Source organism: Amblyomma mixtum, chromosome 1, assembly GCF_055824585.1.
Source record: "Amblyomma mixtum isolate Tamu chromosome 1, ASM5582458v1, whole genome shotgun sequence".
Lineage (NCBI taxonomy): Eukaryota > Metazoa > Arthropoda > Arachnida > Ixodida > Ixodidae > Amblyomma > Amblyomma mixtum.
Window position 1 is genome coordinate 268059199 of NC_143012.1, and position 288358 is coordinate 268347556.

General features: G+C 46.1%; 6 protein-coding genes and 1 pseudogene across 8 annotated transcripts; 3 read left to right on the top strand and 4 right to left on the bottom strand.

The window, feature by feature from the left end:
- The first annotated feature begins 21603 nt into the window (after positions 1 to 21603).
- On the top strand, positions 21604 to 61543 carry fy (fuzzy planar cell polarity protein-like protein). Its single transcript, XM_089565894.1, has 10 exons — positions 21604 to 21779; positions 48497 to 48618; positions 49437 to 49590; positions 51411 to 51527; positions 52987 to 53184; positions 53578 to 53673; positions 53771 to 53904; positions 54779 to 54984; positions 55481 to 55607; positions 57542 to 61543. The coding sequence occupies exons 1-10, from the start codon at positions 21630 to 21632 to the stop codon at positions 57597 to 57599; spliced, it is 1362 nt and encodes a 453-aa protein (XP_089422020.1). The 5' UTR covers positions 21604 to 21629; the 3' UTR covers positions 57600 to 61543.
- Positions 61196 to 98422, bottom strand: p (WD40 repeat domain-containing protein pink). 3 transcript variants are annotated; one of them, XM_089565891.1, is made up of 22 exons: positions 98267 to 98422; positions 97127 to 97356; positions 95652 to 95762; positions 94606 to 94667; positions 93833 to 94019; positions 90798 to 90928; positions 88829 to 88955; positions 87004 to 87086; positions 85631 to 85711; positions 84807 to 84907; positions 82937 to 84137; positions 82225 to 82370; positions 82028 to 82145; positions 79046 to 80419; positions 76715 to 76879; positions 76067 to 76180; positions 75021 to 75128; positions 74815 to 74927; positions 73692 to 73980; positions 71291 to 71432; positions 68108 to 68240; positions 61196 to 65392 (listed from the first exon to the last, which is right to left on the bottom strand). In XM_089565891.1, the coding sequence occupies exons 2-22, from the start codon at positions 97232 to 97234 to the stop codon at positions 65310 to 65312; spliced, it is 4977 nt and encodes a 1658-aa protein (XP_089422017.1). In that variant the 5' UTR covers positions 97235 to 97356; positions 98267 to 98422; the 3' UTR covers positions 61196 to 65309. The 3 variants fall into 3 exon arrangements, with proteins under 3 accessions (XP_089422017.1, XP_089422018.1, XP_089422019.1); XM_089565892.1 differs by lacking the exon at positions 95652 to 95762; XM_089565893.1 differs by lacking the exons at positions 61196 to 65392; positions 68108 to 68240 and adding an exon at positions 68447 to 69991.
- Positions 98423 to 102275: 3853 nt separating this feature from the next.
- ais (DExD-box helicase 52) lies at positions 102276 to 122000 on the bottom strand. Its single transcript, XM_089565895.1, has 12 exons — positions 121800 to 122000; positions 121676 to 121739; positions 120349 to 120416; positions 118561 to 118743; positions 115701 to 115781; positions 114694 to 114904; positions 113056 to 113122; positions 112363 to 112575; positions 110960 to 111050; positions 107850 to 108126; positions 106743 to 106890; positions 102276 to 102429 (listed from the first exon to the last, which is right to left on the bottom strand). The coding sequence occupies exons 1-12, from the start codon at positions 121884 to 121886 to the stop codon at positions 102312 to 102314; spliced, it is 1608 nt and encodes a 535-aa protein (XP_089422021.1). The 5' UTR covers positions 121887 to 122000; the 3' UTR covers positions 102276 to 102311.
- A 2684-nt stretch (positions 122001 to 124684) lies between these two features.
- Positions 124685 to 183094, top strand: LOC149371652 (uncharacterized; annotated as a pseudogene).
- Positions 183095 to 239470: 56376 nt separating this feature from the next.
- On the top strand, positions 239471 to 266950 carry LOC149371653 (uncharacterized). Its single transcript, XM_089565896.1, has 2 exons — positions 239471 to 239919; positions 263671 to 266950. The coding sequence occupies exon 2, from the start codon at positions 263685 to 263687 to the stop codon at positions 264087 to 264089; it is 405 nt and encodes a 134-aa protein (XP_089422022.1). The 5' UTR covers positions 239471 to 239919; positions 263671 to 263684; the 3' UTR covers positions 264090 to 266950.
- On the bottom strand, positions 255511 to 257044 carry LOC149371654 (uncharacterized). The gene is made up of 2 exons (XM_089585218.1): positions 256862 to 257044; positions 255511 to 255789 (listed from the first exon to the last, which is right to left on the bottom strand). The coding sequence occupies exons 1-2, from the start codon at positions 257042 to 257044 to the stop codon at positions 255511 to 255513; spliced, it is 462 nt and encodes a 153-aa protein (XP_089441344.1).
- Positions 266951 to 279362: 12412 nt separating the features above from the next.
- On the bottom strand, positions 279363 to 283125 carry LOC149371655 (uncharacterized). The gene is made up of 2 exons (XM_089585219.1): positions 282916 to 283125; positions 279363 to 279680 (listed from the first exon to the last, which is right to left on the bottom strand). The coding sequence occupies exons 1-2, from the start codon at positions 283116 to 283118 to the stop codon at positions 279401 to 279403; spliced, it is 483 nt and encodes a 160-aa protein (XP_089441345.1). The 5' UTR covers positions 283119 to 283125; the 3' UTR covers positions 279363 to 279400.
- Between the last annotated feature and the right edge of the window lie 5233 nt (positions 283126 to 288358).

Here is a 288358-nt window from a genome sequence, read left to right on the forward strand (position 1 = left end):
TCGTTATAAAAGCGAATACGGCGACTATTTTTTTTTACTGACCTCCGAAGAAAACGATACTACAGTTTGCTCATTCCACGTATCGCCTGAAACCAAAAAAGACACAGCAAAAAATTCTACGCCTAGCACAAGCATACGCCAGCGTCAAAGACGCGATGCAGACCATGCGTAAAAGGTGCCAGCACAACCTCGGCTCGTATTCTCGGAAAGGAAGGGGTGCGAACAATAAAGTCAATTACCACCACCGGGCGCCTCCTGGCTCGCCCTTAAGAGCGTCATCCTAAAGAAAAGGCCCAAAGCACTGTGTACAAAAAATCCTGTTCTCAGTACCCGGCGTTGCAGGTTGGGGCAAGAAAGTATTTGAAGGAAACGATGAAGGAGCACAAAGTTGGTGTCAAAATTAGCGAAGCGCAGTGGCCAAGCACTGCGAGGCATGTGACCACGAGATAGTGACGCAATCATAGTGCGCTGGAAACCAAGCCTAATACGCGCACAAGGCTGCTGCTTCACTCATGGCGCGTTCAGCAGATGCCAGAAAATATTAATCGCTGCCTCGGAAACGTTCGCCCTTCCTAGATTTGCAGATTAGGTTCAGTGAAGTAGTTGCCAACTATATGTGTGTTTAAAAGCCAAGCTAGCTGCAACTCGCCCGCTGCCACAACTTGACGAAGAAACCGAGTAAGGTTGCGGTGTTTTCTTGCAAAAACTCGGTTGGCATTCATTTCTTTCATAAATTTGCATCCGAAATCAACGTCGAACGCTTTCATTTTAATTCCTTAGCTACGATTAAACGAGATGCCGCATATGAACAGCTTCGATTCTTGCTTGCTTTGCTTTATTGTGCTTTGCTCTGCTTGCTTGCTTGCTTGCTTGCTTGCTTGCTTGGACACGTCGAACCGAGTATAAAATCACTAACCGAGCCTTGCTCAGCACGTCTCAGGTGGTCTGGCCGCACCTAAGCTGAGGAGAGCGACACATGCTTGAGCCTCTATAAGGTTTCTTCATGGGCTAAGTGAGCATGTTTCTACTTTTAAAAGAGGCGTTTCTTCGGAATGGTGACACGCCTCCCATGCGCGAGAAAATCGAAGGAACTGTGTGATGGTTCAGCCACGCCTTTTCGACAGAAATCTCCAGAGGTCACATTAGGGACAAGCTCTGCATGTAGCCGCTCTTACGAAAGTTCTTCGAGCAGAGTAGGCTTGCTTTGGTCAGCTTGAATTCTTCGTCACAGCAGCGAGCGCTTGCGCTGCGAGCTTTTGATCTTGCTAAAAACAGTGGAAGACGACACAGTCTCGGCCGTATTTGTTCATGGACACGAACGCGGAGTAGTACCTCGTGTTGAATCTGATTCTCAAGGTCGGCTGACACGCTTTGTACGTCACAACGCACGCAGCACGAGAAACAACGCGCGCTGAAAGCTCGCTCGGGTGCGCCGAAGTATCCCCGGCTCCTCAACGTGACGTCACGTTGGCCCGCATGGGCGTGGTTTCCCTCTCCGCTGTTCTCCTCTCCTACGTTCGCGCGGGGCGCGGGAGATTTGAACATCGCGTTTTTAATTGGTCATTGCGCCACTGTTTTAGCCAAAATCGAAAAAATAATTTCACAGACGTGATCAGCAATGACACTACTTCAAAACCCTAAAAAATTAGCTGATTCGAAAACCGCCTCAGTATCCCTTTAACGATAGATCTCCTTACTTTTATACAACCAAAACATGTGGAAGCAATGCCAAAAGCTGCAGCATTTCAATCTATCGTGCAAAGTGCAATCTCCGAATACATTAACCAATGTCACCCTTACTACCAGAACAAGACAAGTATACGTGAATGTCATACACTTGATCCTAACTTAACTTAATGATCAGCGGTGAAGCACAAGGGAGGCGCACACTCAGAAAGCGTCAAAATACGCTTCTTTGAATAACAGGGAAGAGGGGACAGGGTTTCCCCCATCGCTCCTCATCTGCTTGCCCATACAGGTTAGGGCTGACCGTTCCCCAGCACCCAGATCGCAACAGCAGCGCGCTCTTTGGAAACTCCGCATGGGCGTGAATAATGTCAACACAAAGGTCGGCTCTAAAGTCGAAGGTCACTCTAACGGGGTCGCCTCCAGAGCGGTCATTTTGAGGGGCTCCCGGACGAACATACCCGCCACCAAATGATTCACCCCACGCATCTGCGCTAAAGAGCAATTGGGCTCGAAAAGTCGCCTAATGTGAACACTGTGCTCAATGTACCACCCGCGTATTGTAGCTTAATTCATCGGCATAGTGTTCCGTCTTCGTTGTCATTTGCATTTTCTCTGCATACAACAGCTGTGCAAGTATACAACGTTTCGCGCATGCGCTAAAGGCTGCTAAAATTCATTGGTTTCTCCGCGACGTTTCTGCGGCCGACAAGTATCGGAACAATTCGTAACTTTTACTACTTCGCGCTGAGTGTGTTTCTTACTACCACAAACAGGAAACTAATACAGAAGTCCCACTGTAACTTTTCATTAAGTTGATATTACCCTCGCCGTTTTCAGTACACAAAGGAAAAATTGTCCCGCGATGGGAGCCCAAACTGATATTACAGCATAGCAAGAACTCATTCGGAGGGCTTCCCAAGCACTCGGCTTTATTGCGTTCGCATTGTTTAAATAGTGGAACAATGAACAGGTCAATGGAACCCTAGAAATTCACTTTTTTCTAATGGCAGCCCTGCATGCACTAACAACGGCTCAAAACGTTCCTTCACAACCCTAGATTTTGATCAATGAGGATGTTATACTTCCTTGAAAACACTCCACATTTCGGTAATACGATGTCACGTAGGTATGACACTCGTAAACCTTGCTTAAAAAGATTCGAAAAATCAAGTTTGTTCGTTCGCAGCCCTGTATCATTCTTTTATTTTTCCCTCCTCGCAGATGGCGATGGTTCCGGTTGACCAGTAGCCTCCAGAGCAGCGCAGATGACCATGACAGGCGGCTGTTCCTAAAAACGGTGTGGATCCTAAAATAAACCTCGCTTGCGATGTTCGAAAAAAAAAGGGCCCCAAAATACGTTGTCCCGCCACGTCGCGGCGCTACCACCCTCTCACCGCCCCCACATCTGTGTCTACTCAAGCACGACCACGCGGGCTTGCGAGCAGTAAGCCCGCAGCCTTGCCCGCTTATACGCGCTAGACGGTGTCCGTTCTAGTTTATCATTTTTTTCTTTTTAATTTGTGTTCTGTGCGCAAGAGGGCTATTTTCGGAAAGGGTCTAAGGCCCGCCCACGCACGCGACTGCCCGCGCGTCCGAAACCTCGCAACGGAAACCTCGAGCGCCCGAGTCTTTATGAGGGCCCCCGTGGCGAACTGACCACCGCACGTTGGGGTCGGGGTCAGAGCCAGTTCCCGCATTGTTCAACCGGACGGGCGACTCGGCGGAGGGCTGCGATAAGCCTTTTATATGCACGCCCCGCGTCTGTGAGCGTGTGTCATTCGCGTGGTTGACCCTCTCCGTCACCGTGTTACGGTTAACGTGCAGCCTTTGTTTCCCTTCGCCCTGGTCGCATTGAGTGGACAGCGGGGAGACACACCACGCTCTGCGTGCAGCAGGGCACTGATCGGTCCGCCAACGCAGATGGCGTCCCCAGCCATGCTAATTCAATTGAATTGAATTTAAATAAAGATTTCGGAGATACGAGGAGGTGAAAATGATTTTTAAAAATTTCAGAACTTTGGAGCTCATTGACCACGGTTTATAAAAGCGACTTATGTCACCTTTTTTAAGAAAGCGCAATGCTACACGAAGCATTTCACCCGAGGCTAAACGCAGCAGGGGTCAAAAGAACGCTGTTTACATCCATGCTATAACGTCTTGTAAGGGTGGGCGGAAAGAGTAGAACAGACTTATGGACAAAGTACGTCCTCTACTGGCCCGTCCCGAAACCTACATCATAATGTGAAAGCCAACCAAGGAGGGGCAGAAACACAAGAGCAGATGCTTCGAAAGCGCTGTCATAACGCCATTGAGAAGCATGCAGGGTTATATGCCTGGTTGCGAAACTCAGCGAGGGCAAGCGTAAATATTGTCTAGTTTTGAAAATCACTACCTCTTTCAGCCTTTACTTAACCCCTTCCCTCATGGCACGGTCCAGGTGTCCATCCACTGCACGACTGCTACATCTCCTTTTCTTACAAAGCTGTATGTGTTGTGTCGTACACAGACGCATGGAGCGGAAAAGTGCTCAGAGAATTATCTGTAGAAGCTCTCACTTAGGTTTCAGTGAAGAAAGCAATGGCAACCTCCAGGTGGACCAACATCAAAAGAGAACGAAGATGAACTAGCCAAACTGTCTCGTCGAAGTGTACGAATTGACTTCCTCAATTCACCCAGCGCCGGCGTCAAATTTATCACAGAAAGATACACAAACGTTTTCATCGCTCTATCTCTCCTCTTCTGTCTCTGTTTCTACATTCATTCACAAAGTATACTCGCTCTCTAATTCTATTTGATGACGAATTAGTGAACAGACATCTTTGTTTTCAAAAAGGAGCAGCTCAACCTCGCAGGTGGCGGACACAAATGTCATTTTTCTTTCTCTATGTTCGGCATGTATATTTGTCGAGTATACTTGATCCCCATAATTACATATAGCCGTGAGCCCGAATCGCGAACACACCGTCTCGTGTTCCTCCACTCCAAGGAAAGTGCGGTTTAGAGCGAAAGTCGTCCGTTCAGCGCAACTCCGCGGGCGCTGGGAGACAATAGAGTTCTCTGTCAGGAGGAATACACCGCCCTTGATCTTCCCGCCTTCCCTCTCGCTGTAGCATGCCGTCCGCAAATAGCGGCGGGGCCGCGGCCCGCGGCGATGTGTGAAGCCATTGTTTCTGCCCTCCCTCTCCCCCATGTGGCCCGCGGGTGGTGACCCGCTGCGTAGCAATGCGCGGCCGCTCAGCTATTTGCAAGTCAAGTCCGCAAGCCTTCCTCCCTAACGCGGCCATGGCGCTCGCCATTGTTTCGGCACAATGTCAATGGCAGGGCATTAACATTCTTGCACGCCACTGGCCGGGGGGCGCGACTTTCCAGCACTCACGCGCTAACCGCTTTCCCGAGGCGTCTTCTGCGTGGGAAACCCGTGCCCGCCTTCGGAGAACGCGCTTGACTCAACGTTCGACTGTTCGCCTGGTTTGGGGCGCGTTTTTAAACTCGGTCGATCTGCGCGCGCTGTGCGTCGGGTACAAGGCGGAGTTTGCGATGGTGCGGCCGACGCTGCAGACGTCGTTTAGGCTGCTGATGCAAGTGACGCTTTGATTTCACTGCAAATTCTTCGATTTTATAAACCATAGTTTAATTTATTTAATTATACAAGACAGTCTCCACCAGAGTGTCTAAAGCACCCTGATGCTGAGCCTGAGGTTGCGGGATCGAACCCCGACAGCGTAGACAGCATTCCGGCGAAAGAGAAATGCAAAAGATGCATGCCCATGTGCTGTACAGTGTAAGTGCTCATTAAGGAACCCCTGTTGGTCGAAATTAATCCGAAGCGCTACACTATACACGGCGTTGATTACTCTCTCCATCTCCATCCTCCGTCTGATGAAGTGGCAGCTATCGTTGTTACTACTTCGCGCCGGAGCTAAACAAAGCCTGGGAATCGTTTCTTTCTGTCCACTGCTGTCGGACGCTTCAGTTTTCTTTTCCTAATTTTCGACATTTTCATTACGTTCACATAAGACGTTAGTAAAAGTTGTCCTGAAAACCTTGCCTCTTTTCTTTTTTTCCCAAAGGAACAAAAATGCAGAGATGCGTTTTAGCTAGTCACTTTATGAAGGGGGTGTACCGTATCCATTTGTAAATGGCTGTCTCACTTCACCTTCATACTGTTCCCACTCTTGCCTACTTCGGAGCACCGGTATGCGGTACTCTTCGACGACCGTCGTCGCTTTTGTGGAGCGAAGCCAGGGATGCCATGCGAGAAGACAACGGAAAAACCAGAGACCTCTTCCTCCTCCTCCCACGCCCGCCCGAATCTTGTCGAGGCGTCGACGGGCGCCCACGGAGTGCAGAGAGAGAGAGAGAGATGGCGATTGCGGAGGTCATGCATCAACGTCAGGAAAAGAGGCGGTTCGCGAGCTTTCGCCAGGGCGTCCCAAAATCCGCCCGCGGCAGTTTTCTCACTTTTTTATCTTTTTTGTTTTTGTTACGCCGCTTGCCTTTCCAAAGGCCTTGTTTCTGTAGGTCTCCACTCAGCTCAGTAGTGTGCCGAGGGAGGTCTTCGACGTGACCTTGAGGACAACATTAGTTCCCACCGTCGGTCGGCGGTTTATGGTCGTCTGTGCTCGTCGCCAGCCCCGCTGTTATACACGTGCGAAAGCGCCGAGTTCCAAGAATGCCGTGACAATCGCTGTCTCTGCCAGTCCCATGTTTACTGCACGTCATCTTCCTTCCTCCGTTGCTTCGGCGCTTTGTTGTCTCCGTGCGTTGCTCTTTCTTTTTCCTTCTCCCTCCTTCGTGACTCTGCGTGATGAACGATAGAATGGAGTGCCACTTTTGTTCACCTTTCGGCACTCAAGCTGCGCGCGCTTGTGCGTCCCTTCCGAACAGCGAGAGACCTCTTTCCTCGTATCACGTGACGACAAAGGCACTCGTTCAAGTCTATGCGTTGAGAAGACAGACACTGAGCAGTACAGAGACAACGTGCGCAGAGTGCAGCTGAGTGATACAAAGGTTCCACCTATTTCCTGCCCGTGACATAATGTAGCGCATTCCATTAATGCCGCGCTGTCGCTGTATCCTCTAAATCCGCGTATCAGTGCGTGTGTTTGTAAGGGCCACTGTCGTATAGGCAAAAAAAAAAAGAAAGCAATGCCTCATCTCTCTCGGTGCCCCCTTTCTCAAAAAGCGGTCACTTTTCTTGTGGGTGCTGAGCGTCGTGGCGATAACTATCTGGCTCGCTTTTACGACCTGACGACGCCGAGCGCAAAGTATTCGGAAGGGCGTGGGGATTAGACGGGCGCTGAAAGCTCGCGTCTCGCAAATCAGGCAGCTGCACGCTCTATCATTTCTACTCTGCCCGTCCCCCGCGAGCAAGTACGAAATCAACGTATGATGGTTCCACGCTGTCTCATTCGCACTTGCAAGTTTATTTACATTTTATTTGATCTTCCGTATTTGATATTCTACACTTCTTATTTTATAGAAGATGAAAGGTACTCGGATTTGTTAGCTGTAAACATGGCGGATAAAAGACGAAAAACAACGCAGAGTTACAGTCAGTACAATAAGATATGATACAATAGAATACAACAATTAGCGCAAGCACATTCCCTTCTGCGCCCTATAAATGTTGCTTTCGTGTTGTGAACAAGAGACAGAGAGAGGGTTTATTGACAGGAAAGGCAGAGAGGTTGGCCTGAACAAGCTTAGTTGGAAGTAAGCGTTATCTTCCGCATTTCTTTCACTTGCCGTGCTTGCAACTAAGAACTGTCATTACAATGCACCAATTTGCTCAGTACCAAGCTATTCTTGACCGATCTAAGCCACGAAAAAGCTGCAGCAAATAAGCAAATAAAAACAAACGTCACAGTCAGGGAAACCAGCCGCGAGAAAACGTATTGCTTAGAACAGTTACAATCATTAGCTATGTTAAAGGAACAGACAGCTCTTGTAGTTGGCTGTATATTAAGCAACATTGATCTCCATGTAAATGACCTCTCTGCCTATCAATCACGTGCGCTCCGGCCGAGGAATCTTCGGGAACGAAGCATCGCTCTCCGGCAATCTGTACTGGCGCAGATTGTTTCCCTGATGGAGCGGTGCAACTCAGCCTTTCCTCGGGCCATATCGTCCACATGCAGGCGCGGTCCGTAATGAGTACCAAGCGTCGCCCACAGCCTCGGGGCAGGCAGCGGCACGGTAGGGTGCGGTCCCGGAGGTCCTGGAACTGGACGTCCTGGAACTAGGGTCAAGTGGCCCTGCCGCTTCCCTCCAAAGCTTGACTGCGCTATCTTTTCCGCTGTACGGTGGCTCAGCACCCCCCCCCCCCCCCCCCCCCCCCCCCCCCTCAGCCCCGATAACCTCTCGCTCGTTCCGAGTTCAAGGGGGCGCATCGCCGGGATGTGTACGCTGCCCGCGCGCGGCATCGGAATGTGGAGAACGCGCAGGGCGTCGCTTTCACTTCCGGTGATGCTTCCGGATCAATGCGCTCCTGCGTTTGAGGCCTCTGTGGGCGGGGAGCGGAACGGAGATCTATACAGCTGGAACTGAGAGCGATTTTTTTCCCCGCTTGCTGTGGAATAGGACGTCCCGTACTAGCACGAGGCAGGAAGAGGTTATGAAACAGTTTTGTCAAGATTACTTTACAGTAGCAATTAATGTAAGAACGGGTATTAAATTGTTCAGCATTATCATTTGAACAGTCGCAGAGCCGCCGATGTAGACATGTTTTGATGCCTATGAGAAACTTCTTCTCTTGTACCCTCTTGCGATCGCACTGTAATGAATGTTGCGCGTTTGGAGATTAGAGACGCAGACAGTCCGGCCAGTGTTGTCACTGACGATTGCAGCGCTATATAGTTGTGAAGCTGGTTCTGCAAAAAAAAAAAAAAGAAAAGCAAGAAAGAAGAAACCGCTTTGCAGGATAATTGTTCTGCGCATCTCAGCTGTTCCGCGTCCGCTCGAAGCGAGGCGTTCTCGTTTCTAACGTTACGTAAACGATCCCCGAAGGCCGTTTGGTGTCGCCCCGCTGCCGATAAAGGTATAAAAAATAGCAAAAAACAACGAGTGTTTTACGAAGACAGGCACATCGAGCGCAAGAAAAAAAAACAGTAATGAACGGGTAGCATTGCGAAGGTATAGACGCAAGCGCAGACACACCGAACGAGGGCAACGAGCAGTGTGAGGGACCTCCAAAGTTGGAAACAATCCGTCGTTTCCAAGCTCCTGACTCACGCACACACTCACGGCCGCGCCCCATTTCGCCGATCTCCAAACGACGACGCGTCGTCGTCCTCTCCACCCTTTACTCACTCGCTCTGTCTGTAAAGGGGCCGAAAATAGGCGAAAAGGCCCCGCAGCACTGACCGCCCAGGCTCGCGTGTCTATACAGTACGCGAGAAGAACAACGGAGCGCGCAGTAATGACGGTCCTGCTTCAGAAGAGGACGGCCCGCAGAGCTGCAACACCACTGCGTGCTAGCCGAACGCAGATACCCATAGCTCAGCCGCGTGTTCGGTACCAGGGGGCCAGCGCGTCGACCTTCCACTGAGAGCGCTGGAGCGGAGAGGGCCAGCATAGGTGCGTGCGTGTGTATTGACGCTGTTGGCTTCTGGCGCGCTCACTACGCTGTTTCGGGGCGGCGCGGTGACTCGGCGGCCCGTGACGGGGTTCCTTTTTTCGCGGACGACGACGCTTCGCTGAATGAACGAGGCCGCGCTCGCTCGCGAGGCAGCGAAAGACATGCGTATACTTAAGTCTGGGCCACGGGGCGGCGTAACTCCAAAATGTGCGTAGCGTAACCGAACGAGCTCTTGCTGAAAGTGGCGGCGCGAATAGCGGACGACTTAAGTCCGCTGGTGACCCGGGAAATGTTTACCTCTGGAGAGGCGGCGACGAGTGTATGTGTGAGCTTGGGTGCATTTTACTGAAGTGGAGGCACACACTTACATGTGTGCCTTGTACACGCGCACTTTGACACATGAACGGAGAGGTAAATAACAGTCGAACCTCGTTATAACGAAACGGTTCCGAACGAAATAATGGATATAACGAAGGAATGACGATTCCCCTTGGACGCTCGGTCAACACGGGCTATAACGAGCTACAGCTATAACGAAGTAATCACCAGGCCCGTTCAACTTCAATATAATAATGTTCAACTGTAGATCAAGAAAGTGTCAGTCGACATGGGACTTCGCGGATGAGGTATGTGGCACGCGGATGCACTTTCGCGGCAGACTTTCGTCAGGTAAATAAAGCACTGCCAGACTTCCATTTGTCAGAAGTTTTTCTGTGTTTATTTTACGCTGAAGTCTGACGCTTCACGTTTAGTAAAGGAAGATAATGCGAGTGCGGAGACGAAGCTGCTGCTCTGACATATATCCTCGCAACGGATAATCGTCAACAATGGTCAGTGTGATCACAGTGTGCTTATGGCGGCCACGAGTTAAATGAAATGAGAGGATGAAATTCTTGTTTAGGCAACGTGGCTATGGCTGGCGGAAAATAGGAATTAATTGGAGGCCCTTGCTGTCGAAAGCCTTTTATCCTGTAATGTTCTCACACAGAGAAAGCGTGATTGCACATAGTGCATGGGACAGGGTATTATATGGTCAAGCCGCCTCTGCAAGGCACTCACGGAGCGGGTGCCGCGTCAGCCACAGAGCCACGCTCTCAGCTGTTGCCTCTATTAGTGGCACACCTAGTAGAGCCCTCCGGTAATCACGACAGTGTGCTATACATCTGAGGGGCCAGCCGATCCTCTAGTGTTAATCGCTATGTGCGATGAGCTTTGAGAATTAAGCCCCTCATCTTCTGGTGTTATTCGTTTGTGTGCCTCCCACTCCTGTGAGACCGAAACGTGAGTTAGGCTATACGCCGGCATATGCGAACCCTCGGAAAGGCGTGAACAGATTATCCGGCGAGGCGTCACAGGGTGTGGCTGCACGGGTGTTTGCACCAAAAAAGAAAGGAATCGATGAAGGAATAAATGAATAAACAGGCTGTTTGGTCAGGGTTCAAGAAACACAATGTGCTTCCGCTGCGTGTTCGGTCGGCGCGGTCTGCGTCGCCACCGGAAGCACATACAATTTCTCTCTCTCTCTTTCACCTGTTTGATAAAGGGGCACGGCTTTCGACCCGCCACGAAGGGACGCGAACTGCCGTGCAGATCCAGGATGCCAACCTACAGATCGCTACACTCTAAAACAGAAAAGAGTAAAAAAGTAGTAAACTGTCCTCTAACGCAAACTCTTTTATAATAAGGTGTGCGCAAGAGGAGAGCTCACACCTTTTTTAATCCATATTTTACTCCATGTTTCGAGTGTACAGAAGTTCACAAGTGCACACGTTCTTCTTTCATGTTCCTTTTTTTTTTTAGACGAAAGGGTTTGCCGCAGAAGCCAAGAGTTTCAAGGCTGCCTGTCGAGAAATGCAGAATTGTTCACTACATTGCCCACCAAAGTGTCGGAGCAGCACATATGTGAATCCCAGCAGAGCCGATACGGTCTTGTGGACGATGAATTTTCCAACATTAATCAAAGGCGTTTCAGCTGCGCACTCGGTTGACGCCGGTTTCATTTTACTCTCTCTGTTTCAGGATTTCCTTATCATCTTCGCCTTGCTAGCTTGCTGGAAGCTGCAGAGGTGCACACCGCGTAGAGCATACAACTGACTTGATCCGCGGCTATTGTCCAAGGAGTAGAAAACGGCAAAGTAGCTGTCGTATACAATATAGTCGAGCACACTTGTAACGGACCTGACGGTCACGCGGACAGTGTTCGTTGTAATCGAAGTTCGTAGGAAGTGGACTTCCTAATACTAGTTTTGCGGATCTTCCCTTCTGATGATGCACTCGAAAACATGCTGCGTGTCTCATTAACACAAATAAATTGAACAGTGGTCCACGCGTCACTTTATATCAGTGGCATCCACGTGTGTCGCCAAGTGTGATGAGGGACTGAAAGAAACGTAGCATGTGTGAAGAGGAATGTTTCAAGGCAGCTTGAAACTTGTGGGCATACGTCGATTTTTGTTGTAGGCCTCGGCAAAAGATTTCAAAATTGAGAAAACATAGGCTATTATTCAGATAAGTTTACAGCGAAATGTCATATATATACTTCAGTCAGCAAGGTTCGCACTAATAACGGTGGTTGTATAACGTATTCGTTTAATTAAATTACGATGCACGGAGGTAGGAGTGGATTCCAAGACAGGGTCATTGTAGCAAGGGGCACCATATTTATTTATTTATTTAATACTGCAGAGTCGCTCGACTCCAAGCAGGCATGAGCACGGGCATGAGCACAGATACAAATAAAAAAACAAGATATGCACGAACTTCATGCAAGAGCAAACGATGATGCGAAAAAAGAAACCAAAAAGACAAGGGTTTCACATAGAAAAAGCTCTCAAATTATCAACAAACGTTTCTACATTTGGGCTGTTCACTACACACTTCGGCAATTCATTCCACTCTGCAATTCATTTGAAAAAAAAAAAATGAGTGTTTAACTGTGTTAGAGTATGCACGAAATTCTTGCAGCATTTTTCCATGGTTATAACGCGTACTTGCTCGTGAAACAGGAGTCAGTCGTCAGGTGGGCGGACGAAATTAAGAAGTTTGCGGGGAAACAGAGGTCGCAGCTAAGGATTCATATTGGAGGGATATGGGAGAGTCATTTGTCCTGTAGTGGGCATAGTTAGTGTGACGATGATGATGGCTATGTACAGACCAGCATTATACAGGGAACAGCAGCCATTATAGGCACATGTCGCCGAAATAAAGCAAAAAGAGTGGCTGATCTCCGTTTCAGTCGGGGCCGTCTACTGCGCCGGAGGAAACACGTATATCTTTTTTTTTTTTTCAGCATGAATGCTCGTCCCCACCGCAGTCACCCACAAACATCTGGTTTTTCCATTCTGAACAAAATTTTTTGACGCACAGGGATCCTGACTCACCCTGCCGCAACCAACTCGTCTGTTCAGATGTGTTTTTACAGATAGGCAGGATAAACAAAACAAAACGTCGACAAACAACAACAAGCTACTCACTGGTGCAGGTTCTGATAGAACGGTCCCAACAGGCACTGTATACGATAAAGTCGTTTGGTGTCAGCCCCGCAGTATACCACCTGCTTTATCGCACTCACTCTACCGGCCGTATATGGAGACGGGTTGCTTTGTCCAAAAGCAACCCAACACCGTTTGCAGCAGTATGAATCTCTCGGCATTTATTTTTTCTTGCTTCGATGCTAAGCGAGGCTAATTGAAAAGAGAATCCCATCCTTTCCTGTCCTTTCCCCGTATCTCTTTTCACTCGTGGTGGGCAACGGTCAGCGCTACTAGCTGCGGGTTGATGGATGTCCGCATGACGACGTCTATGGATCCCACGACCGCGACCCCGCGAGCACTGACCGCTGGTACGTATCGGATAAATCGGCGCGCTTGTTTGGTCGCTTGTTTGTCGGTCACCCGATACACAATGCGTCCGGTAAAGCGTAGTTTTTGTTATTATTTTGCTTGTTGTGCCCCTTCTCCCGCTGCTTGACTGTTTGTTCTATGCCTACCGCGCTACGTCCGGCAAACTACCGCAATTTTTTTATGTGGTCTCGTCTTGTCTTTGCCCCGCTTTATTGTTTTTTTACATTGCACGCACAAAAAAAAAGCGCAATTGTCACCCAAACATTGTGTGGGGAACGCGTGTATACGATCGACATCGTTTACGAGCCGAGCAGTGAATGGAAACGGCGACGGCAGGGAAACGGGAGATCTCATTCATTCAGCTCACGTCACCAAGAGAGCTGCGAGGACCGGTTGTTCATACGCGTTCCGTTTCGCCCATGCTTTCGCCCATTCTCTTCCTCTGCCCCCGCCACGCGGATGTGGGCGTGAAAGTGATATACGTCTTCATTCTTACGTCATGTTTGCTGCGAGGTGAGGAGTTACTTGTGCGTGTAGCAGTCCATTGTTATTCTGCTCTTGTTATCCCGTTCTGCTGCCGCGGTGGCTCAGTGGTTATGCTGCTCGACTGCTGACACGAACGACGCGGGTTCGATCCCGGCCTTGATGGTCGCATTTCGATGAAGGCGAAATGATAGAGGTCCGTGTACTGCACAGTGTCAGTGCACGTTAAAGAAATCTGGGTGGCCTACCCTCCACTACGGCGTCCCTCATAGCCTGGGTCGCTTTAGAACGTTAAACTCCATAAAACCAAGCATTTTTTCGTTTATCATAGTTAACAAATTTATAACGCTCTGCATTATCGCCATAAAATTGCGCCGAGACGCCTGTGAAGTACTACTGTGCAATGTAAGGGAACTCTAAATGCATACGTAACCAGGAGACAAGCACTGACAGTGCAAAGGAATTATTTCAAGCAGAGAAGTTCCAGCTTGAAACACGCCGCACTGTAAACAAAAATTTTTCCGACTATATAGTATAATGAGCGCATCAATACAAGGCTTACTGGATTCATGCCCAGAACCAAAGAAAGGTTTTAAATGAGATCCAGGTGCAACTTGTGCATTAGTCGCAGGCACTGACGCAAGACAAAGATCTCCCGCAAGATGCACGGCTGCCTGACTCCCGACAAAATGTGGGCGCTTCGTCGCGTCTACAGACGAAGGCAGGTAAAGGAATACCGCCGCAGCGGTCGCACAAAAATAGATCGCCGGCTTCCGGCCCGGGGTCCCGTATTTCGCGCTTAAACATATGCGAGCAGAGAACTATGTATATATTCGGAGACATGCATTTTTGCTCCTTTCGTGCCACAGTCCCGTAAAGAGTTCTGTGCAGCGCTGCGCAGCGTTACACAAACTGAGAAAATTGAAAGACGTGGAGGCTACCCTGTGCGTGCCACAGATGAAATTCGTATAAGTACCTACAGTTCTGCGACAAAAAAATCAGCGTTTAACATTATTGATGAAAAACACATCTGGGTGACTTTCCCGAAGGATTATAAATTGTAAGTAAACAAATAGCATTAATTGGTTTCTGATCAGGTGATTTCTACTATCTTTTATTCTTAAAAAAAAAAAAGAGGAGCTTTAAGTGCTCAAAACTACACTACTATCTTTTATTCTTAAAAAAAAAAAAGAGGAGCTTTAAGTGCTCAAAACTACACGTACTAAGGCACCAGACAGGGCTATTAGGTTGATCATCCCTCTCCTTGTGCATAGGCCCTTGCTTTGTGGTGTAGTGTGGAGTATAGCGCATGTCACAAAGACATATCGTATGAAATAATAACGTGGTGTACAGATCGTTCTTTTCAGTTTTTGCTTTTTGGTAGTCAGCACGAACTTCTTTAATCACTGCAACTGCGGGTACCTTTCGATAACACAGTCGCGATTCGTGCCATTTCGTTGTCCAACACACGGGAAGAAAGCTCCCGCTGCGCCACTAATCAGTCAGATCAGTGCGTGCACTCAGCAGTTCAGCATTTAATATGACTTCTCTGTTTCATCCCTATCAAGAAGCCCTGCATCCAATTCGGATGCGTTTCTTCGCTTCACTGGACAGAGCAGATCTTTCACTTCCACAGCACTGCACGGATATTAGCGAGCGACAAAGTGATAGGTAAGGTCGAGGGGTCCCCGCATGCTGCAAATCACGGGTGACGCATGCTAGAACTTGCGGCGACCGGGAGGTTTCAGTAAAACAGGATGCAAAGGTAGATGCCGCCGGTTAGGTAGACGGGATGGAGGGACGGTACGTCGGCTGTTTGCGACGAGAAAGGGAGATGAGTGGTGGAGGGCAGGTTTTGTCGGCAGGGTCCGTTGAGGGGGGAGGGGGGAGGGGAGGGAAAGCCCAGCCGCTGCTGGCAAAGGGGGTTGCAGGCGAGCAGCTGCTCTTGAGAAGGAGCCCAGGCGCCACGCGCCACACACGTGCCACACGGCACGCGCCGAATAAGCGCATCCGCTCGTTGAAGGACCCCCGGCTGAAAAGAACCTCTCTGACCCCCCCCTCACCGGATGCGCCTCCTGGCTTCGCCCCTCTTTCTCGTCGCGTCCCGGAGCTACGACCCGACCTGGCTGCCGACCCCGCGATTCTGGTGTATGCATACACGTTCAAGCGCCTCTGTGTGTTTATCGTTTCCCTTGCGTGTCGGGGCAAGCTGCTTTTAGTCTACGTGTTTTTCACGCCGGCGGGGGATGACTGAGATGAGCTTAAGCCGCGTCTACTGACTGGCGCCGGTTATATGCTTAGCGATGTTCGCTAACTTCGTGCCGATACTTATTCCAAGCAGGCCGAAGCGGACTGCGTGGCCGCTATATGCTAGTAGCTGGGCAACCGCAAAGAAAATTCGATTTCACGAAAGCATAGTTCAGTTAATTTGGCCTCCTAGGCCGCGACATTTCCGAGGTCTAATTTCATTGAACGACTTTACCTTCAAGTGATTGTTTCTCATGCAAGTGACAGCACTGATGAGAAAGCAGTATTTAGAAAAATGGCGGATTACCTAAGTCCTCGTCCAAACCACCGTACCATTAGTGCCATGATCAAATTTCTGCATGCACGGATTTTCGACAGCCCGGATCTCGCGCCATCGGACTTCTTACAGTAGAACACAACTTAAATACTGCAGTTGGCAACAGCAACCCATGGTCCGCAGAATGGTATTAGTTGTTTAGAGAGCAAGGAAAGCTTCAACATCGGTCTATGTTTCTTATCACGGAGGAATTGTGTGTAGCGGTCGTGAATGTGCGCGGAGCTTCACTGCTGACTTAAGCTGTGTCCGACTGCAGCACCCATTTATTAATTAATTAATTTACTTATTTATTAAGGAACCCACAGCACCGTGGCATTACAGGGGGGGGGGGGGGGGGGGGGGGGCAATGTACAAAAAAGAAGCACACACGACACCTCCGCTCGCAGGCAGAGTTACAAGCATAAAGCGTTCGCCATGTACATCTCACTTCAAAAGAACACATCACAATCGCATCACATCATTAAAGCGCAAAAGTGATGCACTCCTAGTAATGAGGGCGTTCCAAACTTTCGTTCGGATGCAATATCTCTAAATTCCATCCTCTAATAAAATTACCTTACAGCCAGCTTAGCTGCGAGAACCTTCGCCTTGAATTATGCGCTGGTTGGCTCATAAGGACACCACTAAGCAGCCCACCTAAGAAATATTCTCGTTGTGACATGCATTAAACTCGACCTTCACCGTTGTAAATCGAGTTCGTTTGTGATCACAAGGTTAAAGCTGCTGCACCCCGTCTCTTCGTTCGGTACGGGAATGCCTATAGTTAAGTTGCGTTAACACGTTTTGGCGGGCTAGTTGGTTAAGCATCTTGAATAAACAGCGCGAACGAAGACGAGCACAAAAGACAAGAAAATGGACGACACAGCGCTGACTAACAACTGAGGGTTTATTGCTGATCACAAAAGTATAAATACATAGATGTCGGCAGAGAGGGAAAGGTATACGAAGTGAAAAAAAAAAACAAAAAAACAAAACAAACAAACAAAAAAAAAAACAAACCATAAATGTGACAACAGCAACAGAAGCGCGCTAGTTAAGAGTGATCAGTTCTTGATGCAGCGAACCTCCAAGTATGAATTTCTCGCGCAATAAACACCATATTGCGCATCGGCACATTTTTCCACGTATATACCCTGTTGTTGCGTGTCAGTTAACAAACGTCAGACAGCGACTGCCTTGTCCTCCTTTTTCCGTTTCGTGACATTCATTATTTTGTGCCCTGCGATGAGCATTTCGCAAGTGCAAAAACGCCCTGGCTTGTCGGCTTTGTACCTTGCATTCGTCCTCTCCTGCTTATTTCAATGCACAACGCGGAGACGAGAGAAACGAAAGGGTTAAAACGCAGAGCGTACACAGCTGAACTGCAGGGAAACGAAACCTTAAAAGCTAATATGTCTGAATGTGAAAGGTCTCAAGGTCCCTGACTTTACACTCTAAACACAAAGGAGTAGAGTAAGTTGTCCTATAGCGCAATCTCTCTTATAGAAGGGAGTGCGATAGATGACAGCTTAGTCCCTTTTCACTCCCATATAGGCGTATTCGTCTTAGGAGTGTACAGCGCAGTCGTCACAATTGCAAAGCCTACCATTGAAAAGAATGTGTTGAAGGCATAGAGTCGCAGGGAGTAGGCCTGGCAGAGGACAGGCCTGCGAGGGCACAGCAGCATATGCCAGTAGAGATAAATACAAAAAGCAGCATATGCCCAGTGCTCGCGCGCTGTTGCTGTGTCCAGCCGGGACGAGTGGCTCGGGCGTCCTCGGCCCCCATGCTGGGCGTCGGAGGGGCCCTAATGACCACCATCCCATAGTGCCTGCATCCATGAACGAACGCACGCACTCCAAGGCTGCACGCGCATCGGCGAAAACCATTGGCCTCCGCTGCTCCTGCGACCGTCTTCAATGCGTCGATGCTGCCTGAGCCACCGCCCGCTGCTCCTCCTTGCCATTTCTTTCTTCCCCTCTTTTGGTGCAGGTTTTATTTTTTCTTGTATGCTTTTGTTTTCGTCGCTTTAAGGGGGACCCGCATACGGTATGCGACAGACACGCTCGTGTCGTGATTCACGACTGCCGTGGCCATTGTTTGCACGCCCCGTGAGTGCTGCTCCATGGTCTGCTCGAGGACGTAGGCGATGAGCACGGAAGGAGAATGCCGAGCAGAAAGGCAGCGACAGGAGGATCCCAGGGCAGAAAGTGTCATTGTGTGCGTCTGTCTCACTCCACTGGACGCGGGGTTTCTAGGCGACCCCTCCCGTTCCCTTTTTTCTTGCTGTCAACCTCTCCCCCTTCCCTCTTATCGCCGTTTTCTTTCTTTTTCTAAAGTGGCCAAACGATCTTGGTTCTCTATCACCGCTTGGAAAATGACTCTTGGACCAGACGCACGTGCACGCATGGCGAATTGTCAGAGCAGGGCTATGGAGAGCTGATGTCGTGGCGGGCTCGTCTCGTGGTGCACAAAATTAAAAACTCACCTGCGTGGGACCATGATAGCTTACTCAGTTAGGACTCGACTGGCGTGAAGAAAAGTGGATCATGAAAAAAGGAACTTCCACGCTCTTTTCTGATGATACATCAAATCAAATCAAATCTTTATTTCCATCGGTGCTACAGATGGAGGGCTACGGAAAAAAAGCTGCCACTTGGCAACTTGACGAGTCCGCAGCCCCATATATAAGGCAGCGTGTAGACAGCACCAGATAATGAAAAAACAATAAACAAATCAAGACACTTCATCAGTGCACAACAAAGGAAAAAAGTCCTGAGTAGGTAAAACAAACAGCAGAATAGATGAAATCAGTTTAGTCAATCGGCAAACATGTCTCTAAGTTTAACAGTGGAACAACTAAATAAATCAAAATTCAGTGACTGATAGTAGTTTAACAGAGATCGCAGAGAATAACACAATCGCTCCATACCAGAATTCAAGCGTGGTACAGCAACCTTCCAGTTTTCTCCATGTCTAGTCTGATAACATTTAGCATTAACATGCCAGCAACTTTCTCTCTTAGCTGGTAATAAACAGTCGAACCTCGTTTTAATGAAACGGTTTATAACGAAATAATGAATCTAACTAAAGAATGGCAATTCTCCTTGGAAGCTCGGTCAACACGGGCTATGACGAAGTAATTGTCTGGACCCTTCGACTTCGTAACAACGAGGTTCAACTGTATATACCAAGTGTTTCAGAGAAGCTCGACACTAATTTTTAAAAATAGGCTTTTTGAGTTATTAAAAGGGCTTCTGCTAATACCAGTGTCGGCGGACATCTGAAAACAGGTGAAAAAGGTAATAGATAGTCCCTTGACTAATTTCTGATAATTGACATTTAACTTTCACATTTAGGCTACTGCTTGCAATTAACGATTTGTAGCTGGTCGTTACTAATAGCCAAATCAACCTTAGAATTTCGAAAACGCGATGCCCTCGGAGCTGTGCCCCACCGAATATCGGCTACATCGTGCCAAAGTGCGTTCGCTATCGAAAAGAATACAAGTAAAGCAACTCCTCCAATGTACGTAACTAACCGAAAAGCAAATTCTGTCGAGTCGCAGTGCCGAGGGTAATCGCGTTTTCAAAATTTTAAAAACTTATACGGCTATTACTATAACGACTGGCTACAAATCTTTAATTGCAAGTAGGTGTCAAATTTGTAACCATTAAAAAGTCAATTATCAGAAGTTAGTCAAGTGGAAAACTAGTAAACATTAATCACCTGTTTTCTGATGTCCGCCGCGTGGACAATATTGTGCCGTAGCAGCCCGCTTCATACCTCAAAAAGCCTGTTTTTCAAAATTACTGGCGGTCTTCCCTGAAACACCTGACGTGTAAAGCATCACTTGAGGGCTGTACACATCACTTGATCTTGTCCACAAGGAAAGGAACCTCTTCATACGTATAGATATGATTCTTGAAAAGCTCGATTCAAAGCAATATGAAAAGGGAACACCTGATTTGCACACTACGATAAGTTGCTCGCACAGTATGATGCGAAATACGATTTTTTTTAAATTATTGTCTCCGGGAATGAATGATCGACCGTTTTATTCTTTCACTCCGAATTAACAAAACAATTCTGAGTGGAAACGAAGTGTTTCCTTTCATGTTTGTGTAGATTCTCGTAGGTACATTGCTTCAAATGCCACCTCTTAATCAAGAGTGAACGAGACAACCCGAAGTTATTCGGATTTGCGACGTTGTGAAAAAAGTTAATCAATGATTATGATAATGGCTTTTTTGGCGCCAGTGCAATTAAAATACCAAATGGCACTGTGAGGTTCTGCACTCGCAAAGGCTGCTTTGAAACCTCCAAATGTTATTGTAGTTGAAAAGGAGGTCGTAGAGAAAGGCATTGGTTACGGATAGAACATTTCAGCTTTTTAATTAACAGGTGCCTTAATATAACGAGAAAATTGTAGGCACCATTGCATTTGAGGAATTGGAATATTATACGGTTAAAGATATTAGCTCATCCCTCTTTGTTTTGTCGAATTTCGATGGAGGCGAAATTCTAGAGGCCCGTGTACTGTGCGATGTCAGTGCACGTTAAAGAACCCCAGGTGGTCGAAATTTCCGGAGCCCTTCACTACGGCATCTCTCATAGCCTGAGTCGATTTGGGACGTTAATCCCCGTAAACCAAATAAAACCCTGTTTGTTCCGTAATTAATGTGCAAACGCAGACTTTTACAAGTTGCGCTGCTGACACAATGTAGGAATCGCACGAAGCAGGGGATGAGAATTTGAGAATGTCGTTTCTTTTCTTTGTCATGCCATTCGCGTAACGTCTCAGCGTCCGAAATTATCACCGATTAAGCGTTCTCCAGCACCGCCACCAACACGTATTTCTCTTTTCGACGCCACGGAAAACGCGCGCACGAAAACCGCGGGAAATTTGTGTGTGCTTTTATTGGCGCAGCAAAATATCACGTGACCACAAGCGACCAATCCGGTTTTTGCTCAAAGGGGCGGAGCCTTCGCGCGCGCATCCGTTGGGGCGGGAGCGCGAGCAGACGCTTCCCGCGAGACACATTCGACAACAGTCGGCACGAGCAGAGTACCCCTGGTTATGGCGCCGACGTTTCGGGTCAAATCTTTGCTTTCGGAGTTCCACCAACGATTATGTGTACTAGCGTCACAGCGCAGCCCGCTCTTTCTTGCTTAAACGTTGCAAGGAGTGCAGCATTTGTACCGCGTCGTTGACGCCGTCGGGGAGTGCCGGTCGCCGTTGACGCGCCAGCGCTGTCGTCTGCTGCTCGCCGCCGAGATCGGCACCGCTTGCTCACAGTTTGTAGCTGCGGAAGTGTGCGTTCGTGTCCGGGCACAGAAGAACAGCGATTGTGCACTAACGAAGAGCAGTAAAGTGTGTGTATGAAAAGGCTTTTATGAGTGCTACGCGCCCGCCGAACTTCTGACGGAGCGACTGTCCTGTTTCGCGGAGGGGACTCGGCGCACCGGCGGCATGGGTAAACGTCCGCGCTCGGCAATTGCGACGGCAGTGCCCTCTGCGCATGCGCCAGCGCGGGGGCCCAAGATGGCCGGCCACCTGGCCGCTCTGACTGCCGACGGTGGAATACCACTACTAACCCGGAAGATTGGAGACGTCAAAGCGGTGAGTGATGTCCTTACTATCGACAAACACACTGTCGCCTTACCCGAGGCACCAGTGGTGGAATGTCACGAAGCGAGTACGTTGGACGACACGCCGAAATGCCGACGATGGTTGCGCTGGCCTGCGCATCTCACTAGACGCGATGCTTTCCCCGTCACTTCAGTTAAACTCGTATTTTTGTGCCGTTGCGGGTGGTAAGATTCCTCGCGTCTCGTTTGGAATGAACGGTACTGTGTCGACGTCCATCCATCAAGTTGGCAAGACAGTGTCCTAACGGCGTCATTGAAATGTCATTTCGCAACTCGTTCCGTGCGTTCTCGCTGAGTGCCGTCTCAACTTCGTTTCGGGCAGGTAGCGGGTTTTCCAGGTGCGTGGCCCTATGCTGTGCACGGCACTCGTTGGGTGAGTCATGCCAAAACTTCTAGATCACGCTGTCATTTCACTGCCGTGGCGCTGTGTGGCGCAATGCATTGCATGACACATGACAACGGTGCCAGTACGGATCGGATGAAAATTTGCAGGTGCTCTGCGATGTATTTTGGCTTGGTTGTACGCAGTCACTGCTGCTTGCAACCGAAAGCAACTGCGGCAGCGGTCATGAGCTACGCGAAGAGATTTTAGGTTGCGCTGATAAGTTGCCGCTAAACGGCAGTGATTATCTAACTAGGTTGAACCTGACCGCATTTCTTTTTTCCGTGACCGAGCTAAGTAGACGCACGTAAACAGAACAGTTCGGTGCAGTTGAGGAAACTGGCTTCGTACTCCATACTAATTGAAGCCACGCGAGTTGCACAGACATTTTCAGTTCTTTTTTTTTTGTTTTCTGTAATGGAGCGCCAGATAACTTTTGCTTTACAGTCTATGTTTGGAGGAATGGAATAACTGGCTGATCGTGTATTAAGCTCATGTTTCGTAAATGTGGTTCTAGATAAGTGCTGTTTGGCTGGCTCGTTGACGGATTATTATCTTGGTGCTTATGCGCTGGCGAAGATTTGTTAACACGTCCTACTCCCACCGTTCGTTCTCAACTCTTACCGCTTTACGGAAACATAAAAAAAAGCAGCGGACGGACGCGTTTACATGTGCTCGCCCACACGATGAGATCGCTTCAGTGGAGACGCCTTGAGTGAGGGCTGGAGATGTTTGTTTTGACAGCGTGATCCTTGGCACGACGGCCGTCCGCAGCTGCGTTTAAGAACGCGCCGGCCCGAAAGATTGTTTGTGGCACTAACGACGTCTGGAAGTGTAGCTTCAGTTGGGTCTCTCTCTTCCATGGCAGTTTCGCGCCGATGGTTCGTATACAAAACGCACGTGTGGCGCGCTAGCGCGCACATGCGAGAACGCAGTGGGGGGTCTCTCCTTTCGGTTAACAACTTGGCAATGCTGGGGACGTAGCGCGTTTGTCTTGTGTCGGCACTGTGACATATGTCATGTTCGCGGCATGTGTAGTGGTGCGCTAACATCAGCTGACACTTTGTCAGAATTGAGACTGCGTGGCGCCGGCTCTTTCGCTTAGCCAGCTGTTTACCCATTTTTATAAGGACTTTACTTTTGAAGAACGTAGTTCAGTCAAGATGAGCAGTGTTCTCACTTATAAGAAAACAAACAGAAACGCATGCTGAGATTCCTGGCAGCCGTATGCATCGCGGCTGGTGCTTTGCATGGAACATCCTCTACCAAAATTAGCGTTATCGCAAAGTGCGCATTACGTTTGAGTGGAAAGCTTGTGGCGCACCACGTCCCGTTATGACGTCATTAGTCGCTGCGGGGGAGCCCTGGTAATGAAGAGCAAATAATGGCTCCCGGAAGTTGTCAGTACATCGGTATTTTAATTAGTACGCCTGCATCAAAATGTTTTATACTTCTGGTAATCACCTCCTTCATGTCCACACGCCTCCCGTTACGCGTCTAGTACTGTGTGTTCAGTCTGCTTGAGGTACAAATATTTTTTGAGTTCAGTTGTATCTTTTTATTTGAGCTCCGTGCTGATATAGCCTTGCTGTCCACTGCTTCCAAATACGAGGGCAGCCGCCCGGTCAAGCTGTTCAGCGGTGCAGTTTTTTTTTTCTGGCTGCGACATTGCTATAGACAAGGAAAAAATAAGCTTATTATTTTGTTATTCTCATCATCATCATCATCATCACATTCAGCTAATGATTACTGCTGATGTGAGCGAAGAGCTAATCGTTCATTGGGGAAAAAAATATTGCTAAAGCCTCTTGACCGGAGTTAGAACTCGGTGTTTCACACAGGACCCGGAGGGTTTTCTAAAAACCCCTCCGGTCGTGCCCCCTACTTCCAGGACAAGCACAGTAGCCAATCAAACGAGGCACAAGTAATTCACGAACTGTCAGAGCACTGTGTCAATATGCGGAGTAGTCTCCTGCCTTGTGTCACACTTCAGAAGTGCAGGCGGATTGACTTCCCTTGATGCGTGGGGTGCACGCTCGAAATCGCTCTCGACAGCCCAAAATAACGTCGAGCTGCCCTCTGTAGAACGACTCCCGAACGAACGCGTGAAATGGTCTCTTCGCCGGGTCCTATTGCTCATTTGAAGTGCAGGTCCCTTCTTTACTCAGACGCGCACACGGCTGTTGTGTAGAGAGCCTTCGAGGTTGTCAATCGCTATCGAACTCGAAGGAGTTGTGCCGCTGCTACTGGGCAGACTCGATCGCCGTCGAGAGATTCCGTCATCTCACTTCAAGGCGTTGTGGCGCCACCGCCGCCGCCAGTAATTCTGCAGGCATGCAAGCACTCAGCTTACAAGCTTAACCTGGAAATGTTAAAAAAAAAAATCGTTATTTGTTACAGTAGAATTAATCACTCTTGAAATTAATATGGCTGGCAACAATGGTATTACGCTTGCTTCAGTGCTTCGTAGCTCGTCGTTTTTTTTTTTCTTCAAAAATAAGCTCATTATCTTAAAGTTGCATTTTTTTTTTTTTTTGCGGCGATGATACTGCTGTGATTTTACTCCCCGGTGCTTTTCTGCCAGCGCTTCGCGTCTGATAGAGTGCACGAAGCCGCCGCTGGAAGACCCTCGAGATCTCTGATCGAGTTCCGCGTTGCTACGTTGCACGATAGCGGTCAATTGGCATTTGAGTCGATAGGCTGTCCGTTAGAGACCCTTCGAAACGACCGTGTGACGAGGATATTAGACGGTGCACATGTCACCGGGCGGCCACCTGCGGGCTGGAAACTTGCGCCGAGCAAGCGGGGGTTGCTGTCCCGGCTTCGTGCGGTAGCGCGCTTTTGTTTATACGGCTCGTCGTGAGCCGAAGCTTGGGTCATAACACCGTTTAGAGAGCTTTCAGGCTAGTGGTTTGTACGGGAGAATTTACCGTAAAACAAATGACAGCCGGCTTGTCAAAGGGACATTGCGCAGAAATTGAAGTCGGCCTGTATCAATGGATTACCGCGTTCTAGCGATAAATAGGCTACTTTCGCTGCAAACGGAGATTTCATGAGCTACAAAAGGTGCAAGAAATGAAATGCAGGTGTCGCCATAACCGGCCAATTCGGTCCTTACTCCGTTTCTGTGCGGATCCGTGAGGCTATAGGATATACTGCCATCCGTTTTAAACGGTGATCACAGAGCCCTTTTTGCTGTAGACGTCATTAGTTTGAATCGAGTTGCGGGAGCATCTTTAAATGTAATCTTGTTTCTCGGCTATTAATTGCTAGAGTTGTGCGAATAGCACTTTTTGAAAGCCGTATCGAGTACGAATCGAGTATTTTTACGAATATTCGCTGCTTGTGCCAGTAGTCGTGCATGACGAATAATCGTGCTAAACAGCTTATAGCGCTGCGATACGGCGCTATAATTATGGACCTGGAGCTGTCAGAAGACCTAACATTGATCACCGCTACAGGTACGCAACACGAAGGTAGTATATGAAGTCTGTGACCGTAATGTCATACGTATGTACTGCTGATGACGAATCATCTCAGTAGATGAGTTGGGTGAGAGCTACGTATGAACCGTGGCCTCCGAGATCGGGTAGAAATGCAGGGACGTCGCCCAGTCTTGGAGGCCATGTATGGGCATTATGAACGCCGCCACTTGAATGGACCACGTCGTATCACCGAACCCTTTACGCTACGCAGACCGACCGCGGCAGCATGCTGTGCAGTGTCCAAGTGGGCTCTGTTTTCCGAACCCCGTGCCAATTATTCTATTATGGTTCGAAAATTTCGAATGTTCGCTCACCGCTAAACAAATGCGTAATTCGCTGCTGGACGCACACCACCTTACCCAAGAAGATCCAGAGAATCACTTTTTACTAAAAACGAAAATTGGAGTTCTGGATACTAAAATAAGGGAAATGTTTTGTTGGAGGCGGGCATAAAACCCTGTGGAGCGTTATCACGAGTACAATAGGTGGGATAGGAGCGCTAATTCGAAGGCTTTTGCCGCTTGCAGTGTTATCGTACTGAATTTCGCACGATCCTCTTGTGACCGGGCCCTGTGATAAAATTAAATTCGTTATAAAGAAAGGAAAAGAAGAGATGAAGTATAGTGAAAGAAAAAAAAAGAGAGTCGCTCTCATTGAGGACTCCGGATTCATTAATTTCGACGGCCTGGTGTGCCTTTAACGTGCGCTGACATCGCGCATTGCACTACGGACCCTATTACCTTATCTCGCAACACCAAGTAAAAATAAGAAAGGAGGAAAAAAACGATAAAGGAAGGGAAAGAGCAGGGCCTCGCCTGTCGCTCGCATCGAATCGTTAGAGCGTCAGTTGCGGTTTCGTTTTTTTTTTTTTTTTTTCTCGATCGTTTCTCGCGCAGTCCGATGTTTTCAAACCGTCAGCTGCCCGTCGAGTGACGGCGACCGCCTGGGGTTCAACAGTGACGAATCCAGAGTGCGCGCCTGTCGTTTACGACGGAGGGACGCTGGACCCAACATGCGCACAGGGTATCGCGTGTGCGCCCCTATCACGCGATCTTCCCGTCGCGTGTCTTAGCGGATGAGAGCGGTTGGGGGCAGGAATGTCCGTCGTTGATTCTCCGGAACGCTCTCCCTGGGAGCGTGGGACTTCGACCTCCGTGGTCCTGTCTCGCTGCTTGCACTGCCGTCTTAATTGTGATTTCTTTCCAGACCGACAGCTGCATTTCCAGGTTGCTTCTCACGTGGGCTCGAGTCTGAAGGTACATGTGACCTCTTCGGCCGTGTGGTCTTTGGTCAGATAGTAGTGGGAAGGGGGGGGATGCACGATACAGCTATCGCTCTCACTTCTTCGCCCTAAAGGGAGGTCAGAAAGATTTTGAATCCGCTATTTAACTGGAACACAGCAGAAGGTATCGTGCACACGTAAACTCGCGAAGCGGCGTGCGCAGAATTTGTTTTTGATGAAGACCTGTGTGTAATAATTGGCTGGCGGGCTGCGAACCGCGGTGTCGTTTTCGGCTGAGAAAAATAAAAAAGAATTAAGTGCTGCCGCACAATTGTCTGCGCGTATCCTTATTTGCAGCTGTAGCCGACTGACAAATTTAACAAATTCCAGAAGAGGGCAAATACGGGCTGGTTGGTACATGTTTTACGAATTGGAAAAACAGCGCTATCAAAGACGAGACACAAGAGAACGACAAAACACCAGCGCTGGTGTTGTTTTGTCGTTCTCTTGTGTCTCGTCTTTGATTGCGCTGTTTTTCCAATTCGTAAAATTTAACAAGCCTAGCCTATGTCTTTTTGGCCCTCCCCGGTAGCCCGTTTCCAGTACTGGGAAGTATAAAACAGCATTATAAAATGGGCGGAAGTGGTTGAAATTTATGGCCCTCATTTATTCAACGCCGTCATCCATATATGGTCGTCATCCTCACTGCGAAGCTGCATGAGACATTTTTCTGAGCGGGCCCATCCTCTGCTCGGCTCGTGGTTGGACCAGCTGAGCGATGCGCTGTTTTCCTCGCTTGACAACCCCATGACCATGGGCGTCCGGAGGGGGGGGGCAAGGGGGGGCGGCTGCACCCCCCTGGAAAATCACTCACTCGAACCGTGAGTGATGGCCGCACGCCAGGGGCGGTGGTGCGCTCAGCCAAAAGGGTAAAAGCAGCCCCGCTTCCACGCTTTGGGTCACATCTGCGAAATGCCGCGTCCGGGAGCGCGTCGTTCCACCGTTTTCAAACCACGGCATCGTTAGCTCTACTGAAGGGCGACCTGCTGCAGAAATACAGCGGCACCGGCGAGCATGTGTTTCGAGCCGTCTTGAGATGGGTGTCTAGAGAGATAGCGACAGCGTTCTTTGCGTCTTCTGCGAAAACCAGCGCCTTTGGTCAACGCAGCCCGATGGCGCCTGCCTGGCTCGCCTGTCACCTCTGGCTGGGCCTCAAATCACAACAGCGCCCATGTACTGTGCGTGTCAGTGCATGGTAAAGAGACCCAGGTGGTCGACATTATCCGGAACTCTGTACTACTCCGTCCCTCATAGCCTGAGTCATTTTGGGGCTCTGAACCCCATAAAAACACAAAAACAATTTTTCCGACCGGAGTGGCGAGTGTCCCTTCCCCTCGGAAGTTGCGCGGCGTTCCTTTCACCCCCAAAGTGCGCATTCGGGGATACTGCGGCAAGTGCGCGCCTCTGTGTTTGTGCTTCGGTGTTTTTAGTGCCCGGTTGTCAGCGAAGCTGAGAACAACCAAGACAGCGGACGAGAAAACGACGAGCGGCAAGCAGTGTGTGTGCGGTTGTTCGACTGTGCGGATGCGCGAGCAAGATGGAGCGAGGTGTATGAAGCTGCGAGCGTGCATTTATCATGTAAATAAGTTTTCGTTGTATATATAGTCATCTTTTGTTTTCAACGTACGCGTTCAACAGTTTTTCCAATCAATGTGTATGATGAGTGTGCACCGAGAGCGTGTAATGAAGCACAGAAGTGAATTCATCACACGTGTAATTACGCAATTCGCCCAGAAAAATCCGAGGCGCCTACAGTTGCTGTTCAAGGAAGACTGACTGAGTGACTGTAGTTGCGTGTTTGTGAACATGTTGTGCTGTGTGCTGGTCATCAATCCGGGTGAGTCGAGAACCCGTATGCAGCAAGACTGAGCACTCTTCTCCACGAAGTGATAGTATCTTTTTGCATTTTTTATTAATTTTAATTGTTTCTTCGTTGATAAACTCCAATGTACCTCTCCTAGCCGCGCTTTAATTTGCTGTTTGTAATTTCTCTTTCATGTGTGCATTTTGATTAATTTTTATTTATATATAAATAAATAAATTTACTCCGCAAATAGTACCTGTTTGCTACGAACATACCCCCCCCCCCCCCCCTCCGGCGCCAACAACCAACGGGGCCCCCCCCTGCAAAAAATTCTGCGGACGCCCTTGCCCATGACCGACGCCGGGTAATTGCATGGCGATGCTGCTGCATGACGCCTCATTCACGCCCCTGTTGAAATTGAAGGGGCTCGGAGATTACTTCGTTTATAGTTCTTTAAAGATTGGATGTAGCGCTATTAGGAAGATCACAGAGAGACCAAACAAGGGGCCCGGCGATTACTTTAAAGATTGGATGACCAACTAGTCCAGCACCAAGTTGTACTTCGTTATAGCCCGTGTTGACGTTATATCCATTATTTCGTGATAAACCGTTTCGTTATAACAAGGTACGACTTCAATATACGTGAGTATGTCGTGCTTATATGTGAGGGGCAAGAGAGTGCCGCTCGGCTCGGATGTATACCTCGCGGAAGTTTTTGTATAGCCCTGTGTGAACGACTTTTTCCCGACAACCTGTGTGGCCGTGACTACTGGAATAGGTTGTCCTAACCGAAAAATACTGCATTCATTCGCTGGCTGGTGATGTATTGGTGATACCCATCTGGGGCGCGGGAGGGGGCGGGGGGAAGGAGGGGAAGGGGGGGGGGGGGTGCGCAGTACAGCCTCACTCCTCGATCCCGGTCGGGAGCTTTCGATTCAAGGTCGCAGTTTAAACGGGCCTAATTTGGATCGTGAATCCGCGTTCTTTAGCGCACGGTAGAAGGTTGCCAGACGCTTCTGCCAGATTGTTATGTGTGGCGTACACGGCCGACCGGCAGACTCGGGATGCGGCGCGACTTGCTACACACACCGGCTAGGCTGCAGTCAGCGTCATCACACCGCTCGCCCTCCCGGTCGCTCCAAATTGTTCCCGCGCGGCGCGTCGGCGAAAACAATGCCAGGAAGTCCTCGGCTGGCCTCGCCTCCGCCGATGACCCGCTCAGGCACGCTGGAGGGAAAACAAAAAATGTTTCGCGGACGCCGAGACGCGCTGAGGGGAGAGTGCGACGTGTCTGTGTGTGCGCGCATGGATGCGCGGCCGTGTGTGCGGACCACGATAGTGTTACTGGCTGCGGAGGAAAACGGGAACGACAGAGAGAGAGGGGGGGGGGGGGGGGGGTAGCGGGATAAAGCTCTCATGTTCACGCACGCACAGACGCGTGCACGAGAGATGCGGGAGAACAGTGTTTGTGAAGGCGAGAGTAGTAGCAGGAAAAAGAGACGCGTAAGCCCGGAACTTGGCCGCTGTTGGCGACAGAAAAACGGATACGCAATGTGCGCCCATACAATGGCGCGGCTGTGTATAGCAAGGACGACCCCCGGGATTAAATTATGCGCCACGCGGAAGAGCAGGCTCGGGGATATCTGGTTACGGTCGTCGCCCACGCAACACGTGTGACCCTGCTTGATGAGATGACGAAAGAGGCGGAGGGTCAGGAGGAATGGTACGCGAAACGTAAAGTTCAGTAGCTAACAGGTCCGAAAAGAGACAGGCGCCTTACGTGCAAGATTATTGGAATTGCAAGGGATGTCCATCTCTAAAGGTTGTAACGATGTTCGTTAGACGTCCAGATTACTACGGGCGAGTGCCATAGGTGCTGATTGGTATGCCATTTTATTTCTTGGACACGTGGTCCTTCGTGGTACATCCAGTGGATATTTGTGGTTTGCTGAGGCGTTGAATGGAATTTGGACGATGTATTTTTACGCGCCAGAGTATCGCGTAGGCGTGTTTTCTCATTCCGTCCCTGTCAGAATGCTGCCACGCACGGCCGGGATCGAACTCACGACCTCGTTCTCATGTAGCCAGAACGCCGTAGCTACGCCGCTGAGCCGTCGTGGAGGGTATACGTACGAGACGTCGTCGGCGCGAGCTATAGATATCCAGCAGGTCATCGTGCACGCGCGCGCGTGCTTCTGACTCGATTAGTGCGCGCCGCGCTCTCGAGTAATACCGGCATAGCAGGTGCGGGCCGAGCGAGGGGTCGCCGACGTTTCGGAGAGACTGAAACTGCTCTCCCTCCTCCCGCGCTGAAACAAACTGTGGGAATCCGGGACATGGATGGACGAAGCATCGTCTTTGGCACAACGGAGGGGTCTCGTTGCGAGATCGATTCGAGCCGTCGGCGGCCTAGTTTTGGAAACTGCGTTGCGCGCGCGCTCCTGGTGGGCCCGTTAGCGTAATCGCCCTTCGTGCGTAACGGTGCTCCCCGCGGGATAGATACAAACTCGATCGCGCCGTGTCGTCGAAATACTTGGGGCCTGTTGTCCGTTTCGGGGGCACGATTGTGCCGTGAGGAATGAGGCGATCAGTTTAAAGCCTCCTCTCCGCAAGCATCCCGGGATACACGGCGGGCGCGCTGTTCATTTGTAAGCCAGCCAGCGACGCATTGTTATTGTAGCATGGTGTCGTATAACTGGCGCTGAAAGTTTTGACGCTGTGGCAGTCTTATGTAGATATTTTTTCCATATACTACGGCGTCAAATTCTCAAATGACGTTATTTTCTGTCCACACGTACCTTTTGTTGGAACACACCAAGATTAATAACTTGCACGGGCGGTGCAACAATATTGGGCACGTCGGAGGGTTCCTGCCCGGTTTCTTCTAAAACGTCTTTGTGACCCTGCAGACTAGGTTACAGATGGTGACGCTGGCAGCTGGAGGCTTTTCTAGGCGCTTTCACAGCTGTTGTCTGAGGACTGCTATGTGTTACAGAACAGTGCCAGGACAAGTTGTCGATCATAGTGGACTAACTGCGGGCGGGGGAAAAAATAACATTAAGCTAGTCGCACCTGTAGCTCGCAGCAGCCTCAACCACAAGCACCCTGACGAGAATTCAGATCGAGAAGACACCCACTTTTATCTTCTAGGTGGTCAGGACTTAGACAGCGGTTCGTAGAAATTGGGAGGCTCATCGCGCCTTGCGATGTCCCAGAGCCGGTTGCTCCAAATTCGCGCCCAGCACTGAGACATAGAAGCAGTTTTTGACGCACGCGTATGTCTACAGGCACGTGGGGGGAAAGAAGTCCGAGGATGTCTAGCCAACGCTTAGTTTTATTTAAAATAAAAGAAAGCTAAATTGCAGGCACGTGCTGACAACACGCGTTCGCTTGAGACACCGCGCTCAGTGCAGCATAGGCTCGCAGCGCATTCCGAGTGAACCCGGCCGGTCCAACCTGCACTCGCCAATAAGGAAAAAAAGAACGACTGTGCGGGAAACGTCTGTGTTTTAGGGGAAGGGGCTGGGGGGGAGGGGGGCTGTTGCAGGTAGGCAAGCAGGAAGGTAGGAAACGAAAAAACGAAAAACCCATACACCTGTGGAGAAGGAGCGAACGCTCTAAAGAAAGGGAAATGAAAAGAAAACAAACAAGGTGAGGAAACTTTGGTGAGACTGTACGTCGCGGGTCCTGGGAAACAAAAACGCAGGTCGTCTAGATACCTACGACCAGCTTTAGCCGCGAGTTGGACTGTCCGGTCCTGTAGAGTAGACGAAGGCGGGCTCCGTGAGAAAAAAACGGCTGCTGCCGTGTACGAGGCGTTGCGTGGCGCGCAAACGGTCACGCACTCGGGCACGCTCGAAACTCCCACGGAGGGAGGGAGGGAGGTAGCTTGACGCGCGCGTGCTCCTCGCGAGTTTCTCCGCGTCGCCGGCGCAGTACGCCAGCGCGGGCAACGGTCGACGCCGGCGGACGACGAAGACGCCGCGACGCTTGAGCGACTCTCGTGTGAACCGCCAGCGAGCGATGCAGCCAAGACGGCGCTACGCCCCGCGTCCAGCCGAGTGGGCGTGGGAGAGCCGAAACGTCGTCCAGTATATACGCCCCGTAGTAGTAAGTGTTGTATCAGCCCCGTGCTCGCTTGTGCTGTGCGCAAACGACGCTGCCATGAAGGACCGCCATCGTGCTCGCCATTATTCAGGTTGATTCCCCCCCCCCCCCCTCTTGTACTTCCGAGAATAGGAAGGTTTCCACGATGCGGGAACTGGAGGCGCGCGAAATTTGGTCTAATGGTTGCTGCTGCAGTCTCCTCTTATAGTATGTGTACGTACTACGTGCTGCAGAGGCAGGGATGCGAGAACGAGGTAATCTGGTTAATTTGGGCTTATCACTCAAGCGAACGAAGGAAAAGGCAGGGAGGGTTTTCAGAAGCGCGGAACGAGCTGTAGCCTTCTTCTGTTTTGAGGAAAAAGGATTGCGGGGAAGGAAACGCCACGCCTGAACTGCATCGTGGGAGCGAGCAGAAACTATTGTTTCAACCCCGTGCATGCCGGCCGAAGTTGGAAGGAGAGCGTAAAGCGTCCGGTTTTTCCAAACGCTTTAAACAATGCATATAGGGTCACCCAGATGTGTCCTCGTCGCAGGGTCTGCTTCTGAGTCTTGTAGTGCAGCATTATAAGACTACGCCAAAGCTCGAAATCTCTGTAGACTGAGAAGGAGTTTCATTCTTTCCTCTGAGGACCTTGGCAGCTTTCATAGCTGTCGTCAGTGATGGGCTATATACAGTAACTGTATATAACTATATACAGTAACTGAGCAGTATAATACTGCTCAGGCGCAGACTCTTGTGGCCTGCGGACTTCTGATCGAACCTGTATACGTTTCATTATTTGCTGAGAGACTTTCCTGGTTAGCGCGCAGACTGCGGTGATAGCGAAAGAGTGGCGCAGAATACATGATGCGCTGTCAACCGCTGCTCGTCTAACCGGGGCTGTCTCCATTTGGAAGTGCCGTTTGGAAGCACTACACCCTGTCAAAGTATACCCCCAGTATTTCTCGCAGTCTCAGAAATAACTGTGCCCCATATTTTTGAACTGAATGCGTCGGGACCTGCTGGTGTCCGCCTAAACCGGCGACGGCACGGATCTTCATTGCCGCAGGTGCGAAATAAGAAAACCCGGCATCTCTACATAGATGCGGCCGCGCGGAGGAGGCCACCAGAATGGCTGCCAAATTGGATCTCGCATCCGTGCGCCGTTCGCGGGGTCGTTAGGACGCGTATAGGTGAAAAGAAAAAGGCGGATCGATCGGCAAGTACCGGTTCTTTATCATTACAGCCGCGACGACCTCGAATTAACGCCCGGTTGTAAAGCTCGGGCGAGTAACGACGCATCCATGCACTTAGCGAGCTCTCGCGCTGAAGGCAACAACGCGAGAAGCGGTGCTATAAACCGGGTCAGGTTTGTTGCACCATACCCAGACTACAGACAGCTTCTTCTTGGAAAGGGACTGTCGAGATCGGGGAAGAAAAGAAGTGTCGCACCAAGGCCCCGCTCTCCTATCGGCGCGGCTTCTGCGGTCAAGCCGAGCTCCCGTGCATGCTCGGTGTATATCGGTACCCAGTGATGTGCGTGCCCGTTAACTTCAGGGCCGCAGAAGAGTAGCTCCGGGCTCAGTGCCTCTTCGGGAATGGGAGCGGGTTGGAACGGGGCCGCCTCTTGCCTTTATACATAAAAGAGCAGCTGTTCCGTTTGCGCGCGCCTCTTCTTTCGAGGGTGCTGCGCCCCGGGGCAGGCAGCGGCGTCTGTCCTCTGTCTAGATTGCGTTGCACGCCAGCAGTCCGTCCGCGGGCATGGCGACGAAGATGCGCCACAGTGTGGGGATTGCGGACACGTTGTAATGCAGTGTGAGTCCGAAAATTCCGCCTGCAGGCTTTTCCCATACAAAGGTACCCTACGGCCGGCTGTAATTAATTGGCCCAAATAGCTGTAGCCTTACCTATGGCCGTCTGTAGCTGTCGTTTCGGACGGATATACTCTTCTATCGACAGCTCTAGTGGCATTGATTTTTCAGTAGTTGTCAGTAAGCACCGTTTTGGGCGCGTATAGCCGATGATAAAATGCCATGGACGGACATAGCTTATCATAAAGGTTTCCAATAGGCGTCGATAGGCCATTTTTGTATGGGTTTAACACAAACCTCGCTGCTCCCAAACAAGGTGGCCACCCGCGCGCTTCGGTAAATGGTGAGCAGGTGTAGCGGAGCTTGGGGAGGGGGTAAGGAACGGTTGAGGAGGAAGATAGTGCACTACTAGCTGCTATCGACACGTGGTCTATGCGGCTGACAACAAAACCAGCACATGGCCTGAAAACTTTTGGGTAAGAGTGTAAGGCTTCTATTGCTGTACGCTAGACCGAAAGACGTGTGTTCGATCCCGGCCGCGGCGGCGGAATTTCGATGGAGGCGAAATTTAGAGGCCCGTGTACTGTGCGATGTCAGTGCACGTTAAAGAACCCCAGGTGGTCGAAATTTCCGGAGCCCTTCACTACGGCGTCCCTCACAGCCTAAGTTGCTTTGGGACGTTAAACCCCAAAATCAAATCAAATCTAGAATCACCACAAATAGAGAGAGAGAGAGAGAGAAACATGCCGAATGGCGAACGATGGCACAGCTGAAGAATGAAGCCCTGGTGACATAAATCAAGTAAAAATGAATGCAAATGAATGAAGAGAAGCGCCGCCGGGGGGCCTAAGAAAGGGATGCGCAGCATCGCTCAAAATGGAGGGCACCCACTGCCTCGGGCTGGACCATCACTATGGTAATGCGCACATTAGCGAAGGAAGGAGAAGAAAACACGCGCAAGGAAAATGTAATCAGGAACTCGGCAAACAGACGGAACAAGGAAAGATTTCGGGTAAACAGGGCACGCCTCGGTTAATGATGGCGCGGGCCTCTCTCTCTCTCTGTTTCGGCGCTGATCCAGTTCTTCGGAGAGCACCGCGCGCATGCACGCTCGACCTGGCGAACATTGCCTCGTCCGCTGCCACTGCTGCCGCTTCGCAAACTGTGAAGATAAATGAGCCATTATGTCCCGCGGAACGAACGGGACCAGCTATATGCATGCGTGGGATTTACTGTTGGCGCTTTTCGCAAGCACGGGTCGTTGTTCGGCCGACGTTTACTATATACCCCGCTGACCTGAGCAGCGCGTCCCGTGGTTTACTATGGGGCTTAATCGTACGCGTCGATCCTAATAACAGATTTCGTGAGATTTCGCCGGTGATTCGGTGCATGTTTGTTCATTCTTCTAGTTCTTTCTTTTTTTTTTTTTCATACTTCACCATGTCAGGCGCACATCCACATTCCCACGTCCCATTTTCCTTCCCGGTGTGCCTTACAGTTAAGCACTGGGATGTTAGCCGGCCGACTTTAGCATGCGAATGCTTCATGGTGACTTTATCGTGGTCGACGTCAGGTTCCGTGATGAACGCAAACTTTTGTCTCCGTGTCATTCCAACTCTCCTCCCTTCCATTCACTGCAAATCCGAACTAGGACGTTTTGCTTGGTAACAAAAAAAAAAAAAAAATGTCGAGAAATAATTAATAGAGAAGCTACCCAGCAGTTTCAGGCAGCTAACAGGATGCTGGTTTATGGGGGTTTAACGTCCCAAAGCGACTCAGGCTATGAGGGACGCAGTAGTGAAGGGCTCCGGAAATTTCGACCACCCGGGGTTCTTTAACGTGCACTGACATCGCACGGTACACGGGCGTCTAAAATTTCGCCTCCATCGAAATGAGACCGCCTCTGCCGGGATCGAACCCGCGTCTTTCGAGTTAGCAGCCGAGTGCCATAGCCATAGAGAAACATACTGACGTAAGTATGTTTCTCTATGTCATAACCACTGAGCTACTACGGCGGCTTCGCATGGGTCAAGGCCCAAGTTCACCTCGAGGTCTCGTCAGGCTGCGTCTGTCCATTGAAGTGACCGCTGATGATCGCGGTGCGGAGGAAAAGAACAGAGCGCTTTTTGTATCTTAGTCTCTTTTTTTTTCCTCCGCCTGCAGGTCGCAGTGGCATCACTGTGCACAAGCGAGACTGCCCGTGTGGGGCCGAGTACAAAACCCCCATTGCCTGCCTCGTGGCCCTTTGTAGCTCCGTAGCCGGATTTGCCTTAGCGCAGGCTTGCAGTGTAAACGACCTGTCGTTGAGCTCGACCCTCCACCTCCGGCATGCGCGGACGCGACCCCTCGCGACCTTCGCGCGGGCAACGACGGCAGCGGCAAAAGCGCCGGCCACGCTTCAAATTAGCGAAGCGCCGCTGCACGGGAAATTACCGGTCATCGCCATTAGCAGTTGCGTCACTTACGAGAGAGAAATGCTTTCCTGCGTCGCTTCCGCGCCTTCGTTGGCCTCGCAATGCCGGCCTGCGCCTTTCGCGGTCCGTTCCGTAATTGTGGCGACGCGTACGCTGCCGAAAGAGCGAGTTGTTTGAGAGTCGGTATACAATGTCACAGCGAATGCTTCGTCTCAGTTGTTTTCCATTCTTATCATTAGCGGCGAAGAGTTCTCGATTACTGCGGTAGCGGGTCCGAATCTTTGATGGGGTCATTGACGAGACCCGCTGCGGTGGCTCAGTGGTTAGGGCGCTCGCCTATACTGAGCCGGAGTACCCGGGTTCGAACCCGGCCGCGGAGGCCGCGTTTCGATGGAGGCGAAACGCAAAAAGTACTGTCTTGTGCGCTGTGCGATGTCAGTGCACTTAAAGATCCCCAGGCGGTCGAAATTGTTCTGGAGCTCTCCGCTACGGCACATCTTTCTTTATTCTTTCATTCACATCTTCCTCCCTTCGCTCACGGCACAGTTGAGATGTCCACTGACAAGTGAGACTGTGAGTCCGCCATTTCCTTTCCTCAAAAACCACTCATTTCGACGAGAATCGGAAAGAATAAGAATGGAGTCGTTATATTATTCCAGCTGAGAATACAAGTTTTGTTAGCCCCTTCGTGTGGTATGAAACAGCAGAAATATTCCAAAGCTTATGAGGCTTAGCTGCTTATGCGCCATTAAACCCAACACAACACAACCAAAGTTTATGCTTCTGTGACAGCCAAGAAGCATAGTGGGTGCCTAGAGCGTACGTCGTGTCAGCTTTCATCTCTGGTCAGTAGCAGGTTAATGGACATGGCATAGGCGTTAGTCCCTTGCGGTGTAACTGTGTGGACACAACTATTAGAACTTAAAATAAGCAATCATTACAGTTGTTCAGACATTAACTGCAAAGGAACCATCAGTTACAGTCAAGTCTCTTTGCGGTCAAGTTTCGCTACCGCAAATTATTTTCACGTGCATCCAACTTGGGCACTTAGCCACTGATTGTTCGCCTGCTAGATAAGAATACGCGATTGCGCTGCACGTTTTGTTAAATCGTACGCCTGCAGATGTCGCTATTTGCATTTGTCACCTCGCAGTGAGATCAAGTCACGTACTGTTTTCACTTGGCAGATGTCCCCAGCTGTAGTTCATACGCGCAGAGAATAAACTGAGAGGCATTTCGTTTTTGTGCCGTGCGGCAGGCAGCAGAGTACGCGTACTTCGCTCGAGCGTCGCTTACAACGGGCATTCCATCACCTCCAGCTGGGAGATTATATACATAAGCGTACCGCCAACTCGATCCGCATCGCTTATGGCTATCCGTTTCATGACGCGAAAGTGCGATGACAGTAAATGAGTATGCGCGTTGGTTTAAATTAGACCCGGCAAAAACTTGAAGCCTCACATAGTGGTGGGGCTATAATTTCATTACTTCGCCGTGCGAGAAAAAAAGAAACAATGTGGGCGGAGAAGGGAGGTTTGGGAAGGAGAGAGAGGGGAAGACGCTCGTTCGCAATTGGGCCGGTAACTGGCGCGACTCACGAAGAACCCCCCCCCCCCCCCTCCCGCAGTATTTATTTATCGCCGCTTCCGATCTGATCCTGTCGCGGACGCCACTCTAGCCAAGCGACGCGCCGCCAATCCGTGGAGAGAGTCAGTGTTGCTGCTGCTGCCGCTGCCGGCTGGGCATTATGGGCCTGACACGGCGCGCGACAGCGCGCGTTCTCCGTGCCGATAATGCGGGGCACGATGGTAGTGCGGCACTAATTAGTGAGCCGAGCGCAGGCGCGGTGCGGAGACACGAAATATGCTCAAGTCTACGGCGGAGGTCGGTGTTCGCTCAGGATCGAAGCACGAAGAAGGGGAGGAGGGGTCGAAGGAGGTGTTTCTTTTTGTTCTTGCTGGTTCGGCGCCTCGCAGGAGACGTCGTCGGGTGTTCTTTGTCCGTTTGTTGCGCGCTCGCGTCCTCGTTTGTTGGTGCGTTTGTCGCGAAATTGGCTTGAGCGCCTTGAGCGTGTAGGGAGCGTTGGTCGATGAAATATGCGACGCCGCCGCCGCTGCCCTGTTGTGTGTACAGACAACGTGGGCACTTTAGACGGATGACGATGCTGCGGATGACCAGGGCCGCGCTGTTGTTGAGCGTGGCCTGTAACCGGTGAAGAAATACTTTTCTGTCTTGCGTATGAGGATTCCAGTTCCGGTGAAGAAACGTATTGTTCTACCTCGAACAACTGCAGTGCGCTTGTCCGTTGTGCCAGGACGCAGGGCGTCCTCGCTTTTCTTTTTGTCTTTCACGTTTTCTCTCTCCTGACTTCTAATTATCTCTTTTAGCTAGGACATCATTGATTCGATAACTTAGCTTGTTCTATGGTGTGTTATGGGTAGCGTGCGACGAGCATGCGTGAGTGTTTTAAGATCAAAAGTTTCATCTTGCTGGAGCGTGACCGTAACCTGGCATGTTTCATTACATTTGGAAGGTGACCTTAATATCCTTACGTGGTTTAGGCTGCTCCTTCACTTATTCAGTAACAGGTGTAAACGGGTGACGTCTCCGCTATTGCAGTTTCAGTCCGTACTCGGCCTTTTACTGTCGTATTTCTCGCACTTAACGGCATTATGCAGCTGTCTGATCGCACCTCGCAAGGTAGAGGCTCGTAAAAAGGCCCGCCTAAGTTCGCTTTTTTTTAGCGGCTGTCATTATTACGTATGCCCGGCTATTATCGCACATTTCTTTTTCCATTTCTAAAGGGAGTCTATGTACCGGGAACTATACTGGAGTTCTCGAGAGGCGCCGCTTTTTAAGGGTACAAGTACATAATTTTATTTTATTTAATAAGAGCAAGTCTGCATGTGCCGCGAACATGGCAAGTGGCTGGAACAGGAACGCGTATTGTAAGATTCACGCCCACTAAATCAGGCCTGCTGACGTCCAAAGAAAAACTACATGTATATGAGGACAGAAACGAAACTATACGAATACGTTGCCTCCGTCTACTTCAATGTCGGCTGCTGTTTAGGCACTGTGGAAGTAAACCGACTACCCGACATCTCCAGCCTTGCACAGTTAGCCTACCCTGAAATCATTAGCCTGTTAGTTCAGATAGAGACACTGGAGCATGAAGTCCCACCAAACACGCACACACAAATAGCTGTGCACAGACGCACCGAAGAAGTCTTCGCGCTGGCGATGCATAATCACGCGTAGTAGTAATCTACCACGTCTCAGACACGGCCTCCCGAACTGCGGGGGTCGGGCTGGTGCTTGTCCGGACGTTCGCTTCCTACGCGAAGCTTACCGAGCGGCCCGCTATGCCCGCACCCTGTGACCTCTGGCTCGCTGCTGCTAAATCACACGCGTCCTTCCCGCGTACGCGGGGGTCACGTAACCTCGTGCGAACCCGGAGTCTCCCATGTCGTTCGAACGATTCCGGCGAACCACGGGGTAAGAGGGCGGAGCGGCGCCAGTGCTTCTTCCAGGAACGCGTCGTTGAGCTGTTTCCAAAAGGAATTTCCAATACCCACTTTGCCGCGCCAGCCCGCGAAAGCGAGTTTAAGCACCTGTACACAAAACGAAAGAAAGAAAGAAAGAAAGAAAGAGAGAAAGGAAAAAAGAAAGAAAGAAAGAAAAAGAAAGAAAGAAAGAAAGAAAGAAAGAAAGAAAGAAAGAAAGAAAGAAAGAAAGAAGAGCTCCTTCTCCGGGCGACATGTCTCTCGTAGGCCCGAGGAAAACGGTATCGTCTTCGGCCCGGGGGGCACAGGTACACGGCGTGACACACCCTCCGCGCGCGCTCTCTCGGGATCACAGAGCCGACGACGCCGGTAATGGCCGACGGCCATACACCTGCAGCGGCAAAGAGGGCGACCCGAGAAGGGCCTCTCGTTCTTCGGTTCGCCTCCGCCACGTCGTTTCCTTCGTTAGGCCATTATATTGCGTGAGGGAGGGGGATGCGGGCTAATGGTGTGTCCCACTTGGCGGGCTTGTTCCCTTTCTGGGAAAAGTTAAAAGAGAAGCGGGTGGCGACCTCCGACCCCGGTGCGTTGCTTGCCCCTCGCCGTGTTATTTGGTGCGCGACCGCTCCTTCTCTCCCCGCGCCGCGTTTCCTCCCTCGCTGCTGCGAAAAACCGCGGCGCCGCGTGAAAGTTCGTCTCCTGTCGAACATCGCCGCCCCCCGGCGATGAGAAGAAAGTAAAGTAGAAGGGAGGAAGGTGGCAAGCCCCGTGCGTCCGCTTCGCCTCAGAACTGGCGCGGAACGCGTCGAATGCGCGTGTCCCCTGCGTACTTACCTGCTCTGCAGGGAGCCATAGCGCGTACTGTCATGCGGCATGCAGAGTTCTTTTTTTTTCCCCTTGTCAATGCGTCAAAAAAGTAAGGCAGCGGCATGTCTGTCTCGCTACATTGTTTGATTTTTTTTTTCAACAAACAAACCGTGCGGGAAACTGGTTGTATAGTCTCCCCCAGAATCGATCACAGGAAAAAAGAGAACGTTGCCTGACTAATGTCATGTTCGCACTGAGCCATTCGGCGTCAAGAGCAAGCGGAAACAGGCCCCGGCGCGGCACACTTTCCGGAGGAAAATCTAGCATGTTCCTTTGCCGGCTTATTCTTTCAGTCTTCCGCCATTCGTCGCTACCGCCCGCCACGTCTGGACTAATGGATAGCAAGCAATGTGTGTCAACGACTGACGTGAAAGGTGGTGCTGGTTCATAGCGGACGGGCAACCGGAGGAAATGGGAGGAGAATCGTTACAAAATATCACCGCAGTACAATTGCTGCCACGGCGCGAAGCCAGGCGCTGCATTCCTAGCGGAACAGGTCTCGTTGATACACGTACTAAACGTGACGTAGTGACTTCGACGGCGGAATAAAATTTTTGGGAAAAATTTAAAGAAACAATGTCCCGTTGCCTTGCCTGGCTGTCACAATCGGCCGTTGGTCCGTGATAACCCCGTTTGTGTTACAGACATTAATTTCTCTCTTGTCGACGCTAATTGCAGGGCGATACAACGGGGTACAGTGATGACACCTGTTGCCACAGGCCACCTCAGCGCGTGCGCCAGCGATGAAAGTAGAGCTGAAAGAAACGTAGTTTTACAAACACATGGAGGCGCACCGCGACCCGCATACTGACGCACATGAACACACGTAAAGCGCGAGCACATGTTGTGCAAACTTTGCTAAAAGTCTTCAGGCCACGCTGTTTCCGTTTCAGATGTATTTTGAAGCACTTTTACACCCCTTTAGGTCTAAATCTCTGTAAGCTTCCAAAGAACCCTCGCCAGCACTTTTCAAGGCGGTTTAGTTTTTGGTAGCAGGGAGGTTTATGAAGGAGAGAGAGGGGAAAACGCTCGTCCGCAATTGGGCCGGTAACTGGCGCGACTCACGAAGTCCCCCCCCCCCCCCCCCCCCCCCCGCGATATTTATTTATCGCCGCTTCCGATCTGATCCTGTCGCGGACGCCACACTAGCCAAGCTACGCGAAGAAGCGTACCATGTGGCCCGAAGAATTTCGGCCGAGGCTGCACTCTCTGTGTAGCCGTGAGCCCATCGACGCTTGTGCACGACCTGCTTCGTTGAGGAGGGACCGTAGTTGAGGAAAACAACATTCAGAGCGGTGACTAGCAAGCGGGTCATTCGTGTAGTGATGCCGGCCGCGTTTGAAGTCATTCTCTCACGCGCTCGGACCCTCTCGAGTGCGCCTAGCGTCGAACGACACTGCATCCGTTCTGCTAAGTGTCCCAGCCGGCGACGACTTTATTGCGTCGCCGCCATCACGCTGTGTCCCCCATTCTGGAGGAGACCGCCCAAAAGGAAGTTAGTTGTTCTCCCACCCCACCCCTTCCTCCTAGCGTAACTTTTTCGCGTTTTTTTTTTTCACTTTTAGTGTGCTGTTCTCTGCAGGGCTATTCGCACGATTACTTCGCAAATTTCTTTATATGTGAAGCCGCGTTCTTCTGCTTCTCAGGTGATTAAAGCGAGACGTTCCTTCTCTGTCTCCCTTCTCGGCCGTTTTCCAGCCAACAGACACGAAAACATTCTTCTCGCCCACAACCCCCCCCCCCCTCCCCTCCCCCTTCTTACGCTAAACCTGGGCGGAAGAAAAGATTGCCCACTGTAAAGACAGACCGATCCCCCTCCCACATCTCGATTGAGCGCGCGACGGTGCCACGCCCTCGACGAGCTACGCGCCTTTCAGGATGGTTGCCTCTCGGCGGAAAAGAAGACCATTGTTCACCTACCCCTCCTTTCCCGCGCCCGCCTTTTTTTCTTTGGCGTCGAGCGCTACGCCGCCGCCTCGGGCAAACGTAATGCTTGCGCCTCTGCCTCCCATCGCGTGGAGGTAATGCGCGGCGCCGACTGCTCTGGCAGTCTCGGAAATTGCTTAGGGGGAAGGTGGTTCGGGTAACTGTACGCAGCGAGGCAGGCAGGCAGGCGGCCTGTTCAGTTTCTGGCAAGCGCCGCGAGCCCGGATTCCCACGTTCTCGTCTTGTCTCTTGCGAAGGTTTTGTGTAGTCGCGCAAGGCGTCTCCGTGGAATTGGGGAGTAGTAACACATAACGAGCTTGTGACGACGCAGCCGAGCGAAGCCCCAATTTTGAAGCGTTTCGGGGCGCCGGTGTGAGTCCCCGTGGAAAACACTGATATTGCCGGGACAAAATAACAGCGGACTGGCGGCATAGTACTTAGAAACGTTGCCTGCGTCGAGACGTAAGCGCGGCGCTTTTTTTTTTGTTTTAATCGCTTCAGAGCAACGACGCACGTTGCAGCGATCCCATTTTGCCCGTGCGATGTGTATACGTCGTAAGTTACGGGACCGTCATTGCTGCCTCCGTCTGGTCTCCGCCAACGTGTCGAGCAAGAGCACAGGGAAGAATCTGACATTGAACCCTTCAACCCCCCCTCCCCCCGCCCTTCCAGGTTCATTTAGTTTTGAGCAGCTGAGGAAATAAGGATGGGAATGCGTATTTGGTGCACTTCTACGTCGGCGTCCATCACTGGCCGTTATATTCACACCTCGCTCTGTTGTCGGTTGGCTGGTATATTACGCCGGTCCGCGGTGCGGACCACCGCCCTGCACAATACCCTCGACAGCCGCTCCCTGGGCTGCGCCTTCTTTCCTTGTTGGCTACCCTCGCGCGTAATTGTTTTCCGCGGGAGTGCACGATCCGTGATTAGGCCATCGCTCTTAGAGGCTGCCAAACTCGCTCGATGCGACCCGGCTCCACGGTGATCGCACTAGTTAACCGCGATGCTTGCACGCTGTGTTGGCTCTCGTGCGAGGAGTGTGCGCTATCGGAAGGGGGAATTTGAGAAAAGGGGGGGCGGCGTCTGCCTCCCAGAGAAAAAGCTCTACTTCACGACCAAAGCTGCAAAAGCCCGGCCATCGCTGGAGCCTTGACCTTGACCTCAAATAAATGAATATTTCCACGACTGGGATTCGAACCCGCGCCGGAGCGAACAGATCAGCTTCGATGGCCACTACATAAGAGCATTATGCTATCGCCGTAGCCGATCACGCCTCGTGTTGAACTGCAACAGTACTGTCGCGCTGTGCGTCGTCAACTCCGATCCGTGGCGCGAGCAGGTCAGATCAGCTTAACCTCGATCGTCGCCAGACAAGCCGACGACCCAGCAAAGCAAAACCACGTGCTAGTCAGGCTAAACAGCATGTTTTCGCACGTCGAAACCCTACCAATTTTTCTGCGGCGAAATTTAGTTTGGAAAAAAAATTCATGGGCTGCAATTCCTATTTTTTTTAAATGAAATAAAAAAAAAGACGTTAGGAATGCATTTTGTTTATGGCCCCTTTGAACAGCGTCCCATAAATACGCTCCTGCGCTATTGTGGCCTCCGTTTAATCGGGGGACACCATGTGGTGTTTGCGTGAGCCTCTATCCCTTTGTCCCCCTTTATCCATTCACACTTGCGAGTCGCAGAGGTCGCGCGACCGTTTTAGTCGAAAAGTGACAGTCGCAGAGCAGTCGCTCCCTGCTCGATTTTCCAGCCTTGCGACTGCGAGTCGCAAACTGTTGAACCAATCAGCGAGCGATCCTGACCGCCATTTTTTGTCTTTTTTTCTGTTGCACGATTTCCTTCTACATCCTCTCTCATACCCAAATAGCGTGCTGCGTTTTCTTCAGTCGGGTGCTAGCCGCCTCCACAACCATATCGCCGATATCGGCACCTGCCGTATCGTGCTTTTTTTTTTTTTTAACAGTGACATCGCGCTCGTGCAGAGCTCGGGTACGTAAACGTAAAAGCAAGGAAACCGGAGAGAGCAGCCGGGGAAGAGTGCACGGCCGCGTGCCTTGGGCACCAGCTGAGCGGCGCTCCTGCTGCGTGATGAGGCGTGCATTATTGGCGATCGTGCGCCTGGCCATTCATGCACTTGCACTGCCTGTTATGCTTGCACGAGTGCGTTCCGGCGTGTACGACGGCGCAACGGCAGCGAAAGGGAGAGGAGGTCTCGTGAAGGGTGCCTTCTCATCTCTGCCCCATTAGAACCGTGCAGCTGTGTGATATAGGATGCAAGTGGCATTGTCATCCAATTACTTGCCTGATTCGCAAGGTAGTTGCTGCTTGAAAAACTGTATGCGACCTGTCGTTTATCCGGCCAATCGCGACAGCCGGAGGCGCACCGGACGATCACGATCGTTCTTGCCTGCGATTGACCTTGTACAGCTGACGCCGTCTGCTTGCGGATTTCTAAACGGTTTGGTTTGGTTTGGTTTGGTTTGGTTTGGTTTGGTTTGGTTTGGTTTGGTTTGGTTTATGGGGTTTAACGTCCCAAAGCGACTCAGGTTATGAGGGACGCCGTAGTGAAGGGCTCCGGAAATTTCAACCACCCAGGGTTCTTTAACGTGCACTGATATCGCACAGTACACGGGCCTCTAGGATTTCTCCTCCAAACGCTGCACGGTTGTATAGCGAGGCAGATGAGCGTGGCTACGGGGCGAGAGGACACACACGCACGCACAATGAACACACACACACACTTAAGCCCCGTGAAAGCGGCGGCTGCGTGATGCGGTTCTCACGCTCGGCGCGCCCGCCCTGCCCACCGCGTGCGGCGGTGTTGTGGCGCGTCCGCTCGGGGTCGCGAGGTGAAGCAGGTGCGGCGGCCCGCACGTATCGCGAGCCTGCGCACCTGACGCGCGGTGCACCTTGCGTCGTGAATGCAGTCGCCTCTTCTTTTTCCTCGGGGTGTTGTGGGGGCAATGAGGGTGGGTCTGGCGCGAATTAGCGCTTCTTTTGGGGTAGAGGGTGAGAGCCGGAAACAGAGAGAAGTGTTGCTACGATGTATCAGGCGCTTTTGGAAGAGTTCGACCGCGACAGTGCTGCCGTGGGGACAGGTTGCAAGGGCGACAGGAAGGGGCAACGCCGAAGGGGGCAGGGCATCCAGGAAATGGGGCTAAACTAGCCCACTTCCGAGATGAGGGTGGGTACGTGCCTGGGGGCGCTGAGAAGGGTAGGAAAAAAAAAGACAACTAAAAAACGACAGTAATCTGCGCCCTCGGCAGGACGTTGAGTGGACCAAACTGCGTCGTGCTGTAGAGTTCCGAAGGCTATTACTCTTACGGAATTAGACAGACTGAGAGACAGCGCGGTTGCGCAATGTTTACAGGAAGTGAGCCGAGAACTGCGGAGCAGCAGTGAAGACAACCGCGATTCATGAAGTGGTTCTATTCTAGTGCAATTTCTCGACATTCTTGTCGTACTTTCATCGACTGTACCATTATGCGCTGCCCTGCCATATCAGTCAAGGGGGAGAATCCGTCGACGCCATGGCAGGAGGGGCTTCTTTGAGGGGCATTTGCTGCTTTGCTCTTGAGTTGTATCCGACCATGTACAGTCTCATTTGCTTAGCGGGACGTGCTCGTCACGTACTGACTAAAGCGCCCTCAAAGTTCGTAAGGATAGCGACATCTCCCCTCTCCTCCCAGTAAAAACAAAAACAAAAAAAAATCATTGGAACCAATTTGACATTCCCATTGGAACCAATTGGAACCAATTGGTTCCAGTTGTGTTCTTAGCCACCGACCAATTGGACCCAACTGGACTAGCCATTTGGACCCACTATAGACCAGGCAGTTATTTCACCCAGAAAATATTCACAAAATATGTTATGTTCATTGAGAGAGGTAGCTTAATGTTTGTGAATAATATGCTATAGAATCTTGGATAAATATTTCTACAACTTAACATATATTATAATGTGCAAAAGGAAAACTGATTTATGTGGACTGCAGGAAGATGCTGTGCCTTGTCCCAATCAAAAATTTTCTGCGGAATTGAAATTAACATACTTTTATCGAAATCAAAGCCAACAGACACACATACATCAAACACAAGCAACACTGCACATTCAGGTACTAGTAGCATATATCAGCTCGGTATGTACAGCCTTTGTCAAAAGTTTGGAGCCCAGGGGGTTTGTTTCTGAGCCACACTGTATGGTTCGTAATGCATCTCCAGCGCTCCAAATTTCCTGAAGGTAAGATGGTTTCTGGTCCTGCCTCCTCCAATGGGTAAAGCTGCCACGAATGCTTCAGGAGTCCCACTACAAGGCTTAGAAGCAAACCCCCTGGGCTCTAAACTTTTGACAAAGACTGTACATCCAGAGAACATACTTCTGCTCCTACTTATATACCCAATTTATGAGGCTCTCATGCTAGGGCCAGTGGCGCTTGCCCACTGAGCGCAGTCATTTAATTTAATTTCAGCTGCAGTGACGGTGTAGTTGATGAATACAATTTAGTAGATTAAGCTGCTGATAGCTCTTATTATAAAAACCATATTAGTTCTACCTTGTTTGTCAAATATGCAAACATTCGTTGAAGAAATTGGGGCAGTTGGGTGGTCTAATTGGATGCTATGGGTAAGACCAACTGGTCCAATTGAATAGTCCATTTGGACCACCCAATTGGAACACCATTCCAATTGGAACCATTTGGGAACTCAACTAGTCTAATTGGAACCATATGGAACCAGTTGGAAATCCAATTGGTTCGAATGGTTTTTTTGACAGGGCTCCCCCGCTTCTTCCTCTCGTGTTGATGTAGAAACGTCTATTCATGCATCAAAAATGGCCTCCCAACGCATGCCTGGGGAGGCACAGGCAATTAAAGCCACCCAAGCCTGAAGGGTTTTAGGCGCAGGACGGCCGCGGCCAGCGTGGGGGAGAATAAAACACGGAAGGGCTTTAGTACTGACACGTACGGAGCGTCTCTGCTGGCGTGTTCGTCGCATTGTACGTCGTGTCTCGCGAACGTTGTCTGAGCCACGTGTTTTGTGGAGATGTGTGCACGGACGTGATGATGATGAGTGGAAAGTTTATTGTGCCCTCTTTCAATCCTTCCTCCTCTGCAGCTCCCGTTCGCCGCAGTGGGCACGCTCAACGGCGTGCACCTGTTCTCGCAGCTGAGGGGCGCTTCCCTGCACAGCACCACCACCCGGGGAGCCAAGGCCGTCTGGCGAAGCTACCACGACAGGTTGGCACTGCTCCTATAGTATATTGGTCTGTGCTTGAAGGCGAAGTAATACCGGGAAGAACCGTAAATTTAGATCAAAGAAAGAAAAGATGAACAATGAAAAAAAAAAACACCGCAGTCATCTCCTTGCCTGCTCGTGCATGTTTCTGCAGCCAGTTGCAGCGCAGTGCAGCTGGTTTTTATTCTACAGAGGGAAAAGTAGGAGAGCGCTATAGTTGCAGCGCGTGCATATTAATAGGAACGTCATTTAACCGACAGTTGAAAACGCGTAAATATATTAGACTACGATGCAAGAACCACAAATTGTTTGCGCAGATCGCTGAATTTCGTGAAATTGGAAGATGCTGAACTCTGTTCCATGAAGTTTGGTTCTCGAGCATTTGTTTTATTATTCGTAGCCGGAGTGCTGAGAAGATGAGCCCCCGAAGATGGCACTTTCTCTGGTTGCGTACTTCATTGCGTAGCGGCCACCTCCCAGTTGTAGTTAACGCAAACGTACTGTGCACACCTCGCGCCAGAGTCATTAGGCTGGGGCGCTGTTAGGTGTGGTCCCCACCTCCCTCTTTAGCCGAATAGTTTGGATGCACATCGCTGCAATGTTCATCGCGGTCTGAAGTGGTGGCTCAAGCCACAATGGCGGCCATTTCGGCATCTATGCAGCAAGGCATCAACGTGCACTGCACTGTACATGCAACGCTGAAGCTGCGCGTTGGACGCCAGAATGGGCCCGTGACGCCATGTGCGAACGGTGCATGAGCTGCTGGTATACCTTTGTACTCAAGCGACGCGTTCTCTCACTTTTCCTTTGCACGTCGCAGCGTGGTGTTACTGGTGGTGACGAACAACGACAACTCGAGCGACGCGCACCTGAACCGGCTGCTGGACAACGTGTTCTCCGCCATGGTGATGGCCGTGGGACTGGAGTCCCTGCAGACGATACACAACGTCGACAGGCTCAAGCGGGACCTCAGGGTGAGCAGCCCTCTGGTGGCCTCCGTGCGAGTGACCAAAGCGAGAGACCGCACCAATGCTGCGTGCAGGGTTTACGGGGTTTAACAACCCAAAGTGACTTAGGTTATGAGACATCTGGGTGGGGGACTGCGAATTAATTCGACTGCCTGGGCTTCTTTAACGTGCGCTGACATCGCACAGTACATGGGCCTCTAGCACGCCTCAATCGATATGCGACAGCCGCAGCCAGGATCAAACACTCATCTTTTGGGTCAGCAGCCAAGCATCATAACTACTGAGCCATCCTGTTAGCTAGTCTTAAATGGGTACAGACAAAGTTTCGAATGCAAACCCAGGTATCACCAAACACTAGAATGTTATAAATATGCTAAGCTGCAATGACGCTATATGTTGCCTTAACTTTAAAAATTAATATGTAACGCTGTAAGTTATTTAGAAACATTAGTGCAACATTGAAAGTAAACGTTATTCTAATGCGACTTTTAAATATGTTAATAGATATATAGAATGTTAACAATGAACAGATAATGTTATATGTATCATAAACATTAGTTTAAGGTATGAGACTATTTTTCCAGAAAATTTTTAAAAACAGCAGATAAAAAGAAAAAATTAGTTGTCTGTTTTAAGAAAGCCATTATTTTATCCCAATCCGAATATGAATATAGATGAAAAAAAAAATTGCATTATTTTTATTTAGTTGGTTGCAAGTAAACTTGTTCTTACTGTTATATACTGAAGACAGGATCGAGCTATGCAGTGAACCAAAATAATATATATGATACCATCAGTTGTCTTTGTGTAATAGTGGAATGACCAAAAGCAATGGTTTTTCACATTGGTACTTTTTGAGAAAAAATGAAGCTGAGCTGTTACAAATATTGGGCCTGCAACGCTGCAAAAGCATGTTTGTGGTTGCTTTACCATTTTCGAGGATGTTATGTTTATGTTGTTTAAATGTTTAATTAATATTAAGGAAAGGTTATCCAAACGTTTATTTGTACCATTACAGAAACGATAGAAAAGCATGAAAAACATTAATGTTTGACCAAAATAAAAATGTTACTTTGTTGTAGTGTTTCGGTGCTGCCTGGGAAGTATTTCTTTCGTGGGCGCAAGATGCCTTCTAGCAAATTTATGTTGCAGGTGTTGAGTAGAACGTAAGTTAATATGATTCTGAATGTTGTACCTAGGAGCCACTTGGTATTTCAGCCTGCATCCAGTTATGTCAAGGTGCGCTTGCCCCAAATATTGACGTCATCAAACACTGTTTACTTGTAAACAACCACTATTTGCTGGCGAATGTTTTTAGATTGTTGCCGAGGATGCTGACATCATCAGGAATATGTTAGTCCAGGCTGGCACTGGCTGACTGAAGGCCCATAGGCCTCTTTTTTAGGCAAAAGAAAAATGGACAGCCAAAACCTTTGTCTATACCACTTTATTCTATGCCATCACTTTCAAGCACCATTGCATTGCACTGCCCACTGCATATGCACCGAGGTTAAAAAAAAGAACAAAAACAATTATCGGTTTAAAAAAGCCATGTTCTGGCCATCGCAGTGAAGCAGTAAGGAATGTCCAACTACATTGTCGTAAAGATAATTTGAGTAGCTTGGCATGAAATATTTGTTGTGAATTGCCGAGTTTAGAATAAAACTAAATCACAGGCCTGTCGATTTGGTATTTCTGCCTGCTTGAGGACACAGTTGCTTGTAAGCTGGGGGCTCTCACCAAATTATAACAGGCTGTTCAAAACGTTCACAGCTGGGTTGATGAAGTGCTGCCCTTAAGTCCTTTTGCTTGACCTGTCTCTGCAGAGCTGCTATCCTGTTGTGGATCACCTGTTGTGCCAACTAGACCAAGATGCGTGCACGCTGGCGGACCTCACGGGCATCACCGACTACATTCTCTGTACAGAAAGCCCGGCACTTCAGGTAATTAGTCTCTCGTTAACCTTGCAGTTTCATGTTGCTAAGAGCTGAGCGAAACTTTCAGTTGTTTCTTTCACATGTCCGCGAAAGTAACGCTAATTTTTTTCTGAAATAACGCACGCAGATAAAGAGCGAATGCATGGCAGCAAGCAGTAGTTGTCTCTGGAGTTTTTTTTAGAGGACTGCCATCTTTATAGTTTGCTGTTCCTTAGATGTGCGCCTTTGTGACACCGTACGTCTTCCCGCCATTGCTTGTGCAAAGAAGAGTTTCTGTAAACCTTTCCCTCGGGCAAGGGTGATGTCGAAATGCCTTCTCTGCAGACTGTTGAAACTGCTGCGTCCACCATGCTGGTGCCAGGTGCAGACAACAGTCCAGCAAGCAACATTGCAATGCCCCTGGAGCCCTTATTGGAAAAGCGTAGCTTCAAGACGTGGCATCGAAGAAATCCCCATGCAAAGTTTGTTAGTTGTGAAAAACCCCACGTGGTCAAAATTATTCTGGAGCTCTCCACTATGGTGCCTGCTTCACTTTTCCTCATTTCATTCCTTAAAGGGGCTGCGAAACACTGCTTGGGGGGATACCAGCTATACTTCAGGTGGGTTCTTTATGTCACACAGATGCTGACTTAAAAAGAATTACAGGAATCGATGCACAGGAACGGGAGTTATTCAGTGAAGAAATTTGAAAATACAAGCAAACAAAACGCTGCCCTCAACTCGATTTTGTCGGGGCTTCCCACTCCTGTTTCGCTCTCCCAATGACGGCACCTGGCGCAACCAATCAAAACAGCCAGCCAGAGCACGTCGCGGAAGTTTGTACTCCATGGTTGCGTGCTCTCTGTAACTCGTTCTTGCTGAGACTAGCAGCGTCGTTTCCATGCCAGAGCGCCCCTGGTGGTGTATATTTATTTTACTTGCCTTGCAGGGCTTTTATCTAAGACAAACAAGTTGTTTTTGTTGATCTAATATAAAACGCAGACAGGTGACAAAAATGTGTCTCTATTTATTCACACAATTTGCAGTATATTTACTGTTTGTCCGATCATCAAGCTCGCGCCAGGTGATGTCATATCCGCTGCTAAAAACCCGCCACTGTGTGGCGACACCATCAGAGCCATGAAGTTGTTTTTGGGAGGACATTAAAATATTAAAAAACGGAATATACGCGGGATTACCGACGCTAATAGCACCATTATAACTCACTGTATGCAATCAACAGGCAAAACAGTTAACTAAGATTGTGTTTCGGGGCCCCTTTAACCCTTCATGCCTTCCCCGACGGGCATGGATGAAATTTGCAAGGGTAGACAAACACAGCACTGTGTTTGTCCCATTCTTTCTACGTTGGTATTGGTGAATCGCGCTCTGTGCCGGAGTGGCGGTTTAGGCGTCCACTGAAAAATGAGACAGTTGCTGCGCGTTTGCTTTCCTCACGACCAGTTTTCATTCAATCTGTGCGCAGCACTACCTGGACACGTTCGTGGAGGAGGTGGACACCCTGTATGGCTGCCTCCTGGTCCGGGGCAAGGTGGCCGTAGCGACCAAGCAGTGGCTGCGGCTCACCCACGAGGAGACGTCTCTGCTGGCCATCGCCGCCCGTGCGGGCACCCGCTGCATCTCGAGGGAGACGCCCGTCTACCTGCCCACCAGCTGCCCGCTGGTGCGTGCGCATACAGTTGTCAGTCCCACCGTGGCAGGAAGTGATGACGTGTTCGTCAAAAGTGGCTCAACTTGATGCGCTTCTTGCGCTGTGCCAAAATGCCCTGCATTGATTTTGCCCTGCACACTGAATATGCTCCACACACATTCATTCTTGAGCCGCAGTGACTTGCATGAGCTATTGTGCTCTGTATGGGATATGACTGCGAAAACATTGCAGATGTTTAGTGAGATTTAGCAGTATTGAAAGCTGTGATGAAGGCAGCCATTATATCATGTCCAAGATCTATAGCTGTAGCGAATTGTGGCTGATAATTTTAGCACAGCTGTACACCGGGTTCCCTTTCAGTTGCCTTTGCGCCTAACGTCTTGCTTCTCTTGCTTGTCATCACAGGTTAGTAATCGGCTGGTGACACTGCAGCTGACCCAGGGTGTTGAGCTGTGCCTACTGTGCGGGCCAGCACCATCTTTATCGGTCCTGGAGGAAGAGGTATGATGACGGCGGCCTCCTGTGGCAGCCCTAGCTTCTTTTCCTAATCAGCAGTATTAAGGCGGAAAAATTGGACGTGCCATTGTTTTTGACGCAGGTTTGCAGATTCTGGAACGAAGCCTTCGACTTGCTCAAGTCTGCCGCCAGCGTGCATCCAAGGAATTTCCCACTTTGCTCAACATCCGACAAGAAGACAGTCTCCCTGCCTCCTTTGGACAAAAACATCCTTGGGTGAGCTTGTGGTGCATTTTTCTATTGCCCTGGTCGTACTTTACTTTGAAGCAGGCATCAGCTACTTAAATATCAGGCATTACTTAGCTTTTTTTCACTCAATGCAAGCAGGTCCTCTGCTGAGCTCGAGAAGTAATTTGCTGGCGGCATCAACACTTCGTCAAACTTTAGAGAGCTTTAGCACTGTTGTACAGTAAATGTGCTAACTATGGCAAATACGACCGTACGGAAAATGTGGCAAGGCAAGCACTGCAATGGTAGCAACGGCAACACGGTGCCATATTTGCTGTACAGCTGTGTCAAAGTAAAACTCTAATGTCGCGACATCATGCGCATGCTGCATGCGTTCTCTCAATTTTTTTGTCGGAGGATGTAGTATATTACAATTCTATTCCTATTCCGATTTTTTTGTCCTCCATCACTTTGCAGTAGCACCGCAGTGTTGTGTCACTAGAAGAATTGCCGATTTGACGTGAATGACAATAAGAATGTAACTGGAAATGAAAAGAACGTACACTGTTTACGCTTCAGCATTAGCCTTCTTTAGTATACCTTCATTTAAGGTACGATACTAAAGGCAGCTGGTGCAAGCGATTCTGGCTTTGGAATGCCAGAGTTAACGGCATTGGCGATGGTACATTTGAGCCATCAGATCTTAAGTGCGAGGCACCAATGTTTATATGCCATCTTTGCAACTTACTGCCGACTCATGATTGGTTGGTACGCGGGCTAGTTGCGATAGATGCCTGAAGCTCCAGCCACTCACGACCCGATCTAGATGCCTTGCGCTGAAGTCACACTGGTCGCCATGTTGGTGAATCAGAAGCGCAGTGAAACTGCTCATTTCGTCTAATCCGCTTATCATTGCCTGCAGGTTCCTCCTGCTGAACACAAAAAAGCATCGGAGCCTGACGAGCGTACATCCCGTGGAGGACGAGGTCGGTCGCACCAGGGACGGTAAATGTGTCAGCCTGCGCAAGCGCCAGGAGATGCTGCGTGCCCTTTTCAAGCTCGTCAGCTCCACATACTTCTGTCCCCGAGAGACGACCTCGGATGCCGCCGCAGCTGCCTCGGACGCAGGTGCGTGTTGCGTTGGTGCGGCATCAGCTGCAGTAGCTGTGATGCATGCACGACATGCTCATTGCACGCGTAGATTAAAACCACCTCAAAAGAGGTGGCATCATCATCAGCCTGACTATGCCCACTGCAGGGCAAAGGCCTCTCCCATATCTCTCCAATTAACCGTGTCCTGTGCCACCCTGCGGGCACCCTATCCCCGCAATCTTCTTAACCTCATCTGCCCACCTAACTTTCTGCCGCACCCTGCTATGCTTGCCTTCTCTTGAAATCGACTTGGTTACCCTTAGGGACCAGGGGTTATCTCGCCTTCGCATTACTTGCCCTACCCAAGCCCATTTCTTCTTGATTTCGACTGGGATATCATTAGCCCGATGTGTACCGTGCAGCAAACTCAGTCATTTTGAAATGATGGAGGCATGCTAGCAGCCACCTTAGTTTGTTCTGAACGAGCATTTTCTCTTAGTCAGGCTTGTACATATCAATTTCTTCCTTGCAGGCAGCTCAAGCCACAAGGCTGTTGAAGTGTACATGTGCACAGAGACACACAAGAATTATGCCATCCAAAGTAGTGACTACCAGCTGTACATCTTGTTCTCATCATCCATACCTACATTTGCCATGAGGTAAGTCTTACATACCTATTTATGTCTTGGGAATGTTTTGGCCTTCAATATGTAAGATAAATCTGAGGGCAACTCTACGGGCTTCCCAGTAGTAAAATATATGCATAACAAAGCCAGTTGCACTTGTTAGGCATCCCCGATTTCATGTGCGTTTCTATTCAAAGTTGCTCTTCCACAACAATCATTTGCATTTCCTCACTTGCAAGCATGCAGTGATGCAATCAGCCAACAAGTGTACAGCATGCCTTCACCAAAAGTGTCGGCAAATAGCTTGAGAGTATCTAGATATATTTGTTATGAGGGAGTAATTACTCATTGGCATCCACCCAAGCGCAGCCATACGGCTACAAAGGAAAGCTATACAGCTTTCTCAGAAACTTCGTAGTTAAAGAAAGTATGGCTGCGCTCGGGTGGATGCCAATGAGTAATTACTCCCTTATTAAAAATCTACTCCACCTTGGGGGATTCCCCTAAACATTTGACCAACACAGTTCCCACTTCGAGTTATTGATCAATTCGCTCTCGTCCTACCATAAGCTTGCCGTCCTGGTTAGCTCAATTGGTAGAGCGACTGCTCCGGTGTAGCGGTGGTCCTGGGTTCGAACCCCGGACCAGGACGAATTTTTCTTTAACTACGAAGTTTCTGAGAAAGCTGTATAGCTTTCTTTTGTAGCCGTATGGCTGCGCTCGGGTGGATGCCAATGAGTAATTACTCCCTTATTACAAATCTACTCCACCTTGGGGGATTCCCCTAAACATTTGACCAGATATATTTGTTCTTTTGCAGTTCTACAGACAGTGCCCATACAGTCCTCGTAACGGTTGTGCACGACAGATTAGCCTACTCTGAAGCATGCAGTCCGACTATTGGCAGAAAAAGGAACAAATTAAAAAATGCCTGGTGGAATAAAAAGGTCTTAGTTAAGACAGGTGCAACGACTGCTCGTCATAAGCGAAAACAAATGTATAACTTTTCTCTGCTTTCATATTGCTTTCTTATTTTTATGTCTGCATTTCAAAATTGCCTCGTTTGTGTCAATACTAGTATGCACAGCACAGTAGCTGCTTTGCTCAGTTCTGGCGTTGGCTCGAGTACCGGTAAGGCTTTGATTTTAGTGACAGCAGGAGCAAGTAAGAGAAGGCTCTTTGTTGGCAAAACGTTGAGCACACGAGACAACGTTATGTGTGAAGCATGCGCTGGTGGTATAAAATACAAGGTTCTTTCAGTGTGCTTAGCTATGGAAACAATGCACAATCAACCCTAGCCCTCTGATCTAATGCCTTATGGTCAGAATAGGAACAGAAGTTATGGTCATTAGGTGTTGATGATGTCATGCTTCCATCCACAAATTGCTGCTTGTATGACAAGGCTCCGAATCACTTGAAGTATTCGCAACACCATCGTAGAGCATCAGAGTGCATTTCCTCCTCCTGTACATTCTTTACTGTGCGATTTTAGTCCACTACCACATGGCATTAAATGCAATGTTGGTGCTGCAAGCCACACTTATCACTTGGATTGTATTTAATTTTCTCAGTACTGTTATGGCATTTTTATGCTTGTGCATTTAACATCAAGAGAAAGTGAAATCCGCTGCTGTGGCTGAGATTTCAGCAGAAAACCGAAGGTAAAGCATGAATGGATTGGAATCGATTTCTGCTGGCAGAAAAACTGGTTGCTTGCCACCATCCATTAAGCTTGCACGTGGTGTCATGGGCACCATTGTGGCAGGCCGGAGAAGGTGGCAGTAACCGGATTGTATAAATGAACAGGTTTCGCTGTGCATGTGATCCGTCAACATCTTTTGCAACTCCATGGTCACATGGAGTGCGAATGCTTTGTTCACTCTGAACACCAGACATCGAAGTGCGAGGATACCATTAGGTAGGATAGTTTGTTCAATGTTTGTGCTTTTTTTTTCCCCCCGTTCCAGGTCTGTCAGCCACAAAACGCTCAAGGCCCTGACGACAAACAAAGTCTGCGTTCTCTGACAGCGCGACACCACTGTGACTGCTGACAGGATCCTAATCTAGTCTGTGATATTTACATGAAGACATCCCTCAGAGTGCCCCGCACCTTTCTTACCTCATGTGGAGATAATATATTAGCATGACTGCCATGTCAGGGTTGTGAAAGTGTTTCTGTACAGCTTATTCGAGAAGCCTCTGGATGCTCGACACTTCAGGGAAGTGAAGCCAGGGTGACTTTAAAATGTGATAAGACAGTTATTGCTTCTGGAAGAGTACTGTTAATGACTGACATGGAGTGGATACTTAGTGCATTTTATGCCTGGCAATGTGAAACACATTTGCATGTTCTTATGTCATACTTCACTGCTGAGGATCAGTGTTTTGTTTGTTTTGAACAAGCCAAGGTGGCGATCAGTACTTAGACCCTGTAGTTGAAATTGGTACTGGGTTATCCTTTTGTACGACCAAAATGTTTATGTGTTGCTTCACCTGCAGCAAATAACTGGCTGTGGCAAATAATACTGTAGATGCACTGCTTAGCGCTTTCCCGATCATGGGAAAAATGGTTGCATTCTGAGGGTTATCATTAATTTTTTTTAACCCAAGAACTATGAGGTTTAAAATTGAATACAGTGCATCAAAAAGAAGCCACTTGAACATACTTTTTATTAATATAAGCTTCGTTAAAGTGTTTCATGTCTTATCAAGTTTTATTTGTGAAATGAAGGTTTTTAGATGAAATTTGAACAAAAATTGCAGTGTTTGCTTAATGAACAGTGCAGGAGGCCAAGATGAGGAAAGAAATAGACGCACAAAGCACTGCTCATTACGCAAAACCTTCACCAACTTGCCCAGTTTTCCTTTTTAAAAAAAAAATTTTGAAGGAACTTTGTAATATACAAAATTGTTCTACCCAGGATCAAATATTTCTTTAAAAAATCGAAGTTCTAGCTCATACGGTTTTCAAGCTAGAAAACAATCATTACAGGCTCTGTAGTTTGGGACGTCATTGGGCAGATCATTTGAGCAAACCCTTTGCAGCGTAGGCGGCATCAAATCCAGCCCAAATGTTATGGAAACTCTACAAATGAGACAAGTAACATCTATAACATTAGTACCCTTTCCAAAACGGCCGCTGAGCCTAGCAAAACTGGCCCGAATAAGAAACTGAGGAGCTGCCAGTGATGTTCTGGGCTAGTTCCTTGGGCCTTCTTTGGCCCCTGAACTAAATTCAGATGATGAGGCAGCATCGTCAGAGTCGCTGCTCCTAGATCGTCGACAAAATCAACCGTGGATGCAGCAGAATCACAATATTTGCCACATTTCAGGGCACGTGCCACGCTGGCAGAGGTGGCCATCCACAACTTCTGTCCTCCGCTGTCTTCACGAGCAGTTCAAAGATCACTGCAAGGCAAACTAAAGAGAAAATCTAACTTTAGTTTCCTTGCTTCAATTGGATTTGGAACAATTGGCCTTAGCGTCTATTGTTAGCTCGCTAACGATGATGAGTGGTGCAGTAAGCAGAGAGTCAGGTTTTTGCACATACGACCCCCATTGTTTTCACAGTGGTGCATTTGATAACTTATCATTCTTTCCTCCCCGTCTCTTTACATTTCTTACAATCTGATGAAAGCAGAACTGAAGCACAATACACACAAACAAAAAGATTAAGAGCTTTAGCACACTTTGTGTAGAACGTTTGTCTTTCCACTGTTCTTTGTACTTGTTCTCAATTTGAAATTGCATTTCTGGGGACACACATTTTGCATTGCAATTCTAAAGCCTACTTGCTTTGAATGTTCTGGCCATTAGTCTGAAAGAAGGTGGCTTTCAGCTCATCAGATGTGCCACAGGAATCGTCAAAAGCTTTGCTTGATGAGGAGAGAAAGTTGGAAAACAAGTGTTAATACTTGTGAAGTGCTGAAACGGGGCAGAGAACACTTACAGGGTCTGTTCTGAAAGTAGTAGGACTGGTTTTTTCCTGGGCGAACGGGCGGACGAGAGGTGGTCTGCGCGTGCAAGATCGTTGAAGGGGGATATTGGGAATGCTGGGGAAAATCGCCCGTCGGCTCTCGGCCGTTGAAGAGAGGAGGTCGCTTGTACTGTGAACCCCTATTGAAGCGCCTCGTCACGCAGAATCATGGATCGTTTACTAGATCAGCGATACGCGATAAAATTTGGTGTAAAACTTGGTAAAACGGGCAAAGAGGCTCACGACATGATTAAGAAGGCCTACGGTGATGCTGCCATGGGTAAATCAGGTGTTTTTGAGTGGCGCAAGCTGTTCCGAGAAGGTAGACAAAGAGTGGAAGATGACGACCTCTTCGGACGCCCTTCGACCAGCAAGACCAACAAAAATGTGTCACGAGTGAAAAATTTACTAAACAGTGATCGTATGATGAGTATCAGAATGATTGCGGATGACTTGAGCATTCCACAAACCCAAGTTTTTGAGATTGTGACAGAAAACTTAGCCATGAGGAAAGTGTGCGCGAAGTTGGTGCCGTGAGTGTTGTCAGAGGAGCAGAAGGCCAACTGGAAAGCGATCTGCCAGGATCTTCTTCATCATGTGAATGAGGACCTCGATTTTTTGGACAATGTAGTTACTTGTGAAGAGACGTGGGTGTCCGAATACGACCCTGAGAGCAAGTGGCAGAGCTCAGAATGGCACACCGCTTCTTTCCCACGCCCCAAGAAAGCGCGAATGAGCAAATCCAAGCAAAAGTCGATGCTCATTTTCTTTTTTGATCGACATGGAGTTATCCACAAAGAGTTCGTACCACTCGGACAAACAATTAATGCAGTTTTTTACGTGACAGTCCTCAAAAGACTGCAAAAACGCATTGTTCGTGTCCGCCCAGCCATCGCAAACAATTGGCGGCTGCACCATGACAACGCGCCGAGCCACACAGCGCTCCGCGTAGTTGAGTATCTTGCCCAGCACAAGGTGGCAACGCTGCCTCAGCTCCCCCTACAGCCCCGACCTGGCCCCGTCACACTTTTTTTCTATTCCCAAGAATAAAATCTACGCTCGTGGGGAAGCATCACGGATCGGTAGAGGCGGTTCAACAAGCCGTGACGAGGGAGCTAAACAGCATTCCGGTCCAGGCGTTCCTGGAGGCGTACGAAAACTGGAAAACTCACTGGCAGCAGTGTGTAGATGCGGAAAGGTGCTAATTTGAAAAATTCTAATCGTTTGTACTATTCACATCAATAAATGTTTTTTTAAAAAATGAGTCCTACTACTTTCAGAACAGACCCTGTATATTGCTCACAGAATCAAATAAGAATTTAATGATGAGAGTGCAGAGACAGATGTACGAATGTAGCCGAGAACATAACGCAGTCAAAAAACACCACTTGGAACTTTTGAAAGCACAATTGGAACCAAGTGAAGCAAATCGGATACAATTTGGTTAAGTTTTCAGAAGTTAGAATTGGTGTTTATTTGATTGGAAAACCAGACCAGGTAAAGTGTGCCTCCCATGTACACAAGCTACTAGTCACTGCAGCAACACAAGTGTTGCCCACCTGCTTGAATGCCTACTGTTGTAAAGACATGTACGCAAATTTTGAAGGTAGGCATTTGTTGTTTGTGAAAGGAAACAGCATAGATATCCAGGTTATGTACATAGTAATTTATTTCCGTGACAAGGATGCAAGCGCCGGAGATGAGATGATGCAATGTAAAAGCAATTCCTCACAATCATGCTTCTCACAGCTCATTCATTGCCTAGCACGATGAGCTGGCAGAAGGAAGCCTTGCATTCATATCTGGGCAACACTCGGGGTGGGAAGAGGAAAAGAAAGCACATGCAGGTACCCAATGTGCACAGCCAAGAACAATATTGTACATAAACAAGTGGATGGAATCTAATGTGTGTGTGTGTGTGTGTTTGCGCGTGTGTGCATTTTTTTTTCTAGTCGGCACGAATAAACAGGAGCTTCTATGTTTTTATACAGAACTACAACTTGCGTGATCATTGTCTTTTGCGGCTGCTTCCCTCGTCAGGAAGGACACATCTGACAAACACTTTCTTCTCAGCGCGCCTGCATGTTGTGTTGGGAAAAGTCCAAGCATTTGAAATTTGAGACGATCGAGTGCAACACTGCAGACAAACATGCGGAAACTTCTGTGTACCCTTCAGCAAAAGCCTGACAAAGTAGCACCTCTATAAAGTCGATGGCTAAGAACCACCTAAGTGCAACAAGGACTAGATTCAAGAGGCATGAACATGGACAGTTGCATCACTAATGACAACAGGCATAACTGCTTCTCCTTCCAAACTGCTAGCTCGTTGGTGGCCAAATTTTACAGGAGATGCCATTAATTTTGTGTTCTGTTACCTAATATTTTTCTTTACTTGCCCGTGGTGTCCAAAACAGAACAGAAGACTGCAGTGATGCAAGCTGAGGGGCAAAGTTTGAAACTTGGAAAGCCAAGTGCATCTGCTACTAATAAGAAAAAGTTTGATGTCATCATCTTTTCTCCATTGCCATTATTCAACCCAGTAGTGGTCAGGGGCAGTCCCACTTAAACTACCTATACAGTGGACTTTTTTTTCATTGAAAGACTGGGGTTCAGCATCGTATTCCTATTCAAAATTTCTCACTGGGAGGGAAAAGGGGGGGGGGGGGGGGGTGACTGGCCTCCCTATCCCTCCTTAAATCCACCCTTGCTAGTGGTAGATGGTGCCACGATTATTTCCTGTAGGTTATGAATTTAATCTTCCATTTTTGCATTTTTTTAAGTAGCACTATTGTTTAGTTGAAAATTAGGCATAAATTCAACAGAATCCATTTCACAAATAGATTTATTCCTGGTTCTGAAAAAAATTTACCCACAGCAATAATTTTTTTGCAGCACGTAAGAAACTAGGCGTACAATTTTGACACTTCATGCTACTTCATAGAGTAAAAATTCATTTTAATGAATTTCAATCAGGTCAACATTATTTCAGGTTCAAATAAGAGTTTAGCGTATCTGTCCAAATAAAACTCCACCTCCACGTCAAATATGACAGAAAACTGGCCAGCAGTTCAGGCAGGAGAAGCATCTAAACCTGCCTCTATTGTCTGCGGAACAGCCAGCATGGCATGACAAAGAGAAAAGGAACAAAATACTGCCATTATGTTCACCTACACTGTACCAGTTGTACTACTACACTGTTCGCTCGTACCTAGTTCACTGTGACTGCGGCAAAGCGTTTCCGTGCACTAAAATGGCCTTCCATCGCATCACAAGGACAGCGGCATCACATAACATGACCAGGAATGAGCTAAGCAATCGGCACATACTTTTTGATGCTCTGGGTTTATCTCCACTTCCTACACAAGGAATGAGTGAAAAGGAAAAACAAAAAAACTGCCATTGGCACACAGCTACAGGAGAAAAACTTGACACGACTTGACACCTTGGCTCCAGTTTTTCAATGCAATTTTTCTTTGGCTGTAGTCTGCGCTGAGTGTGACTATCAAGACATTCTCTTTGATCCCGATGATGCGACTAGACAACAGCCCACTGTATCTAAGTGCCATCTGTCCCCGAAAGATGACAGCTTAAAACGCAACAAGGAGGAGTTAAAAATATTGTCACAAATGTGGCTCTGTTAAAAGCAGATAAAAGTCATGTAAAATTAATACTGCCAAGCCCATCCACAGCCTTCTATACATAGGAAAATAAGAGTCGTGGGCGGCTTATTCTTTCGTAACAACGTGCAGGCAGGTGCACAAACAACAAGAAAGCATAAAAAAAATGACATGCACATACGTGATAAAAACTAACGCTTAGGAAAAAGAAGAGCAAAAAACTCTTGAGTTCGTGCACCTGTTCACGGTGCACATTGACCGAGACGAGGGAGAAGTCATTTTTACAGTAACACGGACCTGACAGAAGTGCTGAATACTTTGTATTGCAGCTCATCTGTTATGTACAAACGCAAAAACGTGTAAAATTAAGAATAATTTCATCTGAGGAACCAGTGAGTTGCCAGGGTCTACTTCCTGAACCCTCAAGTTCTGCAAGCAGTTAAATCAATTTGAAGACCAGACACAAAACTTGAGGAAACTAGCACCGGCAAAAAATACGTTTGAACACAATCTATTATGGTTATCAAAACCCAAGAGATCAAAAACCCTCTTGCCCATCTTCGTACGGTGCAAGACCAAGGGTGCCAAGAAAGAAAAAAAAAGAAGACGTTTGTACCAGCACATTTAAAGGAGTGATAACAAAATGTTCTGGTTGCAACATTTCTACACAACACTGACCAATAGACCTTTGCAGACAGCACTTGTGGGTGTTACAAGCAACTGCGCACTGCCAGTAATTCAATACAACAGAATCTCATTAATTCGAACTCTCTTAATTCGGGTCGTGCCAAGCAACCATGGTGACCAATCATACGACTCCCTTGAGCCCAAGATTATTGCCATGCCATCACGGTACTCCTGCTGCCATCTGCATGCACAGCTCGGCATTAAACCCTGTGACTACCTGCTGTCAGAGTATGCCATCGCGGCATCCGTCACAGCATATTGCTCCATTCCTTTTCACTGGTTTTATTTCGTGGTCAAGCAGCACCGATGTGGTGGCATATATGTCCATCCCCTGTGCAGTTACCTGAGTAACATGATGCATGAACAACTCACTGCGATCCGACTCTTTTTAGTCTCAACTCAACATTATGCGAACAAGCTTTCAAACCACCCCCTTAAATTCGAGTTATTGAGTTTCAACTGTATAACATAATGCACACTTAGCAAGTTTTGGCTTTGTTTGCCATAAGCAGATACTGTGACTGTTGCATGCGACTTGCAATTGTTATGTACACTGACTAAGGATAAAAGGGCCAACAAAACATCAACAACATGACGGAATCATCGGCTCTCACTGCTCTGGTAGAGAGCTGCTCGAAACATCCGCAGGTAGTTGCCGTACTTTGTTTAGCATACGCTACAAATGCACAACATTAATTTTATTTTATATTTCCTTTTCCCATCTTCTCACTGTGTCTGCCACTACCTGGACGCTGTAGATCTGCAATCAAGTGTGAGCATGACAAAACCAGCCGCCAGTAATTGGCTTTACTGCTGCAGGCAGCAGAGAGAGAAAAGAAGATAATCAACATTAGCTCGGTGCGAATCAAGAATCGCATTAGAAGCACCACCTGTTAAGGTCTTATTTCAACTCGTCTGGCAGCATGAGCCACTTTAAAATCCAGGAACCTTCAGAAGGAAAATAATGTGAACTTCAGCCATTTTTCACCATACTCATGATGGCCGCAGTCCTTGCCATCGCGAAAAGCGTACAACAGTTACTGCAGCTACGAAAATTTGAGTCTCTACTCTTTTGAACACCTGAACTGCAGTTAATGCCCACCATTATGTTGCAAAGCGAAAATGGTGCTTGGGTTCTCGCAAGGAACATCACATTTCTATCCTAGTGGTTTGAACTGGCTAACAGGTAACTTGCAAAATGCCAACACCAATGCAACCTGGCCTGTCGCAGTGTCTGGACAACACACAGCACGACCCGCAAGGGCTAACACACAACACGGCATCGAGTATTGCCTCTTGTCCTGAAGCACACACAAATGCGGTAAGCAGAAAATCCGGACCACGCGCAGACTTTCCTTCCAATGAGGCATTCTGGCAGGAGTTAAGGACTCAGGTGCATCCACCACACAGCAGCAGTTCACCGGCTTAAGTGTACCTTGACAGTCACAAATGCAATCATCGCTTCCAGACTTGCTCCTCCTTGCAGATTACGCAGAAGTCTCCCTGACCAGGAAGACAGCTTTCGTGGAAGCAGTGACCTGCAGCACATTCAGTGACCAGCCTGTGAGAACCTCCGAGTTAAATACTTTAACTGAAAGCACAGTAGAGCATTGTCGATAAGATCCCAGTTTGCACAATTTCCTAATTCTGTACTTGATTGTCATCTCATTCTTCAAAACCTTGGTGGTTTTGAATGATGCATTTTTCTGGATAATACACTTTTATTCCACATGTTTTAAAAATTATTAACAAGGTCCTACTGTATACTCAACCAGAAACAATGCTTCTTTGGTGCAATATCATTAAATCGACAACCAAGGTTGCCGGCAGCCAGTATATTGTAGCCAGAAGCATGTCACTAGTGTGAGTACACAGTAGTCTTGCTTCAAGGTTACAAATAAGGTAAATTGCAATGTATCGAACTGTTTCACGATCCCCTTCATTTCAATATACCTGGGATCGACTGTATATGACTTGTAGGGGACTTTGCTTAATCACTGTATAATCTATGCATTGCACATTTCAAAACTAATATGTACCATATTTACTCTCGTTATGAATACAAGTGTGTAATCAACACACCAACTGTTCTGGCAGTCAAAATGAATAATTTTTTTTTCTCTTGTGTCATATCTGCATGCCCATTTTCACCCTGCAAACATCTGTGATGAAACCATACTGAAAAGAAGGCATTTTGATATCAGTGATGCACGTAGGCGCTCACACATTAAGCAGGGGGCACATGTTCAAGGAAGTCCAACCCTGTAGATGACGTACCAAAAATGTGGCTGACCCTTCAAAGCTGTTTCATGACACACAAGATGACCCCGCCAGCCATTCATCATTCCAGATGGAACCACTATCATACAGATGAGTCTTGTCACTATGCAGTATGTATCTCAGTGCTGCATAGTTCATATCCATGTGCTACCATTTTCACCAGACAGGAATAACGTCACACTCCCTCACTGCATAAAACCAAGCATAGAATGCATCCACACTAGTAATGTGCTTCCTACAGCAATGTGCTACATACCGTATTTACTCGCATAATAGGCGCACTTTTTTTCCAGAAAATCCGGCTCAAAGTTCGGGGTGCGCCTATTACGCGGGGTAAAATTTCCGGAAATTTTTCGACTCGCAGAATTGAACACACCGCGTAAACGCACTCGTGTACGGGCCGCACCCCGTTTTCGCGAAGAAAATGTTAAAAAAAAAGTCCGTGTAAGGGCCGCACCGAAACTTTCGGAATGCACGCGCCAAGGCCTCCGCGATCGGCTCCGGCTGCGCGCAACGGGCGCTTGATCGCGGAGGCCACACACGCGCACAGGAGCTTCCAGACGCCGCCCCCGGAGGGCGCCCAAGGCCAAGCTCATCATCATCATCGTTTTCCTCCGCCGCGAGCTTTCGCTATCTATATCGCCATCAGCATCTCCAGCTCGTTTTTTTTTTGTTGTTGTTGTTGCTGTCAAGTGCCGGGATTTGCGGTAGCGCGATAGTTATCGTGGTTTATGGCTTTGCCGCGGAGCGTTGATGTTTTAGCTCGACGGGCAAGCACCTTAACAGCTACACGGCTGGGAGTTTGCTCTCGAACGCGGCAAGCGTGCGGCAGGTCGGAAAATACGACTTGGCCGAGAAGTGCGGCAGTTGTGACTGAGGCGTCCCTAAATTTTCGTACGCGACTCCAAGCGCCGAGGTTTTCGCGGGCCTAAGTCGGGAACGTTTCCGGCTGGAAATGAAGCTTTCCAAACAGACGTTTAAAGTGAGCATCCCTGAAAACTGTGTGCGGCTGTTCTACGCGATGTCGTTGTACGTGCTGTGGGTCCGCAGCAGCTGCGACGGCAGCAGCACTAAGTGTGGACCAGTAGTCAGTTCAGCAAAAACTTTGTTAAAATAAAGATTGGGAAGCGAGGGGTGGCGAGGCGTCGTCTTGCAATCGTGTAAATACAGTATTGATCACAGTGCCAAGTTCGGGGTGCGCCTATTATGCGCGGAAATAAAAAAATCTGATTTTTCGCGCCCTAACTAGGGGTGCGCCTATTATGCGAGTGCGCCTATTACGCGAGTAAATACGGTATATGACGCCACACTGCACAGCAGTTGACTGGTAGCACACCCCTTGCTCATTGTCGTCACTATGCCTGAGCATGCTTCACATCAAAGGTGCAGTAGAACGCGATTTGAAACAGTCTTGCTGCCAGTTTACCATCCACACAATAGTCTCACATTAAAATGAAGGTGCAATTGATTCTCGAAATGCCTTCGGAAGTGAAGTGAGTGAGAAAGCATGTCACATGAGAACCACCTAGCAACAAAGACTGCGCATTTCATGCTAGAGTGCTGTTCTAAAACTGTCGACCAGAATGTTGCTGCAGCCAGTTCTGCACCATGATGCACGTACGTCTCCGGCTTAATTCCAATTTAGAATGACTAGGCATGATGTGAAGGCTGCCAATAAAGTGCTCTGACATCCTGCTTTACAATGGGTGGTCACCAGTGGCCATTGCGTGCAGGGCGACATGCGCAACCTAACGTCCTGTAATCCAGATGCTCACTGCATTATCTCTTTGAATAGTTCAATATGCCTGCACTAATCCATCACAAAGTACGGGCCGTCCCATTACGGGGAACACACGGTGATCTGTGTTCCCTAACAAATGAAAAGCGAGTTGAAAAGAAGTGAACACAGGATGCAGGATGGCGGTGCAAGCAATGCAATCCCAACAAGAACAACAAAAAGAGACTATGCTCACCACAGTGGCACATGACCACAGAATGTGCACCAACAGTAGTTCCCAAGGGCAGCCCACAGAGAACACAGTCAGAGAGAAGAGGAATGTTGCCGCCCCAATGGCTCTCGGGCTCCTCCACGTACGATCCTTGCAGCTGCAGTTTGAAGACAACGTCTCACTACAGCTGAACATTGCAAGGGCAAAAACTGTTTAGGAACATCACCAGCTGTGAAAAGGAGAGGCAACACATCTTATAATGTACAAATAAAAAAACCTAGCATAATAAAATGTCTGCAAATGCCTTCCTCAAGTAAGGATCCAGCTTGTAAGTGACGTTTCCTCTCAGCTGAAAGAAAGAAGGCAAACACCTGGTGCCAATGAATAAAAAAATACCACCGGTGCCAATGAATAAAAAATTCCAAGCATTTTTAAAGCTGATTACATTTTATTTTGATCATTTGGCAAGCCTGATTTTTGATTTTTAAAACACTGTGGCATGATTAGGAACAAAGTTTTACTCCACTTTCAGCATCTGCTGACTTAGCTATAAATTAGCTACACTGGGCGCCTCTCACCCCCACTGTTTCTGCCTCTCGTGCCTGTTGCTTCCAGTCCACAGCATATAATTCCATCATTCCATCAGGAAATGTTTCTCCACTTGTTGCAGTCAGAGATACAGCTTTGAACCACTGTACACAGGTAAACTGAGCCAGCCGGTGGCATGGAAGTATGCCCGTGTTCCAAGCATCATCCCTGGCTTCCGTTTGTTGTATAAGCCCAATGAAGCAGGCCTGATCGAGACAACGCACATAGGCGAGTGCATGGGATGCCACGCACAGCGAAGCTTTTGTAGCATCTGTGGAAGTCCTAAGCTTTGAAGAGGGGCAGTTCAAGGACTCCTCTTACCTTCAAGAAATTTGGAATGGTGGGGATGCATTAAAGGGACTATGAAATAAATTTATTGAGATTACGTAAAGATAGGCAATCCATCACTCGTCACCCCAGCGCAAGAATTTTTGAGCTAGCATCAATAACAACGAAGTTATAGACGATTAAAAATCACGCTCCTCCTCTCCCCCCTCAACTCGTACGCGCGGGGCACCATAAAAAAATAAAGAAAACAGCTCTGGGACTGGGCACCGCGCATGAATACGTCATTCGCTGACGTTCGGTTTACGACTTCCGGTTGTCCCACTCCCGAGGAGCAGCGTGCGTCGGCAGCGTCTCTCCGGTCTCTGCGCTTTCTTGGCTCCCGAACTCGCGACAGAAAGAGGCGGGAGAGGTAAATTGAAAACATATGCGCGAAGGCAATGCCCTGGATCGCGCTTGCCCGAGGGGGGCGCGCGGCGGCTCGAGCAGACGATTTTCACCGCTACCGGAAGTGTGCCCGTGACGTCGTAGCTGCCGCGGCTCGAGCGAATGACAGCGTGTGGTGGCCTGCCGACGTCATGGGACTAGTGACGTCTGTTTTCCCGATTTTGGTTCCAAAATGGCTCCCTACGAAGACACCAAACGGCCCGCGAATTTTAAAAAACGTGATTTTTAAAAATTCATAATAAATTGTCGGCTAAGTTCAGAAGACTCATACTTGGTGTCAATGCTTCTGAGCATCACTTCTAACATTTACAAGCGGCTTTTAATTCTTTGCATGGTCCCTTTAAACGAGCCACATGGCGTAGCACAGAAGCAAACTCCCCCGGGCTCTCATTTAACAAAGGCCCCACCAACACGTGAGCAGCCCCCACTAGATCTGACCAGAACATAAGTGTTTCAAATGCAGATCGAGGGTGTGTGCTCTCCACAATAACAGCAGGCAGGCTTCTCTCGGTGCACCAGTAAAATTCACCATTAGCCTTGAGACCACTGCTGGTGACACTGGTGACTGTGGAACAGAAGAGGAGCACCCTGATATAATGCAAGTGCCCATGTCAAATGTGGTCAATGTAGGAAACATGTAGCTTCGTGATACACCCTCTTTTGCTATCCGTGCCTCCAAGACTGTTGGATATGAGGTATTTTCTGTACAATGGCATGTGATCTAACGGATACAGGGGAATGAGGGATGACAGACCTGCTATATTATTGTGCACTAAAATTCCCGAGAAATATAGCAATATCCTTGGTTTAAAAAAAAATGGTGGCTTTTTAGATAAAGGTTCCACAGATTTTTGCTCTTCGTATTTTGAATGCTAGGCCCTTCAGAAACACAAGACACCAGCACAGTCTCAGAAACTTTTCTGCGGAGAGGGCAGAACATTAGGCTTTAAAGGGTCAGTCTACTCACCGAGATGAGTGTATAAATAATGGCATATTCTGGTAGTTGGCACCCTATAACATCAATAACGAGGGGTCTGCGCCCGGTTTAGGGAGGAATTTATATTTTATTTCGGCGTTAAAAGTCGCGTAAAAAAGCATGGTGGCGACCCCAAACGTTCATTTTGTTCAAGAAAGTGGTAGTCTTTTTTTGTAGAAGCATAAGTGAATATACTATGTACTATTTGTATGCCCCAATGTCAGAGAAACGCACGTTTTGTTCTAGTAAACTGTAGAAGGCGTACCGCTCGCTTTTTCTGTAAATCACATGAATATTTACAGTTACACGTACGCAAAACGCAGGCACATTCCCACTTTTAGTTCAGCGTATGCTAGCAGAGACCCAAAAATAAAATCAGCCTATAGTGGCGCCATCTGGTCGTCAGGATGGGAACCATTGCTGTAAACAAACCGACTCTCCACTTAAGCCTAGGAGCAGCAGAATCGTCACTCTAATTATTAAAATAAAGCACATTTATCTCTTATATGTTTTCTTATAGGCGGGATGAGACGAAGCGAAAGACAGGCGCCCCATTTATGGCCAGTAAGCGCACTGAAAAAGGCAGCAACAACGAGAATTCAGTCCGAAGCGAGAGGTCCGGCTTCGACGGGCGCCGCCATGTTTGTCGCCGCGCGGCGGAAATCCAGATGGTTGCCAGATGAGACTACCATCTCATACAGATGTGTTCCCACATTAATAAATTCTATTTTAAAATGTTCTACCGCACTCCTTGGCACCACAGCTGGCTAAACGGTAATTTGAGTAAAGAGCTATCGGTTGCCGCAAAGAAAATATGGTCGATAAAATTCAGTAGACTGACCCTTTAACGTTTGGGGGATACGAAAACACTTCATGTGCATGCAAACCATGGCCCAACAATGTACGCTCACCTGCACGTCGGTCAAGTCATCGTGGCCAGCCAGGCCCTGCTTCTCCCTGTCAAGGACGTCAGCCACCTGAGGCGGCAGTGTGACGGGCCTCCGAGACCAGACGTAGCTTTCCAGGCGAGACAACATGCGGTGGCTCAGGGCCCTGCACATAACGCACACGCGTGCTCTCCAAGCTACAGCCAGAAAAACAGTGGCCGGGGGCAAGCAAGGTGAACAGGTAGTAATCGAGTTGTTATCTTCCTTTCTTCAGAATTTTTTTTTGTTCAGCTCACAAAATATACACAGCAGTTACGAATGGGCATGGCAAACTACAGCTTAAATTGCACACCAAATAATTATTGCCATAAAGCAGCATGAGATTTCCTAACAGAACAAAGAGAAAAAAAAAAACCCTCTCGAACCAAGTTGGGACAGCAAAGACAACACCATTTGATTTTTATTCTCAGCAACATGCCAGTGTACGGCTCTTTCTAGCTACTTCGATCTTTGTTTGGTAGCAAAAGGTGTAATAATTATTACTGAGAATTATTACTGACGTGGGTTCGATCCCGGCCGCGGTGGTTGAATTTCTTTGGAGGAAAAATTCTAGAGGCCCGTGTACTGTGCGATGTCAGTGCACGTTAAAGAACCCCAGGTGGTCGAAATTTCCGGAGCCCTCCACTACGGCGTCTCTCATAGCCTTAGTCGCTTTGGGACGTTAAACCCCATAAACCAACCAACCTATTACTGAGCAAGTCAAGTTTAAATATAACAAATTTTTTTCCTTCCATCACACTCACAACATCAAGGCTAAAATGGACTCCATGATCACTATTTGATGTGCATAGTGGTGTAGCCCAGTTTCAGTGATCTGCACAAAAGAAATGTGACGGTGCCCCAGTTTGTTAGTGAAAATGGCTGGCGGGAGCAGTACTTTCATTTCATTGTTTTTTTTTTTTTTACCTTTTCTAGCCAGCCAAATTTTTCATATTCAGGGAAAGAAGCCACTTTCACATTAAAATGAGGTAATCTACTGATGTAGGCCAACTTCAATTCGCCCTCGATGTTCTTTCAGAGTATATTCGTGAGTAGTGACCATCAAGAACAGAAACACAGAAGTCAGCGTGGACCCAGCAACACTGAGCACAAAATTATTTTCACACCAGAATGATGTTCATGCATGGTAGTTGGCACACAGTTGAACGCTAAAACTAAAATGCTAATATTCAGGTCATCACATCTCCTAAGTGGCTCATTCCAGGGTTAATCTCCAACATATAGTATCTAATTATGGCACTGTTCGATGTTCAGTGTACTTTCCACACTTGTACAGAGAGAGAGAGAAAATAAACGCAATTCCTTTTTGTATTGAACACACTGAATTCATTTGACAAAAACTGGTGCATAGACCACAGCTTACACTGGCCCTCTTCGATTCTCCACGTTGGATGGTGCAGCGCACAGGAAGACAGAGGCGCTCATTTTTCTCGGATTGCTCCAACCTCCACCTGTGCACTTTCGCTAGCTGCCAAAACGGCTTGGTTTCGTTTTTCTTGGGTGGTTTAGGACTGCTCGAAGCAGGCTGCCAGACTCACCACGACAATTTTTGGCTTGAGCTCAGCCAGCCAATGACAGAGAGGTCGCATAAAAGTGGGGAGTGCGTGCAACCATTTTTAGGGAGACTTGGAGAACAGCACTATTTTCAGTCACCACACGACCAGTGTTGCATTTACCAATGATAGAAAGGCAAGACAATGAACCGGGAAAAAGAGTAATTACAAAATGTGGGCCGTGTGTTACAAATATCACAAAAAAAGAAAGTTAAACCGAGTAGATGTGCGAAAGCACGTGTTTAGCCTGGTTGGCTCATGGTTTTGCTTTGCTGGGCCGTCGGCACCTCTGACGATATTAGTTCGATAGTGGTATTAGCTGACAAAGACGACGATGTGCAATGCACAGGGTGAGAAAGTAATATTAGTTCGATACTGGTATTAGTTGAAGAAGCAGACGACAACGTGCAAAACAAGCGCGAGAGTGTGTTGCACTTTAACATGAGGCGTGATCGGCTGCAGCGATAACACAGTGCTCTCGTGCAGTAGCCAGTGAAGCTGATCTGTTCGTGCCACCGTGGATTCGAATCCATACTTTAAAAAGTTGAGCAGAAACACGAGGACTAAGCCGAGACAAACTAAGCGCTCATCCTTGTGTTTGTCTCGGCTTAATCCTTGTGTTTCTCCGCAATTTTTTTCAGTATGCATATCAACCAACTAGCCCAACTTTCTGCTCTCCTAAGTATCATTCGAATCCAAGTTATGGTAATATTTATTTATTCATGGCTTGGTCAAGGTCACCCTCAAGGTCAGGCTTCACAGAACCTCGTGAAGTAGTGCCTTCATACAAAAGAAAGAAAGAGCCAGCTCACGCCTGCTGCTGCTCAATGAGAGTGAGGAGAACGCTGGCGAGGTAGAAGCCCTGGCCCAGGGAGTTGCGGGGCAGGTTCAGCTCGTGCAGGATCGCGGCCGCCTGCTCGAAGCCCAGCGAGGCCAGCATGCGCTGTGCTATGCTCTGCACGGTCAGGGGCGTCTGGTTCTCCCTGCACTTGTGGGGCTTGCCACAGGAGAGGCACATGACCACGACAACCCGCTCAGGCCGGTGTCTCCCCACCAGCTCCATCGCCAGCTTCCACTCTTGCGGCGATTCCGGCACGAACCCTGAACGTCACCGCAGGGATTTCAGAAAAAGAGTGAGCTGGTGCTGAAAGATAGCAATAATCTCAAATACACCGCAGTTCTTATGGTAATATGACTAGCTTCAAAAGAAAAGATAACGATTCCTCGATGGCTGGAATGGAAAGGCTCGGAATACGGTCTTCAATTCTTGTGCAAGACAAAAAACAAGAAAACAGAACAAAGAAAAAATTCAGCATTCAAGTGGCAACACAATGCAGAAGGTCAGTTTCAGCCATGAAAAGCGGGCTTTCTGACCCCAAAATTTTCAGGCTGTAATAGTTATTATAAAACAATGGAAGCAGAGACAGTTAAAGTTTAATTTAAGACAGTTAAAGAGAGTTAAAGTACTAAACTGGGAAAGTTCGGAGTTCAACACATGGAACAATGCACCAGTCTAAAAAAAATGGCATACAGAAGAAAAGCAGACATTACAAATGCTAAACAAGTCTGGCAGCTGCTCTGTCGGTCCTTTTTCTGTGTCCTGTCTTCTGCATTGCTTCAATGCTTTATAAGGCAGAGAATGCTACTTCTATTGCCTTTGAATTCATCATGTCCACATGATGACCTTATGAACAGACAGGGTAATGAGAAGTTGCCATCTAAGTCCATACACATTTCATAAGCTTCAATATTTTCCATCCTACCTCAATTAAATTAAACAATAAAAAAAGACAGAGCTGCCCCTACCTTTCTCCCAGTATGCTCTAACTACAGACTGGTACTGCATCAACATGAACACTACAGAAAAGCCCGCACCACTCCGAGGTATGATGCCAAAAATAACTAATAAAGGGAGCAAAGGCAGTGCAGACACACCCAGAAAATTGTCAGGCATCAGCAGCTCAGCGTCTCCCAACTGTATCACGTTGACAAGGTGCTCCGTCCGGAAGCCCATGTGCTTTAGGGCACACAGGTAGCCAGGCCAAAACCTAGGCCAAAAAAAAACAAGAAGCCAGTCACATTTGTAGCAAGAGTTGAAGCTACAAGTAGGAGAAGAGCTGTCGACTGTGCACTTTGCTTACGCATATGTCTGACAAAGCTCCAAGCTTCGCTGCGAGATCCAGTCTTTGTTGCACAACACTGCCTTCAGGTGCTCATACATGGGCCAATTCATCTTGTGTGAGCCATATCTGAAAGAGAGAAAAAAAAAACATGGTATGAAGTGTCTTCAATGAGAGTAGCTGAAGCTACAAGCAATCTATGTTAAATAAGAAACTGCATAATGTCACATTCTTTGTGCTTTCTTTACCATGGGTACACCGCTGAAACCTCTACGTATGTTATTACACAACAAAATGCTTCAAAACACACACACAAAAGAAAATGGTGTAAGCTTGCTATCAGGCTTCCTTTAAATCCCATCCATCCAGCCTCAGATGGGTTCAAATTATCACCGGCTCAACACCCTTTTACGCTCAACCATGAAAACCACAAACCTGCAACGGAAGCAAAGAGCTACTTACTAACCGAAATCCATTGAACTAGGTTTAGGTTTATGGAGGCTTAACGTCCCGAAGCGACTCCGGCTGAGGGGCGTGCCGTAGTGAAGGGCTCTGGAAATTTCGACCACCTGGGATTCTTCAACGTGCACTGACATCGCACAGTACACAGGCCTCTGGAATTTCGCCTCCATCGAAATTCGACCGCCGCGGCCGGGATCGAACCCGCGTCTTTCGCGTCAGCAGCCGAGCGCCATAACCACTGAACCACCGTGGCGGGCAAAACCACTGAACTATCCAGAAGATTTGCAAACCAGTTCCAATTAGCAATATAACACATTAGCTACACCTTCCACCTGGTTAACAGCAGCAGGTAGATGTAAATGACAATAATTGTCAGTGCCTAACAGCCACAGGAAGCAGTCAGCAAGGCTGTCACGACTTTTGAATGTATTCCCATTTTAGCAAAAGACCAGAAGCAGTAGCTACAGATGATTATGCCATAACACTAGTATCTGTTTTGCCAAGCATCAAAATGTTGTGCACAAATTCAGATGCCGAAAGGAAAAGCACTTCATTCCTCAGTGACCTATCCTCAGTGAAGAGACCGACTGGCAATGACCTCTCACCTTGGAGCCCCGCAGGAACACTTGAGGCTGTCGCTATTTACAGACTGCAAGCACTGCGTCACCCACTCCCACCGAACTTCCTCATTCTCAAGGTACTTGCGAAATGACGACATCCTGAAAAGAAATTTCACTCTATTGCCAGAAACAAAAAACAAACAAAAAAAAAAACAATGACAAACATCAAGGAGCAATAGAAGATTTCTGAATCCATTATGATGAGGCCACAGGCCTGCATGGTGGTGAGCCATAAATAACCACAAATAATGGACGCCTTTTCTGTTTCATCTCTGATATTACACAGTTTCAAAACAGCTTTTTCCTCTTCCTGCATGAAATGCTTACAGACATTATTTAGTTCCTGAAAAGCGAATTCAGAAATATTAAAGCTAAATTCATGGGGAGACACAAACGTTAGTCCCCAAGGTAATCAAGGTCATAAAAAAAACCATCTACAGCAGCCTATTGCACTGGCTATTGAAGCTATTGCTAGGCATTTGCAGGGTACCTACAGCAACCATTTCATGCTAGTATCTACTTTTAATGAGCAAGGCCAGTGTTTGTGTTTTTTTTTTTTTTTTGTGTGTGTGTGGAAAGTTGAACAGAGAGTAGGAGCCTGCTCCAAAACATGGCTGACAGCCAGGTGCTCACATCTGAGGCAGAGCGAAGCAGTTGAGGGCGCCCTGCATGGCTCTGAGGAAAAGGGACGGGTCCACCTTGCACAGCTGGGTGAAGTAGAGGATGTCTCTCGCTGAAAGACAGCTGGCTTTCTTGGGAAAGATGTCCTCCCCTTTCTCCTGAGCTACTTCGTGCAGTCTGCAACAGAATGCCACGAAGCTCAGAGTACTTGCAGCACCACAGGGGTTGTGTCCGTGCTAAGTATACAGACGGGCTTAAAGGAGTGCGGCGGGACTTCTAAAGTCACTTATCGAAAAAATGAAGAGAATAATTTTAACAATGCTTGATGAAGCATTCTTCCAGATGGGTTATATGAGAAAACACTAGCAACTGTTTCCTCCTTTACCTCAAATGCCATTTCATGAAGACTAAAAGAAATGGAAACTAAGGAAATGATATCATTTAAAGGGAAACTGCATAGGTTTTAGAATTTAACGAGCTTAAGAGGGTTGAATGTGTGAAACTTGCAGGTAAAGCATGCGAAGTATTTTTGGGCTAGGACTTGAAATAGTGAAGTAATCGCCTATTAAAATCCGGACGGCCTTCAAGCTTCTCCGCAGTGCACAACACCAAGTGGGGGGCGCATGATGACGTCATCGAAGGTATCGGTACATTTCCAAAGCACAAACGCTTGCTTTGAAGGAGAAAAACCAACACTACCGAAGGCAAACCCTGCCGAGAGTTGTTTGGCAGCGTCTAACGAGTCAGGGCAGGGTGTGGCTGAAGACAGCGGTAATTTGAAATCATACCTTTCGTGATGTCACGCTGAGTTTCTCTGCACTCCTCTGGTGCATTGCGGAGAAGCGCAAAATTCATTCGTCGATTACGTCACTATTTTAAATGCTAGTGCAAAAACACTTGGCATGTTTTACCTAAAGCCTATATAGATTTGAATCCTTGAATATCGTGAAATTCTAAAAAAGTGCTGCAGTTGCCCTTTAAACACTGAATTGGTCCAATTATTCCCAGCGGAATCCCTCCAAGGTGGACTAGATTTGAAATAAAAAAAAGTAATTACTCATTACCATCTACCCAAGCACGGCCCTATGGCTACAAAGAAAAACGATACAACGTATTTACTCGCGTAATGTGCACATTTCTTTAAGTTAGAGCTCCAAAATGGGGTTGCACAAATTATGCGAAGATTTTGCAAAGACTTCCTAAAAAACTATGCAAAGGTCATCACGTGCAATGTATAGCGTATACTGCCGCCTACATGTTGACCTGCGAATTGATGCCCCTTGTTGGTCAAACAAAAAACCGACTCCAAGTCTCCACGTTATGTACACAGTTCTTCGTGTTATGCAAATGCATTCGCAGCTCAAAGCAATAAATGCGCAATGATACAGTTACAAAGCCAGCAGTCAGAGGCAAACGGAAAAAATGTGATAAAACGGCAACCTCGCGTGTTGCTCAGCTGACTAGCAGCAAACCGAACAGCAAACAGTTCGCTAGTTTCGGATTTTGGCCCGTGCCGGATGTTACTGGAAGTTAGCTCCCAACTGTTCGTCCTGAAAAGCGACTGCCAAAGCGAGCAGGCCAGGTAAATGGCGTGCAATTCATCCCCTTGCCGCTCACACCTTTTGCAGCCGCATGCAGGTGTGCGCAAGGCGGCCCCGCCAATCTTTCCAAACCTGCCTTGCGCATACCCGCATGCATGATGGTGGAGTGGCACACCAGGGAGCATAAAATATGCAAGGAAAAGTTTTTTGTTTTTTTATATAAAACCAGGTAATAAATTAGGAATGCGCAAATTACGTGAGGGTGCAAATTATGTTGAGTAAATGAGATAGATTTCACAGAAACTTTCGAGTTGAAGAACACTTTGTCCTGGCCCAATGATCAAACCTGGGACCACTGCCTATTCGAAACAGTCGCTCTACGAGCTAATCTAACCAGGACTGCTAGCAGATGGTAAATTAGCAAGTCTGAATTAACTGTATTTTGCACTTCAGTAGATGCTCTGATTTAAAACATTGAATCAACTAATATAAGAGTGGATAAAGTCAATGCTGCGAGAAAAGCTAAACGGAACAGTGAATGGTGAGAAATAAGAGCTCTCATAAAGCAACTGTGCTTGAAACATGGACCCTCCAAATTGTACAAGGTGCACAAGGCAATAAAAAAAAAAGAAAACATCAAATTTTTTATTTGAAAGCGGAAGTTTTACTCTGCCTCTAGGCTCTAACATTCAGGCAAAAAAATTGCAGGTAAGCTGAACAATGTCATTCACAGAAGTTGACTTTATAGCTACGCCTATAGTTACACTTATATGCAAAAAGTGTGATTCCGTTGCATACTTACAACAAGAGGTAGGCCAGAAGCAGCCATGGCTGGTTGGTCACTTTCTCAAGCTGCTGCATTATTGCAACCAAGCGCTCGGGTCCACTTTCATGCCGACTTGCAACCCTCAACCCTTGAAGCACACCCAACACTGCAGTGCTCCATGTCTCAAAACAAGGTCCTTCTGTAAGCTGCACAACATCCCACACGACTTCAATGTCAAGAAGGTGGAAGTAATACCGCACAAAAAGTGCAGTTTTGGCATCACTGGTGTGGCTTTTGAATGGCTCAGTCTTGTGTGTACTATGTGCAATCATTGGCATCCAGGACATTGATGTGGCTTCACTCTGGGAACCCTGACTAGGTGATATATCACTGTAAACTGACAAGTTTCTTTGGCCTGCAGAGCCTTCCTCTGCGACAACATTGTCTCTTTGGCATGCTTGAGTCGGCTCGTGTGGCGCAAAACCATTCACACTGATGGCGCCCCCATGTTCGTTGTTTCCAAAGCTGCCACCCTCTGTTGATCCCGCCATCTCTTCCAATGATTTGGCTACGCATTCATTTTCTTGGACAGGAGGCGAGTTGCCAGGTAAAGAAGCACTGACAGCACAGTTGGCAAGACCACCCACATCCTCTCTTCTGTGGTTTTCATCCTCGGCACACTCGCCAATTGGCTCTTCCTTGCACTGACTGAAAGAGGTCTTTCTAACAAAGGAAGCATCGGGCTGATGTGCAGACTCCTCAGGTCGGAAGTCCAGGTTGATGGAGAGACCGCCACACGAGGACATGCTCTGGAACATCACCGATTCGCTGCAGGAGTCGACGGTTGGCATCTCTGAAAGGTGAAACCCGTACTTCTCGGATGCCGACGACCGCATCGAAAGGCTGAGGTCGCAGTGCGTCGAGGTGTCCTCACTTCCTAGAGAGTTTGTACTGCTGTGCTTGGAGAGCTTCACGTCAGTAGCAGCCGAGCTGCCATTATGAACGGACGACGTGAGCTTCTCGCGACCTTCGACTTCGGACACCTTTGCAGCGATTCTTTCCACACTGCCCAGCGTACTTGTCTGAAAGCACAGCATGGCCAACTCCCGAGCTTTCTCCTCCACTTCTGGGGGCAGATGAAAAGGATCACAGGTGAAGATAGATTTTACTAGGCTGAGCTGCGCGCTTATTCCAGCATCCTCTTGGGAGCTGGGAGAAGAAAAAGTCTCCTCGGGAGACTTCTGTACACTATCACAGTAGCTCATAGCAGACGGGAGCTTCCCAGTCTCCGTGGTTGCTATTCGGTTGATGACGCTGATCTGAGTGGAATGTAGTGCATCGAGCCATTCTTCAAGGACCATAACAAGGCTGGGAACGTGGTAGAAGATGCCCGGGTCATTGGCATTTGAGCTGGAAGAAAAAGAAAAATAAGTCTGCTGAGGTTTATTATCGTATTGCAAATGCTAACTGCCAGCAAAATACACTGATCTTATTCAATACAAATCCAGGAGACAACTTACACATAGCTGCGGCCTCCTTGTGACCAGCGAACAAAAACTGAAGGAGACGCTTAAAGGGACACTGAGGGGAGCACTATTAATATTTTTTTTATAGCAAAATCCGATAGTTCGGCACGTCATGGCTTTGTTGCCACTTGGGCGGCAGCGAAAGATCCATTTATTTCTAAGAAATTTGGATTCGAAGTTGAAAAAGTTTTTTCCGCCGCTCTGATTCAAACTTGGAATTCTCCTATGACGACACAGGACTAAGTGACGTGAAACATGACGTGAACATGACGTAACGCAGACTCCGTGATTTCTGGCGGCCAGCAGTGCGGCCTAGTAGCAGCCGAAAAGAAAGCTACTGCCGGCCGCGCGTTGAAGGCATCTATCGGCTATTGCGGCCGTCGCTACAGTCGCTTCGCTTACGTTTGCACTGGCGTTTTGCCAGCGTTACGATGGATCTCGTTCTCGAAGTCGTCAATGAAGTTCTCGCAAATAGACACCTTTAGCATACCGTGTACCTTGTTACCGCTAGCGGAATACCGGGAGCCCCCCTAACGCCGGTGAGCAGGTGCTGATTGGTCCCGATGCTTCAGTCGCGCGCGTAGCTGCCGGGCACGCAGCGCCATCTGGCGACGTCAAGGAGATTTGCACATGCATTGGCTGCGCCTCAGTGATTTGTGGCTTCTCGGATCCTAGAGTTGCTAGAACCATTGGTTCTAGCAACACTGCTTTGTCCTATGAAGTCACCACGCTTGTACTTGCGAGTTTGGCCTGTGGCGGTGATACCTGTATTTTGGTTCTTGCTCTTTTCTACGTTACAAGAGCTTTGTTGTCAGTATGAGTGGCGTTTCTGTAATCAGGAGCTGGTATTCTGCCCATACAAGCCAACTTCAATTTCTCCTCAGTGTCCCTTTAAGCTCCTCCGTAAGGGTATGACGCAATAGCGTAATGGGTTAATTCTCATATATGCAGAACGTCATCCTATACTTTACATTCACAGATCCCTCGGAATCCTCATACCTCTCCTGGCGCAGTGGTGCAGCATTTAAGCGATGTGCCGCTGACCTGCGATGGCAGGTGCTCCCAGCGGGCCTTGCGCGGCCCAGGTCGCTCTTCCTAAGTGACCAATCATTAATTTAAATGGCACCTTCCACGGTGGTGTGCAGTTTGCTCACTATCCGGTGGGCAGGTTTTGACGACTCCGCAAGGTCACGTGACCTAGCTGGCCCACCTGCCTCCTAGGTTGCTCTCTGAGGACTACTTGAAAGAGCCATGTCCATGATTTTTCGCTCACAACACCAACGCCGGATTTTCTGCGTAACTGTACCTTTAACACTATCACATTAATATGGCCACCTAACCAACGTGCCCATACAAACTTGCTGAATGGTTTTTGCAACAGCTGATAAACTTTCGCAAACACACTAAAAAAACTGGGTGCTGATGCTAGGGATAAAGTGAAAAAGCAAAAAACAAAAGGAAACACAGCACAAAATATCCAGCTGGGTTTTACCTTGCCCGCAGTGTTGCTTCAACGAAGGTGTTACTCGCAGCAGGAAGGAAAGACCAGAAGTCATCTTTGGGTGCCAATGGCTTGCTCCTGGCTTCTTCGGGCTTCGAAACAGGCTCGGCTGCATTCGTGAAAGAATGTTTAGCACGATGTTCTACAAACTGAACACAAAAAAATCAGCCTCGGCAGTTGGCACGTACCTGCAGTGTTCTCTGGCACAACAGACAAAGGAGATGTGAGGCCCACGTCTGCACCTTGGTCCACTGAGAAGTACTTCAGTTTCCCCTCCAAGCCCCGAAGGTTTTTCAGTATTGTGTCCTTGCCATTAGACAACTTCGATGAAAGCCTGCAAAGAAAGCATAACAAAACATGCACACCACATGGGTAAATGCAATTACACAAATTTGTGTGGTCACTTTATGACCATACAGGTATGATAGTTAAAAACATTACACATTACCAATCATCAATAACATTACAAAAAGTTTTTCTCATAATACGGGTTCCAAGCCAAAATGAGGCCCACAGATTGAGTGACATTTAAGGTAGCACCTATTTGTGCAGGTCTAGATTTTTCCAAGTTTCAGATGAAAAAAAAAAGGTTACATGGGTCTGTACAAGGACAGTAAACTGAATGAGCGGTCAACTCAATGTCCACCTGTTCGGTCGCTGCAACTGCTCACAACTGCACAAAAGTCTTTCTTTTTTCTACTCAGCTTCTATAATAGCTTTGCTAAATGAATGCTAGGTGGGCAGCGCATTTTGCCTTTCACCACAGCCACACGCACATTTCAGTTCATAACCCCTCACACAAGGCACTCCACCCAAGAATGGACCTTCCACAAAGTGGGTTACAACAGTGTATAAATAGCAAAGGGTAGCCTAACAAGGAGCAAAGAGGAGAGCACTCACGTTTCTCGAAGCTTTGCAAGGTCGGCAACATTAGCCAGCTGTGCCAGGTCAGTGCCTCGCATGGTGAAGGCAGCGGGCACCAAGCTCGAGCCATACACTCCCAGGCTGAGGTACTGGTAAACACTTTCGTAGCCCACGTCCTGCTCAGCATACATGCTCGCCAACACCTCCGGGTCCACCCGGTCTAATGGGCTCATGGGGGAATCCAAAGGCGACGCCGGAATGGCTGGCAGTATCCGCAGAGCACTCCCATAAGCCTTCTTGTTGTTTCCCCCTCGATCCGTCACAGAGCACCCGGGGGTTGGTGACATATCAGGCTCATCGGGAGTTTCCCTGTCCGAACTTTCGCTGGAGCTTCCACCTTTAACTGCTCCTTTCGTCTGATCCCTGCTCCCAACACTGAGGCCCATGAATCCCGAGCTCTTGGCGGCAGTCTGCAGTTGACGTGGCCTCTCGGATAGTGTCCTCGCCGGCTGAGATTCTTGCAATCCTTGTCGAGGGGCTTCTAGGCTCAAGCTCCTCTCTCTCTGAGCGCTTGAAGAGCCCACTGCAGCCCTCCGCGATGGTGTTGGACTGCAAGCCTTGGTTGGCTTTGGCTTCAAAGGGCACTCTGCCGATGGTGCTTTGCCGAACGTGCCTGGCGGTGGAGGATCGCTTCCACGCCGCACCGTTTTCCGCACAGGTCTTGGGCTGGGCGTGTTTGGTTTGACTGGATCAGACGAATGGCATCGGACGTGACGAGGTGACGCTACGCCACACTCGTCCCTGGACCCCTGGATGTCTCTGGAGCGCCGCCTTGCAGACACACGCTCAACGGTGACCTGCGCAAGACTTGACGATGCAGGGCCTGGGCATTCTTCTGTGCTGGGGTCAACCTTTGGCTTGGACGGCCTCTTGGTGATGTCAACATCGTAGCTGTCAAACAACAGCTTTGCAACAGACTCGGCTAAAGAGATCTCGCCAGACTCCTTGAGTTTGTCATGGAGTTCGAAACTAAGCTCGCTGGGTAATGTCTTTTCAAAGGCGGCCTTTGGGATGCGGAGCCGGTTTTGACAGAGGAACTGACCACACAGTGTCGCATGATTGTGTTGCAGGAGGCACAAGACGGCTTGCACTGGTGTCAGCAGGGAACAGGCCCAAAATTCACCACTGTGCAGCTGGATGTAAATGTTGTTGCGAACACATTTCAAGTCTTTTATATCTGCAATGGGGAAGAAAAAAAATTGGGGGGAATAATTCTTTTACAGCGCTGGCCGTTAAAGCAAAGGTTCACAGCCTAAATGTTGTAGTTGACATGACTATTCGAGTGTGACCAAGGGCACAGAGGGATGCCACCCCGTGGGGATCATGCGACTACCCTAAGCACATAGCCTGTGCCTTGCACTAACCCTCCCAAAACAGAAATGAAATCGTCAGAGTCATGTGAAGCAAATGCAATAACTGCAAAAGCCCAAGAAGGAACAGTAAGCACTGATCATGGGTACTGACACGGGTACAGTCACCATTAAAGTTTTATGCGCCAAAAAAGCTACAGGATTACACACAGCAAATTTGCAACTATACTCCCAGTGCAACAACTTCAGTGCCACTACAGTGAAGAAAAGGCAGTATGCAAAAAAAAAAAATGAACAAATGCCTGGAATTTTAACACCTTTGCAAAATAGGAAGTCAGGAATGAAGCACCAACATGCAAGTCATGACAGACTTCAGATAGGCCTAATCGTAAGGTAGGAGAGAGGCCTAATTATCCTCATAAGCAGAAGCAACAGCTGCACACACAGAGCTCATACAATTGTCAGTAATCACAGATGGCCACTGTCAATAACAGCAGCTAACAGAGAGGCCTACAACTGCAGCCACATTTCCTCACCTTTCAGCTCGTCATTCCAGAGTACAATCTCTCCTGCTTGAGGATTAATAATATAAAGGCCATTGGAACTCCACGAAATCAAAAATGGCATGGTTTGATTGCTGCAAAAGAAAAAAAGAAAAAGCTTGCTTAAAGATTCTGTATAGTGTTATCAAAGGAGCAGGCACCACATCTACCATAGCTGATAAATCTTTCACACAAGTTTAATGCGTGTCCTCTGACAGGGACATGTGGATAGAGAACAGCGCGATAGCGGTCCTTTCACTATGCTATATTTGGGCACTATCAGAAATAGGAGTCAGAAAATGGGCATCGAAAGCCAAGTTACACTGCAGGAACAATTGCTAGCACTGCAATGGCGACAAGTTTATCTGGCAAACCAGGGACCACATTTTTGGCTGAGCATTTGCAGGAATGTCACTTCAAATTTACGGTGGTTAATTACATAGAGGAGTGGGCCTACCACAAAGAACTGAGCACAGTAATGTTTTTCTCACTACTGTAAGCATTGCAATGAGTAAAAAAAAACATTTTGACCCAACTTTTGAGCTTACGCCAGAACTTGCTGCAGTACAGTGCTGAGTTATTCCTATTGACTCGGGTGGAAATGTTTCACCAGCAAATCCCGCCTACCACAGGAAGTATGCATCACACTGGTAAATGCGCCATGGATGACACGCGCTTCAGGACACTGGTGTTAGATGAAACATTGCTTATGATTTACATGCATACTGTAACTAAAGTACAAGACTTTAATAATCTGACTGTACACTTCACGTGAACAAATAAAAAAGTGAAACAAAGTTATGCTTCCTCTGTCATACCTCGCCCACACCGTCAGTAGTTTACTAAATGCTGCCGTAGATGCCGAAGCTGAAGTACTTCCTGATGAGCTGGCGTTGGACCTGACAGTACAAAGAACACAGAAATTTAGTCAGTGAGCTAACATCAAGACATGACGCTGCTGTCTGGAGTAATGAAACAAGAGCCTACAATAAAACTCCCAATCAAGATTTTCAAAAAAGCAAGCAAAACAGCCCATTCTTTGTGTGTCTAAGAAATAAAAAAATTGAGAGCTGAGGCTGTGAAACACAGCCACGTCCACTCCACCATCATGAACAATAATGGTGGCTAGAAACTGCGGCCACTTGCAGCGCACTGTCTGTTGTGGTGATCCAAAATGATATGCCATATTTACTCAGGCAATTTGCACACTTCCTTTCTAATCCCTTATTTTTAGAAAAAAAATGCGTAAAGTGCACGAGTTAATACGGTATGACCTTAACAGGAGCACCACAAAATGCCCTACCACCTGTTCACTTTCCTTGCCACCGTGTATGCACCCTGTCACAGACTGCAGCAACACTAAATTAAATGATGTGCCAGGTGGTGACACACTTCTGTTTCCAATCTGCCAGCACAGTGCAACCAAAGACAAATCAGCAGCAGCTCGTGATGGCACCTGATTAGTCTGTTTGAAGGGTCAGATCAAGCATACAGTGGCATGCAGATGAATGGCTTAACAGTACTGAACAACCTGGCAACAGCTTCAGGATAACATGAAAATTCACAGTTTTTCAGTGTTCAGAAGATAGAAAGACTTTGAAGAGCAAACGAGCCGAGCAATTCAAACTGAACAACAAATATTACCTGCAAGCTATTTGAAACATTGAATATCAACACACACCCACACAACGACCAGGTCTGCAATGTACCTTGAATGTAAAGATATCAAGACAACTGAAAGATTTAAAAAAAAATTTAGGGTATTTACTCCAGGTTAAAGGTATAACATAAGGGGAAAACATCATGCAAGCAAATAATAAAGGCAATTTAACAATACCTGCATGACAGTATTGAAAAAAATATGCAGAGAATATACCACAATCAAACTGACCCAATATGAAGCAAAGAAAATTTTTAATTCCGGGGTTTAAATCTCGAAGCGACCCATGGACCATGAGGAAGGACACAGGGGAGGACTCTGAATTAATCTAGACCTGCGATGACTTTGCACAGCCCCCAGTCGTTTTTGTATTTCGTCTTCATCGAAATGCGGCAGCCGCGACTGGGATGGAACTCACGACTTTGGAATCAGGTGCCGAATACCAAAGCCACTGACCCACCACGGTGGGTTACGAAGCAAGGATAGGCAATCATTGAATTACATCTACTCTCTTATGAACATGGCAATTACCTGTATGTGACTAACTTGACAGGCGTAACAGCAAGAGCTTCCTTGAACTGGTGAGTCTTCAACACACTGCCCTTGAGATCAGCCTGCATAAGAAAAAATCAGTGCTGATGGTTTAGACAATCCACATCTTAAACTCGTATATTCTAGCTAGCATTAATTAGCAAGAGTATATTAAAGCTAAACACTGATAAGCAAACATACTATGGCAGATACATAAAAATTCAAAGGTTTTATAATCCAACAGCACTGCTGAAGAGTCCCAGCCAAATATTACAAAAATTACGATAAGAATTCATCATGTGAGGGTGCACTGATGATTCACCTGCAACAAATGCGCTGATGCCCTGCGCTGCAGATCACCAGCATCTGTTGCCAGAATCAGATGTTAAGGATTGTGGTGCCAGCCAACTTTTAAAAGCAATGCTTCAATGTGGCAACACACAGAAGCTTGCAAGCCAAAGTGATTTTGTGCAAGTTTATGTGACACACATTAAAAAGTCCCACCATTTCACACTGGTTGCCCAGTACACTGCTATAGTGGGTGCAGTGCCTAGGCAGCAATGAGAAAAATCACATGATCGCCTGCGCATGTTCGAGCGCTCACATGACACTGCTACTGTGACACTGTTACATTTTACACGGGACCACGAAAAATAAAACAAAGCACCATTAGGGAATGTAGCACCTGGGAAGTGGGAAAAAAATGAAATCGTTGTCAACGTTTTTTTTTTTTACTTCCAGAAAGGGGCAACATGCTTCTCTGAAATTTGAATAGTTTTGCAGTTCTCACTATTGCTCCCATCCACAGAATGTCCTGAATGCCTTGCAATGGCTCTCCATCTACCTGAAGAGCTGTCTGTGGAAGACAGGCAACAGGGAAGAGAGCGGGCGCATGGAATGGTCGAAGTTTGGGCATGCGTGCACGGTTCGGCGCTGTATTTGCGGTAGCCGCATTAACCCTACACAATCCATTTCTATTCCAATCAAGAATTTGTGTTAAGCTGCAGGTAATAATAAGAATGCAGATAGTAGAAACATGTTTCAGAGCCAACTTTTTGCAAGTGCGCCCTGTACAGCGTTGCCCGCACGGCGTTTGTTGCTGCACAGTTTCGGTTTACGCGGAAGCTGCCGAACATGGTGGTGGCCAAGTGCCATGGGGGCTAGAGTTCTGCTTTGGTTGGTAAGTCGTCACCGTTCCGCGACCGATAAATGCAGGCTGTCAAAATGCTGGCACGGGATAAACCACTATCGAGAAGCGACATTCGTGACGTAGCACGTGGGAAAGCCACCACAGCTGCGACGTAACAGGCGAGTTTGTATTGCATGGGTTTCGATAGGAGCTTGGGAAGGAATGAATCATGAGAACGTAGCAGCCTGGAAAATGCAGCAGCCCGGAAAATCCAGCACCCGGGAAAGTAACAGTGGGGTTCAAATGTATACACTGACCCTTCCTTCTCCTATCAACATATATAAGTTGAAAACAACTGACAAAGTTAACTGCTAGGTCAGTAACTTGGGATGCTTTCATGCTGCCTGCATTGAATGTCGTGACTAATAGTTCTATGGGAACCCGTTAAGGCAGAGCGGAAAAAATATAAGCAGCCAAGAGAGATACAAGCTAGGGCATCTTTGCTGAAATATATGCAACAGGGTGGCAATGCCAATCACACAAAATGGCAGTATTTAAAATAATACTCGCACAGTCAATGCCATTTGCAGTGCCGAACTACCATTAACCAAAGATTAAGTAAAGAAGTTCAAGAAATAAATACTGTCCTTTCAGAAGAAATCTTTTAGCCTCAAAAAAAAGTTTTCAGCCCTTTACCTGCCACAACCTGGATCCTGGACGGGCTGCGTAAATGCACATGGAGTCCTGAGGCTTGCTTCCCGGGTAGAAACAGCCACCAAATTCACCATCCCTGAGCTTCTTGCCAACTTGCGTGAACTTTTCCCTGTGACCAAAACCGCAAAAGACACACAGTGCAATATCTGCCTCTAGTACCTGTCTAACAGTTTCTGGATTGTCCAATACCCATCTGAGCAGCACAGCAGGCACAACAGTTCCAGTCAAGCCACATTCTTTAACACAAAGCTAACTTCAAAGATAATGAACTACTAATCCTGCATTTCTAACCAGACAGCATTAGGCACCTAGTTTTACTGGTTAATTGTACTGTCTGCAACAATATTTGGCTAGCCTTGGTGGCCAGCCACAAAAACTAAAAGTAGCCAAACATTACTGCAGACAGTGCAATTAACCATGCCATAGACATGACTATGTGCAAGCCTATGAGCCCTATAGTCATTTTTTTTTTCTGTTAATCTTCAAGAATGAACATATACACACACACAGAACGAAACAGTGCTCAATAGTTTGCAATGCGATGTAAGTAACGATGGGCCCACAATACAAAGTGCTTTCAAGGCCCAAAACTGAAAGATAAGAGCCCCTAAATTCATAACAATCTTGACGTTTGCACAGTGCAGCGACAATGGGGCCTGCTTATGATTACAAAACAGGCGCCACAGCTAGTGAATGTTATCTGATAAATGAGCTAGCAGACACCTTCCATGCGACTGTCCTTGCTAGTTACCTCACAGGGAAAGGGTCAAAGCCCATGCAAATTCTGCAATGTCTCACATTAACACATGGGAAAACAGGCTACAAGATGTACAAATATGCAGGGACTCAAGTGCAGTCCTGTGCCACATTTAATGCCAGTGCATCGTCATCATCACCATAATCATCACCATAATTAGACCTACTTTTATCCCTTTCAGGCGCCATTTTTTGTTTTCACTGAAATCGATTTTTTTTTTTTCACCTAAGTAGTCTATTGAGGCCTCAAGAAAGGGAATTTGTATGTTTTCGAACATGAAAGACCAGCCAGTCAGTTCTTACAACGATGTAGAGAATTCCGTATAAAGTGTCAGATTTGTTACAAATAATAACATCGAAATGTTCTCGTGTGTCAGGTAAACACCTTAGGGATCGTGGAATCGCTTTGTGTTTCGAAGATGCACATTACGCTCGAAATTTTGCAAAAACAATCAATGTTTTCATTCGCGGCAAAATCTGTCTGAACAAAAACGGCGGACAAAGTGCTACCTAGCTCACTCTTATGTGAAATATTATTTGCTGCATTCGCTATATGGTACAAAAACGCAACTTATTTGCAACAAGAAGGGTGCTCCGTTTGACTGAAATAATGAAATCACTGTTAAGTGCTCCAGTTTCTCAGAAAAAGCTGTAAGTTTGTCGCTTACACAATTGTGTACAAAGCGCCTGAAAGGGTTATGCACTGCAAGACAAAGAACCCTCCCAGCGATCTCCAATTATCTCAGTCGCCGTGCCACCCGCAACCACCCGACCACCCAAAAATTTTCCTACCTCATCTGACCCCGTGGCTCTCTGGCGCTCACTCCTCTACTGCATTCTCCCTCCTCTGGCACCAACTTGGTTAAGGCCACTGGTTATCTGCTCTCGCCACTGCATTCCCCGCTAATCAATTTCCTCCTTAGGACTCCCATTATTTTTCATCAAAAAAAAAGCAGTAAAAAAACAGCCTGTGCACAAGTTCAATCTAAACAATGAACCATGGCAATACTGTCTGCTGTAACTGGAGTGAGCATCCATGAGTGTTTCAGTGCTTCCAAAAAGTTAGACGGTGTACAACGTGCCACTAGGCCCACGAGGAAAGCATTATATCCCCATTTACGCATTTGTTTTCTTTCACAGTGCAAAAGTATGCCGCTCATGCATGCCGAAGTATACAGGAGTCTCAGCAGCCCACCTGATTGTGTCACCTAGGTAACACCTTGTAAGCGTTGATGCCAGCAGCCTATCCTGTGCAAAGCTTAGCTGCACAACTCTAGAGTCTAGGCGCATCAGCGTGCTTGGTGGTGACTGGAACAGACTTCTTGCCTGCAACACAGGAAGAATGAACGGCGTGTTTTTTCAAGGCAAAGCTGCTGTGAAAAGGCATGCAAAGATGTTGCGCATCCTCGACTGCCTCTGACACCAATGCCAGTAGTGCCAGAAAACTGAAATCAGCATTAAAGTGCAGCGCCAAGTTAGTTGGCGACACATCGAAAGTGTGGACAGCACTAGACAGGGGACAGCAGACAAGGCAGACAGGACACAGCACCGTCTACCTAGTGCAGTGAAATTAGGACCCAGTAATCAACACGGAACTAAATTAGTTTCTAATGGTAGCAAGGTCAAATGCTGAATTGAGCCATGTTGGCCAGAAGTTTCCCTTAAATTTCTCACGATGCTTTCCCCACTCACAGCCTTCACAATGTGGCCCTTTGTGGAGAGCGTAAGCAAAGTACACTGCTGTTCCTACAAACCAGGAAGTACTACTTGAAAGCAACAGTTGCTTTCCCAACACGCAGTGAGCCTCTTTGTTCTCTCCATTGTTTTAATGCAGTGCTTCAAAATAGCTGTCCAAGGGCCTTTTGAAGTCAATGAAGGTGTGCTGTTCACAATGCTCCAGCTCTTTAATAAAGCTCCCAATATACTCTGGCAAGGTGACAAGTGAAAACTGAGCTCAATGTATCTTGAAGTCCAATGTCACATTATAGGTATTCATATCACTCAAAATTTAACATGGTCTATTCATATTGACTACGTTATTAATAACGCTAACCGCATGTTAGGGTACTTACGTCGCAATTTCTCAGCCGCTCCCTCATCTCTTAAGCTTATACTCTATAAAACACTTATACGTCCTAAACTAGAATACGCAGCATCAATATGGGACCCTACACACATGATAACCTTGTATATTCCTTGGAACTAGTCCAAAATAATTCCGTTCGCTTCATTCTTTCAAATTACAACCGTACGGCAAGCATCACAGTCATGAAATCTAACGTGTCACTCCCACCGTTACAATCTTGCCGTAAAGTTGGTCGCCTAACACTATTTCACAAGCTATATCATCACGTTACGCTTCACGACTATTTCATATCACCCCCAAAATACATTTCACATCGCATCGATCACCGCCACAAGGTTGGCATCCCAACATGCCACACCAAATCTTCTTTTCAGTCATATCTTCCTCGCACATCTGTGGAATGGAACCGCCTTCACCTCGATATTGCAGACATAGCAGATAACAAAACCTTTCACGACGCAATAGCTAACATTGTTTATTTTGAAAGAAGGTGATCATGTGTTATATCTGTTTCCACTGCGTTATGTACATTGATTTTATGTTATTTACACTTTGTGAATGTTGTTTGTTTTAATCTGGAGAAAATTTATTTTCTACTACCTGTTTTCACTGTATTATATTCATTGTTCTTTATCCTAATTAACCCACTCCCCTCTGTAAATAAATAAATAAATAGTGGCACAATCCACAAATGAACTAAAAAAGTATGAAGTAGTACAATATTTCTCCAATTTTTGTTTGTTTTTTTGCAAACCTAATTCATGACCATGGTTCAAACGGTTGGCGATGTGTGGCCAACAGCTGCCACCGCCACCGTGAGCAGGCGGCAAAGCTCAGAAACCAAAACTATGTAGCCATGCTATTTTTTCGCCATGTGACATGGGCCCTCCTACTGTCGTCACACCTTCTGTTCAGCGCATGTAAGCTGTGGACAAACTACAATGTGCCACACAACAGGTACGATGTTTACATGATCGCTTACCCTGCAAGTGACATCTAGACTCTGCCCCCCTTCGAGACCCCTAAGCAAAATTCCACAAGTGGTCCTTGTCGCATATTATAGTTGACCAAAACGAGATGGCAGAGCTCACGGTAAAAGAGTTGTGAAAGTTGTGAATGCAAAAGAACAAGCACCATTAGGTGTGGGCATTAAGTATGTAATGCGTAATGGAAGGATAAAACAAAAAAAAAAAACCGCGAGCCTTCACATCGAGGCTGTTCTAAGCGCATGATTGGACATCTTATTCTCATCAAGCGTGGTAGCCACTTGTGGAAGTGCGAGACTGGCAGCGTCTGAAGGTAACCGGTCCACTTGAGAAACAACAAATAATAAAGCGATGAGGATGCCTTCGTACTGTTTTCCTTGACACTTTAAACTTGATCTTTGGATAATTTGCCCAGATACTGTGGTTTTGCCATGGTCAAATTTGTGAAAGTCAGCGGTCTACAGTCATTGTCGAATGCTCAGAAATTTTCTAATATCCATTTTTCAAATCGAACACACTGCAAATAAAAAACATATTCACTTCATATTTGAAATTTTGAATAGTATTTGCACACCCTTAATATTTTTACTAAATGAGCTCCTTGCCACTCAGATATAAATAAGACAGAGAATACAGAAATACTACAAGAATAACACAAATAAAAGAAACAGTTCTGCAGGCCTACTTTACCACAATGTAAACTATACTAATTATGAAATACCGCAGCAAAGTTGCTTTAGAAGCCAGTACATTTAATTTGTTACTATCAGAAAAAAGCTTCACATTCCTTAGGAAGCACAGAACAGTGACCGAAGGGGCCATACACAGTGCCCTGCTTTTGTTTTTGTCTTGGGCAAATACACCAGTCTGCTTTCAATCTATTTCAGCTACCGACATCAATGCTTTGTGTCCCACCAGTAATCACATTCAATGTGTGTCCAGAAGGCAGCCTCAAGTTACAACCAATGAAACTAGACAAATGCCTGTAAGTTTGATAACCCCTAGTGAGCTGCTTCGATGCTTTGTAGACACAAGCACGTTCAACAAACAGCCTGTTCTGACCAAGCCCCTCGAGTTTCCCCTACCTGTAGACTATCGCAACAGTGAAAAAAAGACTTTCCAAGCTTAGCGTTCCACCTCGTTTCGACATGGACTGACCTTAGACGTGGACACGTTGAGGACGGAGACCTTCCCGGCATTGTCGGCCGCAAAGAGCCGGGTGCCGACACCGTTCCACTCCAGGCAGGTGACCACGCTGCCCTTGTGCTCGAAGGACAACTGGAGCCGCTGCGCCTGCAGGGCAGGTCTCCTGGCATTGTGCTCCACCACGATGACGTGCCCGCGACTGGAACAGGGACCGCATTTGTAAGCCCTTAACAATGCGGTCCACACAAATGAGGCCAAAGCTAGGACCCAGTGATTTGAAACAAAACAAACAAAAACACGCCAATATGCATCCACCCAATGCTTTATGATTACAACAGTTTAGATTTTATGTGCGAAAGTAACATGCAGGCTATGATGCATGGCACTGCGGAGGTCTCCGGATAAACTCCAGTTGCCAGGGGTTTTTTAACATGCAATGAAATCTCGGCACACGAGTGTTCTTGCATTTGGCCTCCACTGAAATGAAAGCTGCCATAGTTGGCGTTGAACAACTCGAGCTCAGCAGCCTAAGGCCAAAGTCACCGGTTAGGTGCCACACTGGAAGCACCTTCTAAACAAGAGCACCTCTGTGAATTTAGGAAGGATTAAGGGCATAAAATAAAGAAACACAACAGAGAAACACCGAAGCAACTCAACAGGTGAGATAGTGCATGTTATCATGCATAGCAAAACGGCAAATCTTGCAGTGGAATTACAAGAAATGCCAAAGAGATGAGTTATAATTAGAGAACTTCTAATTCAAAGGACAAAGTGTGGTCACGTACCTAGTGGCGATACCAAGAACAAAATCATCTGGTGCCAAGGCAACCTGTGACACTGCACCCTCCTGCAACAGTGTACATACAAATAAATGTAAACAGATTTTTTGCACTTCAGTCACGGTAATCATGCAAGCTTGAATCCTAGAGCAAGCACAGGTATACGCGGAAGTTTTGTATGTGAAATATGAAAAAGATTGATGACATCACCTGGGCATCTCTTACTAGTCCAGCATTAACAGTAGCATTTCTTAGTCCACTAATAACAAGTTAACCTTAGGTTCAAAAGTTCATCTTGAATACTGCAATGAAAGCCCAGTACTTGCTCAGTGTCAAGTCTTTCCAAGTTAAAAACACTATCCCACAATTTAAGATGTTTTTTTCTAGGGTAGGCAAAAGACATGAAGGCAGACACTTCAAAGATGGATAGGCAGCACCTGTGAAGACAGATGTTTTGAGATAAAAATAGATGCGCACCTGAAGTACACACAAAGCTTCATGGCTCATGAGAGCAAGGGACAAAGCCTTTCATCCTGTTCCCGTGTCTTTGACAATAGAAGCAGCATTGAAAAAGTGCAAAAAACAGCTGGATTTACAGCTGCTTTTCTAGACTCTAATAGGCCTCAATACTAAAAAAATGAAACAGTTCGACAACATACAAGGAGGAATGCAGTAACTAGCAAATAAGAAGCACAGCAAAAGTCTCCTCATATTAAAATATAATAGAGACAGCCACAGGCAATTTTCATACAGGTTCATAACAACAAATATGAAATATACCTCTTTAACTAACGCGACAAATGCACATTGTGTAAAGATAGCTTTACGAAAGCAAATAAGGGCACTTAAAGCGGCGTTGTCGAAAAGAAAAGGCCAACAAAACAAACCTTCGGGCAAGAGCTCTTAAAAAGGAAACCACAAAAGAGCGGCTGGCCTTTTGCTATGTTTCGCAGATTTCACTGATGAAAACAAGCATAGCTAAATTTCCAGGCTGCCAGGAATGGGATATGTGAAAAAAAAAAAAAAGAAAGAGTAGCTCCATGGATTCAGACCTTGTTTGTGATTGTTGAGATGAAGGCGGTGGTGTCTCGATAAAACATGAACACATCTCCACTCGATGCCCCAAAGGCAAGGTAGCGTTTCGATGCATCGAAGCAGGCATACTGGGCAAAATAATGAAGCGCCAATGCATCCCAGTGAATGGCAATGAACGAAGCGCTAATGAAATAATGAAAAAAAAAACACATGAACTCTAGTCATGACCTCACCTATTAAGAGTTTTGCTGGAAGCTCGTTTCCGATGTCAAATATGGATGAGGATTGTCTTTGGTTTCAAATAAAACATGTACACAATACAAATGGCATGAAAAGCTAGGAAAATGATGGTGCTATGTTGAACTCTGCTCACCTTATAACTTAAAACTCATATTCTGGGAACTGCCGACCATACTGAAATCATGCAGTAGAATTATTGTATTCACAAGGTTAATTGCTCGAAACAGCGGAAACCCATCATTAACATCTGCTCCCTTTTATCCTTGACACGTGTTAGAAATGCTGTGAATAAGACATGATAAGGAATTCTTCTGACGGAGAACTTCAGCAATTCAAAAAGCTAAAGAATACCAAAAGACACTGAGCGCTGCATTTGGCCAGCGATATTCAAGAGCCTTCTCTGCTTCACCTCTGCACTTGATCACTGGCACCACCATCAATCTGATCGTCACAGCTGACCAATCACTATATATTCCTCTCAAGCTGGTAAGCACCAACGGAATAACTACTGCTTCTGCCTTGTGGCAAAAATGCATGTGCTACATTGTCGACATGCTGCCTTAGATTATCCATAATTGAAACAATCCAAAGTTCCCCTTACTCTGTACTATAACATTTAAGTATGTACCATACAGTGCTCCCGGTCCTCAATTGTTTGACCACATTCAGTGAGATATTTTTTGAAAGGATGTTTTATGAGAAGAACATGCCACATGAAGCTGTAACGCATCATCTTCTAATCGTATTGTTTAATATTCTGTAGTCATCTAGACACGCTTGCGTTCTTCGAAAACTATCAGCCTGAGTGTACTCTTTTACCATCATTTATTGCAGTCACAAGGCTTCGTACTGAAACACACCTCTCTGAATAATGCACAGATTTTTATAATGTGTTATGGTACTGAAGGTGGCTAGGAAGATGTCACCACATACACTGTAACAGCGCACAAAATGAGATATGGGACAGGTGTAAACTTTCACAGGGCTGCAGCATAAATGACACATAAAAACCAGCCCTGTCCTGACCTGCCCAAAAGAAAAATGACAGAAGTAGGGCCTGTCCTCGTGTTTCTCTCTTCTTCGCGGGTTGTCTAGCGTTTGCGCTCGTCGTTCACCATAACTAGCCCCAACTGAAGTTTTATGTTCTAAAAGCTTGCTCTAAATGAATGCACTGCTATAACTACTTCACGTCTAGAACACTGCAGCTATTGTGCATGCAAGTAAAGTATGGACGAAGCCCAAAGGTGGATACCTTGACTCTAGTGAGGTTTCTGATTGGAGCAAGGACGCCGTCAAGTGACTGGTACTCAGCCAGTACATATGGTGCCTGTGAGGTAGGCTCTGCTCCACCTTCGGCCATGCGCTTCGGCTGGGTACGCTGTGACACAGCCCAACCACACGGCACTAGGAGACAGTGGTCCACACATGCTGACTCCTTGCCACTGCTGACACAGCACAGGCCATGCTGTCAAACGTTCGTTTCTGCAACCATTTCGTGAGACTCAAAGTTCGGCAGAGAAGTCACAGACTGGTATGTGCAGCTGAACACTCACTGTAATATATTTCGTTTGCACAGCATAAATACAGACGTCAGGGCACACAAACAAGGCAGTCAAGTCAAGTGACAGAGGTTCGATTTTAACTCTATCGGCAAGTTTGTTTTATTGGTCACACGTTATGTCCGCTGGTGCTGCTTTGGTATGTGTAGCTTTGCCTCGCCCATTAAAATAACCCTCTAACAAATCTAAATTCTCGCGCACAAGATGGCACAATTCAACGGCAACTTAACTCATGCACGCGAAAGTACCCCCCAACTTCAATGCATCCACAGAAACACTGGAAACGCAGGGTCATCTCATCAAGGTGACCTAGTTTACCAGCCCTGAATGACGTATTGCTAAAACCTCACATTTCGAACAAACTTTAGAACGGCGACTGCCAGCGCTAACATGACGAGCGATGTCTGAAAACAGCTGGTATACGAGGTCCGATTGAAAAAGATCAGACGCCTTAACCAGCGCCCGTACGGCACGTCACTGCCTAGGGTGGTTGGTTGAAGCGCTGAAACAGGCCCAGGAATCACTTCCAATTGTTTAGGAAAATGCGTGGGCGATAGATTTTTCCGAGCTGGAGGTGTTGATTTCGAAACAAGATAGCTTTGAAGACAGCGGCTAGCCGCATCACTACCGCGTAAAATCAGAGCATAATACGTCAAGAATTAGCCGGAGGAAACAGTACTGTTCTGATCAAACATAATGAAAACATCAATCCTAGTAGTAAATTAGCACTGAATGACTTTACAAAGCGAATACAGCGTACCGAAGGTTCATTTAAGCCTATTAATCGCTCCCGATAACGTGTACGCTCAGCAGGAAGTGATCAGAAACCTTACTGTTCAAAACGGCGTTGCAGAATTGTGTGTTCGTCCATAGACAGCAGCGATATTCTATTCCATGGCAAGCGATGTTATTTTCTCCGAGTTTATTCTTGAGATCTGCCCACATGCGTCAAGGTTCGCATCCATGAAGGATGAAGACAAGTAGCGTCATCCAGTGTGCATGAAGAAAACTTTCGGTTTCGCTTTCGAGCGCAGTAAGATTGACTCGTTTTTTAAGCGTACAGGTAAATGCCTTCAAACCAGCAGCCAGCATTTTGCTTTGAGAGTTTTATATTCTCTATTATTCCATTTACGCCAAGGTCACGTGCTTAAAAGTTCGTCGTGCATCGGCAAAAAGCTATCAGCGCGAAAATTGCGTCGCTTTTCGGTGAGGTGAAAGGGCATCAACAAGTGCACCTGTGGGATTAAAATTAATTTTATGTGCGAAATCTACAAGGTCACTGGAAGCTAGGGCAGGAAGGAACGCGAAGGCGGATGGCTCCAAATTAATTTCAACCAGCCCGTGTTAGTCCTTTCACTTAACCATTCTTTGCTCCAGGATTGTGTGTGTTTTCGAGCTCGTGTGTGCGCGAATCACTCAATAAAGAACAAGGATCAGTACTATGAAAGGTATGTACAAACGAGAATCAAACACCACACAATGTATAGATCAAGACCTACTAGTGTAGATCCTCGCATAGCTAACCCCCAAATTTGTAAATTTCGCAATGATCGAGCTACCTCCCTTAGATATTTTATAGGATTCCATAAAGTTAATTGCCAAAAACCGGAACAGGAAATTTCTCCCTGCCTTCTAGACACCCTACCTTCAGACCGGTGTGGCTGACTATAGCCACAACTGTAGCAGACCGGCTACAATTCGATTCAAGCATAAAAAAGGCATGTTGCCACTACCAACTTAAGCCTCAGCTAATAAAGCGACCTCCTCCCGTGTGCACCCTTTGACAAATACAATTGTGTGTGTAACATCATCAAGCACACCGAACACATGTGAAGACAGCACAGAATTTCAGAATGCCGTTTCTTGCAAAAAGAAATTATGAAACCAAAACAAAAGGAAGAATATTATCACTATGTTATTCATAAACACCTAGTCTCTTTCCTTTTCCCCATAAAATTGAGGTAGATACTCAAAATTTGTGACATGTAACTCATGAATGAGGTGATAAATGCCCCTCAAAGGATGCCCTACAACCAATATGGCATTCACCTCTTCTCAATGCCATGGTCAATGGCATGACATTGTAGGCTGCTGGGAAGAACAAGGCATTTAGGCATTTGTCTGTGATGCCGTGACACGTTTACGTGGAAGGCTTCCATTGAGGGGCTTATGTCGCCTTGCTCGAGTTGCATCTGACTATGCACTCATCGCACAACTTTCAGGAATCAGTGAGCGTCTTTAACTTGTGAATTCATCCGTTCTAGAAGATGGTTTGATTCATCAAGTACTGCAACAATATGTGGGATTGCTCAGCAGGAATCACGGCAGGAATAAACTAGCTCGAAAACCAGATTTATTTACTTACTCACTCTCACTCACCGTTCGAAGATTCCAAGTAGCTGCACAAAATGGCAGGTTTTATCAAGGGCAGAGAAGTCACTGTCAAGGAAATATGAGCAGTTAGGCACTTCATGTTTTTTTTTTTGTACGCGAAAAAAAAAAGAGGGGTTCAAAGGTGCATATGGAGAGCATACAGCATTAGGATGGTTCAGGTGGAACTAGCAAGCTGGCATAATAATCTGATTTCTCACAGTCACAGTGACTTGCCTGTAGTACAGAAGAAGGCTGCTTTAAATTGAGAGGCAAGTGTGAGAAGCTACAACCGAGCCTGGAGGAGTGCACTAATACTGCTTGACTTTATTAGGTAGCGAGAAAAAATAATATTCTAATGAAATGAAGTGAACTCCATGGCCGATGGCTGTAAGAGAACAAAAAATTGAGGAACCCATGCTAACAAAGGAAATCATTAACCCATAAGCACAGAGCATTCGTATATTTGGCCGTCACTCATGGTATAGCTCGCGATATAGCATCTCACAAAATGTCATCACAAGGCTACTCTAGCGAGATGCTAATGTCAAATGAGAGTGGCCATTACGTGCTCAGCTGAAAGTGCGATTGCGTTGCACCTGCAACTCACGAGAAGACTTCAACGAACATTAACACCTAGTGCTGCTGTTATAACTGGTATAAAAAAACTGCTTGAGAAAAAATGAAGCACTTGCTCTCGCACAGTCAGATTTTAGGTTGGTCCATAGTCCCATCTCTTAACCTGAAAGAGAACGGCACTCTGCAGATTGGTTTGAAGTACATAGAAGTGCACCTCATTAAGTGATGGGCAGTGGCAGCACTGAACTTCTGGCCAGCTCCGACTAGACAGTGACATGGACCAGGGTCAGGAAATAAATATTTTTGCTCTCTCAGAGAGCACCCTTTGCTGTGTGTTTTGGATGTTTTAAGAATCCATGCTGCAGGTTTTGCTGCCAGAGCATACCACATGCATGCTCTGGACCCAGCATGCATGTCGCATGTGAATTGTTTCGAAAGCAGTCAATTTCATTAAGCTGTTGCAGCTTGCAGCTGTTACGAGGTTTTAAAAAGTCACCTGGAAGGCCTGTAGGGGTCACATGCTGCGTTTTGTGTGCAGCCCTGTGCTTGTGGCTGCGGAAATCCTTAGACTTCACATCCCAATTCCCAGCTGAAGCAATTGTGTAAAGTTCATGCGTGGGCACGTTTTCAGTTTAAATGTTAAACTTGACGTTCACATTGTCTACACTCTTTCTAAGCATTGGCATTTGCTCCACTATATCTAATCTTCTATAAACTCTGAGCAGCATTCCGTGAAGGCTAGCGGAACGATATCCCAATGCTACAGTGCATTTCCAAGTGAAACACAAAGCTCCTGGAACGTGTGCAGCTTGTAGCTTTGAGGAGCTGAAACCCGTACTAGGCCTTTTTAAAGAAATGCTGCTTTTCCCCCAAAGCTTCAGTCAGTCAGCAGGTGACTTCGCGACCAGCACTCAAATTGTTTAAAGTTTTGCACTTCTGTGTTACATGCAGCTGCAGTTGAACTGACATAAACAAATGAAACAAACAAGAAAATAAAAGTGAGGATGCCTACAGAAATATTCTATTCTCTCAACAAGAAAATACCTTAAGATATGCACAAACACTGGCTGAACCTGAAAGCTACGGTGAATTTCAGGTCAGAAAAAAAAAATGTATATGTAACTCTGGGATACTTGGGCAGTACATAAAGAAATGAAGAAAGTAAAAAACACTAATAAACACACAACTCACCATGCACTACTGCTGCAGCACACAGGGGCCATTTCATAACCACCTGTGTCCTCTCATTTTTTTTTTCACTTGTTTAATTCCCTTACCGTCAGTAAAGAGTAGCCAACCATCACTGGTATTCTTTTATGTATTCTCTATTGTTTGTTTATAAAACATGTCCAAAGTATTTAATAATAAAATAATAAATAAATAAAACCTGTCTGGTTAAGATCTCTGCTTTTACTCCGTCTGTTTTCTTTCATTCAGTGGTTAAAAGATGACAGATGGTGATAAATGCAAGTCCACACAACACCCATTAGGACAAATATACCCAGTCTGCCTTTCTGAAGCATAGGACCTATTTAAGGAAGGAACTAACTATGACTTCTTGTATTCATTAAAAAAAAAAAACACAGAGCAAAGGAAAAATGCAAATGAAATGGCGGTCATTGACCACATCGAGGAGATTGGAGGATGCTTCAGTGTTTCACAACTCTTACGGATTTCGGTGAACAATGATCTAGACAAGAGTCCGTCATTGGTTTCAATAGGCAAGATATAGAGCAGTGGCTGTGTGCAGATCACTGGCAGGTAGCCAGTTCTAAAGACAGATTGATCTATACCAGCCAACTATGGGTTTTTGTTGAACACTAGGCCACATAAGAAAAATGTCAGAGAATGTATATGATGTGTTTTTGTTGAACACTAGGCCATGTAAGAGAATATATGACGTGATAGATTTATTTTACGCAATAAAACTCATGAGGCACTTGAGTCTGATGGCTTTTTCTTGCGATGAAATTTCTTTTTCTTGAAGTCTGGAGGCATTGTTGAGATGGACTCGCGATCAGCAACAGGCAGGTGTCTCACTCGTTGCCTGAAAAAAGCACGAAGCCAAGGTCAGGATTTTCTACATCATCAAGCTGAAGTCCGTCATGTAGATGTCTCTCAAGATTGCAGAGGCATCTGTTACATATACAGGGGCGCCAAATTTTTAACGCGACAGCGTTAAGGGCTCCATGTTGCAGAAAAGCCGGTGTCGTCAGCGGCGGCGGCGTTGGCTATGCGCGAAAAATATCAGAAGCATTAATAAAAAGATCAGTAATGCATAAACAATAACTGCAGTGACAATATATACGGCAGTCAACCGCGAACTTTACTTGTACTGCCCTGCCCCTTAATTGCCTCAGTCGATTTTTTCCATCCAAAGCTGTTGTCATTTGCCTTGTCTTGGAAAACGAGGCATTCACCAGCCGTATCGGGAGGGTTTCGCGCAGTGGGGCACAGAACACACAGGCACTTCACCCGAAAACTTGTAAGGCATATTACACCCTCGTATAAGACTGATGACACAGCGATGCTGTTTGAATTTGGTTCGACTAAGCTAACAGTGATTATACTCGTCATTTCTATCTGTTGTCGTGTATAGTGCAACTTGAGTTTAGGTGAGAAGTGAGAAAGAAAAGGAATGAGAAGAGGTTGGTTGGTTTATGGGGTTTAACGTCCCAAAGCGACTAAGGCTATGAGAGACGCCGTAGTGGAGGGCTCCGGAAATTTCAACCACCTGGCATTCTTTAACGTGCACTGACATCGCACAGTACACGGTCCTCTAGAATTTCTCCTCCAAAGAAATTCTAGCCGCCGCGGCCGGGATCGAACCCGCGTCTTTTGGGTCAGCAGCCGAGCACCATAACCACTGAGAAGAGGAAAAAGGAGGAGAAGGCGCTATTGCGTCTACTCTTAAGGCGAAGCTTAAGCGTCCTCCTAATTTTTGTTCTGTGTTCTTTTCTCGGGAGTGATTCACAAGGCACAAGTAAATATGAATCACCATGTGGAACTCATCTATGCTGTGTGAGTAGGTAATTTCATCACCATCATCAGCCTGACTACACCCACTGCGGGACAAAGGCCTACCCTCTCCAATTAATCCTGTCCTTTGCCAGCTGTGGCCATCTTTTCTCCGAAAACTTTTCCATCTCACCCGCCCATCTAACTTTCTGCCATCCCCATGCAACGGTTGCCCAACAGACTGCTGGCAAACTACCCATCCTTGCAGGTGGCAGTTAAATTAACGATTGGTCGCAAGAGGTTGCTTGGGAAAAACAACCTGGAAGTTTTAAGCACCACCGGTGGCTGCGTTTGAAACAACCACCTGCCAGGGCAGTGAAGTGTCGCTTAAATGCTGCACCACTACGTTTGGAGTACAGTCAAGTCCACTTATAACAATACTGGTTATAACAATATATCAGATATAACAATGGTCAGTCATGGCATCATCAGCTTTGCCTTGTGTTCTATGGTAAAATAAACTGCTTATAGCAATGCTGTCAAGGCACATTATTGGTTATAACAATTAAATCTGGTAATTGAGTGTCAACCATTATAGAAAAAAAAAAAAAGAAGGAAATGCTACAACCACACCAGCAAAACCATGCTTACAACACAAAAGCGTGCGTGTGTGGGGCCGACCAATGGACTAAGCTGGCGCAGCAACACCACAAAAGCAAAAGAGGCAGGCGTCATTGTGTCAGGAGAGCTGCTGCATTGCTGCATTGGCTACGCACGCCATGCGTACCCCCAATCAGTCAGTTCAGTGCACGTGCATGCAACCAGCGCGTTTTTTTTCTCTTGTCAGCTGTCACCGCACCCTTGGTTCTGCACGCTTCTTGAATTTCCCATAAGAATCACTTCCGGATTCCTGTGACGTGGAGGTGCGCGAAGCTCCCGGTGGCGCAGCGATGGCGGTGCTTTGGTCATCGGTGAACGGTGAACATTATTCCGGTTTCCTAAAGTTCGAATTAACGAGCTTTTACAGGCATTAGAACAATCAAACCCCTTCGGGTATTTACTGTCAATAAATGTTTGTCATCTTTTATTTTTTTTGGCACAACCCTGCTATAACAATTATTGGTTATAACAATGGTATTTCCATGGCATTTTAATATTGTTATAAGTGGGCTTGACTGTACTATGAGGACTCTCCGTGATCTACGGATGTAACATAGAGAAAGACCAATTTCGCATACAATATTTACTCGCATAACGAACCCACCCGCTACTTTCATTACTGGGAATTAAGTTTTTTCTTTGAGCATTAGCTTTTCGTAGCACGTTCCTCAGTTTCGCACCGTCCGGCAAACCTTGGTGTGCTCGGTGAGCATGGCAAGGCACCAAGACGCTGTGGCCCCTTGACAGGTGCTCTGGCGGATGTTGTTTGCTTGGTACACTGCTGCGTAACCAGCTGAACCAGTGTATGCCTTGAAAGCCAGCGAGCGCTCGAGCATCGGGCAGGAGCTCAGCAGTTTAAACTAGAACACTGTAAAACACCCTGTACACAGAAATGCTATGGAGGAAGCAGGACCATCGGGAGTGAAAATGCCTATGCCTTATCACTAGGGGTGTGCGAATATTCGAAATTTTCGAATATAGTAATTCGAATATTATATTTTTAGTATTCGTATTCGATTCGAAGTCCAAGTATTCGTGTTGTTTCGAATATTCGACACGACGCGAATATTCGTATCTAGCCGAATATTCTATTGTGAGCACAGGCGTTCATTTCGGTCCACAAGTCCTATCGACAGAGACATAACAACATGGCGGCGCCCAGAGCAATGCGTAACGTTGGGCCATGCAGTAGCTGACTGCACTGGTGAGCTTCTTTGGGGCTACACCTGCGAAGCTGGTATAGTCTGAGCTGTGCACGAAATACCTCGCAATACGAGCCAGTTCAGTGCCAAGTGAGAGGGCATTTTCTGTGGCTGGAGAAGTCGTTTCAGCATGAAGGGAACTACTTCTGCCTTACCATCTGGAGCAGCCGGTTTTCCTTCACGACAACATTTTATGTTCATCCCAGCAACGCACTTTTGTGCTTATGGCAAGCTAGCCTTGATCAATGCTGTGTACTAGCCATCTTCTCTGATATTTCCACTCTTCTAAGAACAATGTTCGAGACTTTGATACTTTTTGTGCAGCCACACACACCTTTTGTGCTCATTTCATCACTGATAGTTGAACTGTGATGTTCTTGGGAGCTCAAATAAATGTTTTGTTGCGGTTAAATGCGTCTGTCCTTGATTATTTGATATTCGATTCGATATTCGGAACCAAGTATTCGTATTCGATTCGTATTCGAAAAATTTGATATTCGCACACCCCTACTTATCACGCCACAGCTTACGCTTAAAAATTCACATTACACATAACCTTTTTGCAAGTTTTTTTTTTAACATTGCATAAAAAAATTGGAGGGGACACTTGTCCAGCTGCCTCCTGTTTGCTTCTCTGGGGATTTTTCGTGGATTTTTTGCTCACGGTCAATGATGCCGACAACACCGGATTTTCTGCGACACAAGCTCTTTAATGCTATTGCATTAAAAAAAGTGCACCAGTGTCCAGCACGTTTGCTTTATCTCACCACAAATGGCCGGCACCGTCAGCAATCACAAAATCATCAGATTGCACTGTGATATAGCAAGCCATTTTCGAAGCGAATGATGCTACATACCAGCAATGCAAACACTGCTGACTGTGTGCTTCTGTTAATGAATGAATGGATGGACAGGCGGGCGAGCACGTGCTATGAAATTTCGACTCTTGAGGAAAAAAAAAAACCGTTGAACTTTTTTGGCCAGTGTAATGAACACTCCCCCAAATTGATGTCAACTTTTCTGGAAAAAAACAGTGGGTTCATTCGTTATGCGAGTAAATACGGTACGGGGACATGTAGGCAGAGCCTAGGCGAATTTATATGCAAAGACGACCTCAGGCCACTGAAGGGAGCCATTAATGTTGTTGCATCATAGCCACCATGATGGCTCAGTGGTTATGGTGCTTAGCTGCTGGCCCGGAAGACGCGTGTTCAATACCGGCTGCTAAGGTCAAATTTTGATGGAGGCGAAATTCTAGAGGCCCATGTAATGTGCGATGTCAGTGAACTTTGAAAGCACCCCAGGTGGTTGAAATTTCTGGAGCCCTTCACTACAGCGTCCCTCATAGCCTGAGTCGCTTTGGGACTTCAAACTCACCTAAACTAAACTAAGCTGAACTAAACTAAACTAAAGGGGAGTTTAAGGTGTCCCCTTAAGTTTTGTTTACATAACATACTTTAGAAGACTAAAGCAGTGAAAATGTTAATTTCACATGCATGCATGCTGAAAGGCAATTCTGTAGGTATGAATATGAACTGACTTTGGGTTCTTTCCAAGAAGGTAGTCTGGCAGTGGTTGCCCAGCTTCACGTAGAAGGTGTACAATGCTCTTCAACCGGCCTTCAGCCACATCATCTTCAGTGAAAAATGTGATTGCATGACCTGGGTGACCGGCACGGCCCGTTCGACCTGTGTGAGTAGGAGGGAGATAAATAAATTAGGCAATGAAATCAGACCTCTTGAGACAAACTGGTTGAAGTAGTAATGACCTGGCATGTTTGCCTGAAGTATTTCTGCTTGTGTAAATGAAGAACAAGAGCCTTGTTCAAGATATGCCTTACCGACAGAACCTATGCTATGGCATAACACCCCATGCAAATGGTGCGGGTTTAACACCAAGTCTAGCAAATTACCTCAAAGCCTTCAGACATGACAGAATTTGCCGTTTAGATGTCAGAGGGTTCTATGCCAAGCACTCGTTTAAGCATTGCTTTAAATAAAGCCTTTGGTGCCTTAGAGATCTGATGGTTATGCAGCCAACAAACTGAAGCTGACGACAGTGATTATGAAAAGAGCAAGCACTGAGGTTACCTACTAAGACAAGATGCATGGTGTTTCGACATGGTAAGTGAATATCTCGTATCTCAAGGGACTTTCATGCCAAACTTAATTGTAAGCAGAGTGAGCTTACGAATCCAGGCCTTTGTTCCTCCCTACCTTTATTTTCTAGAAATCTGCACCTTCAGATTTACTAAAAAGTGTCTTTTATATTGGAACTTCTATTTATTACAGCAGAAAATAAAGGTGCACATCAGGAGCAACACAACAGCAGAGTTTTCACAAATCAGACTTCAACATAACCAAATCCTGTCCCAAAAAACTTTCTAAACAAGCGGTGACAAACACATGGTACATATGTATAGGAGTTTATTATGAGACATGCAAAACTCATAACTGGAATTTAGAGATATGCAAGTTCAAGTTAACGGCAGTTTATTGCCATTCAGTGGCATGGTCCATTAAACTCACAATGGTGAAAAAACACCCGTGTGCTGTAGTTTAGAGTGCCGTGCATGGACAAACTAACAAAACGAGCTAGTGCAACACTACTTCCGCAGACACCAAGCACTCAACCAGCAACCCCTTACCGACACGGTGGACATACGAGACGACCGTCGGCGGCACGTCGTAGTTTATGACAAGGCCAACGCCCTGGAAGTCCAGACCGCGAGCCAAGACCTCAGTGCAGATCAGCACCCACACCTGGCCAGAGCGAAACGCCCGCACAACGCGGTCGCGCTGGGCCTGCGGTCGCTCCGCGTGGATCACATCCACGTTGATGCCATCGTAGACAAGCTCGGCAAAGAGCTCCTTGGCCCGCTGCTTGCTTTGCACAAACACCAGCACGGGAGGCTGGAGCTTTCCCTGCACAGGTGAAGGAGGCAGAATTTTCACACCCAAAAGGCAATTTGCTTCACTCTTTGTCATTGCCATTGGATGGTACAATTTCAAAAGAAGAACTATTGGCATCTACACAAAATATGCAAGCATGCTGCATCCTTTACTGCAAAACTTCCAGAGACACGTAAAGTATGCAGTATGTCACACGCAGGAACCACAGAGTTCAGAGAATTATGAAAAAAGTTAGGTAAAAACGAAACTAAAAAAAAAGGAAAGGAAGAAATACCTATGACAGATGAGAATCTACAAAGCTGATGACAATGTAAACAGCCATCAACAAGAATATGTTCTTAATTCCTTAATCTCTAGGCCTGTTATGCCCACTGGGAGAAGAAAAAGAGCACCAAATATACCGGGAAATTCCACTAGTTGACATCTTTGTAATGAAAATTTACATGGGTTTCCAGTACAGCCGAGCGCACAATCAAAATTTAAAATAGTTTGTGAATAGAATTTGCTTTTCGATTCGGTTTGTACCGCGCTTTTACCACAGTCAAATTTGGTTGTAACAAACAGCGTGATTCAATGCGATTTGTTTGATATATGAAAAAATTTGATATACCCAAACCTGCTTAGAACAACCTGCAGTAAACTTCACTACCAAATTCGTTATACATGAGGCTGTGAACAGTCGAGCAAAAATGCACTGACAAAAGAAAAAACCCCGCCACTCACGTGAATAAGAAGTAATTCACTGGCGAAAAATCTGCACCTGATTTTTGCCTGAACACTGTGCTTAGCTACACCAATGAGAATAGTGTTTTCTACATGTGGCATCACATGTGCAACAAACTCCAGTCCGCTTCCTTGTATTCTCGAGCAGCATCGTCACAGCACATCAACATCAAAAAGGGCTTAGTGAAGCATCAGGCGAGGGCAATCGTCTTCTGGTGGCAGTTCCTCATACGCATCAGACGCCAGCACACTGAAAAAAATTTCCGAATCCAACGGTTCGCTGCCGCGCTATGTCACCGTCTAAATATCCCCGAAGGCAACTTCTGTTGGAAGAGCGTCTGGAACAACGGAGAGCTCTTCACATAGGATGACAACTTCGCTGTCATCTCACACTGTGTGCACCGCAAGCGCAGCCTCCACACACCCATGACACGGCCCAGCATGATGGAAGCAGTTTCGGACTGTGTCTCGAGCCTTATTTTGCCAGCCACAGCTGACGATCTCGATTGCGGCCAGCAAATTGATCTCCAGCTCATCATTAACTCGCAGTTTCACTATGAGCCGCTCAACCACACACTTCCAGTAGCTTGGGGTGAATGCATGTATGATGCCTTGATCACGTGGCTGTACTGTTGTGTTCAGCTGCAGAAAGCAAAGCTTAAAGGGACACTGAGGAGAAATTGAAGTTGACTTGCATCGACAGAATACCCGCTCCTGATTACAAAAACGCCACTCATACTGACAACAAAGCTCTTGTAACGTAGAAAAGAGCAAGAACCAAAATACAGGTATCGCCGCCACAGGCCAAACTCACAAGTACAAGCGTGATGACGTCATAGGACAAAGCAGTGTTGCTAGAACCAATGGTTCTAGGAACTCTAGGACCCGAGAAGCCACAAATCACTGAGGCGCAGCCAATGCATGCGCAAATCTCCTTGACGTCGCCAGATGGCGCCACGTGCCCAGCAGCTACGCGCGCGCCTGAAGCATCGGGACCAATCAGCGCCTGCTTGCCGGCGGCAGGCGAGCTCCCGGTATTCCGCTAGCGGTAACAAGGTACACGGTATGCTAAAGGTGTCTATTTGCGAGAACTTCGCTGACGACTTCAAGAACAAGATCCATCGTAACGCTGGCAAAACGCCAGTGCAAACGTAAGCGAAGCGACTGTAGCGACGGCCGCAATAGCCGATAGATGCCTTCAACGTGCGGCCGGTGGTAGTTTTCTTTTCGGCTGCTGCTGGGCCGCTATGCTGGCCGCCAGAAATCACGGAGTCTGCGTTACGTCATGGCACGTCATGTTTCTCGTCACTTAGTCCTGTGTCGTCATAGGAGAATCCCAAGTTTGAATCAGAGCGGCGGGAAAAACTTTTTCAACTTCGAATCCAAATTTCTCGGAAATAAATGCATCTTTCGCTGCCGGCCAAGTGGCAACAAAGCCATGAAATGCCGAACTGTCGGATTTTGCTATAAAAAAAATATTAATAGTGCTCTCCTCAGTGTCCCTTTAAAGCTTTGGAACAAGACGCCACAATAATGCACTGAACAGTTATCGAGGAAGAGGCCAATCTTGTTCCCACTCGTTGCAAGCTCCTCATCCCAGTTGTGCAGCCAAGCCTCTGACAACACCCTGGTCATCCAAGCCTTGGAGTTCGGGTTGTACATGACTGGGAGCAAAGTGTGTCCGCGCAGGCACAAGTGCGACATGTCAGTGGGGAACGTCGCAACTTTGAAGATCCGTCTATGTTTGACATGAGGAGGACGGTCTAGCGGGCCTTGTTCAATTTCCAGCCATGGTGCTTCTCATTTTGGAGCACCAAGGTCCTACATCTCCCTCAAAGCACACCAAATGTGTTTTACCCACTTCTTCAAATGATACTAGTTACACTTCGTCCAATCTTGTCTCATGCTAAGATTGTAATACTCAGTGCATCTGTGCAACAGCTATGGAATACCAACTAGCCCCAGCTGTCACATTGTTAGATGAAGTGTTTCGTGCAACGGGGTCTTATCCATTAGTTGGAAAAAAATAAAATTAAAAATGAACAAACAAATAAATAAATAAAATAAACAACACATTTCCAATGGCACCCTTAAAGCAAAATGCAGCAGAAAGAAGACTCACTTCTCTGACAAGTCCACGCATAGCCAGAAGTTTGCCCGATTCACTGCCCACAAACTGAAGCTTCTGGTCCACAAGGTCGGCAGCTGCATTCCTGTGCACAAGTTGCATAGCTTTACATTTCAGATGCTCATTAGTTACTACTCAACATTATAAAAAAAAAATTATTTTCACAAGCCGGCCAGTTTCTACATAGCAACCTGAAAGGGCCTTAAATATGCTGGGACATCTTATCTTAAATGAAAAAGAGCACTGTGTCAAGCAACCTGACCGAGTACTGCTGTTTCATGCTTTACAGGGAACTGACAGTTTTTAACAACAGACCATGTTCTGCATGTCCCTAGCAATAGCAGAGGCCTTGCCAACCATCACAGGAACAGTATGACTACTCTCATAGATATGTGCCTGAAATGCCCTGTCGGAAGTAGCAAGAGACTAAAAAAAAAAAAAAGCAGGCAATTTCAAGGTATAGTACGGACACGCTGTTGAAAGCAAGCTGCTGTATCTCATGCACTTGGGCTGATATCACAGGCAAGTGCAGACTTGCAGATTTGTTGCTTAGAGGAAGCAAGAAAAGAAAGGCTGCACTGCTATAACATAAGGGTGTGAAATAGGTAAGAGGATGTGCAAAGTGGCGTGAGTGTCATTAAGGAGAAAGAAGTGCTTTGCTGCTTCAGGTGGCCACAGTTTTGAAGTTAGTTTACCTTTTTAAGACACCCTAATCAAAGAATGTCCTTAGCATCACCTTCTAAATACAGGCTCATGGAAAAATATTCAGCTGAATGCAATTAAGGAAGTGCATTAACAAAACAAAACCTTCTAAATACAGGCTCATGGAAAAATATTCAGCTGAATGCAATTAAGGAAGTGCATTAACAAAACAAAACCTTCTAAATACAGGCTCATGGAAAAATATTCAGCTGAATGCAATTAAGGAAGTGCATTAACAAAACAAAACCTTCTAAATACAGGCTCATGGAAAAATATTCAGCTGAATGCAATTAAGGAAGTGCATTAACAAAACAATGACTTTAATGCACAGAACAGCTCAAGTTGGTGGTGGATGACGGGTTGCTGCATGTAACGGCACTGATCTTTATAAGGAGGTGTTATATAACAATGAAATGAGGTGACGCTTCTTGAAGTGCGAGTTGAGGGAAATCAGAGCAGAGAATTTAAGGTCAGGGAAACAGCAAAATCTAAATATTGTACATTTACTTTTCTCCCCTTCTTTAGCACATCTAGGAAAAATCTTTTCAGGACGGCATCCCTTGCAAGGCACTCTACAGAGTCAAAGGTCATGACCGACTCATGACAAAGGTCATGACCGACTCATGACCGACTAAGGACTGGTTCTGGCACCATGACGACAAGCAATGGCTACTACGGCTACAATGCTGACTCACCGAATGCCAACGGTGAGCGAGAGGAAAGCATCGAGGTGAAGCCTGCACCAGGCCTCGACTTGGTCAGTGGCAGTGGCACTGAACAGAGCACGACGCATCAGTGGGCTGCCGCTGCACGCTTGGCACACCTTGGCAAGTTGCTCGCGGAAGCCCCGTGGGCCTCCTGCATTTTCAAACAGCTTGTCTGACTCGTCCAGGATAAGCCACTCCACCCTGCAGGCAACGGTCACACGTTCAAGTTGACTGATTAGGAATCCCAATATGGCTGCAGTGAGCATGCTGTTGAATGTGTCTTGGCGAGGCGTGTAGCATTTATGTATTGAGGTTCTGAAAAGGCTGGCCCAGCACTCATTTGTGTAGCAGGCATCTCTGCTGTAATGCTGGGTAGTTTGCATCAAATACGAGTGTTAATGTTACTTGGTTCCGTCACCCATCTATGCTGCCTAGCACAACAAGGTTAAAGCAACAACAGCTGGAGCAGTGCAAAGGCGTACTCATTTTGGTTTCCATTCTGCACTGACTTTTCAAGACCTGACGCAAAAATTGCACGTAAAAAAAAAAAAAACTGCAGACTTTTCTCAATTTCGTTATATCCAGGTTTAACTGTAAAATCTGTCAAGTGCTCGAAATACAGATATTATATTCACAATTTTATCAAAACAAAGTCTGTGCAGAAAAATGAGGACAAGTCACCTGTTAAGCGTCAGAACACCACTGTCCGTCAGGCACAGAAGACGGTTAGGAGTGCACACCAGTATATCTGTAAGGTGCGAAGAAGCGACACTCAAGGTAAACAGGTGCAAAAAAATAAAAAGATCACTTCAGCCAACAACTTTATCCACAATGAAATTGCTAGGAGGGAGATGAAATGCTATTGAGAAAATGTGGCAGAAGGATTCAAACAAGCTGCAGTTACTACTTACAGTTGCTGGTTCATAGTCATGAAAGCAAACCCTCCATTAATAGCCTTATATAACAGAAAGGCCATGCACTAGCGCCTGTATTTTAAGATCAGCTACAGTGCTAATAAGCGTATCCTAGCAGTGTATTTATAGGCACGTTTTACACCTCACTTTTTCAGACCAGCAAAAATATTTTGCTGTATCAGTGTTTTCACTACATCAGCTGTCGGTGACAGCATGGCTCTGACGATGCTGTCTTGTAATTGTTTATTTACTAAACACAGCATTGGTTCATAAAAGAAACACCCAGAAATACCTTCCTTCCTGGTCTTACTGACGCTTTGTGCAACAATTACTTATTTTCAGTTGACAGATTTTATTTCACCACGCTACCGAGTTTGTTTATGTCTTGTGGAATCACTGCATTTACACAAATACAACGTGGCTATGAATATAACGGCAAGTTTTGTCCCATATAAAAACAAAAGCTCTGTCTAAAAATGGCATCCCCTCACATGGCCTCAGTGTCATTTAAGAGGCAATACTTAAAAACACACATGACACAGTCAAGCGAATGGCCTCAGTGTCATTTAAGAGGCAATACTTAAAAACACACATGACACAGTCAAGCGAATGGCCTCAGTGTCATTTAAGAGGCAATACTTAAAAACACACATGACGCAGTCAAGCGCAGCAAAACCGCCCATGCAGAGCTGTTGCAAGCCTTGTGGTATGCTTCCCTGTGCTGCAAACGTTCCCTAGTCCCCCAATGCTCTTTTACTACCTTTCCTTTCTCAGTGCCCACACTGCCTTCTTTCTACGTTCATAGCCAGCCTTAGCTTTTCTTTTTTTTTTCCCCATGTACACGGCATGGTTTGTCTCATGACTTCAAATCGTTCAAAAGTTTGCTTTCCTTGCAGCTCATGAGCATGGTGGTTAAGGCACCTCTAGGAGCACCGTTTTATTGTCGTCGGTGTATAACTGCCTCCTAATTCAAGCCTTGGGATTACACCATTGCATATCTGGGGCCCTGAGATGTCCTAGACTGCGCGCGTACCGCAATGTCGTCATTCCGCAGGAAGTATGGCGGGACTTTCTTTCCTATAACCGTTTCTTAGGTGTCTTTACAATAAATGTAAAAAAAAAAAAATGTAATCGTGTATGGAAGATGAAATGGGACCATAGTTTCACTTCACTATACCCGAGTTTACAAAAGTGGGTTCCGTGTTCTTCCAAGGCTCCATCTTTTAGACAGCAGTCTCTTCACCATAATATAAGATTGACTAAGACTTAAGCACATAACACAGCACGCTACCTTGCTAAAGAGAGAAACAGACCATGACAACAACGTTCAATCTCAGAAATGAACGTTTGACAGTTCTTTGAGGAGACAAAAAAAAAAAAAAAGGGCACAAGGCTTGCAACTGACCTAACTTCCGTTGAGCATTAGGGAGCCGTGAGCGAGCAGATGAGAGGTTGCTGAGAAGGTAGACGTGGAGACCCGTGTCACGGATAAGCTGGAGGCATTCACGGTACGTCTGCCGTGCCAGCTCACGTGTTGGTGACAGGATCACGGCCCGGAAGCCACCCTTCTGCTGCTCCTTGCTGCCTTCCTTGCCCTTGGCAACTGCTGGTGGCTTCTGCAGGGGGTGCAAGTCTTAAGCGTCAATGGCATATTTCAAGTTTCTCATGGGCTAGCTGGTTTATGGTCTGTGGAACACGTAAGTCCTTACACGATGTAGAAAGAGCGAAAACATAAACAACACCCCTGTCCTGCTGTTTATGCCCTCTCTGTGTCTACATCATGTAAGCACATACATATTTCACAGATCCAGCTGTTAAGCTGCTCATAATGTGGAAGCAACTACAAGTGCTTCATCAGAGCAGTACTTTGACAAAAAACACAGCATCCATTAATGTTTCCAAAAGTAGATACAAACTCGAAACTCTTTGCATTCAATAGCTTAATGCCAGCTGGGTATAAGCAAAGGAATTTAGTAGTATATACTACGTCAGTGGTATGCCATGCCTACACTCGATGCTGGAACTAGAAGCCCTTTTCATCGCAGGTTCAGCAGTCATGAAGATGGCAGATTTTGGGTGTCATGGCAATGCATACTTTGGCTTTACATACTACTTCTTGAAAGCTTACAAATTCCCCCTCTTAAGAACTTTACGCTTAAATTATAAATGTCAGACTTCTAGAACAAACAAAAAAGAGAACTAGGTATGAAAAATAGATAACTGCTAGAAGTATGCGACATGCCCATTGCTGTTTCTATTGCAGTGTCACTGAAAAATGCTAGGCAAGTATAAAGTTAGTTACCCTACTAAGTTGAATGCAGGTTGAACATCAATGCAAGTCAAGCACATTTACCTCAGGCTACTGAGCACATACAAATCATACAAAGCACGCCCACTCGCCATGTAACTCACCTGCAGCTGTGCAATAACTGGGAGCAGGAATGCGGCTGTCTTTCCAGAACCGGTGGGCGCACAGCACAGCACCTCCCTCCGCTGCACAACAGGAGAGAAATTACCATGATGCTACCACTCGTCACCACAGTCAACTTTATGGAGTGCACTAAAATGAATGCACTGGTGGGAATGGCCAAGAGCATTTTGAAGCCGGCTTTGTAGCAGGCGAAAATTCAATCTGGAGCAGCTTCCTTGTGTTTTGTAGCGGGAGTTGCATAGTGAGAATGCCACGGTTTAAAAAATGACAACGCTCTCCCGAAGATTTCAGTGGTGTTGGATTCTAGGCGGCCACCTTGGCCAGCTCTGTATTATGTTTGCAACTGCGCCCAAGTTTACTCATTGAGTAACAAATTAAAATGAAAAAAATTTCATATTGCTAATACTAGTGCAAATTTTTCTGTGCACATTTTAGAATACCACTTTAGCCAGGTTTCTTTATAAAAAAAAAATGGCTGAGGCTTAACTTGGTGAAGCCTGGAGAATGCGAAGCATCATCGTGTCGCGTAATTTGGAGGCGCACAACCACAGCGACGGCGCGAGGTGGCCCCCCGTTTCTCCACTGTCGTGACGTCATCGTGTCACGTGGTGTGACGTCATGTATCACGTGATTTGGAGGCGCACAACCACAGCGACAGCGCGAGGTGGGCCCCCGTTTCTCCACTGTCGTGACGTCATCGTGTCATGTGGTGTGGCATCATCGTGTCACGTGATTTGGAGGCGCACAACCACAGCGACGGCGCGAGGTGGGCCCCCGTTTCTCCACTGTCGTGACGTCATCGTGTCACGTGGTGTGGCATCATCGTGTCACGTGATTTGGAGGCCTCATAACCACGGTGAAGGGCTGAAGTGGTAGCTAAAGTAGTATGCTTCGCATAAAAAATTTTTTTCCCTGGGTTTATCACTTTATTCAACAAGTCTGACAAAATTTAGAAAGGAAGGTCTCGATTTCCTCAGATTGAGATTTCACTTGTTGAAATTTAAACTAAACCAAGCAAGCAAAAGATGAAGTACGTAGTGTTGCAATGCAGGGACAAGAAAAACAAGCAAACAAGAAGGAACTTTGCGTGTCATTTAGAGCTCTGTAGGCTTAAGGCTGAATGTAGTTTCAACAATAAATGGCAGGCACTCGACAATAAACAGTATGTCATAGCTGCAAATGCAGCTATTCCTTTTTGTGGCTTCCAAAAGAGCAGCAGACTAAGAGCACCAAAAGAAGAATCAAGCTAGCTTGGTGCAATATCGTTGTCTGGGGAAACAAGGGCAATTTAAATAAAGAACAATATAAGTTACAGGCGGTGGCTTGAGAACAGCAGTATAATGCCGATGTGCAACTGCTAAGTGTTATTTTCGCACCTGCCTCGGCACCCTAAGTACCGCACTTAAGCCTGGTTATAACAAGGTAGCATGTTAACAAGAAAAGCACTTTTCATGTAATATTGGCTGTTCAAAAAAGCACTGGAAATGGTACACATCCACAATCAAAACAGTGTGAGAGGTGCTCAAAAAAGCTTAACACAATGGCATTTGAACATGTTAAAACCTGAGCTGTAGTATGAGTACATGTATCGTTGACCTTTATCCTGCGCAGCAGAAAAAAATATTGAACAGCTACACATAGACGGCACAAGCACATATACTAATACAATTTTCCACGCAGGATGATTCTCATGTTCAGGACACTGTGTGAACAAAACAGTGCCTCACTCTAGCTAGTGATGAAACTGACTAGAGGCTTCTTGTAGCAGAAGAAATTAACAGGTTTTCCAGGTTTTGTAGCAAAGAAAAATGTGTTTTTCAGCAGACCTTCCAGCTTTTGTAGAAAAAAGAAACTGCACTTCGTAACACTATTGGAACTACTTTAGTACATAAATAATAAGAGTTGCAAAATGTCAGCTTTTGAAGCCTACAAGTTAAGACATTCACTGTGATCATAGTAAAGCAAAAAATAGAAATCCTTAAACTTTTCCTTTAGAACTCTTTCTTTAGAAATGTCCAAAAAGGAGCAAATGGAAAGAAGAGGCTTTTGTTGAGTAAATTTTCTTTACGCTCAAAAATCACGCGATAAAAGACAAAATTCTAGGCATATTACAAGAATGATACACTGAAACGAAGTTTTTCCAGGTACTATTTGTCTTTTTTTTTCAGTAAATCTAGCTTAGACAATGCCACTGGCAAAATGGCAACACGGGTCTCTAACGAAGGGGTACAAAGTGGTGCATTGCTGGTGAAACGCCATGATACAGGTCGGAATCAGAAGCAGCAGCTCAAGCTACAATGAGAGCGGCGTGACCCCTCCTCCTACTTTCCATCACAATGCCTGAAGAATTCTGCCCAAGTGCAGTTCTGCCGAGATGCAGCGCACTTAGCACTTGTGTATAGGTACCCTTGCACTGAGCCCCAAGATAAGTTCATAAATGCCGCCGCATTTGGATGATCATCAGTGGAGTCATTTCAATAGCGAAACTTCCTTTTCAGCATATCAACAACACTCGACTGGCTTGAATCTTTAGCTTTGGCAGTTAGTTAATATTGTTCATGAAAACTTTGATAATGCTTTAAATTGTTCATAAGAGTGGTGATTATATCCAAAAGCATTTGAAGAGTCCTTTAACAAGAGGACCAGAAAGATTGCACATCACAAACTTTCAGGAAAGAAACAGCACCAGCTTGCTGGCACACAGGTGAAAAAAGAATAGCTACAAGTGAACAACCTTATTACTCTAATAGGAAGCACATAACTACAGACATGCAAGAAATCCACGGTGCTTAGTAAAATTTCTGAGACTGAGGGCAGAGCAATAGACAAACAGGCACATACCTCAAGCAATGCGGGAATGGCTTGGCGCTGGACGGGTGTTGGTGTGTCGTAGCCCAAGGCTGCAACATTGCGGAGCAGGACACGGGAAACCTTGTAGCGATCAGCCAATTCTTCGAAGGTTTCAAGCATTGCAGGGACATCTGTTCCTTTTGTCCGAATGCGCTGTCGTTTGCTGGGCTTGGCCTGCAGGAATCAAGACCCAGCGGTCAAAACCAAAAATGCCTCAGACCTGACGGTAGGCGCAGGCTTAGACAGCAAAACCAGAACTGAGCTAATGAGAAAAATTTAGCTGACAGCAACCAAGCTTTCACATACTGAGCTTTGTGGGGCTGCTTGCAACTGTCAGAAATTTTTCTCATTTCCACAGCTCCTTCAAGGCTCTTTAGGACACTAAAGCAGCAAAACAAAGGAACCCTTCCTTGACCGTGAGGATGCAGGAAATGTTGAAAAAGATACACACACAACCAATACCCATGAGGACCCACCCATTTTTTTGTCTACACTGCATTTTGCAAAGAAAAATTAGAGCAACAATGCATCCAGGAGAACCAGGAGGCAAACAAAGCTGAAGGCAAGGAGTTGGTTTGCTTTCTATTCTTCCCACATTTGGGGAACTGAATATTTTGGTTTCTTGTGTCTATCTTAGCATCAGTTATGTAAAAAAATTATATGCAATGAAACTATGCTCCAAAATAAGCCACAGAGAAGAAGAAAAATAGAAAGCACCATCTAAAGGTTAAACATGGGGAAACTTCTAATAAAATCTGCCTGGAGATTTATGGTTTAGACTTTTAGTGCTCTTTTGGAACGAGCGTCACTTACTAGAAAAACACACTGGAAAAAGTAACAAAAAGTCTCGCCGCAATGAGCAGTTCCAGTCGAGCCCACTTATAACGGCTGCAGTTATAACGAACACTACCTTATTACGAATGAGCGAGGTATGACTGTTATGTTATGTGTATCAGGGCAGTGGAGTTGCATCTCAGATATAACAAACAACAGTTGCCCCATAACTCGGTCCAAGCAAACATGGTACTGCTCTAAGCTCAGCCCCACAGTCCAAAACTTCCGTTTCTAACAGGAGTGAAGAGCAACGAGGAGCTCAAAGTCTTTGTGACACCCCTTCAAACGTCAGAAATAAAGCATTGACTCTAAAAAACAATACCAAATATGGGATGTATGATATGCCAATGAAACTTTTTGTTAGATGCGGCCACCAAAAATCCATGCCTTCAAATGCAACACCTAGCATCGGTGGAAAGTGCAGTAAGCTTCACGTTACTGTCCTTCTGTGCATAAGCATGGACGTTAGCCACCAGCGGCTTCCTTTTGTCATCCGGAAGGTACAAAGCAGCAGAGCTCTGGAAGTTACCTTTTCGTACCGCTACAGGCGTGACTCAACGGCATGGACAGTGTGTGACTTTTTATTCCATGAGTGTGCCTCTAGGCATAGTTTAGATAGGGTGTGGGAATGAATGGTGACTGGTTTTTTGAGTGGCTTGCTGAATTTGACAAGGACGTGGTGAAAAAATAAATAATGGGAAAGCCCTGTTTGTGCTCGACAAACCATGTGCCTTCCCTGACTGCGGTGACCACGCTCTTTTGCCAGCGAACACAACGAATAAAACCAACCACCCGACATGGGCAGAACAGTCAGTATCATTACAGATGGGCTCGATTGTATCACCAAAGAAAATGGAGTAAATCTTTTACTGCCGCATTCAGAACACCAGACTTGGGACACTGGATTGAAGCTTCCAGAGTGAGGGAGGAAACCGAGAGACCTACCACTTGTAACTGAAGTTCACCAGTTTCATCACCATCAGCCTTCCGCTTGGTGGTAGTGCTGGTGCCAACTAAAACAATAAAAGCATCAAAAATTAAAAGGACAATGCAAATAAAAATTGGTCAGGACATTGCATTATTTCAAAGTACAGAACTATAAGAAAGTACTAAATGAGTTCAAATTACTTCAACTTTTCATCATGAGACGCAATCAGCTAACGGATACCACATTCAAATAGACATCTCCCTGTTTGCGAGTGACTTAATGCAAAACGGCATTGCCAGGTAGACCTACGAATTTTCACCTCCCAAACTCTCTCTCTCAGCACCAAAGTAAACGCATTAACCATCAATAAATTAATTTCCAATGAGTAAGCTGCTACTGCTGCTCTTTTCCTTGTGATTAAAGCACCTGCTATGCGATGCAGCCAGCAGCCAAATGCGTTGCTTACCGTGCAAGCCAATGTGCACTAATGAAGTAAGCTAGGAAAGGTCTACTGTCGAGGTGAAGGTTGCTGAATAATGGATAACATGAGACAAGAATACCATTCTCTAAAAATACCATAATTTATGTATACCATATGAAAATCATTACCGAATAATGATTATCAAGTTCTAATTAACACTAGTAAATAATTTCTATATCACTCGAAGCTCGATGGTTGCTTTATGATTCATCTCACTTCTTTGACTAAAAAAAAAGTTTGAGAGTGGCTGCTCTGGCTTGTTTACCTTGTCCTGATGTCACTGCACCATCATTATGATGAGTGCACTGATTAGTTTTAAGTAATTATTCTGTCCTGTCTTTCATCCCTGCTGCCGTTAATATGTCACAAACATCACCAAGTTGCTTGGGCACGTTCAATGCAGCCCACCTACTGCATAAATTGCATTAACCAGCAGTATCCAGGTAGGGAACACTATACCAAGGAGATGTTAAGCCAAACATTACCCAACCTTACCCAGCCCTGGAGTCCAAAAGAATAGCGTGCACAACATGAATGTCACACTGGAGCACCACTGGGCTGGTACAGTTGACCCGACAGCTGCCACCGTGCAGCTTCTTAGCCATATTTGTGGTTCGGTAAAATGTAACAGGAACAGGACAGACAAATGAGTTGTAAAGGCGCCATAACCCCCCAAAAGGATGCTTAATTCTGAAATTTTTCGTATTTGCAGCAAGAAAGACAAAATAACCGCTTGATCAGTCAGCAAAAAAGATCAAGCAACAGCAAGCTGCTTCGTGGGCCAAGGCAGCAAAATCTCAGCCCAGGTGTCACCGCTCCCAATATTCAGTGTTGAGACACATAAGTAATGCAACCATATTTACCTTTCGAGTTGTCAGCGCCATCCGTTTTCAAATCTGCAGCATCTTCCGGTCGCTTTTTTGCAATCTGCGAAGGAAGACCACACTGACTTCACGCACGGCTTTTCCCGGCACATGCATACCTCACCTTAAATCGCTCGGCGTCAGGTCTAAACTTGTTGATGTTGAAGTTTACCCCAACGCAGAGTTTCTTGAAAAAATCGTTCGTGTTCATGTTGCCAGAACCTAAAGCACGGCGCACATGCTACAGGGCGTCAAACGCACATTGCACAGAGCAACCACCACACGTAGTACCACGCGCTTGTATCGATGGAGGCTGGTTTCTCCTCTTTTTTTTTTTTTTGTACGGTTTGTTGCACCGATTCACCACTAGATCGCGCTAGCTTTCAACTAAGTTTCAATGGTTTCAACAAACCCTACGGTTCAAAACAACGGGAACAGGTTTGATTTATTCAAAGCACTAGGATTAAAGAAAAATGGAGGCGAAATAGACTTTAAACACGTAGAAATAACCAAATAGAGGTTATCTGATTGGTGGCTAAAGTAAAGGAAGGAGTGCAATTTCAGTAAACCACGTTTTTGGGTTAGTTGGTAACATTCTTGATTCATACCGGCAGCGAAGAAGCACAAACACAAAGAAAAGGAACATGCAAAAACACGGACGAACGGTGCACTCACAACTGGTTTATTGGGAAAGATTTCGAGCATAAAATAGGCTCACGCATCAGCGCACTACAGAGAGCAAAAACCGTAACAACCACGTGCCAAGGTTTACACCAAAAAGCATATATTGAAGGGTTGAATTCCGAACTGTACATAGAAAACGAAGCATCACTTATACACTAATACAGCAATCTGCTCTTTTCTTTATATGAAAGGCCTCCAGGAGTTCACGTGCCGTTTGATACTTGAACACTGTCGAAACGCGGTGAACATGTCGTGCATGACTGGCAGTGCTTAACCAAGTGCACATTCTCTTTTTTCTTTAAATTCCTTTGGTGCTCCCCTAGCCGGTCGTTGATACATCGCCTTGTTTGACCGATGTACACTTTTCCACAGGAATGTGTCAGCTCGTACATCACCCCAGAAGCGCTACTGCACATCGGGCGTGGTGTGCTTTTTACCATACCCGCTTCTCCTTGTCTCACCTCCGGAAATACGAGGGCACAGCTTTGAAAGCTTCACCGGAGCCGAAAAAACGAGCGGCGCCCCATACCTGTTCGCAACCTTCTTCATGTTATGCGACACTTTGTGTAGGTATATGGGCAACTTCCGGTCGCAGGTTTCTGTCCCTCTCCTTCATCTTGGGGTTCGCTGTGCGTGCCTTCACTTTTTTCAGGCTAGCTTCTGCAACAGAGGTCACGACCGACAAGGGATAGCCCGCTGACAAAATTCTAGCCAATTGGTTCTCAAAGCTAGGCTGCATTTCATGGACGTACGATTCCTCAAGCGTCGAATTTAGACACAAGCTAACTATGCCTCTTTTTATCACCTTCGAATGAGTTGAATGGTAAGGCAAGAGTTGCTTCTGAACACGAGGGGCGTACATCCAACAAACATGATCTCTGCCCAACTTCACCTGAATATCTAAAAACTGAAGTTCGTCGTTATCCGGTGTCTCATAAGTGGATGTTAGTCCCTTTCCATGCTTTCTAAAAGCATATAAAATCCTGTTAACAATAGCGCACTAGTGTAAAGGGCTCTGCTTGTCCAAAAAAATAAAAAAATCATAAACCTATCGGTACATTTTGATGACCTCGTCTGAGTTAAATACAGTGCTTTTAACCAGGTTTTAACCTGGTCTATGCTGGCTAAAAAGATGTCGCTTAATCCAATACAAATACCTTTTGTCTGTAAATAGAGGTGATTGTTAAAAGCGATAAAAGTACCTTTGCGGTAAAATTCTAAAGAGACAAAAAATTGTCAACAGACATGCCAGCTGAATTTTGGAAAGGGTCAACACCACTCTTGTCAGTGCATTATCTCAAAGAAGCGAACAACTCTTGGTGAGGTATAGAATAAAAAAGATCCTCTACATCGACAGAGAATGCAAACCCGATGCTGTGGTCGGTCTTGAGAAAATTAACGCGCCCTTAGAATTTTCAATAAGGAACAGATCGTGAACAGTAAGCAGTTTCAAAGATTTTTGCAGAAACTGGCTAACATGTAACTGCAAAGGGGCTTTTCTCCATGCAGTCGGACCTTTATGTTTTGGTTCTGGAATGTTTTAGTGCGCGGCTTGTGGCGCGGGGCGTCTACAGCAAGGAGGTTGATCTACAGTCAGTTTGCCCCGCTAATCCGCGCATGCGGGCACGCAGCGGGGCTAGATATTACCGCACGTTATCACGTGGCGTAATCATGGAGGGACAAACTTTCTTTTCTTTTTTTACAAATTTTTACTTGTTAAGTCTAGGCTTCAAGGCTGTCACCGGATGCTCCCTCCACAGTTTTTTTCCTCCATGCTCGCAACAAAGGTGCGGTATTCCTGGGATGATAAAGGACGCCGCTTCAAGAATATCCTCCAGCAAGAATTTTTTAATTCGTTTTGCAGAAGCTCAGTTATGTGTAGTAAAAATTTTATTTTAAGCTCCTCTTTGCCTTTCTCTTTCCTCTGATCACTTTTTGCACACTCCTGCGCTCCTCCGCCAACCCCATCCACTCACTAACGTAGAAATCGCGCTGGAAACTCCGGCAACCTGGCTTCCCATTGCCACCATTGTAAACACCGCAGGAAATGCGAGCCACGTTTTGGTGACACAACGATCTTAGGCCTCGCAAAAACACAAACAGAACGGGAAATAGTTGAAGCATTCAGCAGCAGTCGAAGCATGGTTGTTCTTGCCTGTGGTGCATTCATTTTTCATTTTTGTCTGTAACCAAAAATCGTCACCTCATCTCTGTTTCACATAAAAAGCATAACCCATCCGGAACAAATTTAGCTGAAAGTTCGCGCTTCGTCTGTCGTCCTTAAAGTGTGTCTTGCTTGTTTAAGTACAGCGCGCTTTCCACACGATGAACTACCAACTGGCCACTGTAATTGCTCTCCCATCCACTAGAATCACTGGAAAATATACTCATTTGTCCCCACTGCCGGCTGCTGACGCGCGCGGGAATTTCCCGACGGAGATTGGAGGGGGGGGGGGGGGGGGGGGGGGGCTTCGATTTTGACCTTCCGGAGCGACGCGACTGGCCGCGACCATGGCAGATGTTCACTGTAGTAGCAGTAGTTTAGTTTGGAACATTTAGTGAAGCGCAATGCTAGGCTCAAAATCAACTGTAAACAGTAAGGTTCTGATGGGTTACAGAAGGAAACATTTATTTCAACGCTTCTGAGCGGTACAAACGTAAAAATAACCTTGGAAAACGGCAAAATAAATCATTGCCTCACAGTGGCTGTAACATAAGTACTGCACCAGACCGCGCGATAGTCTGTAGTGCTTAACACCGAGAAGACTATTGCCCACCCACACACCACACACGCCCCGGTTGGAGCGACCTGGCTTGTTGAGGACTTTCATCACGCTCTTCAGCAGATTCTGCCCTCCTTGACGTACGACCCTGGCAGCTTCTCGCCGGCGCTTCTCAAGCTCGTCGAAACTCATGTATTCACGTCCCTGCCTAACATCTTTCATTTCTTCTTGGCCAACGGCGTCGACTCAGCCTCTTGGAAGTACGCACTGGTCACTCCTGTCCACAAAGGCAAATGCAAACCACCAGCCGACTTCTCTTCATACAGCCCCATGACGGTCACACATACTGTGACTTTTGAGAGGTTCTTTAATAAGGCTCATCTTGACTACACCAGCAACGTGCTCTCCCCGTCCAAGCCCGGTTTCAGGCCCGGCGGTAGTTGTACGCAAGCCAACGTTTGACGCTATTTCCCAGTGACGCTCTGAATGATTGCACTTTCAGTGACCTCATCAAGCTAGAACTTTGCAACGCTTTTGACACATTGTACCGCGTCATCCTTCTTCAGAAACTCGCTGCAGCAGGTCTGAGTGGCTCTGTGCTTCACTGGATTGGCTACTTTCTCATCGGTCACACTCAGAGGGTTGTCTGTCAAGAGTCCTTGATTCTCCGAAGCCTTAGTCGTCACACCCCCCATAGCTCGGTCTTTGAACCGACTTTGTTCTTCATTCATGTGATCGACCTAAAAGCTGAAAGCAAGTATTCTAGGGACCATACTACTTGCTCACTACACAAGCGACGCCTATAGGTCTATCTTGGCCCACCTCAGCTCTTCCTCCGCCCGTTTTCAGGACCACCACACACAGATTGTAGATTGGTTCTCGGTAAACGGCCTCAAGCTCAACCTATACGCCTAAGAGAACCGTCACATGTACAGCCTTTGTCAAAAGTTTAGGGCCCAGGGGGTTTGCTTCTAAGCACTATTGTGGCGCTCCTGTTGCACTAATGGAAGTCCTACGCATCGGAGGGAGCAGGACCAAAAATCTTCTTACCTTCAGGAGATTTGGGACGCTGAGGACGCATTACGAGCAAAGCAGTGTGGCCCAGAAGCAGACCCCCTGGGCTCCAAACTTTTGACAAAGGCTGTACGTTTCACCAACCAGAACTTGCGCGGCACTCATATATGCCCTTGTCCTCGCGTCTCACTATCCTTGGCGTAACGTTCGCATCCACATTGGGCTTCTCGGTGGACACCTCTGGTGTCGCACGTAGCCAAGGCAAAGCGGATTCTGTCCTTATTCATACGGTTATCTCGATTATGTGACGCAGAGTCCTTCCGCGTCCTGTACGCTTGTACTCCCACACCTCGAATACTAACGCAATAGCGTTAGGGTCTTGTTCAGCGGCAACCCTGTGGCGTTGTTGGCGTGTGGAGAAAATCAAGGGGCCCACCTGCCATCTAGGTCACGTGACCTTGTGACGTCATCACAATCTGCCCACCGGATTGGGAGCAAAGTACCCACCGAAGCAAGTGGCAGTTAAACTAATGACAGGTCGCGTGTGGCTGCTTGGGAAGCGCAACCTGGGTCTCACAAGCCCCACCGGTGGCCGTGTTTGAAACAAATGCAATCTTTCTAAAGCTAATCTAAGTCACATACTATACGAGTGCCCTAACGGCTTACCCCTTCAGGGACTCCAACTCTCCAGCCAAAACCAGCGGCAGACTGCGTTGCTCAGCTCGGATCCGGAGAAACAACTCTGGACAGTGAGCTGGACTTAAACGTCACCCGGAAGAACGGACTTCCCGCTACCTAACGCCGTCGTGAGGACGTAACGCAAGATATTTCAAGATGACCACTAACCCGTCACCCTCCTTAATTGTCTTTATGACAATAAGGTTTTACCACCACAACCAGCAGACATGTGCATCTGCTAGGGCCGTGGCGCATCGCTTAACCGCTGCACCACTGGTCCAGGAGCGGTATGAGAACTCCCCGCGAAATATAAATTTAATTTAGAGAATGACAAGTTCCGCACATATTGTTACGTGGCGGCCAGCCGATGGCTGAGACGAGATGACAGATGGCTACAAGATGGTTTAATGGCCACTGGCATAGCGCGATCGCTCCGTCCCGCGTCACTGCCAGCTTCATCTTCTTCGTCACAATATAGGCATGTTGGCCAAAGCTAGGCGACAGATTTAACAAGGTTGTCTGCTGGGCTAGTTGGTAGAGCGACATAAAAGGAGTACTTTACCAGAAGGGGGAACTCTAATGCTATCGCATTGTACTCTTAAGGGTAGTTCCAGCTTTATGTGATGGTGAAAGAAAGAATATCAGTGATATACCCATATCAGTTTTTAGAATTTCGAAAACGCAGTTTCCGTCGGCACTGTGGCCCAGTAAATTTTGGCTATGTTGAAAAACTACGAAGTTGCTTTGCTTGCACGCTTCAAGAAAGCGCTCGTATTTTGGCAATATGTAGGCAAAATTTGCTGGGCCACAGTGCGGACGGTAACTGCGTTTTCAGGGGTTCTGAAGCCTGATATGGATAATGCTTACAATGGGCTGCACGCCTTTCAATAAATAAGTAGACTGACAGTACTAGTTAAAAAGGTATCTATTTAATATTAGCTAATCACCATGCTAGTTAGCACATTTCAGTCGTATTCTGATGCGCTACAAGGCTCACAACGCTATGCCGAAAAAAGCGCTCACACATCGGACAGCACGCGGGCGCCCTTTGCGCTTTCTCTTCCATTGAAATGCGGCTGCTGCGGCCGGGATGGTACCCGGAGGAGAGCGCTAATCCCTGAGGCACCGGGGCCGGTTAATGCATCTCGGTGGACACCTCAACCGCGCCATGAGGGAAATGATTAAAGATGAAGTGAAAGAAGGAAGAGGGAAAGAGTTGCCGTAGTGGAAGGCTCCGGAACAATTACGCTCACCTAGGGATCTTAACGTGCACTGGCATCGCACAGCACACGGGCGCATCTTGCGTTTCGCCTCCGGTGCCAACGTGAGGAGGAGACATAGAGGGACAAGCGGAAGGGAAGAGTGCTTCCGACTCCACTGCACCCCCCCCCCCCCCCCCACCCCCCTTCTTGTCTCCTCCCAATTCTTCCAACCACACGCCTAGCGGCGCCGATGGCAGTGGTTGTTGCCGCAGTCGCGCTACCAACGCAGTCGCGAAATGTTTCTTAGTGTTTATGGCTTCGAGTAACGAGAGCTTACTGTGAAGGTTTGCTAGACGTTTTTATCGACATTTATTTTTCATTTTGGTGAACGTTCAGCATCGTCCTTTCGAGTCTTTATGCGAAAACTGGATGTAACGAAAACCTGCATGTAGCAAGAAATTACGGACTTTAGTCCACTTCGTTGTATCAGGGTGAAACTGCAACAATTAGCCCCTTTCCATCCAGCGACCAGAACGGCTTGCTTCGTCGGGCTTTACCTCGGCCCGTGTGCAGGGCGCTTAAAAAACACGCCAAAGGTTTGTTGGCAAGAGAAGTGGTGGACACGACATTTCGATAAAAGCCCGACCTGCATGTCATTGAATTATATAAAACATCCTTTTTAATTTAATTTCATTTATTGTTACTTTAAACGCCTGCAGGGATTACGTTTCTCAGGTACTCCACGCTAGTATCACCTCTTCTTCCTCTTCGAAAATAAACATTCCATTGCAGTGATTGTGTTCCATTTGGTAACATGAGCCAAAAAGATGCTCAGAATAACAAGATCCCACAGAATCTCGATTTTTATTTGCCCCTTCCCCACCCAGTGGGCATGGGCCCTCCTTTTATTAATTCATTAATTAATGCGTGGTAACACATCTATTCGTATCCAGGAAAGGACGTCGGAATCTTTCCTTGGGTGAAGTACTAACAATACAACGAGACTGAAGATTCTAGCACTTGTTCAGGAGCACTTGCCAAAAAGAAAGTTCCTGTGGCATGAGAGGCCAAAAATTGCGAGCATACAAACGTCATTTATGTTGATGCACTCATTACAGTGGCCTTCGAACTCTCAGAAGCCTTGCCCCGTGTTGGTCGCCTCATGTTTATTCCCACTGGGTACAGCCAGCATAGCATCGTTCCGAGGGCTGGCTGGTAATCTCATTTGGGCGAGTCGCTGCTACACGGGCTCAGTGAATCTATCATTAGGAACGCAACCGTGGCTCGTTAGGCGTAATAAAGGCAGACGCTACCGCGCTGCTCTTGCATTTCAAAGTGCACACAATGCTGCCTGTCAACGGGCTACGTACGGCGAGACGGCTGCTGATGCGCAGTGACATAGCCTCAGCACGTGAAATCGAGTTTATTCGTTATTTGGTGGGATAAAACATTGCAGCTTTTGAGACAGCCCTATAGGTACGCTATAGAGTGTTTTGTTATGCAAGGCCACTGGCGACACTGGTGAGAGGATTGGAAATCAACGAGGGTATATCCAGGAAGTACAGAGGTTCACGAAACAAGTAATTTATCTGAGAAAACAGAACCCGTGAGCTTACGCTCCACATTCGGACGCCATAGGTACTAAGTCACCAATAAACGTAGCGGAGAGAAAAACTGCGATCTTGGGCGCAAGCGATGTCCGCGGCATTGCCGTGGATAGGTGAGATGACTCAGTCTTAAAAATAAAATAAATTTGGGCGTTTGTGATCAACCTGCGTGGCTCCCTCCGCTAACACTTTATCATTGAAGCGCTTAGATATCAGTAAGCCTTAAATGAGTGAAGTTTCAGTCAGAATTCGCTAATTGTTTGCCCCAGGGGTATGCATCCCTGCGGAAGACTTCCCTTGGCCGAGTATGCTGGCCACAACAAAGGCGCATAAAATGAACGCCTCGCTACTTGCACAAGCGTTGAAATTGATTAAAAAATATTTTCCCAATTTTAAGAACCCTGGTCACTAAAAAAAAAAAGACAAAAAATATTCGTGGAGGCCGTCATAGTACCGCTTAGAATCGCGTGAACTTTATGACTGGCAGATTAATTTATGCACCCCGTACTTTAGTCCGCAGGGTAACGGTTTACTATCAATAGACGTCACAAAAACGGCTGCCACCATGTTTTTAATGAATATGAAGAGGGTATTCATGGGAATGAGGTCGTCATTTTCGTTCCACAGCCAGTACATAACTATGTGGGATCGTTCTGAGGCACGAGTGGCGATTGATATCAGGATGATACTATAAACTCAATTTGAACATGCCAGCCCACTAAGCAATTTTTACGTTGCGCCGCCGCGGTGGCTCAGTGGTTATGGTGCTCGGCTGCTAACCCGAAAGACGCGGGTTCGATCCCGGCCGCGGCGGTTGAATTTCTTTGGAGGAGAAACTCTAGAGTCCCGTGTACTGTGCGATGTCAGTGCACGTTAAAGAACCCCAGGTGGTCGAAATTTCCGGAGCCCTCCACTACGGCGTCTATCATAGCCTTAGTCGCTTTGGAACGTTAAACCCCATGAACCAGACCAAACGAAACCAAACCAAAAAAAAAAAACCAAACCAATTTTTACGTTGCTTAAGTCGTTTCTACAAGCTAGAAAAAACAAACAAACTCAGATGCTTGCACGTTATTCGAATTTCTCGTTAACTTCACTTCGGCCGAGCAAAAAGGCACGCAAGAAATAGGAAACAACGCCGCAACCTATATGAACACAAAAAATGTAGGCTACACGACTGAAGAAATTAAGCTTCTGTAGGAATGTTCTTGTGCCACAACGCAGGGCCATTTTCCACTTTCAGCGTGGGGTTTACAGGTGGGGAAGACCCTTCCACCAACTTAACCCTGTTAGCATTTTTCTCCTTGAGGTTCCTTGGTAATAAAAAATGGAGAAGCTGTTAGTGAGGCATTAAAAAAGTGTAGGGGCCACTTAAGCTCAGCTTCAGAGGTATGGCACGATAGAGTTAATGGGCTAATGCCCATATATGCGGAATTATTCATGATCTTATTTGAATTTATAGATCGCTAAGTCTCCGTGCCACTCCTGGCTTAGTGGTGCAGCGGTTAAGCGATGCGCCACTGCCCTGCGAGGGCATGTGCTAGCTGCCACCGGTGGGGCGTGAGAGACCCAGGTTGCTCTTCTCGAGCTACCTCTCGCGACCAATCATTAATTGAGGTGCCACCTGACATGGTGGGTAGTTTGCTCACAATCCTGTGGGCAGGTTTTGATGACGTCGTAAGGTGACGTCACCTAGGTGGCCACGTAGTCCAGCCTACCAGCATGGAGGAAAAAAAAAAACTGAGGAGGGAGCGTCCGGCGGCGACCTTGAAGTCTAGTCTTAACAAGTAAAAATATAGTACAAAAAGGACAGTTTGTCCCCCCGTGATCATGCCACGTGATAGCGTGTGGTAATATGTAGCCTTGCTGCGCGCGCGCATGCGCGGATTAGCACGGCAAACCAGGGGGGTAAAGCGCGGCGAGGAGGTTGTGATACACTTGAGCAGCGCCATCTTGTTACTCCCATAGTTGCCTGTACTTATTTATGGTTCGTGGTATTGAAAATTAAGTGATCATTTTCAATATAGCGACACAAAGCACATTAAAAATAAACCTCTAGAACTTTAAACGTCGAATAAAGTGCTTCAGCATTACACTTAATTCTTTTATTGCTCTAAACATTGAAATATGCAGACGTGTGCCACAGAACTTAAGAAAGTTTCGTTTTCGTTTCGTGTGCTGTAGCAGCTGTAGGTTACCGAGGGATGCTAGTTCATTGCTACTTACAGCGTAGACTGCAGGACAGAATTAAGATACGGCAGTTTAATACGCCCAATACGCACTGCATTACACACCTCTCCGCGCCGTGTGTACTTCGGAATCACTCACTCCCGCCGCTCGGTCCGCGGTCTTTCGCACGAGCGTTGGCTTCTCTGCTGGTTTTGTTTTTCGATGTCTGATTCGGTGCCGGGAAAGCACTGCAGACGCCAGTCGTCTCCGGTGCGCACATTGGTCGAACGTATTTCTCGTGAGCACGTCGGTCGATCGCGTACAAGAAACTGGAGGCTAGACCCGTCGGCAGCGTTCGCGGCGAATTGCCGTCGGCACGCACCACGCTGTGACTCCGCGCGACGCGATCTACCGCTTTGCCTAGCTCTTGCACACAGAAGAATGCGCCATCATGCATCATATGCAAAACAAGGTGTCAAAAGCGATCGGGCATTTCGCTTCATTTGTGAGCAATGTTCTTCTCTGGAAAATTCATAACGGCACTGTCGCACGTTTTTTTCGTCAAGATTTTTTTGTACGCATTCAGCACGGATGACAAGCATTAATTCGTGGAGCCTTACGTTTAGTGGTATATATTACAGGCCTGGCAGTGAAACAGTATATGAATTCCTCAGAATAATAAAAACTTTCTGCAAAAGTGGCTAAGCGCTATTACGACGCCACTGCCTAGTTACATATAGGGCAGAGGATCTGATCAAGACATTTTGAGCTGTCATGCTTTTACAGCAGCCACACCAGGCACATTTTGAAACCAGATGCAGTGCCAACAATATTCCAAAGGGTACATAGTGAGCAGGTAGGTGCAAATTGTGGCTGCTCTCTGTTTAAGTCTAGTAGAAGCTGCATTCAGTGTGAAATTTTAATGCTTGTTACGAGTGAGTTTTGAAAATTATGCTGAACCTAGCTGCAGCCTTTACAGCCAAATCGTAAGTAAAGAGAGGTAAACTTAACTTTTCAACAAAACACTAAATATTTAAGTTAATATTAAAAAATTACTAACTGGTATGTCAGTACGAAAGTAAAGGCAGGAATGCAGCATAAAAAGAATCAGGTTCATAATGAATAAAATGCATCATGTATCAGCAGTTCAAAGTAGTGCACTAGATGGGAGTGTTTACGCAGGAGAGACTGTGTGTTAGGCATGTCTACATTATTACACAGAATTCTGACAGAGGTCGTGGTGTCTCACCAAGTCTGTCTGCGTAGGGTGATAAGTTATAATACAGTGAGTGCCTCAGTTCGTGCAGTACTTTTACTTCAGGTTGCAAGCACACCTCACGGTGCTATTTCAGGATTGCAGTGTTCGCCACTTATGTCACAGCAAAAACGCAAGCAGGTAAGGTTAGATGAGCAGAAAGACCAATGCTTCAGGCAACAAATTTTTTATCTCAGGGTATATCTATGTAGGAGCACGCAAGCTCAGAAGCAGACAGTTCACAGACAATGTCCTCAATCCCCTCACGAGCTCAGTCACCCTTGAGGAAGCTCCCACACTTGCAGGTAAAACACGATGAATCCGAATGCTGGTGTCTCCGGTAATGTAAATGTTTTTACTTCAGGCCATTAGTGTGACAAAGTATCTAAGCCAACCGGTCACCTCACCTATATGCAAATCTGGCTGAGAAGTACTTGAAGCTGGGCTTGTTGGTGCATATTCGTGGAAGACATGACAGCGGAAAACCAATCCATGCGATGCATGGATAAGGGCAAAGGCTATATAAACGTTCTTCCTTGAATAAATCCAGTTGAAAGTGCAGCGCTCGTCCTGTTCCCTTACTCGTCCGTGTTGCTGTTTTGCGCTCTCATGTCTTTCACGTATATGCAAATCCCCCTGCAAGCACTTGCACACACCCACAACAAAGTCCCCACGCAAGCGAAAGTAGGCGAGATGCTTCAGATAAATAGCTAGAACCTCAGGTCAAAACTGATTTTGCTTCAGGACAAGTCTACACCCCAAACCCCCAGCTCAATAGCAGCATCATCAGGGAAATCTCCATGCATGTGCTTGCAGGTAACATAAAAAAGGTAGAAGGTGCACTGTCTCGTCTGACAAGCCAAATTTGCACTTGGGATATGAAGCACGCTGCAGAAGAGGATTTTTGATTAATTTCAATCCCTGGGGTTATTGCACATGCCACAAAATTATTACAAAATACAGAGTACCAGCTGTTCCAGCTAGCCGTACTGTATACTCTCCTAAATGCTCCTCCATCACACAATCAAAACTTGGCATTCAGTAACTGTTGATACAGTAACAGTAGTGGGGTAGCTTCACCAGTGGATTGAAGGAATGAACCTGGCCAATGTGCTTGTTTATGAAGTAGAATCCCAGTGTCAAATTCAGGCCTGCATTCCTTTAGATTGCAAATATCTCGTGTTGTGTCTTATGTCAGATAAATGGCAGTGATACGCCAAACGCAAGGTAATTATGTCTCGTGACTGTAGCAGAGGAAATAAGATTCTTTGTTGCAGTTTCTAAAACACACCTTATACTTGTGATGCAAAAACACTGCAAAGGTCACTGAAGTGTTCAGCAAGTACTCACTCATTTATTAGTGTTAAAACAATCTAAATACAAATCAGTTGCACATTTAAGCTTTTACACAGGCACTCATGTGCATTCTGAAGGTCTGATTTTTTGGTTTTGTGGGGTTTAGCATCCAAGAGTGGCATAGGCTACGAGGGACACTATTTCTGAAGGGATCTGCACAAGACGCACAGTTGTGCTATAAATAACAGGCATGATGAAGAGTGACATGGAACATGTATTCCAGCATTGTTCATGCGAAATCATTGTATTAAGATACTAAGTTGAAGACGCTTTGTTTTTAAGCACCAACAATATCGCATCACGCATCAAAGCAGCCCTATTAGGTGCTGAACAGTTAAGAGCACAGGTCTTGGCACTGTTCCTATTTTTTTTTCATGTGCATTCTTCGAGCATGAGAACAGAGGTGCAAGGTATAGAATGCTACATTCCGCATGACTGAGGCATCATTTACATGCTATATTTATTTGTCTCATGTGTACAACAGTAACATCAGTGAATTTATAGAAAAAATAAAAAAACGCATTCACAAACATAAACATAGCAAGTAATCTCACATGCTTGTAATTGTAAAGATACACTGGTTGTCAATTTTTTTATACAGAACATGGCGTGAATTTTTAATATTTCGAAAGCTGTACGCGAGAAATCTGTATTCCAACATTTCTATTTACCGTGCACAATGCTCAGCTGGTGCTCCCTGAACGCGACTTATCCCACATGTATCTTGCATAAAGTTCTTTCATGTATGTACGCTTCGCTGGTGCTTCGGAGCACACAGATGAAACCATTCAGAGCGGAGTCCGTTACAGATTTCGCGTTGTATTCAAACAGAATTCGCATCTTGACAGGCAGTGGTAGAAAATGAAAACAGTACAGAAGGCAGGCGCTGCAATATACGCGTGTGTCGTCTCCCTTCTGCCTCGCATCCGCGGGAGAAAACAGGAGGTGACGATGGTTCACACTTTACTAAAAACTCTCCAGGTAGCGCCAAAATGCATGGGCCATGCATGTTTTATAACGCCCCGTACATCAAAACAAACCTTGCTGAACCTCACCCCTAATCCTCGCTGGTCTCGGCTCACACAAACACAAATCACACATAATGAGCGGCACAGGATTCACCACCACCTGTAACTGTCTTTGTACGCTCACAGTCGCGAACATTTCGCACGTGGACTAAAAAGAAATCAACACAGTACGTAAGCAAGCCGCAGCACCGTTCCTCGCACACATGCTCGCACAGCGCGCGCGGCCATGCTGGGCGAAGTTGCCAGGTTAGTACGCTGTAATTGACGTTAAACCGTCAAACTTGGCCTCGGTCGTCTGTATCATGCAGGGAACCATGAGCGAAGTAACAAGATGGCTGCCATCCACGGTTAGCAAAAAAAGGGAGAGGGTTTACATGGGAATGCTGCCGCCGCTTTCTCTCTAGAGTTGGTATATTAGCTCTATGCGGCAAACTGACTGTAGGTCATCCTCCTTGCTGTAGACGCCCTGCGCCACAAGCCGCGCATACGCACGCACTAAAACATACCAGAACCAAAACATAAAGGACTGACTGGGGGAGTGAAAAACTGAGGGAGTTAACGGCTTCATAAACACTCGGCTTGCGAATGCTGGCCGCGTGACGTCACGCTCCCTCCTTAGTGTTTTTCCCTTTACGCCTACCAGGGCCCATTTTTCGCTCACAACGCGGACGACGACGCCGCCGGATTTTTTGCATAAGGATAGCCTCAACGCTGTCGCGTTAATATTCTTTGTTTATAAAGTGGACAACTAACGAACACCTGACTGTTTTAAAGCTACGAACTGCTGGCACATATTATGGTGGTACATGGAGCATGTCTATAAAACCAAATGCCCCATTGCTGTTCACCTGTTAAGTTAGTACTTATGCGAGCTGAATTTGTAAGCTGGTCCGCCTCTAGGGTTAACTTTTCTAGCCAGCCATTTTGCGGCGTATGTTGTGTATTTGCTATATCTCATACAGTGAGAGTACTTCGAGAGGTCCACAGGGTAACGTGGGTTGTGCAATTCTACGACGAAGTTGCATTCCCTTACACCTAAGGAAGAAAGCGGCATTTGTACTTTTCAAATCGTACGTGACTCAGCATTTCAGGGTTTAAAGGTTGAAACTGCTGACTACCTCAACGCTCTGTCTATTTTTTTTTTTTTACGTAACCGCTGATATAGCACAATCAATTTCCACTTGCTCTTCTGTATCCGCCCCGCTCATGCACCTTACCCACGCAGCCGCATACGTACAGGGAAGTTGCGGCCTGAGCCGTGCTCACGACGAAAACAGATAAGATGCGCAGCGCAAGACGTATTTGTTCTCAGACGCCACACAGCTCGTCAGCAGATTCCGCGACCGTTCTCTAGAAACGCGTGATTTATAGAGGGGGAGGCCACGTTCGAGAGGACCAAGCACTTGTTCCGCGTTCGCATAGCTGCTGTTGCTGAGCGATTACACCGCGTATTTCTGTCCGCTGTCCTTGTTCGGCGTTCCAATCTTCAGCAAATTCACTCGTGATCACCGGAAGGTCGCTCCCACTGTGAGAGAGGCGGCGTCGGCTCACGGGTTGCCTCCTTTGAATGTGTATGCTGACCGTACTTCCTCGCGGTGTTGCGGCTCCTGAGATAAGCGGTGACAGTTCCGCGGAGTCCCCAGTTTTCATGTCTGTGCTTTACGCGTTCTATAAAGGGGTTCCGACGACGTATTTTCTTCTTTTCTTTTTGAGTTGTTCACTGTTATGCCGCTACTTTTCTGACCCGGGCACAGCGTTGCAGGGTAAACTTGAACTCCTGGCAGGTCTCCCAGGTTTACACCTATCTTCCTTGCAAACAAGGGGCGGAATAAAGGCCATTACGAATGGAGCAGGAACACGACGGCGAACGCCTTGAATGCAGACTGCGGCAAATTCTTGAGCAGGAGCGTTCGATGGCTCGTAAACACGTACAATCTTTGTCAAAAGTAACCAGGCTCCATGATTTGCTTCTCATTTTTTATTTATTTATTATCAATACCTCAAATGCCCCAGGAATGGGGTATTACATGAGGGATGAGCTGAATGTTCCGCTAATGAGAGATTGGATGGCAGCCTTGAAGTGCAGTGGATCGGAGTGGTGCACGGAGTGTATTGGCAGGCTGTTCCAGTCTCGAGCAGTTTGCACGAAGAATGAGCGAAGATGAGCGGTAGTCTGTGCTGGGGGAGGGTAGACTGCTTCGGGATGGTGGGTACGGCTTGGTAAGCGATGAGCTGGCAAGACAGCTGAAACATCAAGTGGGCTGTGATAAAATTTATGAAAGAGGCAGAGCCTAAAGATGCAACGTCTGAACTCGAGATTAGTAAGATTAGCCTCTGATTTAAGTGCAGTGACACTGGTGCGATACGAGAGTAGTCCGAAAAAATAAAGCTAGCTGCGCGATTCTGAACTGATTCGAGGATGTTAGAAAGGTTAGATTGATGAGGGTCCCAGACTGAGCATGCGTACTCCAACTTCGGCCGGACAAATGTGAGGTATGTTAATGTTTTAATTGAAGTAGAAGCGAGTCGCAAGCTCCTACGAAGGTAGCCAAGAGTGCGATTGGCTTCGTTTGTTATGTTTTGTTACGTGTGCTGACTGATTGAGTGTGTTAGAAAATGTGATGCCGAGATATTTATACGACTGAACATGATATTTCAGATGCACTTATTTCATATTTGAAAGGTTGATAGTTATGGCGCCGATGGAAAGAAAGCAATGGCGTTTTATTAGTGTTTAAGGACATTAACCAAGTGTTGCACCAGGCTTCAACACGTTTAAGGTCGTCTTGAAGTAAGCGGGAGTCAGATGTGTTGTGGATGGGGCGGTAGATTACGCAGTCGTCTGCAAATAGGCGGATATGAGAAGTGATATTATTAGTCTATATTAACAACCTGCCTAATAATATCACTTCTCATTCGTATAACACAGCCCTCACGGCTTCCCTAAAGATCAAAAAGTTCTTTGAAGGTGAGAGCACGGGTTCTTTTTACCATACAGATATTTAGAATGGTTGGTTGGTTTATGGGGTTTAACGTCCCAAAGCGACTAAGGCTATGAGAGACGCCGTAGTGGAGGGCTCCGGAAATTTCGACCACCTGGGGTTCTTTAACGTGCACTGACATCGTACAGTACACGGGCCTCTAGAATTTCTCCTCCAAAGAAATTCAACCGCCGCGGCCGGGATCGAACCCACGTCTTCCGGGTCAGCAGCCGAGCACCATAACCACTGAGCCACCGCGGCGGCAGAGATTTAGAGCTTGAGGACTGGCATAATAGCCTTAATATACGACTGAGAAAAAAAAAAAAAACGTGCAGCCTGGTTACTTTTGACAAAGGCTGTACATTGGCATCGCCGTTTCTCAGAAACGCACAGACACCCGCTGTCACGAGTGGGGCTTACCGTACGCTGGCGCAGACTAAAGAAAAGAGGCGGTGATGTGCTGTATCGCCAATGAAATATTCGTGATATGCGCGCTATGGCTCAAACTTTGATGCGACTACTGCTACACTGGAATCATTTGCATATGTTCTACGTGCAACGTCGCTATAATAAATAATAGTGATAATAATTTCATGGTTGAGGGGACAGGAAATGAGCAGTAACTGCCTCGTTAAGGGTGGATAACAGAACCGTGCCGTGAGGAAAGGGCTAGTCGCCGTCGTGCTGTGCAACCGGTCCTGTCTACAACACGACGCGGCAATGCTCGAGTCAACGACTGAAATTACGGAAATGAAGTGGAATTAGAATGAAGTCACCACGTTGTCCCTGTTCTTGATGCAGCATAGACATCCAGTTTACCGGGAATTTCCAAGGGCACAACCAACAGTCGCCACCCTAACCAAAAGCTCACGTGTTTGCAGTGCTGACGTCAGTGCCTTCCTGCTAATGCGACGTCGCTTCGACTGAGATCCCCAGACGCGCACTGCTTTCCAGGTCGCTGTAACGGACTCTGGGGAAATCGCGCCGGCGGTACCATAGCCAACTGTTCGATTAATATAGTATTTTTTTTTTTTTGTCGTGGAGGGACATCGATCCATATTTAGGGAACACGGTCACACAGGTTATGCAGCTTTGGGTGATTAGTACAAACCAATGGGGATCGCTGCTCCGCGCTTACCTTGGCTACGTCGCATCGGCGATAGTGGGCACCTAATTACTCGCAACAGTACGTATCGGCTCGCACACCTACGTGCAAGTGACGAACCATCTAGCCGATCGGCGTGTATATGCTAGGCTTCAGGCTAATTAATTCCATGCAGCATTACAAAACCTGGAAGCGCTTCTGGACGAGCCATTTCTGTCTGTTGTGGCTCTCAAATTGCATGGGCCCTGTTCGGTATAGGCTTATTTATTGTACAAACATAGCGTGGTGAGCTTAAAATGTCGAGTATTTTCTGAATCCTAAAGGAGCGAAATAATAAAAGCGTTAAAGGAAGTCGAGAGGTTAATCGAGGGGTCGGAGTGATGCGCCCCCCAAAAAGACGTAGGGCTACCGAATGAGCAGTTGGCGGTTGTGGCATTAACAGCGCTGCACATAATTAAAGGGGGCGCAATGTCATTGCGCTCCCTTCGATAGCGCTTTGGTAGATGGAGGAGAGTAGTATCGAATCAGCCGAACTTCGCTATGACAAGCGAGGTTTGTGTCACGGCTTTTGAGCTGGATATGTTCCGGCGTTCACGACGAGGGGAAAACAGAATCTGGTGACGGTGCGGTAGAAGTACAAAGTCCCAGGAGAGTAATTGCATGACTCAGGCCGTAGGCCAAAAAACACACTGGTTAAAAAGAAACGAGTATTAAGTTGTGAGCGAGTTCAGCATAAAAAAAAAAAAAATGCGGGATGGGCCTGCTTCATATTTGCTAAGTCGGTTTCCGCCCGATGTACTTTGTCCCAACTATGAACCCCAATAAAAATGTCAAGTCGCTTCCCCTCATTGCTGGATACTCTGGCGCAAATTTTTTAAAACTACTATTAGTTCGCGTGTTTTTTGTAACTCGGAATATGTTCACGCTATTTCCGTGCGAACACCGTGAAGAAATAACATGCAGGTTTAGTAGTTTGTCCTTGCTTTCGCTGATGGCCAGAGACGCCATAATTAGGACAACTTGCGTCGGGGGGAGGCGTACTTAACGAATTAAAAAAAAAAAAAAAACTCGCTGACGCCGTCAAGAAAAGCTTTGCCACAATGCTGTTCTGTGTAGTGGCAAACACTTTTTCCCAGTTGTTAAGTCAGCTTCACCACAATGCTGCCTTTACAGGGCTGGAGCGGGCTGTTGAGGCAAAAAATACACGCGCGTTCCGTGGTCAGAATTTCCTTTTTTTGGCGTTTTTGGGAAGACCGCCCGTAGGTTTGTGAAGCTCTTGCACGCCTGAGCGGTATTTTTTTTTCTGCTATGTTATAGTAAGTGGAGTTCAACTGCCCCAATGCTGCGCACAGGCTATGAGAGACGCGGTGGTGAAGGGTTTCGGAATAACCTTGACCACCCGGGGTTCTTTAACACCCACTGACATCGCACAGCACATGGGTTGTTTCGCATTTCAAACGCGACCGCCGCGGCTGGGATTCGATCCCGCGACCTCGCACGCACATCAGCAGATTTCCTTAAACACACTGCAACCGCGGAGTGTGGTACAGTATGCACTATCGGGACAAAAATTATTGTGGGACTGTAAAAGAATAAAAAATAGTGTTCCCGCTCGCACGAAGCACAGTTTGCCAGAGCCATAACGTATACGTATACTCTATCCTTTCTGTGTTCGCCCATGCATGATTTATCCTTCAACACTAAGGCGTCTACGGCATGTCACGACATTCAATAAAGATACATAAAGCGTTCTGGTGCCTCGTATTGCCATAGATTGCAAACGATGGAGAATAAGGTGGAGGCACACATTTTTATTCCCGAGCTCCAAAAACGTCGCATCAGCAGTAAGCTATTTCGTATCACTTCAACCGAGAGCGACATTTAGCTAAGCTTTCCTTCGTGCTATGCTCTGTGTGGGGCTATATGAATGCTTTCATACTGATTTACACGAGGCTTCACAGCAGTTCGCGAGGCTTATACAGCTTGTAAGCAACGCGGACAATTTCAAACGAGCAGAGAATGGACGAACAAGAGATGTACACGTTTTACAATGATGGCTGTCACAGAGGCCTTTTACTCGTAAAATTTTCTGTCGTCGAAAATCCAGCAATTCTGGACAAAAGAATTTTTGAACAGGGAAGAGTTTATAAAAGAATTTTTTTTCATATACTTAAACTTTCACTATGAAGTGGAGATTATGACGAAATCCCGCCTGGCCGGGGGGATACAGTTCAAAAAACAGAGACGCCGACAAGTAAAATGAAATTCGAAATTGACGTTTCGGCGCCTAGAACGGGGGCATTGTTCACAGTGGCGTCACATCAAAAGGGTTCGTGTTTAAAAGCTAGAGTAATTGCCGTAAGGATCGGTCGTAAATCGGGTTCAGATTGCCCTTGTTACGATTAAGCATGTGTGACGTTGTCTGTACCACCAGGGATGAAGTCGTAATGCTGTCAGTTTTTTTTTCTCGATGATTCGTGCCTTTTCCAAATCGATTTTGTGATTTTGCGTCACTGCGTGCTCTGCCAAGGCGGTATTGTGAGTATTTCCATTCTGCACATAACGGGCATGTTGTTGTAAGCGCCGTTTATAACTTCCAGTTTCGCCGATGTAGACACCGTTGCAATCAGCGAAAGGGATGGCGTAGACAACTCCTGGGAATTTCTCTTTCGGCAACTGGTCTCTGACGTTCATCGGTTGTTGTCGCAAACGTTTACTATAACAATCTATACTATCGTTTACTATCAACAATCGTTTACTATAACAATCGTTTACTATAACAATGGAGATCTCCCCTCTACAGATGCGTTTTTTTGGCTATTAACGTTCTTGCTGTCGTGAAAAGCGTTCCCCATTGATTTTCTATGGCTGTCTCTGGGCGATGCGACCGATGGAAACACTTTAAAAGAAAAATTTTGCTACTCATCGGAAGAATGGACCATTGCCTACAATAGTCAAATAACAGTGCCTTACAGTTTTCGAATGTTAAAAAAATTGTCCCAAGAATTTTGGACATGTCGCAGCTTCTCTCAGCCGAAAACATCCACTCTTGCATTCTGACCAGTGAAAATGTTATCCTGATTCCAGATAGACCTGGTGCACAAAGGGACGTGCGAATGGGTTGAGCCCTTCTGAGAACGTACGATCTGAGTGTGGTTACAGGCAGCGGGAACTTTCATGGGATGAAGAAGGGGAGGAGTTAAAGCTGTCGCTTTCGTGTCTTCCCTATGTGGTACAATGAAAAGTGCGGGTATTCTGTTATTTGAGTTATGCATATCATCCCGTTGAAATTTTTTATATATATTTGTCCAGTATAAGCGCTCGTTACTCTTTCACTATTTGTGATGAAGTGGAGCAATGTTCTTTTCATGAACTCACTATGCGAATAGGAAGCACTGTTGATATTTTCGTAATCTGTTTCCATACGGAATTGTTATTTCATATTATAAATAGACTAAAATGGTACCGAACGCTCGGGGGAGGTAGAAGAGGCAATAAAATTAGAAAGGCGCGTGAGAATCTAGTGCTCCTCAGTATGCTCACTGCATAATGCTTTTGAAGCTACAGACAGAAGCGATGAAAACTACATCATCGAATACGACACTCATTTATTGCAAGGGTCTTCAGTTTTGGCTCTATGAAATTTAAAGGGTCCTTGATGAAGACGATGGAGTCTGTTGTTTGTTCCTATACAAGCCATACTCAAGTTTCAGCAGAAGGGAGCGTCAGAAGCATTGGTTGACGATATCCTCGTGAATAGTGAGTACTAGCTGGTATGTAGTTGAGAGATGTAAAAAAAAAAAAAACGATTGGCAGCTATGACCGACGTGGTATATTCCGGAGTCAAGAACAACAATGAGTTGGATGATATCGTAATTGTCGGAGTAAGGTTCGTCGTTTTAAGCACCTTCATTGTTTCACAAGTATGCGTGTGAGGGTATTTAACTGAATTATGAGTTGGTTGATATCGTATTTGTCGGAGTAAGGTTCGTCGTTTTAAGCACCTTCATTGTTTCACAAGTATGCGTGTGAGAATATTTAACTTAATTATGAGTTGGATGATATCGTATTTGTCGGAGTAAGGTTCGTCGTTTTAAGCACCTTCATTGTTTCACAAGTATGCGTGTGAGGGTATTTAACTGAATTATGAGTTGGTTGATATCGTATTTTTCAGAGTAAGGTTCGTCGTTTTAAGCACCTTCATTGTTTCACAAGTATGCGTGTGAGAATATTTAACCTAATTATGAGTTGGATGATATCGTATTTGTCGGAGTAAGGTTCGTCGTTTTAAGCACCTTCATTGTTTCACAAGTATGCGTGTGAGGGTATTTAACTGAATTATGAGTTGGTTGATATCGTATTTGTCGGAGTAAGGTTCGTCGTTTTAAGCACCTTCATTGTTTCACAAGTATGCGTGTGAGGGTATTTAACTGAATTATGAGTTGGTTGATATCGTATTTGTCGGAGTAAGGTTCGTCGTTTTAAGCACCTTCATTGTTTCACAAGTATGCGTGTGAGAATATTTAACTTAATTATGAGTTGGATGATATCGTATTTGTCGGAGTAAGGTTCGTCGTTTTAAGCACCTTCATTGTTTCACAAGTATGCGTGTGAGGGTATTTAACTGAATTATGAGTTGGTTGATATCGTATTTGTCGGAGTAAGGTTCGTCGTTTTAAGCACCTTCATTGTTTCACAAGTATGCGTGTGAGGGTATTTAACTGAATTATGAGTTGGTTGATATCGTATTTGTCGGAGTAAGGTTCGTCGTTTTAAGCACCTTCATTGTTTCACAAGTATGCGTGTGAGAATATTTAACTTAATTATGAGTTAGATGATATCGTATTTGTCGGAGTAAGGTTCGTCGTTTTAAGCACCTTCATTGTTTCACAAGGATGCGTGTGAGGATATTTAACTGAATTCAATTTGTACCTCAACTTAGTTTTCATGCACAAATGTCGTTGCACTAAAACAGGCTGTGCACAAGAAACAGCACGTCAAAATCCGCAGACAATATTGCGTTGATGTTGCGGTTAAAGGCGTGCTGACTTCAGGAAGATAAACTGGCTATAGGCGCAACACACGCGTGAGAACAGTATGAGACAGCTTGCGCAAAGCACAGACAACTCCGTTGCAACGCGACTGCAGCACACGCCGGCGCCACACTCTGTTAATATTTGTCGACTCGGCTGACAGCCGTAGAGGCAGTCACGCTGTTTGAATTGCGACCCTCTTCAGTGGACGCGGAAGAGAAATGGTGGCTTTGCTAGAACGTGATTGTGACTGAGAAGCCGAGAGTGTTAGTAGCTGGCGATGCTGGTTTTCAGTTTTTGCTATTATTCTTGATGAGTTAATGAGTATACGTCTTTTATGTGTTGCAAAGGCAACCGGCGACGTGCAGTTATTTTTGTTTGTTTCCACTGCCTATTTTCTCGAGCTTGCTTCTGTTTATTATATATTTTTTAGTCCAGTTATTTTTGTGCTTCTGCGTCCCCTCTCCCCCTCTCCCCTCCAGTATAGTGCTGTCGCCCTGAGGGCCTTTGGGTATACTCCGAATAACTATATATATATAAAACAAAACTTTCGTGGGCTATAACTTATAAACCATCCATGATTGGATGGCTTCGGATTAATTTCGGCTACAACTGGGTCTCTACTTACCAGGAATTTTATATAGTGGTCTCGTCCACTAATTTTGCCTTCACGTGGCGTGTGAAAAAAAACTAACGCCTGTTTTTTTTTCTTTCCATAGACACGCATTGTTTAAACTTTGAATGATTTTGGAACAAGCATTAGGCGAGGCATCGAACACAGCTGCCTTTGACGCGCGCTCGGGATCACCTAGAACCTAAATCCTGCCGAAAAACCCTGTCCGCAATCTGAACAATTAGCTATGGACAAAAACGCAACTTCTCCCATTAAATCGCCATAGGCCGAAAGGCTTAGCGGCGCTAACTAGAAGCTGCCCCCCAAAATTCGCGATAACACTCCTGATAATAGATAATGTGTTCCCATATCTGTTTGTGTGAGTGGGCGAAAAATTCTATTTTAAGACATTCGAAGGTCCTTTTCTGTATTTTCTTTGCGCCAAAACGACGCACCCAGATGATAAAGCAGCCCTTCTTATTTCAGCTCTTTTTCTTTTTCTCAACTTTTCGCTCCCTGAGCTATTAAGATGTCCTGTCAGCCTCTCTCTTTGTGCTTCTTTTGAGAAGTGATTTGCTTACCGTTAGCCTGCACTGGTACATTAGATTAGCCTGTACTGGTTCAGTACCGGTCACCCTTTGGAAGTTTGCCGCAAAACTCGACAAACTGTAAATTTATTTCCTTTGTGCTTTCCCTACCTGCTATTAGACCGCACCAGCATTGTAACCAAGACTCCTAGGACTAGACTGACACTAAGCTTGTGGCTGTAACTGCCGTAAATTTTGTATAAGTGACATCACTGGCGTCCGCGGGTTATTGATGCGACACAAGTCCAGTGCTCTTGGACAAAAATTTTGAATATTGGAATATTTTAAGGTACTGCTAAGGAAATATTGAAGGTAATGGTCTATTCTTTCGATGCGTAGCAAAACATTTCTTTTAAAGTTTTTCCATCACTTACATCGAGTAGTTAAGATTGCCATAGAAAATCAAGGGGGAATGTTTTTGACGGTAGCAAAAACGCTAATAGCACAAAATACAAGTCTGTCGAGGGGAGGTCTGCAGATATATTAATTGTTATAGCGAAATCTTACTCTATAGAAAAAAATTGCTGGCATAAAATATTTACCGTCGAAAAATGTTTTTGTCCAGAATTTCTGGGCACGTTTGCCCATCTTCTGACAGGAATAGCCACGCATCTCTCAGATGCCTGGATATTCCTGTGCACAGCCACAATTTAAATGCGAAGGCCAGGACAGATGGAGTGCGATTTCCAATGGACATTGCTTCCGGGAGAGCCACACATTCTCCACGAACGAGCACAGTGCCTTACCCGTTCTCCAACAAGCAAGATCCACGTTCCTGAAAGATACTCAGGCTCAACTACCAGGCCGCTTTTACGCACTTTCATGTACCAACAGATGTACCAGATGTAGCAGATGTACTAACAAGTGACATCTGAGTGCGCGATATAATGAATATGAACGCACCATGCGGTCAAAAAAAAAATGCAGAGGAAGAGAGAGAGAAAAGACTAAATTTATTTAATAGAGAATTTATAACCATTTAAGTAGATAATTTTCCAGCGCAACGGCACACGACCTAAGAAAGGAAGACGTGAAAAGAAGGACGAACACAGCGCTATGAAAACTATGAACTTTAATCTACTGCACCAGCTAGCCCAAAAACTAACTCTACTGAAGTACATTTCTTATACACCGGGCTCACCTTTCCTCAGTGTCACCGTTCTTCAGGATGTGAACGTGCTCCAGACCAACATCTCAATAGCGACGTATCGTGCTAGTTTCCTGGGATCCTGCATAAAGAGTGACCACAAGTGACCCCCGCAGAAGTGAGTGCCTTGTTTGGTACTGTTCCGCCGCCGTGGGTGCATGTGAAACGCGTTTGCAAACTTTTGGGAAAACTGTGAACTGAAACCTACAATACGAAATAGCCCAGCAACTAACTCTACTGAATTATAAACCTTCCTGGGAAGGCTTCTTAGTCCAATAGCCGTCTAGCCTTCGCCTACAGTCTTAACCGGTCGATCAGCATAGTTAAGCAGTTCAACGGCTCGTGTGGCGAAAAGGGCAGTCTTCGAGAAGTTTGGGATGGGGGTGTGAAAGCGTAGAACAGAGGTTTGGTGTGGCCATTTCCAGATGTAGTGATTGCGCGAGCGTGTGTGTGCGTGCGCGCGTGCGCGCGCGGTAAGGTATAGAGCTAACGAAACTTGCTGGATTCTAGGTTCTCCCCATTTTCCGAAGGGAAGAGCAAAACATGTTCGTTCTTTAATTTTTGTGGTCCTGAAGACAGCTTGAAAGAACATTGTGCGAAATTTATCGCATATTATTTCGCAGTGCACCTGTTATTTGTCGCGTCCATGTAACCACTCGAAAATGCTTTTCCACGAATAATGTAACTGGCTGCCGGAAGCACATATAACTGACTGTAACGTCAATGCTAAGTGATCGAGAATGACCACTCGGCGCAAAACACTGAGTCAAATAGCCTACATGCGCTAGGCTCATTCACTGAAGGATTAGGTCTGCGCAGAGGTTAATCGTGTTCTTTTTATTTTTTTTTATAGGCGTGCCATGAAATACATAGCATTAGTGCGCAAACTTATTCGCGAGACAGTTCCTATGTCCTTGTAGGCGTCAGCGCACCCAAGTGCATATACAAGCCCACGTACCCACACGTAGTACATCCGCGTAGCGGCAATGTCCCGCACGTTAATCGCCCCGCACGCAAGTGCATACAACCCCTTGCTTTCACAAAAGGCACCGGCTCTGTCCCTCTGGGGGCATCCCAGGGAATACCCATAGAACGCAGGGCGCTTAGCGCTCCATCTAGCGGCAGACACCTATAGTGGCATTTGAGATGCGTCTCTCGGGACAGGCCCATAGGCTTCTTCCGGACCGTCATTATCCCATGCGCCACCGTTCAGCGACAGCGAAATAGCGGTCATTGTGCGCTCTTTAGTCGGCGCCTTAGTACACGATTCAAAGCACGTGCGGCCATCAGTTGAAGCGTTGCCAGAACGAACAGCAGCCACTCTCTTTACATTCGCCAGTGGGAGGTCGTCAGATGTCCGCTTGAGCTTCGCGGAACGGCAGAAAAGGCACGCTTTTGTCTCCGCTTTTTTTCACCTGTGATAGTGAGACGTGTGGTGAAACAATGGGGAAACCATCGGCGGCGCAGTCGCGCGGCTATATATAGCCCTCGTTTTTTGATATGTTAATGGGGGCGACGCTTCCTCCAGGTTGAGAATCTGCTCACTAGAACTGCATCGGCGTTTAAAGACTCACGTCGCGTGCAGTCTTTTCCATTACATTTGCATGGAGGCGCATCTGTTGGCCCACTGGGTATTTCCGTGCCATGCCGCGGCACCAGAGTTGCGTGCTCTTCAGGCATAGATTACAGGAGGCAGCTGTACGGTGGATGGCACTGATAGTTCGTGGCAATGATGTCACCGGTAAAACACGTTGCACCAAGATTTTCCTGGAGGCGCGTAAATGCAGGTGCACGTTCTAAAATCCTTTCTAAGCAATGCAGTTTTCGTGACCGTAGTAGCAATTATTTTTAAAGAAACGTTCTAACCAGGTTATTGCTACCTCATAGGGCAATTGCACAGCTACCAGTCGTCTATGCCACCGACAGAGTTTGTTTGTTTGATGCACCAGACCTCTTATGCCGATCGGGACAGCGGTAGTGTGGTGATGGAGTCTTTCTACTGTGTGAGCAGCAAAACGAGGGATGAAAAAATACCTGTCTCTCACGCCAGATATCAAACTTTAAAATTCATTCTGCCACATCTAACACGCGAAACTCTTAGAGATGGGAAATAGGGGGACAAAGTATGGCTCATGAGAAGAGAGACAGACTTCAATACTTCAATGAATAAAGGAGAGGTCTGCCTGGTTATGAGCCTAGCATGCGACTCCAGGGGCTTATAGGCCATATATATATATATATATATATATATATATATATATATATATATATATATATATATATATATATATATATATATATATATATATATATATATATATATATATATATATATATATATATATATATATATATATATATATATATTTAGGTGCTCAAGAGCTTCATTATAAGGGAAGCTCTAGAATGACCATCAGTCTGCAAAAGGAAGTCATTCTGGGTAGATGTAAGAACGCACGTACCATGAATAAGAACGTGGGGATCTCACAACAGCCCAGATATTTTATTGCACTTTCCTTCATCGTACTAGTCTTGCTGGAGCTCCCATCAAAGCCCACGTGTCATAACACTACAATCTGGTGTTCTATTTTTAATTCAGTTTATATAGCACACTGTGTTCGGAAGGGCTTAAACGAATCCGGCCGCACAGATTTCTTTAAAAGGGTGGAAATTTGGGCTGGTTGGTGCATGATCTGAGGCTAAAAACAGCGCTAACGGGGACGAAGCAGAGAGAGGGACACGACGCAGAGGGACAGCGTCGTGTCCCTCTCTCTGCTTCGTCCCCGTTAGCGCTGTTTTTAGCCTCAGATTTATTTAAGTTCCAGTTTCTTATATGATATATATATATATATATATATATATATATATATATATATACATAATTGTGTAGCGGTATATATATATACCGCTACGCAATTTTATTAGGCAGGTTGGACGAAAACAAAAGCTAAACGCGGAAATTTAAACTTGGCTTGCCTACAGCACTCGACGAAACCACAAAAGTGGCGGAAAAAAAAGTGTGTCAAATTTAGCGGCAAATCTCTCGGCATTCGAAGCGTGTTTTTCTGCGTAGCAAGGGTGAATAGTGAAGAAAATCCCAGTTGCTGAATTTCATGAAAAAAATATATAATGAGTTTGTTTGCGGTATCCCTTCGAGGAAAGCACGCTCAAATCGTCAACACAGCGCTGTCCGTTTTTTTCTTTCTCTGCTCTCTTCTTCGGCTTTCGGCCTTGCGCTGCTTCAATCAAACAATGCATAACCAACTCGCCCATCAGCTCGTGCTTTCAAAATCGTCAGAGTTTTAAGTCAGCAGCAAGTGAAAGGTCACCGCAACAAAACGGCTTGCAATGATGCGTAAGTAAAGTTTGATTGCTTTGCAGTAACGTAACAGCAAAATCGATGGTTGGCAGTGTACTAAAATACAACAAGGCTGTTTCATAGCTCCACAAACCACGTTGGTTACGTAGTGACGAACTCCATTGAGATGAAGAGGTACTGCCAGTGTAAAGGACCGTATTTTGTCAGAATATTCAGCCATAAAGCAATATTAAGATTTATCTTGCATCCGAATCTAACAGAGGTTTTTCTAATCAAATATGGCTTGATTACAAAGATTTTTTTATGCGCATGCTATATCTAAAATAGGCGCATATTCCCACAAAAGGCATTCAGCGCTAGCTCATCGCAGCCGCTTGTTGCTGCTTCCTTTTAGAAGCAACAAATAAGCACTCCTTGGCCCATGAAAATTAGTAGGTACTCATGATGCATATTTATTCATGTAGTGATAGCAGCAGCATGAGATAAAGGTTTCGTGAAATAGCTTAGCATAAGCCCAGCGACCACTTTTGGCTGAAGAACTGGTTGCCTATCTGTAGCTGCGTGTAGTGCAAACTCAATTGGCGCCCAAGCGGACGCATAGACGTGCAACGATACGAGGCAGTTTCAATTGCTTCTACATGTGCCTGCAAGCGTCATAAATACACTGCTCTTGCACCTCTCAGAAAAGGGTTCAAAGTCTAGTGCTAACCTACACGAGAATCAATGTAGTACGTGGCGAACATGAGGGCCTTGACTGTGTTATTTTCGCATGCGCAGCCTCTCTCATACCACCACAGCGCGCTGTTCTGGGGTCTGGAAGAAATCAGTTCGGGTGACGCGTGTACGAGAGACAAGTGCACGCCTGTAAAGAAGCGCCTTCTATATTGACTTCGCGATTAGTCCTTGTGGGTACCAAAGGCGCGTTGCGCAGAAAATATTGACTGAACATATACGACAGACAGGCCTGTACCACCTCTAATAATTTTATTTAATTCCGACACCCCGTATTGTTTGGTCTAGTCGCGTAAAAATTAAACGAAACAATGTTGTCTTCAAACTGCAGTGATTCGTGCCATAGTAGAAATACAGAGACGTGGTGTGTCAGTGCTCAGCCATGGCACTGACACGACCACACATGTGCACAGTTTGACCTATAAGTTCCACATGGCAGAGCCCTAAATAATGTTGGCCTCAAAAGAATCTGCGTTTACCTCTGCAGTGATCTGTACGTTCTCGTGCCGGTGCATGACTCCGAGAGTATCACTGCAGGCGAAAAAGCATTGCTGACGTTCAAAACTGGCAGTGATATTAGGAATGTCCCCATGCAGAGAGGAGTCTACCCAAAACGAATCAGCAAAACAGTGGCGCCGCTCGAGCAGTGTTGGCATATGCGCGCTCTCGCAGCGAAAAAGATACCCTGTTGCACTTTCGACGATGGTGAGCGCGTTGATCGGCTGCATCCTATAACCTTGCGCATGGTAAAATGCGACAACGCATGATGATGTACCGCAGGGGGCTGCCCCGTATAGTGGCGACGAGTGGAGATGGTTCTCGCGCATGGCTACTCATGCGTGAATGGTTGGGAGGCGTAAATATACGTCACGACGTAACGCACTCTTTACGTGTCGATGTAAAGGGAACCGGATGAGAGTTGTGTTTTTCTGGATGAAATTTTTTGCGTGTAGTGTTTTTGATTACATGCCAACAGACACGCCGCGATGGCTCATTGACTGTGGCGTTCTTCTGAACGGCGGGATGTCGCAGGGTTGATATCGGCCGCGGCGATCGCATTTAGGTGGAGGCGAAACGCGAACGGCTTTGTCTTCTCAGATTTCAGTGCACAATAGCAAGACTTCGGTTGTTGAATTTAATTTGAAGACCCCCCCTCCCTCACAGCACACCTTAAAGCTGCTTGTCAGCTATAGGCACTTCCAGCTACAAACGCCCTGCTTGTAAGATGGAAACATGGAAACATGAAAGATGGAAACATGATTTCGATCGAGAACTTTCAAGTTCTGCGTTAACGCTAGTGCAAACAATTATAAATGTCGCGACTATGCGATTGCTTGCATATGGTTGAGTGAAAAGTCACACAAAAACTAAAAATTAAATAATTGAAACATAGAGAGAATAGCGAGATGCAGTTTCACAGAAATTCACAAGAAAAGCGGAAATTTTTAATTACATTTCCAGAAGAGTTACATTTCCTGCCTAAAGGTAGCCGTTTAGCCTTGCAATTGCGTCAGTAGTTTGTATAGTCGCGCTATAGGCCACCTTTCAGTGACAGATATGCCAGTAAAATTCTTCTTGGGCAAATGTTTAGGGGAATCCCCCAAGGTAGAGTAGATTTGCAGTAACGAAGTAATTGCTCATTGGCATCCAATTTTTCTTCACTAAAAATAAAATCTCATGTCTTTCAGTGCATTCCTGTGAAAAGAGCATCGCGCTACTGTTTCATTTGGTTTTCATTTCGAAACTTTTACCTGCCGAAGCAACGCTGTGGGTTATTAGACGAGCAATACAGTGGAGGATATAACGGTTTTAAGATTTTACGACCACTCGGTGTTCTTCAACTTGCGCCAAGGTATTAGTGCACCTATGTCCTCGCATCCCGTCTCCATCGAAGTGCGGCCGCCGCGGCTGGGTGTTGTCCTCAACAGCAAAACGCCAACAGTGCCTGTGGCTACCGAGCCTATGCTCTTTCTGCAGCGTGCTGCGGCAGGGTAAGCGGAAAAGAAGCTTCAGTCACATATAATAGTCCAGCGAGCAATATGGAGACGCCCAGGCAGCCAATGGCGTCGCTCTCTCTGGTGGCTCATCAACTACTCATCTAAAATATATTTCGCGGAACAAGACACACTCTCCCCACTATTTATGTATTTATTTCCAATTTCAGTCTCATTGTCACCTTTGTTTATACCCATGATAAGTTTTGATATGGAAGAGAGACACACTTTACAAGTCGGCCAAAATATCTTATTCGCACACTAGCAACAGAGCTGCTTTCCTGTCAGCATTGTCCCTTATCCAATTTCTTTTTTTTTTCCGTAAATATCTCTTCCCCAACTCTTCTTCCAGTGACAAAAAAACTGGAAAGGATTTTTGTAACAGTGTATTTCCTGCTTAACAGGTTCATTCCACTACTCTTTTCAGTAAGCTTTCTTTCTTTCTGTCTCTCTTTCCCTTTCGATCGGAACAAGCATGAACGAACGGGAGCTGGAGTGTCGAGAGGGTTGTCAGACACCGACACGAAGTTCACAAGATGCTTTCGTATGCCTCGCTAGCAGGGCTGGGCACGATACTTTAAAAAAAAAAAAATGTATAATTGATACCAATACCCGATACTCTCAAAAATTGTATTTCGTATGTCTCGCTAGAAGGGCTAGCAGGACAAAATTGTATTTCCGATACCAATGAAGATACCGAACCAAAATTGATTCCCGATACTGTGTTGTCGATACTTCGATACACAGCTAAAATCATCAATGTTAATAAAGCTAGCAATATGACTTGCTAAGTTAAAAAATTTATGCGTGGTTTCTGGAATTTTTGGTACATTTTATACAGCACACTGTGTTCGGAAGGGCTTAAACGAATCCGGCCGCACAGATTTCTTTAAGTTCCAGTTTCTTAAGCTCTACGGTCGTGGTAGCTGATTTAGTTAAAACTTCAGCATTTGAATGAAGCCATGGTGGCGTTGAAACGATCATTTTCATAAGCAGCCTAGCGAAATCTTTTTTTAAACCTAATGTTCTTCATGCAAACCGCTTTGACTTCACTGCTTACGAATAAACTTGTAACTTTTTCTTGTGCTCTTCGTTTCTTACTGCAGTACTTACCGGTGGCCTCTGAATTTACCCTGTGCTAAAAGGTGTAATCTCGGTGTGCTTGGGAATGTCGAGCAATTATTTCTCCATCTCTATGTTTAACAGATGCTAGAAGGTGAATTATTTGTTAAAGGTTAAAAGAAAATCAACAAAGAATGAAAGGGCTGAAAGTTTTTATTAACCAAACATATCTTGCTAATCTCAGTTATTTAGATGCTTGTTCACTTAATGGTAGAAATTAACAGAATTCCCCGAAACCGCTAGTCTGAAAGAGCTCCGCGATGCAGCCGTGCTTTAAAGGGAAGCAAATGAAAAAAATCCTCTCTGCAGGAGCAGACGAGCACGTCGCCTGGTTGTAGTTTATGAAGGCGCCTTTTACTAACGGATAAGAATGAAGCATAGCCAGGTCGACTCACGGATCCTAGCGCCTCTTAAAAAATACGCCGTGTTGTAGCGTTATTCCTACAAACGAAATGAATGCTTCAAACGGTGCATTTGACGCTTACGGCGCTGATGACCCCATTGACCCGCATGAGGAATAGTGCGCGACATTTATTGTGCTTACAAAGTAAACAACAATCGTTTTGTAAGCTCCGAAGCATGATGGCGAAAGTCTTTCATTTCTGTTCGCAACCACTACAACTGGAAACAGGGGTGACGAGGAGTTGCTTCTACAACAACGGTGTGCCTGTCTACCAGGACCTTCTGTCAGCGATTGTGCAGAAGAGCAACATATATGTGTCGCATGTGTTCCAAATAACAAACATAGGAAGGAAGACGGAGAAGCAACCTAGATCACGTGAATTTGTGGGGTCATGACAACCTACCCGCAGGATTGTGAGCAAAATAAACACCCTGGCAGATGGCAGATGACTTAATGGTTGATCGCGAGAGGTTGCTTGGGAAGAGCAACTTGGGTCGCACAAGACCCACCGCTGGGAGCACCTGCCATAGCAGGGCAGGGGCGCATCCCTTAACCGCTGAACCATTCACCAAAGGGTGGTATGAGGACTTGCAGGGCCATATGAGTATAAAGTTGAAAATGAGCAATTCCGTATATATGGGAATTAACTCATTAACGCTATCGCATAATATCCTTAAGGCGGAGCTTAAGTTTCCCCTACAATTTTTTTAAGGAATTAGCTTCAGCTAATTCGTAAAATAGCTAATCAGCTGAGCTAAATAATGAGCTTAGCTAGCTTCAGCTCAGCACAAAGTCCAAGTCCTTGAACGTGGTCAACTGACCGTCTCACTTCGTTAATCTCTCCATGCGACACTGAGACGAGGAATTTCCGCGTTTGCCAACGTGTTTATATTGTATAAGAAGCGACGAATTCGTCTTCTTACGTAAATAAAACAGTGCGTTCGTGTATTACTGCTTGCCATAGAGGCTTGCAAACCGGATACTGAGCGGCATCAAAAACTTTTTACACGAATCTTTGATCAGACAGGTTACAAGAATATATGCTGGAGTTTGTCCTCCAGAGCATCTTTAGTGCTTGCGACACGTAAGCGACTGAAAGGCAGAAAGTCGAGTGAAAGCTGTATCCTGGCACAACCGAAAGTTGCTCGCTTTCTTGTAAGAGGTGTTCCGGTTCACTGTCGTCATCCTTTGAAGAAGCTTTCAACCGCGGCTATCGTAACCTCCTTCTGTGCATCCATCCACCTGTTCTCGACTAAAGCCCGCACGCTTCAAACATGCAAGAATACAATGTCGCCCCTTTACAGGACCAATAGTTTCACACGTATTTCAGCCCCGTTTTCCAGGAACGACAGCTCAGATCAGCTGTACACTGGCTCGCATCCCGAAGCGCCTGCAGAATACGCAAGGAAGGAGCAAACGTAATAGTCTTGCCCCGATTACTCGTCGGCGGGCAAGCGATTTCAAATCACAATCCCACGCCGCTTCTTCGCAGCGAATTGACAGGTGCCGTCAGCCAAAGCCGACGGGAGCGCTTTTTCTGTGGGTCTTGCGTAAGCGGCCTCTTCGAGAATAGGCCGGCACTCACTGCGCGTCGAGGACGGAACACGCGCCGCGGGGGTGCTGAGGGCGTTCGCGTAGCCCTGGGAATCCCGCCTCCGCCAAAGAGATGTAACGCGTGCTTCTGGGCGCAGGCGTGACAAGCGCTGACCGTTCTCGGTACGGGAAGGTGGCCTGGGCGGCGATTTTCGCCGAATTGAGGGGAGAATAAGCACTTTGTTCTTTATGCTTGTATGGGTGGCTATATCAGCTGTAGCACAGCATGCCGCGTGCAAGGCACGGCCTTAACATAATTTTTTTTTTGCCGAAATCGGTACTATTATTATTACTTGAGCTTCACCTGTTATAGCCTGATTTCTTGATTTGTTTGTTCTGAGCAACTCCCAGAGCGAACTAGCTGCCACAGTATAACTGGTCGAGTTTTATTCGCACCAATATGGCGCAGAGATCGAATATTCCTCAGCCTTCATACAACTCATGAGTTGCCGCCGTTATGGACAACTCTGAAACTGCTGCGCCAATGGTCAGAAGTGAGAACTCACTAGGTCACTGAATTCCGGTGAAAAGATAATCTCTTCTACACAGGTGCGTAGCTGCGCAGAGCACGAAGTCTTATCAATGCAGTAAAAATAAAATGCGTGTCAGTCGTTTTATTTTTTTTTTGACGGCAGGTGTGACGCCAGTCGACTGCTCCCTTGAGCTATTTTAGAGCAAGCGAGTAGGGTAGCGTGGACGATACTAGGTTTTGGACGTCATAGAGCAATATTTAAGTGTTTAAACTGTGGATGCGTGTTTCTGCTAGCTTCTTCGGCGTAGACTGCAACTCATTTAGCAGTTCATCGCCGAGACTCCATGAACGAAATCTTGCTCCTTGAAATGCGTGCTGCACACAGGACTACGCGCAGTCGCGTTGTTGTTCATTATCAGCGTAAATAACCACACTTCTTGCATCTTCCCATCTTCTAGATCGAAATCTAGGTTTGCACTCAGCTCCGTCACGTACGTCTGGCTTGGGGCACAAAAAAACCACCATGGCACAAGCCTAAATAACGTGCCTCATCAAAATGCGCAACGCAAGGACTAAAGCGGCAAAATAAACGAAATAAAGTGACGTTTATCTTTTAAAACGGAGAAATTCTTTTGAGTCTCCTCTGCTCCAACAGCAAGAGGAGTCACGTGATTTTACCTCTGGAGCAAGACCGACGCTTGCGCCGCTTCCTCCAGTGGTGGAGTTTGTGCCCAGTAGTCATCGCTCGGTGAAAACACCATTGCCTGTGTGTTAGAAACCTCCGTTATCCACCCACCTCTGACCTCAACCCTTTACAGGGCTTCCACCCAACATCACCTTCATAGTCCAGAATGTCTCCACCCACCATCCTCCAACCACTGAACTCACCTTCCAGATGGGGCTCAAACCCACCTCTACCTGCGGGTTTATCTGAGTGACCATCCTCCTTGTCATTCTCATGGCAACCACCCACGGGCTATGCCCACTACTACGCGCTTCCACTATTACTACGTTAACGCGGAACCCGGGAACGGGCGCTTAACAGTTGGGCCTGTGAAAAGCAATAAGAAGGCGATCATTGTGAAAGTGAAATATAAACCAGGGGCTGAAATTGTATTCAGTATGCAGCCAATGGTGAGGTGCATCGCAGCGCTGTGTCAACAGCAGGTGTCCGGACCTGACGACTGGCTGTCATTGACAGCAATATGCAGCCAATGGTGAGGTGCATCGCAGCGCTGTGTCAACAGCAGGTGTCCGGACCTGACGACTGGCTGTCATTGACAGCAATATGCAGCCAATGGTGAGGTGCATCGCAGCGCTGTGTCAACAGCAGGTGTCCGGACCTGACGACTGGCTGTCATTGACAGCAATATGCAGCCAATGGTGAGGTGCATCGCAGCGCTGTGTCAACAGCAGGTGTCCGGACCTGACGACTGGCTGTCATTGACAGCAATATGCAGCCAATGGTGAGGTGCATCGCAGCGCTGTGTCAACAGCAGGTGTCCGGACCTGACGACTGGCTGTCATTGACAGCAATATGCAGCCAATGGTGAGGTGCATCGCAGCGCTGTGTCAACAGCAGGTGTCCGGACCTGACGACTGGCTGCCATTGGCAGCAATATGCAGCCAATGGTGAGGTCCGGTCGCCAACCTGTTTGACAGCCGAGGGTATATCTGAGCGACCCCTGACAGAGGACCGAATTGACACGAAACGGACAACGGAGATTGGACAGCTTATCGCATGCGGCCCCCGACAACCGTTACTAAACTTTTTCGCAAAGATGTGTCAACAACAACACTCAACAAATACTTCATTGCGAAGTACTGAATGAAAAGTTGATTAATGCGTTGTCGAGAAGGTTAAAAAACAAGGATTGTTGGCTTTCCACTGAAGAATCTTTGCGTCAACAAATGCTCAACAAACGATAAATGGAAACATTAAGCTCATTTTTCCAAGGGTAGCAGCCTTTGCGTACGATCCTTCGGAGGCCAGTATCCATGGAGTGAACTTTCACTGCGAAATTCAGCAGCGAACAAAATGATTTTGCGTCGCGGCAACTACAGCCCGAGGAATAGTGAATATAAGAATTTTTTACTTTTCGTGCATTTCACACAGTGCTATTTGTATCTTTGCAAAAGTGGAGAAGTTGACTTGGGAAGGCTTGCGTTCAGCAGCCGTAATTCTCGGAGTCGGTAGATACATCCACCCGTCACCAAAGGGGTATAAAAAGAAAAACTTATTAAATACCCCGGTCCAGTTCGCTGTAGTAAGCGACTGGGGATGTTGAGGTTGGAGCTTGGAAGCGTATTAATTATTGACGAACACGCGGGTGATGCGGACCACCAAGAGCGACCATAGTGTCGGGCGGAGTGGACCAGGAGGAGCGGGACAGCCTCTTCCAGGAAGAGGGGTTGTAATCCACAATGTAAAGCTGACAGGGCGAGGCAGGCCAACGTGAAGAGGAGGTCAACAAGAGGAGGCAGGTCAACGTGAAGAGGCACACGCAATCACGGGTCGTCTTTTTCCCCCACTCATTACGGGTGGAGGGTGCAACCACTGTGTAAACGGGGAATAACCGCGAATCGCGCAACGCGAAAGTGAAGAGTTGGTGGCGGCGTGCGCGGCCTTGCGCGCGACGTTGTACCGCAGGCCCGTCTTTACAGCCGTTGCTGGGAAGTACACCAGTCCTTCTAGTCAACGCTTTCTTTCTTTCTTTCTTTCTTTCTTTCTTTCTTTCTTTCTTTCTTTCTTTCTTTCTTTCTTTCTTTCTTTCTTTCTTTCTTTCTTTCTTTCTTTCTTTCTTTCTTTCTTTCTTTCTTTCTTTCTTTCTTTCTTTCTTTCTTTCTTTCTTTCTTTCTTTCTTTCTTTCTTTCTTTCTTTCTTTCTTTCTTTCTTTCTTTCTTTCGCTCTTTCTTTCTTTCTTTCTTTCCTTCCTTCTTTCTTTCTTTCTTTATTTCTTTCTTTCTTCCTTTCCTTCTTTCCCTCTTCCTTTCTTTCCTTCTTTCTTTCTTTCCTTCTTTCTTTCTTTCTTTCTTTCTCTCTTTCTTTCTTTGTCGAAGAGCCTGCTGCAAAAGTTGTAAGACGCGACAGGCCTCCCAATATACTGCAGCCTCCATCGCCGTTGTTGGGTAGGAGAGGCAACAGTTTGTCCGGCTCGACTGACCGCACGCACTAAGAAAGCGTAACGGACACGTCTTGCAAAGTCGCAGCGGCCGCCTTTGTCGCGTCTAATCGCATTCGGCATGCGGATCCCATTGCCGGAAGTTCACGCTGTGAACGTGTACTGCGCAACCGGCTCTATGGTGCGCTTGTGCAACTCTATAGAGTAGCCGCGTTGCCCTTTCTGCGAACCGTGTTCGTGGACAGAGTCACGCAGGCATCAGGACACGTTACATGGGGACAAAACAAGAAGAATTCTAAAAAGAATAGAAATAAGTCGGCAAAATGAAGGGGTAAAGGACGTCGGGGGTTATTTTTATCTGAAAACGTGACTCTTTTTTCCTATGAAACGAGCAGTAAATAGAACTGACATTGCGGTCGCGCGTGCGTTCTCACGGGCCCGAGATGTCAAAAGGCGGGATGACTAAATCTTTTCTCGCGTTCCCTTTAGCTCCTATGAACCTTTAGGAACACAAGTGCGAGGCCAAGTAAGTTCTGTCTTTTGTGTTCTTAAGGCGCTTTTCATACAAATTTGCAGCCTCTTGAGGCACTTGTAGCGTTTTTCATGCTTTAAGAAACAAATGATGGAAAAATAAACTCACGGTAACAAAGCATGTGACGAATTTGTCCTCGTTCTGTCAACTTGTAGTTTTGAGTTCGTGTTGGTTTGTCTGTCTGATAGTGAGCAAGCCGATAAATTAGACTCGAGACAAAATAAAATGTAAAATGGCACGTGCAGAATTCCTTAAATCGTAAAACTTTGTTGCTAATTTTTAGAAAAGCATTTGATTTAGCGGAACTGTCACCAGATTTACCGGCACTAGGCAAGCAAGTCCTGAAAGGACTTGCTTTGCAAGCTCCTGAAAGGAGCTTGCAAAGACATGCCACAAAATGTCCGCAGGGACCATACATTTACCAAAGTACTCCCCGGGCAGGGAGACAAAGTGCCAATAAAAATGGGTGTTAGGCGCAGATAGACTTTCCCTCCGTTACTCCTCGCGACATACTCGCAAAATTTACTCACAGGTTTGTATTGCTAAAAATTCCCCAGGAACACTCCAGGAACCTCCGTTCGCTGATGACAGAGCCACAGACTTAGGGTCCGAGTTTGGCCGAGGTCCCCAAAGACAGAAAATAAATGTTTATTTATTTATTTGAACATACTGCTCGCCTCACATTTGAGGCCGTCGCAAGAGAGGGACATCATATACACTAAAATAACACAGTTCAAGTATGTGTGAACACAAAGGCGATCGTAGTCCAGCAAGGCAATACAGATAATACAAACGCTAAAAGAAAATGACAAGTCGCATATTTGAGGAGTTAGGCACGTTAAAAGAAAAAAACAAACAAAAACAAAAAAAGCAACCATAGTAGCGAAAATGCAGACAAGTTTTAAAGTTAGGAAGCAAGAAATGGAACAATAGCAGCTGACGAATGGTACTGTCGTGAGTAAAGAACAATAAGGTAAGAAAAAAAACAAGAGTCAGATAAGAAAGTCAGGATGTCATCGTCATGAAGGAAAAAAAGAGTACAGTAGTACAGCGCTCCAGCATCGCAGTCGTTGTTACAAGTGGCAAAACACCAAAAGGTTGAAATACAGCGGAGGATTGAAGACTTCAGCAGGCAAAATACAACAGTCGGTTAGAACATTACGGGGCGACCCGGTAAACAAAATGAATAATTTTGTCAAAATTTTTATTAAACTTCTTTTCCTTAACCCTCGGGTTTTCAAATGTCTTCGGACAAAAAATAATTGGGAAATACGCAGTACAAATTTAGAAAATCACTTTTCTCTATGTGTGGTCGTGGAAAATTGCAAGCGAGCAGCTCTTATGATCAAAGGAGAGATCAGAACATCAGAAATTCCGCTAGCAATGCCCCATTTCTTTGACCAAAAGCCAAAAAATATGAGCCAATAAACTAGACAAATGCGGGAATAAACTTTAAGCTTGTACTTTTGATGCAGTTGGTGCGACTCTTCTCTGCTGAATTTCGTAACCAATGACAGTAGAATGGATCTGTTTGTTGCGCATTACTGCTAATATGTTTATGAGTGCAGTGAAACTCTTATTTCTTTATTTTGATCTTTAAAAGTTTTCAAAATATATTTGTGTACACATAGTGGTCCCGTAAATATCCATCGTGAATCTTTACAGTTACTAGGCGTTTTACTTTAAATTAATAGCTTCATTGCACACAGCATACTATCGAAAACATGCTGAAATTCAAAACTTGCGAACATTTCCTCTAATTATTTGGCAGCCTAGGGATGACTTTAAGAAGGTGATAACTATAATTGCTCGATAACCATACCAGCCAACTAAAAGAAAGGCAGTTCTGAAATGAGAAAAGAAAGTTACATAACTGTTGAAAATATGATCACATTTCATGAAAACCTAAGAAAAATAGCTTTAATTGCCGCTTCCCTCCACAAATATAAGATACTGGCACCCGTTATGTCAGCCCCTGTTAATAGTGAGGCAAATGGGGAATACTGTAAGGAACTGTTATGGAAATATTGAAGGTAAATGTCCATTCTTTCGATGCGTAGCAAAATCTTTTAAAGTTTATTCATCGCTGGAATTGAGCAGCTAAGCTCTGGGGCTGACATAAAAGCGATAACACACCCTATAAATAACGGGTATTACTAGAGGGGGTACGGCGTTTCACTCTGATATTGCTGGATTGTATCGGGAGAGTGGAGCGGGTGTGCGGCGTATCACCCCGTGATTGGTTAACTGTACCACGTCACCCGCGAGTTTTAAGTTATATATTGACATGTTTCAAAGCTTACTATGTCGTCAGGAACGTTTAAGGTAAGGTTTTTCTAAAGTGTTTTTTTACACATTGACGACACAGTTCATCAGTAATTTTGGGGTTTTAAGCTCGGAATGACCATCGTGATAATAATGCACGTTATTTACGATGCGTGTTGTCCCTTATAGGCCACCTCATCGGGGCTACCTCATCAGCTGCATGTTTTTCATGTTTTCAGTGGCTGCAGCTTTAAGACTAGTGGCTGTACAGGCTGAAATTGACGAATGGACAGGATGGCGCTTCTTAGTTTTATCCCCGGACCAAGACCAGTTTTTATTCAATCACAAAATTTTTGTGAAAGCTTCCTTTTCAGCCATGGCTTGAATGGCTGCTAATGACTACAATTACTTCTTACTTCACAAATGATTAGTACATACAAAAATGTTAGTGCTTATACATTTCTGGACAGGACTTAGCAAAGGTGTTAGACAAAATGGATACAATTTTCATGGGGAGATCGTCTCATTCTATGGATGTGCTGGGAACGAATGAGTGGAAAAAAGAAATCGTTTTACATGTAGGATGCCAGCTTTGCGAGGATGGTTGACGGGACGCAATGCGGTACCTAACGGGATGAAGTGGAATGATAATACAATTATTGACTAAAGTTAGGCTATAAATTTCTCGCTGGGGTGCCAGTGGTGAGAGGACAAGATTAATTTTCATCACCGTTATACTTTCTCCTAAATTATAACTAGAAATAATAGAGTGGACAAGGTTATTTTGAACAAGTTAAAGCCAGGTTATTAAGTAGTCATCGATATTATCAAACAGTGCAGTAGATACAGCACTTTGGAAATAATTCGTGTTTTATAATGACCAATTTTAAATAATAGGGTGAACGCGAGAAAAGTTGCACCTCAATTTGCCTAATATGCTGCTAGCAGCTAACACACTTTTAGTATTGTTATGTATGTAAGACGCAAATTATATATTATATGCTCTATCATATAAAAATACAATCGTCATCAAGGCATTGTAGGTAATTAGGGAACGCGTCCATTGAGGCTTGGTAGTGAGAGTAAGTCCGGACCACGAGAAAGTAATTAGCTAAAGAACAACAAATTTTCTGAAGGGCATGCATTTGGCAGGCAGTCCCGATGTATGAACATATGCTTACTATTATCCGCAAAAAGAAAGCTGTCAGTGGCTTGCAGTTGGGTTGCTTTGCGCGAGTTCGCGGCGGTTACATTCTGATGAAAACCGAATGCCACCGCACTGATTTCCCGAGATTTCAGTTCTCATTAAAGCTTTATTTCCAAATGACTCAACTTATTTCGGAGCTCTCCTCTTCGGCGTTGCGCAAGGTTAAAAGTTTTGCTAATATCCACTAAAAGTTAGCAGCGAACTATTAGCTATGTAGCGTGCTGCGACATGCGTAAAAGAGTACGCCGACCTCCAGCATATGCAGCGCGTACACTTCGCTCACCTTGAGCCGCCGGTCGGTGCTGCGAGCTACGCGCGCTGATTTCGGCGGCGCGCCGTCCCTGCTTGCCAATGCCGTTGCTGTCTGGCGGCTCAGCGTCTCCTCGTGAAATATATTTGTGGACATCAGAAACCGTCTTCTGCCAGGGTATTTCCCTTCACAGCTATATTAACAACGTATGCTTACAGTACAAGACAAAACGCTTGCAGGCTGATCCGTGCTGCGGCGCCTTGATGAGCTTACAGCACGAAAATCAGTAGAATACACCTTTAGGCAGTAGGGTAATTTTTCTTTTGGTTCTTTGCACATCTCTTGCGGCAGCTCCCACAGAATCGCATGAACTTTTCGAGGCTATCTCCGTGAACTGCTTTCTCCATTTCGATCTTTTTTTATTTTTTCTAAATATACCTTGATAATATCGGTAGCTGGCCTATTACCTACGCGACAATAAAATGTAGGCAGTGTACGCTTATTAGATGAGAGCGCTATATATTGCTATCTAGTCTGAGCTTTATTTTTATTCAGGTCCGTCCGCGGATGGACAGACGGACTGACAAAACGCGCGAACAGTGGGTGAGCAGACAGCAAATAGTGCAGGCACTCAAAAACGGACGCGGGAAATTGAACACGTAAACGTATACAGCGAAATACCTCTTGAACTAATTTCAAGGGACTTTAACAATGAAGTGAAACTGAAATGAGTTCGCAGACGCTCTTTTGATGAATCACTCTATAGAGCGGAGTGATTTATTTAATAACACTGAAAACTCCACGCATATCCCTTGGTACTTTTGATACAGTGGTGTTATTTTGAGCTGAAGTTTTGTATTCACCATTGCCAATTTCATAAAGTGGGGGAATTTTCCGGTACTGCCATGCACCTCTTGTTGGTACAAATGCCTACTTAGGGGCAAAGGCTTTCTTCTTGTGTTCTTCCTGTGTTCTTTGAAAACAAGTTCTTAGTTTATTTCCCGTTGATACTGAAAATGAGCAAGCAAGCCAGCTGATGCGTACGGCTACTGCTCATTTTTTAAGACAGCTGAGTAGCCATACTAAACTTAAGCAGATATAGAATCTCGAAGCGATACAAGGGAAAGTACTGCACTCCGAAGTTTCGCAAATAGCGTAGCTTCAGAATTTTAGTATCCAAAGTCTTGTGGTGGAAATTAACAGTATGCCTGCCGAAATCATGCATTCCCATATGCAAGCAGCACCTTAAATAAAACTTTCAAAGGTATTCGTTGGAATGAGAGTTGCAGCGTGCCTAAATTTGTTCAACCGAAACACATTGGCAATTGCTTCAATGCTGTTTTTTTGGGAGATTTCGAAAAAGTTCGCTCAAATGGCGAGTTCGTTCAAGTGGTATTTCACTATAATTAATTTTACAGGTATAAGTAGAGCAGATGAGCGATGCTTTGTACAGTTGTTGAGTGGATTACAAGCAAAAAAAAAAAAAGCACCCAAGTGTGGCAGCAAAACATTGGGTGGAAGGGTGGGGGCAAGGAAATTAGGTGCGAAAGACTCGGAACTGCTGGCGCAGGCAGGCTTAACTGGAGATCAATTAGAGAGGATTTTGTCCAGCAGTAGACCTGCCTACCTGAAAAATGCGAGGATGATAACGATGATAATAGTGACAATAAGGGCTGACGAATGAACTCGCTTGGTCTTGACGAGCCGTTCGCTTTCTGCTTTGACCGCAAGGGATCAGAATGTAGAAGAGTAAGAAATGGGGGAAAGGAAGCGAAACTGCCCATGACGAACAACATAGTACTTCTGTAACCTGCACAAGAGGTCAAAATGCGTAACACCAGGAAATTAGCTAAAGGAAGGAGAACAGAGCAGCATGTAGCCTCTAGAGTAGGTCAAGTGACAGACGAGGGCAAGATACTGTTCAACGCAGTGTCTTCTATAGATTGAAACAACAAGGGGTAGAAAACTAGTGCACCCCACGCACTCACTGCCTCGTACAATAGCGTGCGCGTGCACAACAAAGCAGCTTTACAAACAAGTACTCTTTCTCCCTTTCCCTTCTCCTGAATTTGCGAAAAGAAAAGGAAAAGATCAAAGCGGTTCAACAACAGCGTGGACCACCTCTGGCTTAGCGCTCCCCCAGGAATCGACTACGCAAGTTGATTAAATGCTCTAACCTTGGCCCCGCTGTCAGATGCGCGAGCAGCGTTGGAACTATGCGTTTATACGCGAGCCAAAAACTACAAAAACGAGATTCGGTTGAGAAGCGCTCGCAGGTCACCGGAATTTCTTTCTTCTTATTATCATTTACCGTTCTTCTTCTCCCTTTCTTTTTCTAGGGGAGTACCGAGGGCCGTGTCGAAGTCCCAGGAGCCTCCTAAATTGCGTTTAGCCCGGCGGACCGGCGAACGCGCGCTCGCGGCGACAGTTTGCTCTCTCGGCACCGTTTATGGCTTTCGGAAGCGCCTCATGTGTGCGCAAACCACGCGCCGTGTTCTTGCCCTTTATACCGCGAGGTGCGCTCTCGCTTACCGCTCGCGTTTAGCGCGGCACCGTATTCCGGACGGGCGGCCGAAGATGGAGTCGTTCGAAACAACCTACCCCCTTCCCCCTTCTTACACCCCCACGCCTTCCTTGTCTTCCTCTTCGCCTTCTCTTCTCCCTATCTATCTATTTTGTTTTTCCTTTCTTTCCCTAGCCACTGCTGTCAGTGTAACGATGCCGCTGTTTAAAAGCCAGTTTGGATAACGCCCGGAAGCTCCCACAGCTATGCGACACCGATTTGCGAAGCCCACGCCTGATATACACGCAGGTTTATTCTGGGAGTCGCGAATAGTGCGTGGCGTCTGAACGGCCCTATCCGTTGCCATTACGGCTTAGCAGCGCTCCTTGATACGAACGGCTTGTCCCGAGACGACAGCGGTGGATCTCCACCGCCGTCATTGTCGCCTCTGTTTTGTTGTGGGCGGAAACGGTCGTTCCTCTCGCGTCTCGCTGGGAATGTGCTCCTATCTAGCGCTGTTTTGTATCGCAGGCGCCAATAGGCTAGCAGTGATCATGGGGAAGAGGGAGGGGCTAACGAGGTTATTCAACCTCTCTTTGGTTGAATGCGAACGGAAACGGCGGCATTCGGAAAGACTTGTTGTTGTCGGACATGAAAACACGGGGATTCTAAAAATAAAATAAGAGTAAAATTACAGATGGAAGGCATCTCTAGTAGTTTTGTTTTGAGAGGGTAAAAGACGGAGGAGTGCCTACAATGCGCAGAAGTTTTCAGAAAGCTCAGATGACCATCGTGTTTTTTTTGCATGTCTTTCTTGCTACTATTCAACCAGTCTTTAGCCGGCCTCAGTTCACATCCTGTCTTTGTGAATAGCTTTGCGAGCGATGATTGCATATCTCCTGCGTCATATTATCATAGAAATGATTTTCAGGGACTATCAACTCTAAACTGACGTTTATGTGGTGATAGGTGACCTTTCCAAAGCATTAAATATGCAGACTTCATTAAAAAACACGCTGTAGAAAATTACGTGAACTTCAGATAACTGTGGCGGCTCACCATAAGCTCAACGAATGTCATGAATTGTGACAGAAGCATGGCTCATGGAGAATAACACTGAAAACGTGTTGAAACTGTATAGTTGGTTGTTTTTAACGTTTCGTTTTTGTACTAATGTGTACAACAGAGCGCTAGCCAGGAATACACCGCAACCTACGAGCATAAAAAAAAAACAGAGTACAACGGCCGCAGTGCCGCCGTTACAAGTGATCTGCCCGATCATGGGGCGAAATTTTGTGACGCCACACTTGACGGCGCAACTCAAGACCATTCTTACTCTAAGTACGAATTAGTCACCATGATAATGAGAGGAAAATAACTAGAAGAATAAGAATGGGGTGCAGCGCACATGGCAGGGTCTCTCAGATCGTGCGAGACACTTTACCAATATCCCTTAGAAGAAAAGCATACAACAGCTGTGTCTTACCGGTACTCACCTATGGGGCAGAAAAGTGGAGGCTAACGAAGAGGGTTCAGCTTAAGTTAAGGACAACGCAGCGAGCTATGGAAAGAAAACTATGACTCGCCGCGATCTATGAATAATTCTGCATATATGGGCAATAACCCACTAAAGCTACCACGTCATACCCTTAAGGTGGAGCTTAGGTATCCCCTCCAATTGAAGAATGAACGCGTGCTTTCGAACGTCTACTCCTATTAACTACGTTAAACTTCTACCACTTTATTTTTCCCGAGCCCTCCCATCACTGCTGTCATCCCTGCGCTGTAAAACCAATGCACTCTGTACACCAGCTCTGCGGTGCTGCCTCGACCTCGGTCTTGCTGGTACCGCCTTGATAGACAGCACACCACGTAATCTGCGCCAGCAGCCTAAACAAGATGTACAGTCGTGGTCAAAAGTCTTAAGGCCAAAGGCTTCTCGCTTCAGACCCATAATAGAGCCATTGCGGCACCATTAAAGACCGAAGGACGTTGAAATGCTACCAGAGGGTTTCTTCTGGATGTGGAGAAGCTTCCTGATTGACTTGTGTTTTACACGATCCGCTACACGGAGTGTCTCTTAGTCACATGTGAACGCTGTGGCCTTAAGACTTTTGACAAAGGCTGCACATAATAAAAACCGGAGAGGCAGGGAGGCTAACTAGAATAGATTGTCCAGTTTTCCTTGAATACTTAGTGATGAATACTCTTGCGCATACAGGGGGCGTTCAATAAGTCCAAATATAATATAAAAGCAAGGATGCCTGCATCGAAAACACAATTTCAGTCTTACAAAGCAAGTCATAGTGACGCTAAGATAGTGACAACTCAATTTCCTGGCACATGAGCTTTAGTTGCTCCTAACTACTCGCCGGTGCTGCTCTCTGTTTATTTAAGAATGATATTACGGCACGATATCTTATTCTGTCGCTTGCCTCAACCACTGTCATGTATATATCATCTTTTAACATGCATTCAGCATGTTAGGCTGAAATGTTTGCTGAATTAATTTATTAAACCTATCGAGCTCTAGACCGTGCACACTATTCGGGCTCATGCTACCCAATGTTTGACACTAATTAGATTCCGCTTTCTTTTTCAGCGCCACAAACAAAGAACGCGGAGTTACGAGTTGGAGAATATATTTCATTATCTTGGTAGGATACCCGTAATCTCACACTATTTCACAATAAAAAAAATGAAGTGACCCTTGTAACGCCAGATATGGTAACAGATTAGATTTGTGAGCGAACTGCCAACTTCAGGACCAAGATAGGTTTCCTTTGCGAAAGCAGTTCTTGGAAAAGCGACAGGAAAAAGAACCCTTTTATCAATCGCTCAGCTGCGACTGGCGTGAGAAACGCCGTGTCACGTGAGAGCCAGTCGCGTGTTTCTAAATCTCCCTCCAAGGCCTTAACAGCCACAACGCAGAAGAGGATTCCGAGAAGAGATTGCAGCTAATGCTGTTTTTGCTCACTGAAAGTGACACCTGTGCAAAACCTCCGACAAAAATCTGAAGATGTGTGTACGTAGGTTTGGAGCCCACTCTTTCACAAAAATAATATGAATGGCTCAAAAACATAAACAATTCATGCATGGCGCGAACTTCCACGATTAGGAAATTGCAGATGTATTCTTAAAACTAAAACGCATTTATGGCCGATTACTTACCTTCTTTATCATCCGAAAGCGTTTCCTCAAAGGAAACTCGGTTACAGTATCATCATCATCATCATCATAGAAAATTTATTGTATGCAGAGGAGTTTGGGGCTCGCAGACCCCTGGAGCCCCGCACGGCCCCACTGCACTCAAACGTTCATGTTCCTGCGGACCATGGCGTCGGCAGCCCGGCTGGTTGCGATGGCCTGTTTGGCCGGGTCCGCAGAGCGCAGCAGGGTCTCCCATGCCTCCCAAGTGGTGAGGTGATCCAGGCCCGCGGGGGAGGGTCCGCCGTGCAGAGGAAGAGGATGTATCCTTTAGTAAAACGTTCCGCCGCATGAATGAAGAAAGGAGTTACAACACCAGACAGACAGCCCTCCCTGGGCAAATTCCCTGCCGTGGGTATCTGCCATTCCGTAAGAGGCGACAACAACCACTTCCTAGTCGCGCGGTATAACTTCGCGACGTCCATCTTTACTTGTTATTTCTGAAAAACGTCTCTTTTTTTTTCTATGCATAAAATCGCCCGACCAATCTGTACAAGAGATTTAAAATGTTACCGGTATCACTCACTTCGTGAGGACAGCTCTACACGCTTAAAAAAAAAAAAAACTTTGAAAAGTTGTACCGCAAGGAATATAGTTACATGTTTTGCTGTCATCTGTTAGCGGCCACTGTTGGTAAAAGTAAGTTCTAATGTTCAAACGGTACAAAAAAAAAAAGAGCCCGAGCTGCATGTGAACCCGTGTGACCGCTAGCGTTTTTTTTTGCTTTCATTTTAGGCTTTTATGCATTCTTAAATGTTTCAATGTTCAATGTTTTGCAATCCAATTCTTCACATTTAGAGCAAATGTTTATCGCAGACTCTCTTATGTGCTTTTTGCTTTCACAAATGCGCTCCACAGAGCTATGCTGGGCACCTTTGCAAAAACATCCGCTGAATTTCTTATTCAAGGTAAACGACTTTAGACGTCACAATTATCAGGTATTTCAGATGACTTCTACGTGAGTTTCTGATGCACTACTGATTAAAATTGGCAGCAGAGTGTCTGATTAAGGCGTCGTGTGTTTTCTCTTGTTCAGATTCTCGTTAATTGATAGTAATGTACGCATGTTAAGTCGAGGATCAATTTCTGCATTATTTATCGGGCATACAAGCTAGTTCTAAGAGGATTCTGGTGTGGGCTTGTTGGTTCGTACTTAAAAAAAAACAGGTTCACACAGCGCAACGGAACGAGGACGAAAAGGAACACTAAACACAGAAAAAGAGGTGAAGAAGAAGAAGAAGAAGAACACAGAACGGGCGCTGTCACGAAACACAGGACACGAAACACACGACAGCGCCCATCCTGTGTCTCGTCTTCTCTCTTGTCCTCGTTCCGTCGCGCTGTGTGAATCTGATACAAACTAGTGTTCTGGCCAAAAAAAAGCGAAATATTTTGAATGCGATTTCTTTCTAACGCTTCTTTAACATCGCACAGAAAGGCTACGGTAATGCTCGCTTAAACGTACTCCATAACAACCAGGAAGCAGACATTTATGCAACTTTGACTGAAACATAAAACAGTTTAGGATTACACCGGCCAAGTATTAGAGCGAACAGCTTGCATGAACAGTCTGAAAGGAGCGTGTAACAACAAGATCGAGAATAGTGCACTGCATTTCCACGGAACTACATGTCGCCCTCACCTGATCCCAACTTCTGGATACCCGCCACTGTTAAAAGGCCTCGCAACGCTTGTTAATGGGAGTTGTTAGAAGAACTACTACTGGGGCTGGGTGTTGGAAGAAACGTCCCCGGAACTTACATCCCCGGAACATACATCCCCGGAAAAAAGGTCCCTGGAAAAAAGACCCCTGAGGAAGCATTGTCTAGGAAAAAATGTCCCCAAGTGAAGGAAAAAATTTCTTCCCGAACCCACGTGACAGAAAACTGCCCTATTTATTAGACTCTTCTTTAGATTTATGCAACCATGAAGTATTTTGTAGTAGCAGACCTCGCCACGGTCATGCAGTCCAGGTCATGCAAAGGAAAAGAACTTCTGCAGGTGACTTCGCCCAAGCGCCGAACGATTCAGAGACGCACTTGCTCTGGACCACTTCCCTTTCGCCGCCATCATTGTTCTTCATGGACGCCCCGTATCTGTTCGTTGTTTAGTCGCTTCCGTGCCGACATCTGTAATCGTCTGTAATCGTGTAATAACGGTGAAGAAATGCAGCTGGAAGCAAAGAAATACACCAAAAACAAAAATACATGAAAGCTAAATCTACAAATGATGATGTAACATCAAATCAGTGAAATGCGACGACAGTAAAAGGAAATGAGTTGCTGGGTGAAAACCAATACAATTTAGCTTGTATTTAGTTTGTGTATCGAGATGTACTTCTCATTACGTGTTTTGTTGCAAACCTTCCAAGCGTTGGGCGATAAACCACTGCCGCACTTGCGTCGCTCTGACTATGCCGTTGGGTTTACGGGTCGGTGACTCGTTCCACCGGCAAACAACTTGTATCTGCCTCATGCGAGCCGTACATGCATGCGAGTCGCAAGCATGGGAGTTGCATGCCACATGCGAGGCGGCCGGATGCTCAAATTACGGCGGCTTACGATACGTTTGATATAACCCGTTTGGTGACATTTTTTCCTACTTCTCAAATCGGGACGTTTTTTCCGGGGATGTATGTTTCGGGGCCATTTTTTCTGGGGACGTATCTGCCGGGGTGGTTTTTTCTGGGGACATTTTTTCCGGCTCCCACTGGGGCTAGTGGCCAGTTGGCGCTAACTGACACCAGAACGGACAGACAGGACGAAGCGCTACTCACAAATGTTTATTTTTCAGAAGAGACATGAGTGTAAAAACACTCCACGACCTCATACCATGCGCAACAAGATGCGCAGTCGCCATAGATCCGAGCCTTCAGGGGTAAACACAGAAAGAGAAAGGAAACACGCAAAACCTTCTGTCAGCCAACACGTGCGCATTGCAAAAGCTTTAGAACGCGGTCCTCCAGATAGTTAAATTCGGTTGTTTCTAAAACGTCCGAAGGCACACTCTCACATTGGTTATCTGGCGCAATCTTCATGGAGAAGGCTTCAGTTACTTCTCGTTCTTTCCTGCTCTCAGCTCTACCTATAAACTTTGTCTTTTTTAGTAATAGAATTCAATTGCATTGTGCTCAGCGGGATGCCTTAAGTCTGGATTTTGCAACTTGTTCACCGGCCCTCTCGTGCTCTCTTAGACTGCTGTTTAGGCCCCTCCCCGTCTGCCCAACGTTGATAAGCAAGTTGTTAATAAGCGTAGTCTTCTAAACAAAATTTTGGCGTCGTGCATGTATCTACGGTGGGCACAAACCAGAATATTTTGCAGACAATTTCTTTTAGTTTATGTGCGTCATAACTGCAAGGACAGCAGGAAAAAGGGCTGGGGTAGTAGTTGAAGGAAATGCTTTCTCCTGTCTTCAACAAATTATTTCGTGTTGCACTAGTCTTTAAACACAATCAGTGGATGTTCCACGAGCATTGCTTAATTTACTCAGCGAAAGGGCAATAAAGGGACACTAGTTCTGATCTCACGTATTGATCTCACGTAGTGAGATGAGCTGCAGTAAATTAGTAATAAGGAAGGAAATTACTCACTGGCATCCACCTAAGCGCAGCCGATGCCAATGAGTAATTTCCGTCCTTATGTGGTGCTCGTGAGTCGCTAGCCCCTATCCCTTCCCCAATCTTGACCGGCCGGCATACGACAGCAAAATGATATGCAGTTACTCACCGGTTCTAGTTTTAGAATTTGCAAGGTGATTTGTTGAACTTTTTCAAGCGATAGCATTGACCACTTTGTGAGTACGTGTTTTGATGCGTTCGTTTGGTATCGCTGCATGGGGAGTGTTGCCCTCGTTTTTGAAAGAGCGGAATAGCAGCGTTACAGTGCGAGTGACGCTGCCGTACTTGTTATCTCTACGTGTATAACAATGGTATTCACGGAGGGAGCACGCGAAACGAATGTGCTTTCGACTGCAGCGTCCACAGCCGAAAAGGCAGCTTTATTGTACACTTCGGGCAACAAAAGAGAGTCGTTTACAAGCCTCACATTTATTTTTGTTGTTTTCGTCTTCCATTTCGGACCGTGTTTTGGTGGGACAACAACCTTCACCGATAAGACATGAACAGCCCGGCCAGCAAAACCGGTTTGCTTTCACTGTTGTCATTGTGAGCTTAGACGCGCTTTGCTTTTCTTCCTGCGTGAGCGGGTTTGTTCTTAAGAGTGGTTATTAAAAAGATAGGAGGGACAACATGGGAAGGAGAAAGCTAAGTCGCAGTGTAGTTGTAGGAAAAGCTGCACTTTGCGCTGCTACGCAGATAAATTGCCACATGATAGCCTGAGCTCCTTATGTAAAACCAACGAAACACAATACAACGCAACACGACACAACGCAACACAACGCAACGCAATACAACACGGCACAACACAACACAACGCAGGTATAAATTGATTAGGGAAAGACTTTTGTGTACCTTGCTGCGGACGCCTGATCTTGCCCGGCGGGGTCGCTTCCCCTTCAGTGTCTAATTTCGTAAGGCTGAACAACGTCGGATGTCAGAAATTACGTATGAGGTGAATGTCGATGTGTAGCAGCATTTATTGTAGTAAATGATGATTTTAGCTGTTTAAATGGTGCTAGGGACAGGCCTGTTTCCGAATATGGCTGTCTCTACGTTGTGCAAAATTGAATACTATGAAATGGCCATAACATCAGGAAGACCTTAGAAGTTGGGAGCAGTATTAACTCCAGTAAAGAACAGCGAAAGCCGGGACAAAGTAAAGCAAATGCTCTAGACTGTTTCTTTGTCTCATAGGCCCTCCTTTTTCCTGTTTCATGGCTGGCACTCGAAAGGTCGCGCCAATGAACCACTTTTTTTTTTTGCCTCACATTTTTACTGTGCGCTTATCGGCCCGCTGTCGCGTCCTGTAGCTCAGGGAAACCATCCAATGAAAGTGTTATATTTTCTTCTGCGTCACCGAGACTTTGTTGGCGCAAAAAAAAAAGAAATAGAGGAAAGCGAGTAAATAAATGAAATGAGAGAGCTGACAAGAGCGTCTCGATGTGCCGCTAACGTACAGCTAGATCCTACGCACCAAGAGGGCAGGACCATACGGTAGTGTCAAGAAAAAGGTAACAAGGAAATATATCACTGCCCGGGAGATAAATACTAATTCTTCGTATCATACGAAGAGGTCAATCGAAAGGACAGTGTACGAGTACGTGCATTAGTAAAACGAGCACAGTGGTTGCCCCCAATAAATTTGTCAGGTCTTACTTGGTAACGCAAGAACTGATGTGGAGGTTTTGACCACACAACAGTTTCGCTTTGTGTAGCCGTTTTCTCGCCCTAAATCATAATTCCCGATGTGTCAGTGATTGTTTTCTTCCGTAATACAATATTCAGCCGCGAGACCCACTGCGTTTATTCTGAACGCAGCTCTCGACACTCTTCCGCATATTTTTCATCGTCTTCATCCACAAATTATACTATGCCCGGCTTTATATTTATGGAGATTTTTTTCTCGATGATTAATCCGGGGCTTTCCACCTTGTGATCTGTTATAAAACACGCGCGGCTTCAGGACCTTTAAGTCCGATTTAATTGAATTCAACTGCTTCGGAAAAACATGCTCCTATGTGTTGCGCATGATATATTCGTAATGTGTAGCAGATTTCGAGCAAAGAAACAATGATAATCACACGTGACCAGCCATGACTCTGCAGAAGAAAGATACGCAGCTTTATATAGTATACCTTCATAGTTTAAGAAACAGTTACTCAGGTTAGGGGCTTAGTTGAACGTTCATAATAAATATTTAAATTTCTGCTCCACACAATGTATTCCTACCCCCCTCCCTCGCCACCAAAAAATAAAACAAACACATTGTTTAAAACCGCCTACATTTGTAGATCGACTCCGACTGGCCGCCTGCAAGTGTTTTTCGTCCTGAGGCCATATTCTATAAGGAGTCTGTTTTTCCTTTTCTTCCCTTGCTTGTTTGGCATTGGTCAACTCTGCCTTTGATATACTTTAGCAGTAGATGTTGTCAGGCTAGTTGATTTCTTTGGGTGGTTCCTGTATCCTTACTCTGTGTCGTCGTTCAGCGCAATTCCTCATGACCTTGTCTTTGTTACCAGGGCCAACGAAAGTTGCTGCTTGCTTGCCATCGACCCTTACGTCCCAAACGACTGCTGGAAAATATCAAAAAGGCAGAAAAAAATGACTCGGGTACTGAATCTTTACAAAGTAGCGCCCCTGGCTAACTTTGCTGGTGTAGAGATTGACCCCGGCGGGATCCTAGGTTCAAGATCCGGGCTAAAACAAATTTTTTTTGCTAAGAAGATTTGGAAAGCAATTTTCGAGATTTTCGAGACCTAGGAGGGCGGCTCAGGTAATCCAGTATGGCTCAGTTAGGAAGGACTCGTTCTGTGGATAACCTAGATAGAATTGCACTTCTTTTGAAATTTAGCAACAAAATCGCGCTTTTTCGTCAATGGTGGGAAACTAGTGTGGCTAGTCTATAGGTTTTCGAGGGTGTAAAAGAATAAACGTAACACAGAAGAAATCGCTGTCTGGCAGCTGAAAAGTTTTGAGGGACCTTTAAAGGAGTATAGAAACCTAACTTTTGGGTACGTGTTTTTTGTGTTTGTAACGATGCGTAAAGCATTATCATACGTGGATTACTACACGGTATTCTCCTACGAGCGGTAAAAAATTTATAATCGAATTTCTTTCTCGTGCTGTTTCGGTTTCGCTTTAAACAGCCGACTGATGACTGTGACGTCAAACTGTGGTTATAAGTCACGTGAGGCATGAAAAAACTGCAATATAATCGCTGCTGCTACATTCATTGTCATTCCGACTCTTGAGGAAGGCTGGCTTCGCATTTCAGTGAATTAAAACGATGAAGCAGCGATTATATCGACGTTTTCCCATGCCTTACGTGACACATAACCCAGTTTGACGTCACAGCAATCGTTCGGCTATTGAAAGCGAGACCGAAATAGCACGAAAGAAAAATTCGATTATAAATTATTTAGCGGTCGGAGGCGAATATCTCATGGTGATTCATGCATAGCAGTGTCTTCCGCATCATGGTAGATAATAAAATACGCCACCAAAATTAGGTGTGCCCTGCCGCGGTGGCTCAGTGGTTACGGCGCTCGGCTGCTGGCCCGAAAGGCGCGGGTTCGATCCCGGCCGCGGTAGCTGAATTTCGATGAAGGCGAAATTATAGACACCCGCGTACTGTGCGATGTCAGTGCACGTTAAAGAACCCCAGGTGGCCGAAATTTCCGGTGCTCTTCACTACGGCGTCCCTCATAGCCTGAGTCGCTTTGGGACGTTAAACCTCTATAAACTAAACCAAAGTTAGGTGTCTATACTCCTTTAAGCTCTGCATTTAAGGGTTCGAAGCGACAGCGTTAATGAGTCCCATCAAGGGTTTCCTGTTGCCCACGTAGACACGAACACTGTTTATTCCTTAACAATCACAATCATTATCTGAAAGACCACATGACATACATACCCTGCCTGCGTGGCATAGCGGCAGCATGTCTGACTTGCAATCCAAGAATAAAAGGTGCGATTTCCGACTTATTTCCCCAATTTTCGTTTCTGTGCAATTCATTTACGTTATATACTTACACGTCCTAATGAGGATTGAGTCATGTTTCGATCTTATAATCACCAGTTTTCAAAAGCTTTATTCACTTTTAAAATCCGTCGCTACACGTATGACTTAGACCAGTTTCTCCCACAACCCTTACAGAGGAAGTTTTAGACAGTCTATAGAGTGTCTATAAAGTCTATAGACTGTCTATGGACAAATCCTAGAAAACAGTCTATAGGTTAATACAAATGCTATAGACAGTTTATAGAGAATCTATAGATTTATGGCCATACACTTTTAGTAAACTTTTGTCTATAGAAAGTTCTATAGACTATGAATAGACAAAAAGCAGTATCTATAGGATGCCAATAGAGTAAATAAGAAGTCTATAGACTGTCTATAGACCATTTTTATAAGAAAACGCTGACTAGAGCGTCGATTCTATATTCCGCTGAACGGTACCCTTAAGCATTCGCGTTGAAACAGTTCTCGTTAAAGCTGAGCGGCAGGCGGTCGACGCTCGATTTGGAAATAATTTAGAAACGGTGGCATTCGACAATGAAGACCCGTGCACAGCATATGAAATATGAGACTATAACTGCAATCTTTTGCATTTAGCAATAAAGGTAAGCGAGACTCGGCGATTGACATGTTGCTTGCGCAGAAAACATTCCACCAGAAGTTTGTGAGTCACCGTCATTTAATTGATAAAGCTGAGCTGTTTTGCGTTGTCTCATGATCAAAAATTTTATGACCACGTGTTGCTTTAAAAACGAAAACAGGCTTACCGTTGTGTGTGTTGATAAAAGCTAAAACAATTAATTACCTTTTTAAGCGCACTGCTTTCTTTGGGCGCGTAATCATGTTCTCAGCTTTTTTTTGTAAGCAGTGGCAGGGAGGTATGCAATGATTGCAAGGCCACTAGATACACGCTCATTCCTTTGCATTCCATTCGATTCTTACCTCCCACCGTTCTGACTGACTGATTACAGTGACAACGACGGCCTGGGACAGTAACGGAGACCAAAAATAATTACAATGAATTGGAATTTGAACAATATCATGACATCACCCCACCCTCTTCCCATGGATAACAAAGCACCATACCTCCGTACTCGCACGACATGATAAGACCTACTAACCCCTTTTCCATGGACAACTAGGTACCGCATCGTCATACTCGTACGATGTGATAAGACCTCATACAGAGACCTCATACAGAGACAATGATGCACAAAACTTTTGCGCTTCAAATGTGTCCGTTTGTCACCGTGTGCTCTGTGGTTGTTAACAATTAGCGCCTTCTCTTACTTAGGCCTCTCTAGTCCGTGCAAACCATATTTTTTTTTTAGAAATATGGGCTCGATGCCTGTTTAGAGCTGCGCTGTCATGGTCTTGCAAGCGTCCTACTGCAGCGTGCTCTGCTTTGCTCACTCTGTATTGCTGAAAACGAAAAATCTTACGCACTGACACCTGGTGCCCCTTTTGTCTCGTTTGTGAGCATACAGCCATCCGGCCGAGAAATGAAATTTTAAACCTGACGACCGTTCTTCACTGCGATGGAGGAGAACATAAGATTCTAGGAGTGGCGTTTTCTGATACCTTAACGTGGGATTCACATATCGCCAGGATCTGCAGAAAACCAAGCAAAACAACCGGGTCCTTATCGCGCTGCCGCTCAATCCTTCCAGTGCATACCAAACTCCAAATATATCAGGCACTGTTGTTATCATATATTAACTATTGCAATTTTGTGTGGTAAACAACAACCAAAGGCCACTTTAGGAAGATTCACGTGTTGAAAAACAGATTCTGCGCATTATAGCTAATATTGGCAACTTTTCTTTGCAGAAAAGTATTTTCCTCAATACAATATAGTCCCCATTCGAAAAATGTACGACTTTCATAGGCTGCACTCGTTTTATTTATCATCCCCCACTTCCAAACTGTTTATTTCATCGATCGCATCTTTACAATGTAACCAAAATACTGCCTGCACACGCAGCCGCAGCAGTGATCTGTGGCTCATTCCACGCTTCCGCACCATTTACAATCTAGAGTCTGCGAAACATAACCTTCTCTTAATACTCAATATCAGGAGTTTACCAGCCCTAAATTGGCAAATTGGTTTTTGAGGAAAGGAAATGGCGCAGTATCTGTCTCACATATCTCGGCGGACACCTGAACCGCGCCGTGAGGGAAGGGAGGAAAGTAGGAATGAAAGAAGAAAGACAGAGGTGCCGTAGTGGATGTCTCCGGAATAATTTCGACCACCTGGGGATCTTTAACGTGCACTGACATCGCACAGCGCACGGGCGCCTCTTGCGTTTCGCCTCCATCGAAACGCGGCCGCCGCGGTCGGGTTCGGACCCGGGTACTCCGGCTCGGTAGACGGGCGCCTTACTACTGAGCCACCGTGGACCTTAAACAATTGCGGCAGTATTTTTCCTCTATTTAGAATTTAGTGATTGTTATTTATTTCCTGTTATCCAGATTTTCTACGTTTTATACCTTATATCTACGTTTTACTCCTCACATGTTTATGGTTTATGGTTTATGGGGTTTAACGTCCCAAAGCGACTGAGGCTATGAGAGACGCCGTAGTGGAGGGCTCCGGAAATTTCGACCACCTGGGGTTCTTTAACGTGCACTTACATCGCACAGTACCCGGGCCTCGAATTTCTCCTCCAAAGAAATTCAGCCGCCGCGGCCGGGATCGAACCCGCGTCTTTCGGGCCAGCAGCCGAGCACCATAGCCACTGAGCCACCGCGGCGGCACTCCTCACATGTATACATGTCCTTGGTACAATTAATTTTTCACTTGTTGACATATGTGCTATGAATTTATGTATTCCGTTATTGTTCTCCAAATTTACTTTACAATGCCTTGTATAGTATGCTCAGCTTTGTTGTGTATTGGGCCCTGGGCCTTGTCACGCTGACATGACCACTTTTAACCTATGCGGCCCATCAGAAGTTTCTGAAAAATAAAAATTGAATATCAGCGTTTCCGAGTAATATATTCTTTTGAATGAAATCTGAAAGCAAAGCATAAATGTGTCGCCTAAGCAATCACAAAACACAGCAAGCTGCATCGTAACGGGTGCCTATCCTCGTTAGACTAGCTCACGGCAACACCGCAGCGCGGCGTCGATTTCGTGAAAATAGCTTTAATTTGCAGTCGTATATGCGCTGTAACGAGAGTGCCATTGATATGTTTAAGGATTGCTCCAAAACGACTTATAGTGTTCTAGCTGGTATTAATGTGACTCTGGCCACGTTTCCGTTGCAGGCACACCGAGCTTCGGTCACATGCATAAAAAAAAAATCGACCTCGAACCGCACAAAAGTGACAACGAAAGAGCGCCAGGTCTTGCCGATGTAGGTACGCAGTGTTAAACACAATTGTTCTGTGTCTGGGTTGAGGAGGGTCTTGCGCAACGTCGTACACTCGAGTGACATGCGGCGGGGCCCCCTCGGGATTAACCGGACAGGGGCTATCTTGTGTGCATGGAAAGCGTGATACCGCCCTGAGTATATCACCTCCTCGGCATGACGAGGTAATCCAGTGGGAAGGTGTGTGCCTGTGAGTGCATTTGTTGTCGCTGGGAGAGCGCGGAAATCTGCCCTTGCTTCTTTTTTCGGCGCGGCGGAGACGTTGTTTCCTTTGGCAAAGATCCACAGCATGCTCAAGTCGGAAGTTGGATGCAGCGCTCCTGAAGCTGCGTTCCGGAGCAGCGAACAAGGACATGCTGTATAACCACCGTTATCAGTTCGCTCTCGCTCGCTGTTTTTAAGAAATTGCTAGAAAATTCTGAGGACTTTCTATGAATTTCCATAAATTTCCTTCATACACCATAGCAAAGGTCAAGAGAAATATGATGTTTCAAATCCTGTTTTCCTTTTTTATTTTTTATTAAAAATGTTTGTATTTCGTGCCTTCGCTGTATTGCCTGTACTTGATGTCTGCACTTTTTTTATTTTGACTGTATTTCTGATCTCTAATTAAGGACTTAGATTTTTTCCTTCATCGTTGCAAAGTATCCCAGTCTTTTTCCTCCTGCATAATATCGACGTCTTCTCTATTGCCTTTCCTGTGCATGTGCAACGTTTTTTGTGTTTTTTGATACGTTTGCTGCAAAATTTTCTCCCTTTAATTCGTAACATGAGCCCCTCCTGCTCTAACTTCGGCCTGCAGTATCTCGTAAATAAATAAACTATATATATATATATATATATATATATATATATATATATATATATATATGAGGAAATGTTTCCAGTGCCGCTCTTAATTTAATTACCATGGTAGGCGGTTCTCAGAAGGAAAGCCATTTTGCATGCAACATTGTCTTTCTAGCTCTTCGATTAGCAAATGTGGTGCGATTTTCATGTCCCAAATACCAATACCGAATGCTAAAAGTTTATAGTTTTTCTCTTTGCCAGCGTATAGCGCACGTCTCTATTACTAAGACACACCCGAGCCTATATCTTCTGCTGTTTTCCCACGATGAGAGACTCGACCCTTCGGCACAGCGCGCAAAGTTGCGCTGTACACAACTAGCAGCACGGAGTTGCGTGCATGCACGGTTGCTAACGGCGTTCCGCGAGACATCTAATCTCCGCGGAGCGTCGGTATGCGTTCATGGGGGCTTACGCGCACCCTCCAAGACAGCTGTCGCAGCGAGTCGAGCCCCCTGGCCGGCTGGGCCGGCAGACACGACGTCACGAGGTCCGTTCATGCGGCACTTATCGATGCTTAAGCGCATGAACCATGCGTCCGCACATGTGATCGCAGTGTGGGTGAATAGAAATGGCAGTCGATGCTAAACAATCGCCGCGGTATCGAAGAGCGTGGCGGTGCCTTGAATGAAAACCTGGCTGAACACGTGGTCGAGCGATCCGTCTACGGATCGCGAGAGACTGGGTGAGGGAGAAACGGAATGAGGATATGGACAGACGATAAGCTTTGCCTGTCTGATATCTCAGTGAGTGTTAAACAACCTCAGGTATGGTAGCATTATCGAACGATCGGTTGGTGCGACTTCATTGAGGGCTATGCAGAAAGGTGCCGGTCGGCGAGTTTGAAGGTCAAGTTTCTCTTCTTGCGACGGCTGATGCGCTGTGTAGGATTCAAGCGCAATATATAATACAAATCGGTTGAAGTGGATTACAAAATAAAAAGAAAGCGACCAGTAGCAGGAAAATTTATAGAAAATTGCAGCACAAAATTAATATAAAGAGTCAGTTACACTAGGGATTGGTTTCATGAACGAGTCGCGGCAACTCGAATGCATTTGTGAAAACTGCAGGACGCATTCCCACTATAATAACATATCACATATCCATATAATCAAAATAGATATCAATTCAGGGCTTCAGAAGCCGTTCTTCGAGGTACCAATGCCCCCCGTTAAAAAACCCCGGGTCGTCTAAATTAATTCAGAGCCCTTCACTACGGCGCCCCTCACAGCCCCATGGGCCGCTTCGGGTCGTCAAAAACCCACAAACCAAACCAAGACCCCACTATTTCTTTTGAACTGTCTTCACTATCCTAAGTTCTTAGCACGCTACCACTACCAAACTGTTTCCAATAAAAAAAATGGCATGAAGAGTGTGCAACGCGAATATTTGAGCGTTAGCTGTCCTGTGACACCAAATAATTTTTCACAGATGTTTTTTCTAGCAAGTCTGACAGCCGGAATTGAATCTGGACTTTCCCAGGACTGCAGAGAGAGATAGAGTTAAACGTTTACTGAAAATGCAGGGTATGTGTCTAGTCAGGTTGTTTGCATCCTCCTTTTAGGATGCCGGAAATTTGCGCTGCTTCGAGGACCTGTCGGATGAGCTTGCGCTGGTCGTCCAGGTCGTGGCTGGACAGGAATGCCTCTCACTGCTCGTATAATGTATGTGGTGTTGTAAGGTGGAGTGGTTTCCCTGTGAAACGCCATGAAATATAGAATAGCGCGGGTCGACTGCCAGACCAGGGACAGGTGTTGAGTTACGAGTGGTGTGATTGAGGCTGTATAGGTGCAGATTCGGAAATTTGTTGGTCTGCATCTATTGCCAGGCTACAGCCTCATCAGCAGTGAAATTTTTGTGTGGTAGGGGTACGCCCTCCTATCAAGGTGGATAATTTCTAGGCGTTCTCCGTATGTGGACGGGACAGGGGTGAGGTACGGGTATGGATACGCTCCGTTTGTGAACGCGTGTGCTGGACTGTTAGCCGACAAATTTCTCTCCAGTCCTTCATGGCTACGGATCCTTGAAGGGGCCTCTGACTTTCTCCTGTTCCAATTTTTATCTACGTGCACATGAAAGAACCTCGTTGTCATCCTTAATTATGCAGCGCCGTCTAACGTTTGGCATGTTGCGCTGGACAAGCTGCTGATTGCGAAGAATAGGTACGATGTCAGAATAACTGCTTCAAACAATGACGAAGTCCTTGCGCTTTGTTCTGCATTTCCTCTTGTGCTACGCTGCTAATATATTTTTAGCAATTTTTGTAGGCTTTTTCGCATGTTTTAAGGGTCAATGAAGCTCGCCATGACCTGACGCGCCGACCGAACATTGAAAAATTTGCCCCCCTGTGGCTGATTTTCCGCTTTGGCTTTATGTGCGCAATATACAGTCGCCAAGACGTAACTCAGAGTAATATTTATACTTAACATTGCTCACTGGGGATCTTCAAATCGATGTGAAATAGGGGTAGAGAAAGCAAAACAAAGGAAACAGTGGGATAAAAAGGAGCACATTTAGCGCGAAACAAAAGGAATATGAATAACTGAATGCTTCAGCACGACAGACGATGTAATGCGGCGGGTGAGGATGCATGCATGTGCATCATTGTTCTCAACAACAGTGATGGCCTGTTGGTCAAACAAGAAATGGCTGGTGAAACTCATCGATAAGACGATCTGCAAATGACATTTTATAGTTCTGCGCGCCGATTATATTTGATATAGGCAAGTGTCTCTATAAGCTTTCAGAAGAAAGTCGTCTGACTGCTTACGCTACGGAGGTGAAAATGTAGTTGCCAAGGAACGCATAAGAGTTGAGCAAGTTTCTTTTTCACCGCAAGAAAAAAAAAAGGCAATAAGCTCCCGTGAAAGGAACAAAAGTCTCAGCTGGAATCGTGAAGTAGCTGTTGAAATTGAGAAGCCGTATGACCATGGAAGTCGCCAAGAAAGGACCAGTAAGCGCAGGCCTCAACTCACAAAATACATTTCTGTAATCAGACGACTTCGTGAAGCGTGTTTGCTAAGTATAATCAAAAGGATGAAAAGAGCTAGGCTCACTCACTTTGTATTGGGACAGCTTCTGCAGGCGCCGCTGTAACTTAGCAGCCACTGAAAGGTGGCCTTATGACCGTTTCCATCTGAGCCAATGATATCTTTCTTCCGTTTTTTTCCGCGGTGGTTGAATTTCTTTGGAGGAGAAATTCTAGAGGCCCGTGTACTGTGCGATGTCAGTGCACTTTAAAGAACCCCAGGTGGTCGAAATTTCCGGAGCCCTCCACTACGGCGTCTCTCATAGCCTTAGTCGCTTTGGGACGTTAAACCCCAAAACTAACTAACTTTCTTCCGTTTTAGCTGCCGATCCCTCACAGAGGTAGTGGAGATTATGAAGACAAGTATGCTGTAACTGTGTGACTCCAGAAACATCGAATGCCTATTTGTCTACGAAAGAAGCGGCGGTGTTTATGGACTAAATAGGCACTGTTTATAACCAGGCTAGTAATTTATGCACTACTGGGTTGGTGAAATGTTCTCAGGCCATAGGGTCTGCTCTTAAGTAATATAGCCCGGAAGTTACGAGATCCTGGAAGCTAAAAGTTTCTGCAGATGGTAAGAGAAGCATTATACTCACCGCTGAGAACCTTGGTAGTTTTAATAGCATCATCAGTGCCAGGATATAACGCTGAAAAGCAGATCCTCTGGCCTGGGAACTTTTGACCGACCTTGTACATACACAAAAGCGTAACGAGGAGATGTAAGTGCTGGTGAAGTGCATGTGTCCATTATGTGGGAAAGTTGGCGGTGGCTGACTTTGCCTGAGATAATCGTGGCTGCAGTGGAGCTGTAATTCGTGACATAACCTTGTATGATCGTTATCAGTGCATGCTCTGTGCAAAGAAAGTAGGATAACCTGTTTAAGAACTGGAAATGAGTCACTGTATTTTTTTGTTTTTACTGTGTGACGCCTAGACGCTCGGATGAGGTTTTCACGGCTGCACAACGCAGTCAACAGCTACTCCAGGGGCATGAAGCTCGACAGGAGAGAGGCATAACCTTGAGCTGGCGACCTGTGGAATGCTTCGTACATGGCGCTGACAAAACAACCGAGATTGTGGAGAGCAAGCCGGGTAAGCAACCGGAATATACGCTTTGTAGTATGACTATGACAGGCCTGCTATTGAACAAAACGGTTCCGGTAATTGTTAATCAATGCTTTACCTGGAGAGTGATGCAACGTGATTATATCGAAGCAAGTGCAGGCATGTCGGGAGTGCCCAGCTTGTGCGTTTTGATGCACAAGATTTCACTTGATAGGGTTGGACATCGCACAAGTGACCCTAAAACGTCCTTGAGAACTCTTAGCCTAATTGGAGCATGGTGCTCAAAAACGAATCCCAAGTGTTTTCTCGCCAATAAATTTGAATGTGCTAATAATCAAAAAGTAAATACTGTTCGACCAGCAGTGTGAATGCTTCGAGAAAGGCGTCGGTAGAATTGCCGCATCCACCTCAATGCACTACTCACTCCTTCTCCTTATTTCCTAAGCCGTCTGCGTTCCTACCCTGCATTCCTTAAGTACTCGGACCCTATGCTCAACGGCAGCATCCCATTTTCCTCTGCCCCGCTACCATTTGATTCCTCTTTTATCTATACCCCTTTCCTTCACTGTGGCGGGCCTGGTTAGCCTGGGAACAGCTGGCCGCCCAGGTGGCCTTTGTGACTGGCGTAGGACATCCCGAGAGTTTGTGCAGCCTCGCATAAAGTTTTTTTCTCTCTCTGGCCAAACGAAGGAATAATTTGGCCAACGACAGATAAGACATACGGTCTCATGATCACGAGGGCAAACGCTCAAAACTTTGCAGACTTCGGGGCACTGGATTTCTTGTGGATCATGAACATTCGTGATCGTGGACACCATGGAGAGGTCTCATAGGTCCACATGCGACGTGTGAGACCTCTCCATGATTCACTAATTGTAAACGCATGTTCACATAGTTGAGAATTTGTGAATCACGTAGAGGTCTCACAGGTCGCATGTGGACCAGTGAGACCTCTCCATGATTGAACAATTCTAAACGCTCCACAGTTAAATACTGAGACATGTTTCTTGCCTAAAACCATTGAAGTGCCAAAGGTTAAAGCAAGTAGGCTGTACCGATGCATACTCGTGGTGCACTGATACATGTATACCGCGACCGAAGAACAATCCTGACATTTACCAGCAGTTATATAAGGTAACCAGCAATAAGTGCAGGCTCTCTGTTAACCAAGCTTTTTTCTTTATTGCTTCCTCAGTTAATAGAAAGCCTTCTAAAGGGGAAAGGCATTGAGATAACTCTCGCAACAGAGATAGACGTTTCCACTTACATCGCTACTTGCAACTGCAAGAATATGTCGTAAGAAACATCTGACTGGCAGAAATGTCACCGTGGCGGCGTGTGCCCTGTGCGCTTTACTTTACCGGCGGTGGGCTAGTAAAGATAACCGTGTTGCCCGTCGCACCGTTGATGCGCGTGGCACGACTTATATATATATATGTATGTTTTGAAGGGATTCCCGGCCGGCAGAACGCGTGACAGCGAAAGAAAAAACGCGCGAGAAGGGAAAAACCATTCTCCTCAAATGGGCCTCTTTGAGCACGACCGCGTTTCTTCTCTGGAATGCGCGCGACGTTTGTACCGGAACCATACGGCGCAGAGGCGTCGTCAAGGAAAAGTAACGCACGATGAGTTTTACTTTCTGTTCGTTTACGACGCTGAAAGCGCAAGAGCGTTGAAGAAGAGCTCATATACTATACTACTCAGGGAGATATGCACGAAATTTGCCGCAATTTTAAAATTCGTGATTCTCGATAAAAATATTTAGCTTCTGGTTTGGTTTGGTTTATGGGGTTTAACGTCCCAAAGCGACTGAGGCTATGAGGGACGCCGTAGTGGAGGGCTCCGGAAATTTCGACCACCTGGGGTTCTTTAACGTGCACTGACATCGCACAGTACACGGGCCTCTAGAATTTCTCCTCCAAAGAAATTCCAGCCACCGCGGCCGGGATCGAACCCACGTCTTTTGGGACAGCAGCCGAGAACCATAGGCACTGAGCCACCGCGGCGGCTATTTAGCTTCTCTGACATTGTTCGGACAAAACCACTGCGCGGGTAAAAGCAATAGGAAATAAGTTGTAAGGCAGTGGCAAAGCATGGCAAAGGCAAACTTTGGAGAGCAATGGATTTCAGCTTGTGAAAGCAAAGGCAAAGCAGTAACAAAGCATTGGCACAACACTGGCCAAGCAATGGATAAGGAATACAAAGTAGTGAAAAGCAGTGAATTGTGATTCTTTTTTTTGTTCGGACCATGGACGACTACAATCGTTTATCTGCTGGTGCAGAGTGGTGCAACTTTGTGGAAGGATTTTAGAAATATTTTTGTCTCTTCCCCCCCCCCCCCCCCCCAATAATGCTTCTGGCACTGCGGGGTCTTTTTGAAGACAGAATACCGAATTAGCAGAGCAAAGCAAAACGGGAATCGCAAAGTAATGGTGCACGTTGCCATGAGCTTTGGCGTGACGTGTTTTAATATCAGGGTCGGCGACTCATATTGCAGTGACATAGCAGGCACCAACTAACAATAGTAAAAAAGAAACAGTGTAAATAGAGCAAATAACTGCTATGAAACGAGGCCCTTGGGCCAGGGTAACATACCGATTCTATTCTAACATTGTTTCAATATTACTATTCTCGCTCTTCTCAGTATTCACCACTGTCTCACTTTGCGCCACGCCCTCTCTGAGGCTGAGGTCTAAGAGTCGCCCTGGAGGATGAAGATAATGAAATGGAATACCATAACAATCCTTATATTATGCGGACCTTGGACTGTTTTGCAGCTTGAGGGACAGACTGCAAAGGTTAGCGGAACGCAACCGCCGGGTGAGAAGTAAATACTTTCGGAGCCTTGTCATGTAGCCAAGGCTGCTATCGTTGCGGTATAGTGAGCGTTTGTTTTCGCGACCAACACAATGATTCTTTCAGTTCCACGCTGTATGCCAAGGTCGCGACGAATTGATTTTTTTTCACAACGTCTCTGTGTAAATAATAGCTTTTGCAGCGGATTTACATCTTCTTTGACGATTGGCCCGCTATAATAAGCCAATCGTGACCCGCGATACGTTTGTTATATAGCTATTGTACTGAAACTCATGGTTCACGCTTGCATGTGCGCCTGCGAGCGCTTCTGTGTTGCACTGAAAGGAAAAGGGTGCACTGGAAGGAGTTACGGGGATCGAAATCGACCCGGGAAGCACGTCTATGGCCTGCTACATTGCACTGAGGGGAAGAAAGACGGAGCCGTTTCGAGTGTGCCTGTACTCTGTGCCAACTGAACCGGGGACCTTCGTACGAGTCGCCCTTTCGTTTTGCATCGTGTCCGCACATATTTTGAAGAACGCGCACGATGTTTTTATTTGAAAATTTTACTGAATAGCTTTTCTCATGGTATAATTTCCTTACTTGTACGTAACGCATTAAAAAAAAATGCCTTCTTGGTCTCTGTTTTTCGCTGAAGTTTTTCTCTCTGTTTTGTTTAATCGAACTGGCATTCCATAATGATGAGGTACTGGTCTGGAGGCGCCGTCGTTCAGGCCCTTGTCTGGCTTTGGCAGGCCCACACATGTACTGCGTTGTAGCTTTCGTTAATAAAAATAAAAAATAAAATAATGAAACAAGTGCCAAGGCTACAAGACAGACCGTACGCACATGGTGTCCATTTTTGTGGTAGTGTAGATGATTCGATCGCGCTACTGTAGTTAATGAGCGTATATTCGACTGGTAAACGCCTGGTTATTGAATCCATGGCCATGTGTTTAGCGCAAACGTTCGTATCCACTAAACATTGTGGCGGCCTACGAACTTTAAACACTCAAGGGAGGCGTGTCAGGAGGGACAAGTCGTATTCTGCCGATAAGTGCGCGAGAATGAATGGATGACGCACACTCCTACTAGATCGCGTACATTTCTTGCTTCAGAACACCGCGATGCTGACGAACACATCTTCAAACAAAAAGGTAGAGTATTTTTTGTGTTGACATCTGACGCTACAGTGCTATACAAGGCTGACACTGCGCTCATTCTTTGAGATACCATAGAGAGTTTGAACCTAGTGCCAGCAGTGTATTTCAGAGCAGGAGCAAAGGACATTCCGAAAAAAAGAAGAAAACTTTATTTTCCTGTCAAAAATATCTTGGTCAGCGTCTCATTCTCGTGAAAAAAAAAAACAAAATAAAAACGCTGCATGTTCTGTCGTAATATGTTTTGTCCTTTCTTGGTAAGTTATATAGTTCAGACTTTGTCACACACCATCCCCCACGATGAAGTAGCTACAGTTACTCATTTTGCATGTCTAACACCACCGTAATGTCGCCAGACTCGATGGCTATCATAACGCCCGCCGCCAAGTTGTCGTCCGCGGTGGTAAACGACAATATGGGTGATGCGGGCATTCACCCTTGTGGATTCTACTGATTATTTTGATGCTGCGATGGAATTTGCTAGACACGGCGAGACGTTCTGGAGCGGTGGAACGCAACTGATTAGATATTCTTTTTTTTTTATCTGATCAATGGCCCAAAGGGCGAAGTTCCCGATTCCGTGGTAGTTATAACCTCAAATGACCGGATGACCACATCATGGCTGGTGCAATACTTCGAAAACTACCGTTACGCGGTCAGTCACAATCTTTTAGGCTTAATACACCCGAAATGAAGTGTTCGACTGCATTTAATTTTCGCAAGAAACCTATGCAGAGTACATGAGCATGGGAGGTTCCTTAGGCGCTGATCATACATCTCCAGTTTTATTGTAAAAGAGAGGACTGACACATCAGGAATGATTTATTGGCCTTATTCGAACTACACGAAACTTATAACTATACATTCATTGTGCACTCTCTGCGAGTCCTGCACGACGGCGTGAACCATAAGTGTAAGTAAAATCGGGCTGAGGTCCTCAAAAAGCTTGCCTCACATTGTTGAGAGCGTCACCATGTTTCCAGTGCACTATCGCTGGATTATCATGACAGCCAGTCAGCGGGATACAAGAAGGCTTATCTTAGAAGCCAGCTGGAAAGGCCGCAAGAAGTTACGTACCTGTTTTTTTTTTCAGACATGTACAAATATTGGGCAGCGTTATAGTGCATAGCGAATGCTTAAAAAACTCCGACTGTTTTTGTCCCCTCTTGGATGAAGAAGCTGCAGTGGTTGCTGCTGTGCAGACGGGAAGACACCTGCGGTAAAGGGGGAGTGATGCTGCTTGTACCAGTAATTTAGGGTGTGAATGGCAAGAACGGAATAGAATGGCAATAACATAATTATAGCTTTCTCATTGGCCAGCATATCAATGTTGAACTTTTAGGTCATGACGTATTATGCTGACGATACTTAAATCACTGACGTCATACGGCAGAATCATCTTTCCGAGTTATCATTGTGATGACAAGAACAGCAGCGAGGATAGCGACTTAAGCAAACTACGACAGTATAACGGCTACCACAACACTGGCCACGAAAATGACTACAAAAACAAGCACAAGAAAGAGAAAAAATCTGGAGCAGACACTTAAGCTCCGCCTGATGGGTATGACTCTATAGCGTTAATGTGTCTCTATATGGGACTCTATATGCGGAATTGCTAATAATTATTGCCTTTACTTTCATTGATCCCTGCGAGTCCTCATACCACTCCTGGCACAGTGGTGCAGCGGTTAAGCGATGCGGCACTGTCCTGCGATGACAGGTGCTGCCCCCGGCGGAGCTTGTGCGACCCGGGTTGCTCTTGCCGAGCAACCTCTCGCCGACAATTGCTCATTTAACTGCCAGCTGCAACGGTGGGCAGTTTGCTCCTAATCCGGTGGGCCTGTTGTGATGACGTCACAAGTTCACGTGACCAAGGTGGCCCAACTAAGCTGGCGGAGAAGCAGGCTGCTCTGGCCGCTACGGCTACGTGGCTTCCAACGGTCACTAACGCCGACGCCTATAAATTTTTCTCGACATATAAAAAATATCGCTCTTGCGTTAAAAAGAAACAGCACTCAAAACAGCACAGCTTAGAAGCGACGCCGCTGGTTTGCTGGGAGCGCGAAGTATTCGTTCTCTTGTGCAACTGTCTCAACGTTTTGAAATATGGAATATGGCCCGCAGAGAGAGCTCGCGTTTCTGCACGTGTTTCAGCACGTGTTTCAGGAGGCTAAATGCTAGAATGCAGAGAAAATGATGGAAACAGGCCTTGGCATAGGGCAACAGGGTTGACGAGATCGAAGGTCGAAGGCTTCTCGTCTTTCCGGTCATGCAACAAATGGCCTTGCAATCTAGTCGAAGAGCGAATGGTTCGAAATAGGCAGCACGTGTCTTCTCCCGCATTTATTTACCGCGCGTTGTTACGTAAAATATTGCTCCGCATGCTCGAATAGGGAATTCGTCGAGATACCTGTGGTCCTGTGCGGAAAAGCCGCTGTTATAACGCTTATCCTGGCTTGCCTTGCTTTCGGGGGAAAAAAAAAAAAGTGTCTGGGGTTTCATTTTTAACAACCCTCTCCAGTCTGCAACCAGCTGCGCGCAAACAGGCCAGACATTGCGTATAGCCTACCTAGACGGCTGGTGCGCCTGATTGCCTCGATAAGCGCTTGAGTTGCGTCATCGCTTTCTGGCTGCTCGGAATATGCGTTTCCTATTTAAGAACGTGCTCGAAAAAGGCGAAGGTCGCCAATTGTTTTATCTGCCCTTCGAAGTTATATCCGCCGCGGAAGCTCAGTGGGTTTGGAGCTTTGCTGTTATGGCGTTCTGTTGCTGTGGCGTTCTGCTGCGGAGTAAGAGTTTCAGGAACCTTAGGGAGTCGACATTACTACCAGAGCCCTCCACACTGATGTGCAACGTAGCTTGGGTAGAGGCTCGTCCCCTGGGAGTCTGGAATTCTTTAATGCTTAGTTTTCCATTTCTTGCAGGTATATTTACGTGCGCGAACAACTTGCCAGGATATGCAAAAAAATGTTAAACTGGTTTTTGATAAAAGGAAATGGCGCCGTAACTCTCTCACATCTCGTTGGACACCCGTACCACGCCGTAAGGGAAGGAAGGCGGAAGTGAAAGAAGAAATAGAGAAAGAAGAGCCGAAGTGGAGGGCTCCGGAATAATTTCGATCACTGGGGGATTATTAACGTGCACTGACATCGCACAGCACACAGGCGACTTTTTGTGTTTCGCCTCCATCGAAACGCGGCTGCCGCGGCCGGGTTCGAACCCGAGAACTGCGGCTCAGTAGCCGAGTGGCTCATTACTGCGGCTCAGTACCACTGAGCCACCCGGTCGGGCCGGGATATGTTGCCCCGAAAATATTTTCAGTGCTCAAAGTGACGTATACATAGAGGTATATAAAAAACCCACCCAAGTATTTGTTTTTTCCAAATTTGATGAAAGCGAGATTCGGCTCGAAGCGTGTGTCGCACGGGAGACTAATCAAAGTAAATTCAGTGTTGCCATCTTTGTACAGTAGGCTGAAAAGTTTGCAGGAGATGAGAAAACAAACTTGGGAGAAGAGATGAACAAACGAAAAATATGCGGAATTAACTGAAAGCATTTAATCTAATTCCCTGCACCCCTAGGCATGCGGCCTATGCTGTGTAATGTTACCAGCTCATCTGCCCTTTTTGCATGTAGGCTATTCTCTAAACAGGAATGAGTAAAACGGGTGTAAGGATATAAAGGGAGTGCGCTCGAGGACATATTACAGTCTGTTCGAGGACAGCTTACTCTTTTTTTTTTACTTCCATATAGGCGTATTTTGTGTAGAGTGTAGAAGCGCTGAAATTTTCAGTTGCATACTACGCTGTACAGGTAACAGAAACTGATAGTTTTATAGTTCCTGTTTCCCGCGAACTTTTGCTGCCCAGTTATTGCTAATATTGAGTGGAGTGAGGAAAGAAAGAAAAAAGAGATTTTTGCCTCTTTGCGTTGGGGGCTCTGTCTATATATCAACAATTACAAGGCTTGATACTGTATTTAGCCCTACTGCGGAATTCGCGACTGTAAAGCATTAGTATTCTGAAAGCTAATGAAAAAAAAAAGAAAAAGAAACATATTCGTAAGCATCGTTTATATGCGTGTTTTTAAACCGAAGAGTTTATAAAATTGCCCCTCATATAACATGTGATCGTTTTCTGTGCTCAGAAATTATGCTTACATAAGGGCGAAATGGAAGGTTTGTTTTGGCTCGTTCCCGCATTCCATCGTCCCTCCACGTCTATCTTCTTCAGGCTACACGATAACATGTTGCGTGTACCAAGGGCGCAACCTTTTTGGATTTTGCTCGAGATGCGAACCTCGGGCTTCTGTTTAGCCCTACTTTCTTAAAGACAAGAATTTTATTTCTCCTTCGGTGAGAAAGTGGGGCGTTTCATAAAGCCAGGATAACATGGCGTGTCTCAAACTTCTTTATTATTTTCTTGATCCTTAGCCTCAAGTTTGCTTCGAATTTTCAAGAATTTTTGCGGCCGTTGATAACATATGTGATGGCGTGAATATAGTAAAACATTTCAGACATTTTACATGTTGAGGATGCTATAATGTTCGTGTTGGCATTATTATACCACGTACTTCACGGACTTGCGATGTCGACCACAATCAATCAATCAATCAATCAATCAATCAATCAATCAATCAATCAATCAATCAATCAATCAATCAATCAATCAATCAATCAATCAATCAATCAATCAATCAATCAATCAATCAATCAATCAATCAATCAATCAATCAATCAATCAATCAATCAATCAATCAATCAATCAATCAATCAATCAATCAATCAATCAATCAATCAATCAATCAATCAATCAATCAATCAATCAATCAATCAATCAATCAATCAATCAATCAATCAATCAATCAATCAAGTTCGTTTTTTAACTGTTATAGATAGGCATTCGATTGCAATTAAAGATCTGTAGCCGGCAGTCAGCAATAGAGTTATCAGTTTCTGGAATTTTTGAAAATGAGATTACTCTCGCCTCTGTAGTCCAACTAATTTGGGCTATTTCTCACGCCATTCGAAAATTTCGTGCCTGTGAGGAGCGCAAAGCGACATCATTCCAATCGCGTGTCCGCGCCGTAGCCCGGGCGGGGCAGAGATTATCACGTGGTACGTGCGTCACGGAGGGGCACGATTCGATTCAGCCCGCACCGGCTCTAGTTCGCGCAGAGACCTCCACACTGAACACGTGCCGGCGCGGACAACGCAAGACGGCGAATCAATAATTATTTCCTCGTGAGCTGTAACATTTAAAATAATATTTGAGCTTCAAAGGTGTGGCCTCCGAAGTAAAGACTAGAATTTGCTTTCCCAGGCAACGCTATTTCATCTATGTGACACCACGGAAGGCGGAGCAGAAACCTGACTAATGGCGAAAGACATGTAAGCACGGTTTAAAAAAAGCAGGCTGTGTTTGAATTTTTGACTGCGAGAGGTGTTCCACCTATACGAGGCCTGTTAGAAAAGTATCCGACCTTATTTTTGTTTGCGAACACCTGATGGATATGAAACAAGCGCGCTTGCACCAGCAGACCTTGAACCGTCGTGCGCATGCACGAATTTTTTCCCGCCTGCCGATAGCGTCAGTTGCTGGGAGGCAGCGTTTGAGTGAGGTAGTGCGCAGTCCTCTCGTCGGTTTTTTAGTGCAAGCAAAATGGCGGGGCGACAGGAGCAGAGTTAATGCATCAAATTTCGCCAGAAACGGGGCGACAGCCAAGTGGAAACCATTCGGAATATTTAGACGGTTTTCGATGATGATGCTTAGAGCAGCACACAAATGAAGCAATAGTACAACTGGTTTAAAGATGGCCGCACATCAGTGGAGAGCGAGCCACTCTCCGGTCGGCCATCAACATGCCGAAATGGACATTGCCGAAGTGAACGCTCTGCTGATGCGGGACCGTCGTGTCACTATCCGAGAAATTGCGGAAGAGGTGGATATCAGTAGTTTTTCTGCACATTGCATTATCACCGAAGATTTGGCCATGAAGAGAGTTGCGGCGAAATTCGCGCCGAAGCTGCTCACGGTGGAGCAAAAGCAGCTTCGAGTTGAAGTCTCACAGGGCACGCTGGATTCCACAAACAGTGACCCCGACTTCATCAACACCATAATCACTGGTGACGAGTCTTGGGTGTACGGGTACGCCCCGGAAACCAAATCCCAGTCGTCACAGTAAAAGCATTCCACGTCCCCAAGACCAAAGAAGGCCTGCCAAATGCTCAGCAACGTCAAAGTGATGCTGATTGCTTTCTTGGGCTCTCGCTGTGTGGCACACCACGAGTACGCACGCCCCAGGGTCAAACAATTACCAAAGAGTACAACAGGGATGTCCTCCGTCGCCTACGTGATGCTGTGCGGCGCAAGAGACCGGAGTTGTGGTCAACAGGAAATTGGCGCATCCATCACGACAATGCTCCTGAACATACTTCGCACTTGATTAAGACTTTTTTGGCGAAAAACTAGACCCCTGTAGTTGAACAGGCTTCTTACTCTCTTGATATGGCCCCCTGCCACTTCTGGTTGTTTCGCAAAATCAAGAGGCCATTGAAAGGAGCGCGATTTCAGACAAGAGAGGACATTATGGCTGCAACGACAGCTGAGCTAAACTCCATTCCTAAAAACGCCTTTTAGGAATACTTCCAACAGTGGCAACACATATGGGAGAAGTGTGTGAAGTCCCAAGGAGACTACTTTGAAGGTAATTAGGTTTCCAACGCTCCAGTTATGCCATTTTTTTTTCTTCGGCCAAAGGTCGGATACTCTTCTAACAGACCTCGTATATATCCATCATCACTGATTACCGCTCACAGGGAAGCCTACATTGACGTAGGCACACTGAGGAGCTGGGTGGGAACTTTAGGCACTTGGCACGAGTCTTGAAGGCCGAACGTGGCTGTTTTTTTTTCTCACCGTGGTATCAAAAGCCACCCTGATGCAACAGGAGCCGCGAATAATATGATCCATGGCGTGAGGGGTAACGCAGCTCAAGACGACAGACAAAGAACTGACACACACAACATGGCCGCTTAACTTCCGACTGAAAGATTCCCAGACGCCCAAGGCGAACGTGAAATGAGAGGGCAACCTTTGATTTGGAAGTTAGTGTCTGTGCACATGGTGTGTGTTTGTTCCTTGTCCGTCGTCTTGGTTTGCGCTGCCTTTCATGCCATGAATCACCGATACCGACTTTCCCAAGTTTCCACCCTTGTCGAAGAATATGAGCTTAACGCTTCTGATCTGTTGCGGTTACCGGCCAACCTTCGTGGTGTTCGAGACGACCGGATTCATAGCGCAATCTTTGTGGAAGCGCACGCGTTAGCTACCTACAGGACTTGCGATGTCGACCGCAGTCAGTCAGTCAGTCAGTCAGTCAGTCAGTCAGTCAGTCAGTCAGTCAGTCAGTCAGTCAGTCAGTCAGTCAGTCAGTCAGTCAGTCAGTCAGTCAGTCAGTCAGTCAGTCAGTCAGTCAGTCAGTCAGTCAGTCAGTCAGTCAGTCAGTCAGTCAGTCAGTCAGTCAGTCAGTCAGTCAGTCAGTCAGTCAGTCAGTCAGTCAGTCAGTCAGTCAGTCAGTCAGTCAGTCAGTCAGTCAGTCAGTCAGTCAGTCAGTCAGTCAGTCAGTCAGTCAGTCAGTCAGTCAGTCAGTCAGTCAGTCAGTCAGTCAGTCAGTCAGTCAGTCAGTCAGTCAGTCAGTCAGTCAGTCAGTCAGTCAGTCAGTCAGTCAGTCAGTCAGTCAGTCAGTCAGTCAGTCAGTCAGTCAGTCAGTCAGTCAGTCAGTCAGTCAGTCAGTCAGTCAGTCAGTCAGTCAGTCAGTCAGTCAGTCAGTCAGTCAGTCAGTCAGTCAGTCAGTCAGTCAGTCAGTCAGTCAGTCAGTCAGTCAGTCAGTCAGTCAGTCAGTCAGTCAGTCAGTCAGTCAGTCAGTCAGTCAGTCAGTCAGTCAGTCAGTCAGTCAGTCAGTCAGTCAGTCAGTCAGTCAGTCAGTCAGTCAGTCAGTCAGTCAGTCAGTCAGTCAGTCAGTCAGTCAGTCAGTCAGTCAGTCAGTCAGTCAGTCAGTCAGTCAGTCAGTCAGTCAGTCAGTCAGTCAGTCAGTCAGTCAGTCAGTCAGTCAGTCAGTCAGTCAGTCAGTCAGTCAGTCAGTCAGTCAGTCAGTCAGTCAGTCAGTCAGTCAGTCAGTCAGTCAGTCAGTCAGTCAGTCAGTCAGTCAGTCAGTCAGTCAGTCAGTCAGTCAGTCAGTCAGTCAGTCAGTCAGTCAGTCAGTCAGTCAGTCAGTCAGTCAGTCAGTCAGTCAGTCAGTCAGTCAGTCAGTCAGTCAGTCAGTCAGTCAGTCAGTCAGTCAGTCAGTCAGTCAGTCAGTCAGTCAGTCAGTCAGTCAGTCAGTCAGTCAGTCAGTCAGTCAGTCAGTCAGTCAGTCAGTCAGTCAGTCAGTCAGTCAGTCAGTCAGTCAGTCAGTCAGTCAGTCAGTCAGTCAGTCAGTCAGTCAGTCAGTCAGTCAGTCAGTCAGTCAGTCAGTCAGTCAGTCAGTCAGTCAGTCAGTCAGTCAGTCAGTCAGTCAGTCAGTCAGTCAGTCAGTCAGTCAGTCAGTCAGTCAGTCAGTCAGTCAGTCAGTCAGTCAGTCAGTCAGTCAGTCAGTCAGTCAGTCAGTCAGTCAGTCAGTCAGTCAGTCAGTCAGTCAGTCAGTCAGTCAGTCAGTCAGTCAGTCAGTCAGTCAGTCAGTCAGTCAGTCAGTCAGTCAGTCAGTCAGTCAGTCAGTCAGTCAGTCAGTCAGTCAGTCAGTCAGTCAGTCAGTCAGTCAGTCAGTCAGTCAGTCAGTCAGTCAGTCAGTCAGTCAGTCAGTCAGTCAGTCAGTCAGTCAGTCAGTCAGTCAGTCAGTCAGTCAGTCAGTCAGTCAGTCAGTCAGTCAGTCAGTCAGTCAGTCAGTCAGTCAGTCAGTCAGTCAGTCAGTCAGTCAGTCAGTCAGTCAGTCAGTCAGTCAGTCAGTCAGTCAGTCAGTCAGTCAGTCAGTCAGTCAGTCAGTCAGTCAGTCAGTCAGTCAGTCAGTCAGTCAGTCAGTCAGTCAGTCAGTCAGTCAGTCAGTCAGTCAGTCAGTCAGTCAGTCAGTCAGTCAGTCAGTCAGTCAGTCAGTCAGTCAGTCAGTCAGTCAGTCAGTCAGTCAGTCAGTCAGTCAGTCAGTCAGTCAGTCAGTCAGTCAGTCAGTCAGTCAGTCAGTCAGTCAGATCGAATTTGGGAAATTCAACACGGGCTTAAGTCCGGCATCGACGAGCATGATATCAGAACTTGTAAAGAATACCGTGTAGGGAAGACAACCTGGGCCAGAGGGCGCTGTGGGCGCTGTGTGCCTCGATGCCAGCGCTGCCGCGGCGCATGCATCGAGGCTCGGTGCTTTCATCGAGGCGCCCTAGCTGGCGCCAGTGTACATCGCCCTCTCCGAGCGACTCCGCGTAACTGATCGGGCAGGCCGACTTGTTTACCAACTGACTTGTGTGTACGAGTACCTGCACCGACTGCACGCGAAAGAAACTTTCTTGCGTGCTCGTGCTCTCTTCGCTCGCGTTTGGACGCCATTGCAAGAGAAGCGCGCGCACGCTCATGGTTTTTTCTCGCGCTTGATGCCGTTGTGAAATAAAACTTCTTTTGCACGCGCTCTCATGCTTTGGAGAAAGAGAAGTTTATGTTCGCGGCGTTAAGCAAACAACGCAAAAGGGCTCTGTTCTTTCCAAGCCTAGTTTTGAGTAAAGAGTTAATAGTCGCGTCGTACATGAAGTAAAAGCCTAAATTAAAAGCTACCTTCGAAAAAAAAATGCATTATGAATGCGCCTTACGTTTTTTTTTGTGTGTCTTGATATTGTGCTCGCTGAGCTCCTTCTGCTTGCTTCCATCATGTGTGCTGGTCACCCGTTCCTGCTACTTGTTTTATTTTTCCTTTTCAGTACCTTTGGCGTGGGTTGCTAAAACCATGGTCGAGGGCCGGATTTGGGCGAAATACGAAAACGCATTTCTCGATGTCGGTGCACGTTAATGAATCCCAGGATGTTGAACCAAATAATTTTAGCACGACCGTACGGCTGGTACGACCAGTGTGGCAACGCATTACCGTTCCTACTACTGTCGTGCTTGCCATGCCAATACTGCCATGCAGTCGTGTTACCGTAGGCAGCGTATTTATCATATCTATATCTAAACATATCAGTCAGTCCGCAGTCCACCAATATGGCGTTGCCCACACTCTACGCACAGCCTTGGGACGTTAAACTCACAACCCACTACCACGCCTCAGCTTTGGTGGGCTTCAATGGGGCACGTAGCACTAATCCGCGGCCGCACGGGGCCTGCAGTCTATGGTCTGTGATCTACCGCATTGTAACTGCGTGTGTACGAGACAAGGCTCTTTCATGGGTAGAATGGCGTCTGACCCCTTCGCCTTCGCAGTTGTACGCGCTGCCAGTTTACACGTCGTCGGCCGAGTAAGTGCACAAATACTGAGTGTTATAGTTAAATAAATACTACAGTACCCGATCCTTCACTTGCATTAAACGATTTTTGGCACTTACGCAGATTTCTATTGCCAACACGCACGCGTGTAAGCGAATGCGTAATTTGATGGAAGCCCACAAGACAAGCAAGTCGTTTCTCCGCCTTTAGGCAACCAGGGCGCCGCTTTGGTGATCGACGAAACTGCCTCCCGATGAGCATAACTGGCGCCTAGTGAAGCCGTCGAGCATATGCTGGCAAACACCACGCCCACGAGGAGACGGGCGCAATGGGCGCGAGCTGCACGAGTACGCGGTGAGTCAGAGTGCTGGCGTCGTACTCGATCAAAGCCCCAGAATTCCGCTGCTAGAAGAAGAGTGAGGCGCTGTCGTCGCGCAGACGAACTTTAGGATTGGGTTTCTGTATGTAGCACTCAGTATGGTTTGCTACACGCAAGATCCCGAAAGGTTCTCCATGAAGCAGTGGGGAATCCGGTGCCGGAAAAAGGCTATGAGTATAGCTACTAATCTAAACGATGGCGCTTTTGGCGGTGAGTATAGCTGCAAATTACACTTCTGCACTTGCTGCTGTCAGTTTTAATGTGTACAACGCCATCCGGACGAATAACTCTTCATCCGGTTAGCTAATTTACTAACAAACTAACGAACTTGCGAAATAACCACATGCCAACGGGTTAACTAGCTAAATGGCTTATTTCGTCAACCAGAGACCAAACACATTATTTATTTGAATAACTAATGTCAATATTGAAAGGAATGATAACAGACTTATCTTGTAACAGAGAACAGGTTTAAAAGACGAGTTGCCTAGTCAAGGTACTTGTAACTTGAACATGCCGGAGACCAGGGGAAAAAAACTGCATGGATATGCAATCGGGCTAACCGTCTTCGGCGTCATCGCGATTCGGACAAGAATTCTTATACAAGAATAGATGCATTAAAACGACTCAAAGCTACAGTACACATCAAGGTCAATATTTTATATGTTGAAGCGGCTTCATTTTAATACAAAAAATAGAGTTGCAGGAACGCACTATATAAGTTACTTTGAGATTGAGGGGGGGGGGGGGGGCGATGGACGCCATGCTTCGCGTTAGAATTCGAGTACAAATCAGGTTTTTAAGCTAAATGTTGCATGTTCGTAGTTTTTTCGGGTCAATTTTTCCTGTTTTTTTTTTTCTGTACATGAACTGCTACGTTTCTTGTCATAATTTCCTAAAATATAGGTACGTTTTTGATGGAGGCGAAATTCTAGAGGCCCGTGTTCTTCCAATGTCAGGGCACGTTAAGGAACCCCACGTGGTCGAAACTTTCGGAGCCCTTCACTACGGCGTCTCTCATAGCCTGAGTCACTTTCGGATGTTAAACCACGTAAAACCAAAACCAAACATAAATAAGTGAAAGGCTGCATCAAGTAACTCTTGACCAAGTTGAATGTATTCCTTTTATTTTTATCTCATTTTCCGGATTTATATTCCAGCATTCATTACCATAGCCATGTAAAACCACTCCGAAAAAGTGTACCAACCTGCCTTTTATTGTACACTTCGAAAGACGTAATTGCACATCACATCGAAGCAGCAATTTTAAACTCAGAGCAGAACCACCGCAGAAACTCAGAACCACCAGATATTTATTCTTTCTCTCTCGTTCTCTTACAGCATTGGCACAGCACTTCTTCAGCGTACGTAGGTAGAGCAGATACAATGGTGCTTGGATAGTACCTTTGTTATGATCTCTGCACTATAAAACGTACCGTACATACTCCCATAATAAACGAATCCCCAACTTTTTCTGTAAAAAAGCTAATTTTTGTTTCTTCAGGTAAGAGACCCCCCCCCCCCCCCTCTTTTTTTGCGTGTAGTCTGCTGACAACAATAGTGAATAATAGCAAGCACCGCTTTTTGAACACCGAAACAACTGCCCAATATTATAAAGCCCCATCTGTCGACTTTCAAGACTATTATACCTCAACCTATCGCATGAACAGCATGAACACAGCCAATAAGAATGCACCACGAGGAATAAGAAGACAAAGAAAAACAGTGCCTGGTCAGAAATGATTTCTCTGTACAACTTTCTGCGGTCGGGATTTTCGTTGAACGCTGAGAGTTCTGCTATAACGAACACTAGTTGTGCTTTCTTTGGACATAATTTTAGGCCGCTATATGGATTATGCGTTGTGGCTTTAAGATAAAAATAGGTGGCTGTGCTTTGGAGCACAGAAACCATGCTGATGAGTGCGCTTAGTATTATTTAGAAGGATCCGCAAAAAGCATTTATTCCACCAGTCTACTCTGTGTCACGTTTTAACGGCTTCGTTTCTTTTCTGCATATTTCATCCCACGTAATGAACGCAGCCCCAATTTTTCAGAGATATTTTTAGGAAGAAAAGTACCTTTATTACTCAACTAAAAACAATACTTTTCGAACTTCTCTTCAGATTGAGCAAGGACACGGATAAGAAGTGCGAAAATAAGTACAAAATAATAAATAGCTGGGAAATACGCTCTATTTAAGTGCAATACATTCGTTGTTAACATCGGCTGCCTTCGGGTCAGTGCTCTGGCAAGTTAGATTCCCATCAAGGTGCACTTGTTGATGGAAATCGGATTTAACAAGATTTTCAGAAATATGCAAAAATATGCAAAAATGCAAAAATGCAAAAATGCAAAAATATAGCGAAACTAGGTTTAACCCGAAAGCGAAAGAACGTACCTTTATGCCGAATACAATCAAAATTTCCCTTTTGTCATAGTCTTGAAATATTTGTGAAGTGACAATCACAGAATAGTCATTACCTTTCAGTCATTATTGCACCACTGGATATCAAAGCGCAGGAATGGTAACATAACAGACTTGTTTGTATACAGATATTATATGAGGTCAAGTGACGCAAAAAAATAAAACATTTGCAGCATTCCTGACCCAAACAACGCATTACGGCTTGACACCGTACGGACAGCACGGTGTCAAGCCGTTGAATGGGTCATGAATGAATCGGCGTTGACTGTAGGACGTAACACGAGCTTGTTTTAGCCCATTGTGTTCCTAGGACTTCCCCGATGTGAAATAGTTTTGAAGTACGGGAGCAACTGTTAGTTGCTGTTGTGTTGCTGTTGCGACTGAAAGAAGGATGAAAAGGAAATTGCACGTCGTGCCGAATGGCTCAAGCTGAGCCACCACACCAATTCAAGAGCAGCGATACGGCGAAGTAGCGCATTTCCCTTAGGCAATGTCCCTTAGGAACTGCGCACCCTTGAGCGCTCCCCAGGATGAAACCGAAAAAGGCGAGCCGGAACAAAATGCCCTCCTATGCATTCTTTTCGCGCGGCTACCGTGCATTGCTCGATGTGCCAGTTTTCTTGCAGCCCATTGCTGTTTGTCGAAGATATGCAGCGCGGAAACAGCAGCGTCATTGCCAGGGAAGTCGATACGAGTGGCTGCAGTGATTACGGGGATCAGGGCACTGCATCCGCCCTATTCCTCGCCCTTTCCGTTAACGCGCAGTCTTTTTTCGCGCGCCGCAATTCGAGAAGAGGGCGGAGGACGGGAGCTGCTGATAGGGCGGTTAAAGCTATGTCACGCGACTCGTTGCCTTTGTAGGCTGTGTGTGGCCGTTTCCTCCCTCCACCCCACTGGGCATCGGAAGATGCGATAATGGCTTGCCCTTCCTAGCGACATCGGCAACAGCAAGGCTACGCTGCAGACGCCAGTGTGCTTAGACCTGATAATGTGAAGAACGCCGGTCGTAAACACGCCCTAGAAGAAATACTATATATATACATTGACTATGATAGCTTAGTGCAAGGTCACTACGGATTTTCAACCATTACGCATCGTCATTGTTGACTTGGTTAAACAAGGACCTGAATTATTGAAATGCGATTGTTAATCCGGTGTCATCTCAAGGACAGGGTTGATTGGAGAGACTTGGGAAAGGTCTTTGCCCTGCAGTGGGCGTAGTCAGGCTCACGATGATGATGATGATGGAACAGGATACCGAAAAGAGAAAGGCGCATATTGGAAGTCCAGATTTTAGCATGCATGCCATAGTATGGTATTTGAAGGAAGGAAGGAAGGTAATCGTGTATGTTTCGGCTAAAACGGGGCAATAAATTTTGGCTGGCGTTACGGTCGCTTAGTGTGCAATTATAATGAGGTGCAGGATAGAGAAACCTTTAGGCTCGCTAAGTTCATTCCTTTGAACCTTCTTGCGGAAATTAATAACGTCAGAGCCTGTTTCGTCCGCGTAGGTTAAGCCTGAATCGAGCACCTTCGAATCGCGCCAGACTGTACGTGGGGTTTAACGCATCGAATAAGCACGCGGGCTGAAGGACGCCGTAGCAGAGGGCTCCCGAAAAATTGCGGTCGCTTGAGGTTGTTTAACGTGCATTTGCATTGCAAAGCATCAGGACGTTTTTGAATTTCACGTTGACCAAAATGCGGCCGGCGCTGCTAGGACTAGATCCCGCCCCCCGTGGGATCGTAGTGACCAAACTCCATTGCCACTGGGTCACTGCGGCGGGTACAAGCATGGCACAGTCGTGAAGGAATCACATTCGTTCGCGAATCCTTTCAGTCCGCGATCTTTTGACGTGGACTGTACGATTCAGGGCATCTATTGAAAAGTAAACATGTGAACTTGACCAAAAGAAATACATCGCTTTGTTTCTCGCGCGATATGTTCTAATGGCGGGCTTTGCGACATACAGTTCTGGCCTGTGCTCTGGAAGTAGTAGCAGAAGTCGCTTTGCTGTGTCTCCGTATTCTTTCTGGTAAAGTTTAGAGAGGTGTTTCCTGCAATGTAGATAATTTCTCAAAAACGAAACTGCTTGATGTGGAACATGAGCAATGTAATGGAAGTCTGTGCATCTCTAATCACCCATCACAGTCGAATGGGCTTTGTTACGGCGAGAACAATACTTGTTACATGTAATCCCCTATACAATAACCTCTAGTACAAGTGGCGCATTTGCTAACAGAACTGATTACAAGCGAAGGAAAACACGGCGACGGACGACACAGTGTTTGTTATTGAGATGAGATAGCCGCAGATTTTCTTTGTTCGCATGGCCGCTGCCGGTTCAGGGCGCGTTTGACTGGATATCAATGGGATATCAAGCTCTGCTAACTTTCGCATATGATCACGCTGCCGCCGGCAAAGCCGTTCGATTCGAGTTTTTCACAGCGAAGCTATGAGTGGCTCACACGAGGCGTAAGCGGCGTGTTAGCATGAAACTTCACGCCAAATGCCTAAAAACGCTTCTAAAAACTCGGATTCGTCCGCCGGTTGCGTCATTTGAACAAGGGAGCCGTAGCTCTCCTGATACGTCATTCTGTTAGAGCGAAAGTTCTACTTCCGACCAAAGATGCAAAAGATCAGGACTGCAACACACTAGCGCTGTGCATTGCACATCGTCCTCTTCATCAATTTCCATCAGCGGCGCGAACAGATGAGATAAGCTTAACCTCGATCAGAGATTAACTTGAGTCTGATGTCGCCAGACGTGCCAGCGACCTAGAGAAGCCAAACCATGCGTCAACCGGGCTAAACACCTGCTTTCGCACGTCTAGTCGGTTTAGCCACGTTAAAACCCTACCATTTTTTTTACTATGGCCAGGGAGTGACTGGTGAACTTCATCAACCATGTTTCCTGGCTAGACGGTATGCCGTCAAACCAGCGACCACGTGACATCACTTGACCGGTGACGTCACCTGTAGCGAGAAGCCGTCCGTGCGAGTTGCGTATAGATGCGGTCCAAGTCTCTTCATTTCATCGCAAATCGCAAAAGCTGAAATCTCAAAATCACTAACATCTACGCTGGTCAAATTCATTAATGAGGATAATTCTAGAGGCATTTTTTTGGCTCGTGATTCGTGAGAATCAGGTTGGTTGCACAAAAGCGGACAACTATAGATTCTGTCATTGAGGAACCGCGCCGCTGTTATCTCGGGAAAATCCAATGTACGGTTATCTGGTTTTATCACAACCGTGTGTTTCTTGTGGGCACAGGGGTTTGCACAGGCTGTTTGCGCATGATGTTTGCACAGACTGAAACCGCACCCGCGCTTTCGTTCTGTGCGCTTTTGTCCGAGATAATAATGCGGACGGAGGCACGGGATGATTGTAGGCAATTCTCTTCACTTGATAATCCGAAACGCGCAACTCATGGACTTGCAATGTAACCACTGCAGGAATTATCCAGGAGTGGAGTCTTTATATGAGTAGTATGCGAAGGAAAACGGATAAGCAAAACCGACCGCCGTGAGGACGCAACTTAAAAATATTGCAGCTAGTCGACGACTCTAGAGCAGCGCAATAAATGTTGGCCTCGAGTAAGTGAACGAGCACATGGCCGCATTCCCTTTATTTAAAGGCGGTTTCGTCGACAGCGGCGCCGGCTATGCGATCTTTTTTTCGCAGAGGAAAGAAATCTCACAAGAACTGACAACGTAGTATGCAACACGACCCTGCACAGAGTGCTACACGGAACAGAATTCACACCGATGCATGTCAGTGATATTCGTAAAGAATATTAGAAGATCCATCATAAACGGCCGAATGAACACAAGCCGGGAAGAAAAAAACAAGCACGATAACGAAACTCATCCTATTCTACACAGTCATAACATCGATAGTGCAAAAATTGTTCTAGGGCAGTGCTATACCCTTTCATAAACACAGCAGAAAGCTTTGTGGTCAGAATAGAATTTTTTGTAGTATTTCTCGCCGATAACTTGTACTAACAATATAAATTTTTGTAGTAACATCAAAATTTTCTGTACTTTTGTGCCCTTCCTTGCCGTAGCAAAAGAACTGCAGAAACTCAATACAGAAAAACACTACAGCGTTGAAGAAAAGTACTACAATACTGCAGAAAAACCTGTCGTTGTGAGAAAACCAAAAAAACATCTTGTCCCGTATTTTAGGCACGATTCCGTCTTTATTTTTTCGACTGTTTAATGAGCGCAGCTGTGTGACATGGAACATCAAAGTTAGCAAGGCAGTACTGTCACCATCTCGAATCGGTTTTTGATGTTTGCCTGTTTTCTGCGGCCAAAAAGCAGAAGAATGAACATACTTAATTCACTTTTAGAAATCGTAGATATATTTTTTCCGCATGTCATCAAAATACTCAAAACTCAAACTGTGCACGAGTATAGCAGTCCAATACTAGTTACTTCACTCTGTCGCTTCCTTCTAAACTTATTCAGGCACGTACATTCACTTACATTTCTGTGTATGGACTGTGAGACTTCTTTCCGTGCACACGGAGTCAACAAGGAAGAGCGCAGCTCAAACTAAAAGGTCCGAAAAGCGCTTACGTTGACACGCAGAAACTTCAGCTTTGTGGTTCACCGTTCCGAAAGCCTCGAATACTCTGCAAAAGTGTGACCTCAGAAGCAAGTCTTTCCTTCAGTTCGGTTTGGCTTAATCTAATTGAATAACATGCCGCACAAAATTGCAGCCACTTATTGGAAACGCAGTCATTGGCCAGTGAAGTGTCAGGGAATAGTGTGGGCGCCAACAAGTCATAAGATTTAAAAATAACAATATAATCTCATATGCGATTGTAGCGTGAGGTAGCAATAGCGCGGAGGTATCACACGGAGCAGAAACAATCAGAGAGAAATTTTCTTCCTGAACAATGGAAGCAAACAAGGTGGGACTATCAAGATATCGATATGAACGATAAATTATCCTATTGAATCCTGTCCATTTTTTCGCACATTGTAACCGAGATACTGGGGCAGACTGCAAAAATAAGAGAAGGTGTCACTGAGGATTAAAAACCAACCATGCCTGCTCTTCTCGACGAGTCCTTCAGACTCAGTGTCTCACTCATTTATATTCATCATCGAGAAGGCTAAGTCCACTTCGTTTGACGTAGGATGTGCATTCACCGCTCCCGACGTTCTCCTCTGGAGAGCCTCCGGTTCTTGGAGCGTAAGCACAGTTTGAGAAGTTAAGTGCTGTACTTGTGGAATACAGTATGCATGTGCGTCGAATTATTGAAGGAAAGGAGGAAATACACTCCCATAGAGGTATTAAGCACTTGTTTAATTCATTTTCGAAGAGCACACTTCCGAGAAAGGGTCAATTTGGATAGCAGAGAAAACATCCCCTTGTCGGCGTTAATTATTTATTTCGCAGTACTGCTGGCCAGTCTGGCCCGAATAGGAGGGGCACAAAAAATAAACCACAACACGACGTGAAAGGAAATTTTACATTGCCTGTGATACAAAACAAAGTGAAACAGAAAAGATGGCATAGCAAAACAAAAAAATACCATTAAATACTCGACCTCGAAGTTTACAAAAGCCATTGCCTTTTTAATGAAACAAAAATTTTGTAGCGTCAGTTTTATGTAAGGAGAGCGAAAAGGACATTCGGAAAGCAAGTTCAAGATGTATATTGTTTCAGGGAAGAAACTCTACTTAAATGAGTTCGTTGTACTGAAATTGAGACTGTAAGGAGTGTTCCATACTCATCGTCATCATCATCCTGACTACGTCCACTGTAGAGCAAAGACATCTCCCATGTCTCTCCAAATAACCCTGTCCTTTGCCAGCTGCGGCCACCGTATCCACGCACACTTCCTAATCTGATCCGCCCACCTAACTTTCTGCCGCCCCCTGCTATGCTTGTCTTCTCTTGGAATCCACTCCGTTACCCTTAAGGACCAGCGGTTATCTTTCCTTCGCATTACATGTTATGCCCAAGCCCATTTATTTCTCTTTATTTCTACTATGATGTCATTAACCTGAGTTTGTTCCCTCACCCACTCTGACCGCTTCCGGTCTTTTAACGTTACACCTATCATTTTTCTTTCCATAGCTCGCTGCATTGTCCTTAAGCTGAACTGTTTTCGTTAGCCTCCACGTTTCTGCCCCGTAGGTGATTACCGGCGATATACAGCTGTTGTATACATTTCTCTTGAGGGAGATTGGTAAACAGCCATTCATGATCTGAGAGAACCTGCTATATGCGCTCCATCCCATTCTTATTCTTCCAGTTAATTCCCTTTCATGATTCGAATCAGGGACCACTACCTGCTCTGAGTAGACGTCTTGAGGAAAAACACAGCGCACTCCTAAGACACGGACAAAGAAAGGCAAGACGATACAGCGCTGTGTCGTCTTGCCTTTCTTTGTCCGTGTCTTAGGAGTGCGCTGTGTTTTTCCTCAAGATGAACAACCACCTAGCCCGATCTTCCACTCTGAGTAGACGTTTTCCCTTACCACTTCCGAGAGCTCGCTACCAATTGTTAACTGCTTGTTATGACTGATCTTTCTCGTAGTGGAGTGGGCAGTAATGTTAAGTTCATCTCACAAAAATTTACAAAGGAACGAAATGCTGTACAGTTTTCTGCGCGCATGATGCCGTAGGATGCTATTGCTTTCATGAGCTTTTTCCGAGAGCCTCCGCGCCTTTCATCCTCCTCTTCCCCCTCGTTCTCCTTGTTCGAGAGTCAGACCTTCTGTATTTATGAAAAATTATTCGGACTGAGTGAACTCTAGTCGGCATATACCTTTTTCTGCGTGCGGGTCGCAGTTTACGGAAGTATATTCGTGTTTAGACCTAATACAGGTATTGGTGGTCAAGAGCTTTATTCTCCTAGGAGTGTGTTTTAGTTTACATCTCAAGAAACAAATCTTTGAGAATGCAGCAGAAGAGACCTCATCAGAGGCATGAGCGCCCCAGGTTATATATACTGTGAGACCACGCTAATGCTACTGTTTTTAATGCGATATTGGCAAGAGCGAACAGAAGCCCTTTCTTATCGATGTTTAAATCCACATTACAATCTTCATACCAGTGGCCAATTTTGAGGAAATGTTCCTGGAGCAATTGATGCTATTGGTTAAACCCTACACCATCATCTGTAAGCAATCTTATTGCCACGGACAGGGATACTGTATCGATGAAGTGCTTAATATAAGTAAAAAATAGCTAAGATCCTAAACACTACCATGACGTATATCGAAAGTAACAACAAGAGAATCAGAAAGGGTTCGATTCATATTGATAGACTGAATTCTATTATTTAGTGATGTTTTGATCCACTTGAAAAGATAGTACGCGAGTCCAATTAACTGACTCTTATAAAGCAGTTTTAAATGCAGCGCCTTGTAAAAAGCTTGTAAGAACAGAGAATCGACCTGTCTCGAATTGTCATGAAAGTCACGAACAGTTCTAAGTAGTTGAGTAATGGCAGATATATCCTTTATGATGCCATGCTGAAACGGCGACAGGATGCCCCTTTCATTTAAAAGTCAAAGTCATTAGCAGAGAGGGCCAAAATGTGGTCTAGAAGTTTACACGATGCAGAAATAATTGGTACCGGCGGATAATTAGACACAATTAACTTATCCCCTTTTTTATGAATCAGTACTATACGATCCTTCGTGCAATTCTTTCGAAGCTCAGTGGTTTGTGGAGACAATTAAACGATTCTCGCAAGATGTTCGGCCATTCGGAGCACGGAACACTTAAAATAATAAGCATTTGGAATGGAGTCCCAACCGGGAGTGGGTATGGGGACGGGAAATGATCTTAGGAGTTGTGAGGGGAAACAAGGTGTCACTTATTTTTAGCACTACGTTTCTTTAAAGAGTCGAATGAGAAGGCTATCATGAATGCGTTACCATCTGGAGTTAGGCGTCAGAGTCAGCAGTTATTTTCTGCGTGCATGATGTCTTTTTTTTCTCTGGAGTGTTTGAGTCAAAAAAGGAAATAGCTAATTGTTCTGCCATCTGGCAGTGGGGCCACATAATGAAATGCATGTCTGCGGCTGAAACAAATATAAGGACGGAAACATGGCGGCTGAACGCTGTGCGCACCTTATATCTGAACACGTTCAGGGCAGTTGGTGCAGTTGGTGCTACGGCACATGAAAACTGAAGGCGACTTCATGTTGAGGCAAGGAATAGTGAGTTCACGGTGTCACGAATTACCTTCGTTGAGCTTAGTTTAAGCCCAAGGTCGCGAAGTAGCCTATGTCAATCGACACAACCCGGTAGGAGGGGCCTCGAGCAAGCAAGCAAGAATGTGAACAAAGCTTTAGTCCATAAATCACCAGAATTTGTATAACTACACTTCAGCGCTGGCTGAAGAAGATAATCGCATGCACGCCCAGTAGAGTACAGGAACAGATGTACAAAAGGTACACCCGTTACTCTTAAGGCAATCCAAGCCTATCTAGCTGCAAGAATGGAGGACTTTTGTACTGAAGTCATCTTCATGACTGATGTGGAAGACAGGGACCAGTGATATTTAATATTTCCATAACTCGCACTGTAAAAATTAGTGAACATGCCTCTTACACTATTTATACAGATCACAGGTTTTTCACCCAGCGAAGTAGTATCGTGAAAATTTCCCTAAAGTTACACCTGAAAGCCTGCTTACGTGGACTAAAATCAACGACTTAGAAATTAATGCTTCCGAAACCAAAGAGAAATTATTTACGTCTGAGCAAAAGTTAATCGGGATATCAATATACAGATTGGTTATGAAGACGGCGAACTCGTAAAAGAAGCAAAATGGTTAGGATAACCTTTAGTCAGCAACTTGGTAAGAGTTTTTGGTATGTTTTACAGGTTTAGGCACATATTTCAAATTAAATTTAAAATAATGCGTTATAACGCAGCGTATGACCTTCACATCAATTACTGCAGCCCTGTTTGGACTGACACTTCTCAGATTAACTTTAATAGTTAGTATTGTTTCTTGTCGTGTTCGCGCTGGTTTAAGAGTAACTTTAACAAATTGCTCGAATTGTGCTGCACATGACGGTGATACAAGAAAAATATTTGCCTTGAATAACGTACTTCCCATGCCGTAGTCTAAGGTTTAATCTTGTTATGAAATGAAAACGTAGTCTAAGGAGTAAAAAGACCAATTTTCTTAGCTTATGTAATCCGAGAAGATCATCACATATTTACTCTATCGGGACCAGAGACTACTGATTACTAATTCTTCTGACAAAATATACTGATGGACCACTTGGTCAGTTTGTCAGACACACTGTTTGGACGAAGAACAATGAAAACAGTGATTTTTTTTTCAAATCCTTTGGAAAAATTGTCTTTTGTGTATTTTTGCTTACCCTGTCCTCTTAAGAGTATGACACGATCGCGTTAATGGGTCTCTTCAGCAGCCAGGCGTTCTCTTTGGGTATCACTTCACAGACACGGATGCTGCTCTTTCTTTCACCATCACATATTGCTTTATGTCATGGTTCTCTTTCGCTTAGGTTCCGCCTATGTATGCGGAATTGGTCATTATATATACTTTATATTCACAGAACGCGAGAAGTCCTCACACCACTCCTGGCGCAGTGGTCCAGCCGTTAAGGAATACGTCACTGCCCCGCAGGTTCAAACAGCCACCGATGGGGCTTGTGAGACTCACGTTACTCTTCCCGAGCTATCGTAAGGCTCATGCGCAGCGCCACACTGAGAAGGGAGGTAATGGTGGGCAGTTTGCTTACAGCCCGGTGGGCAGGCTGTCTGCCATGGCGGGTGGGTCGCCCGATTTTCTCAACAAGGCAACGCCGACTTCGGGTTCTCCGCTAAACGGCAGCCTTAACGCTATAACACTTTAAAAAGTTACAGCAGCCGGGCTTCCAACTTCGCCTTTTTCGCGCAGCGGCCGAATCACTGATGCTTAGGCTGCACCTAAACACAGTTCCGTTCTTTGAAGCCTCTGTGCACAAGCTGGTCTATGCTCGCGGATGGTGAGTAGAAGTAGCAGTAGAAAACTTTATTTCGCAAAATGGCTGGTGGTAGGGATGTATGTACGACAAAACACGAGAAGCAGTACGATCGTTCCAACATGGCAGTCGTTTACAATTCGCAGCTAAATTGTAGTAGAGTTAACGTTGGACAGACAGGTGAGTGCCTTAACGTCAAGTTGTGATAGCACTACCGTCACTTGAAATCGGATGCTGGCACCCGTCCTGCACGGCACCACAAGAAGTTGTTGGCAAGTTGTTGGTTAGTTAGCATTAGAGGGGACACTGCAAGCTGAAATGGCGACCGCCGTCTGTAAGTAGCCAGTGGCCCACCGGCTGCAGTGAGCAGGGGGCAACCTGCCTATTGGGGTATGCTACCCATACAGATTTAGTATATTAGAGGAGAAAACAAACCTTACTATGCTACCTCGCATATAACAACCTTTCGTGTGTTAACGCTCTTTCTATCCACCCTGTATTCCCTCTGTACGTGTCCTTCGCGCCGTTTATATTTATAGCGTTAACCTCGGATATAATGAACCTTAGCATGCCACCTGCGATATAACAAACTTTAGTGTGCTAGCCTCGGATATACCGAACCTAAGTCTGGCACCTCGGATGTAACGAACGTTTGTGCGCTAACCTCGGATGTGACAAAATTTTGGGCGTTAACCTTGGATATGATGACCACGTATTCCACCTCGGGTATAACGAATGTTCGTGTCTGCACCTCTGATGTAACGAACTAATCGTGTTGGCCTCGGATATTGCGAACCAAAGTGTACTGCCTCAGATATAACGAACATTAATGGTGTGTCAACCTCAGATATAACGAATGTTTGGCTGCTGACGCATTCAAGCAATTCACCGACGATCGCCTGTTTTTTTAATACGCACCAACCTCTCAACAAAGAAACGTTTTTGCATTGCCTCTATAAAAATGTGGCGCTCAGGGCTAGGTTTAGAATTCGCGTCAGTGCTCAGGAACAGGCCGCAGTACTCACTGAGACATGGCGTGTGCCACAAAGTGGGCAACCTTCATAAAAAATTACTTCAACAAATCTTTTATCCAGAGATTTTGCTGTTCTCTAGCTTCTTGAGTACTTCAAAACGGAAATGCCTTGTTCGCTTCTTTCAGTCGTTTGCCTTGGTTTGGATCTAGTACCCTTTCCTACAAACACTGCCGCTATTCTTGTCGCATCGTGCGCCTGGTTCTCGTTAATCAGTCACGAGAATGTGCTTGCGTTGGCGTAAATGAGACGAAGGCTTTCATCTCCCTCGTCTGGGTGGCGCAGGTAATGCAGCGACTTAATAGAATATCTGAGTGCTGAAACAAACTTGTCCGGCAATTCGCGGTGGCCCGCTTTGTCATGCCGCGACCTCCTTGTGGGGAACCAGGATGCTTCTGTAGCCATTGCGACTTTATTTGTTTCGAGACTATTTTTATTTACTTTTTCACTCATTGCGATAGGAGAAAGCGCAGCATTAGAAAACACCTATAGAAGTTCAGGGTAAATAAAGCTCTCATAAATGAATCAAGAAAAGTGAAAACGATGCTATGCGAAGAATCGTGCGGCAGGAAATGACAGAGACGAGAATAGAAACATAAGCTCAATTTTGGCGCTTAGATTTATAATAACGATGCCTAACCCACTGGTGAGTTTTGGAAAGAGTTTTAGTGAAGCAAAATAAGCTCCATTTCTTTTAAGTTCAGTTTAAAAATTAGTATGAAGTCAAGTGAAACACTAAAAATGACGCTACGGTTAAACTGAAAAACTTTTTAGCCTAAACAACGGTTAAACAGAAAAACCTTTTAGGCTAAACAATGTTCAAAATACGTATATCTAAATCTCCGTTCCAGATAAAGTTACTTGGAACATAGTTTAGCCTAAAACTTTTTCAGATATCAGAAATCAGATATGTCGCGAACACCACTCCAGATATATCCTGAAGGATATTATGTGAAACCAGACATATTATCAAGGTTATAATGCGAAACCGCGTTCCAGGTAGCCTGACACATGTTAAGCCCGGTGATCGGATATGGACAAGACAGCCTGTCAGGCTCGCTTAGTAAGCCTAGCTGAGCGATTCACTGAGGAACAAAAGCATGGACGGTGTGACAGCGGCTGGTATCCTTCGGGTAAGTTGTCCTTCAATATCGCCGCCCGGATTTGTTTCTAGGATCAAGTTTGGATGAGACACTTAAGCTCCGCCTTAATGGTAAGACGCGATAGCGAAATCGGTTAATTCCCTTATATATGCACATTTACAGACCCCTGGCATTCCTTACACTGCTGCTGGCGCAGTGGTGCAGCTGCTAAGCGAAGCGTCACTGCCCTGCGATGGCAGGTGCTTCCAGCGATGGCCTTTGTGCGGCCTGGTTGAACGACCAGTCATTAATTTAACGATAATTTAACTGCACCTGCCACGGTGGGCAGTTTGCTCACTATCCGATGGGAAGGTTGTGATGACGCAGCAAAGTCAAGTGACTTACGTGGCCCACCTGCCTCCTAGGTTGTTCTCTTTGTACCGCCTGCCAGAGTCATGCTCATGATTTTTCGCTCATAACGCGGACGAAGCCGACATCTGATTTCTGGACAACGGGGCCTTTAACGCACTCACTTTAAAAGTGATTGGGAAAGGGAAGTCGTCCCTGCCCTCACTGCTGGTCCGTGCGCCTGCCTCGTCTAGTCTCGTGCACGGAATAGGATATTGCACTTGCACCCTGTCATCGGAGAAAAAGTTTAACGTCTACGTCTAACCCTTGTTTCACTTTCTTTCATCGGCAGCATTCCGAGCTGTAGACAAGCCTGGCATGATATCCGCTCGAACGTCTATACCAGCAAATGCAACTTGCAGGATAAGTATACGACATGGCGAGAAGCATAACAGGAAGTTTACTGAGGTTGCGCTGCCAGGACCATAATGTTTACAGCAGCTTCGTTCTTTTTATTACCTGCTTTTAAAGACCGTGAGTTTAAAGTGTGCATATTGGCACATTCTGTAAGCTGCTCGTTGCGGGCAACTTTGGCTAGTGCTGCACTTTGAGAAATGCTTAGTGCGCACCTGCGGCTCGTCTTATCGCCATTTGCACTAGCCGTGCAAGACCACTAGAGAAGCTTGCTTTGCTTGCAAGATCGATGTACGCTGCTCAGGGGAGACACTTGACTCTCTCGGTGCCGCCTGTGCAGGGCTGGTTCGATACTTCACATGCTTCTTGGAAGCAGCTTTATCGGATACCCCGGAACTACATGCTGCTTCACTGATAACGTGAAAAACACTTTCATGGTCGTAAACAAAAGTAGGGCTTATTAATACGGCACTCTCTAATGTTTTTCATATGTCGCATTATTTTAAACCTGGCCGGCTTGTTACTATGGCCAGTTTTAGTACAAGTCGCAGAGTTGTTCTTTAATGCTGGCACTAGAGCCGGAACTCTTGCTTTCCTTGAAGAAAATTTCTATATAAAACAAAGAAGCCCACTTCAAGTACTTGATGACAGATACACAATAGCATGAATCAACTTCTGCATGGTTTTCAATCCACTGATTTGGTTTTCTGTGCATTGAACTTTTTGTCTCAACTTTTCATGGAAGCTTGCAAAGTTCAGGAACCAAACTTACGCAAGCAATTTGAAAAGGAAACAAGAAGAAATCATCTAAACAAGCAGGCGCGCGAGCTTGAAAGGGAAAGAGTCAGGACCAAACAAATGCAAACAATGAATAACGTGCCCTAATCACCACTAGAGGAAACCGAAAGAGATCGGTTATTGTGACTAGTTTATGAACTTTATTGTGATAAAAGAAAACCAACTAAAATTGTGGTGCAATGTACGCGAAGCAATAAAAAAAAAGATCAGGAAGCATCAAGTGAATCATTGCTGTACAAGAGCATAGTATGAGTATTCCTCGCACTGTGCCGCGAGCAAAATTCATTTGCTCTGCAGTTTGCTTTAAAAGCGTATTGCAAGCTCCCTGGGGCCCTCATTTTCCATCCTAATATGTATGCGAAAAATGTCATTTTTATTGTGATACTGACAGACTGCCTACTACAGCCTTTCAATTGGAGCGTGCTTTGTCTGTGGTATTCCTAAAGTGACTTGTACTATTGAAAATTAGCCCCGCTTGCCCTGTGAATGAATGAATAAATGAATAAAGCGTTAATACATAAAAGGGACATCCTGAATAATGGACCTTTCTACCGGTTTGTATGGAACGGCCTCCACGTGGTCTGCGAGGTTGAGCTCGTCCTCATCAGCGTCTTTGCTAGTGAGCCAGTACTCACGCTACGAGCACGGCGAAATTCTTTTCTTAATGCTAGCATCCCATTCGGATTACTGCGATTATCTGGCAAAGTCATCGACATCTACTGGTAGTACTGAGACCGGTACACCGACTTAAACGCAATCCATGAGCATATCTTGCCGTTTGCTAGCAATCGCAATGCCTGAAAAGAGTTCAGACTAATTGGAAAGTGCACAATCGTCCTCTTCCTACTTTACTGTTATCCTGTTGCAACTGCTTTGCTTTGCTTATCGTATCGGTGATGATGATGATCATTGTGAATCTTTATGGCGCAAGGGCATCTGGGGCAAAAGAGTGCCACGGCGCAAGATGTTTTTTTATCTTCTCAAGGTGAGGTCAAAGGCCCATTTCCCAAACATTTCACTCTAATGAAGTCGAGCACCAGTCCAGGCCAGGGGAAGCTTGTACCCATTGTATCACCGGTGGGTACCCGGCGGCACTGGGGATCGAACCCCACACCTCCCGCATGCGAGGCGGATGATCAGACCACTAGGCCACCACTGCGGTGAGTTATCGCATCTAGTTTAGCGTGGTGTCTTGCTTGTATGAGTAGGTAAGCGGATTGGGTAGGCTCTTATAGATTCCTGCTCATTTCGTCCGCGCAAATATGAAGGGCAGCTTGTAATAATGTAGGGAATTAATGGAATAACTTAATTTAAGCCAAGTCCAAGTTAAAATGAACACGTTGGTCATTCAACCGATTTTACACCTGTTGCCATTATAAAGTTTGTGTACTAAGCTACCACTATTAGAAAAATTATTGTCGCTCCCAACTTTTTGTTTTGCGTTTGTGTTTTCGACTGTTACATAATAAGAGCAATGTATGAAAATCAGTGAACATTTTAAATAAGTGCAGTCATTGAAAATTTTACTATGACAAACTATTCTAGTGCTTATTATGAAAGAGTGACTTAACCTGTTGGCACATTTATGTGCAAGAGTTTTAGATGAACCTCTATAAAAGAAGAAAAGCGCAAACGAGCCCATTTATTCTAAGACGCGATGGTAAAAGAAAGTTGCGAATTATATTAATTTTTTTTATTGACCTACTCACCAGTTGCCTTCTTTACGGCAATCTATACATTTCTTCTGCTCTGTGCCAGTGTCTAGCGAAGTATGCCTAGAATTTCCAGTTTTCGTGTTTGAATTCGGACAGAATAACTTAACAGCGATATCTGATATGCGAATTTGAAATTACAGTTCTACACTTACAGCGCAAGCCACAGGGCACCTTGAACTAACAGTGCATTCGTTTATTCTGAGTTTGAAGTATTCAGCACACACCTTCGCATCTAAGTCGAGAAAATCATAAACTTTATTCTCAGAACGTGATACAACCGGGCTACTTAGAATTCCGCAGCCATGTAGCAGGACTCGACCGGAGTCTTGAATACCATGTTTCTTATTTTTGACTGTTTCCGGTCATAATCGATTGCTTATTCTTTTGAGCGCGAAAAAAAAGCAAGAAAAAAGGCTGCAAAGACGAGGCGAACTTGTTGCAGTAAGATGCGGCAATTCAAGACACGAAAATGCGAAACCCACTCCCCGACTTTCCAGACACTACTGAACAGAAAAAAAAAATCTTAGCCATTTCCCCCGTCGTCAATCAAAGCTGACAGGATTTCAACGCACTCCCTACGTGTCACGAGAAGCGGAATCTCATTTCAGGCATTTCCTCTCCCCGCGATAATTCCTCGAATAGGTACGCAGATGATTTAGGTCTTTTTGGCGTGTGAGAATTCAGCGTGAGCTTACTGCCTGTCAACCTTTAAGTCCAGAAAAAAGAACATTGGGATTACCCATTACAGCTTTGTTCTCTTTGTGTGGAGTTTAGAGAGATGCAGGGACTGCCACGCGCAATATCAGCACTGAGCTTTCTTTTGTCGCGCCTTTATTTTTTTTTTTTTTCACATCCGCTTAGCTTTGACAAGTACAGCCTGATACCTTAATGGGCGGGGGCTACAGAAGTTCACATGAATTCGAACAAGGCTTATGCATTCTGAGGGGAAGAAAAAATAGATGTTCTATGACAGGTATAGCAATCTCGATATTTCTCGAAAACTCTTAAAGTTAGAACATGGAAAGCCGGTTGGGTTTCTGTTATAGAAAAGTCGGTACCACTTGAATATGAAACCGCGGTGTCGGATATGCCCTTTTCTTGGCTCGTTCGATAAGACTGACGCAAAGCGGAAAAAATAGCAAAAGAAGTATTTTTAGTCCATCAATTTCGTCTAACTAGCTGGCCACTAGCCAAGTCAGAAGCAGCTTCGAGCTCGGCTAATTTGATATTCGCGAAAAGGATGAGGGCTCTCATCGACGCACATTTTAGCACAGTACGCTTTCTCTTTCACCCACCTACGCGGTTAGCAACGCTGATCTAGAGCGAAGCGCTCACTCGTAGGCTCTTCGCTGGCTCATCCAGTGCTTACCTGACTTCGGTGCATTGTTGCCTAAAACCAGAATTGCTAAGCACACTTTTCTTCAAGTAGCATTCGACACCGACAAAGACCTCGTTGCGCTTGTTTTCACGCACTGCTGTGTTTTTTTTTTTACGTTCCACCGCTACAGAATATCGCGGACATGTCCTTCTCTGCAGTGGTGTTCAGTCCGAGGGCAGCTGCTCCCGATGTCGAGTGGTTCTCCAGCAACGGGCTTAACAAGCTTAATGCTGTGTGTTCGCGACCAGACGCGCTCTCAAAACACTGAACAAGGCTCGCCTAGTGCGAGTGTAGGAAAAGGAGCTCACGCAGGGCTAAAAGTAAGGCATGATTAGCTGAAAACAATGCCTCTATGCCCCAACCGTTCAAAGTACATACGTCACATCTTGTTTGTGCTCGGACTGGTTATAAAAATGGTACGCCTTGAAACAGTGATATTTGTGAAGTGTGATTACTCTAAAAATAGTATACGGATCCTTATTTCTTAGCCCTTAGTCTGTTACGAAAATATTAAGCAGACATGTTTTGATTCCCACTTTCCCTGCAGAAATATCAAATAGAATATTTCTTGTAGCATCGGCGCTCAGTTCATTTTAGGATGTATTCAGGAATTATATTGAATCCTTTCTTTATAACTAGTTTTTATTTAGAGATTATCCCGTAATATTTACTTAAGTTCGATGCTGAAGTAAAATAAATTTTGGTTTTGAGTGCAAGTGCCTTCCATCACGTTGCTGGTGCACGTACAGCAACGACCTCGGAAGACAGTGAAGAGGACATTAAAAATTCGCTGGCCAGTGTAGAATCCTCTTGTACCCCAGCGAACATATCCAGCGGCATTCTAAACATCAAGCTTTTTTAAAATTGAAATTGCAACTAAAATATTTTTAGCCTCTGTAATAATAAGAACAGAAGTCGGAAATATGAAGTTTAGGTAGTTTTTTTCTAGAAATAATTCACGAACACTTTTTACATCATACGAACATTTCGGGACGCCATATAAGCTTAAGGTATCGGTCACGTAACCAGGAAAAAGGATACATCGCAAATTAAGCCTCTACGTTTCGCTCCCCATCATTTAATAGCGAAAAACTATACCTGTCCACTACTAGCTAACAACGTTGTGTCTTAGCACCGTCCCTCTATAAACGGTTATGAAAGAAAGGAAGCTACGAACAAGTCCGACGGTGCAATTAAGGGAGGCTTATGAAAAGTACGGCTGCATCTGAATGAAAAAGTGGTAAGATTTTAACGTAGTTAAACCGAGTAGACGCGCGGATGAATGTGTTTAACCTGGTTGGCTCGTGGTTTTGCTTTGCTGGGACGTCGGCTTGTCTGGCGACGATATTAGACTCAGGTTAAGCTCTGATCAAAGTTAAGCTGATCTGATCTGTTCACGCCGCAGATGGAATTTGATGAAGACGACAATGTGCAATGCACAGCAGGAGAGTGTGTGTGCGCCTGCTGGAGCATCCGTTACGACCGTTCGGTCTGTCAGCTGGGGGTTTTCTGCCTCTTGGCGCTTCCTCAATTGGGCACAGCAACTGGAATGTGCTCTCCGCCATTCAAACTTTCCTTTCAGACACTAAACGGCTGCCGTCCTAAGCTCTTTCTCATGATCAATATTTACCTGCAACGAAAGCTTCCTAAACATGGCACGTTTAGCCCCGTTCCCTCTTTCATTCACCGATCTCACAGTATTTGTTTAGTTTATTTCAATTTACAAATCAGAATTGCTTTTATTTATTTCCTGACTATTATTAATATCATCATTAGCGTAACATATTTTGTAAATTTATTTCATTGTTTAACATTTCGAGCACCTGTCAGTCGCCGCCTTTGCCTTGGCCAATCCCCCGCAGTGGGTACTCGCCATTTTTGAAGACAACAACAACAACAACAATAATAACAACAACAACAGTTTAACGCGAGGCGTGATCGGCTGTAGCAATAGCATATAGTGCTCTCGGGCAGTGGCCAGCGAAGCTGATCTGTACGCGCTGCCGCGGATTCGAATTCCAGTCGCGGTGATGTTTATTTTTATTTCAGCACCCTCAAGGTCAGGGACGCCACAAGAATCTTGGTTGGGTTCGACCCCATCAAGTGGTGCTTTCGCACTAAAATTAATTCCAAGGAACAGCGGCTTGATCACAATAAATCGTCGAAATGGCGCCCAGGCAGTTACATGTCAAAAACAAAACAAACCTACGCTAGAAGAGCGAATTTCCAGGAACAAAATGCTGTGGTCTCGAATTCAACAGCCCCGTTTCAATTTGCAAGGCAACGAAACATGATCTATATATACTAACAGAGACAAAAAAGCTAGCATTTCTGTGCAGGTGATCAGCACTGACGTCCCCTCATTGAGAAAAAAAAAGCGGTAGCAAGAACCTTTGCACAAGCCGTCGATTTCATCAACCACCCTGCACTGCATGTACGCTGTAAACATGAATAGTTGAATAATTTTGAAGCTGTTCAGATCGAAAACATGACGCACCGGTTTGTTTATGCGTCCTGACTGCACTGCAACGGAAAGAGTACTTAACACGCGCTAGCACGCACCTCAACCTAGTCACGTCGGCGACGTGCTGATTGCGTGGAATTAGTGCTTGGATTCCATTAAAGCCATTGAGAGTATAAATAAACCGCAGGATTACAAGTCAGTTCGGCGCCTTTTTTTTTACTTGTATTATTTTCATCTGCACTGTTTGCGTGCAGGTATTTATGTGATCTCCCTTAGTCTCAAGACAGCCACAAGGTAGTTCATGACATTTGTGAGTAAAAGAAACCAAGAAGCCCTTATCAACGATGGCCGCTGAAAAAATACAAACTTAGTCTAATATGACTTACGAAGAACGCGGATGTTATTGAGAGCACGGCTTAAAGGTGTTTAGAGTTTGAAGTAAGCCTCCACAGCGTGCGTGTATGATAAAGTTTCCATAGTGCAGCTCTTTCTATTGAATAGCACGTCAGGTTTGATTAGCAACTCACGAAAGAACTCGACGTTCCTAGCCGCGGACCACTGAACTCTGAAAACTCGACAAGTGAAGTTCACAGCAAAGTACTTTGCGGACTTGGTTTTTCTCTGGGGCTTTGAAGGCCTTCTTATTTGCTCTGAAAGTGTGCATACCCAGTTTTCCAGCTTTGCATGGGCTCTTGTGAACAAAATTTGAAGCCATCACTCAGCCGCTGTGCTGCGCTAGCGCTTCAAAAAGTATAAAGAAAAGCAGAAGTGGTAGCTAGGGAGAAGAAAGGGAAGCTATTAAAAGCAGTCAGAAATTGTGCAGTGGTGCGAACCGAAAAACTTACGTTCCAAGCGAAATTGTTTATAACACTGGCACATGCAAAGAGATTATTCTGTGTTAACACCATTTTCGAACTCCTCCGCAAAAAGCAAATTAAGATCTGCGTTGTTCTGATAAGGATGGCAGTGACATTGTCCAAGGGCGCTTCATAAAAAGTGAGTGGCATGCTTTCAAATTGGACTGAGTAGAGTCAGGAAGTGTCCAGGCTCACAGAATGCTTAATTTGAACAGAATCCATTCTGGCTCGCTAACAAACAAACAAACAAACAAACAAACAAACAAACAAACAAACAAACAAACAAACAAACAAACAAACAAACAAACAAACAAACAAACAAACAAACAAACAAACAAACAAACAAACAAACAAACAAACAAACAAACAAACAAACAAACAAACAAACAAACAAACAAACAAACAAACAAACAAACAAACAAACAAACAAACAAACAAACAAACAAACAAACAAACAAACAAACAAACAAACAAACAAACAAACAAACAAACAAACAAACAAACAAACTAACTAACTAACTAACTAACTAACTAACTAACTAACTCACTCACTCACCTATCCACTCACTCACTCACTCACCTATCCACTCATTCACTCACTCACTCACCTATCCACTCACTCACTCACTCACTCACTCACTCACTCACTCACTCACTCACTCACTCACCTATCCACTCACTCACTCACTCACCTATCCACTCACTCACTCACTCACCTATCCACTCACTCACTCACCTATCCACTCACTCACTCACCTATCCACTCACTCACTCACTCACTCACTCACTCACTCACTCACTCACTCACTCACTCACTCACTCACTCACTCACTCACTCACTCACTCACTCACTCACTCACTCACTCACTCACTCACTCACTCACCCACCCACACACACTCACCAAGCCACCCACTCACTAAACCACTCACTCACCCACACACTCACCAAGCCACCCAACCACTGACTTACTAACTTCCCTTTCTCTATCGCTTTCCTAGCTCACTTGGCAAAAACAATAGACTTCTACCAAAAATGTCCATGGGGAGATCGCTCCGAGCATATAGGCGCTATCAATTTCTCAGTACCAACTCACAACCGCTCTAAGCAACCTCAGGGAAAACGGGAAAGTGTGCTTTATTTCGCCCTTCAACATGTAACACACTTCTGCTGAAGGAAATAATAATAAAAACATACCCTTGTGGACTGTAACCGCTACGCAGTGAGCGGCTTTTCAACGCAGTAGCGCGTAAACACAACGCAGCTAAATCAGGAAACCAACGTGCGCATCTAGAACGTGTTCGTTTCCTCTGGCGCAACACTGCCGGTGCGTTCCATGAATCACGTACACAGCCAGGAAAAAATAGTCTAAAACTAGTCAGTGCTACGAGCGGGGCTGGCCTCAAGGTCGGAATGCGTTGCGTGGATCGCGGCAGCGGTAGCTGCACATCTCGTTCGTTCAAGACGAGCGGGCATTCTCGCGCCGTGATCTAAACTCTGGCAAGCAGCCGGCCGTGAAGGAATGTCGCGCGCTCAAAGATCGCCGCAGTGCGCTCGTAGATAGCACGTGCGCACGAAGCCGGGAAGTGGTGGGTGTATTGCATTGCTGCTGGTCTCGCGGCAATGTACAGTTCGGCATACAGTGAACGTAACTTGATCATCAATCTATAGAACTGGTAGGCATAGATGTTTTGCACTAGGGAATACTAGAAAATTAATAAACAAATATTGGCAGGATTTTGACGTAATTAAACCGAGTAGCTGTGCGAAAGCGTGTGTTTAGCCTGATTGGCTCATGGATTTGCTTCGCTGGGCTGTTGGCACATCTGGCTACGCATAACTCAGGTTAAGCTCTGGTCGAGGTTTAAGCTGATCTGATCTGTTCGCGCCGCGGATTGCAGTTGAAGACGACGACGACGTGCAATTCATTGCGCGAAAGTTTGTTGCAGTTGCGGCAATATTTATTACCGTGCTGGCTAGCTCTGACCCCAGAACGCAAGTTTTGGCGGTGGAGTGGGCTGACAAAGTCGTCGAGGGCTATGTACTCTCGACCACTTAACGCGACCTCTTGCCAAGCTCTTTCCGACGAATAAAATGTTTTACAATCAATTTGTTCATTTATTTATTTTCGCCAGGCTGCAGTGATGTAACGTCTTGATGTAACGTTATGTGATGTAACGTGATGTGGTCGTGAAGTAGAGCTTTGGCTCTAAAACTGACGAAAATTAACGAAGCACGCTAGTGCGACTTCTACAGGTAGTACCGCATTCCTAATCGTAAATCCATGCCGTATGTCGTCAGCAGCTGATCCGTGACCCGAAACTTGCAGTGTGTTTTGTAACGACTGTAAGCAGCCTTGGTCGAAGGCCTTCAGACCACGAGTTGCTTTCAGCTGTACAGTGGAACACGTACGGCGCCGTTAAAGAGCGAAATTTGCTGAAAGGTGAGGACGAAGGTTCACCTCTCATTACAGAGATTCAGAGCTTCAGGGGTGCTGCAGGACACGGCTGCAAATTAAATAATGTAGCCTGTAGGCTTCTGACAAAAGATGTACTACTTATCTGACATGTACAGGCCCCCGTGGAGATTTTCAGAGGAGGGAATCCGCGAAAGGGCGTAATTTCTTCGCATTCGAAGTATACAGCCGCTAAATGAACGGCACAGCTACACAGTGTAACCTTTGAGTTGGGACTGAATCTCAAGGAGTGAGAATACCCCGCTTTTTTTTCCTGATTTCCTTGTTCAGGCAACTTCTGTGAGCACCTGTCTATATCTTATTGATATGTGGGCAACAGTATACATATTTTTCATATGTGTACATACTTAGCGTGCTCCATATTTGACATCCACGCTGTTCATACACTCGACCATCATCACAGCAATCTTTAGATGTGCCTGGGACGAAGTGATTGCACTCAGGTGAATCGAATCAGTGAATAAACGACCTTTGGGTGCTCTGTACGAGTGCATAATGGCTTAGCGGTAGTAAATAGTAGCTGGTGTCAGACTAGTGCCAACAACGCCGGGCCCTGGTTTCGATGACTCCCAAGTGCGCCCTAAGGTGCACATTTTCTGTAGTTTTTTTTTTTAGGGTCACCACCAGTTTATTCACTTCAAAGCACATTATTAGTTGTAGAAAGTTGTACCTTCGTATGAATTGTCGGATTAGGTCTCGGTGCATACTTTCGGTCGGAGACATAAACGAGCCTTCGTCTTCTTCCTGAGTGAATGAAGGAGCGAACTCTGAAACGCAGTCCAGGAAGCTCGAACCCCGAAGATTCCAAGAATAGTTACTAATTGCACGTTGGCTGTATATATATTTTGTGGTTCGCGGGCTCCCTAGGAAAAAAAAATTCTGCTGTATCCTAAGCATTGTGAAGTACCTGCAGCTTCCTTGATTTAATATATAAGGAATGGCCTCCAGTGCATAGTTTGATTTGCAATGAGGCAACGCAAAATTCCAAAACCTAGAACATGGTCAATAACTGTGGGCCAACGCGGCTTAGGGTGCCTGAAGTCTCACTGGCGCATAACTTGTGTTAAAATATCGGTCTAAGACTTTGTTTCGGTGGTATTTCTCAGGACGAAACCAAAACACCAGAAAGGAAACGAGAAGTGATGGAAGAAGGTTCTTCACATCAACACTGATTACAGAGAAAATAGTGCGAAAGGGGTTTTGAAGAGGCGACCTAACGTGGCGTAAAAAGTTGGAGGCTTATCAAGATTAAGCCCAGTGGATGCGAAGCAGCCTTCGTTTTGCATTCTTATTATTAACGTCCTTAGCGTTTGGAGGCATCTTGTCCGCATACACGCCCGGCGCAAAGACACTGGCGCGGTTGCGGGCACAGAGACTGACGCGACGGCGGGCGCGCGCCGCTTCATCCCTGGCGTGACGTCACATATCACGTGACGCAGCGATGGTGGTGCCGCCGCCGCGTCGCGCTTTCAAATGGGGCAGGAGGGCATGTGATGCGCGCCGCCGCAGAAATGCGGATAACAAGGTTTCTTTCATGCTCAGGATAAAAACGGTAGTTGAAAAAATCTTGGAAGACACCGAAGCACAAAATAGCTTTAGAAGCTGTGCGCCTAACACAGATGTTGCCGTAATTACTCAATCCGAAATTCATTTCACTGCAGAATAAAAAGGTCTGCCTGAGGTATGCCTTGTTTTTTTTTGTCTTTATTTGACGTTACATAATTTCGTCATGCGTCTTTTGAAGCGAGAATCAGATCAATGCCGGGCGCGATTACGGGGGAGAGATCGCGAACCTGTTTCTTTTTCTCGTCCTCGTTCCACTGCGCTGTGTAAATCTTGAACCAACTAGCCCACACCAGAGTCCTCTCACACCGATGACCGCGGCAAAATCGTGGCGCTGTATACGTAGAGACACCAAGATTGCATCGTCATGCGCACCGGACCTCTCCTAAGTTGAAATGCTTCCTCAGAGAACTCGCCGTGGTGGGAAGATGGTGCATATGCATTACTGGCATTCTGAAAGGTACAAGCTTACAAGAAAGGTAAGTGCCCCGAAACCACGCTTGGTCTTTCGTTGCCCAGCCTCGTCGGCATTGAATCACGCGGTATTCCGTGGAACAAGTCCTCACATAGTTTTTTTTTTTCATAAAACTCAGTTTCATGCACGATGCAGCAAATAACACCCCGCGTAAACAGTAAGGAAGATTACTTTTCACTACAGAACAAACTATGGCCGAAAGAACTTAAACTTCCATATTCCTTATTTATTGAATAACATCGGAGGAGAGGTTCACTTTCAGCAACCGCAGTAAAAGTGCCACATTATATTTGCTAAACAGGCTTATTTCCTTTTCATAGCAGATTCTGTCTACCACATTTTCCGGACAGCAGAAAATCTGTGGTACTAGTTATGCTATGTGGTTTGAGTATGTATACATATATAACAGCATAAATTTTGTTAAGCGCTGAGATGCGCATTCAGGATATTGTAGTAATGTACTGATACAGTAATACACTCCGAGGGTTATTGCTTCATAACTACTAATGTGTTATGTAATATCTAAGTTCATTGAAAAAATTAAGGTATTTTTCATTTTGTGTTGTGCAGTTCTGTATTTATTTGTATCGGCATGCTGCAACACAAATGTGCTGAATATTTAACCGTTCCGGTTATATACGTGAAAATTGTGCTCCGGGAGCCGGGCTTTGCTACCCCGGGCAGGAGCCTTTGTCAGGTCTATAGTGTACTGAATAGTCAGGTCATGAGCCTTCAGCTGCTGCTCTGCTTTCTCTGTAGAGAGAAGTGAAATAAGTAAAGAAAGAAAGAATGGGCGAAGGAAAGAAGAAAGAAGAAGGAAAGAAAGCAAGAGAGAAAGAAAGGAAAAAGAAAGAAGGAAAGAAAGAAATAACGAGAGAAAGAAAGAAATAACGAGAGAAAGAGAGAAAGAAAGAAAGAGAGAAGGAAAGAAAGGAAGAAAGAAAGGAAGAAAGGAAGAGAGAAAGAAAGAGAGAAAAAGAAAGAAAGGGAGGAAGAGAGAAGGGAAGAGAGAAAAATAAAGAAAGAGAGAAAGAGAGAAGGAAAGAGAGAAAAATAAGGAAAGAGAGAAGGAAAGAAAGAAAGAAAGAAAGAAAGAAAGAAAGAAAGAAAGAAAGAAGGAAAGAAAGGCAAACAACTGTTGTTGAAGACGAACATATTCAGGAGTCTTTTCGCACTCGCATCATTTTGCAGGTACTACTTCACCTTCCCCGTCAGTGAGCTGTAATGCGAAGGGAAGAGGAACGATGGTTCTTAAGGGTAAGAGAGTGGATTCCAAGAGAACGGTAGTGTAGCTGGGGACGGCATAAAGTTAGGTGGGCGGATGAGATCAAGAAGTTTGGGGGGGGGGGGGGCAGTGGCCGTAGCTGGTAAAGGGCAGGGTTAATTGGAGAGACATAGGAGAGGCCTTTTCTCTGCAGTGGGCGTAGCCAGGCTGATGATGACGATGATGAATTTCTGCACTAACCGCCGCTTTCTTGTACAGCCATGCTGAACGAGCAAATGTCAGCCACTCGAGCACACTGAAAGATTAACGCCATGGTTTACTCGTCGAGGGCAAGCATCCATTATAGCAATGCAAAACCAAGTGGAGATAATACTGAAAACTCTAGGACGAGTTCACTTGTTAAAGCGGCTCCGAACGGAGCTCTAATAAAATTGCCGTATGCCTGGGATGTTAAAGGGCGCCACTTCATGAGTATCCTCCAGGAAGAAGTTTTTTAAATGCGCTTTGTAGAAGCCAATTTATAGGTAGACAAACTTTGAATTCTAGCGTCTTCGTGCCTTTCCCACTTTCCTCGTCTCTTTTTCCTCGCTCGCTGAAAGGTCGGCTCTCCTGCGCCGGTCCCACTAGCGACGTGCGCGGGAATTTCCCTGGGGGCGGAGCTTCTTGACCTGCCGGAACGAAGCGGCCTACTGGCCGCGGCCATGGCACCTGCGTGACGTCTGAAAGAATCTAACCAACAACCATCTTTGATATGACATACGCAGGAGAGTGCGACGGAGGAATGTGCGAGCATGAAAATATCGCCGTGAAGGGCTCGTCAACTTTCGCACGCGATTGTGGGGGGGTTCTCTTCTGCGTGTAAAAGCGTAAAAGAGCTTAATTATTTCAATGTACAACCGTACGGTAAACATCATAGCCATGAAATCTTACGCTACACTCCCACCGTTACAATCTCGCCGTAAAATTGGTCACCTGACACTATTTCACAAGCTATATCAACGCGTTACGCTTCGCGACTATTTTATATCACCCCCAGAATACATTTCACGTCGCCTCAATCACAGCCACAAGGTTGGCACCGCAACATGCCCCACCAAATCTTTTAAGTCGTATCTTCCCGCACATCTGTCGAATGGAATCTTCTTCCCCCCGATATTGCAGCCATTGCAGATAATAAAAGCTTTCACGACGCTGTAGCTAATATTGTTTATTCTGAAGGAAGTTGATCTTGTGTTATATCTATTTCCACTTTCCAAAGGTAAAAACTTGCGCAAACAGTAGAAGAAGAAGGAGACGGTACAACAGGACAGAGCGCACCGTTGTACCGTCTCCTTCTTCTTCTACTGTTTGCGCAAGTTTTTACCTTTGGAAATTATGAACCAACTCGCCCAGAAGAAAGTACTTATTGAACTATTTCCACTGTATTGTATACATTGTTTTTTATGCTATTTACGTTTTTATATGTTGTTTGTTTTGTTCTGGAGGAAGTTTATTTTGAGTTATCTATTTTCACTCCCCTCTGTAATGCCTTTGGCACTGAGGGCACAATAAATAAATAAATAAATAAATAAATAAATAAATAAATAAATAAATAAATAAATAAATAAATAAATAAATAAATCAGCAGTTTATTGTAAAGGCCGCCAGGTGGCGAGAAATGTTTTGGAGTTGCGACTACGTTAGTTTATATATAGCTACAGGCTATGCGGAAGATAAGGAAAAGCAAATCAAAAACTGAAGTTCAAGCTATAAGTTAGCTTCATGATAGGCATGGCAAGCAGTATGAAACCTGAAAGCAAATCCGAGAGAGAACTGTGAAAGAACGCTGCACATAAGAGCTATTCGCGAATGGCTCGATTCCGTGACTTGGACAATCGCAATATACCGCTAAATTGCAGATAATGTGCCCGCCAATCACGTATGACGTTTTTCCATGCGGCAAGCTTCGAGAATTCGGCTGGTTCTTTGGCGCATGATGTTCTATATGATTGGTTTCAATGTAACCTGATTGATATAAACCCCCAAAAAACCCATCTAGTGTGCTTTAGAAATGCACACAAGCCAATCCCGAAAAACGCTACGGTTTTTTTGCACAGCTCCAGTTGCACTGCATGTTCTTGCTACCCCATTACATGTGTTCCGTCCGTGAAATACCTTGGAATTTACTTTGACAGTGATTTATCCTGGAACACGCACATGGCACACCTCAGTAAGAAGCTTAGAGGCGTCGCATGCTTGCTCTATGCTCTAAGGGCCTACCTGCCATTTGCCATAAGACGTTTAATTGCACAGTCTTTGGGGTATTCTCTGCTGAGATATGGCATGTGCTGTTTCTTCAACTGTTCTGCAACATGGAAAAATAGGATAAACCGTATTCTCAAGAATATGGCTAAGAGTGTCATCTATTCAATACCCCATAAACAGCAAAGTGTATTCCTTTCTTCAGGTCTGCCTTCCTTTGACATTGTGTTCAAACAAGTCACTGTACTCAGATATTTCTGGAACTATGAATTTCGGTTCCACAACGTTAAACCAATCCCATTAAGAAAAGTTTCTCGATATATTGTCCCTGCAGTGCGAACTCACTTTGGTATATCTATGAGGTTATATTATATCCCATGTATATTCAATGAGATGCCTGATAATGTTTTCAACTTGAACACTCGCAGACAGTTACGTGATGCTATTGCCGAGCTTGAACAGCTCTAGTGCATATGTTTTAATGTACACAAAACAAAGAATTGATTTGGTTACACAGGTTGTTGCTGCTGCCGGACGGCGCCCTACAAGCCCAATTGAGGCTTTGGCGCGTCCGCGTCTTGTATTGTTTCTTTGGTGTGAATAAAGTATTTATTATTATTATTATTATTATTATTATTATTATTATTATTATTATTATTATTATTATGTATCTTCAGCTTCATTCCAGTGAATTATTAGATAGTACATCCTTCGGCGTTGTAGCGATAGAGCTCAGCTATAACACCAGAATATGACTCCGTGACAAATACAAGAAGCAGACAACCGCGGGGGTTGCTGGGATGGTGCCGATCTCCGGACGACCATCTATCTACACAGACGACGGTATACCTGCATGGTGTACCAAAGGCATTGCGCGAAAACCCGTTTTTTTCATCGAGATGACTGGAGACGGCTCTCACTCTCTTTCCACAGCAAACAGCCTGCACGTCGGACCTCTGAGCCAGTGGGTTTCCAAACTCGCAATATCAAGAACTTTTCTGTCGCCTTTGTGACGCTGATTAGCATCGTGTGCAATCTGTATTGCGTCACATACACGAACATGTCGAAGAGGATTTTTGCCATTTAAAAAGAGTCGTGCTCGCACGAAAGAAGAACACAGGACAAGACGTGCGCCAAAAGTGTGTACGCCTTTTTTTGGTCGGCAGAAATCCTCTTCAACATCCCAATACCCCTAAAACATGCCTCCCTAAAGCATGTGAATGGAATAGTCTTTCACCCACAGCCACCTGTGTTAGCGACACTGCGCGTTTTCAAAGCAAATTGCTCACACTCTTAGAATAAGACCAATTGTGATATGTTGTTTACCCATATATAGACTATATATGGTTTTCTTTTTGTAGTCCTTTCATTTTTTTTTTACTTTTGTACTTCTGTTCTCAATGTTTTCGTCCTCTGTCTCTAGCATCTTTCAATATTGTTCATATATACAGCGCTCTTTTTGTTCTATGTATTGTTTTTTTCACTGTCCTTCCCCCCTCCTCCGTAATGCGAAAGCCCTGAGGGTAAAATAAATGAAATGAAATGAATGAATACCAACTGGCCCACCATTCAGCCTCACTTCATAAAGGAGAGTGGAGCCGCCGAACTTTAGCGGATAGGTTTCGTTTGGTTTATGGGGGTTTAACGTCCCAAAGCGACTCAGCCTATGAGGGACGCCGTAGTGAAGGGCTCCGGAAATTTCGACCACCTGGGGTCCTTTAACGGGCAGTGACACCGCACAGTACACGTGCCTCTAGAATTTCGCCTCCATAGAAATTCGGCCTCCGGGCTTTAGCAGAAAAACCGTTAATACGGATCTTTGGTTATGAATGCTTCATGTCCCGTCGCAAGCCACATCAGTCAGAACTCCCACACGCAAGTAGAGTGCATTTCTCCCGACGGAAGAAAACCTTCCGGTCACTGACGTCAAGGGTGCGAAGATCGTTTTCGCAGCACGCAAAAAGTGGCGCCCGAGTTGTGTAAGCGCACTGACAGAATCACGAAGGCTATGCTTCCTCGTTGGTTATGTCAGGTCGCGAATAAAAGTGCAAAAAAGAGCCCAGTCTTTTTCCAGTGAAAATATGTATGTGAAGGCCGAGTGGCGTGTATCACGCCACACTAAATAAACGTATACATATTTTGTGTTCTGTGCGCGATTCTTCCGATGAATTAACTTATTCAGTCAGCTCATCATAGAAAATACAACGCCGTCTCATCAAACACGATTACTCTGTCACCACCATGTTAGTTCATCTCGTTTTTGCTGGCCTTCCGGCAGTTCCCATTTATTCACGCCGCTAACGAGAGCGCAGGTTAGGCGGCGCACTACAATAGAGCGCGCTATGCGGCAGTGCTTCGCGAGCTGATGCGGCTCCCACCATAACAGGTGCAAGGCTTGAGCCTTCCTTGCGTAATGCGACCACTTCCAAGCCAAGAAACCTGTATATACCATACGCAGCGGAACAGACAAAAAAAAGTAAGTACTTCCGCGCCCGTCCACGTTCTGTGGCACGCCGTGTCGGATTTTGTGAGCGCTGAGTGACAAGGACAGGAGCAATAAAAGACGACCGGCGTCGCCAGTGTCAACCAAACGTTAATTGAAAGAAGCACGCATATATACACCGGTAAAACGAAAACTACACGCATGAACAGATAAACATAAAAAAATAGAAACAATGAACAGGAAACAATAAAAACCACAGAGAACCAAACACAAGAAACGAAGATGAAAGGCAAAAATAATGCAAGAAAGACTCACAATGTGCGGAGGCGCACACCAGCAAGGAAAACGTACCAGATCCAAAAAGGTTCGAAGTGTGCGTGTAAAAAAGCAATTCCATAGATGCCTTGACAACAAGTTTCCTCAGACTTTTTATCTTTTCTTTTAAACTTTTTTTGCGGTGTGTGTAAGGGCGTTTTTTACAATAAACATTTATTTGACAGTGGCAGCAAGTGGCAGCTCGTGCGTCGTCTTTACTTGCTCTTCTCCGGGTCCTTCAGCGCACACTTGTACGGCTAGTACCAACTCAGTCGATCAGTGCACGTTAAAGAACTCCAGGTGGTCGAAATGTCCGGAGCCCTCCACTACGGCTTCCCTCAAAGCCGGAGTCACTTTGGGACGTTAAACCCTCATAACCCAAACCCATCATCCAATTTATCGAGTCACACCTCACTGAGATATTTTCTCTGAAAGAGCCGCAATATCTCCCACCACTTCCCGCAATCTTTTGCAAGAAGATAGTTCACGAAATGCGTTGCGCAATAGGAACACGCACTCCAGCAACTCTAGCACCGGATCAAAGTATTGCGGACATACATGTTGCAGACAGGTAACATATGGCAAGTTGCATTTACTGTAAGCTCTTCGGGAAACACCTGCGACACACAGGCGCACGCGTTGTCCGCGAGCCTCTTAGCTAGAAAGTGCCTCTGCAGCTACCTGCTATGATGTCGGCAAGTGATGCTGCAAAGGCGACATGCGTGGGGGGCGGAGTTGCACAAGAGTAGTGGCAATAGCGTCAGCATTGAGAGCCGCCCCGTATCGAGCGGAACTTCCTACCTGTGTTCGCCACTGCGGTACGACCTTGTTTACGCATGTTGTCCCTGCGAGGACCATTGCTGTATCTCAGTGGGCAAAACACCGCTGTCCTCCAAAGCACCGGCTGTACTTCACTGGCATTCGACAATTATGCGGGGACGAGCCGTTCGCCTGACCTGTTTCCTTACGTCCTTCTATGCATAGTCAGTGAGACTTCTTAAGGCTAGCGCCAGCACGTCGTTCTGCCCTCCAAACACCGCTGTCCTCCAAAGCACCGGCTGTACTTCACTGGCATTCGACAATTATGAGGGGACAAGCCGTTCGCCTGATCTGTTTCCTTACGTCCTTCTATGCATAGTCAGTGAGACTTCTTAAGGCTAGCGCCAGCGCGTCGTTCTGACTTCTAGCTGAAACGCAGTCTCGGTCTATGGCTGTTAACAGTGTGCGCGCCGGGTATTTCACGTTGGAGAAGATCATTTTGTTTGGGGAAGACCCGACATGCGGTTTCACGGAGTACTTATGGAGGGAAGAGCTGATAAACAAAGAAAGAGGGAATGAAGAGCGAAAGAAAGAAATAGAGGAAGAAACGAAGGAACAAGAAAGAAAGAGAGAAGGAAGGAAAGCAAGAAAGAAAGACAGGAAGAAAGAGAGAAGGCAGGAAAGCAAGAAAGAAAGACAGAAAGAGCGAATGAAAGAAAGAGAGAAAGAAAGAAACAAGAAAGAAAGAGAGAAGGAAGAAAAGCAAGAAAAAAAGAGAGAAAGACAGAAAGAAGGAAAGAAAGGAAGAAAGAAGGAAAGAAAGGAGGAAAGGAAGAAAGAAAGAAAGAAGGAAAGAAAGAAAGGAAGAAAGAAAGAAAGAAAAGAGAAAAAGAGAGAAGAAAAGAAAGAAAGAAGGAAAGAAAGGAAGAAAGAAAGAAGGAAAGAAAGAAAGAAGGAAAGAAAGAAAGAAAGAAAGAAGGAAAGAAAGAAAGAAAGGAAGGAAGAAAGAAAGAAAGGAAGGAAGAAAGGAAGAAAGAAGCGATCATCAGTGTTCGTGCCATCGTCCTAGGATTATTTTCTTGGCTAGTGTGAACAACTTTGCTAAGAATAATTTCTGAGAGAGAGAAAATGAGAGACGTAGGAGTTAACAAGGCAATGCCCAGTTGGCTATCTAGCACGTGAGGAAGCGGATGGGGGGGGGGGGGGGGTGCGTGTAAAGACAAATAAAAGAGGAATGAGAAATAAAAGAGGAATGAGAAATGAATTCGGACTGCAGTATGGAATGCTTTTGTTGTTCTTTAGTCCGTAAGAACACTGCGCGACAAAAGAAAGTCTATAGCCTAAAACTCAAGCACAAAACAGCTGAAGGAGTTGTGGTTTTCTCAGAACAGAACAATATGCTCTTAAGCAGACGCCAGAGTTAACACAACGAGAAAATAGATGTTCTCACAGAATACGCAAGCCCCTTAAGCCACGCGAAAGGTTACCCTGAAACATTACCAAGAAACATTTCAGAGCTGAGCCCGCCAAACGTCGTTGGAGGTGCGACAAAAAGTTTCAGGCGCATAAGGCAATCCGAGAAAGCCTGAAAGAGTCCACGTTGCTTATCGATCGAAGGACAAGCCCGTCACTTAAGTTGTATACACAGCGGAAGCCTCGGCCGGTCCCCGCGTACGCGGCGCTGGGACACTTGACCGAAGAGCGGTCCGTATTGAACGCGTGATCTATATACTTGCAGTTGAGAAACAGTGGATTGCAAGCAGTTACACAGCATACACGTCACGCCAGATTCTTACAGGCAGCGGTCAAATGGTGATTTCTACGAAACTGTGACCGCCCATATGTTGCCCAGGTGAAGGTTAACTTATGACAGCATCGAAACCTTAGGCACGGTGCCACGACACTGATACGTTCATACTTGGCTTAAAAAATAAACATCTTTAAAGTCTTTGCAGTAACACCACATGGCCAAGAAGCAGGCCCTTTGAATTGTGTACTTTTGACAAAGACTGTACCTTTCGCTTGCCATAACTGCTCCTTTCAGCGTTAATTTGCTGACAACTGCAAACTTATGAGCGAAGGCTTCAAAAGCGATGATGTGTTTCGGGTGTGGTCTTAGTGCACGGGGGTGCTAAGAGTAGTAGCTTCATCTGGGCAAACGGAAGAAATAACGGTTGAATAAAATTGCTGCTGTCCTGTCGTACCCCATTGGAGGGGAGCATGTAATCTGGAAGCACTTTTTTTTTCTTTGCCCTCCTTACGTCAAACCGAAATCGATGCATTCTGGCCACCTTGACCTTAAGCTCCACGTGAGGGGGGGGGGGGGGGGGGCCCTGTACATCACTGCGATCGGCCCCTTATGTTATTTCGAAATCGATTGGCATGCACGGTGATCGAGACAGAAACGGCTTCCCGCTGTTACTTGCTCAACACTCTTGGCGAAAGCCCAGGCTCTCGCACTAAGCTTTTCACGAGTTGCATCGGAGTGCCCTCTTCATCTTCACTGATATCCCGTAGGCAAGGACAGTATTGCTGCGATATTTCATGTCTCCTGCAGGCTCGAGTGGTCTCCTGTCGGGAAGCCATGCTCCTCCGCGTGCGTGAACCGCCTGCTCTCTCCCCTGTATCATCATGAGCATAGTGCAACCAAGCCGATTTATATATCCGGGTTCAACCACCTTGCCGTACCTCCATAAACAACACAGTTGTAAGAGTTTATGTCTTATGGCTTGGGGGGGGGGGGGGGGGGGGGGGATTAACGTTCCAAAGCGACTCAGGTTATGAGGGACGCCGTATTGAAGGGCTCCGGAAATTTCGACCACCTGGGATCCTTTAGCGTGCACTGACATCGCACAGTACACTGGCCTCTAGAATTTCACCTCCATTGATATTCGACCGCCGCGGCCGGGATTGAACCCGCGTCTTTCGGGTACAGTCACAGGTTGTCACCTTCATTAAGTGCTTTGTAGGTAGACGCACCTTCATCCGCACGTGAATTAAAAATTTTTTCATGCACCTGCATCTTCCTACACAGCGCGTAGAAATATGCACGTTCAATAAAAAAAAAAATTACAGGTATCTACGTGCAGGAAACTTAAAGAACGAGAACATGCACTCGTCGCTGCTGTCAGCGGCCACCAAGAAGCCGAATTATTGACAGAGATAAAAGGACTTTGGAGCGCGTGCAGTTGAACTTGAGACGGACGCACGATGACAGCAACGGGTGCAACAGTACACGCGTGTATATTATCAACCGTATAGCAGGTTCTTCTCCGAGAATCGCTATCGAACCACGGCACTCGTTCAATTAAGACGCGCCGCTTATCGACGAGCTAAGAACGGTCACGTTGACCTTACCTAGTGTTGCTGTGAGGTTGCGATTGCGTGCGTACGCTCTTTGCGCTAGCCTTTTAATCGTTACTCTGGCTTTGCCGGATATTGCATCACGTACTCGCGACGCTAATGCCTCGGATGAGTCGGCCGAAGAGCATGACCGGGCACTACTATCGAGCATTTGAGGTTGAGGTTGAGGTTGAGGTTGAGTAAGGTAATGCAAGGTTAGGAACGAGCCACAACTTGAAGACGCATAGTCACGGACAGAGAGATAGCGAGCACACTTCGGGGTTATAACTCTTCCCTCACACTGCGCGATAGAAATAGGAAGGTATGCTTCATTTGTGCGCAAGCCCAGGAGCGGCACTTATTTGCGTCAGCATCAGAGGGCCCTTAATTTTGGCTGGAAAACGCATGACAAGCGTGCTTAATCTTACTGTGGCCGCGACTGCTCATACTGCTGCCTGTGGGAAGATGAACACCATCTAAAAGCGGCCACTCAGAGAAGAATCAAAGTCATATACGTCGAACGCAAACTCCGCTACTTGGCAGCACAAAAAAAATATCACTGGGGAGGCAGTACCTCAGCTTCTATTCCGGCTCAACGGTCTTGATTAAACAATGCTCGGAATAGGCTGCTTTTCTTTCCAATTTCATTTTTTTGTACGACTCTAACATGTCGATAAAATTATCCAGCTGGGTATGTTTATGACTTCGTTCATTTCTTATATGAAGGAAGTGGGCCCGCCATGCGAAAGTTTTATTCTTGCATAATTATTGCTCTGCGTACTTTGCATTTCTTAACTTCTGACAAACAAGGAAAGAAGAAAGAAAGAGAAAGAGTACAACAACTGCGTACAGAACATCAGTGATGGGGTTACATATCTTTAAAATAGCCGTAAATCACGGCACAAACAAAAAAGGGAATTGAGAGAATCCGGCCAGACTGATATTCATGTTTTTTCAACATAGCACAGGCTATGACAAGTAAGCGCTCATATTTCTGTAGATTCGTAGTGTGATGGATGATGGGAGCCAAGGTGCTGTTAAACATGCGTTATTTCTTAGGCCTAAGTTAAGAAAATGATTCATTGGGGCAGTAGACGACTTGAGGGCAATGTTTATAGACGGGTGGAGTTGCCGACACCCTCCCTTCGTCGCTCCCTCGACCCCAGCCAGAGACATCTCAAAAACCGAAACGGTAAGTACACCCCCACACTGCATCCAGGTGTGAGCCGAAAGTCCAGGAATAGAATGTCCCTCGCCCACGCGTGGGGCTGCTGATTGGGAACATAAAACTGCTGGCAGCGCTAACGTGCCAGCTTTATTTCCCCCCGGAAGCAAGGTGTCTCGTTCTAGTGTCCACATCGGGACATTCTGGTCGTTAACTCTGCACTTCGTGTCTTTTTTCCACCCCATTATTTCAGTTCACCGTTTTAGCCACCACCACCATCCCACAACCGTCAGTAGCTTTCACTCGCGAGTAGCAAGGAGCTCATACACTATCATCACCAACGTTTTCTGCTGACGTCACACGCACCCACAAACCACACGCACACTAGGGATGAGCCCCGCCCCCTCGGAATAGCGCACCAAGTAGCGCGGATGACAAAAAAAGAAAAGAAACCGTTCCGCGCACCGCTTCGGCCGCTCTGGGTTTCCCCGCGCTCATCGGCTTGCACCTGTTGAGCCGCCGTTTGCACCTCTCTCTCTCTCCCTAGCCTCCCCCGCGCAACGGGCCAGCGGGGAGGGGACGCTCTCGGCCAATCGAGTGCTGCGCCGCGTGACGCGCCTGCGCCGGCGGTGCGCACATAAAGAGCGCGCCGGCACAAACACGGCGCACACATTGTTTTGGAGAGGCAAGCGCCGCGACACCTCGCACGCTTTTTTCTTCGTCCCCGGTTTTTCTATCGCCGGCACTAGGCGGTGTGCAGCACCAGTAGCAGCAAGGCCTTGTTCAGCACGTGCGAATTCCACAGCCACTGAGGAAAGAGGAGGAGGACAGTGCTTTTCGGACGCGGCTCGAGTGACTTCCTTTTTTATTTTTCTTCGTTAACCTCACGTGCTCATCAGGACCTGACCTTCCTGCTGCCGCGTGGCGTGAACTCTCTCCATCTCTCTCAGCGATTCTGAAACCGCGTGCCACCGGTCGCTACCAGCCGAGTCTGCTTGGAGGGAAGCCGAAGGTCTCTCTCCCTTCCTAGCCAGCGCACGCCTGAGAGACTTGTCACAGCGGTGAACCTCCAGTCTCCTCTACTTTGACCTCGGCGAAAGCCTGTTCACGTCCCTCATCACATACCAAGGTGAGCACTGAATGATCCCTCTCAGACACGCGCGCCCACTGATCGACACTATTTACTCAGTTTCCAAGGCGTAGCTTTGTCAGTTTTCGCACGCGTGTAAGTGCGAGAGAGGTGTTATGGTTGATTCTGAAGCAATGAAGAGGAGGCCGAACGACCATAGAGATCTTGAGCTTTCTTACTTTTGAAAAATAGTGTCGGAACGATGGCACATTGAGCGGGCACCAATTGCCTGAGAGCTTCCGGATATGCCAGTAAGCGAGGCGCGTAGATCAGCTTTGAATGAGAGAAATTTTGAAATGAAATTAACACCGGTTGGTAGGAATTGGCTGGCTTGACGTTATTTGTTATTTCAGCTACTCCAAACCCCTACGACTACGCACTTCAGTGCTGCCTTGGACTGAGTGTCGCTACGTAAATGTTTGGTCAGAGTGAAAGTGATTGACACTAAACAAAAACAAAAAAGTACAAAAACAGCATGTGAATAAAGCGTTAGATGGGAGAGTTCAAATAGTCCGCTGCCACGGCTCTCACTTTTAACGGCAACTTCGCCAGTGACATTTAGGTCTGTTGACGCCAATATTGCTTCGCTGTTGTATGTTAGTAGTATTCTTTTTTTCAGCAGCTTCCAGGCGGTGACAGGTTAGGAAGCAATGGTGTGAGAAATTGAGTACATATCTCTGAGGCAACGGCTCGTGGTTCTACGTTGATGAGGCAGTTGGAGACCTGAACATAAATTAACCCCAAAGTGGAATGTTTCGTAGGCGGATAGCTGTTATAATACAGGGCCTCAAGTATGTTTTTTTTTTCATAGGCACCTTGCGAGGATTATGCATCCACTGTTTTCTAGAATGCGCTATTTGGAGGGGGTCAATTTGTGTGGCGTCAAATACTCTGGGTTAGCGTGACATTAGTAACGAGTCTCTGCCGCATAAATATGGTCAACAGTACGACAGAAAGTCACCGACCAAAACAGATATTACCATAATGCAAAAACAGCTTGCGTGTTGCGTTTAAACCTGAGCTGTATAATTTGTCCGTTCACCCTTGGCAAAAGGCTTTTCATCCATTTGGCCGGCAATTAACACCGGGTGAAGCACCAGCGAAGCCAGGAGTAATTACTGCAAAGTTGCACCGCGAAACAAAGGTTGGCGGCCTCATTGTTTCCACTCCGGCAAGCCGGAAAAGGTTAACAGAGTGAGGCGACATCATTGCGAAAGGCCGGAAATCTGTGACGATTGTTCTCATTGCTGGGGTAAACCTGTCGAGAAAGGACGAAAGTATTGAGATAGCCAAATAACTGCAAAAGAAAAAAAAAAGCACTGGCGAGACTGATTAGCCCGAGCTTTCTGCTGTTGTTTACTTGTTAGCGAGGGGCATATGCGCCAAAACAACGGGCCGTCCCATATGAATTACTACTGTCTCCCACTGCAAAAACAAGGGTACGTGAACGGGCGTTGCCCGGCGTGTTTGAACGATATGTTGCTCCTATCGCGGTCGTATGTGAAACCGTAGAATAGACTTTTCGGAGAAAATGCAGTTGGGCTCCGATCTTTAGTGAATGGCAAGCAAACACTATGCTGTCTCATGCAAATATCGGATATCCGTAAAAGATGGAATTACGTAATGCGACAGTTCTGTCGACGAGTTTATAATGTTTCTTAATCTTGTTGCATGGCCGCACTAGCGCCAGTCGAAAGATACCAGTCACTTGACCTGGCGAACGGACTTCGGTATTTTATTTAATGTGACCGGAATTACCAAAACGAGTGACTCAAGTTCGAGAAAGGTGTGTGTGTGGGGGGGGGGGGGGTGCTTTGTTCGACGCGCTTTGAAGTTCCTTATCCCGCCTAAGTGTAATAATGTAACTGCAGGTCACATCACACACAAAAAAGCAGATCAACAGGTATTGCGTGAAGAAAGAAAATGTACAGCCTTTGCCAGAAGTAACCCAGCAACAAGGTTTGCTTCTCAAACTTGCAGTGGAGCCCCTTCCGCACCCCTGAAGACCAAAAGGTCTCGGGATGAGGATTCTACCTGCCTTCCATGGATTTGGAGCTTAAGGTGTACCGTAAATTCTTCCCTACACTACTGAGACACAAACCCCGTTGCTTTATTACTTTTGGCAAAACCACTGTATATAGCGCTGGCCGCTATAACTTGCACCGTCTGCACCTAAATCATAAGCATCACGACGGAGACTGCGTACACGCTCTCGATTCTTCGTGGTAGACTGGACGATGTTTAACCGCTGAAGAGCTGCAGTGCTCACTGGATGCAAGGAATTTGTCTGGCGGTGTGCCAGGATTGTGGAAAAACTCCCGTTTTTCATCCACCCTCTTCCTTCCATTTCCCCTCTCCACGGCGGTGAAGCAGTGACAACGACACCTCTCTCACGCCCGCCCCCTTCTCAACTCGTGAGAGCGCCCGCACCAAGCTCTTCAGGCGTGGGTCACATGATGATTGGGCGTTCCCATTGGTCAGCAGGGAGACACGTCAGTGCTCTGTTCTAAGTGGTCAGGAGGTGGTCACCTGATCCCAGAGTGGCGTCCGCAGAGGGGCGTCCGACACACATACTGTGTGACACCCCGGAGGCAACCTCCATAGCACAGATAGCTGTAAGCAAAGAACATCCAGCGTCCAAGAGGTCGTTGTCGCTTCACACCACGTTGTTCCCAGACCGCACTGAGCATGGCGGTTACGGCCTTTGTTCGGCCGCACGTGTGGAGGTCTTGGCCAGGACGGCCGACTCGCTTCCAGAAGGTCTCGCTCGGAGGGCTTTGTTGCGCTCAATCGTTGGCGGCAGGGTTCAGTCCGTGTTTATGAGTCGTTCGGTCAGCTGTAATATGGCCGCATAGTTGTGAGTCGTAGCAGGGAACATAAAATGCCCCACGTCCTTCTGCCACCGGCTCGGGCTAGTATAAAACAGCAAAGCACTCTGAGTTATGCGGAAAGACAATGGGGAAGATTCGAGTTGAGAGGGCAAGGTGCATCTCGACTTTCATACTTCATCTGAAAGACTGGCTTAATTGCATTATTGGGAACAAAATAAGCGGATCACGTTGTCATTGTAATCAACACTGCAATCATACCCAACAATTCTGGAAAAGAGCATTTAAACGGCAAGGAGTTTACGAGCGCAATTTTTTCATATATTGTGATATTTACGTATAACAATCAATATATCCGCGGAGTTTCCGTTAGCTAGCTTACATTCTTTTGCTATTAATGTTTTTTCGGTCGTCAAAAACGTCCCCCATTGGTTTTCTATGGCAGTCTTAACAGCTCCATGCCAACGATGGAAAAACTTTAAAAGAAAGATTTGCTATACATCGGAAGTAGGGATTATTACTTTCAATATTTCCATAAGAGTACTTTACAATTTTCAAATAGTCAAATTTTTTCTCCAACAATGTTGGACATGTTCAGGCTTGCCTGCTTTCCGAACGCTTCATTTTATGCGGACTCAGACGCTAACATCGCAAAGCGCGTTAACACATTTGTGAACAAAAAGCCGTCCCTAACACATTTATCAAAAGCATAAAACTGTTATTGGACACCTGCGCTTCTTAAGGAAAAGAAAAAAAAAGAACTTTGCCTCTGGTAGCCATATTACGTGGTTGGCAATCAAATTTTATTTTACAACTCCCATTTGGAAGTCGAGCATCCAATGCAAACTCGTTCAGGACGTGTGTATGAAAGCCGACACTTCGTGACGGATTCAATGACAGCTGCTAGCAATGCCTGGTAAGTGTTGGTGACGTAATCGATGGCCGATCTAAGTTTCTGCATTTTCAATCATGCGAAAAAATTCAGCACGTGATCGTTTATGCTAAAAAAAACGCATTAAAGGAGACTACTTTCAAGCAGGCAAAATATCTGATATTGTTGGAGTGTATGCACTCATCCTCCACTGGCTACTTGGCCGCTGCGATCCCCTTTTGAGTTCTGAACTGCAAGGTAGCAGTGAACGCACGTCGTCAATTGGAGGGGTGGGCCCTAGAAACTTTTCATATCCAAGAATCCGGGACAAAAGCATTTTTGAACTGAACAGAGTGTGTGTACAGAATTTTTTAATATATTCTAAGACTGCATTATAGCGATCAATAAATCCGCAGATCTCCCGTCGGCACGCTTGTATTTTTTTGCTATCAATGTTTTTGCTATCGTCAAAAGCGTTACTCATTGCTTTTCTATGGCAGTCTTAAATGCTCGATGGGAAGGATGGAAAAATTTTAAAAGATATGGATTTAGGCTATTCGGCAAATAGCAGCCTCAGTAATCAGACAGGTTACGATTTATATAGCAAAAAGAAGAGCGGTCACGCAGCCAGAGTTGAAGATGAGCATCTCCACGTCATTTTTAAAAGTTAACCACAAGGTTTAGTTTCAGGCTTCCCCTTAGGAGTTTTGTCGCACGCATTTTGTTGGTGCATACAAATCAAGTATGCACCAACTCGCCCAAGAAGAAGTGTTAATGCATGACTTCGTCTTTCGCTGATGTTAAGATTTACGGCGTGGTGGGATCGCTCAACGGCCTTTTTCTCAGCGCTTTCAGGTAACGAAAGTGTGAACTACGGCTATGGAAATACAAAGGAATTCCACATCATGACGTGTTCTCGAGAACACGTCGGACAGCCGCTCCTCATTCCTTCGAGTATCGGCAGCTCCAACCATGTCAGTGTTTGTGTTTGGACCGCGCGGATTGTCCATTGTCCGCGGAGGCGGGGTAATCTCCAGACACCTCACAATGCGCTCATCAGCTCCACTTTTGAGGTACGTCAAAAACACTGCGGACCAGGGTCACCCCGAAGTTTCGCAGGGAGACGCGGTCGGGAAATCGCCGAGAGAAAGATTTGAAATGAACGAGCAATGACAGAAACATTATGAGCGAAATAAAGCGTCAGTAGAAGAGATGCGATAATATCTGTGCGTTTCGTGAGACGTCATGCTTACTGCGCACTAATGAAATCCGGCTCCTGAAACAAAAGGGACGAAAACAAGGGGACTGCGTGGGCTGTCCTTTCTCTGTCAGCTGCTGAATTTCAGTCAGCGCGCAGTAAGGATGAGCATGCGGTCGTCAGATAGCTGCGGTGTTTGCTGCGGCACGCAAAGAATGCGAAGAGCGCGTTGCAGACTTGTTGCGACCGGACAGCGATAAATAGCGCAAAACTTTTCGAAAAATGTGAAGATCAAGGACGTCTATAGCTGTGCTTGTAACAAGGTTGGCTAGGCACGAACCAAGTGCACTTATTATATGAACAGCTAACATGCTTTCTAATTATAAACAGAGAAATGTGCTTAGAAAAACAGACACGGATACACGTGACTTGGAAAAGAAACGAAGAAAAGTAAAATCAGTAAAATAAGCAAAAAGGAGTGAACGAGGAAGGAGGACAAAGAGTGCGGAAAGACGGACCAACACTTCACCTGTGAAGTGATCTTGAGAGAACCCCTGTACTAGGACTGCAACACAGAATTTGCGTCGGCTAATACTTCTACATGTTGATATGCCCTTTCCCCTTGTTCTTTGCCTCGAACACAATATCAATACAACTTCAATCTAAAACGCGCTATTGATTAAATAGCAGTGGATGGCTGGAACAGAACCTACCACTCTCGTATTTATTAATGTTAATAAAACATAATCACAACCCCCAGGTTAATTAACCCGGTTCGTCTCTAGACAATCGTGCACATCCATAAGGGCTGCCGTGGAAATGACGCTAACCAATAAGCGACGGACCAAACCTCGTCATAATTGGTTGTAGCTCGTGCGGACGCGTAACGGGCGTAGTTATCGTAGTAGTTGATGGTTGTGCACTGATAAGGCAGAAATTGCAATGAGAGGTCGTCGCACCGTCGTGCGTACAACGTAATCCGCCTTCAAATACTAATATATTACGTGATGACAGACGGTATTTCTTTCCTTCTTTACATTCTTGCAGGCTTGTAGGAGGTCGTTTGTATTAATTTTGATTTTTGATTACAATCAGAAATTTTGGCCAAAATCGCCGAGACTGCGCCGATGAGCATGCGGGTCATCTCCGCTAATTTTATTTGCTGACAACAACTGTTATCATAAGCCGGCGCACGTTGACAAACATGAAACGCCACAAGTGTTTGTATTCGCGACTTACTATTTACCATAATTTCTTACGGAACCCTGAAAGGACACTAAAAGGAGGCATTTATCTCTACCGACCACTCTGAATTCAACGACTCTAACCGCACGCATCCTATATTCCAATCAGCCGTATAACAGACCACGCGTGGAGTATTAATAACCATCATGTTGTTAAATACAAGAGGCTGCGATGGGCTGTGATGGGCTAAAGTCGTTCGTATTGCTGTACATGCTGAGCTGTAAAGAACACAGTGTTGTCGACATATTTCTTGAATGGCGTGGTAGAATACGCTTAAGGTGCACCGTGAAGGTACGCAAGCAGAATATGCCGTCCAGCCCGTCACCTTGCCTAGCACAACCAATAAAGCTTTCTGAGCACTTAGTTCTGATGCCTCGCAAACTGTCTTTGTTCTAACTAATCTCCGTATCTTTTCTTTCATGCTTATCCGAGCTGAATAGTTGACAGCAGGAAGAAAACATGAATGGAAATGCACGTCGAATACCGTTGAATGGAAGCCCGGCCACTCTTCTGCTACTTATCTGTTCTTCAGATATAGAAGTAACGTCGGTATATGCTTTGCTAGAAGTGACGCAATAGTGACGCGCTAGGCATTTCATGATCACCTGATACCGAAGAGCTATTGCTAAGATATGTTCCTATATGTTCTGCGCATCTCTAGAGCAAGCAATCCTTTAGACTTCCAGGATATCGAGAATTCCTTCATTAGAGCAATAGAAAAACAAAAAACTGATCCGACCATGGTCGCTATTGAACGTCCTCCTTATACCACATTTTGTCGGTCAGCGATATTGCGCCTTGCTTCCAGGAACACTACATAGCAGGAAACAAGATTGAACGAGCGATCAGTATAAAGAAGGAGAAGAAGGTAAAGAGCGCTGATTTTATATGTATCAGCAGCGCGAACACCACACAGGAAGAAGAAGGAGAAGAAGGTAAAGAGCGCTGATACATATGGATCGCAACCAACTAGCCCGACAGATGGTGTTGATCAGTATAAGTCCGACCGATTTCTTTCATTCCAAGGGTGGAGAGGGTGTAACTACGCGGAAACCGCGACGGAGGCTCATTCATAGATAAAACGATATCTCAGTGATGTTGTCGCCCGCGCCTGACATTTGGTTCTCGTTCATAGCGTAACAGAAATAGATTGTTTGGTGTGCACGTCATATGGGTCTCCCCTTGAATGTCTGCGTGATATTTTCTCGTTCTAAAATATAGATAGCGAGCCCTTTATTTTTAAGCTTCCTACACGGAAAACGAATGGGACGGAACGAAAGGCACATTGTGAGTCCCGAAAAGGTCCTGGACCCATTTGTTCTTCATTATTGCCGTCACTACCACCCCTCATAACATAAGAGCATAAAAAGGGCAGCTTCTTCCATCGAAGGAGAAAGGTATTTCTCTCGAAGTTTTTTTTTCTTTATCCCGCATCAGCTTCAGCCAGCCGATCTCGTCAAATTTCTTAATTAGTTCTAACCGAATGACTCTCGGCGTTATCATGGTCAAGTGCTTCTAAATGAAATAAAAGAGCTACCCTTGCAAATTTCTGTCGCGGACTAAACCAAGCATGGTCCGGTCGAGTTTTTGAAGCTCGTACGGAATACCAGATACGGAATACCAATGATAAGGAGTAGTGATAGCGTGTTCATTTGTGGCATGGGGTCAGTCTTACTATTCTTGGTATCAGCCAATGTTCGGGTGGTTAATGATTTCAATAGGAGCGGAATTATGAGATTTGATTCCTTCGCTACGATATTGACGCGCGGCATTCTTAGCCAGTGCGTTTGGCCCAGGTTCGTACTTGGGCACACCGCAGGGGCGTCATCTTGGGTAGTTGTATTGGGGGAAAGGCAAAGTTCGGACAGAAACCTAAAAACAAGGTGCTGTCCGATCGTTTCCCCAGTGCCATTAAAACAATGCAATACAACCGACTAACTCACATCGAGATCGTTTTGCTCAACTTCGTTGTTTCACGGATATAAAGATTGTTGCAGTCAAGATGCGGCCACACGGGCACACAAATCAAAGCCCTCTGATTCCGGCCGCCGCGGTGGGTCAGTGGTTATGGTGCTCTCGGCTGCTGACCCGAAAGACGCGCGTTCGATCCCTGCAGCGGCGGTCGCATTTCGATGGAGGCGAAATGCTGGAGGCCCTTGTACTGGCGATGCCCGTGCACGTTAAACATCCTCAGGTGGTCGAAATTTCCGGAGCCCTCCACTACGGCGTCCCTCACAGCCTAAGTCGGTTCGGGACGTTAGATCTTCATAAAAGAAACTAAATCTCTGATTTAGTTACACGTTAGAAGCCGGAACATTTCAGCCACATTTACATCCACAGATGTGTCCCTCTCCCAGACATACCTTTATGAAATCCTGCTGTCTTTGTTTTTCAGTTAGACAATTCTACTCGGCTGAGGACGACTGCAGCCAGCATCCAGCTTTCTGTCCATTCTAAAGCATAGCGTTTTAACGGCGGTGTCTGGAAGTTACTGAATGGCGTTGGCAAAGCTCTGAAAGTAATTTGGAAATCCAGAGACCTTAAAAAGGTTGGCACAGACAGCGCTTAACTGAGCACGACCGCTTACAAGTCTAAATCCTGGCCTTCAATTTTGGCCTAACACTTTCGAGGGCAAGCGCTGCCCTTTTTGAATATCGACGAAGCACAACGAAGGGCAGAAACTGTTTAGCCCGACGCCATGGCCGGGTCGAACGCGTGGAAACCGATCGGCCTTTTTTATCAGGTGCGGCACACTTGTGTCGATGATTACCTGAAGGGGCATGCGCACGTAGCCAAGATACGCTGTTCTACTTAGCTCGCTCAGTTTTTCATCGCTGTTGCGTACAGGCATGTGTAAGCGCTTTATGCTGCCGTCTTTGACCGGCGGTCTTCCTCAAAGACGGTGCAGGGGTCAGTGTACCAAGAGCGTTAATTCCAATTTGAATGTGCTCGAGCTAATTTCGTTTCGAGGCACATATATGCGCAACAAGCTCGCTTTGAAACCAGCTCGTGGTGGAACGGCGGGAATTCATTTTGCCGAAAAGTGCTCGTTACAACCGCGGTAAAATTGCGCATAAAAATGTAACGACAGGCTTTGGTAAAATCAGAACGCGGAAGACAGAAAAGCGAAAAACGAAGAAAAATGTTCCTTGAAGCACGTGCTTTTAGACGTGGGTATGAATTTCCATAAATGGCTCATTATGCCATCAGCTTCGGTGCCTTTTGATTTATTCTGCTCGAACCGCCGCCATCCACTGCGCGGAGATGCATTAAGCATCATCTAGCGCCCTTCGGGTGCTCTATATATATGAAACAGCCATGCTCATAGTCTGATTTCGTTAGCTGAAGGAAGGTAGCGCTGTGGGTGGCAGTTAAGTATTGGAAAAACATCTATTATGGGGCCCTCTGCTATGGTAATCCTGCTCCAGGTGTGCGCTGCAACTTTTCGCCTTGCGGTTGCGAGAGCTAGCTTAAAAAAAAAAAAAAAGTGCCGACATGTTATTGCCGTTCAGTATGGCGCAAAAGATTATTAGTGTTAACTAACAAAAAGATTATGAAGTTGAACACACCGAAGCGACATGTTGGCTACGAAGAATGCCGTAGCGGAAGGCTGCGCATTAATTTAGGCCACCCGGAGTTCTCTACCGTGCGGTGACATCGCTGAGCATACGGGTGTTTTTTCATGTTTCGCCTCGCTCGAAACGAGGCCGCCGATGTCGTGATTGATTCCAGGTCTTGTGGCTTAGTAGCGGACCACCCTAACCACTGACTCACCACGACGGTTTGTAAACTAAGGAGTGATAAACTAAGTAACAAATTTTTCCCGAGGGGAAAAACCGTCTTTCACATCGCATGCCTTTGTCATTGTTTAATATTGAACTTCGTGGGTCAGCATGCAAGGTTAATCCGGAGAAATGAAGGCAATTAAATATACATTATCTTGTAGTGATCCCTTTACTGCAACTCCACTTCACTGACAATTATAATGTAGTAAAAGAGTACTTACTCAAGAGCACTATATATAATTTATGTTCAGGATGATTAGTCTCGCACGTTCGTATGTGAAATGAACTCTACCCAGGCACAACTTTCTTATCCAGCTTTCGAATATGCACACATTATGCAAAAGTAAATCCCTTTTTTCACTCTCGCCATTTCTTTCACGCAGCTCTAAAGGATGTGACTTCCAAAGAAGCTTCCTTTTTTTAAACCTCGGACAGTGTTTTTTCCTCTCCATATTTTCTTGCTGGTGAATCGCGGCAGGTATGCTAATATATTCTTGTTCTCTTGCTGTTCTACGTGCGCTTAAAAGGTGAACCTGAACTTTCGACTTGTTTTTCATCTCGCGGTAAAAACCATGAAAACATTTCTAACATTTCGCGAAAAGAAACGACATAAATGAAGAATAAAATAATGTAAAATTGGCGATTGACATTAAAACCCTGAGGTGCGTCATCGTGGTAGTTAGGAATGCATTCAATACCAGGACATGACCTTCTCACCGTTCACGCTTAATTGACTCGTACGTAAGCACGTTGTGCATTAAGTATAAATGAATTATAAATGAATAAATGAATAAACGTATAAATGAATCACGTTGTGCGTAACAGTATAAATGAAGAAAGAATAAAAGGAAAATGTTAATCGGTGACTGGCATTAGCATCCTGAGGTGCGTCATTGTAGTGGTTTGGATTGCGTTCCATACCAGGAGGCCACCTTATCACCTTTCACGCTAAATAACTTGTATATGAGCAGGTTGTGCATTCCATCTTCGCGAAGCATTTTCTACAATCCGAGAACGACAACCATTGCCTCTATGACAGCAGACAGCGAGACCAAGCAGGGCAAGAAAAGAATTAAAGCTCAGGGAAGAAGGCATTTCCTCATTTGCTGCGATCCTTTACAGCTCACAATAGGTGAATGAAAGCCCCAAGTCCCGTGCTGTTTGCGATCGGCGCTGTGCTATCCACACAGCTGCCTGTGAGCCAGCGCCAGAGTGGAGCACAGATACGGCTCTACGTCGTCGGCACAAATCACGCGAGTCCTAAACGAAAATGGCACGCACCTTATCGCTTTTCCGCGGTTACTGCCAAGATATTGCGAACGCTCAAGGGAAGGGGCCGGCATCTCTTTGCACTGAGCCGCTGTGCCGATGCACAGATGTGGGCCACGAAGGGAACATAAGCGTCCTGCTGCTGCGTATGTGGTCAGAAGTAGAAGCTGATGTCCAGACTTCTAAGTCAGGATACTGACTTGGCGCCTAGGCTGTCGAAGCCTTCAATGTTTTCGCGTGCAAACATTTTCTCAATACAGCTGGCGACAATAATTTGTACGTAACTGCGTTCCAGGGCAGAGGAGACTGCAAAGAAAGGGTGAGTCCGTCAAATGATGAGTGGTTAGAAAAAAGGCCTTCGTCAGAGCGTTAACGAGGGAAGGGATAAAAAAAAATATAAGAAAGGGTCCTTCTGTTTGATTAAATCAAAACACCCCAAGGTGCTTTGCCGCGATGGGGTAGCGAACGGGCTTAATGCTTCATCACTGGCAGGCTGGCGCTTGAGGACGGAATCAAATTACCAGCAGAGAGAAACTGCCAGATTATCGGGCATTTAGCACACAACGCAACACGCCGCCGAGGCTCTTGCTAAGCGCGGCATTAACAGCAACCGTATTTAGCGGAGAATGAAGAACACAGTTAGCAGCAATACATGCGTTTGTTTGTATTTTATTTTTCTTAGAATGCCGCTGCTTAAGTTCGAGCGCACGCACCAGATTAACGTGGTACGCCACGAGGCGTCTCACAAAAAGCTAATACGATCGATACAAGAACGGGTGCTTTGGAATATGCTTTTCCGCTCCATTATAAGGACCCAAGTTGTGTACGGCTTCGGCCGGTAACGAAAAAAGTTCAGACCAGATGTAAACGAAACGCAAGGCACTGAAGCGCTTATTCAGGGGCCGGTTTCAGTGCCGTCATTTCTACAGTAATGGAAACGGAACTTCATGTTTTGTAACGAATCGCTTCCTGACTGATTTAACAGCAGGTAAAATCTGGCTATCAAAAGCTTATCAAGAGCTGATAACTGGGAGATGATGTGGCTGGTCGAATCTGGCTTTAACGGCGGAGCTGGGCAATGAGAAACAAGCAAACAAATTGAAAGGAAGAAAAAAAACTGACACGATAGTTCGGCTAAAATATCTGTTCTTCATAAATAATTATAATTTATCTCCTTCTTTCGTAGAGTGTGCGTGACGTCACAATGCAGTCGCTCGTGACGTCACTACGTGATGACAAATCAGTGTGGCCATCACAGAAGCGGGGAACATGCGGGGACATATGTCGTTGCAAAAGAATCCGTCAGAAATGTGGCCGCTGCACAACCTTTTGACTCCAGACTGAGCATAGATATTAGGACTAAAAAAACAAACAAGAAAAATGGGTCCCAGCCCACACCACTATGTATAACTGGCTTAAAACAGTCATAAAGGCACGCAAGCATCATAAAGGCAAAGGCACGCAAGCATAAAGGCACGCAAGCGGCAAAGCCTGGTTTTCTGCCCGGACGTGGATCGCCGAAACATGTAGCGCGAAGCAGCCTCTGAAACCGGCCTGCTTACGTAGATCTATTTGTTAGTAGGTACACGTGCGCTGTGAAGCAAGATGAGGGAAATATTCAGAAGGCTGTAGGTGCTAGTTACTTTGCGATGCTTGAACGCCATTGGTCGATGGTTCGGCTGTTTGTTCACCGGTGAGTGTGACTGGCCGGTAAGCGGGCCTGTGACCTGGCCAGTCACGATGTTTGTCCTTCATCTTTTCTTGCTAATGCACAGAGCATAAGAGTCATCCATTCACGAGCCAGTCAGATTTCACGAAGTACTAAATAGCTTCACCTATTTAGTTTTAGACACTCATTTCCTGAAGATCGGAATTGCGTAAGCCTCAGTGCAGCTGAGTGCTTAACGGAGCAGTAAATATTGCTGTAGATATCTTGGGAGCGCTTCAAGCTTTCGTCAAAAGGCAGGAGAGACTAGTTCACGAAAGTAATGGAGACATCACTCCGTGATCGAGAACGCAGTAAAAGTCTGTAAAATAATGAGCTTGCTAGGCGCACCGACCAGGCGATATCGCAGAGCCACACGTGTGGCTTTTTTTGGATTTTTTGACTCTTCGAAGGCTTAAGACAATCCCGTAATCGAAACAACGCTGGTACAACCATGTTTGTTTATGCTAGCTGCAAGGACGACTCTTGCTCATGTGAAAACATGAGCGAGTTGGTAAAGCATACTTGGTCAATAGCAGCGCCGCGGTTGTGTTTCTTCTCTCGCCGCTTCGTACCGTGTTACTAGCTATGTGTAAAGTTATGGAATGTGGCACGGTTCCTTGTATAATTCAGCTTTCTGGGTCCTTATAAAGTTACTCAGAACAGCAACTAAGTCCACTCAGCGTTAACGTCAACGAAGACCCGATCCATGCACAGTTTTTTCACTTCTACCTGTTTACCTTTTGAAACCCTTTTGCGAAGAACATCCGAAGAAATTCGTCCAATAGTACGTGTTAAGTGCTTAACGCACTTAATATGCTCAACGTACCGTAGGGCACCTCATACTAACTACCTGCAAGCGTTAACATAGAATACCAATAGATAAACCATCGGTACAGCCAACAAGCGGCTCCTTCAATAAGTTTGCGAAGTTTGTGGCAAAGGTTTAGCAAGCGACGTCCACGCAACCATCTTCAGTGCTGTGGAGCGCCTTAGAATTTGCCTGCTTATATGCTGTACTTGATCTGCATGCAAAGACGCGCAACTGCAGTATATAGTTTCCGCTGTGGGCGGTTTCATCTTTTTTTGTGTGTGTGTCTCAGTTGGTTTAGTACTCTTCGAACATACTTTGCGCGTGTCTGATCCTCGTTGTGCTTGGTATGACGTAATGCATCTGGTGACACCGAAGGAAAGGACACAATAGTTGGAAATGTTAGCGGCCGTGTTCTTCAAAATCTACTCATATTTGCAGTTTTTATTCAAGTATATCTGCCGCTATAAATAAATATTTCAACAAAAGGAGGCAATGAGCACATAGAACAAGGAGGTAAAAAGGGGCAACCACGCTCTGGTGAAACGGTGGAAGAAAACGACGCATATAGAAAGGATACGTCGTGGAGTTCGAAATTTGTTTCTGACCGGGGAGTCTGGTTTCAACGCGTGGCCAAGGACTGAACGAGCTATGCACAATGACCTGGCCAAAAGGTAGGGGGCTTGGCATGATGGCCCAAGAAGGGCCCCTTTCATACAGGTGGGCATTGCGAGCCTGTTTTTTATTTCTCAGCAGCGACATAAGAGAGTGAAGCATATATTATATTACGCGACTGGGGTCCCTAGAACTAAAACAATGAGCCGAGCAACGCTCATTGTCATTCTATTGAAGGCTTCAATTTTGCAGTTGTATATACTTTTTCCTTTCTTTCGATGGCATAAGAATTAGAGGCTTGGGTTTTCAATTCGCGCTGATAACTATGCATAAATATACTAAAAACAGGTTATTTCTCGCGTTAAGCAATAGCAATATATTGTGATGAATAGCGGGCTTACTTTTTTTTTTTGTTCTGTGGTAGGGATGCTAGCTAAAAAGAGCTGAGAGCTCCAGGCCGGTGAAAAGTTCATAATTTCTTTGTAAATGCCATGCTTTAATGCTGGGCATGTCTGGTTAAAGAAATAGTGGAAGGAAAAAATAGCAGCAAGAAAGACAAAATATGGACAGTGTAACCGCGCGCACTGTGAGCGCATGACAAAGGGTTCAAGAGAGCCCCTTGCTGGAATGTAATATAGCTCTTCAGCTATGAAGTTCTGACAGCATGTCTGAAGGTAGATAACGTAGTCAATGTATGATAAAAGACGTGCTGAAAATAATCAAACAGCAATTTGTTGTCGGGCGCTACTGAAGTTAAGCAGCGTCTGACAATAGCGCACGCGCTTTTCTGCGCACTAGACGCAAGAGTGTGACGTGACAAGAAGTAAATCCACCTGCCACGTGCCGTTGCAGTTGGTGTAAGACGCAGTGGCACTCGGTAGTGCGCAGGTCAATGACCTTTTGCTGCTTTTTTAAATTTCAACAAGCTTCACCTACGGCACAGCAGGTAAAGTAAATGATGGAATCCTTGTAAGAGCAGGCTGGAGACAGTGCTGTCTACATTTTTTTTCTCTTCTGAGTCAATGCCCTTCGACATGTACGGACCACATTTCATAACCATCATGCAGCTCTCTACGGCAAACAAAGTAGCAGCCTCCCAGACAGCGCGGAGCGATAGAAGTCTGGAGAGCCTGTAGGCAAGTCAGGCTTGAGGTTCGCAGGGACTTTGAACAGTCACTGGGGCATGCGGACAAGCCCGCTAGGTACCTGCTGCACATGACCAGTCACGGCAGTCGGTAGTCAGTCGTGAGGTGTCTGTCATTTGTCAGCGTCTGGCCATGACCATGGAGATGAGCACGCTAATCATAATGACCACTCCGCCAACGACGGCCACTTGGAACAGGTACTCGCGCAACACCTTTCGGTGGATGAGTTCCTGCAGCTCGCGGCCCTGCTGGTTACGCGGTTCCTTGACCAGCATCATCTTGGTGAACTGGAGCGCCGTGCTGTAGTTTCCCAGCTTGGTGTGAGCAAGCGCCGTCATGTAGCAGCAGTCGATGGGCCGGTACTCGAGCTGTATCAGCTGCTCCATGAGGACAATGCCCTGCGATGCAGCCAGCTATCAAATGCCTGTCTCCACGACTCAATTGGCCGACAGTGCCTAAGAAGCTGGGCTTTAAATGGTACACTACTAGTTCCTGCAAAGCGTTGATGTGACAAGAAGAGAATAGTCCTTTTCCCGAAAGATTACAACGGAGATTAGCTTCGCTCCTGCGTAGAGCTACTACCACATGCCGCAGTACCATTAACAAAAACTTGTAGCTTGGGCGTTTCGCAACGAACTATCATTCTACAGCGATATCTCTCTGATATATGGTTGTAGAATTGGCTACGTAGGTGGTGACTGTGCACGAAAATGAAACCACATCACGATGCGATGAAGTCTCCACGAGGAAAAAAGAAGGCCCCCAATAAGGCGTGCGCAAACCACGCCACACTCATCTTGTTACCCACCAGCGATGCGTTCCTTGGCGAGGTTCAAAGGGACACTGATTTACATGAACTTGCACGCAGGGGGGTAAGCTGACCCGGAAACCTCAAGGTAGAATACCTTCCGCCATGTCTCTCTAGGAACTGGTCAGCGAACAATGGTGATTTTTTTTTGTCATTATGGTCGCCACTGTGGGCATATTTGAAGGTTTGGTTTTATGGGGGTTTAACGTCCAAAGCGACTCAGGCTGTGAGGGACGCCGTAGTGAAGGGCTCCGAAAATTTCAACCACCTCGGGTTCTTTAACGTCCACTCACTACACACAGTACACGGGCCTCTAGAATTTCGTCTCTATCGAAATTCGACCGCCGCGGCCGAGATCGAACCCGCGTCTTTCGTGTCAGCAGCCGAGCATCACAACCACCGAGCCATTGCGGCGGCAAATATTTGAAGTAACATTGTGTTCTTTCTGAATGAACCATCACAATAACTCATGATTTCGAACCACGAGCACACCTATGTCGAGACTGAAAACGAAACTGAAGTGCGTGGAAATGGCAAAATGCACTGTTTTGATAAATGACTAATCTATTGTAAAGCAAAGCCGGTTTCGAGCGCAGCAATTCAGCCTGCCTCGTCGCGTTTCGGGAAATAGCGGCGACCAATATGGGCTCACAGTCACGCACCTTGATGATGTCAGCCGGGAAGCGGCTGAGGACCAGGCACCGACCGTAGTCGTACTGCACGGCCGGCAGCATGTGGCCATGGTGCAGATGCTCGTTGTAGCTGATTTCGATGCGGTGCAGCTCTCTGGAGTCCACATACGAGCGCAAGAGCCGCTCGCAGTTAGCCGGCTTGCGTCGAGACATGGCCGGTCTCTCTTCGGTGGCCTTGCTCACAGGCCCCGGTAGATTCTTGGTGGTCGAGTGCCTTCGACAGGGCGCTGGTGGCTCCTACCACGACGGCATGTCTTCTGTTTGACCAACATCAGCCGCACACTGGACGCAAAGGATTGCTTCTTGAGTCATTCGCGTGCACTACGCATTTGATGATCGAAGCGTTTCCTAGTGGCCAAGGTATGCAATGGTGGTGAATGTGCGCTTTAGTAAAAGACGTCATCGGTTTTTTTCTTGCCTTTACTTCTTTGAGTTATTATCTTTTTATCTAAGTACATTTTCACTCCCGGGAAATCAGCGTCATTCAGCTCTTCTACCGAACACAGTGTGCACTATCTGTCTTTTCTAGTAAGCGTGGGCGTGTCACGGGTGAAAGAAGAAGTGAACGATAAGGAGACGATACGGCAGACTACTTGGCGAAATCAGGTCTCAATGTGCTTGTCCCGTCTAGCGTCCCTGATCTGATACTTTTCAGGAGGTCTCGTTTTCAGTGTTATCGGTGTACATCCGCCATACGCAACGATCCCTTGCTTTCTAGCAGCATTGAATTCAAACCTCTCATGTACCCATGGAAAACTCGTGTGTGTAAATCACAGCAGTGTGAAGTAGCGATGACGCTTGTGCGGTGCAGGGTCCCCCGTCTAAATCTTTACTTATGTAGCTGCGCGTTCAGTCCCACAAACCTTTGCGCGGCTTCAAGATAAATTGAAACAATGGAGCATTTCCTACTCTCTTGCCAGAGGTTCGGGCAGCAGAGAAGAACGCATCTAGAAATCCTCATTACCAAAAGTTGGGACTTACATTATCGGTCCCGCTTCTTGTCTCCTTCGGTGCGAGTGTCAGAGCTTTTGCGTTGCAACAAGCTTTCGAATACTTTAACGATTTCATAGCAGGTGCCGGCAGATTGCCTTGATGTTTGTATCCAAAATATTTCACATTTAAAACATCTCTCAGTAATTTCGATGCATTCAATTTTGTGATCTGGCCTCCTATTTTTTGTTGTCTTTAATTAATGTATCAGTTATTACCCAAAGTACATTTGTGAGCTTGCAGTCAATTTACCCTCTTCTCTTGGCCCTCCTCTCTCATTAAACCCTTGCGTTGAACCCTGGCACATACCCCCGTCGTGGGTATGTGCCATGCCAATAAGGCACCAACGACAACAACTGTCCGAACTGGTGTCGTTCTTCGTAGCTGAATCTACCTGCTAAGTGTGCTGCCGATATGCTTCTTGAGATACTGACTGACATTCTGACCTGGTACGGAACAACGCCATGACTCATTTCTTTAAACTGTATATGTCCCAAGGGGGAAGAATAAAAATAATGTAAGAATGATTTGAGCTAGTTGGTTGTAGCATGACATGGTCTGCGCAAAAAGCGTACTGGCGCTAAAGACGGAGGCGCCAGTCCTGTCTTGTGTGGGTTATCTCCGTCTTTTAGCGCCAGTACGCGTTTTGCGTAAACCATGTCAAAATAACGTATTTCATTACTTTACCGGTACATGAAGATAAATTGTAAGCACACACAGGCAAACACGAAGACCCGGGTGCGATGTCAGGAGACGCTAGTGGATGCGCTTAACCTGGCTGCCATTTTTCTTGTCCTACGGTTTTCCGCAGGCCTTAGCATATATTAGAGTTCACTCGAACGCAGATCAGCGTGTATACAAAGTCAATGACCCACCGTTGCCTTTTCGAGGACAGCATAGTCTGCCAAGTGTAGCTGGACTGGAGAGGACGGGCCGCAAGTGATGAGATGAGGCCACTCTGTTGTCGCTGACAATCCCAGATTGCATTACTAGTTTCCAGTTCGGGAACCTTCTCCACGGTTAATAGTAACTAGAGTTTCCCGATAAGCGATAAAACGGGATCGAGCCTGCACGTCCCAGGCGTCTCCCACCCGCGAGTCGGTGCAGTCGAACCCAACGGCGCAGGAGTGACGGTATTAAACTTTAACGGCCTTTTAGGTTCCGCTAATCCAATGAGGCTCGGGGGAATCGTGGGCGACTCGATTAGATGCCGCCGCAGCGCTCCCCGGCTGCCCCCAGTGGAGTCGGAAAAGACTTTATTCGATTTCTTGACAGCGGAGCGGGCGCAGACGTGTTTCCCTCTCAAGAACGTCTCGGCTTCTGGTTCGGCTGGCTGCATTGCTGGCTGTCCTCCCGGCTTCTGACTCGGCTTTGTCTTTCCACTCATCTTTCCTATTTTTCGCAAGGCTTCGAAGACCGCAAAACTTTGCGCCACTCTTTGTAGAAGAGGAAAACAAAAAAAGGTGGAAACAAAGATTCAGTAAATCTTTCGTCGTGATTAAGTTGAGTGGGAGCTCAAACCGCACTGCCAGCTACCTGTCGTTTTATTCCTAAGCCGAAAAAATTTTCTCTGTTTGACCGCTTAAAAGTGCAAACAGGGCTTGCGGCCAGAGGAAGTGGTGGAGCAAGAACCGTACTTGTAAGAAGTGTCGCTGAATTATTCCAATGAATTCTTCACCTTAATATAGACTGGGGCCTTGTTTGCATTCTGGGCCGACGAGTAATGGAATGTCTCTTCAAGTCGTTCACATTCCTTCGCGCCACTGTTCTTCCACCTGTTCGTGAGATTCGTTATTCTAAGTAAACGAATTCGTGCTTTTCGCCTGTGCGGGTGCCTTGCGGTTTGCAGAATGAATTTCCGGCCGGTACAAACGAACAGTTGCGTGCGGAGAAAAGGAAAGAGACCATAACATTCGGCTGTGCTGCTCGCGCCGTTCGAGTCAAAGCCTAGTCAACCTGTAAAGAAGAGAGAACGGTGAAGTCTCTCAAGTCTGTGGGGGTTCGCGGGTCTCGACTTAACGCTGGCACAGATGCCCTCCTTTCCTTCGCCTCGAGCTATGATTGCGATGGTCGAAAATGAACGGGCGAATATGTAGTCGTGCTCCTAGCTCAGACTCCGTGATTGACGCGTCACGCGAATTGCTTGATTAAAGAGGTACCGGTGGCTAGGCAAACACACTGCTCTGCTCCGCTATGGGAGGGGGTGGGGGGGGGGGGGGTATAGACGCTTAACTGTCACCACGTCCTCTCAGCAAGCTCCCTATCCAAGCCTATACCCCTTTCCTTTCTCTCTCTCTTCCACCTTCCCCTTCTGTGTTCATCACACACAACACAATTCGGTTTCTTTTCTGGGCCCTTCCTGATTCCCCAAGGCTTTAACAAATTTGTGCCGCTTGTTTACAAACCCTGAGAGTGGGCGAAAAAAAAACGTCGCTTTGTGTATCCAGCGCGCCACCTCATTCGTCAATTTGTGACGCGGACGTAGGCGCGGAGAAGTAGGTAGTTGTCTGGGCCTCGAAGCGGGGCGCTGTCAGTTGTTAACTTCAACGAAAGCGCTCTATGTGGGAAGCCCTGAACACGCACACAGACAAAAATAAATATTACCGCAGCCTTTACCGCTACAGGAGCGGAAGCAAATTGTGAGACTCCTGAGTGTAGTAGCAGCGGCTTGTTGGCCCGCGAGCTCGTCGAGTTGCCCAGATTAAATTTGCTGGTATCGTCAAGGGAGACAATCTGCTCGTAATTAAGAGAGAACGCAGGAAGCGAGATTTATAGACCATAATTTTGAGCACTAAAGAAACTGTTTTGATTAGGCGATCGGAGTATGCTTTTTGTGCGAGAGCCTCGCCGTGCTGATGCTTCTCAGTCTACAATTGCGGCCGCCATTTGTTGGGAAGAAAAGAGCAGAGACTCTCGCGAACAACTTTTCAATACGATGAAATGACGTCTCTGGCAAGGCTTCCTAACAAGCTGGGCAAAAGCCGTGGATTGAGCGTGACAGGAAAAAAGCGAGGCTAAACTTTCGCTGACCTTTCGTTTGTGAACAAAGCTTGATTATTTGGGAGGGAGGAACTGGGTGACGTCTTCGGTTACTAGCTGAAAACGAGGGGAACAGCGTAGCCTATTCTTGTGCGTCAGCATGTGAGCGACGAGGTTCGTTTTATAGCTCAGTAAAACATTAAAGGTCCATCAAGAGAAGTTTTAGCGTTGCGCTGCAGAGGGAAAGTGTGTATTAAGATAAATGTAGATGAAATTCATTCTTTTCTCTTCAAAGCAGCTAATGAACAGGCGTATTTAAATAAAAGAAAAGTTTTTGTCGGTACTGACGTAAGCACCTAGGTCGATTAAAACTATCGGGCGATGTTTGAGATCGTGGTACTAGTAATCATGATTGTTCTCTCTCTCTCATCAACAAGTACTGAGCAGTGTCGTCTGAGTAGGAACTGAAATCAAGAACCTATTGATAGCATTCGCGCTGGGAGAAAATTGTTAGATGCAGCGCGCATAACAAAAGCACCGGAAACAAAGTGCTCATCGGGCCGACTTGGCTTTGTTTAGGATAGCCAGTGTCGAACGACGTTATTCCAACTTGGCCATCAAACATGTAGGCTTCCTCAAATATTTCGCGAGGGTGCGGTCCGGATGCATTATTCGCGGGTAGCGCGGGACAGCTAGACCGGCTGCGACGCTGCCTTACGTTACCTTCCTCCTCTTCCGCCCCCGTTGCAGCCATCGCATCCCAGTCCGCTCACTCTCATGGGGGCAACCTTGGCGGCTCTCACTGGCGATGGCGACACTTCGTCCCAAAGTAGCCGGCTCGTCCCCATAGCCGTTGCCAGGATGACGCTGAGCCGCGTCTACTCGTTTCATTTCGCGGAATTCCTGTGGCTGCATGACGCACCCGTTATACTCTTCTCTCTTTCTTTATCCGCAGCCACCTCGGAGTTTCGACACCTTTAGCTTGCGTATATTGTATATGTATTTATTTATTTCCGGAAAAGGCACTTGAAACTACAAAGGAACTGGTGTTTAGCTAGGAAATAAAGGAAAAAAAAAACGCCCCCACGCTCTTTTTAATGAAAAGTTATTTGTTTGTAAGTTGTTTTAGCGCAAGAGGTAGTACACGTATTACCCTCTAAGATGAAAACGGAGGCAACCCACGGCGTCATCTGTGATGAAGTTTTCGGAGCGTAAACTGTAGCCAGGTATCACCTTGCTCTCGCGTCAGCAGGTTTCTACCACCGCGTCCTTTATTATTTACGTGGTCTTGGGTCGAGACTCTTAGATGAAGCTTTTTTTTAGAAGGAGAGGTCATGAGCAGTGAGTGAATTAGTTTGGCAAACGAGCAGAGGGCGACGGCTCGTGGATAACTGAGTGGACTAGCGACGCGCCTGTAATATAACCCGGCGTGGTAACAATCGTTTGTACAGGATGCAGTGGAATTACACCTCTTCGTTGTAGGTAATGAGCCATCATGTAACGAACTCGAGGGGTCATCACAGCAATCATTGGAGGTGAGACTGAATGGGACGTGGTGGCATTGCAAGAAGCCACTGCACCGGCATTGTTGTAGCACCACGTAATAACTGCCAAGCCTTATAGCTCGTGGCCATTGATTGAACAAGCCGCTAGACTGCTTGTGTTGAAAGTGTTTAGTGAGTTTTGTTGTTGTTTGTTCGCAAGAAAGAGACGTGCTGGTCATGCTGGAGAGAAATTGATGCGTGAACGGTTGGCCTGTCACGGACAACTCTAGAAGTACTTTGGTATGGGCTAGTTGGTTCGTAGCCAACCTGGCAACTGTCCTGTTGCTTCACGTTCCTTCTTACCCTCGTCCCATTTGCGCCTTTCTGTTTCAAGCACGGACAACTTACCTGTATGTTTTACTTTTGTCGGAATTATACAACTTCCATGATTTTATTCCATCCAGAATAGTCCGTGAAATGTTTTTTTGTTCCGCATGACTATGTTTGAGTGTTCATTTTTGCAGGAATGTTAGCTCGTTAATTGAGTTAGCTGTAACGAAAAGCGCGACAAATACATCGTCTCAGGGCCGACTTAAGTTTGATGGATTACCTTTCACGGATGATGTGAACATTGCCTCGAGCCTAAGCGGAAGAGCTTCACTTCCCACCGTCTACACAATTTCATTGCGGTCTTGGCAGTGCAGCGTTCCTCGCACGCATGTACGCAACATTGAGGTTTTTCTCTCTTTTTTTTTTCACTGACCAGGTTATCGCAGCGCTTGCACCGCGCGCACCTGTAGTCCTCTCACAATAGTCAGATATAGGCGAAAACGCTAAATGAAAAAAAAAAAAATCTAACGGATGAGGTCAAGTAGTGGTCATGGTACAGTTCCTTGTTCCTCCATCCATAGTGATCATATCAAAGCTGATTCCAATGTCCACATAATCACCCATCGCAGCCCTCTTTCTTCCCCTCTCCCCTTCACCCAGTGCAGAATAGCAGCCAAGGTAACCATAATTTAAACCGACTTTTGATGGAGGTAAAAGGCAAAACGCTGATGTGCTGTGCAATGTCGGCACTCGTTAAAGAAGCCCAGGTGGCGAAGTTAACCCGCAGCCTCCCACTACGGCGTCTCTAATAACCGACGTCAATCTCTGGGGCGCTAAAACCCCACATATCACTACCTTCATATCGTGCTATATTGTCTTCGTTTGTTTGGGCGTAAACATCTCTCTGAGACCCAGGTGTGAGAGATCCGATAACCGTCGAGCTGAGAAGACACACGGTGGTTACCCCCTATCCTTCTCTGTTTTCCCTCGCCGCAGGCTCAGCTGTCGCGATGACCCTCACGTACCTGTGCCTGGTGACCTCGCTGATGGTGCTCTTGCTGGCGCCGTCATGGGCGGATGCTCAGCCGCCCCACTGCCGCGCTCTCTGCCAGAAGGCCCCTGGCGAAGACGCCTGCGAGCGCTGTCGGCTGAGAACCTTCATGCGCTTCGGCAAGAGGGACTCGTCGCGAGCCATAGCCCTGATCCGAGAACCCGTGCTCGACGTCCAGTCGCTGCTGCTCGACGATGCCGCGGGACCGTCGGCTTCCGGCCTGGCCGGAGGCTCGTCCGCGTCTTCGTCCCGCGAGCAGCTCCTCCTGGAGCAGCCGGCGCCCGCCGTCGCCCGGCCTAGCCGGGACCGCTACGGCCTGCTGCTCAGGGCCATACGGGACGTCCGAGGGCGGAGCGCGGACTAAGGGGCCCGACTCGTCCTCCCCGACGTTGCATCCTCTATCGCTCTCCTGCACACGTCCCCCACCACACACATTCCAAGAACCGAGAAACATCCCACCCTATCGCGACACGCTGTACAAGGAAGCGACGCGTGCTGTCGCTGAGTCTGTGGAAGAAGGCCGTGCCGGTCGCAGATCTGCATGCTGAAGAGGTGCGACTGCCCCTCGATACAAGACAGTCAGGAGAAAAAGATACCCTGGCGACATGCTTTTCGCCCGTCAACACCTGGTTTCCCCGTTTTATTGCTTCTGACAATTTTTTCTTGCGAGATGTTCGAACTCAAAAAAAAAAAAACTTCGCAGTGTTCTGATGTTACGGGGTGGGCGCGGATGTCTGCAAACCAAAGCGCAATGTTCTAGTTCACAATTGCTTCTGTTATTGCGTTGATTTACAAGAGTGGTAGGCAGGTTCGCAAGAGGAATAAACATGAACTACATCTACATTGTTTTATTGGAGGCAGCAATGTAGAATTCCTAAATAACATAGCCCATAGCTTCTCGCCGCAGTAAATATACTGAAGCTGCCTGCGCACTGATCTCGGACGCAACGCAGGAAACTATGTTTTTCAGGCTCATAATTTTGATCTCAACGGATTGCTCGCGATATGATATACCCAACCAGAATTCCCTTCGCTCCGCCTTTTCTGGTCGCGGCAATCGAGAGAAACACTATGAGTTCAGGGCAGAGGTAGCTGTAAGCAAGAACTCCTCTTGCATTCGACACACTTGACTTTAAGCACCGTAGTAGGACTTCGTTCTCAGAATGTGCGAACTTTACTGTTGTCGCGTCGTGGCTTATTTTTCTGTATCCGCTGCACAGAATCTTGCATGTGTGCACCCTCTGAGATAATTTCTGTATGCTGTGTTGCTAATAGAGGAGATGAACATTATTGACAGCATTCAGTATTCGTGTTATACTTCGCAATATCTGTGCGTGACTCATTTCACAAAACATAAATATCAAAAAATGACTTTTGAGAATGAACTGAATGTGGTAATGATGGCGCTTTTTACTAGTGCAACTATACGTTTAAGCACGAGAAGTTAATGAAGGACGGAGAACTATTCTAAAAATTAAAAAGAAGAGATCTTTATTACAATAGAGATCGTTAAAACGAAAAGTGGAGGAGGAGGAGAAAAACAAAACTATATTTATTTATTTGCAAGATGTATGTTTTGCAGCTAAACGTTATTTATTTATCCTATTAATTTATCTACCTTATTGCTGTACTAGACTGGTCCACGCCAACTTATATGCCTTGTTAGCTTATTTTAGACATTTGTTTAGACGCGAACTTAGTCGAGGCTTCAGGAAACATAGGAAGGATAAGTTTCCTGCAATTTGCCATTCCGCGTCAACAAAGGTGTGTATGAGTCACTAGCCAACAAATTAAACGATAGAACAGCAATTAACGAATCCACTTCAACATCTGCTTTCATCAGTGGATATTCCATTCAGATATCACTATTTAGTGTGCTGTGTTAAGAAATGCTGATAAGGTGGACCGCCGACAAGTAAAAACTGAAGTTGCTGAGGCTCATGCTCTGTTTCTCTTGTCCATTTGTTTTATCAGTTCATACGAGCATTAAAAAAACAGAGTTTTATAACGTTATCAAATTAACAGCCAACGGTTCGGTATGCAGCCGGAATATACGAGTGCTACGGGGTAAAGTGAAATTATATTAGTGCCTCAGTCGTGATTAGTAGCATATATGTCCTCTGCTTTCTCCACGGTTGTGTAATTACAAATTCCGAAGACAAAAAAGATTTGGCGGTACAATTGGCTCATATCCGGCAAATTTCAGAGATAAAAAAAATCCCGTAAATCAATCTTTTTTCTTCTGTAAAAGCTCCGACTTGTGTGTGAAATAAAAGTTTTATATCTTCTACGGCAAAATGAGTATGACGCAGTATTGTGTATGGTCAGTCAGTAGTCGCGAACTTTCACTGAATTGACCGTGCGTCACTGGCTGACACGATACCGTACAACTTGGCCTTTTTTTTTTAGACAAACCAGGTGGCCACCACTAGAAGAATCCAGTACCGAGGAAAGACTGACGGAGTTCTTAATTCAGTATAAGGTTTTAGTGCAACAACTACTAGTGATTCTTTTTCATGGAGGATTTCTATTATTCTCGATAACTACAGAAATTGTCACATAAGTGGCCACACAACGACTAGAAAGCAGATTTTTTTGGTCATCCGCGCTCTCCTTACTTCCATAAGCTCTTCGTTGGCTGGCGCTGAGACCATGAGAGAAAATAAAAAGTGACTGAACCTCTGTAGACATGGCAAGTGAGAAATGGTGTTTACAGCGATTACACAAAAGTTGTTTAGCAAGTTATATTAAATTTCTTTTCCGTTTCCTTACCTTCGTGAGATGGCAAGGGTTCGCTGTACGAAAAGAAAAATGTTCGCGTACATTGTATATATACGTCTATTTATTTATTTATGCGTGGTATTTATTGTTCGAGGCAAGAGTGACTTTCGTTCTGCCTTGCGTCGGTAGTTGTTTGACTTTCAGCTGTGGTTGCTGAAAGCTTCATAATTATTTTGTGAGGCAAATGCGAAGCATTGCTTCTTAAGGTCGCAACTTCTCTGCGCCCTGTAGTAAATGTGTAGCGCGCGTGGATCTCTGCTTTTGTTAGCAGAACAGGAAGTGAACTTGATTTCATATGACTGCTTTCATGTCATGTCAACATTGTACCCTACAAGGTGACAGTAAGTTACCACTCGCTTCGAGTGCGCAAAGTTTGTCTTAAACTGTATTTGTTTGAAACAAGCCAAAACTAGGATTACGTGAATAAAATATCCTTTATTCTGGTCAAAATGTTCGTTCCTTCTCTATTCGTTGCATGTGAGCGTTTGTGAGCGGCTCCTAAGTGGATTCATCTCACGCATTAGAGACGCCATGTTATTTCTTGAGGCTTGCTCTTTTGTTCAATTCAACTTATTTTCCTCTACATAAATAAATACAAATGAATTTTTTCCAGATTGCAATAAGCAGTAAAAACAATTACGACATGAACATCAGGAAAGCCCTTCGCTCGGTGGACTGGGGGCTTCCGGTGGCATGGAAAATGAGAAATGATGCAGACTGCCGGCACAAAACTTGTTTCGTTGGTTTTTATATTTATTAGTAGTTTTCTCGCCTTCTTCTGCCGCCATGCTTCGGGAATCGCGCTTGAGGTGTGATTCTCTTCTTGAAGGGATTTATTTTAATTTATCAGAACGTATTCTAACCCTGGAAGCAAATATTATAGCTTACAACCTATTGAAACAAAGCAAAGTTTGTTACCGGAAGGTGCAATAATGCCTTGAAATAGCGCAAGCCGGTGTAGGAAGTTTAAATAAGGGGGAAATTTTATTTGCTGAAAAAAAAAAGAAAATGTGCTGGTGAGGTCAGCGAAAGCAGTGGTTCTTAGGTCTGCTTCTTTTCTCTGTGGAAGGTGACATGAAAAAAAGATTTATAGCGAATGACAATGCAAGTAATAGGAAGGGTGTAGATATGTGCAGCCACATGGTGGATCTGACAAAAATATCGAATGGAGACTTGCGCTGCGTAAGAACGCCAACACAGCTCGGATCATCTGGGGAGCATTGTCAGAGTTAAGCCGAGAGCAATTTACGATGTTATATCTCAATGGCCTGCTATCCAGATGCGCCAAAGAAGCAGCCAACGCCAGCTATCCGCGCGCACACAGGGTCCAAACAGCAATCATGCACTGCTTTGTTGCGATAATGTCGTTAGAAGAGTCACCTACTCTACAACAATGCAGAAGGTATGCGTGGTGTTACGGCTGAGGACCGACCTCCAGCATGAGTGGATTTTTACGGGGGCACTTTCGTGAGCTGGCGGACGAGTCAGGAAGGAGACCTCGGGGCGTCGTCGATTCCAGGCGGAGTCGCGGTGGCGGCGGCGACGGCAGAAAGCGTCCCTTCCCTGAGTTCCAGGAACGAGGGTTACGTGCCCAGCTCACAGACAAACAATTTCGGCTGGGCGTTCACAATATAAGTTTTTAGCATACGGGATATGTAGCAGCGCAGACATATACCGGTTTACTGGACGCCGGCTGGACACGCTCAGTTGCCCCGGCTGCCCTCACCCATGTCATCTTAGAACAACGGTTAACCCTGATATCTTGGTCAAAAAGTGGACCGAGTCAAGACGGGGCTGCCCTTATTGGGGTGTAGCACCGTCACTGTACTATTGCGATAAAAAGTTTACTGGACAAGTGTTATGAGAAAGTTTATTGTAGTTTTGCCTCGCGACCCAGTCTCGTGGTAGTATTACCAACGGATAGAGTATGCACATCCCCTCCCACCTTGACACATTTAACGGTATTGAAACTATGTGACTGCACCGAAATAAAATGTTTGCGCATATTCGCGTCCCGTAAACTTCTGATCGCGATAGTACCTGCAGAGAGATTGTCATGCTCCCGAAAGCTGTTTCTTGGCACCAAAACAGTTGCGAGAGCGCGCAGGGCACACCTTCTGCTGCGGGAGAGTCGACAAGGCCACGAGCGGCGTCCTGATTGGACACTAGTCAAATAGCTGTATCCCCGAGGTAGGACAGCAGACCGTATAAAACCAGCCGGATGGCACATGGCAGGCTGTCGGATGGTTGGTAGAACTGCTGAAAATATGTAAAATTAACTGCATAGTCTTCTTCATAACTCCTGCTGTTCTCGCTATTCCGTCCCAGGTCTCCTCGTTTCTGATCCGAACCAGTCCTCGCCACATGGACCACAACAGCGGCCTGGTCATGTTCCCCGCGGTTTCCAAAGCGTTTTGTGGTGATTAATCCGTGAGAAGACGACCACTAGTAGGAAAGCAGTTGTAATTCGACTACAGCTGTGGCTTCGTGAAAAAAAGGCGTATGGTCCGCTGAGGTTTGTTGGAGGCCCGCCGAGTGAGGGCCTGTCGAGAGACTAGTTTCATCGTGCCGCGCTCCTTATTGTGCCAGGCGTCAGGCAGTCGACATTTGCTTGCAGCTGAACAAAAAAAAAAACGTATTCAAGAGCACTCTGTCATATTCGACGGACATGTCGGATGGCCTCACTCAGTACCGAAAGCACTGCATAAACAGCAGATGCTAAGGGTAAGGGGGAAGAGGAGCGTTCGTGGGGACTTGTCGTCGGGAATTGTTCGTGGGGAATTGTCGAGTTGAACGGTGAGCTTGGGTGAAATATCCCGTCACTGAAAAAGAAAACAGGACAGAGGCAAGCCGAAAGGCTGAGGTTGACGCATCCACATTGGCTGGAGGGAAGCAACCTCACCAGATCGGAGCATTCCCATTGGCTTGGCGAAATGACGTCAGCAGACCGGAAGTAAAGTCGCATCCGCTAAAAGCATCAACAACGGCTTATGCTATCGTATTGCAAAGACAAAATGCAATTATGTGTCCGTTTGTTTACTATTATGACTTTTTTGGGCAGTGGCCTCGAAAATGGCGTTCCAAAGATATGGCGAATGGTTACTGGCAGAGGAGGGTTGAAAACACATGCAGGAGCGAAAACAGACAGTATATAAGAAAGACAAGTAGAATTGGCAGAGCTATTAAAGCTAATAAATAAGCGAAAAATAAAAGACATAAGGAGGTTTAATACGGAGAGAATCGAGCATGCTTTAAGGAGCGGAGGTAGATTAAAAGTTGTCTAGAAGAAACTGGTGAAGAGAAAACTAGGCATAGGCAAGATTACATGCGTACATTAAGATACAAAGAGAGCAATGTCATTAGGAATATGAATAAGATAGTTAAAGTAGCCGAAGAGTCCTGCACAAATCCATAGAGTAGCCAGTGTAATCAGGACGTTAAGGAGAGAGACAGTCGAGCACAGCAATAGGGCATCCCGCCTGTAAAGAAAAAGGACGTAATGAAAGCCCTAAGAGCAATGCAAAGGGGGAAAACAGCTGGTGGGGATCAGGTAACAGCAGATCTCTTGAAGTACTGAGCGGAGATTGCTTTAGAAAAACTAGCCACCTTCTATGCACAACGCCTTATGACCTAGAGCGTACCGGAAGCATGGAGGAACACTAAAATTATCCTATTTAATACGAAAGGAGACGTAAAGGACTTGAAAAAATTACAGGCCGATCAGCTGAATGTCCGTGCAAGGTAGTACGTACTAAGGTGAGCGCTAATTGAGTCAGGATAACCTGCGACTTCAATCGACCAAATGATTGTGACTGAACAACAGGCCATACATATACTATCAGTCAGGTGATAGCGAAATGTGCAGAATATAATCAACCCCTATATATAGGCTTCTTAAAATACGCGAAAACATTTGTTTCAGTCGAAACCTCAACAGTCATGCAGGCGCTGCGCAATCAGGGTGTAGACGGGCCTTATCATCGAGGAAAGAAAGCAAAGGAGAGATCGTTTTTGGAGGCTAGTTGGTGTATTACTCGAATAGGTTTTAAGTGCAGAAGAACCGCACAGGAAAGAACGAATCCCCATGCTGCCAAAAATGCATCGTTGGTCATACAACCACAAAATCAGCCTTCTGTCCTGTCAACTTCGTTCCTTACTGTGCTGTTCGTCTGCGCCTGAAACCAATTCCAGTAAAGGAGATCCCCTCGCTATCCGAGCTGCAGGGCAAAAAATGGCGCAAGACAAAGCTAAGAAGACATTGGACTACTTGACAGGCTCTAATTTCACCATGCATGCCACTCTCATGCATTCTTCACGCAGTGAACTTTGTTAGCCCATTTGTCGGAGAGAGAGAGAGAGAGAGAGAGAGAGAGAGAGAGAGAGAGAGAGAGACTTTAATGAATAAAGGAGAGGTCTGCCTGGTTATACGCAAAGTAGCATGCCAGCAATTTTTAAACGCCGGTAAATTCTGTTTTTTTTTTTCACTAAAGGGTTTCTCTCTCCCTCTCTCAAAGACAAAGGTAAGCTTCGTTGGTGACAATAATGATACTGATGGTTTCGTTACAGGTTGTGAGTAGGAATATCCAGCAATGAACAAAAATATATGATATTTCCAGTTCTTTCGTAAACATTCCAAATATCACGGGTAAAAAAGGTCGATTCGCATTTTCTGAGTATGTTCCGATGTAATAATGCCCCCTTATACCGCCAGGAGTTGTTGGGCGCGCAACTGTTTGTCTTCAATCTGTTTTTTATTTTTGCCCTTACATGCGCACTTCTCACTGCGTTCATTTTTCGTCTGTCGAAACTTATTATTAACTTCCCGTCATTTTCAAGTGACATATTCTGCGGTTACATGCATTACTGCACATTTTTTTTATAAGCAATGGGTAGAGTGTGAAGCTAGCATAACGGCATCAAGACTGCTCAAATGGCAAATATCCGCGGCCACAAGGGAACACCAGCTGGGGATACGTGACAGACTGAAAAGTGCGACTCCGTTTGGAAAATCGAAGTTCTTGTCTTGCGGGAATAATGGGATTCGTCGTATACGCGTCCCGAAACGCAGTTGATATTTATCTCGCGACCAACTTTCCGTGTTCAACAATAGAGGCGCGAACGTAACTGCACGGGGCTGATTCTCCGCTCGTGGAGTTTGTCTCCTTGACCAAATTCGAGGTACCATGAGCAAGGAGGTTCATCAGAGCATTACTGAAATGGTTATGGTTTCATAGGCACGCAAGGATCCGAGATTTGGATAAGTGTTTCGGCAGAATTACGTCCCAAAGCGCTCATCTACGCTTGTGAAAAGAAAAGGATGTTGCACTTTGTGGAGTGGCCAAGCCAGTCTGCTGCGATTATTTCAATTGCATAGCGCGTTTCCAGAGGTTTAGAAAAGCTAGCAGCGCCGAGAAGAAAGTAAAGTAGCTGCTTCAAAAGTGGGGAAACCTAGGCTAGACGTTCGCTGACATCTTCCTGAACTCAATGCATGGGCGGTGGCAAGCAGTGAACGGCGGAAAATGCTTGCGTGGGGGCGCATTGACGCATTAGGTTATATTGAAAAGGCATTCTTGAAATTGTTGCTTGGTTCCGTTACAAAAACAAATATTACAGCCGATACTTTCACGCAGCTCAGAAAGCAGTTGTTCAAGAAATTTGCTGTGGGAAGAAATTGAGGCTTAATATGTTGACGGGCATTGGTTGTTATTGTGTAAAAAGTATGACATTGTTATACTACGAACTGTGCGCGCAAGAATTAATAAATTAGAAGTTACATTCAGAAAGTTGAAATATCAAATGCTTTTGTTCAGTACTATATGTTGAGTGTTTAATATTTTATGGGAACACACAGCTACTCTTGGAGATGATGGGTCTTGATAACCTTAATTTTGGTTAAAACAAAAGAGTGGATCATATGAGCGTTGCTTTTTTGCCGGCAATATCCGCGTAGCAACAAATATTCCTGCTATTGCAACCGATGGCAAGAGAACACCAGAGTTGAAAATGGTACTCTATGTTTCGCATCCACAGACGTGTCTGAATGCGGTTCTTCTAGCAGGTGATATTTATTTTATTCCACGTACTTTACTAAGCACGTGCTACCTATAGCACAACGGTACGCACATGAGCTAGCCTTTTTTGTTGAGGCATGCTGTGTAGTGAGGAATTTTTTATTTCATTATTTCTCAATCTTTTTCCCAGTCAAAAAGGGCTCTTTAGATGAATCCCTAGGTGAAAAAACGAAGGAAACAAAAAAAAAACAAAACATATGATAAATATGTCACCTCTGGAGAGACAGACAAGCGGCCTCATTGTCTTTATCAGCAGTTACCTTCTATCTCATGATAAGTAGAGCGACGACCGGAATTTTGGCAGCCGCAAGGCACAAGTTCCTCCTTTGAAGCATATTGCAGCGCAGACAGCTTGGACAAGTGGCCACTGAAAATGATAAGTTGAACAGACAGCCCCAGACGTAACACGCCATCGCAGGTGTGTAAGTGCTCCTATGCCGCATATTCACCCACTGAGCAAGAGGATTACTGGCGATGAGACAAAGAACATGAAGCAAGATAAAAAAAGGCGGAACCTAGTCGTGCACGTGGGGCTCACGAAGAATGACCTTATGGTACTTTCCAGGTGTATTGCACTGAAACCTCGCAGCCAACCGCATCACTCAATTTGTCGAGCTCTCGAATGAGTTCCTCTTTCGACGTAGTTTCCCTGCTATTGCATAGATATGCGTGCGCAACGAAAAAAAAAAGCTGATGTTAACACTGGAGTGGATCCCCAGACATTCGTAGCTGGTGATGACACGCGAAGTGCAGCAACATATTTGTGTACTGTGTTCGCGGAAGTCTTAGCCAACCGGGTCTGGCGTGGAGACTGCCTACCCTGCTGGCCTTCAGCGTTCTCTATCTTACGTAGATGATATGTCGCCATACAACACGAGACAAAAATTCACCAAAAGCGTCAGTTTTCATTTTTACATTACTCCAGACTGTGTCCTGTTGCACGGCGTACCTACTGCTGCTGCCTTGTAGAGAACAAGTGCTAGTGAACATGCAAAGGCATCTTTTTGCCTCGCCTCCCGATCGTTAATGGAGACAAATGAAATGAAATAAAAAAAAGAACCTTGATAAAAATTTTCCAAAGGTCGAAGAACGGCAACGATTTGGATTTGGATATGTGGCTTTCTTTTTTTATCGGGCGGTCCTTACGGAGAAACCTCCGAAAGTGTCCTAGCCTATTTTGTAGTTTTCCTCTTCTTCATGGAGATTTCTCTCCACAATGCCAATGGACGTTTTGTTGTTTCCACCGCACCAGCCACGGCATCTGTCCCTCCAATATCCGCTGACTCAATGGCAGCCGAATTGCCATCCAGTGGCCGGAGCGGCGAGAAACCAAGGGCCGGCGCAAAAAGGGTGCCAACCGGATGTTTTGGCTGAAGCACCGAACAGGTCAGAACTCCTTGTTCAGCATTCTCTTCCCCTTGTTGACACATCACACACGTCACGTCCGCTTCGGCTGTGTTTTGACCCCTATATTTAGCCCACAAAAGACTTGTCCGTAGCCCCCCAGCGCGCGCCTCGAAAAGCAGTGCACTTCCTACGGAGTTATCGTCGAATTTGTCCTGCTTGATCTCCGTCTTCCAAGCGCAATACGTACTGAGGGCTGGCTTATTCACCGCGGTCATCTTCCAACGCTGCGTCTCGGCTGCTGACACCCTCGCTCTCAGCTGACCTCTGCTCAGGCTTGTTCCCGTCAGGTCGCACAGAGCTGGGAGGGGGACATCAAACTTGGTCGCTAAAGCGCAGACTCTTTTAACTCATCTTGTGGACAGTCCTGAGTATAGAAGGTAGCGCTGGACTCGATTCACCCAGCGCTTTCGACCCAGGACCCACGACAGGATTTCAAAACCCAGCTTCGCCACTGCCTCTCGTGCCTGGAACGCGGACCATCCAACGTTGCCCTGTACCGCTTCGTTGGGTGTCGATCGGCGGGCGCCTAGTGCTTGTCTGCCCACCTCTCGTTGCCGTTGCTCTAAAAACTCTCGGGTAGCAGACAGCACCGCATTGCCAAAAGTGAGCCGAGGTACCATTACCGCCTTCCATAGGCCTCTAACCACCTGCATGCGGCTGAAAGCCCACAACGCACGTGCCTTCAGTACACGCTGGCCTCTCAGAGCCTTCTCAGGTACCCGTTTTTCATGGGCGACGAGGTAATCTCCGCCAGCGTTGAGCTGCACGCCAAGGCAGGTACGACGACACCGATGAGATCACCCTATCCTGCAGTGTAAATGCTTGCCCAACGTCCCGCGTTTCGGGAGACCCCCAGGTCATTACTGCGCTCTTGTGAGCGCTGAACCGGAGTCCCAGCTGTCCGGCTCGCAAGCTGCACACGTCTAGGAGCCTTGGAGTTCCTCCCCTGAGTCCGCCACCAGCACTATATCGTCGGCGTAAAGCAGGGCAGGGAGCTTTTGAGACTGGACCACGCCTTCAACCATGTATGACAGGTCGAAACCTGCTCCGCATGTCCCCAGGTCACACTCCAGGTCACTCAGCATTAGCATGAATAGAAGCGGGGACAGAGGGCATCCGTGCTTCAAACCACGTTTTATAGCAATCGGCTCTGATTGAAGGATCGAATAATCGGCTCGATTAAAGGTTGCCAGAGCTCTAAAAATATTTTCTAGTACGCGAAAAAGAGCAACGTACGTCTTTATCGAGGCGTCGGCGTAACATATGCATAATAAACATATTTACTCGCTCATCGATGTTGTTTACTTGTCCACATTGTCATCTGCTGCATTCGCGCGGCAATGCTGTGATCGAGCAGGCCCGCATTACCATATGCATTGCAATGGTGCTACCGTTCTGTCTATAGTGCTTATAGGTTGTTTTTGAAAAGATAAACGTCTAATTTTGAACTCTGTATACCGGGTGTTCGCGGCAAGGCTAAGTAATTTTTAAAAATAATCTTTTTAATAATGAATCATAATTGACCCTAATAGTGCTCTAAAGTACATCTGAAAATGGCACAGGAAATTAAACTGTATACCAAAACACGAGAGGGCTGCGAACTAAAGGGAAGCTCTCTTCGCGAATGCACACGAATGTGAGTATGACATCATGTGCCCGACGGAAACGTGGCTAAATTAATCATGTTCAAGTGCGTCTTATTTCTCAGATGAGTGCACTGTTTTCAGGGCCGATAGGGTGTATTCTGACAAGATTAAATACAGGGGCGGAGTTCTGATAGCCTGCCGTTCTGTGCTAAATGCATTTAGGAGACCAGACCTAGAGACATACGAAGAATGTGTGCGGTTGGAAATTCCAACGTGTGACAAATCGCATTATCTAGTCGGCTGTTACTGCTTTCCACCAAATTCTGCTCCTAACGTTTTTAACGATCATTTTTGGATATTGGGGAAAAAATTGATTTTTCGAAGTACAAGGTTCAAGTCTACGGAGACTTTGATCTTCCTAAGGTCGATTGGTCCACTGGTTTGGTCACTAGTGACTGCACAGCAACTCGAGAAAAAGCCGAATGTTTAATTGATTTTAGTAATTTCTATGGTTTATATCAATTTAATACACTGAAGAACTGTGCTGGAAACATTTTAGACCTAATTCTATCTAATGTGCCTCTTTTTGGCGTGCAAGCGGTGCGCGATCCTCTTGTTCTGGTAGACAAATATCATTGCCCGTTTACCTTGTCGTTCTTCTTGCCTTTTCGTGCAGTGCGTGAGATGGTGCCAAAAAAATTTAGATACGCGTATGGCAATTACCTTAGGCTGTACAATGATCTTCTGGCCTACGACTGGTCAGAATTGCTTGAGATTGAGGATGTAAACACAGGCGTTGAGCTACTTACATCAATTGTACAAGGTATAATGAAAAAATGTATACCTCGCCGTAAATCGAAGAAGTGTAGATTTCCTTGCTGGTTTTCGCACGATTTGAGACATTACTTGAAGAAAAAACAGAAGTATCACAAACTCTACGTGAAATCAGAAAGTGAATATTAGTACCAAAGATTTTCATTGTGCAGAAAAATTGTGAAAAAACTGATTGCACGTGAAGAAGCCGAGTACCACAAACTTCTTGAACAGAACTTTAAAAAGGAACCAAGCAGTTTTTGGGATTTTGTGCGCAAGCAAAGAAATGATAAGGTTAGTGCTGCTGTGATAAAGACGCGCGATGGCATCTGTTTTAAACATCAAAATGTGTGCCAAGCTTTTGCTGATCACTTCAGCTCTTTTTTTGTGCGCCATGATAACACAACTGCTGTTATCACTCCTGAAGACAGCGCTGACTGTTTAGCTTATGATATTGTCACCGAACATGAGGTTCTTTCGGCGATTCAGAAACTTAAGCCAAAATATTCAACAGGAACTGATGAAATTCCCAGCTTCATAATCAACGGATGCGCTGACATTTTTGGCCCTGTTTTGGCGCATTTGTTCAACTTATCGTTGCGAACTGGTGTTTTTCCTTCTCATTGGAAATTGTCAGTAGTTGTTCCTGTATTCAAGTCTGGCGATGCTTGTGACGTAAACAACTTTCGACCTGTGTCACTAATTTGTTCTTTTGCGAAAGTTTTTGAAATGATTATGTACGAACGCATGGCCTCATACTTCAAACAGAGGATCTCAATTCTGCAGCACGGTTTTTTGAAAGGTCGCTCTGTGGAAACTAATTTATGCAGCTTTCTTGATTATACTGGGCCACATGTATTTAATCGTGGTCAGGTAGATGCAATCTACTTTGACATGACTAAAGCTTTCGATATGGTTTCACATGAGGTACTTCTGATGAAGATGGAAACATACGGACTTTACCTCATGTACTGCAGGTGGCTCAAAAGCTACCTTGGCAGCCGCAGTAACATAGTACGATTTTCCGGCCGTGTGTACAACAAATTTCTATAATCTTTGGGAGTGCCTCAAGGCTCCAACGTAGGGCCGCTGTTGTTTTTAGTGTTTATTAATGATTTGCCGTTACATGTCAAGAACTCGAGAATTTTGCTCTTCGCGGATGATTTCAAATTATTCCGTAATATTGGAGATATTGAGGACTGTCGCCAATTGCAAGCTGACATTAACAATATTGAGAATTGGTGTTTGATGAATCGTTTAAAACTGAATAATAAGAACACTTCCGTCTTGTCTCTAACTAGGAAACGCGACACAGTTACGTTTGATTACACACTTTTGGCGGGTCAAGTTTCTCGTGTGGCCCATGTACGAGACCTTGGTGTTGTTGTTTATTCAAAGCTTGATTTTAGACTGCATGTACATTCAATTGTGTTACGCGCATTGAGGCATATTGGTCTTATCTGTAGACTAACAAAAAAATTTCGACGGCACGAATGTCTACGCACTCTATACTGTGCTCTTGTGAGACCGCGTCTTGAGTTCGCCTCAGTAGCCTGGAATAGCGTATCTGTCGCCTAGTGCACGAAAATTGAAAATGTCCAGCGTAAGTTCATACGCATCTATTATGATAGATATATTGGTCGCCGTCGTTTCTACAACTATGATTCTCTCTTGGCAGACCTCAATATGTGTACCCTTGGCGACAGGCGACGCATACGTGACATGCAGTTTCTGCAAAAAGTCGTGCGCGGTTTCATTAACTGTGGGACTTTACTGATGTCGCTGAATTTTCGAGTGCCGCATGCAAAAGCCGCAAAATGTTTTCGGCACATTTTATCCCGATTTGCACGCCATCTGTCCAATGACTCGTTTACAAATCTTGTATAACAAAACGTTTATTGACACTGACATATTTGCCTAATTGTTGTTTTCATGCCTGCTTTTAAATGTTTTCAAGTGGTCATTCTGATGTATCTGACCTAGTGTGCGCTCGTTTAGGGCCCTTGGCTGTTGAGGCACACTCAAATAAACATATCTATCTATCCATCTATTACTGCGCGATCTTAGCGGTGCCATTGGCGGACGTCATAAAACGGCTGAGATGAGTTGATTACTAGGGTAATTAAGTAAAACCCGGTAATTAACTTTTAAGTTTAGTAGTTAAGCGCTCGGTTGAAATTTGAGGATGGTAGAGGGCAATCAGGGCATCCAGTAATAAAGTACTAGGTGCGGTGGAGAAATTTACTTGCCCCTTACGCTATGGGGCAAGCGATTTCGGAGCCCGGGCAAATGAGATATTGACGTTCCTACAAGTATGCTTGACCAAAGGCGCGCACAGTGGAAGTGAATGTTCACAATGCTGCGTGGCTAGGCCAGCCCCACGTGAGATAACTAATAGAAAAATATCGATGTTTGTCCCCGTGACCCCCTTTGTTTCTGGTAACCTGTGGAATTTGGGAAACTGGGGAAATAACTAAGAACTCGGAGAAATCAAATTGATCGCACTGAAGATATTAATTAACGCAGCCAACAGGGTTTTGTTTCGATTAAGAATACTGGCGAAAATTATCTGTCTTTGCTCTAATGCAGCAGAAAAATACGTTACAGAGAAAACAAAGACACACTTCTAGACTTTCTGTTACAGTTTCTTTATTTATTTCGCTGCCGTAATGGTGTTATCCGCAGCGATCCTCAACGAGCAAAAGGCAGCAAGAAAAAGCAGGAAGTCGTGTTGCCGTGCAGCTCTGGGGTCACGATGAGTTCTTCAGGAACGCGGAAATATAAAGAGGTATGACAAAAAGTAAGAAAATCAGGAATGCAGAAAAATCACAAAGGAGCTAGAAAGAGGGAGTAGAGTAGAAGAAAAGTTGTAAAAAAAAAGAAAAGGGAGAAAAGAAAACGAAGAGTTCGGAGAGAAGTCACGAACCGAGCAGCACGCCGCTTAATACAGTCCAGAGGTAGCAGCTGCTGCTTTGTAGGCATGGACTGGGACAGAGTTGCGCAGAGTGGCCACCAGATCACGACTCGTCCTCTTCGAAGGACTCGGGCTCTATGCTTGTGTTGTTGCACACCACGGTGGCCGGGTTGTAGTGGCAGCGGGGACTGTCGACCAGGTAGGCGCGCGAGCAGTTGCCTCCCTGGCGGCCGTACAGGTCGATCTCGTTGTACACGAGGTTGTTCGATTCCTTACCCTCAAGGTTCTCCCGGCAGTCGCTGAACGCCTCGGCCACCTCTTGGGCCCGGCCGTCCCGCTGACATTCGTAGATGGCTTCGTAGTTGCCCTGGCAGTGGAAGTAGCTGTGGGCCAATGAGGAATAGGTGATATGGTGCGTTAGGCGGGGTTTTTCTAAATCTGTACGTGGGTTATCAGAAACATCCTAGCGGATGGCTCTGGGTTAATATCGCCCACATGGGGTTCTTTAACGTGCACTGACATCGCACAGCATTCGGTTGTCTTTTGAATTTCGACTCTGTCAAAATGCGACCGCCGCGTCCGGGATTTTATCTGCGACCATGTGCTGGGTCGCCGAACGTCGTAGCTATTGGGCCACAGTGACGGGTTTAAGTACAGCGGAGAAAAACACATCTAATGGTGCGAAGTTCACCGTGTGACAAGCCAGGGATTCTTGGACATCAGTTTTAATCGTGAGGTAACTGCTGAATATTGTAAGGTAGTAGTCACTTGTCACCACTACGTGACAATATTGAAGTTAATGATTCCATATTCCAATGCGCAGCAAAACCTTTCTTTTAAAGTTTGTCAGTCGCTAGCATCGGATATTTAAGACTGCCGTAGAAAACCATTGGAAAACGCTTTGACGAAAGCAAAGAGGCTCGTTGCACAAAAAACTCAGGAGAGCTATACGAATATAATGATTTCAGGAGTGGTACCTTACGATATATGAAAAAAACTGCGTTCATAAAAAACTTCCCGTTGAAAAACGAGCTCCTCCAGAATTTTTGGGTATGTTTGTGCTACCCGGCTACTACTCGGCTTTTTTTTTTTCTACAACTCGGCTTGTTCTTAACGTCCCCCACATGAGAGCGGCCCGAAGATGACTTCACGGGTACAAAAAGGAGGGCGGCCTAGTCGCTCCATCTCACCGGTATGATGGTTAGAGCTACTGTGGGGAAGTGATCACAATCTTAATTTGAGTGCTACGCACAAGTGAGATTGTACTTATGCAGAACTTAGCTTACTACAGTATTTGGGTTCTATAAGTCACACGAGTTCTTCTATGTGGACCCATATTCAGCCATTGCAAAGCAGCGCGCAAGGTAGAGACTAAGGAAGTGGGCGTGAAAATTGTTGTATCTCTTTAGATTGACTAACTAAACTACCTGTGCTTGTCATAATGTCTGCACCTTCGGACAGAATAATGCGTTCGATTGTGTGTCTGCATAGCGCCCATTTTGCGAATATTAAAAGCAAAAAAAAACAAAACAGATATAGCTTACGACGGGCAGCCAGCACAAGCAAGTTGAAAACGGACGCCTGGGGACGAAAAGCAAATCAACTCCATTTCATGAAAGTAAGATTCCCTAGGGGAACATTTAATTGTAAAAAATACGCTAATTATTGTATTCGAATTAAAAAAGCCTGCATTAAATGCGAATCGAAATCCCGCTCTACACACGCAGGGCTGTTTCATCCTCGGACTCGCATTCCACTTTACGAATGCCTACTACTGTCATTTAAGCCGGACACGTTTTTCTGTTGAAACTGCGGAAGAGCAGGATGCTGGACTAATTGGTGAAGAATTAGGAAAACTCCTTAGCGCCAACACGAGGAACAAAGAGAGCGCATTCTTTGTCTTTGTCGTGTATGTTTCCGTTAAGACGTTTTTTTTTTAATTATCTGACGGATTTCAATAAGCGCTTAAGTTCTCTAGCTTCATTTATTTGCATCCAAAACTCACAGTGCGGTCACGAATTTGTAACCCGAAGGATCCAGTGTTAGCTTAGATGTATACTAGAGTGAAGCCTCTAGACGTTAGCCCACCGCAGGAATGAGCTAGTGGTTAGCGCATCAGCATTGCATTCGGGAGGTGCTGCGTGGAAGGTGCTCAACTTTTAGGTGAGAGATGATGGTTTGGCTTAGTTTATTCGGGTTTAACGACCCAAAGCGACTCAAGCTATGAGGGACGCCGTAGTGAAGGGCTCCGGAAATTTCGACCACCTGGGGTTCGTTAACGTGCTCTGACAACGCACAGAACACGGGCCTCTAGAATTTTGCCCCCATCGAAATTCAGCCGCCGCGGCCGGGGTCGAACCCGCGTCTTTCAGGTCAGCAGCCGAGCGCCGTAAGTACTGAGCCCCCGCGGCGGGGCAGGTGAGAGATGAATTGTTACCAGTGGGTGTCTCGAGGTGAACCCACCGTAGGGTGCTTCCTTCGGGCCTGTATATATTCCAGGCCGACGCTACATTTTTGAGGAAGGAGCTAAGAACAGCTAACACGGTAAAGCATTTCTTTCTCGCTAAAGTTTTGCCAAGCTGCCCTGTCACAAATGTTGCCTCATTACCAGGACTGTCGTCATTTGGTCGGCCAGCTCCTCCAAACCTGCACAAAGACTTGATTTTGACGTCTGAAAAAGCGAAAATACCTCCATGCAAGAGTTTGGACCTATTTAAAAGAACTCTGGTTGGTCAACAGTCATCCCCGCAGTCCAACCGTTCCGAAATTCGCACTCTGCTTTGTCACCACAAACGGTTGAATTTGCTACAGTTCAGCAAGACGCAACCTATCCCGATGAAGTGTACTACAAATGAAATATAGCTTCTGGGATCTCAGTGATTGCAACCAGCTCTGAGAAAATCGATATCGTTTCTTGCACAGGCCGTACAAACTTGACGCATTCCAAATTTACCATATGAGGGCCGTATTAAAAAAGCGCACTTATTAGAATATTTCGCCGTCACAGGGCAACTGCCCGCGCTGCGGGCGCTGAAAAAAGCAACGGCGGGATCAGTAACCCCACGCTGCTAACTTCGCACAGAGCGGCACAAAAAGCGAAAATAGCTTTCAACGCGGTTCAAGCAGGCCGCGTACAATGACGATGAGAAACCTTAGCCGACGGTGTTAACCCGCTCTCGTCCGGAAAGCCATAGCTCTGAAATATAAAAGAGCAGCGCAGTGAGGTTTCATTTGTTGTTGTTTTTGATGAAGTGCTTGTGAAAGTTAACGGCAGGCACTTGCTTTCCCTCCTGATCATTGATAACATATACTCCCCTGAACTGCTTCATGTTCGGTGCTGGCGGGGAACAACACCAACACAGCTGTGCCGCACTTTTTAGATTATTTCACTTCCAACCTCGGTCGAAGCGAGGAGTAGGTCAAATGTCCAAACTTTAGTACCGTCATCATATGCATTATGAGCAGCGAAGCGGCAAGCATGGTAGGATTAAAGGCTTTGGTTCGGTTGAAAACGCTCTCAACCAAACTTCGCGGTTCAGTTGGACCGGCCTTTGAATTTTTGGTTATAATATGTTTAAAAAATAAGCTTTTATGGTGTACGTGTCGAACCATACTCACGCGTCGCAGTGCTGGCAGTACATAGATCGCCTGTAGTTGACGAAGAGCTTCCGAGCGGCGCAGTCGGCGTGTTGTTCTTGGAAGAAGCTCCGGCCGAACCTTCGCTGCAGGCAGCTCATGAAGTCGTCCCATTCTACGTGTGCCGTACAAATCGACTCGGCGGCGATGTAGAGCCCGACTAAGGCCACCAGCGATGCACGCATAATTGTCCTGGGAGAACAAACAACACATGAATGCAGCTTAGGCAGCCGAGATGCCGCAGGTTAAAACTAACGCCTACCATTCATCATTCTTTCCTCGAACCACAGCTGAGTGGAACGCCTTACCTATGAAGTAGCTGACATGCCCTCAGTTGAATCTTTTGTTACGGCCGTGTCATCTTATCTATGATGCAGCAAGTATTTCTTTACAACGCTTCTTGCTTTGCCGTCCGCCTTTCAAAGTGTATTGCTTCTTTATTTTTTTTTGTTTTTTTATTGTGCACATTCCTTCGTGGCTGATTGTCAATAGCATGTTTTCTTTCTTTGCCGCTGTTAAACTCACCTTAGCAATTGTTCAAGAACAATGTATCCTCTCCTGCTTTGACTGCCAAGAGGCAGTTGGCAGTATTTGATAAATAAATAAATAAATAAATAAATAAATAAATAAATAAATAAATAAATAAATAAATAAATAAGTAAATAAATAAATAAATAAATAAATAAATAACTAAATAAATAAATAAATAAATAAATAAATAAATAAATAAATAACAGCTTCGAGTTTAGTGAATTGGTGAACAGATTAAACAGTCTACTCGTGGGGAGGTGCGTAATAAATGCTTGGACCTGACGAAAAGTCTATTAACTCCGGCGGTGGGCATCGGTGGGGTGCAAACGTGATTAGCCGCCTTACATTAGCAATGTCGACGTTTGATTCGCTCGCGTCTCAAGTCCCCACAAAAATATCTTCTGATCCCGAAGGCAAGCCTCAACTAAAGACTTCAAAAGTACCCTTGCAACTGCGCACCGGCCAGTTCCTGGACGCTGAAAGAACACAGCCACAACACGAACTATGGTATCCAGTTGCCCGTTCCTAATTCTCACGTAGCGTAGACGCTTAGCCGTCGCATAGGAATAAAAAGCGAAAATGCACCACCTCTAAAGGAACAAGTTGTCGCGAAGTCAGCCAGTTAGCGCGTTAATGAATTTGAAACGGGTCACGGAAGACATGCGACCGACCGCTGAATATTTGTTTCAGATTTAAGTAATAAAAATATGTCGAAGATGTATACTGCTTACCCACATTGACCCTGAATGAAGATGCGCTAGCTCAAACATGTTGAAAAACGACTGACCAGTGTTAAATATAGGACGGAAGGGAAGAACACAGCGAGAGTGCATGTGTCTGCCCCTTCTGTCTGTCTCTGACTGTGTGTCGCTTCCGTCCCGTCTGTTAGCGCGGTTCAGTCGTATTTCCACATGTACCAAGCAGGCCGACTAAGTCCTCTTCTTGTGCTCAAACAACGCCACGGAGAAAATTCCTGCGGTAGTCTTCCACTCACTCCAGTGACATTGTGGTGCAGTGAAGCAGCGGTGATGGCGGTATTGTTAGACACAGGCAAGCACACAAACTTAGTATACTTGAACATAAGTAGAACAAAAACCTTAATGATAACTTTATGTCGTTAATATTTTCGTACTCTGCGTTTCACTACGTCTGTACACCTATGACGAAACAGAATAACGAAGCACTGGCAGCTACAAACTTTTCGAAGATACTCAGAGAAAACGTTGTTTGTCCACGGAGCTTCTTTGCTGTAGTCCAAGACAGTTGGCTTACCTCGGACGTCGAGAAAACCGCGCGCTGCACAGTGTTCCGAGTGACTGAAGAGGTGTCCAGTATCTCGAGCGCCCTGTGGGAATGACAGCGAGGAGCGACGCGCTTCAAATGCACTCAGCGCGCGAAGCGCGAGAGGGCCTATATGCCCGCAAGCTGGTTGGCTGGCCGGAGTGGCGGCGGGTCACTCGCGAGTCCCGTGCGCTGTGCGGAGTGACGACACTGTATAAACGCTAGGCGTAAAAGTCGGGTCACTCGCCTCCGTCCCCCTCTTCCACCACGATTACTCAAAACACTCTTCCTCTCCCCCGTTTTTTATTTTTTATTCTCACTCATTTTGTCCCCGTTCATACTGCCTTTGCCCGCTCCAGTCGTGACAGTCATCGTTTAAAACGTGAGTCGTTTTAGCCACGACGCGGGTTCTTGGAGCAGCGCTACCAGGGTTCTCCGGATGCGTTCCTTGTTGGATGCGGAAAAGATGCTTTTGTTATCCTCGTTACACGGGAGAAAGCGGAGCGCCCGCGGGATCGTGCTTTCTGCTGCATCTTTGCTCGCATGCTTCTCTCACTTCGTAGACGCTGGACGTGCATTGCCCATTGTCTGGGTGGTGTTGAAAAAGAAAAGCAGCGGCTGCAAAAGCCAAGCAGCTGGTGCGTCAGTGTGTGCGTGTGAGTTCTGAAAGCCTTCTGGCAGTAAAATTAATGAGCAGTCAGAAGTGCGGGGCTTGCCTCCATTGCTCAGATTTGAAGAATGGATGAAAATTGAGCACTCACTCAGGACCGGACGTAAGGAAGGAATACACGCACAGAAGCTGCCATACGTCCCGTCCTCTGTGTGCGCTGAAGTTACAATCCATGCAGAACCGGCTAGACCAAACCATCATGTTATTCAAGAGTACCCCGGAAAGGTTTGCATGCGCTTATGGAGTGTCGAATGCGCCGAATACGATGTTTCTTCAGCTAGTTTTATCTCTGCAGACGGAAGCGTAACGTTCAAAAATATGGCAGTGTTTCTTCAACATTTCATCCTTCGAATCTGAAAGAGAAGTCCCTATTAACCTTTTGAAAAGAACGAACACCTTCTTGAAAAAAAAAACAAACTAAAGAGGTAAACTGGGTGACTGAAGTGCTGATCGCTCAACGGGAGGAGTTAGGACTTGCTAGGATTGATCCATACCCGTGATGAAAACTATTTAGGTTTTAAGCCGCGTGGTAATGATAGTCGGTTTTTTAAATCACCCATGCGTCCGAGAGTAAAGCGCACTCCAGCAAGCAGGAAGAACCACGGGGAATCGCCTGCAGTGACACCCGTCTTGACAGGTGCTTATTTTTTTTATTGCGTTCACTGCTTTGAAAAACGCACGTTGCACAATATGCGGAACCATTGTTCGGACAATGGGGTGCTTGTCATTGACTGGGGTAGCAAAGGGAGCAGTGGCTGACAATACGTTGTTGACCTATTAATTCCTTCTTACCTGCCCTTTCGTGAAAGTTACATGTAATTGCCATAAGAAATACAGTACGGATGGCCGCTGCTGAGTACTCGAGAGAAGTTCTTGAACAAAGAAGAATTACAATGACTCAATAACACACATTAGCCGACACAGTGGTTAATCCGGTGATAAAAAACCCCTACATACGTGAAATTTCCTTGTCATTAAATACATAACATGAAGGAGAAACGAAGCTCCGTTATGGGCAAGGCGTTCCACCGAACAGTCTTGACCTTCCTGAACAGCATGGAATGATGATGTTCATTCGAGGTGCTGAATAATGAGCGCAGTGAGATGATTAGCGCAGGCAACACTGACTGCGCTCATTTAAGTGAGACGAAAGCTTGCGGAATAAGATTGCGACAAGTACAAAGAACGCCTCCCAGGCTTAGCGCTGAACAAGTTTTTGTCAGTGGCGCTCCGTTTACCAAATTAAATCTAAAAATATTCCACTGATGCCATTCAAAGGCTGGCCCAAAACTGCCGAGTTTTTTCAAAACATTGCTGATTTTATAATAATAGAAGAATTGCTCAGAAGTTCGATTTCACTGTAGGATACTCGGGGTTAGTAGGATCTAAATTAATTAGCTGAACATTCGGAAGATGCCTCAAGGATGGGGCTACTTCGTGCAAGAGAAAGGCGGTTTGCGGAGAGGGAAGAGGGCCGAGAAAATGCGCAGGATATAGCAACAGTTTACTGTAAGTATGCGGTGAGACGAGACATAATTATCCAGTGCACAATATTTAAGCATCCATCTTCGCACTTTAAAACTATAGGAAATGCTCAGAATGAAAGTGTTGAAATGAAAGACACGGTGTCCACGCATGTTTCTTGTTATGGTTGTAAATAAAAACACACGCTACTGTGCATTCTTAGGATGGACACGAATTTTGATGTTCACATTCAATACGAATTTTGGAAGTGCAGGTAAAGATAAAAGAGAAGCGAAGAGGACGGGAAAAGCGCTACACGTAGCAGTCCTGTACTTTTGTGTACTGTCTTTACCCGCACTTTCAAAAATCGGACCCGCTATACCAACTAGCCCGGCTGAAAACTTTGTTAAATCACATTCAATTGCATCTGTTTTCACATAAAAGCTTATTTCTTCCCGACTGCAGCCGAACACTGGATTATGAGGATTGCTGGGCTACTGAAGATCTTCAGCTCAATTTCTACCGACAAGTTCAGGTTAGTGAACAGTAGGACTCTTTCTTGTCATGACATGGGATGACACTTGCTATTTAACGTCCCGATGCGGTACGTGGGTCTTATGAAAGACACCGTAAGGGAGACCTCGCCGCCTGAGTTTTCACGACGTGCACTGATATGGGTCAGCACAGGGGCGTCTTTTGCATTTCACTTCCATCGAAATGCGGCCGCCGCAGTTGAGATTCAAACCCGGTGACCTTGGACCCAGCATCCGAACGCCAAAGTCAATAAGCCAGCGCGGCGGGACTTTCCGGATTGTTCTTCACAACCCAGTCGTTGCCTCCCTCTGCACAACGCGGACAAGCCGACAGACAGGCTCAGTTATTTTTAATATACGTTTTCATGAAAACTAATAGCAACATAATCCTAGACAACTCCACATTCTCTCCGTCTAAGTCTCTCCTCCATTACTTCCAATCTCGCACTGTTACAAGTCCAGCTTTCTTGGACATCCATTTTATTTGTAAGGCAATGCTGAATATTGTAAGATATTTTTATTAACGTATTGGCGGCAATGGTCGAATCTTCCAATGTGTAGCGAAATATTGCGTTTAAAGTTTGTCCTGCGCTCACATCGAGTTGTTAAGACTGCCATATAAAACCAATAGGATTGTTTTTTTTTCCTTTTACAATAAATAGCAGACAACTGCAAGAGTACAGAGCAGGGATCTTAAGAAGGACTTATTGTCATAGTACATTCTTACGATATACGAAGAAATTGCGTTCGTAAACAACTTCCCACTGAAAAAAATGAGCTTGTCTAGAATTTTTGGGTATGTAGGACGAAGCTACCTGCCTCATCCTCTGGCGGGCTTCACGCGGTCTTCGTAACCTTCACTTGTTTCCTTGCGCAGTTCTAGAGTTTCGAAACACAAAAATGGCGGGTCTGAAGTGAAAGTGAGGTAAAAAACAAGCGAAAACAG

What these genes read in the sequence shown, in the direction of transcription:
- fy (XM_089565894.1), top strand. Translation starts at nt 21,630, where the DNA reads ATGGGTAAACGTCCGCGCTCGGCAATTGCGACGGCAGTGCCCTCTGCG. An exon ending in AGATTGGAGACGTCAAAGCG is followed by an intron (nt 21,780 to 48,496) that starts GTGAGTGATGTC and finishes CCTCCTCTGCAG; the next exon opens with CTCCCGTTCGCCGCAGTGGG. An exon ending in TTGGACAAAAACATCCTTGG is followed by an intron (nt 53,905 to 54,778) that starts GTGAGCTTGTGG and finishes CATTGCCTGCAG; the next exon opens with GTTCCTCCTGCTGAACACAA.
- p (XM_089565891.1), bottom strand. Translation starts at nt 97,234, where the DNA reads ATGGCCGAAGGTGGAGCAGAGCCTACCTCACAGGCACCATATGTACTG. An exon ending in TGTGCCAGAGAACACTGCAG is followed by an intron (nt 82,146 to 82,224) that starts GTACGTGCCAAC and finishes TCACGAATGCAG; the next exon opens with CCGAGCCTGTTTCGAAGCCC. An exon ending in GAGCTTTGTCAGACATATGC is followed by an intron (nt 74,928 to 75,020) that starts GTAAGCAAAGTG and finishes TTTTTGGCCTAG; the next exon opens with GTTTTGGCCTGGCTACCTGT.
- ais (XM_089565895.1), bottom strand. Translation starts at nt 121,886, where the DNA reads ATGAACACGAACGATTTTTTCAAGAAACTCTGCGTTGGGGTAAACTTC. An exon ending in CTGACGCCGAGCGATTTAAG is followed by an intron (nt 121,740 to 121,799) that starts GTGAGGTATGCA and finishes CTTCCTTCGCAG; the next exon opens with ATTGCAAAAAAGCGACCGGA. An exon ending in CTCGTATGTCCACCGTGTCG is followed by an intron (nt 106,891 to 107,849) that starts GTAAGGGGTTGC and finishes CTACTCACACAG; the next exon opens with GTCGAACGGGCCGTGCCGGT.
- LOC149371654 (XM_089585218.1), bottom strand. Translation starts at nt 257,044, where the DNA reads ATGTCTCGACGCAAGCCGGCTAACTGCGAGCGGCTCTTGCGCTCGTAT. An exon ending in TCCCGGCTGACATCATCAAG is followed by an intron (nt 255,790 to 256,861) that starts GTGCGTGACTGT and finishes GCTGCATCGCAG; the next exon opens with GGCATTGTCCTCATGGAGCA.
- LOC149371653 (XM_089565896.1), top strand. Translation starts at nt 263,685, where the DNA reads ATGACCCTCACGTACCTGTGCCTGGTGACCTCGCTGATGGTGCTCTTG.
- LOC149371655 (XM_089585219.1), bottom strand. Translation starts at nt 283,118, where the DNA reads ATGCGTGCATCGCTGGTGGCCTTAGTCGGGCTCTACATCGCCGCCGAG. An exon ending in TACTGCCAGCACTGCGACGC is followed by an intron (nt 279,681 to 282,915) that starts GTGAGTATGGTT and finishes ATTGGCCCACAG; the next exon opens with CTACTTCCACTGCCAGGGCA.